General features: G+C 45.2%; 5 protein-coding genes and 1 long non-coding RNA gene across 12 annotated transcripts; 2 read left to right on the forward strand and 4 right to left on the reverse strand.

Annotated features, from left to right (window-relative positions):
* Positions 1 to 5197: 5197 nt before the first annotated feature.
* On the reverse strand, positions 5198 to 8964 carry LOC106573739 (transmembrane protein 170A). The gene is made up of 3 exons (XM_014149075.2): positions 8665 to 8964; positions 7764 to 7934; positions 5198 to 7520 (listed from the first exon to the last, which is right to left on the reverse strand). The coding sequence occupies exons 1-3, from the start codon at positions 8804 to 8806 to the stop codon at positions 7390 to 7392; spliced, it is 444 nt and encodes a 147-aa protein (XP_014004550.1). The 5' UTR covers positions 8807 to 8964; the 3' UTR covers positions 5198 to 7389.
* Positions 8965 to 9118: 154 nt separating this feature from the next.
* On the forward strand, positions 9119 to 77345 carry cfdp1 (craniofacial development protein 1). The gene is made up of 7 exons (XM_014149074.2): positions 9119 to 9543; positions 9760 to 9892; positions 11235 to 11478; positions 11657 to 11787; positions 12972 to 13097; positions 71764 to 71922; positions 76146 to 77345. The coding sequence occupies exons 1-7, from the start codon at positions 9477 to 9479 to the stop codon at positions 76237 to 76239; spliced, it is 954 nt and encodes a 317-aa protein (XP_014004549.1). The 5' UTR covers positions 9119 to 9476; the 3' UTR covers positions 76240 to 77345.
* Positions 21663 to 22421, reverse strand: LOC106573740 (uncharacterized). The gene is made up of 3 exons (XR_001321411.2): positions 22281 to 22421; positions 21880 to 21941; positions 21663 to 21757 (listed from the first exon to the last, which is right to left on the reverse strand). It is a non-coding gene; the product is annotated as an uncharacterized lncRNA (long non-coding RNA).
* A 3619-nt stretch (positions 77346 to 80964) lies between the features above and the next one.
* On the forward strand, positions 80965 to 214274 carry LOC106573733 (breast cancer anti-estrogen resistance protein 1). 7 transcript variants are annotated; one of them, XM_014149054.2, is made up of 8 exons: positions 80965 to 81583; positions 159736 to 159843; positions 185422 to 186033; positions 204590 to 204745; positions 209568 to 209672; positions 209922 to 211142; positions 211911 to 211994; positions 212192 to 214274. In XM_014149054.2, the coding sequence occupies exons 1-8, from the start codon at positions 81572 to 81574 to the stop codon at positions 212705 to 212707; spliced, it is 2814 nt and encodes a 937-aa protein (XP_014004529.2). In that variant the 5' UTR covers positions 80965 to 81571; the 3' UTR covers positions 212708 to 214274. The 7 variants fall into 7 exon arrangements, with proteins under 7 accessions (XP_014004529.2, XP_014004530.2, XP_045553117.1 ...); XM_014149055.2 differs by lacking the exon at positions 159736 to 159843 and adding an exon at positions 151518 to 151562 and having other exon boundaries at positions 80967 to 81583; XM_045697161.1 differs by having other exon boundaries at positions 80970 to 81583; positions 212195 to 214274.
* Positions 214275 to 239366: 25092 nt separating this feature from the next.
* LOC106573732 (cleavage and polyadenylation specificity factor subunit 5) lies at positions 239367 to 244934 on the reverse strand. Its single transcript, XM_014149051.2, has 7 exons — positions 244630 to 244934; positions 244099 to 244299; positions 243854 to 243917; positions 243218 to 243307; positions 240243 to 240318; positions 239948 to 240062; positions 239367 to 239791 (listed from the first exon to the last, which is right to left on the reverse strand). The coding sequence occupies exons 1-7, from the start codon at positions 244749 to 244751 to the stop codon at positions 239770 to 239772; spliced, it is 690 nt and encodes a 229-aa protein (XP_014004526.1). The 5' UTR covers positions 244752 to 244934; the 3' UTR covers positions 239367 to 239769.
* A 22643-nt stretch (positions 244935 to 267577) lies between these two features.
* On the reverse strand, positions 267578 to 282489 carry LOC106573731 (heat shock factor protein 1). Its single transcript, XM_014149045.2, has 14 exons — positions 282214 to 282489; positions 281680 to 281712; positions 280893 to 281001; positions 280451 to 280578; positions 280240 to 280364; positions 279574 to 279649; positions 279291 to 279358; positions 276712 to 276811; positions 276397 to 276512; positions 273431 to 273622; positions 272935 to 273043; positions 272669 to 272734; positions 272257 to 272361; positions 267578 to 270149 (listed from the first exon to the last, which is right to left on the reverse strand). Exons 1-13 carry the CDS (start codon positions 282337 to 282339, stop codon positions 272302 to 272304), a joined length of 1308 nt encoding a protein of 435 aa, XP_014004520.1. The 5' UTR covers positions 282340 to 282489; the 3' UTR covers positions 267578 to 270149; positions 272257 to 272301.
* Between the last annotated feature and the right edge of the window lie 5869 nt (positions 282490 to 288358).

Here is a 288358-nt window from a genome sequence, read left to right on the forward strand (position 1 = left end):
TGTTGGCAGGGGGAACTAGAGCAACATGACTGTTGGCAGGGGGAACTAGAGCAACATGACTGCTGGCAGGGGGGAACTAGAGCAACATGACTGTTGACAGGGGGAACTAGAGCAACATGACTGTTGACAGGGGGAACTAGAGCAACATGACTGTTGACAGGGGGAACTAGAGCAACATGACTGTTGACAGGGGGAACTAGAGCAACATGACTGTTGACAGGGGGAACTAGAGCAACATGACTGTTGACAGGGGGAACTAGAGCAACATGACTGTTGGTAGGGGGAACTAGAGCAACATGACTGTTGGTAGGGGGAACTAGGGCAAACATGAGTGTTGGTAGGGGGAACTAGAGCAAACATGACTGTTGGTAGGGGGAACTAGGGCAAACATGAGTGTTGGTAGGGGGAACTAGAGCAAACATGACTGTTGGTAGGGGGGAACTAGAGCAACATGACTGTTGGTAGGGGGAACTAGAGCAAACATGAATGTTGGTAGGGGGAACTAGAGCAACATGACTGTTGGTAGGGGGAACTAGGGCAAACATGACTGTTGGTAGGGGGAACTAGAGCGACATGAGTGTTGGTAGGGGGAACTAGAGCGACATGACTGTTGGTAGGGGGAACTAGAGCAAACATGACTGTTGGTAGGGGGAACTAGAGCAACATGACTGTTGGTAGGGGGAACTAGAGCAACATGACTGTTGGTAGGGGGAACTAGAGCAAACATTACTGTTGACAGGGGGAACTAGAGCAACATGACTGTTGGTAGGGGCAATTTTAGCAAACATGACTGTTGACAGGGGGAACTAGAGCAACATGACTGTTGGTAGGGGGAACTAGAGCAAACATGACTGTTGGTAGGGGGAACTAGAGCAAACATGACTGTTGGTAGGGGGAACTAGAGCAACATGACTGTTGACAGGGGGAACTAGAGCAACATGACTGTTGACAGGGGGAACTAGAGCAACATGACTGTTGACAGGGGGAACTAGAGCAACATGACTGTTGACAGGGGGAACTAGAGCAACATGACTGTTGACAGGGGGAACTAGAGCAACATGACTGTTGACAGGGGGGAACTAGAGCAACATGACTGTTGATAGGGGGAACTAGAGCAACATGACTGTTGGCAGGGGGAACTAGAGCAACATGACTGTTGGCAGGGGGAACTAGAGCAACATGACTGTTGACAGGGGGAACTAGAGCAACATGACTGTTGACAGGGGGAACTAGAGCAACATGACTGTTGACAGGGGGAACTAGAGCAACATGACTGTTGACAGGGGGAACTAGAGCAACATGACTGTTGACAGGGGGAACTAGAGCAACATGACTGTTGACAGGGGGGAACTAGAGCAACATGACTGTTGACAGGGGGAACTAGAGCAACATGACTGTTGACAGGGGGAACTAGGGCAACATGACTGTTGACAGGGGGAACTAGAGCAACATGACTGTTGACAGGGGGAACTAGAGCAACATGACTGTTGACAGGGGGAACTAGAGCAACATGACTGTTGGTAGGGGGAACTAGGGCAAACATGAGTGTTGGTAGGGGGAACTAGGGCAAACATGACTGTTGGTAGGGGGAACTAGGGCAAACATGACTGTTGGTAGGGGGAACTAGAGCAAACATGAGTGTTGGTAGGGGGAACTAGAGCAAACATGACTGTTGGTAGGGGGAACTAGAGCAACATGACTGTTGGTAGGGGGAACTAGAGCAAACATGAATGTTGGTAGGGGGAACTAGGGCAAACATGAGTGTTGGTAGGGGGAACTAGAGCGACATGACTGTTGACAGGGGGAACTAGGGCAACATGAGTGTTGACAGGGGGAACTAGAGCGACATGACTGTAGGTAGGGGGAACTAGAGCGACATGACTGTTGGTAGGGGGACACTAGAGCGACATGAGTGTTGGTAGGGGGAACTAGAGCAACATGACTGTTGGTAGGGGGAACTAGAGCAAACATGACTGTTGGTAGGGGGAACTAGAGCAACATGACTGTTGGTAGGGGGAACTAGAGCAACATGACTGTTGGTAGGGGGAACTAGAGCAAACATGACTGTTGACAGGGGGAACTAGAGCAACATGACTGTTGGTAGGGGGAACTAGAGCAACATGACTGTTGGTAGGGGCAATTTTAGCAAACATGACTGTTGACAGGGGGAACTAGAGCAACATGACTGTTGGTAGGGGGAACTAGAGCAACATGACTGTTGGTAGGGGGAACTAGAGCAAACATGACTGTTGGTAGGGGGAACTAGAGCAACATGAGTGTTGGTAGGGGGAACTAGAGCAAACATGACTGTTGGTAGGGGGAACTAGAGCAAACATGACTGTTGGTAGGGGGAACTAGAGCAAACATGACTGTTGGTAGGGGGAACTAGAGCAACATGACTGTTGGTAGGGGGTACTAGAGCAAACATGACTGTTGGTAGGGGGAACTAGAGCAACATGACTGTTGGTAGGGGGAACTAGAGCAACATGACTGTTGGTAGGGGGAACTAGAGCAACATGACTGTTGGTAAGGGGAACTAGAGCAACATGACTGTTGGTAGGGGGAACTAGAGCAACATGACTGTTGGTAGGGGGAACTAGAGCAAACATGACTGTTGGTAGGGGGAACTAGAGCAACATGACTGTTGACAGGGGGAACTAGAGCAACATGACTGTTGACAGGGGGAACTAGAGCAACATGACTGTTGACAGGGGGAACTAGAGCAACATGACTGTTGACAGGGGGAACTAGAGCAAACATGACTGTTGGCAGGGGGAACTAGAGCAAACATGACTGTTGGTAGGGGGAACTAGAGCAAACATGACTGTTGGTAGGGGGAACTAGAGCAAACATGACTGTTGGTAGGGGGAACTAGGGCAAACATGAGTGTTGGTAGGGGGAATTAGAGCGACATGACTGTTGACAGGGGGAACTAGGGCGACATGAGTGTTGACGGGGAACTAGAGCGACATGACTGTTGGTAGGGGGAACTAGAGCGACATGACTGTTGGTAGGGGGAACTAGAGCAAACATGACTGTTGGTAGGGGGAACTAGAGCAACATGACTGTTGGTAGGGGGAACTAGAGCAACATGACTGTTGGTAGGGGAAACTAGAGCAAACATGACTGTTGGTAGGGGGAACTAGAGCAACATGACTGTTGGTAGGGGGAACTAGAGCAAACATGACTGTTGGTAGGGGGAACTAGAGCAAACATGACTGTTGGTAGGAGGAACTAGAGCAACATGACTGTTGGTAGGGGGAACTAGAGCAACATGACTGTTGGTAGGGGGAACTAGAGCAAACATGACTGTTGACAGGGGGAACTAGAGCAACATGACTGTTGACAGGGGGAACTAGAGCAACATGACTGTTGGTAGGGGGAACTAGAGCAACATGACTGTTGGTAGGGGGAACTAGAGCAACATGACTGTTGGTAGGGGGAACTAGAGCAACATGACTGTTGGCAGGGGGAACTAGAGCAACATGACTGTTGGTAGGGGGAACTAGAGCAACATGACTGTTGGTAGGGGGAACTAGAGCAACATGACTGTTGGTAGGGGGAACTAGAGCAACATGACTGTTGGTAGGGGGAACTAGAGCAAACATGACTGTTGGTAGGGGGAACTAGAGCAACATGACTGTTGGTAGGGGGAACTAGAGCAACATGACTGTTGGTAGGGGGAACTAGAGCAACATGACTGTTGCCTAGGGGGAACTAGAGCAAACATGACTGTTGCCTAGGGGGAACTAGAGCAAACATGACTGTTGGTAGGGGGAACTAGAGCAACATGACTGTTGGTAGGGGGAACTAGAGCAACATGACTGTTGGCAGGGGGAACTAGAGCAACATGACTGTTGACAGGGGGAACTAGAGCAACATGACTGTTGGTAGGGGGAACTAGAGCAAACATGACTGTTGGTATAGGGAACTAGAGCAACATGACTGTTGGTAGGGGGAACTAGAGCAAACATGACTGTTGGTAGGGGGAACTAGAGCAACATGACTGTTGGTAGGGGGAACTAGAGCAACATGACTGTTGGTAGGGAGAACTAGAGCAACATGACTGTTGGTAGGGGGAACTAGAGCAACATGACTGTTGGTAGGGGGAACTAGAGCAAACATGACTGTTGGTAGGGGGAACTAGAGCAAACATGACTGTTGGTAGGGGGAACTAGAGCAACATGACTGTTGGTAGGTGGAACTAGAGCAACATGACTGTTGGTAGGGGGAACTAGAGCAACATGACTGTTGCCTAGGGGGAACTAGAGCAAACATGACTGTTGCTTAGGGGGAACTAGAGCAACATGACTGTTGGTAGGGGGAACTAGAGCAACATGACTGTTGGTAGGGGGAACTAGAGCAACATGACTGTTGACAGGGGGAACTAGAGCAACATGACTGTTGACAGGGGGAACTAGAGCAACATGACTGTTGGTAGGGGGAACTAGAGCAAACATGACTGTTGGTAGAGGGAACTAGAGCAACATGACTGTTGGTAGGGGGAACTAGAGCAACATGACTGTTGGTAGGGGGAACTAGAGCAACATGACTGTTGGTAGGGAGAACTAGAGCAACATGACTGTTGGTAGGGGGAACTAGAGCAACATGACTGTTGGTAGGGGGAACTAGAGCAACATGACTTTTTTAAATTAACAACCCTCACTTGATGTACGAAGCTACAAAATACTACACAAAAAGTATTGACAAAACCTTGATTTAATCATTATTCAAATACAGTGTTTCGCCTGTGATGTGCATGGAAAACATGAAATAGCCAGGAAGACCAATATTAGCTCACTTCTCAGTGATGTGGATGTTTCATGATGATCATATAAAGCACCAGGCTGTCTCATGGTGCCTGCCAGGAATACATGGAGTACAGCCTCGATAGAGTGATCTGTGTGTAGTTTCTCCCTAGTAACACCACATTACTCCATCCGGCCGCCACCGAGCCGTGCTGCTACTGGGACTTGGCTGGTGGAGGTAGTAAAAGCACAGGAGTGCCATCTGTGTGTGTGTATGGAGAGGCAGAGAGATGGAGCAGGAGATAAATAATCCATCTGTGTGTGTGTGTATGGAGAGGCAGAGAGATGGAGCAGGAGATAAATAATCCATCTGTGGGGAGGTCTATACACACTACCAAGGTGTAATGCGGTAGTCAAAATGAGTTGAAATCAATACACCACTCAAATAATTATAACGTGAAATATTTTATTACATGAAAATATTAACAATTGGCACTTTAATTTAATGTAATAAAATCAACCTTGTCTTGTAAAACCAAAATCAATCCATGGATTAAAATCACATGGGCAATAAAGAGCATTCATTTATTTAAAGCAAGACAAACCGACAAGCTTTATAACAAACAGTAGTGTGCAGTCATGCTACAATAAGGAAAGTTAAAGAACTTTAGAAAAATAAACATTCTGTGGAATTGAGGTGTTCAAGGCCCAGATAAGCAGAGCATGGCTTTCAACATGCCACCCCTCATGATATCACTGCCAGACAGAAGAACAGCTCTAGCCTGCTGCTAAGAATCTTTAATCACCACAAATCTGTCTACATTACAATAATGAACCACTACCAAATAGTGTGATGGTCAACCATCCTCATTTGTTCCTATAACCAGTCCATCACACTAGTGTTTTGAAAAGGATGTGGTTTTGTTACTGCACTAATGACCACTACACTGCTGATAGTTTTGGACAATATGCATGTAGCCATGCTGAATAACAAAACAAAAGCTTTTTGTTGGACTGTAATGCTTGATTTCACTAGTCTGCTACTCTTGGCTTAGAATAGAGACATCTGCAAAGCTGTGCTTTTCTATGGTGGATTGGGACTTTTTTCTCTCGCTGAGTTGGACTTTTACCTTGTTCTTACACACGGCTCATGATTTATAAGTCTGGACACAATGCCGAAACCTTTAGGGCTCTATTCAATCCGTATCACAGAAGTTCAGCGTTACAGCGCGAATCAAATTTAAAGGCAGCGTTTCAGCATTAGCAGAGACTGCATTCACAGTAAATGCTGCATATGTCGGCTCAATCGGAAATGACCTTTACACCCCGAAATCTGTAATGCTTCAGCGATACAGATTGAATAGAGCCCTTTATTAAAGTAGGATTTTGGGACAAGGGGGCTATCAGTTAAAACTAAAATCAGGTGTACATTTGTTTTAGGTTCTCTTTGGTAAAAAAGATGTAAGAAATTCCAAGGAATCTTAAGGAAATCTGATTCACATTCATGGTTTAGAGTGAGGTTGCCTCTTATTACTTTAGCATAATCAATGCCAAAGTAACAATATATTACACTATTCCTACATACTGTACAGCTTTAACATTATTAAGGCCAATAGAACATTAACAAAAACTGAGCAATGCTGCAAAGGTTCTCAAAAGAGATTAAATTATACAAGCACACTGACGCCACCAGAGAACTTAGAACAGTCTGCAACTGTTTTGTGTAAAGATTTCACTCAGGAAAAGTATTTTGTATATACACTGATATAACCCACGGATCAACTATCTAAAAAAATACCCTAACAATATTGAAAAAATAATATTTAAAGGAAAATAAAATATGAGATTAGTCAACACTATTCCCTATGGTTTGCTCAGCAATATGCAAAGAGATTGGGAACTTACAACTTTCCTTCTCTTCATTGCCTCCACTTCTCTCTATTGCCTCTGCTTATAGAAGAAGCTGGAATGGACTTAAATATATATATTTTTAAATTATAATTAGACATACCCCAAGTTGGAATATGAAGAGAGAGAGAAAAGAAATATACACGTGTAAATAACACAAAGCTTAAAGTTGTAGCTATGTCTGACTTAGATATTTAGATTTCAATATCGTCGAGCAATGTGCCTCATTGTAAATATCACCACACCTCAGTCAAGACATTGTATTTAAGCTGATTGATCTGTGGTGGAACAGAGCATAGAATGCTCTCCTTTAGTGTTTGTCTGAAGGCATGCACATCAGACTTGTAGTCTTTACCAGGTTGTGGAACTATTGAGACAGTAAATGGAGTGTACTCGTCCAAATTGTAGAGCACAAATTTCCTGCATGCTGGAATGTTTCATTCTCAGCTGTGTATGATACATCTATAACACACAAAATGAGAAGGCTTGTTCTAAGTATAGTGCAACAGCAACACACTACAATCTGAATGAAAAATAACACACATTGAAAAACAGAGAGCCCCTGGCCAGCCCTGAAATATACCACTTTGGCAAATAATCATGTATCAAACAAAGTCATCCGGTAACAGATATAGAAAATAAGGCCTCTGAAGGAACAGCTGTCTTGCATATGCTGTCCTGCTGATTGCATGTTCTCTCCCCCTCTCCCTCCTTGAGTTCCTGTGTCCCAGTGCTAGAGTGTAGCTAGGACTCTTAAGAAGGAGATAATGAGGACACAGAAGGACTGGCCCACTCCAAACACCAAGGCCTCCAAGGAGATCATCCTCTTCCCTGCTGCTTTGTACACCCCAGCAATGGCGGCACCTACATGCAAAGACATTTTTGGTTTTTGAAAAGTATAAAATAATTTTCACACCGACTCAATGAGTGGTTTATGTCTACATGTACAATAATGGATTATGTTGATGGCTTATCAGAAAATTACATTTAACATTTAAGTCATTTAGCAGACGCTCTTATCCAGAGCGACTTACAAATTGGTGCATTCACCTTATGATATCCAGTGGAACAACCACTTTACAATAGAAAATGAGGTGAGTAACTCACTGGTAAGGACACCACCACACACAGGGCCCACGATACTCATCAGTATGATGGCAATGGGCATGAAGCGGGCTATTTTGTGTTGTCGCAAGGTGGCAAGGGCCAGGAGAGCAGCAGGTAGGTGGAACACCAGTGAAGAGACAGCAGCCCACAGGAAGACTCCATACCACATTTCTGAGACAAAGGAAGTAAGCAGTATCATATAGTCTTGCTATGTTTAGCAGAGTTTACAGACTTTACACATGCCTGACATGTCTTCTGAATTAAATACTACCCTACCCAGTGCCCATTATGTAAAACTGACCGCCTCATCACCCTGCAAAATAATCCAAGCTGCTAACGATTACACATATATAAAATCTCTCTCTCACACACACACACACACACACACACACATACATATATATATATATATATATATATTTAAAAAAATAAAAAGCACAATGCTTTCTCTCAAAAAATACAACTGATGGCTACTCTAAATTACCCGAAACGTTAAGTAATCCATTAAATTTGTCGGTTTTGTGCAATAATATTTGTTGTTATTGACAGCTGGCTAGCTAGCACTTGATTAGCTAGCCAGCTAACGTTAGCTTGCTAGCTACTTGTTTAGCATTCACAATAGCTAGCTACAGTAGTAGCCATGTTAACTTATCTTGCTAGTAGCTATCTAGCTAGCTAAGTAGCTCAATAATAATGGACTAACGTAAGGACCCAAACGTTACGACGCCTTAGTTTAGGTTTAGCGTCTATATGAATGTGGTAGCTCACTAAGTAGTATTACTAGCTACGTTAAATCGGCTACCTGGATAATAGTTAACGAAAAATGTACGTTACAAAGTTTATAATAATGTTGTTCAACTGGCTAACGTAGAACAGAGAGGGGCTGTGGAATGAATCTCACCTGAAAAGTCGCTAAGCGATGTGTCGTTGCCTCGATTGGTGCCATTTTTCCTAGGGACCAAATTCAAGCTAAGAATTTGCTGCACAAACCCAATCTCGTTATATCCGTTCTGCATGTCTAATGCACAGAACACCACGAGCATGTGTGCGAGACCACGAATAAACGAATAACACCATCAGAACATTAATGTTGGATCTACCTAGCAAGTCGACAAGGGATGGTTGATCTCCTGTATATAGCCGTTAGCTTGATGTCAACACAACTTGATTTGACGTCACGCCGTACCAGACTCATCAGAGGCGGGGTCACAAAAAGGATTTCACAATTTTGATAAATTGTTGAATACAATTTCCAAACCGTATTAACATATAAAGATATAACAATGCAATCGATTATGAATACGGTATTCATTTTCCAACAATAAAGAAGCGATAACGCGTCTTTCCTAACGATCGATTGATCCTGTGGACTTGCCGTAGTAAATCAGGAAGTTAGATAAGCAGCTACCATAGAATTACACAATGATATATATAGATCCGCGTTCCTTTCTGTAGCTAGTCAACAAAGCCACACGTTTTCATATTGTAGATACTTGTTGTGTATTTGTTTGTTATTGTAATTGTAGCTATAATAAACTATACAGCTAGAAACATTTGATAACTTTATCGGTTATTTTGTAACCGCGTGATAGCTACAGACAGGGTTCGTCAGATATCCGGTGCTTTGTAATTTGCTAGCTAGCCAGTTATCCATACATTTACTGCTGTGTTTACTATTGGCAGAAAGTGTAGGCTCTTTCTGGAGGGGAAATTATGAATTACTCAGATTATGATTCCGATGGCTATTCTTCAAATGAAGATCAAGACTATGTTCCATCTGGTAAGGTTACTTCCACAAACAGATAGACATGCAATGCTAGTTGAGCAGATATTCTATTAACGTTACACACATGACAGAGAATCATAACCTTATACAGTAGTTATGCAATATTTCCACTGTATGTGTCATATTCTTCATGTATATTGCTTGATGATAACTAGCTCCTGTATTTGTAATTCAATTCAAGTCTTACCATGATTGTTGTGTGGTTGACAGATGACAACCTCAGTGAAGATGACATGAATGAATGTGTGAAAGAAGATGGTCTGGAAGGGGTTGAACATAGTAGCCAACAGTCAGATAATGTCACCAAGAAGAAAAAGAAGAAAGGCCAAGACATTGGCATGAGGTGAGTGATTCAACACTTTTGTATTTGGCATCGTTTTTAGACCAATGGTGTCAAATCAAATTTTATTTGTCACATACACATGGTTAGCAGATGTTAATGTGAGTGTAGCAAAATGCTTGTGCTTCTAGTTCTGACAGTGCAGTAATATCTAACAAGTAATCTAACAATTCCCCAACAACTACCTAATACACACAAATCTAAAGGGGTGAATGAGAATATGTACATGTAAGTATATGGATGAGCGATGGCTGAGCGGCATAGGCAAGGTGCAATAGATGGTATAAAATACGGTATATACATGTAATGTAAGACATGTAAACATTGTTAAAGTGGCATTATTTAGAGTGCATTGTATAAAGTGACTGGTGATCCATTTATTAAAGTGGCCAGTGTTTGGGTCTTAATGTAGGCAGCAGCCTCTCTGAGTTAATGATTGCTATTTAACAGTCTGATGGCCTTCAGATAGAAGCTGTTTTTCAGTCTCTCGGTCCCAGCTTTGATGCACCTGTACTGACCTCGCCTTCTGGATGGTAGCGGTGTGAACAGGCAGTGGCTCGGTGGTTGATGTCCTTGATGATCTTTTAGCCCTTCCTGTGACATCGGGTGCTGTAGGTGTCATGGAGGGCAGGTAGTTTGTCCCAGGTGATGCGTTGTGCAGACCGCACCACCCTCTGGAGAGCCTTGCGGTTGAGGGCGGTGCAGTTGCCGTACCAGGCTGTGATACAGCCTGACAGGATGCTCTCGATTGTGCATCTCTAAATGTTTGTCAGGGTTTTGGGTGACAAGCCAAATTTCTTCAGCCTCCTGAGGTTGAAGAGGCACTGTTGTGCCTTCACCACACTGTCTGTGTGGGTGGACCATTTCAGTTTGTCTGTGATGTGTACGCTGAGGAACTGAAAACTTTCCACCTTCTCCACTGCTGTCCCATCGATCTGGATAGGGGGGTGCTCCCTCTGCTGTTTCCTGAAGTCCACGATTATTTCATTTGTTTTGTTGACGTTGAGTAAGAGGTTGTTTTCCTGACACCACCCTCCGAGTGCCCTCACCTTCTCCCTGTAGGCCGTCTCGTCGTTGTTGGTCACAAGCCCACTTCTGTTGTGTCGTCTGCAAACTTGATGATTGAGTTGGAGGCGTGCATGGCCACACAGTCGTGGGTGAACAGGGAGTACAGGAGGGGCTGAGCACACACCCTTGTGGGGCCCCAGTGTTGTGGGTGAATTTCTGCATTGATTGCTTTGTTTTGATCAGTTTTTATTGTAATTTCCATGCTAGTCTGCTGGAATCGGTTGATGACCATCTTTTTACATTATTTTCCTACCACTCTCTTTGTCGATCCTCATAGGAAAAGAAAGAAAGGAGGACTGAAGTTAGAGGAGACAGAGCAGGATGGCAGTGTGGAGGAGCAGCAGCAGCAGCAGGAGGAGGAGGGAGAGGAGGGAGAGTTTTCTGATTCCAGGCCCAAGAAGGAGGTGGACGAAGAGAAAAAGAAGAAGAAAGCAGATGATTTGTGGGCCAGTTTTCTGAGTGATGTTGGTCCCAAATCCAAGCCATCTATTCCATCACCACAGTCTACTACTAAACAGCAGGTATTGTACTAAATCTACAGACATTTTGCCCATAGAGACATCCAGGCATATGATAGTTGGAACCTGGGTTCCTGTTACAGCTTGCTGGTTGTGTACGTTGTTTGCATTGGAGTCAAGTTTTTACTCTTTGGAACACTATGATGTCTAACATCTGTTTTTGTTTTTCAATCTTCACCAGGCTGCACCCACAGACAGACCGAAGAAGTCCACTGCGGCCCCATCAGAATGTCATCATTTAGAGCTTAAACCTAAAGAGCCCTCTAAAGTCACCATCACTAAGGTGTTTGACTTTGCTGGGGAAGAGGTCCGGTAAGTTTAGACCACTGGTGCACTGTGCACATACCGGTAGCAGTACATTCTTTGACCACCAGGTGGCAGTGCAGCCTTACATTTGAACCCTTCACATAATGATGCTGAGAAAGTGTCTGCATTCCACAGCATACTGGAGCAATTACATTTCTGAGTTACAACAACACATGTTAGTTTACAGGCCAAATAATTGTCCTGGGAAAGTGGTTTTAGATTAGTCAGGGTCTCACCAGTAGTATTATCTATGTAATATGAAACACATTAAAGGACATTGCTTATTTTCTATGAAAGCCTGAAATCATTGCAACATATGATTATCATTATCACCCTAATGGATGCAATCTTCTTAAAGAATGTATTCCCCGAGGATGTACTGGTTGACCTTAATGTTGGACTGGTCTCTTCCTATCCCTGTCATTATGTCCTATTGGAGAAGAGAGGACTGTCTATTATATCTGATGGGGTGCAGTGTTTCTTTTGAGGAATTTAGAAGACTGTGATCCTGTAGAGCCTGGTTGTGTAGAGGGAGAGCTAGAAACGACTGCAGGGTTTAAGGAGGAAAGGGAGAAGAAACAGAAGAGCGAGAGGCAGAGGCATAAAAAATGCATAAAAGATGTTGGCTTGGCAGGAGATGGAGGGAAAGGATTGTCCTCATTATTACAAAGTGTTGATTCATGTGTGTGTGTAAGTGCACATGTGTGGGAGGGGATTCTTGTACAATTTGTATTTTTTTATTTTATTTAACTAGGCAAGTCAGTTAAGAACAAATTCGTATTTACATGACGGCCTACCCCAGCCAAACCTACTACCATGGAGGGACTCAACCAAAAGCAGAAAACATATTTGTAGGTTTTATTGGCTGTAAACAGTGACCAACCTACAGGGTTAATGAAACATCAACCATGTCGGTTTTTGTTTAAAAAAAAAAAAAGTATATATTTTTTCCCTGGGTTATGTTTTTATGTGTGTGTGTGTGTGTGTGAGAGAGAATTAGAGAGAGGTTGGCAATTTGTTTAAATGCCAAAGCAACCCAAGGCTTCTTGTGTGTTTATCAGTGTGTGTCCTTGTGTGTCCTTCTCTTGAGAAATGTCCAGTGTTACGTAATTTGATCTCTACTTATGCTCATTAGACTGAGGCCACTAATACAGTCCTGGGTTTAAGTGTCTGCCTGTTACTGTCTTCAGAGTAACCAAAGAGGTAGATGCTGACTCCAAGGAGGCCAAGTGCTTTCTGAAGTCCAAGGAGGAGACACCAGATGTGCGGACTATACCCAGCAGACCAGAGCCCTCCTCCCTCGCCCCTGGACCCAGGTACACCCCCCACCCCCCTCCACAGTCACTACCTTACATCACCCGTCCTTCTCGAAGTATCTGACTAGTATAGAGGTTAAATATCACTTAAATGTATAGGACAGCATTCCTTTTTAAATAGGTAGTGAACCCAGTCAGATTTCCATTTTTCCATCACTCAACTTCCTATCACTAATTTGTGCGTGCGCAAATGGCAGTGGTGCCAATTGTGTTTTCACAGCCATGTTTGAATAGGCTGTAAAAGGCTTGTGCATGTGTGTAGGACATGAGGCTAATCCTCCCAGGTTTCTCTCCACTGATTTCTGACAGCTCCTACAGCAAGCCTTTGATCCTGTCATCCACTCTCTCTGCTACTGAGAAACCAGGGAATGGGATTACGACTCGCTCTTCCCACTGCTCTAATATCAGTGTGTGTTGTGTTTGTGCATATACACTGAGTTTACAAAACATTAGGAACACCTGCTGTTTCCATGACATAGACTGACCAGGGGAATCCAGGTGAAAACTATGATCCCTTATTTATGTCATTTGTTAACTCCACTTCAATCAGTGTAGATGAAGGGGAGGAGACAGGTTAAAGGAAGATTTTTAAGCTTTGAGACAATTGAGACATGGATTGTGTATGTCTGCCATTCAGAGGGTGAATGGGCGATACAAAAGATTTGTGCCTTTGAACAGGGTATGGTAGTAGGTGCCAGGCTCCCCGGTTTGAGTGTGAATTGCAACACTGCTGGGTGTTTCACGCTCAACAGTTTCCTGTGTATCAAGAATGGTCCACCACCTAAAGGACATCCAACCAACTAGACACAACTGTAGGAAGCATTGGAGTCAACATGGGCCAGCATCCTTGTGGAACGCTCTAGACACCCTGTAGAGTCCATGTCCTGACCAATTAAGGCTGTTGTGTTTGGCAAACGGGGCGGGGTGCAACTCAATATTAGGAAGGTGTTCCTAATGTTTTGTACACTCAGTGTACCGTATGTGACATATTTGTGTGCGTGTGTGTGTGTGTACTGTAATTGTGTGTATCATTGTCTTGCTATGACAGCTCCAGCTGCTGTCCTCTCCTCTATCCCGCTCCCCTGCATGGCATTACTTCCCTCCGTTTCCATGGTGTTTAATTGCCGAACACGTCTTTCCTCTGAGGCGGTGGCTTGTGTCCAGACAGGTAGTGATCTTTCCCTTACAGAATGTACAGTGTGTCCAGAGCCATTTCCTGTTGTAGATGAGGGGAGAGGGAGGGCTTACCTACAGTACGACAACAGGAAGGAGCCATCAGTCAGTCAGAAGCTCTCCCTCATCATCCCTGTAGACCAGACCCATTAAGTTAATTACCTCGCCTTTGAACCACATCACAGCCTGCTGCAGGGACAGGACCAACTTTGTTGTTTTTTATCAGCTCGTAACACTCTCAGGATGTTGAGATAACGTTTGTTACATAATGGTGGCGGGTGCTATGTTGTTACAGAGGTCCCATGGGGTTCTCTCTATCCCATGTTACAACCACTAGTTTCCCGCCTGAAACGAGAGGCAGAGAAGTGTTTACTGTACGGACTGTGTTGTTGCATTTTCCCGCCTTTTATCCCTTCATTATTTACTCCATCTTTGGCTCTCCCTCTACCTTCCTGTCTGCACCCCATCCTCTCTTGCACTCTCTCTCCCTCTCCCTCTCTCCCTCTCAGTCCCCACTCTCTGTCTCTGCCTCCTGAGTCCTGTGTGATTTGAGTTAAGCCTTCCTCTCTCTCTCTCTCTCTCTCTCCCCCTCCCTCCTATGTGATTTGAGGTTAGCAGTGTAGTGGAAGGCCTGAGTCAGCAGGACAGGCCCCAGACATGTGATCTCCATTGAGTGCAGCCTCTCTTAAAGGAACATGTGCCTCTGTGCCATACTGTTCAGCTCTGTGTGTCTGTTCAGCTGTCTATCTGTCTGTCTGAGCTCCTATTGCACCTAGCTAGTAGCCACTGCACCCCAATTTGGCCCTGCTGACTGCCCTTACAGAAAACCACTCGTCTGCTTTCCCATTCACTCCCTGTCTCTCTCCATCTGTCTTTTTCTCTCACACTCTTTCTCACTCTCAATTTGCTATCATTCCTCCTTGTATAGATCTCTTCCAGGGAGCCACTATCAAGGTTACTGTATTGAGCCATATAAAAACCCTCTGTTGTTGCATAAGGCGTCATAGTTGTGCACTCACACCTAAAAACACCAGCCAACTTTTCATCAATCCCTGATCTAATTGAGAGCAATTGTGTTGATAGATTTGATTGACCTGCTGTCATGCTCTGTGGGTAGTCCTGTGTGTGTGGCAGGGCAATAGTCTGCCAGAGCAGTGGACCACAGTGGCATTGCGTAATACTGGGGGTGCAGGCTAAGTGCTATCGATTAGCATGCCACAGAGATTTAGAGCCGCTTGTTGGGAATTCTAATGATTGGTTGATTGATTGCTCTCTGTCTCCGTGGTGTTACCTCACCACTCAACGCCGGGTAACATTGAATCTGAACACATTAGGGCATACAAACAACACACACACACACACACATTTGTGCGCGACTGCGCACACATCATCAATCTACTGTATCACAACATCTTCTACTGCACCTACTGTAGTCTTGTATACACACACACATATAGTCTGGTCTGCTTGTGAAGATAGGGCTTATCTTGGGAGAGTTTGTTTCCTGCTGGCAGGGTCAGATAGAGGTTCTGTGATTGTCAGTCTGGGAGTCTGGGCTTGGGACTTGGAATGGACCAGAGAGCAGTACAGCATCTGTCTCAACACAGCCCTCTCTTTCCCTACTATATGTCAGCCCATCTTGATTCATTCACCAGATGTATTATTGTTGTGTTCTCAATGAGGGAACGGGTGACTATACCAATTCAGCTTCTGGGCTACTTTCTTTGATAATTTTGACTTGCTTTGGGAGCAGCCAGCACTCTTTTAAAAGAGACTGGATTCACCCTAACCGCAGGGGTTCCAGGATTATTTCCAGCAACGTAGCGAACTGTTTTAGAGACTGACAGCCTGGGTCTGTTAGTTCTCCAGTCCTCCCTGTCATAATTAGCACCAGAGTGTCACGGATCCCTCCAGAACATTCATCACGCACACCTGTCCCCTATTCCCACTGATTAGTATTTGTATACATCACCATGGTGCTGTCCATTATTGTTACAATGTGCGTGTGAGTACCTGTGCTGTGTGTTTCTGCTTTCGTGCCATTGTGGATTGCCCAGATGATTACGGGTCTCGTTCCGTGTGTTAATCATTGTGCGCGTGTGTTATTTATTCAAGGTACTCCTCGCTCTTCTGTTTGGGTCTCAACCCTGCATTTTGTGTACGTTTTTGTTTGGTCTTCATCCCCATGCCTTTACACGGCACTCCGTAATTTGGGTACAATAAAAAAAAACTATTACGCATTCCTGCGCCTGTGTCCCGAATCATTTTGACCAACGTGACACAGAGGACATGGAAAGCATATTATCCCCCGTAGTACGGTTAATGTAAGTAACCTCATTTATGTTCCTCTAACCACTGAATACCTCTGTCAATCCGGCAGCAATCCATGTCAAGATTGAATGTAAGATCTCTAAATATGTCATTCATATGCAATGATTTTATTATTTGTTATTTGATTTTACATTGATATTTTCATACTTACTGAAACTTGGCTTAAACCAAGGATTTTAGTTCTCTAAATCAGTGGTTCTCAAACTTTTTATAGTCCCGTACCCCTTCAAACATTCAACTTCCAGCTGCGTACCCCCTCTAGCACTAGGGTCAGCGCACTCTCAAATGTTGTTTTTTGCCATCATTGTAAGCCTGCCACACACACACTATATAATACATTTATTAAACATAAGAATGAGTGAGTTTTTGTCACAACCCGGCTCGTGGGAAGTGACAAAGAGCTCTTATAGGACCAGGGTATAAATAATAAACAATAATTTTGCTCTTTATTTAACCGTCTTACATATAAAACCTTATTTGTTCATCGAAAATTGTGAATAACTCACCACAGGTTAATAAGAAGGGTGTGCTTGAAAGGATGCACATAACTCTGCAATGTTGGGTTGTATTGGAGAGAGTCTCAGTCTTCAATCATTTTCCACACACAGTCTGTGCCTGTATTTCGTTTTCATGCTAGTGAGGGCCGAGAATCCACTCTCACATAGGTACGTGGTTGCAAAGGGCATCAGTGTTTTAACAGCACCATTTTCCAAGGCAGGATACTCTGAGCGCAGCCCAATCCATCTGACAGTGGCTTCTGATTAAATACAATTTTCACAGAACCGCTTGTTGCAATTTCGATGAGGCTCTCTTGTTCAGATATCGGTAAGTGGACTGGAGGCAAGGCATGAAAGGGATAACGAATCCAGTTGTTTGTGTCATCCGTTTCGGGAAAGTAATTGCGCACCCAACTCACTCAGGTGCTTCGCTATATCACATTTGACATTGTCCGTAAGCTTGAGTTCATTTGCACACAAAAAATCATACAAATATGGAAAGACCTGTGTGTTGTCCTTGTTAATGCAGACAGAGAAGAGCTCCAACTTCTTAATCATAGCTTAAATTTTGTCCCGCACATTGAATATAGTTGCGGAGAGTCCCTGTAATCCTAGATTCAGATAATTCAGGCGAGAAAAAACATCACCCAGATAGGCCAGTCGTGTGAGAAATCCGTCATCATGCAAGCGGTTAGACAAGTGAAAATTATGGTTAGTAAAGAAAACTTTAAGCTCGTCTCTCAATTTAAAAAAAAACGTGTCAATACTTTGCCCCTTGATAACCAGCGCACTTCTGTATGTTGTAAAAGCATTACATGGTCGCTGCCCATATCATTGCATAGTGCAGAAAATACACGAGAGTTCAGGGGCCTTGCTTTAACAAAGTTAACCATTTTCACTGTAGTGTCCAAAATGTCTTTCAAGCTGTCAGGCATTCCTTTGTCAGCAAGAGCCTCTTGGTGGATGCTGCGGTGTACCCATGTGGTTTCGGGAGGAACTGCTTGCACGCGCGTTACCACTCCACTATGTCTCCCTGTCATGGCTTTTGCGCCATCAGTACAGATACCAACACATCTTGACCACCAAAGTCCATTTGATGTCACAAAGCTGTCCAGTACTTTAAAAATATCCTCTCCTGTTGTCCTTGTTTCCAGTGGTTTGTAGAAGAAGATGTCTTCCTTAATTGACCCCCTCATAAACGTAACAGACATATACCAGGAGCTGTGCCAGACCCGCCACGTCTGTTGACTCATCCAGCTGTAACGCATAGAATTCACTGGCTTGTATGCAAAGCAGTAATTGTTTCAAAACATCTCCTGCCATGTCACTGATGCGTCGTGAAACAGTGTTGTTTGATGAAGACATTGTCTGTATAGTTTTTTTGGCCTTTCCCCCAGCATTGTCTCAGCCATATCCACGGCAGCGGGAAGAATTAAGTCCTCCACAATAGTATGGGGCTTGCCTGTCCTAGCCACTCGGTAGCTCACCATATAAGACGCTTCTAGCCCCTTCTTATTAATGGTATCTTTGGTTTTGTACATGTCTTACTACTCGAAAGTCATCTTTATTCTCGCTCAAAAAACTCCCGTGGCTTATTTTTCGAATTGTCATGTTTAATTTCTAAATGCCTGCGCAAGAGTGAAGGTTTCCCGCGAGAGAGTAACGGTTAATGTGATTGGATGTTAGCTATTTAGTTATTAGGCAACTTGCATTTGACATTGTGTTGTTATTTCACTGAACACTAGATGGTTTAATTTTATTTTTGGCAGTGAAACGAGGCTATTTAGGTGAGAGAAAAAAACTCACCCAAATGTATAGCCTCGTTGGGAAAATATAAATGTACTGTTTGAAAATGTGAAGATGTTTTTATTTATTTTATATAGTAAAAAAGAAAGAAATGTGAGTCACATTTGTATTTGGCGTACCTCCGACGGCAATGCGCGTATCTCAGTTTGGGAATACCTGGTCTAAATGAATCTATCCCTCCAGCCTCTTCTTATCGACAGAAATCCTGGCTGTGATGGGGGAGTAGCCATCATTCATAGACAAGTATATATGTAGCCCTGTGTCATGTGGCAAAATGTCCTCATTTGAGAGTCTTATCTTTTACTTGAACAAGAAACAGCCCACCTTGTATATTTTAGTGTACCACCCTCTTAAACCTAATAGTTTGTTCATTGCAGAATTCTCTGACCTGCTATCTTTGGTTGCGCCTAATTATGACGGTTATAATTCTTGGAGATCTAAACATTCATGTGTGTTGCCCAAATAATGAGCTGGGGTGTTTCTTAACCTATTAGAACCCTTTAACTTTGTGCTACACGCCACAGGGACCTACGCACAACAAAGGCCATCCTCTTGATCTCGTGCTGTCCTATGGTTTGATAACCTGGAAACTATTGATGTGTGTGTGTCTCTAACCATCTCAGTATTGTTTTAAAAATTCTTCCTCCTCCTCTTAAAAACGTCTGTCCCCACTCTCTCTGGCATCATTAACTCCACAACTGTTAATAAATGTACTGAAGCTTTTAAATCCCCTGCTACTGATCATGTTCTTTGTCATCACACTCATGATTTGCTGAACACCAGTTAAAACCGAGAATGACCTGCTCACATCCCTTGGTCTCTGCGACCAGTTTTTATGATTCTTTATAGAAAATATTAGATCCCAGATTGACAGTAGTCGACACCATACCAGCTTTTCTGGCCAGGAGGCACTTGAGGCAACTACTCTGAGGCTGTCTACTGCTTCCTTTAGCTCCTTTCAGCAAATATCCTGTGAGTCCCTCTTTGATACTGTAGCTTACATGAAGACCTCCTCCTGCCCCTTGGACGTGATCCCTACTAGACTACTATAAGAGGTTATTATGCCTACTGCTGGCCCCAACATTCTGTCTTTTGTAAATCGCTCCCTGACCTCTGGCTCCTTTCCAGCCTATTTTAAACCGGCTCTGGTCCAACCTCCTTAAAAAGCCCAATCTATAGACCCCTCCTCACTGTGTAATTATAGACCTATCGCTAAACTTGCTTTTTCTATCTTAGAAAAAGTAGTTTTCAAGTAATTAGTGGCTTGTTTGAGTATGAACAACTTATTTGAAGAATTCCAGTAGGGCTCACTGCACAGTATGGTACCTGCTTTATTGAAAGTGAGTAAAGACCTTGTTGGCTGCTGATGCTGGTGACTTCTCTATTCGAGTTCTTTTGGATCTCAATCACGCTTTTGATACTGTTGTTCTAAGGTTTCCATTAGGAAAATGTGGAGCCGGACCTTTGATCGGCAACATTTTAATTCATGCATAACCTGTTTAGGGCGTCCACCCACGGAGCTCAGAATGACAGAAATCACATTTAGAATATAGTCATTTATATTAACAGGTTAATCTGGAGGTGAAAGAAACGCACACCTGTTTAGGCAACGTGCTCCACTCAGTGGCGGAACAATAGTTTTATACATGGGGTGGCCAAGGCTACTTCAGGGGGTCCGTAGACCATAACAGGAAATGTGTGTGTAACCCTAACCTGGCATCTAAGGAGCATGAATGAATCCTATGATTGCTGATTAGAGGTAGAATGGATAATTCACTTAACCCAGAGTTCTTCACTAGAATTCTCTAACATACTATGAATAGTCAGTGTCTCTACCTTTGACAAAGTTATAAAGCTTGAACTAAATTCAAACAATGTGCATTACAGTGCACATAAAATGCAAATCTTGCACTGTTTTTAATCCGTGCAGACACACCAGAATGCTTTCCGCTCATGACGGAAGCACCGCCATAGCCTTGCCCCACAAGATTATTTCTGTAGTCCAGACCATGTTTTTCAAGGCAATCAATTATCATTTTTGTGAGACCTGCTGCATCTAAGCTTTCAGCTGACTGAAAGTGTAAAAAGCTTTCGTGGATGGCCCCGTTGTAATAGTACCTCACAACTAAAGACATTTTGTTCTTTTTTTCTTTAAATCTTTGGTTTCATCTGCAATTACACTAAAAACGTCACTTTATTTTATTTCTCTTATTATTTCACTTCGTATCATCTCAGCTCAGCCCTCAAGAACTTAGTTCTGGATTTGGTGGCTTGTCTACTTAGCATTGCCACATGCATTCATCCTTTTCTCTATGACAGGGTCATGCTTTGCTATTTCTTCTAAGATCGTAAAAAAATGACCCTTGTTGTGAGAGTCATCAGACTCTCGATGACCTCTCTGTGCTTTATTTTGAGTGGCAGTTAATAGGAGCACATCTGCAGTTGTTTAAATGTAAGTACAGTTTTCCTCCACTTTCTTTTTCCGGTCCTCATTTATGACATCTAACATTAATGAGTTGCTGTCAATAGCCCTTTTATGCTGATTCCAAGCATACATAGCATTGATATGATGCTCTGCCTTCGAATGGAGCTTAAACCCAGAATCTTTAAACGGCGCCTTTTTTCAGTTACAAAAACCTGACTGTGATGTGAAGGCAGATTCAGGTGTATTGGGCAGAGAAAAATGCCTACAGGTGAAACAATAAATCGAATCTTGACTTACAGAATATTCAAGCCATGAATTGTCCTTATACCAGGAGCTGTTGACAGCCCTTTTCCTAGTACCATGCTGAGTTCTGGGAAATGTTTTCAAACACGGCTGTACAGGACCCTCTTCTCTGGATCTTGAAATGTCTGAAATACACGTTAAATAATGTGTCATATCGCTATGGAAATGTATCATTAAGGGATCCACAAGATTAGATATTAACAGCTGCTAACTAAAATGTGTAGTTTAAAGTATAGGCCTGGCCTACCATTGGGTCCTTTTGGAACAGAAGTCTGTTATCTCTCCCTTTCTTTTCATGTTTAATTGACCCTATGCAAAAATAAGACAGTCCATGGTTACATCTAAGCATCCAATTACCCACATTTTAGTCTAATCTCAATCTTAATTACAAATCCACATTATCATAACTGTACCTTAAAATCAACTACCAGCCTAAGTTACTAGTTAGATCATGGCTAGCCCTACTCTGCAGTAAGTAACTTAGCTAGCTATAATGTCTTACACATTTACGATAGCAAACAGGCTATCTGTAAATTGTGGTAATCTTTTGAGTAACGTTAACAGATTGATAATAACAATTGTTCGTTTTTTGAGTTCAAGTACGAAAATCTAACTGAGTTAATGAATTTTAAATTGCTGAATGTTTACTTGCTGAAAACTGACAGCTGTAGCCTGCAAATATGATGCTTTTGCCAATCGCGAATTGCGAAAAGACCCCGTGGAGCTGTGGAAATATTCTCTCTTCTCATTCTGTATGTTCTTATTCTTCTGTATCTCCCAACCAACGTTAATATTCTCTCTTCCTCATTTGAAAAATGCACCGTGTCAAAGTGCCAGTAGCGAATGAAATTTTGGGGTGGCAGCCGGGGTGGCAAATCAGATGTCAGGGGTGTCCAGTGCCACCCTGGACACCCCTCTGGCTCCGCCCCTGGCTCCACTAAGGCAGTTATTTAATAACTTGTCCTTGTGGTAAAAATGATGTGCGTATAACGATGCGCGAATTAAAAGTAGGAATTTCGTAGCACAGTTGGGTGTAAAAACTCGACGTACCCAGTTGCGGCCCACTTTTTGGAAACAAACCACTCTATTTCGGCATTGAACACGTCACCGTCCCAAGGGGTGACCTTGACAATTTATTGTTAAACCGAGAGGCTGCCTGGATCTATAATTTAAAGACCATTGCTCCCTTCGGTCTCAACGTAGACTTTGATCTGAAGCCATTCCTGTGATTATTGGGATTTTTGCTAGTCATTGTAATTGTTTGGCCTATGTAGCCAAATTGTATCTCTGATCGTATGTTATCCATTGATGCTTTTTTACATGTTGTATTTATATCTGTAAATTAATCAACCAAATCAAGCCACACCTGGCCATGATTACAGACACCTGTGTGTCCTTTGAAATTATACAAACTAGTGACCCGCAGTGTTTGTCATAAACGTTAGTTATTCAATTATTGCATCTGAGCTCCTTGTGTGCAGCTCTCATTTTCTTTTAAATTCATATTAACAGAACATGCAAGTTGAGGATGCACTGATGTGCAGTCCTTCTTACCGAATTCTGACGTGCACTTTGAACATGTTAGAACAACTGTCCACATTTACTTTCCTCAGCCAATCTACTATAGTAGAACAGTTTAGGCTACCTATTCTATTGATCAACTTGTCAAGAAAAAATTGCCTATTCCAAACAGACTCTGGAACAGTTGTGGGACGATAGATCCCAAATTCATATAGCCTAGGCTACACAAAAAAAAGGTTAAAAAGCAATGTGTCTGATACAACAGAATGTTTAGCTTAAAATGTTGATAACTATTATTTCTTCACATTAGAAGCGCAGCAATGCGCGCAAGGCAGTCGGCTACACGCAAATCTTCCATCCATAATGCAATTAGCGGTAAAACACCGTTGTCAAAAGGGCACGCGGTTTCATGTGACCGAGATTAAAATATTAGTTAAAATTTGGAAAGAGACATGCATCATAATATGCATTAAAACGTTCAGGTTTCAGACAATTAAGTACATGTTTTCAGGTACTTAATGAGCCTCCAGCTCATTGCAAAGTGGTGTGCGACGCGCTGATGAAGCCTGCCTTCCGTTTGCCGTTTGATGCCGCGTTCAAAACAACTGGGAACTTGGAAATCTCTGACTTCAGTGTGTTCAACAAAAAACTAGCTGAATGTTCTTTACACACACGCCAATTTAATTCCACTAAATTATGTGAATTATTCTATAGAGTAGAATGATAACCTTGACCAATCAAATGCATTTACTTGGACTGGTATTTCCATCAATAGGCTAAAAAAACATTATTTCAAAATGGGATTTTTTTCTTCTCCTGGACAATTGGCCAGCGGCAATTTTATTTATCTGCTTTTCAACAAAAAAATGTACGGACAAAAGCCAGCTATTACCGGCAAACGAAACCCTGTATTGATCATAACATCCTTGTTGATCAGCTGGAGAGGTGGGTGGGAATGTCTGGTGTTGCCCTCAACTGGTTCCGGTCATATTTATGTGGCAGACGTTTCTCAGTGAGTATGGGTGGCTCAGAATAGTCCCCAGCACCTATTCACTATGGTGTCCCTCGGAACCCATCCTTTTTTCTCTGTACGTGTGTAACCGATGTGAAATGGCTAGTTAGCGGTGGTGCGCGCTAATAGCGTTTCAATCGGGTGACGTCACTCGCTCTGCGACCTGAAGTAGTAGTTGTTCCCCTTGCTCTGCAAGGGCCGCGGCTTTTGTGGCGCGATGGGTAACGATGCTTTGTGGGTGACTGTTATTGATGTGTGCAGAGGGTCCCTGGTTCAAGCCCAGGTTGGGGCGAGGAGAGGGACGGAAGTTATACTGTTACACGTGCTTGACATCATCCGCAATCACAACATTCAGTTTCACTGCTATGCTGATGACACACAGCTTTATTTACCAATCAGAACCAGTGACCAAGCTAGCATAGCTACCCTTCACAAGTGTTTTGCCAACATCAAATGTTGGATGTCTGACAAAAAAGTTCTTCCAGAAACCTTGGTGTCTTCTTTGACCCTGACCTAAACTTTGAGCTGCATGTAAAGAAAGTTTTCCTGAATTGAAAGTTATGTGGACACCTGCTTGTCGAACATCTCATTCCAAAATCATGGGCATTAATATGGAGTTGGTCCCCCCTTTGCTGCTATAACAGCCTCCACTCTTCAAGGAAGGTTTTCCACCTGATTTTGGAACATTTCTGCGGGGACTTGCTTCCATTCAGCCACAAGGTCATTAGTTAGGTCGGGCACTGATGTTGGGCGATTAGGCCTGGCTCGCTGGCGGCGTTCCAATTCATCCCAAAGGTGTTTGATGTGGTTGAAGTCAGGGCTCTGTGCAGGCCAGTCAAATTTTTCCACACTGATCTCGACAAACTATTTCTATAAGGACTTCGCTTTGTGCATGGGGGCATTGTCATGCTGAAGCAGGAAAGGGCCTTCCCCAAACTGTCACCACAAAGTTGGAAGCACAACTTTGAATGTCATTGTATGCTGTAGCGTTAAGATTTCCCTTCATTGGAACTAAAGGGCCTAGCCTGAACCATGAAAAACAGCCCCATACCATCAGACTTTACAGTTAGCACTATGCATTGGGGTAGGTAGAGTTCTCCTGGCATCCGCCAAACCCAGATTAGTCTGTTGGACTACCAGATGGTGAAGCGTGATTAATCATTCCAGAGAACGCGTTTCCACTGCTCCAGAGTCCAATGGCGGCGAGCTTTACACCATTCTAGCTGACGCTTGGCATTGCACATGGTGATCTTAAGGCTTGTGTGTGGCTCCTCGGCCATGGAAACACATTTCATGAAGCTCCAGACGAACAGTTATTGTGCTGACGTTGCTTCTAGAGGAAGTTTTGAACTCCGTAGTGAGTGTTGCAACCTTGGACAGACTATTTTTCCGTGCTATGCGCTTCAGCACTAGGCGGTCCCGTTCTGTGAGTTTGTGTGGCCTACCACTTCGCAGCTGAGCCATTATTGATCCTAGATGTTTCCACTTCACAATAACAGCACTTACAGTTGACCGGGGCAGCTCTAGCAGGGCAGAAATTTGACGAACTGACTTGTTGGAAAGGTGGCATCCTATGACGGTGCCACGTTGAAAGTCATTGAGCTCTTCAGTAAGGCCATTCTACTGACAATGTTTGTTTATGGGGATTGCATGGCTGTGTGCTCAATTTTATACACCTGTCAAGAACGGGTGTGGCTGAAATAGCCGAATCCACTAATTTGAAGGGGTGTCCACATACACTACCAAAAGTTTTAGAACTCCTACTCATTTTAGGGTTTTTCTTCATTTCTTAGTATTTTCTACATTATATAATAATAGTGACAACATCAAAACTCTGAAATAACACACATGGAATCATGTAGTAACCAAAAAAGTGTTAATCAAATCAAAATATATTTTATATTTCAGATTCTTCAAATAGCCACCCTTTGCCTTGATGACAGCTTTGCACACGCTTTATATACACAGCGGTATATAAACTGTATATATGCTTTCATTTCCTCACGTCGAGATGACTGTAACTTTTTGTATATGTCTCAGTCTGAAATCACTCCATTGTCTACAGTTCGTTCAAAATGCTGCAGCTCTAATTTTAACAGGCACCAGACGTTTTTACCATATCTCACACATTTTAGCTGGCTACCAGTCACTTTTAGAAAACATTTTAAAATGGTATTAATCACGTTTAAGGCTAAGTTTAGCCCCATCCAATATCTCTGATATTTTGTCTCCCTATATACCAGGACGAAGCCTGAGATACCTGTCAGGACACTGTTGACCATTCCAAAGTCTAGGTTGAAAACGAACATTGACTGGGCCCCTAGACTTTGGAATGGTCTTCCAGGCTTGCAAATTCAGTGCCTCTTTTTAATCCCTGCTGAAGTCATACTTTTATAAAGATGCTTTTAATGTATGATTTCAATGTATGATTTTAATTAGCGATCTTTTTTCATTCTCTTTCCTCCTGTGTGAATGTATTAGTGTGAGTGAGTGTGCGCACGCACACATTTGTGTGAGCGATAGCAATTATGTCTGCAATATGTTCTCAACTTAGAGGCCTGCTTTTGTAATTGTAGAGGGAAATCTCAGGGGCCTAAAAATAAACCTGCTCATTGTTATTACAGAGATGGTGTGGAAAGCTATCATACACTTAAGTCTGGTCTGACTCTACACCCAGGGCATATGGACATGTCTGTCTGTATGTTTGTATACACACTTCTCAGTTTTGTGTGTGACTGAGTGTGTGTGTGCGCTCACACGTTTTTCCCTGTGTGTGTGTGAGTTTGAACCTGAATGGAACTCTTTGCTCCCAGATCAGAACATTCTCACGAATTCTTCATTCTTTTTTTTTTTTTACACTCTTTGCTCATCTCTGTTTGATCTGAAAGGCCAACTCCACCACTTTTCAGCCTCTTGTTCATTATTTCCAGCACAATACTGTCAACATATTTGAAAAAAAGCACATTTCTAATATATATATTTTTTTAAATCAACGATGACATCATCAAATACCCTGCCTTTGGCTAGAAACTTGTTCCAGATTTTGAAAATGTATTTTTAATCCTATCCTGTAATGTCAAGGGGGATAATTATTTTAGGACGTTTCTTATCATTTTAACCACAGACTATAGAAATGCTCTGTTTTCACATATGTAGACACTGGTTTGGTGCTGGAGATTATGAGTATGAGGTTGATAAGTGGCGGAATTACCCTTTTAAAGAGCCACTGAACATGCCGATTAGCACGTGTGTTTTTCTGTTTGTTAGAAAAATACGATTTAAGTCTTCGTGGTGTGTTTTCTGACCGATTCCGCGTTTGGTTAATGATTTGTGTCCCCTATGAGACACTGTAGACGCGGAAGCCTATTTCACTTCCTCAAAATCCCCAGAAGAAATCTAAGATAACTCAAGAAATCTGATGAATTTTGATATTTTGGACGAGGATGTTCTAGTTGCGCTATTTGACATCTAACTATGGTGTTTAGTGCAGTATTTCTCAAGTTAAGAAACGTGTGACTATTGCCTTATGTAAACAGTCGGAGCTGCTGGGAAGGTCTGTCTCGCTGTGCTGTTGGGATAGAAAGCAATCACTACAGCTGTTCACCCCATGTTAGTGGGCAAATAGACATCATCAAATCAAAACCCAACGTTCTTTTACCCAGTGTGATTTACAGATGTTCCAAACTCCATTTTAGAGGGGACTGACTTTACCACCAAAATGATCCTATTTACACTTTGTAGTCAATTTTGACACAAAGGGATTCACAGCTTTTCAAAACAGTCGGTCTCCCCCTTCTCATTGGACTGCATGCTGCTGACCATCCTCTGGTACTCTGTAGCTCGCTTATGTTTCCCACCTCCCTTAGAGCTCTAAGAGAGCCTCCAGGGGTGAGGGGTCAGGGGGGTAAGTGGGATCAGAGGCAGCAGCAGTAGTGACCAGGGAGAGAGGAGGCGTGTGACTGAGGGAGTGAATGAGTAATAATAAAGCAGAGATTATGGATGATGAGTCTGAGGAGTTGTCAGTGAAGAGGGAGAGAGGTGGGGAAGATGAGTGGGCCCCTGATTTAGGAACATGAACACCCAAGTGAAGGACCAGTCATGGTGTTATGTTTCAGCAGGGCATCTCTCCACTATAAGTTATGTAAGAGTGTTACACATTGCTATGTTTGTAATGAGAGTGTGCTAAAAGGCCTACTACTGTCTTTAAGCTGCAGAACAAAGAGCATCCACACATACTAATGACAATTCTTTATAGAAACCTGCTGTACAAGCACCACCATCTCTAAAGCAGTAGCTATGTGCCATATCTTATGTTGTAGTCTCTATGTTTAGGTAGAGTTCTGTGGTGTCCTGGTAACTGTTGAGGAGCTTGACGTATGCACTCATAGAGAAGCAGCCGTCTGTTTGGTGTGTGTACACTCTGCCCAGTCGGGTGACCAGTGAGGTAATATTGATTCTGTGTTGGGGAACACTAAACACACTGGTTACCCCCCCCCCCCACTCATTCACTCTCCTCTGTTATCTGACACACCAATATGACAGCACAGCACAGGGTGTTTTGTAGTCTAGAGCCAAGAAGCTTCTAAGAGTGTACCATGATGACCTAAAAACATCAGAAACTGACAGCATAGGGAGTGCGTATTCTGTTATGCTTCTTGGTAGATATCTGATGAAGTGAAGGGAAACAAACTGAGATGCTCTTGTATGTTCTTCACCTAAAGATTCCACAGATGGACATGAATCGGTCAACAAAATCCCTTTAAAACCTTCACTCCAATCTCTCATTACATGTCCATTGTATAGCCTTTAGCCTCACCTTACATGGTTACACCACCTTATAAAATGTTTTGCTCAGTGGGAAATTAATATCCAACTGGTCAGGGCTCCCGAGTGGCGCAGCAGTCTAAGGTACTGCATCTCAGTGCTAGAGGCGTCACTGCAGACCTTGGTTCAATTCCAGGCTGTATCACAACCGGCCGTGATTGGGTGTCCCATAGGGCGGTGCACAATTGGCCCAGCGTCGTCCGGGTTAGCGTTTGGCCGGGTAGGCTGTCATTGTAAATAAGAGTTTGTTCTTGACTGACTTGCCTAGTTAAATAAATAAAAAATAGTCAGTGACAACGGTTTGGAGATTATGACAGCAACTATGTGAGCTTATTACAGTATTATACTATGTCCTGGGATTTCCTATCATCTTCAAAGTAGAAGAACCCATTACCTTCTAATGACTCTTGTGTGGCTTGTGTGCGTCATTCGCGTGTTCGTGTGAGTCTCAGCTTTTCATAGTGGGGTCATAACAGTTTGTAGCTCAAATCGTTAACAGACGTTTTTGTGAGATCTCATTTCGGGATCCGCCCTTGTCTCACAAACACCACTCTAGTTCACCCCCTATTAATCTCACAAGCTAATGGTTGGTATCCATGTATGCAGGATAAATACACAAATACAATAACCCAGAAGTCTGTAGCTGAAACACAATGTTTAGTAGGGGTTGGAAGCACTAAATCACGCCAGGGTGACCGTGGGACTCAACGCGTTCCCCTCTTTTTCCCCAATTGTGATTTACCTTGTCATCACCTCTCTTTTTCTGCACAAATTTCCACCATAAAAGGACAAGAGGTTATCCATATTCATTCAGATTTGGGGAAATTGCATGGTTTTTCTATTAGTCTTGAGCTGTGAGAGGAGGTCTGCCAATGGCCTTTAAATGGGCAGGAAGTGTATTATCCTTTCAAGGACTTCCTCCTGGCCTGGGTCTGCTGGAGAGGGTGAGGAGCAGCTGGGTGAACCCCTAACAGGGAGCCTTTGTGCATGTGTGTTTTAGGGGTCCAGCATGCTCTCCTCATGGCCACAGACATCTGGAGGAGCTATCCACTCTCCCTGGGGAGACTGTGAGAAATTTCTTACAGTTGAAGTGCCTCCGCGAGGCACAAAATGGTTCCCAGTGAGTAACTCACTCCTATCAGTTACAATGGGTTTAAACAGGAACGCTAACATGCTGACTAAACCGACCGCATTGCGTGCATGTTGCAAAATGAATGTACACATGTGATTCAATAATTTTATCCTAACTGCTCGCGCATATCCATAACTGTCTGTGTAGCCAGGTGCAAAAATAGAACTTGGTTAAATTTTAGACGCTTGAAGTGCTGCAAGTCCTGCCTCTCCCATCTACAAAGATCCAGCAAAAAAAAAATGCCCAGGACAAATTAGCTAGCAACAGCAAGCTAACTAAATGTCCAGGAATGTTTGTGTGTTTTGACCTGTCCCCAAATAATATACAGTAGTTGGTTTTGGTATGTTAGCCTGCGTGTCATGAACACGTCTGGTGGAAATAGACAAAATCTACATGTGGACGCACGAGCGAAGCCAGTTTGGTCAACATGTAACTCATTTACTCTGTTTGTACATTTGTGTGTATGTGTATTTGGGTGAGTGTTTGTTTGTCTGGTTGAGTGTGCTATTGAGTTGCCTTGGTGCTCCTGGTACTGGGAGCCTTGAATGTGGAAGACATAATGAAATCAGCAGATTATAAAGGTTTTTTGGAGTGCAATGTTCAACACAGTGTCCAAAATTGGGGCTTTGTTGAAGGTTGTTGGTCTTCCAGCAGGACAATAACCCAAACACACCTGAAAAAACTGGAATGGATCAAGAAGACGCACTGGACTGCGAGATCTGAAAACAGCAGTTGTTGGAGGGCACCCCTAAAACCTTGAATAATTAGAGCGGTTTGCTACTGAAAAGTGGGCCAAATTGCCAGTAGAAAGCTGCAGCAATTAAATTGATGGCTACAAGAAGCATTTGTCTTGGCCAAAGGCTGTGCATCCAAGTACTAGCTCCCGGGAGACAATAATTTTTTCCATGCCATTTGTCTTTACTTTCAAAATAACTGCGGCTGAGCACTTAAAACTTGTTTGTTTTTTGTTTGTTTGGTGGTGTATGTATGGGCATCTGCTGAGCCTCTTGGGGTGAATCCATCCACTTCTGTTAGTATGTTTCTCTGAATGTCCTCTCCTCTCCTTGACATTCTTGTAGGACAACCACCTGCAGTACCTGTTAGCTCCACTACATCTTAAGGAGGCAGGTCGAATCAAATTACATTTTATTTCTTACATGCTTCGTAAAACGGTGAAGACTAACATTGAAATGCTTATTTATGGCCCCTTCCCAACAATAGAAATATATATATATTTTTGTTTTACAAATAATAGAAAGATAATAACACAAAGAATAAATACACAATGAGTAATGATAACTTGACTATATACAAGGGGTACCAATACCAAGTCAATGTGCAGGGGTACGAGGTAATTTAGGTAGATATGTACATACACTGAGTATACCAGACATTAGGAACAACTTCCTAATATTTAGTTGCCCCCCCTTTAGCCCTCAGAACAGCCTCAGTTCATCAGGGCATGGACTCTACAAGGTGTCAAGCGTTCCACAGGGATGCTGGCCCATGTTGACTCCAATGCTTCCCACAGTTGTGTCAAGTTGGCTGGATGTCCTTTGGGTGATGGACCATTTTGGATGGGAAACTGTTGAGCATGAAAAACCCAGCAGCGTTGCAGTTTCTGAAACAAACCGGTGCGCCTGGCACCTACTACCATAACCCGTTCAAAAGCACATAAATATTTTGTCTTGCCCATTCACCCTCTGAATGGCACACATATACAATCCATGTCTCAAGGCGTAAAAATCCTTCTTTAACCTGTCATCTCCCCTTCCTCTACACTGATTTGAAGTGTATTTAACAAGTGACATCAATAAGGGATCATAGCTTTCACCTGGATTCACCTGGTCAGTTTTTCTATGTATACTCAGTGTATAGGTAGGGGTAAAGTGACTAGGCAACAGGATAGATAAAAAGCAGTAACCGCAACATATCAAATACAATTTCATTTGTCACATGCTTCGTAAACAACAGGTGTAGACTAACAGTGAAATGCTTACTATAGAGAAATAGTAGAAAAATAATAACACAAGGAATAAAGACACAATAAGTAACATGGCTTTATACACGGGGTATCAGTACCAAGGTGATGTGTAGAGGTGTGAGGTAATTGAGGTAGATATGTACATATAGGTAGGGATAAAGTGACTAGGCAACAAGATGGATAATAAACAGTAGCAGCAGCGTATGTGATGAGTCAAAGGAGTCAATGCAGATTGTCCTGGTAGCTATTGGTTAATTATTTAACTAAGTATTTAGCCGTCTTATGGCTTGGGGGTAGAAGTTGTTCAGGGTTCTGTTGGTTCCAGACTTGGTGCATCGTTACCGCTTGCCGTGCGGTAGAAGAGAGAACAGTTTATGACTTGGGTGGCTGGAGTCTTTGACAATTTTTAGGGCCTTCCTCTGAAACCGCCTGGTATAGAGGTCCTAGATGGCAGGGAGCTCGGCCCCAGTGATGTACTGGGCTTTACACACTACCCTCTGTGGTGCCTTGCGGTTGGATGCCAAGCAGTTGCCATACCAGGCGGTGATGCAGCCTGTCAAGATGCTCTCAATGGTGCAGCTATTGAACTTTTTGAGGAACAAGAGCACATGCCACATCTTTTCTGCCTCCTGAGGGGGAAGAGGCATTGTCGTGGACCATGTTCATTCCTTAGTGATGTGGACACTGAGGAAGTTGAAGCTCTCGACCCGCTCCACTACAGCCTGTGGTTGGGGGTGTGCTCCGCCATCCATTTTCTGTAGTCCACGAGCAGCTCCTTTGTCTTGCTGACGTTGAAGGAAAAGTTGTTGTCTTGGCACCACAGTGCCTGGTCAAGGACCTTCTTTCTATAGGATGTCTCATAGTTGTTGGTGATCAGGCCTACCACCTTTTGAGTTGTCAACAAACTTAATGAGAGCTTCAAGTTCCAAATATAAATTCCGAAATAGTTTTTGCATGGATTACGCGACGCGGTTAGCTTTTAACAGCTACGACCGCAATTTCTTGTCCCGGAATCCCGCTTAACTGACAGGTTAAAGTCTGCTTGAAAGAGCTGCTAACCTAGCTAAGCTGCTAACGTTAGCCATCAAGCTAACGAAGTTAGTCCCAGATAAGTGTTCCTATGGAACCCTCTTTGTCTGGAGAAGTAAATGAACGGTTCCAGCGCTGTAGAAGCTGTATCTACTATGCTTTGTTTCGGGTCATACTGGATCACTCAGAGTTCCAATGCAGCAATTGTTTGCTTGACTAGGATTATAGGCTTGAGGTATCTTGATCACGCAGGTCGCCAGCCTACGTAAGAAACTGGATAAAACGCAGAGTGGAATGTTTACCTTTTTTACGCCTGTGGCTGGACGGCGTTCGCGCTTGTTGGATGCATCTCCGTCCTGCCGTTGTCCGAGTTGCCAGTGTTGCCCAGAGTTCCTTCGCCAGGGGAGCAATCTCCTGCCTCTCCTCCACCATCTGATAGCGGAGTGGAAGGAGCACAGCAAGAGGAGAATAGCAATCAACGATGGTCGCATGTCACGAGCCGTGGAAGCCGAAGACAGTGGCCTCCCGCAAAGCAGTCTAAACTCCCAACGAAAGGCCCGGCGCTGATAAAAACAACGAATAGTTTCGCCGCCCTGGAGCCTGATCTTCCTGCATCTTCGTCGCTGGGGGTATCTGTGTCTGCGGCCGCTGTAACTACTCCTACTCCTTCCCCTACGATTTTGAAGTCAACGTCGGCAACCTTCCGTCCCTGCTCGTGATTTTGGGCAGCTCCATGGTAATAAATGTGACCTTTTCTGGTGCACAAACAATGTCCTATCCCAGAGCTCAAGTAAATGACTTTACTAAGCTGCTACCGAATGTACTATGCCAGCACATGGACATTGATTCTATCGTAGTCAATGTCGGTTTTAATGACATTATGAAGGGCAGCTCTGAACAGTTGAAACTGGATTTCAAAGAGCTGATTGACTCTCTGCTAGACACTAGTAAAAGACCAATCATATCTGGCCCTGGGCCCTCTCTGAATCGTGGCATTGAAGGCTTTAGCAGGATTCTTTCTCTTCACAACTGGCTACATGATTATTGCAGCTCAATGGGTGTTACTTTTGTTGACAATTTTGATACCTTTTGGAAACAAAACACATTTTATAAGGGGGTTGGTATCCACCCAAATCATTTGGGTTCCTGGATCCTTTCACAGCATTATAATGCTGCGTTGAGACAATGACTTATCAATGACCCAAGCCCAACTCAGCTAATCCCTACCATTGTGACGCAGAGTTCTCATAATGCTTCAGCAAATGTACATTACACCAGGGGTGTTGGTAGACACAATGTAAGTAACCTAATTTATGTCCCTCTAACTGTCCTGAATGCCTCTGCTGATCCTACAGCTATTGTATGTAGTAATCATGTGCCTATGAGACAGATTTATGCTGTTAGCACTGAGTCGGTGTGCCCTAGGAGGAAGTCCACTGTGTGCAGCTCACCCTGCACTAACATAAATAACATGATAATATCTCTGAAACTCAGTTAGATAATACCTTTGATAATACAGTGGCAGCAATACAAGGTTCTAACATTTACAGAAGAGACAGAAATGCCAGTGGTGGTGTTGCTGTTTATATTCAGAACCACATTCCTGTAAACATTAGAGAGGATCTCATGTTAAACACTGTTGCAGTAATATGGCTACAGGTTCATCTGCCTCAACTAAAGCCCACTCTTGTGGGAAGCTGCTATAGACCACCAAGTGCTAACAGTCAGTATCTGGATAACATGTGAAATGCTTGATAATGTATATCAACAGAGAGGTATATTTTCTGGGTGACCTAAAATATTGTCTGGCTTTCATCAAGCTGCCCACTCAAGAAAAAGCTTCAAACTGCCGGCAACCTCGTTCAAGTTATCAATCAACCTACCAGGGCAGTTACAAACAGGAATGAAATCATCAACATGTATTGATCACATCTTTACTAATGCTGCAGAAATGTGCTTGAAAGCAGTATCCAGATCCATTGGATGTAGTGATCACAATATAGTATTCATATCTAGGAAAACCAAAGTTCCAAAGGCTGGGCCTAATATAGTGTATAAGAGTTCATACAATACGTTTTGTAGTGAATCCTATGTTCTTGTAAAAAAATTAGGCGCAAACAGACGTTGCACTTGACACATTTATGAAATTTAAAGGCAATGCTACCAAATACTCATTGAGTGTATGTAAACTTCTGACCCACTGGGAATGTGATGAAATAAATAAAAGCTGAAATAAATCATTCTCTCTACTATTATAAAGTGGTGTTCCTAACTGACCTAAGACAGGGAATTTTTACTAGGATTAAATGTCAGGAGTTGTGAACAACTGAGTTTACATACATCTTAGCCAAATACAGTTGAAGTTGGAAGTTTAAATGTATGTATAAGCTGGAAGTAGAAGCCTAAGCATTGTTGATCACTAGTTTACTCCAATTAGGGGAGAGGTGGTAGGGTGAGAAAGTAATAAAGGAAAATATATATTTTTTAAAGATGTGTGTGTAGGATTAAATTGTGAATTTTAAATGTATTTGGCTAAGGTGTATGTAAATGTCCTACTTCAACTGTAAAAAATGATAGTAAAAAGCTTTGGAGCACCTTTAATTACATTTTGGGGAAAAAGGCAAACTCAGCTCCATTCATTGAATCAGATTGCCCATTCATAAAAAACTGACTATCCTACCGATCCTTGACTTCGGCGATGCCATTTACAAAATAGTCTCCAACGCTCTACTCGGAAAACTGGATGTAGTCTATCACACTGCCATCCGTTTTGTCACCAAAGCCCCATATATTACCCACCACTGCGACCTGTATGCCCTCATTGGCTGGCCCTCACTACATATTTGTCGCCAAACCCACTGGCTCCAGGTCATCTATAAGTCTCTGCTAGGTAAAGCCCCGCCTTACCTCAGCTCACTGCTCACCATAGCAACACCCACCCATAGCACGCGCTCCAGCATGTATATTTCACTGGTCATCCCCAAAGCCAACACTTACTTTGGCCACCTTTTACTTCCAGTTCTCTGCTGCCAATGACTGGAACGAATTGCAAAAATCACTGAAGCTGGAGTCTTATATCTCCCTCTCTAACTTTAAGCATCAGTTGTCAGATCAGCTTACCGATTTACTGTACCGGTACACAGCCAATCTGTAAACAGCACACCCAACTACCTCATCCCCATATTGTTATTTATCCTCTTGCTCTTTTGCATCCCAGTATCTCTGCTTGCACATCATCATCTGCACATTTATCACTCCAGTGTTAATGCTAAATTGTAATTATTTTGCCTCTATGTCCTATTTATTGCCTTACCTCCCTACTCTTCTACATTTGCACATACTGTTCATAGTTTTTTCTATTGTGTTATTGACTGTACGTTTGTTTATGTGTAACTCTGTGTTGTTTTTGTCGCACTGCTTTGCTTTATCTTGGCCAGGTCGCAGTTGTAAATGAGAACTTGTTCTCAACTGGCCTACCTGGTCAAATAAAGGTTAAATAAATAAAATAAAATTCATCACAAAACCGTCTGATATTGCCAACTACTTTAATGATTTTTTTTATTGGCAAGATTAGCAAACTTAGGCATGACATGCCAGCAACAAACACTGACACCACACATCCAAGTAAATCTGACCAAATCATGAAAGACAAGCATTGTAATTTTGAATTACGTAAAGTGAGTGTGGAAGAGGTGAACAAATAATTGTTGTCTATCAACAATGACAAGCCACCGGGGTCTGACTACTTGGATGGAAAATTACTGAGGATAATAGCGGACGATATTACCATATCTTCAATTTAAGCCTACTAGAAAGTGTGTGCCCTCAGTTCCCTCCAGGCCTAAAAGTCATTCCGCTACCTAAGAATAGTAAAGCCCCCTTTACTGGCTTAAAAAGCTGACCAATCAGCCTGTTACCAACCCTTAGTAATGTTTTGGGAAAAAATGTGTTTGACCAGATACAATACTATTTTACAGTAAACAAATTGACAAGACTTTCAGCACGCTTGTAGGGAAGGAAATTCGACAAGCACAGGACTTACATAAATGACTGATGGTTGGCTGAGAGAAATTGATGATAAAACGATTGTGGGGGCTGTTTTGTTAGACTTATGTGCAGCTGATGACATTAGCGATTATTGTCTGCTGCTGGAAAAATGTATGTGTTATGGCTTTTCAACCTCTGACATATCGTGGATTCAAGAGCTACAGTGGCTTGCGAAAGTATTCACCCCCTTGGCATTTTTCCTATTTTGTTGCCTTACAACCTGGAATTAAAATAGATTTTTGGGGGGGTTGTATTATTTGATTTACACAACATGCCTACCACTTTGAAGATGCTAAATATGTTTTATTGTGAAACAAACAAGAAATAAGATGACAACTTGAGTGTGCATAACTATTCACCCCCCCAAAGTCAATACTTTGTAGACCCACCTTTTGCAGCAATTACAGCTGCAAGTCTCTTGGGGTATGTCTCTATAAGCTTGGCACATCTAGCCACTGGGATTTTTGCCCATTCTTCAAGGCAAAACTGCTTCAGCTCCTTCAAGTTGGATGGGTTCTGCTGGTGTACAGCAATATTTAAGTCATACCACAGATTCTCAATTGGATTTAGGTCTGGGCTTTGACTAGGCTATTCCAAGACATTTAAATGTTTTCCCTTAAACCACTGGAGTGTTGCTTTAGCAGTATGCTTTGGTTCATTGTCCTGCTGGAAGGTCAACCTCCGTCCCAGTCTCTAATCTCTGGAAGACAAACATGTTTCCCTCAAGAATTTCCCTGTGTTTAGCGCCATCCATCATTCCTTCAATTCTGACGAGTTTCCCAGTCCCTGGGAAAAAAAACCATCCCCACACTATGATGCTGCCACCACCATGCTTCACTGTGGTGGGCGGTCCTCTCTTGGCAGGTTTGTTGTGGTGACATATTCTTTACATTTTTTAATAATGTATTTAATGGTGCTCCGTGGGATGTTCAAAGTTTCGGATTGTTTTTATAACCCAACCCTGATCTGTACTTCTCCACAACTTTGACCCTGACCGGTTTGGAGAGTTCCTTGGTCTTCAAAGTGCCGCTTGCTTGGTGGTGCCTCTTGCTTAGTGGTGTTGCAGACTCTGGGGCCTTTCAGAACAGGTGTATATATACTGAGATCATGTGACACTTAGATTGCACACAGGTGGACTTTATTTAACTAATTATGTGACTTCTGAAGGTAATTGGTTGCACCAGATCTTATTTAGGGGCTTCATAGCAAAGGGGGTGAATACACATGCACGCACCACTTTTCAGTTTTTAATAGTATATATTTTTTTGAACAAGTCATTTTTTTAATTTCACTTCACCAATTTGGAATCAATTTAAATTACAGGTTGTAATGCAACAAAATAGGAAAAACACCAAGGGTGTCACGACTTCCGCCGAGGTCGGTCCCTCTCCTTGTTCGGGCGGCGTTCGGCGGTCGACATCACCGGTCTTCTAGCCATCGCCGCTCCAACTTTCATTTTCCATTTGTTTTGTCTTGTTTTCCCGCACACCTGGTTCACTTTCCCTCATCAGACTGAATGTATATTACACTCTGTTCCCCCCCGTCTGTGTGTGGAATTGTTTGTTGGTACGTGTATGTGCACGTCAGACTGGTTTGCGCCGGGTTATGTCAACCCGTATTTGTTTAGTTTCCTTAGTGCCGTGTGTTTGTTTGCCGTAATAAAGGGCTCCATTTGCTACCCAATTCTGCTCTCCTGCGCCTTCTCTGCAGCCAGTTACGCATACGCTACAGAATTCCACACCTAAGTATGGAGTCAGCAGGAGCAGGTACCTCTGGTAGCGGAGTCGAGGAGCGCGTCTGGGAGCACACAGCGATTATTCACCATCTCGGCAACGCCATGGACCACGTCGTCCAGACGATGGACCGCTGGGAGAGACAGAGAGTACCTCCAGCGCCCCCACCAGCACAACAGGGGTCTCCACTACTCACCCCCTCCACACCCGGTTCCAGTGGGATTCGTCTCGCACTTCCCAGGGAGTACGATGGGACGGCCGCACGCTGCCAGGGTTTCCTGCTGCAGCTGGATTTATATCTGGCGACCGTCCACCCGGCTCCCTCAGGCCGTGAGAGGGTGTCCGCCCTCGTCTCGTGCCTCTCGGGGAAAGCCCTGGAGTGGGCCAACGCTGTGTGGGGAGAAGGAGATGCGGCGCTGGACCACTTAGAGGATTTCACCCGCCGCTTCCAGGCAGTCTTCGACCACCTGCCCGAGGGTAGAGCGGCGGTGAACGTCTCTTCCACCTGAGGCAAGGGACGAGGAGCGCGCAGGAGTTCGCGATGGACTTTCGGACCCTGGCCGCCGGCGCGGGATGGAATGACAGGGCTCTGATCGACCACTATCGCTGCAGTTTGTACGAGGACATCCGTCAGGAGTTGGCCTGCAGGGACACCACCCTCACCTTTGACCAGCTGGTGGACCTGTCCATTCGGCTGGATAACCTGCTGGCTACCCACGGACGTCCAGAGTCAGGATCTGTCGGTTCCATCCCCCAGCACCACCGCTCCAATACCTATGGAGCTGGGAGGTGCTGCACTCAGGGAAACCGGAGGAGGTTCCTTCACGTGCACCATCTGTGGCCGCAGAGGTCACACTGCCGGTTGGTGTCGGGTTGGTTCCTTTGGGGGTCGAGGCAGCAGGCAGGGCACTCTGGCGTCACCCCAGAGTGCCCTCTGTTGCACACCTGTTTTTGTATGTTACTTTTCCTGACTTTTCCCCGCATTCCCAGCACAAGGCGCTCGTCGATTCAGGTGCGGCTGGGAATTTCATAGACAGATCATTTGCCCATAGTTTAGGGATCCCCATTGTTCCAGTGGCTATGCCCTTCCCAGTTCACGCCTTAGACAGTCGACCATTAGGGTCAGGGTTGATTAGGGAGGCCACCGCTCCTCTGGGCATGGTGACGCAGGGGGGTCACAAGGAGAGAATCAGGCTCTTCCTCATTGACTTTCCTGCGTTTCCCGTGGTGCTAGGCCTACCCTGGTTAGCCTGTCATGACCCCACTGTTTCATGGCAACGGATGGCTCTCACAGAGTGGTCGGGGATGTGTTTAGTGGTTTCCGTTGGTGCTACTACGGTGGAAAGTCCAGACCAGGTCTCCACCGTGTGCATTCCCCCCGACTATTCCGATTTGGCTCTTGGGGAAGGCGACTCAATTACCACCCCATCGTCGGGGGGATTGTGCGATAAATCTCCTGGTAGAAGCCGCACTTCCCAGGAGTCACGTGTATCCCCTGTCACAGGCGGAGACGGCGGCTATGGAAACATATGTCTCCGAATCCCTGCGTCAGGGGTACATTCGGTCCTCTACTTCACCCACCTCCTCGAGTTTCTTTTTTGTTTAGAAGAAAGAGGGGGGTCTGCGCCCATGTATTGACTATCGAGCTCTTAACCAGATCACTGTGAAGTACAGTTACTCGCTACTTCTCATAGCCACAGCGATTGAGTCAATGCACGCTTCTTCACGAAACTAGATCTCAGAAGCGCTTACAACCTGGTGCGTATCTGGGAGGGAGACGAGTGGAAGACAGCATTCAGTACCACCTCAGGGCATTATGAGTATCTCGTCATGCCATACGGGTTGATGAATGCTCCGTCAGTCTTCCAAGCCTTTGGACAAGGTTTTCAGGGACCTGCACGGGCAGGGTGTAGCGGTGTATATCGATGACATTCTGATATACTCTGCTACACGCGCCGAGCATGTGTCCTTGGTGCGCAGGGTGCTTGGTCGACTGTTGGAGCATGACCTGTATGTCAAGGCTGAGAAATGCCTGTTCTTCCAGCAGTCCGTTTCCTTCCTAGGATACCGCATTTCCACCTTAGTGATGGAGAGTGACCGCATTTCAGCTGTGCGTAATTGGCCGACTTCCACCACGGTAAAGGAGGTGCAGCATTTTTTTAGGGTTTGCCAATTACTACCGGAGGTTTATCCTGGGTTTTGGTCAGGTAGCGGCTCCCATTACCTCACTGCTGAAGGGGGGCCCGGTGCGTTTGTGGTGGTCGGCTGAGGCGGACAGGGCTTTTGGTCACCTAAGAACTCTGTTTACCTCGGCTCCCGTGCTGGCGCATCCGGATCCCTCTTTGGCGTTCACGGTGGAGGTGGACGTGTCCGAGGCTGGGATAGGAGACGTGCTCTCTCAGTGCTTGGGCATGCCACCGAAGCTCCGCCCCTGTGCCTTCTTCTCGAAGAAGCTCAGCCTGGCGGAGCGAAACTTTGATGTGGGGGACCGGGAGCTGTTGGCTGTCATCAAAGCGTTGAAGGCGTGGAGACATAGGCACCGCAACCTGGAGTACATCTGGGCAGCGAGGAGACTGAATCCATGCCACGCAAGGTGGGCCATGTTTTTCACCCGTTTTGTTTTCACCCTTTCTTACAGACCAGATTCCCAGAATGTGAAGGCAGACACACTGTCCCGGCTGTATGACACAGAGGAGCGGCCCATGGATCCCACCCCCATACTCCCGGTCTCCTGCCTGGTGGCGCCGGTAGTGTGGGAGCTGGATGCGGACATTGAGCAGGCGTTACGTACAGAGCCCGCTCCCCTCCAGTGTCCCGCTGGGCGTCTTTACGTCCCGTTTGCTGTCCGTGACCGGCTGATCTATTGGGCCCACACGTCACCCTCCTCTGGTCATCCAGACATCGGTCGGACGGGGCGCTGTCTGATTGGGAAGTACTGGTGGCCCACTTTGGCTAAGGACATGAGGGTTTATGTTTCCTCCTGCTCGGTGTGCGCCCAGTGTAAGGCTCCTAGGCACCTGCCCAGAGGTAAGCTACACCCCTTACCTGTTCCACAACGGCCTTGGTCGCATCTGTCGGTCGGTTTCCTTACCGATCTTCCTCCCTCACAGGGTAACACCACAATCCTGGTCGTTGTGGACCGTTTTTCAAAGTCCTGCCGTCTCCTCCCTCTGCCCGGTCTCCCTACGGCCCTACAGACTGCGGAGGCCTTGTTCACTCATGTCTTCCGGCACTACGGGGTGCCTGAGGATATAGTGTCTGATCGGGGTCCCCAGTTCACTACGAGGTTCTGGAGGGCGTTCATGGAACGTCTGGGGGTCTCGATCAGCCTTACCTTGGGGTTTCATCCCGAGAGTAATGGGCAGGTGGAGAGAGTGAACCAGGATGTGGGCAGGTTTCTGCGGTCGTATTGCCAGGATCGGCCGGGGGAGTGGGCAGCGTTCGTGCCCTGGGCCGAGATGGCTCAGAACTCGCTGCGCCAGTCCTCCACTAACCTCTCCCCCTTCCAGTGCGTACTTGGGTACTAGCCGGTTCTGGCGCCTTGGCATCTGAGTCAGACCGAGGCTCCTGTGGTGGACGACTGGTTCAGGCGCGCGGAGGAGACCTGGGACGCCGCCCATGATCACCTCCAGAGGGCCGTGCTGCGCCAGAAGGCCAGTGCAGACCGTCACCGCAGTGAGGCCTCGGTGTTCGCACCGGGGGATCGGGTCTGGCTCTCGACCCGAAACCTGCCCCTCCGCCTGCCCTGCTGGAAGCTGGGGCCACGGTTTGTGGGGCCATTTAAAGTCCTGAGGAGACTGAACGGGGTTAGTTACCGGTTACAGCTCCCCCCCGATTACCGTATTCACCCCTCGTTCCATGTGTCTCCCTCAGGCTGGTGGTGGCTGGCCCGCTCCAGGAGTCTGAGGTGTGGAAGGTTCCTCCGCCCCCTTTGGACATCGAGGGGGCCCCGGCGTACTCCGTTCGATCCATACTGGATTCGGCGTCGGGCGAGGTACCTTCAGTACCTCGTGGACTGGGAGGGGTACGGTCTGGAGGAGATGCTGGGTCTCGGTGGAGGACCTGTCGGACCCTTCTATGCTGCGGGAGTTCCACCGTCTTCGTAAGGATTGCCCTGCACCTCGCCCTCCGGGTCGTCCCCGAGGCCGGTTTCGGCGCACTGCTGGAGCCGCGCATCATGGGGGGTACTGTCACGACTTCCGCCGAGGTCGGTCCCTCTACTTGTTCGGGCGGCGGTCGACTTCACCGGTCTTCTAGCCATCGCCGCTCCACCTTTTCATTTTCCATTTGTTTTGTCTTGTTTTACCGCACACCTGGTTCACATTCCCTCATCAGACTGAATGTATATTACCCTCTGTTCCCCCCATGTCTCTGTGGAATTGTTTGTTGTTGTAACGTTCGTCGCCTGGTGACGAGGAAGCGGACCAAAACGCAGCTGGGAGCGAACACATGTTTATTCAACACACTGGAATTAAACATGTACACAAAAATCAAGAAAAATGCAGATACGTTACGTGCTCAAACAAAGAGACAACACCCCACAAACAGCGTGGGGAAAACAGCAACTTAAATGTGATCCCAATCAGAGACAATTAGCGACAGCTGTCTCTGATTGGGAATCGACAGAACCCAACATAGAAATAAACCCACCTAGAGCCTACACAAGGCTAAAACGTAAACCAAACACAAACCAATGAAAAATACCTAACATGACACACCCTGACCCAATATACCTGAGTTCACCTGGTCAGGGTGTGACAGTTGTTACTTGTATGTGCACGTCAGACTAGTTTGCACCGGGTTATGTCTACCCGTATTTGTTTAGTTTTCTTAGTGCCGTGTGTTTGTTCACCGTAATAAAGGGCTCCGTTTGCTACCCAATTCTGCTCTCCTGCACCTGACTTCCCTGCAGCCAGTTACGCATACGCTACAAAGGGGGATGAATACTTTTGCAAGGCACTGTATCTAATGGAACTCAAAAGGTTTTCTTTAATGGAAGCTTCTCTAATGTCAGACATGTAATGTGTGGTGTACCGCAGGGAAGCTCTCTAGGCCCTCTACTCTTTTCTATTTTTACCAATGACCTGCCACTGGCCATAAACAAAGCATGTGCGTCTATGTATGCTGATGATTCAACCATATACGCATCAGCAACCACAGCTATTGAAGTCACTGAAACCCTTAACAAAGACTTTCAGTCTGTTTTGGAATGGGTGGCCAGTAATAAACTGGTCCTGAACATTTATAAAACGAAGAGCATTGTATTTGACCTCAGCTGAATCTGGTAATGAATGGCATGGCTCTTAAACAAGTTGAGGAGACTAAATTACTTGTCATTACCTTAAATTGTAAACTGTCATGGTCAAAACATATAGATTCAATGGTTGTAAAGATGTGGAGAGGTCTGTCTGTAATAAAGAGATGGTCTGCCTTTTTGACACCACATTCCAAAAAGCAAGTCCTGCAGGCTCAAGTTTGGTCTTATCTTGATTATTGTCCAGTCGTATGGTCGAGTACTGGAAGGAAAGACCTTGTTAAGCTCCAGCTGGCCCAGAACAGAGCAGCACGTCTTGCTATTCATTGTAATCCGAGGGCTGATTTAAATACTATGCATGCCAGTCTCTCTTGGTTAAGAGTTGAGGAGAGACTGACTGCATCACTTTTTCTTTTTATAAGAAACGTGAATGTCTTTACAATCCCAAATAGTTTGCATAGTCAACTTACACACAGCTCTGACACACACACTTACCACAGCAGACATACCACCAGGGGTCTTTTCACAGTTCCCAAATCCAGAACAAATTCAATAAAGCGTATGGTATTATATAGAGCCATTATATAGAGCCAACTCCGTTCAATCTCATATTGCTCAATTGAACAGCAAACCTGGTTTAAAAAAACAGCCTCACGGCACAACGCCGCTCCTCTATTTGAGCTAGATATTTGTGTGCTTTTATTGATATGTAGGCTACGTGTGCCTTTTGAATAAAAAAAAAAAATGTAATTCTGTCCTTGAACTGTTGTCTATTAATGTTCTGTATAATGTCATGTTTCATGTTTTGTGTGGACCCCAGGAAGAGTATCTACTGTTTTTACCACAGCTAATGGGGATCCTAATGAAATATCAGTATACCAAATGGAAGCCTCTCCAACATAATCCAGGTAGAATCAGAAATTCCCCAGGGCAGCTGACTAGGCCCCTTACGTTTTAAAATCTTTACTAACATCATGTCTTTGAGTAAAGCCAGTGTGTCTATGTATACGGAAGACTCAACACTATGCACGTCAGCTACTACAGCGACTGAAATTACTGCAACACTTAACAAAGAGGTGCAGTTAGTTTCAGAATGGGTGGCAAGGAATAAATGATTCCTAAATATTTTTATTTGGGACAAATCATTCACTAAACCCTAAACCTCAACTCAATCCTGTAATAAATAATGAGGAAATTTAGCAAATTGAGGTGACTAAACTGCTTGGCGTAACCCTGGATTGTAAACTGTCATGGTCAAAACATATTGATATATCAGTAGCTAAGATGGGGAGTAGTCTGTCCATAATATTGCGCTGCTCTACCTTCTCAGCACTTTCAACAAGGCGGGTCCTACAGGCTCTAGTCATGCCACCAGAGGTCTCTTCACAGTCCCCAGGTCCAGAACAGACTATGGGAGGCGTACAGTACTACATAGAGCCATGACTACACAGAGCTCTATTCCACATCAGGTAACTGATGCAAGCAGTAGAATCAGATTTTAAAAAACCGATAAAAATACTCTTTATGGAACAGCAGGGACTGTGAAGAAACACAAACATAGGCACAGACACATGCATACACTCACATGATAACATACGCACCATACACATACAGTTGAAGTCAAGTTTATATACATCTTAGCCAAATACATTTAAATTCAGTTTTTCACAATTCCTGACATTTAATCCTTGTAAAAATTCCCTGTCTTAGGTCAGTTAGGATCACCACTTTATTTTAAGAATGTGAAATTTCAGAATAATAGTAGAGTGATTTATTTCAGCTTTTATTTCTTTCATCACATTCCCAGTGGGTCAGAAGTTTCTCCAAAAAGTACGATCTTTGTCCCCATGTGCAGTTGCAAACCGTATTCTGGCTTTTGTATTGCGGTTTTTCCTTGCTTAGCGGCCTTTCAGGTTATGTCGATATAGGACTCGTTTTACTGTGGATATAGATACTTTTGTACCTGTTGCCTCCAGCATCTTCACAAGGTTCTTTGCTGTTCTGTGATTGATTTGCACTTTTCGCACCAAAGTACGAAGGCATCTCCTTCCTGAGCGGTATGACGGCTGTGTGGTCCCATGGTGTTTATACTTGCGTACTATTGTTTGTACAGATGAACGTGGTACCTTCAGGCGTTTCGAAATTGCTCAAATGATGTCAATTAGTCTATCAGAAGCTTCTAAAGCCATGACATCATTTTCTGGAATTTTCCAAGCTGTTTAAAGGCACTTAATGTATGTAAATTTCTGACCCACTGGAATTGTAATACAGTGAATTATAAGTGAAATAATCTGTCTGTAAACAAGTTTTGGACAAATGACTTGTGTCATGCACAAAGTAGATGTCCTAACCGACTTCACAAAACTATAGTTTGTTAACCTGTTGGGGGTAGGGGGCAGTATTGACACGGCCGGATAAAAAACGTACCCGATTTAATCTGGTTACTACTCCTGCCCAGTAACTAGAATATGCATATAATTATTGGCTTTGGATAGAAAACACCCTAAAGTTTCTAAAACTGTTTGAATGGTGTCTGTGAGTATAACAGAACTCATATGGCAGGCAAAAACCTGAGAAGATTCCTTACAGGAAGTGCCCTCTCTGACAAGATCTTGTTCTTCTTGTCTCTGTTTATTGAAGACTGAGGATCTTTGCTGTAACGTGACACTTCCTACGGCTCCCATAGGCTCTCAGAGCCCGGGAAAAAGCTGAATGATATCGAGGCAGCCCCAGGCTGAAACACATTTGCGCTTTTGGCAAGTGGCCGATCAGAGGACAATGGGCTTAGGCGCGTGCACGAGTCGACTCCATGCTTTATTTTCTTTCGTCTTTTTACCTAAACGCAGATTCCCGGTCGGAATATTATCGCTTTTTTACGAGAAAAATTGCATAAAAATTGATTTTAAACAGCGGTTGACATGCTTCGAAGTACGGTAATGGAATATTTAGAATTTTTTGGTCACGAAATGCGTCGTGCTCGTCACCCTTCTTTACCCTTTCGGATAGTGTCTTGAACGCACGAACAAAACGCCGCTGTTTGGATATAACTATGGATTATTTGGGACCAAACCAACATTTGTTATTGAAGTAGAAGTCCTGGGAGTGCATTCTGACGAAGAACACCAAAGGTAATAACATTTTTCTTATAGTAAATCTGACTTTGGTGAGTGCTAAACTTGCTGGGTGTCTAAATAGCTAGCCCTGTGATGCCGGGCTATCTACTTAGAATATTGCAAAATGCGCTTTCACCGAAAAGCTATTTTAAAATCGGACATATCGAGTGCATAGAGGAGTTCTGTATCTATAATTCTTAAAATAATTGTTATGCTTTTTGTGAACGTTTATCGTGAGTAATTTAGTACATTTTTAGTAAATTCACCGGAAGTTTGCGGGGGGTATGCTAGTTCTGAACGTCACATGCTAATGTAAAAAGCTGGTTTTTGATATAAATATGAACTTGATTGAACAAAACATGCATGTATTGTATAACATAATGTCCTAGGTGTGTCATCTGATGAAGATCATCAAAGGTTAGTGCTGCATTTAGCTGTCTTCTGGGTTTTTGTGACATTATATGCTAGCTTGAAAAATGGGTGTCTGATTATTTCTGGCTGGGTACTCTGCTGACATAATCTAATGTTTTGCTTTCGTTGTAAAGCCTTTTTGAAATCGGACAGTGTGGTTAGATTAACGAGAGTCTTGTCTTTAAAATGGTGTAAAATAGTAATGTTTGAGAAATTGAAGTAATAGCATTTCTAAGGTATTTGTATAACGCGCCACAGGATTCCACTGGCTGTTACGTAGGTGGGACGATTTCGTCCCGCCGACCCTAGAGAGGTCAACCTGTCTGGGCCAGTGGGACGCTTGCGTCCCACCCTAATCAACAGCCAGTGGAATCGCGTCGCGCTAAATGCAAAACCTCATAAATGCTATAACTTCAATTTCTCAAACATATGACTATTTTACACCGTTTTATAGATACACCTCTCCTGAATCGAACCACGTTGTCCGATTTCAAAAAGGCTTTACAGCAAAAACAAAACATTAGATTATGTCAGCAGAGTACCCAGCCAGAAATAATCACACAGCCATTTTCAAAGCAACTAGCATGCATCACAAATACCCAAAACACAGCTAAATGCAGCACTAACCTTTGACAACCTTCATCAGATGACACTCCTAGGACATCATGTTACACAACACATGCATTTTTTGTTCAATAAAGTTCATATTTATATATAAAAACAGCATTTTACATCGGCGCATGACGTTCAGAAAATCTTTTCCCTTAAATGCTTCCGATGAATCAGCGCTACAATTTACAAAATTACTATTCGAAAACATTGTTAAAATGCAATATTGTCATTCAAAGACTTATAGATTAACATGTCTGGAATGCCATCTCTTTGCCAGATTTAAAAATAACTTTACTGGGAAATCACACTTTGCAATAAACGACGTGGTATGCCCAGAAAAAAAGTCTGGGCTATAAATGTTGGAGCCATCTTGGAACGATCAACCATCAAAAATACTATTGCAATTAATCCCTTACCTTTGATTATCTTTATCAGAAGGCACTTCTAGGAATCCCAGGTCCATAACAAATTTAGTTTTGTTCAAAAAAGTTAATAATTTATGTCCCAATAGTGTTAGCGCGCTCCGAAGGCTAGTGAAAATGTACCGTGTGCGTCTGACTTGTCGTCAGGAATGAGCAAAAAATATATATTTAAGTTCGTTCAAACATGTCAAACGTTGTATAACATAAATCTTTAGGGGCTTTTTCAACCAGGGCTTCAATAATATTCCATTGGGACGGTTGCATTGTCTTTCAAAACATTTCGAAAAGGGAGAGTCACCATGGGCGCCGACGTCACAATGGTAATGGCCCATCCCCTGTGACCAAGATAAACATCCTCTCTTTCAGTCAATTTTGATAGTAGGAGACTCAAACCACTTTATAAAGACTGGGGACATCTAGTGGAAGCCATAGGAAGTGCTGAATGATTCACAAGCCCCTGTGTGTTTCAATGGCAAATGTTTGAAGTGATATCCACACATCAGATTTCAGTTTCCTGTCAGGATTTGTCTCAGGGTTTTGACTGCCATATGAGTTCTGTTATACTCACAGACACCATTCAAACAGTTTTAGAAACTTTAGGGTGTTTTCTATCCAAATCAAACAATTATATGCATGTTCTAGTTACTGGGCAGGAGTAGTAACCAGATTAAATCGGGTACGTTTTTTTATCCGGCCGTGCAAATACTGCCCCCTATCCCCAACAGGTTTTAACAATACATTTGTGGAGTGTTTGAAAAACGAGTTTTAATGACTCCAACCTAAGTGTTTGTAAACTTCCGACTTCAATTGTAGGTGTTCCTCTTATCTAGATGGGAGAGGGCATTGTGGAGTGCAATAGAGATTGCGTTGTCTGTGGATCTGTTGGGGGTGCTATGCGAATTGGAGTGGGTCCAGGGTGTCTGTGATGATATGATCCATGACTATCCTTTCAAAGCATTTCATGACTACAGATTTGAGTGCCATTGGGTGATAGTCATTTAGACAGGTTACCTTGGCGTTTTTGGGCACAGGGACTGTGGTGGTATGCTTGAAACATGTAGGTATTACAGACCGGATTAAGGAGAATTTGAAAATGTCAGTGAAGATACTTGCCAGCTGATCAGCGCATGCTCTGAGTACGCGTCCTGGTAATCCATCTGGCCCCGCGGCCTTGTGAATTTTAACCTGTTAAAAGATCTTACTCACATTGGCTGAGGAGAGCGAGATCACACAGGTCTAACTGTATCTGGCAGGGCTGAGGACAGGCTGTAACTGGGACACTGGAAAGTGAATACATTGTGACAGTGATGTGTATGGGGAGCTGTGACCGGAGACAGTTGACAATAGCAACCAGTGTGCGCACACTGTGATTGATTCACACACACACAAACACACACACACATAGCTATTTAGCAGCCATTTTAAGGTGTGGATAGGAAGCTCACTGGGTGGAGAGGAATGTGGGGGTGTTAAAAGTGTGTCTCACAGGTTGGTTCACATGACCTGAGGCATCACACCTGCCTGCCTGTAGGGTGTGTGTGTGCATGTGTGGAAGTTCTTTCAGATGGTGGTTAAGTTTGTGCTGAAGAGGCATCCTTTTTGTGCTCATGCATGGGATTTTTTTGTTTTGTATTGGTTAGAGCAGTAGTCACCAACCAGTTGATCGTCAATCACCAGACATTTAGGTAAAAAACCCAACTATAAAACCTTGCGTTTCTTTGTGCATTTTATGGCTTATAAAAGTGTTGAACCTTCTCCCTACTTCCACTCACGCTACAACAAGCACTGCAGCTGCAATGAAGGAGTATAGCAAAGTGTTCCTATAGGCTTGGATAGTTATCATTAGTGGATTGTGTCTTTTTTAATAATATCGAGGAATATTTAACTTTCTCTGGTCATAGCAGTAACAACATGAATTGGTGCATGAGGCAGAAATAATACAGTGAGTTTCGCCATCAGCTGGAAGACTGTGTTCCCTTTTCTCAGCAGAGGGAGGCAGAGCGGAGGGGACAGTGAGTCGGGTGAGCGGTAGCCTCACTGCTGCTCCCTCCCTCCCCTCAGACTGACCATCATATGCAGGCCATCAGTCCAGTAAAAAAAAAGGTTTTTATTATGCTCACTCAGCTGTGCCTCACAAGTAATACAACAAATGATCTATTACCAGTGTGATCATATGCTTACAGTGTTTTAAATATAATGAAAAAATGGTCTGAGAAGAACAACATTGGCAGGGCAATTCAAGTATAGCCAATATGCAGTGATAATGTATTGGGTGGTGGAATAGTGGAGAACAATTGGAGGGTTACTTAGCAGCAATGCAAATATCATGCTACAGCTATATGGACACTCAATCACTGTGGTACTTTTTAATGGTAAATTTACAAACATATTATGATAAATAGATTTGAAACTTGTATCTCATTATGGTAATTGGTGAAATAAGTATAGCCAGTTATAATTGTAATGGCTTAGCATATCTTCTTGGTGACATGGGGCAGTATTCGGAAATTCAGATGAATAACGTGCCCAAAATACCCAGAAGGTGCCCAGAAGGTAGGATATGCATAGTATTAGTAGATGGATAGAAAACACTCTGAAGTTTCTAAAACTGTTTGAATGATGTCTGTGAGTATAACAGAACTCATATGGCAGGCAAAAACCTGAGAAAAAATCCAACCAGGAAGTGGTTTGTAGTTTTTCAAGTGATTGCCTATCCAAACTACAGTGTCTGTGGGGTCATTTTGCACTTCCTAAGGCTTCCACTAGATGTCAACAGTCTTTAGAACTTTGTTTCATGCTTCTACTGTTACTGGGGAGAGAATAAGAGCTGACTCAACAAGTGAACTGCCTGAGGCAAATTAGTTGTTTACTGCACGGTCACACAGGCGCGCCATTCCTTCTTTTTCCTCTGTAATGAATACACTATTGTCCGGTTGGAATATTATCGAATATTTATGATAAAAAGACCCTAAGGATTGATTGTAAACATCGTTTGACATGTTTCTACGAATGGTAATGGAACTTTTTGACTTTTCGTCTCGGGTTTTGCGCTCGCGCATTATGTCTTTGGAATAGTGATCTGAATGCGTGAACAAAACGTAGGTATTTGGACATAAATATGGAGTTTATTGAACAAAACAAACATTTTCTTGTGGGAGTCCTGGGAGTGCATTCCGACGAAGCTCAGCAAAGGTAAGTGAAGATTTTATAATACTATTTCTGAGTTTTGTTGACTCCAGAACTTGGCGGGTAACTGTATAGCTTGCTTTGATGGCTGAGCTCTGTACTCAGAATATTGAACAATGTGCTTTCGCCGTAAAGCTATTTTGAAATCTGACACAGCGGTTGCATTAAGGAGAAGTGTATCTATAATTCTTTCAATAACTATTGTAAATTTTATCAACGTTTATGATGAGTATTTTTGTTAATTGATGTGCTCATTCACCGGAAGTTTTGGGAAGCAAAACATTTTCTGAACATCACCCGCCAATGTAAAATGGGGTTTTGGGATATAAATATGAACTTTATCAAACAAAACATACATGTATTGTGTAACATTGAGTCCTGGGAGTGTCATCTGATGAAGATCGTCAAAGGTTAGTGATTCATTTTTGCTGTATTTCTGGTTTTTGTGACGCCTCTCCTTGCTTGGAAAATGGCTGTGTGGTTTCTCTTGTCTTGGCGCTGTCCTAACATAATCTAATGTTATGCTTTCGCCGTAAAGCCTTTTTGAAATCGGACAATGTGGTTGGATTAACGAAAAGTGTATCTTTAAAATGGATATAATAGTTGTATGTTTGAGAAATTTGAATTATGAGATTTTTGTTGTTTTGAATTTGCCGCCCTGCTATTTCACTGGCTGTTGAATAGTGTGTCCCGCGGGTGGGACGCTAGCGTCCCACATGTCCCAGGGAGGATATAATAAGAAAAGCTGAACAATATTTACCTGACTTAAAAAGAAGCAATGTAATATTTGTTGTTTACAGGAAACTCATTCAACAATTTTAGATGAAGTTGTGTGGAAAAAGGACTGGGGGGGATGAAATAAACTTCTCCCATGGGCAAAGAAACTCAAAAGGGGTGATGATATTAACAGTCATTTTGATCGGAATGTGCAAATTGTCCAAACCGATCCGCAAGGTAGGTGATATTAAATATGTTATTGGACCATACACAGATATGGCTCATCAAACTTTACGGACCAAATAATTTCACGTTTCTTTGAAAAAATAAATAAATATATATTAATTAATTAATACTGTTTTAAATACCTCAATGGACTGTAAAGGAAATCACACTACAAACTATCACCCTCATGCTCTTAAGGAAATCATGAATGTCATGGATATATTGGAACTAGTGGATATATGGAGGCTTAAATTACCTGACCTAGTGAGATATACATGGCAGAGGCTCAATCAAGCTAGTCGTCTTGACTACTTTCTTATGTCATTCTTGTTGGTCCCAAAAGTTTAAAAAGTGTTGATGGGGGACAGAATGCGGTCAGACCATCAGATAATTGGCATATACATTACTCTTACTGAATTTGCACATGGCGAGGATATTTTTAAATTTAATCAAAGCCTTTTGGATGATAACTTGTTTTTAACTAGGACAGAGGAATTTATAACTGTATTTTTGTGACAACATAGGTACAACAGATCCCCTTATTGTATGGGACACTTTTAAATGTGCCTTTAGAGGCCATGCAATTCAGTACTCAGCTCTAAAACTAAAGCAATTTAGGTCAAAAGAGTCAATATTAACAAAGGAAATGGAAGGTCTAACAGAACAGATCGATAGCAATAAAAACTGTACCATAGAGGCTCAGAATAAGGAAAAACTAAAATAGATGGAGGAACTTATTCAAGAAAGATATTAAGTCTAATCTATTATCCAAATAAAGCAAACTGGATGGAATATGGGGAAAAATGCAATTATTATATATATATATTTTTTTTAAATCTTCAACATAGAAATGCTACCAAAAATGATTTACTGAAACTTGTTACAAATGACGGAGTCACCCATGATTAACTAAATTATATTTTGAAAAAGGAAGCAAAGTACTTTAAGCACATGTTTTCATTTCAGCCAAAATTCCTCCACAGCGATGTGAAAGGCTCATTGCCAGTTATCGCAAACGCTTGATTGCAGTTGTTGCTGCTGAGGGTGGCACAACCAGTTATTAGGTTTAGGGGGCAATTACTTTGTCACATAGGGCCATGATGGTTCAGATGGCTTTTCCCCCTTAATTTGATTTATTATCACTTAAAAACTGCATTTTGTGTTTACTTGGGTTATCTTTGTGTAATATTAAAATTTGTTTGATGATCAGAAACACTTAAGTGTGGCAAATGTGCAAAAAAATAAGAAATCAGGAAGGGGGCAAATACTTTTTCACAGCACTATACACAAAATAGTCCAAATTGGTGAAGTGAAATGGAAAAAAAAAACTTGTTTTAAAAAATTCAAAAAAATAAAACACGGAAAAGTGGTGCGTGCATTTGTATTCACCCCCTTTGCTATGAAGCCTCTAAATAAGATCTGGTGCAACCAGTTACCTTCAGAAGTCACATAATGAGTTAGATTGCACACAGGTGGACTTTATTTAAGTGTCACATGATCTGTCACATGATCTCAGTATATATACACCTGTTCTGAAAGGCCCCAGAGTCTGCAACACCACTAAGCAAGGGGCACCACCAAGCAAGTGGCACTTTGAAAACAAAGGAACTCTCCAAACCATGAAGACCAAGGAGCTATTCAAACAGGTCAAGGACAAAGTTGTGGAGAAGTACAGATCAGGGTTGGGTTATAAAAATATCCGAAACTTTGAACATCCCACGGAGCTCCATTTAAATCCACTTTTAAAAAATGGAAAGAATCTGGCACCACAACAAACCTGCCAAAAGAGGGTCGCCCACCAAAACTCACAGACCAGGCAAGGAGGGCGTTAATCAGAGAGGCAACAAAGAGACCAAAGATAACCCTGAAGGAGCTGCAAAGCTCCACAGCGGAGATTGGAGTATCTGTCCATAGGACCACTTTAAGCCGTACACTACACAGAGCTGGGCTTTATGGAAGAGTGGCCAGAAAAAAGCCATTGTTTAAAGAAAAAAATAAGCAAACACATTTGGTATTCGCCAAAAGGCAAGTGGGAGACTCCCCAAACATATTGAAGAAGGTACTCCATCCCCACAGTGAAGCATGGTGTTGGCAGCATCATGTTGTGGGTATGCTTTTCATCGGCAGGGACTGGGAAACTGGTCAGAATTGAAGGAATGATGGATGGAGCTAAATACAGGGAAATTCTTGAGGGAAACCTGCTTCAGTCTTCCAGAGATTAGAGACTGGGACGGAGGTTCACCTTCCAGCAGGACAATGAACCAAAGCATACTGCTAAAGCAACACTCCAGTGGTTTAAGGGGAAACATTTAAATGTCTTGGAATGGCCTAGTCAAAGCCTAGACCTCAATCCAATTGAGAATCTGTGGTATGACTTAAAGATTGCTGTACACAAGCGGAACCCATCCAACGTGAAGGAGCTGGATCAGTTTTGCCTTGAAGAATGGGCAGAAATCCCAATGGCTAGATGTGCCAACCTTATAGAGACATACCCCAAGAGACTTGCAGCTGTAATTGCTGCAAAATGTGGCTCTACAAAGTATTGACTTTGGGGGGGTGAATAGTTATGCATGCTCAGGTTTTTGTCTTATTTCTTGTTTGTTTCACCCAAAAAAATATTTTGCATCTTCAAAGTGGTAGGCATGTTGTGTAAATCAAACAATACAACCCCCCCCAAAAATCTATTTTAATTCCAGGTTGTAAGGCAACAAAATAGTAAAAATGCCTAGGGGGTTGAATACTTTCGCAAGGCACTGTATATAAGGGGGATACAGCCATCCCAGCTCTGCAGATTTTCCTGCGAAGAGACAGAATCATTACATCGTGTGTGTGTGTGTGTGTGTGTGTGTGTGTGTGTGTGTGTGTGTGTGTGTGTGTGTGTGTGTGTGTGTGTGTGTGTGTGTGTGTGTGTGTGTGTGTGTGTGTGTGTGTATATATACAGTTGAAGTCGAAGTTTACATACACTTAGGTTGGAGTCATTAAAACAGTTTTTTTCAACCACTCCACAAATTTATTGTTAACAAACTATAGTTTTGTCAAGTCGGTTAGGACATCTACAGTCGTGGCCAAAAGTTTTGAGAATGACACAAATATTAATTTCCACTAAGTTTGCTGCTTCAGTGTCTTTAGATATTTTTGTCAGATGTTACTATGGAATACTGAAGTATAATTACAAGCATTTCATAAGTGTCAAAGGCTTTCATTGACAATTACATGAAGTTGATGCAAAGAGTCAATATTTGCAGTGTTGACCCTTCTTTTTCAAGACCTCTGCAATCCGCCCTGGCATGCTGTCAATTAACTTCTGGGCCACATCCTGACTGATGGCAGCCGATTCTTGCATAATCAATGCTTGGAGTTAGTCAGAATTTGTGGGTTTTTGTTTGTCCACCTGCCTCTTGAGGATTGACCACAAGTTGTCAATAGAATTAAGGACTGGGGAGTTTCCTGGCCATGGACCCAAAATATTAATGTTTTGTTCCCCGAGCCACTTAGTTATCACTTTTGCCTTATGGCAAGGTGCTGCATCATGCTGGAAAAGGCATTGTTCGTCACCAAACTGTTCCTGGATGGTTGGGAGAAGTTGCTCTCGCAGGATATGTTGGTACCATTCTTTATTCATGGCTGTGTTCTTAGGCAAAATTGTGAGTGAGCCCACTCCCTTGGCTGAGAAGCAACCCCACACATGAATGGTCTCAGGATGCTTTACTGTTGGCATGACACAGGACTGATGGTAGTGCTCACCTTGTCTTCTCCGGAAAGCTTTTTTCCGGATGCCCCAAACAATCGAAAAGGGGATTCATCAGAGAAAATGACTTTACCCCAGTCCTCAGCAGTCCAATCCCTGTACCTTTTTCAGAATATCAGTCTCTCCCTGATGTTTTTCCTGGAGAGAAGTGGCTTCTTTGCTGCCCTTCTTGACACCAGGCCATCCTCCAAAAGTCTTCGCCTCACTGTGTGTGCAGATGCACTCACAGCTGCCTGCTGCCATTCCTGAGCAAGCTCTGTACTGGTGGTGCACCAATCCCGCAGCTGAATCAACTTTAAGAGACGGTCCTGGCGCTTGCTGGACATTCTTGGGCACCCTGAAGCCTTCTTCACACAATTGAACCGCTCTCCTTGAAGTTCTTGATGATCCGATAAATGGTTGATTTAGGTGCAATCTTACTGGCAGCAATATCCTTGCCTGTGAAACCCTTTTTGTACAAAGCAATGATGACGGCACGTGTTTCCTTGCAGGTAACCATGATTGACAGAGGAAGAACAATGATTCCAAGCACCACCCTCCTTTTGAAGCATCCAGTCTGTTATTCGAACTCAATCAGCATGACAGAGTGATCTCCAGCCTTGTCCTCGTCAACACTCACACCTGTGTTAACGAGAGAATCACTGACATGATGTCAGCTGGTCCTTTTGTGGCAGGGCTGAAATGCAGTGGAAATGTTTTTGGGGGATTCAGTCATTTGCATGGCAGAGGGACTTTGCAATTAATTGCAATTCATCTGATCATTCTTCATAACATTCTACAGTATCTGCAAATTGCCATCATACAAACTGAGGCAGCAGACTTTGAAAATTAATATTTGTGTCATTCTCAAAACTTTTGGCCACGACTGTACTTTGTGCATGACACAAGTCATTTTTCCAACAATTGTTTACTGACAAATTATTTCACTTATAATTCACTGTATCACAATTCCAGTGGTCAGAAGTTTACATACACTAAGTTGACTGTGCCTTTAACCCCTGTGCGGCCTCGACATCCAGCGAAAAATCATATCGCCATTAGCATAACAAAATGTAATACTTTTTTTTTTAAACTTTTTTTCTCAAATTATATCGTTTTTTAGATACATCTCTCCTGAATCGAACCACGTTGTCCGATTTCTAAAAGGCTTTACAGCAAAAGCAAAACATTAGATTATGTTAGAGGAGTATATCGTAAAAGTAGCCACAGCCATTTTCCGACCAACCACATGCATCACAAATAACCAAAAAACAGCTAAATGCAGCACTAACCTTTTACAAACTTCATCAGATGACACTCCTAGGACATCATGTTACACAAAATGTAATATTGTCATTCTAAGATTTATAGATGAATATCTCTTGAAAGCACCTGTAATGCCAGATTTAAAAATAACTTTACTGGGTAATCACACTTTGCGATAAAAGGGGATGCGATACTCAGAACAATAGGCTAGCAATAGCAATAGGCTAGCCATCTTGGAACAATCGCATATCACATCTAGTCTTGTATACTATTGTCAATAATCCCTTACCTTTGATTATCTTCATCCTTCCAGGAATCCCAGGTCCACAACAAATGTATTTTCGTTCGAAAAAGTTAATCCTTTACGTCCCAATAGCTTGTTCTTGTTAGCGCGTTCTGAAAGCTTCACCAAAAGTTCCGACGTGCGCGGGGCTACTCTTTCAACAAAATGCATTTTTTTCTTATTTAGGTTCGTTCAAACGTTGTATAACATAAATCTGTAGGGCCTTTTTCAACGAGAGCTCCAATAAGATTCGAGGGGGACGATTGCATTGTGTTTCAAAACGTTTCGAAAGGGGAGGGTAACCAGGGGCGCCGGCGTCATAATGGTGATGGCCCTCTCCGTGTGACCACGTTCCACAGCGTGTCATTCTGTCAGTTTTCACAGTAGGAGACTCAAATCACTTTGTAAAGACTGGGGACATCTAGTGGAAGCAATAGGAAGTGCTCAATGAACCATAGCTCACGGTGTGATTAATAGGCAAAGTGATGAAGTTGAGTTCGCAATTCAGAATTCCACTTCCTGTTTCGATCTGTCTCGGGGTTTTGACTGCCATATGAGTTCTGTTATACTCACAGACACCATTCAAACAGTTTTAGAAACTTTAGGGTGTTTTCTATCCACAAGTATTAATTATATGCATATCCTAGCTTCTGAGTTTGAGTAGTAGGCCGTTTAAAATGGGCACAAATTTTTTTCAAAATGCGCTGTGGCGCCCCCTATCCTAGGCGACCGTCAAGAGGTTAAACAGCTTGGAAAATTCCAGAAAATGATGTCATGGCATTAGAAGCTTCTGATAGGCTAATTGACATAATTTGAGTCAAGTGGAGGTGTACCTGTGGATGCATTTCGACACCTACCTTCAAACTCAGTACCTTTTTGCTTGACATCATGGGGAAATCAAAAGAAATCAGCCAAGACCTCAGATAAAAATGTAGAGAAATGTAGACCTCCACATGTTTGGTTCATCCTTGGGAGCAATTTCCAAACGCCTGAAGGTACCACCTTCCTCTGTACAAACAATAGCACGCAAGTATAAACACCATGGGACCACACAGCCGTCATACCGCTCAGGAAGGAGACGTGTTCTGTCTCCTAGAGATGAACGTACTTTGGTGCGTAAAGTGCAAATCAATCCCAAAACAACGGCAAAGGACCTTGTGAAAATGCTGGAGGAAACAGGTACAAAGTATGTATACCCACAGTAAAACGAGTCCTATATCGACATAACCCGAAAGGTCGCTCAGCAAGGAAGAAGCCACTGCTCCAAAACCCCCATTAAAGAAAGCCAGACTACGGTTTGCAACTGCACATGGGGATAAAGATCATACTTTTTGGAGAAATGTCCTCAGGTCTGATGAAACAAAAATAGAACTGTTTGGCCATAATGACAATCATTATATTTGGAGGAAAAAGGGGGAGGCTTGCAAGCTGACGAACACCATCCCAACCGTGAAGCACAGGGGTGGCAGCATCATGTTGTGGGGGTGCTTTGCTGCAGGAGGGACTGGTGCACTTCACAAAATAGATGGCCTCATGAGGAAGGGAAATGATGTGGATATATTGAAGCAACATCTCAAGACATCAGTCAGGAAGTTAAAGCTTGATCGCAAATGGGTCTTCCAAATGGACAATGACCCCAAGCATACTACCAAAGTTGTGGCATAATGGCTTAAGGACAACAAAGTCAAGGTATTGGAGTGGCCATCATAAAGCCCTGATCTCAATCCTATAGAAAATTTGTGGGCAGAACTGAAAAAGTGTGTCGAGCAAGGAGGCCTAGAAACCTGACTCAGTTACACCAGCTCTGTCAGGAGGAATGGGCCAAAATTCACCCAACTTATTGTGGGAAGCTTGTGGTAGGCTACCCAAAACGTTTAACCCAAGTTTTTTTTTGTTTATTTTTTTTAGTCATTTAGCAGACGCTCTTATCCAGAGCGACTTACAGTAGTGAATGCATTTTTATTTTATTTGTGTTTTTTTTGCCTTTAAACAATTTAAAGGCAATGCTACCAAATGCTAATTGAGTGTATGTAAACTTCTGACCCACTGGGAATGTGATGAAAGAAATAAAAGCTGAAATAAATCATTCTCTCTACTATTATTCTGACATTTCACATTCTTAAAATAAAGTGGTGATCCTAACTTACCTAAGACAGGGAATTTTTACTAGGATTAAATGTCAGGAATTGTGAAAAACTGAGTTTAAATGTATTTGGCTAAGGTGTATGTAAACTTCCGACTTCAACTGTATACTACCGGTGAAAAGAGTGTGCAAAGGTGTCATCAAGGCAAAGGGTGACTATTTGAAGTATCTCCAATATAATATATATATATATATTTTTTTTTTTTTACTACATGATTCCATGTGTTATTTCATAGTTTTGATGTATTCGCTATTATTCTACAATGTAGAAAGTAGTAAAAATAAAGAAAAACCCTTAAATGAGTATGTGTTCTAAAAATGTTTTTCTAACAATAATGTATTGGCCGTATAGCTTACTGCACAAACCTTATTGCTTCAGAACTGTTTTTAATTGGTTCATATTTCATAGGCTTACATTTTTTAAGTCACGTTTAAAAATATCTGAGCGGTCGTTCTCTGCTTGCGTTTTGACTCAAAGTGATGTGGACTCAGAAAAGGTTGCTGACCACTGGGTTAGAAGCAGACAGTGTTTTAGTGTTGTATGAATAAGAAAGAAGACAAGCACTCTCCATGGAGATTACAGGAGACGTGTTGCAGTGGTGTTGCCGTGTCAGTGAATGTGTCCATATGAGTGTGTCTGTAGTATCGCAGAGCATCCATAAGCCACTGCGCAATCCTGTAATCCCAAATGTGTATTTCCAATGTGTGGCAGACAATGTCTACACACACACCTGAGACGCCCACATCCCGTGCCACATTTCCCCTGACCTCCCTCTTTCCTGTTGAGTCGGTGTGTTTGACAGTCTCCCTGGTAACCACAGCAGAGGAACACGTGTGTTTTACCCATCATAGGGATCATGAGAGGAGTTTAAACTCTGTTAGAGGAGTCCTGAGACTAACCCCCCCCCCTCCCCAGCTTCTGATTCAGGCCTAGTCTGTGTTAGTGCCTGGTGAAAGAGGAGAGTCCCCTGACGCAGCAGCACACAGGGGCCCACCGCTCGGAAGTTCATTTCTCTTTTTAGCTGCAGCCCAGCCTAACCTCTGGTGTTCTTTGTGTCTCTGCTTTTATGTCAGTTCCTCAGACTAAATGGGCCTGAGATGTATTTCTGAATCACATAGTTCTTGGTCTTCTGGAGAATTCTGGGCTAGTCTGCACTCTACCCGTGTTTTGTTTAAACCATCTGTTTTTTAAGAGAAAGAGGGATAGAGAAACTGAGAGAGGATATATTGAGTGGGACTCATAGGGAGGAGGGAGAGAGAGACGCATGAGCATAGAGGGTGAAAATGGAAAGAAAAATCTGAAGAGGAAGCACTCACATATTGTGAGTGTGAGAGAGAGATGCATACTGTCATGTATAAATAGCCTGTGTGGCAGCGAGCTAGAGGGCTGGTGAGTGTGTGCAAGTGTGGAGCGAGGCACCTGTGGAGAGACCCATCAGGGGAGAGCAAATATTAACCAACATGCTGCTTATGTATTCACTTAGAACACAACCCAGCCAGGCAGAGCAGAGCATAAAGCAGAGGTAACTAGCTACTGCTGCAGGTACTCTATGGCTGCTCCTGTTAGGGGACCGAAGGGGCAGTGTGTCACGGAGTGCCAGAGTCGTTCCATGTCATTTCAACAAGCCATGACACCCACCGTCTGATAGTTCTGAAATTGTGTCTCCAGTTAGAAACAGGTAATATTGGCATACCTGAAAGATTATTTTGTTGAAATGTAATTTTATCTCTGCGAATTAAGCTAATTGATTGCACCCAAATTGTATTTAAAGGATTCGGATCATATTCATTAACTATAGTACCCAACATCCGATTTGTACCAAACTTTTTCCTACCAATGACTAAGACATGAAGAATCCCCCCCCCCCCCCCCAAAAAAAAGAATGCTACCCACAGACCCCCCACAACCCACGCCAATCCCATCCCATCCCAACAAACAGGATACAGTATCAGTTCTCTATGTAGGAGTCTAGGTATGTTTTTATTTTTATTTTATTTTATTAAATGTGTAATTGAAGTCACTTTTTTAGCAACAAAACCAATGTGTTCACAACTTTGTGGCAAAACAAACGGGGTTGGCTTAGAATCAAAAGATTGTTGACAACATGTAAAATATATTTATTCTCCAAATGTTTATTGAAAACATAAGGAATTTTGTACCATTAGCACTTGTTGTCTCAAATACATTGTTACAGTTGTTGGTTAGCTAGCTAGTGAATTTGTACCTTATTAGCATAGACGTGACATGAGTCAACAAGTCATGGTATCAATAACTAGGTACAACGAGCTGAATCAAGCCACCAATGATTCAGGTGAATGGATTATCTTGGCAAAGGAGAAATGCTCACTAACATGGATGTAAGCAAATTTGTACACAGCAATTTAGAGAAATAAGCTTTTTGTGCATATAGAACATTTCTGGGATCTTTTATTTCAGCTCATGAAACATGGGACCAACACTTTACATGTTGTGTTTATATTTTTGTTCTGTATAAATACAAGAGACCAGCAAAATGGATAAAAGAGTGTGGCTGTATAGTACTTTCACAGTACTTTATGGTAAATAATGCAAGTGACTTCAATGACACATTTCTCTGATCAGGTGGGAAATACTACTTGTTAAACATAGAGAACTGATACTGTATACTGGTTGTTGGGGTGAGATTGGATTGGGGTGTGGGGGGGTCCATGGGTGGCTTTTGAACATTTAAAAAAAATAATCCTCTTGCCTTACTGATTGTTAGGAAGACGTTTGGTCCAAATAGGATGTTGGGTACTATATTTATTGAATATTATCTGAATTCTATAAATTAAAATGGCCTATTTGGGTGCAATCAGTTAGCTTAATTTCTCAGAGATAAAATTAGCGACACCCGGGTTAGGGAGGGTTTGGCCGGCAGGTATGTCCTCGTCCCATCGCGCTCTAGCAACTCCTGTGGCGGGCCAGAAGCATGCACGCTGACACGGTCGCCAGGTGTACGGTGTTTCCTCCGACACAATGGTGTGGCTGGCTTCCGTGTTATGTGGGCATTGTGTCCAGAACCAGTGCAGCTTGGTTGGGTTGTGTTTCGGAGGACGCACGGCTCTCTACCTTCGCCTCTCCCGAGTCTGTACAGGAGTTGCAGCGATGAGAAAAAAGGGGTAAAAGTGTTTTTATTTTTTTTTATAAAAAAATTATATAGTTCAGGAATGCTAATTGTATCTGTTAGTAACTACAGACACAATTTCAGAACAATCTGAGATGATGGGTGGCGAAATCCTCTTTCTTGTGCTTTTTGAGGTGGAACGACCCCAGAGAGAGACCTGTGGCGGTGTACCAGGTGTGTGACTGGTCAGGTTGTGTGTGTGTGTGTCATCGCACCTAAGTGAAGGACCAGTCATGGTGTTATGTTTCAGCGGGGCTATCAGATGTGCCTCTCCACCAGTTTTACACATTGCTATGTTTGTAATGAGAGGGTAACATGGGAACAGTTTAGCTTTGTATGAACCGTCCTGATCTCACAAGCTTAAATTCTGTTTCACTATCCGTGTAGAAAAACAGAATGTAAGCTCGTGAGATCAGGATGGTTGGTACGAGGTTAGGAACTGGTGGCAGCAGTATAAAAGGCTTTTATCTCCTCAGACCCTCCACAGCAGGTGTTCCCTATTGTCCACCCTAACCTAGAGCTGTCACTCACTGACTCACCCAGGGCTGGGGAGGGCAGGGCAGTGCAGTGCAGTGCAGGGCAGGGTAGGAGATACCCACCAGCCCCCTGGCAACACATTCCTTACGAGACCAGGCTTTGAAGATCACAGAGAAATGAGGAGAGCAAAGGAGGAGTGGAGAGAGAGAGAGAGAGTGAGAGAGAGAGAGAAAGAGGGAAAGATAGAGGAAGAGGGAGTCTTCTGAGGAAAGTTCAGATGGGCATGCCAGAATGCACACACACACGGCGTAGTCCATCTTGGCATCACTTCAGTCACCTGAGTCTTGCGCCACAGAGAGGGACTGTACTGTAGGCCAGTTGGAAGACCGAGTGGGGCTCGAGGTACTGCTACTGCTGTTGTTTGCTCAATAGTTGGATTGTATGGGCTTGTTTACTTGTTTTATTTTAGTCAGGATGGGTAGCCAATTGGCCTCCTTTTAAAGGTCTCTATTCAAACTGTCAAGCCTGCGTTTGAATAAAGCCTTTAGCAAATACGATTAAACATACTCTATTGTCACTCTCTGGTGCCCAAACACACTCATAATCTCATAATGCATAGCCTATCACTGGACACTAGCTAATGGTTTGCTCTTGTTATACATTTATTATGATTGGATTATATTGGACCATTGTGATGCATAACGGAACTGCTCTTTCCTCTGACTTGCTCCTCTGGATTTGCCCCAAACATAACGCTTTGTATTCAGGACATTAAGTTTAATTCTTTGCCCATTTTTTGGCAGTTTTACTTTAGTGCCTTAATGCAAACAGGGTGCATATTTTGTCATATTTTTATTCTGTACAGGCTTTCTTCTTTTCACTCTGTCATTTAGGTTAGGATTGTGGAGTAACTACACTATATATACAAAAGTATGTGGACACCACTTCAAATTAGTGGATTCGGCTATTTCAGCCACACCCATTGCTGACAGGTATATAAAATCGAGCACACAGTAATGCAATCTCCATAGACAAACATGGGCAGTAGAATGGCCTTTCTGAAGAGCTCAGTGACTTTCAACGCAGCATTGTTATAGGATGCCACCTTTCCAACAAGTCAGTTTGTCAAATTTCTGCCCTGCTAGAGCTGCCCCGGTCAACTGTAAGTGCTGTTATTGTGAAGTGGAAACGTCTAGGAGCAACAACGGCTCAGCCGGGAAATGGTAGGCCACACAAGCTCACAGAACAGGACCGCTGAGTGCTGAAGCGTGTAGCGCGTAAAAATCATCTGTCCTCGGTTGCAACACTCACTACCGAGTTCCAAACTGCCTCTGGAAGCAACGTCAGCACAAGAACTGTTCGTCAGGTTGCTTCATGAAACGGGTTTCCATGGCCGAGCAGCCGCACACAAGCCTAAGATCACCATGCGCAATGCCAAGCGTCGGCTAGAGTAGGTTAAAGCTTGCCACCATTGGGCTCTGGAGCAGTGGAAACGCGTTCTCTGGAGTGATGAATCACACTTCACCACCTGGCAGTCCAACGGACTAATCTGGGTTTGACAGTACCAGGAGAACGTTACCTGCCTCAATGCATAGTGCCAACTGTAAAGTTTGGTGAAGGAGGAATAATGGTCTGGGGCTGCTTTTCATGGTTCCGGCTAGGCCCCTTAGTTCCAGTGAAGGAAAATATTAATGCTACAGCATACAATGACATTCTAGACGGTTCTGTGCTTCCAACTTTGTGGCAACAGTTTGGGGAAGGCCCTTTCCTGTTTTATCATGGCAATGCCCCCTTGCACAAAGCAAGGTCCAGACGGAAATGGCTTGCCGTGTTCAGTGTGGAAGAACTTGACTGGCCTGCACAGAGCCCTGACCTTAACCCCATTGGACACCTTGGAATGAATTGGAACACCGACTGCGGGCCTAATCGCCCAACATCAGTGCCCGACCTCACTAATGCTATTGTGGCTGAATAGAAGCAAGTTCCTGCAGTAATGTTCCAACATCTAGTGGAAAGCCTTCCCAGAAGAGTGGAGGTTGTTATAGCAGCAAAGGGGGGACCGACTCCATATTAATGCCCATGATTTTGGAATGAGATGTTTGACTAGCAGGTGTCCACATACGTTTGGTCATGTGTACATTTTGTTGCTCCGTCCTCAGTTTTCTCCTACCACAACCATTAAACTCTGGAACTGTTTTAAAGTCACCATTGGTCTCATGGTGAAATCCCTGAGCAGTTTTCTTCCTCTTTGACAATTGAGTTAGTAAGGACACCTTTATCTTTGTAGTGACTGGTTATATTGATACATCAGCCAAATTGGGTTTAATAACTTCACCATGCCCAAAGGGATATTCAATGTCTGCTTTTTATTTTATTTTACCCATCTACTGTAACGTCCGTCGTTAAAGGTAGACCAAGGCGCAGCGTGGGTTGGGTTCATCATATTTTATTTAACAGTGAACCAGCAAAAACCAAAACAAGAAACAACACAACGAACGAAAAGTTTTGCAGGCTACTCACAGCAATACAAAAACAAGGCTGCCTAAGCATGGTTCCTAATCAGAGACAACGATAGACAGCTGCCTATGGTTAGGAACCATACTCAGCCCAACACAAAGAAATACAAAACATAGAATGCCCACCCCACACCCTGACCTAACCACATAGAGAAATAAACCGTCTCTCTCAGGTCAGGGCGTGACATCTTCCAATAAGTTCCCTTTTTTGCGAGCCATTGGAAAACCTCCCTGGTCTTTGTGGTTGAATCCATGTTTGAAATGTACTGCTCGACTGAGGAACCGTACAGATAATTGTTTGTGTGGGGTACAGAGATGAGGTAGTCATTCAAAAATCATGTTAACCACTATTATTGCACACAGAGTGAGTCCATGCAACCTATCATGTGACTTTTTAAGCAAATTTTTACTCCTGAACTTATTTAGGCTGGCCATGACAAAGGAGTTGAATACTTATTGACTCAAGACATTTCAGATGTAATTTTTTTTATTCATTTGTAAAAAATAAACATAATTCCACTTTAACATCATGCGGTATTGTGTGTAGGCCAGTGACACAGTCACACAAACAAATCTCAATGTAATACATTTTTTAATTCAAGCTGTAACACAACAAAATGTGAAAAAAGTCAAGTGGTGTGAATACTTTCTGAAGGCACTGTACGTCCTTTTAGAAAGGCTCTCAGTATAGTCATACAGGTCTTTAAATGTTGTATGAAATTGCGTCATTCCAAACTTTATCCGCAACTTATATTCCATTTGGTTGGACTCGAGCCATGCTTCTCCATGTAGCCAACGCATGCGCACACAGAGACCAACCAAATGGAATATAATGTTGCCGATTAAACTGAAATTCCTCCATGTTTATCTTGGTCAGCCAAGCATCTCCCTGTCCCGTTGCTCAGACAGACCTCACAGTACATGTAAGACAGACGGGACAGAGACGGGGCACTAACGGGACAGAGAAGGGAAGGTTGAGGTCCACAGAGAAAAGGATTTGACCATGGTGGTCTGGTTTGTAGCGTAACGGAGCATAGCAGCCGTTCGACTGACTAACTATCAGCAGCCATTGTTGACAGTACATCAGGAATCCATCTGAGTGGTCCATTTGTTTGTTATTATGGGTAAAGCTCGGGGTCATTCCCACTCTGGCAGCCCTCCCTGAGAAGGGGACACATTCCTTGTGCAGCACAATGGAATGTGGTGGGGAGGCCGAGGTGAGGAATGTATTTCCTTTTGAGGCAACAGTAGAAGAATAGAGAGCGGGTTTGTTGTAAGGAGCCTTTATGACAGCTGTTTCCTGACAGAGAGAGAGGTCTTCAGTGAGATGGCCATGACAGTCATGTCTGTCATCATGCCCATTTTGAGTGTGTATGTGTGTAGTGTATGTACTGTCTTCATGCTCTGTGTGTTATCAGTGTCCGTGTGTGAGACCGCTATAGAGAGGAGCACTGGTCATGGGAGACACCAGTCTTCAAATAAACTGAACTGTGATTACTGCCGGCCTCCCATCAGCCAGACCACACGTGTTTGTGTGTGTGTGTGTGTGTGTGTGTGTGTGTGCGCACGTGTGTGTGTGCGTGCGTGCGTGCGTGCGTGCGTGCGTGCGTGTCCATGTATCCATTTGTGTATGTTCCTGGAGCAGTGGGTTATCTCTCTGCTGGAGGGCTGTGCTGTAACCTTGTCCATGCGTTTAACATTCTCTCCAGGCTCATAGAGAGCTAAGTGCTGCAGCCTGGCACACTGCCCAGACCCTCCCCAGCCCACCACACAGGGACGGGGACAGGCTGGAATGACTATCAGTTGAGCCCTGATTGTCTATTTATCCCCTGTCACAGCAGTTTGGAGCCTGGATTACAATCGTGTGTGTTTGTGAGCAGGTATACCTATTGCTGCACGGTTTACCCTGCCTCTTCACTAAGGAACTGCTTCACTGCTCTGTATCCCTCTGCCTTTCTCCCTCCTTCCCTTCACTCTCCATCCTTCTCCATAACTCTCTCCATCCTTCTCCATAACTCTCTCCATCCTTCTCCATAACTCTCTCCATCCTTCTCCATAACTCTCTCCATCCTTCTCCATAACTCTCTCCATCCCAAATAAGGCTCACAAACTTTGACACAATCACACAGATGTTGAAATCTCAACACTGGAGTAGTGTATCTGACCTCTATAGACCTCTATGTGCTTTAGCAGTCTGCTGAAGAGGCTGAGGCTCAATTTGCTGCATTGAGGCTGGCTGCTTGCACATGACTGGGTAGCAGCAGCCCAGTGTTTAGCAGAGGCCAATGATGCAGTGCAGTTATTGGGACACTGGCAGTGCCTGTCTTGGGAGCTGAGCCAGGATTGGATCAGAGCAAAAAGAAAAACAATATTAGATCTGTGACCTTAATTCATTTAGCTGTTTGTTTTGTTTAACTCCATGTAATTTTCATCAACGTACACTGTGTGCTAAGTGGATATTATTGTTTTAGTAGGTATAGAACGATGTGTGCATGTGTAGGTGTGCGTGCTTCCGTCCATGTGTGCCGAGTACAAATGTAGGATCTTAATTTGATCACCCTTTTGTTACTGCGACCCACACTAACACCCACACTAACCCACACTAACACACGGTTAAATTAACAGTATTGCACTTTTCATATAGCTTACCATTGGCCAGCTAATAGTCTAACTACCTACATTTACATTTACATTTAAGTCATTTAGCAGACGCTCTTATCCAGAGCGACTTACAACCTATCAAGCAACATTGCAGATTAATCCTTTTGCTGCAGGATTGTTTTGCTGTGACAATATAGGTCAAATTAAGATCCTACATCTGTATTTGTGTGAGCGCATGTGCATGCATGCACTTATGTGTGTCTACGTACATGTGCATGGCTGCATGCATGTGTAGGCTACTAGGCTGTTTGGATGTTTAGTCTGGCCAATGTTAGGCTGCTGTGGGGACAGTGCTCAGTGGACACAGCTGGCAGAGAGATGTCTGTAATCATGTGCTTATCTGACATGTTCAGTCAGCAGGTGTGTGTGTGGCAATATGTGTGTGTGTGTGAGGACATTACTAAGGGAGTGTGTATTCTGGAGGGGAGTTTGGGTGTGTTGCGTGTTGGTAGGATAAGATGTGTATGTGTGGCATTCTGCTATTCTGGAGGAAATGGATCTGTTCCTGAAGGGAATCACAGCAAGACAGACAAACAAAACATTGTAGAAGAAAAGTCCAATTCCCCCTCGCGTTTCTGTTGCACGCCGTCCTCCTCTCTCTGAACGATGCTGACAGCGCCGACACAGATGGCAAATGCATTCTGTCAGGCAGACTTTAGCCTTGCTTCTCTTCAAATGATCCTTACCCTCTTTATGGAAAGAGACAAAAGTATCTGCCTGTGTGTGGATTAGAGAAATTTCTCTTCTTCCTCTCATTCCTCCTTTTCTCTGTACCTGTAAATTCACCACCGTCCTTTAAATAGCAATATACAATAGTAACACTGTATGACTGACCATATTGGAGTGTGTGTTAGTGATTCAGGCTTGTCGTTGGCCCTACCTCCAGCTGGATTGATTAGTATGTGTTTTCCAGCGTGTGTTTGTCCTCACGTTGCCTTGTCATTTTATAGCAGCCTGTTACGGCCGATTTACATTACGAGCAGCTTGTTGCAACACACTTCCAATGAGCTGGAACTCTATATTAACAGGGTTGTTATTAACATGTTCAGAGCGGGAGGCTGTTCGAGGGCATGTGGGTGGGTGGGTGTGCATGGGTGCGTGTGGAAGGGTGTGGGCTGCCATGTCATCTTTTCTTGACCTTCGTTTCAGTGTCACTTCCCTTTCCTGGTGATCCACAAAAACCTTGAGATAGGAGACGCCCTTGTTAAACACACCCTGTCTTTACTGTCTACACACACACACACACACACACACACACACACACACACACACACACACACACACACACACACACACACACACACGAGAGAGGAAAGCAATAGTGAAAACACATTTTGAGTCTGTTCCTCTTGAAGGGACCTGCACTGTGACTCACCTGATTGTGAAAGTGCTAATCCTTGGACCCTTGACACCCTCTAGTCCCCCCCAAGGTCTGATGGCCCCCTCCCTCCCGCTAGGCCCCCTGATGGTGGAGGGAGAGGAGAGCCAGTCTAATGTCTTCAGCTATTTCTAAGCACACATCGTTTAACATTTAATTACTGCAGCCAAGCGAAGCCTCAGTGTAAGGATGACTTTCTTCTGATTCAAAATGGACTGATGTCTTTGTTCAAACAGCTGCACAAAGAAACAAGCTGATGGGCTGAAATACTCTGCTAGAAGAATAACTGCAATTTTATTTTGTTAGGTTTTATAATCTGAAATCTATCCCTATTTCCTCCCTACTGCCCCAATTCCTTTTTTCTCATCTCTCTCCGCTCATTCACTCCCTTGCCCCATTATTCCATTATCTTCATTGTGAGCATTAGAGCTTGTGGCGATTTCATTTATTTCTCTCCCTTGAAACTTCCATCATCCCTTTTCTCTCCCATTTTCTGAAGAAGAGGCTTGCGAAAATTGCCAGCTTCATCAGCCCTGTGTCTGTATTCTCTGTCAGTGTGTAATGTCCATATGTGCCAGCTTCATCAGCCCTGTGTCTGTATTCTCTGTCAGTGTGTAATGTCCATATGTGCCAGCTTCATCAGCCCTGTGTCTGTATTCTCTGTCAGTGTGTACTGTCCATATGTGCCAGCTTCATCAGCCCTGTGTCTGTATTCTCTGTCAGTGTGTACTGTCCATATGTGCCAGCTTCATCAGCCCTGTGTCTGTATTCTCTGTCAGTGTGTACTGTCCATATGTGCCAGCTTCATCAGCCCTGTGTCTGTATTCTCTGTCAGTGTGTACTGTCCATATGTGCCAGCTTCATCAGCCCTGTGTCTGTATTCTCTGTCAGTGTGTACTGTCCATATGTGCCAGCTTCATCAGCCCTGTGTCTGTATTCTCTGTCAGTGTGTACTGTCCATATGTGCCAGCTTCATCAGCCCTGTGTCTGTATTCTCTGTCAGTGTGTACTGTCCATATGTGCCAGCTTCATCAGCCCTGTGTCTGTATTCTCTGTCAGTGTGTACTGTCCATATGTGCCAGCTTCATCAGCCCTGTGTCTGTATTCTCTGTCAGTGTGTACTGTCCATATGTGCCAGCTTCATCAGCCCTGTGTCTGTATTCTCTGTCAGTGTGTACTGTCCATATGTGCCAGCTTCATCAGCCCTGTGTCTGTATTCTCTGTCAGTGTGTAATGTCCATATGTGTCAGCTTCATCAGCCCTGTGTCTGTATTCTCTGTCAGTGTGTACTGTCCATATGTGTCTTCCTCAGTGTGAAGAGGCCTGCAGGGATGGGCAGCATCCTGAACCGCCTCGGGGGGAAGAAACAGAAGATGAGCACGTTGGAGAAGTCCAAGATGGACTGGGACGCCTTCAAGGATGAGGAGGGCATCGGGGACGAGCTGGCCATCCACAACCGAGGCAAAGAAGGGTGAGTCTCTCTCTAAAAGTACCAGTGAAGCCATATAGTGTTCTGTAACACCACTCCACCATAGAGAGGCAGGGAAACTGATAGATCAGTTAAAACGTATTCTGCCTCTACCCACCAGCCTTATCCTGGTGGACTGGACCCATATCCTGTCTACAATCCACTACTAATCCTGAGCAACAGCACACGTCTATCTTTGATACCAGTGGCTTCTATCTATCTACAGTAGTCACCAGCAGGTCGGACTCTGGATAGACAGAAAGATCATCTCTGATAGACAAGTCCTTTGTGATGATAGGGAGGTTGTTCCTGACTGAGCTCTGCAGCAGTCCAGCCTTATCCCCCTGCCTGACCTGTAGCTATGAAGCAGTCTGTCTGCATGCCTGCTCAGAATACCAGCAGCACCTGACACCCATGGCTTCCACTGGCGTCCATCTCCCTTTGCTCTCCCAGGACAGGCAGGATTTTCCCTCTGCTGTCAGAGGCCCTGCAGTAGCATTATTCTTTCCCAAAGGTTACTGTTGAACAGATGAATCATTTAACAGCCCCCCCTCCATCTTTCTCTCCCCCTCTTATCTCCATCCTCATCTTTGTCTGACTGATGAGCCGTGCAGCCTGGCTGCTGGTCCCTTCTCCTCCTGCGTCACAGGAAAGCTAATGAGCAGAGATGGCAAAACACAGTCTAGAGCAGGTTGTAAATCTTGTTTTGGACACATTATTGAAACCACTCACATACACAGAAGCGTTTGCCCTATGTTCCTTTTGTATGCAGTGAGTGTTTGGAGTGTTTGCTGTACATGTGAGTGTTTCAGGGCAGCCAACCACAGGACTATTGGCAGACACCTACTGTACACTAGTGGTACCTATTCACTGCCCACCTTGGATATGAACAGATACTCCGTCCAGGCTGTATAACATCCGGCCGTGATTCGGGAGTCCCGTAGGGCGGCACACAATTGGCCCAGTGTTGTCCGGGTTTGGCATGGGTAGGCTGTCATTGTAAATAAGAATTTGTTCTTAACTGACTTGCCTAGTTAAATAAAAAATACAAATAAAAACATGACCTAAAGTATGTGGAGGAGGTGATTAAGGAGGAATAATGGTCTGGGGCTGTTTTTCATGGTTCAGGCTAGGCCCCTTAGTTCCAGTGAAGGGAAAACTTAACACTACAGCATACAATGACATTCTAGACTATTCTGTGCTTCCAACTTTGTGGCAACAGTTTGGGGAAGGCCCTTTCCTGTTTCAGCATGACAATGCCCACGTGCACAAAGTGAGGTCCATACAGAAATGGTTTGTCGGGATCGGTGTGGAAGAACGTGACTGGCCTGCACAGAACCCTGACCTTAACGCCATCGAACACCTTTGGAATGAATTGGAATGCTGACTACGAACCAGGCTTAATGGCCCAACATCAGTGCCTAACATTACTGACAGTGACACCTGAGGGGAACTCTGGAGTGTTGCACTCAAAAGTCATGTGTGTAGACAACAACTACTCAGCACGCTATGTCTGTCTCATCTACCACTGCAAACTGAAGTCACCTTGAGGCGTATGACACATTTAGGCCAAGCACCCATAGGAAGGCGACCTGCTTTGTGGAGAACATATGACGGAGAAATGAAAGATGCCAAATTCTAACAAAGTGATCATATGTAGATTGGGTGGAAGAAATGGGCGCAGAATCAGATGACCTAATTCTGTCAGATAGGCCAACGGGGAAGTCATGACGTCATCAACAGGGTCTCCATATTTTGCTGAGTGGTGACTGTGAGGTGTCAGGTGACATACAGTGGGGTCTGAAATGATTGACACCGTTGATAAAGATGAGCAATAATGATTGTATAAAATAAATAATTCAAATACAGAGCTATATTGTATGCAAAAAAATTTGGAAATTACACTGAGTGTAGAAAACATTCGGAACATGACATAGACTGACCAGGTGAAAGCTGTGATCCCTTATTGACGTCTCTTGTTAAATCCACATAAATTGGTGTAGATGAAGGGGAGGAGACAGGTTAAAGAAGGATTTTTAAGCCTTGAGACAATTGAGACATGGATTGTGTATGTGTGCCATTCAGAGGGTGAATGGGCGATACAAAACATTTAAGTGCCTTTGAACAGGGTATGGTAGTAGGTGCCAGGCGCACTGGTTTGAGTGTGTCAAGAACTTCAGCGCTGCTGTGTTTTTCACTCACATTAGTTTCCTGTGTGTATCAAGAATGGTCCACCACTCAAAGGACATCCAGCCATCTTAACGCAACTGTGGGAAGCATTGGAGTCAACATGTGCCAGCATCCCTGTGGAACGCTTTCAACACCTTATAGAGTCCATGCCCCGACAAATTGAGGCTGTTCTGAGGGCAAAAGGAGGTGCAACTCAATATTAGGAAGGTGTTCCTAATGTTTTGTACACTCAGTGTATATTATTTTATACTAATACGATTATTCAGAGAAAGAGATTTATTTTAACAAGTAATACTTTTTTTCTCTTAAAAAGCTAGGGGTCAAAATTATTAAAGATTTTTATAAATAAAGTAGTCAAAAGTTGAGTATTTTGTCCCATATTCTTAGCACGCAAAGATTACATTAAGTTTGTCACACTACAAACTTGTTGGATGCATTTGCAGTTCATTTTGGTTGTTTCGGATTATTTTGTGCCCAATAAAAATGAATGGTAAATAATGTCTTTTCACTTTATATTATAAATAAGAATATTATATGTTCCTAAAAACATCTACATGAATTTAATGTGGATGCTACCATGATTACGGATAATTATGAATGAATTGTTAATAATAATGATGAGTGAGAAAGTTACAGAGGGTCAAAGATCATACTTCCAAGACATGCTAACCTCTCACCATTACCAATAGCAGGGGAGGTTAGCATGTCTTGGGGGTATCATAATTACCCAGTCATTATAATTACCCAGCCTGCAACTGTCTCCATGGCTACCCAGCGCTCCTCAGTGTGAGGTGGGAGCTAGCTCTCTCATTTCTCCAATCCATGTTTTTGTCTACACTAGAGCTAGGCACTTGGGGGGTTCATACTCCCCTGGGGATGCTAATCTAGCATGACATCATTGCCCGTTGCTAAGAGCAGCCCTAGTAACATTGGGATGATTAACTCCGTCACTGCCTGCTGAGAGTAGAGGAGGCTCATAACCATGCAGGCAGAGATGTCACACTACCCACCACTGTGTCTGTGCTACAGTATAAGATATGAGAGAGGAGACCGTCTCACTCTATATTCAGCCTCTCTAGACAGTGGTGAGATGAAGTAAAGACCGTAGTTTAGAGCGTTCAGAAATACAACCCGTCCGACAGCTAAATTGCTGCTTTCTCCGAGTACCTCAATTTCTCCCGTGTTTTTCCATCTCTTTGGGAGGGATGTGGTTGTGTGGAGGGAGTCAGTCTATAGGGTTCAGAGGCCAGGGGCCTGGGCAAGAGACTGCAGTAGGCGGTCCACTGGGCCACACTGGGAGGCCGCAGAGCTGTTCTTGGAGCTCCAGACAGCCCCATAGTCGGCTACGCCCTGGGCCGGCTCTCCCACGGGGGTCACACACAGACTGGGGGGCCAGTGATGAGGCCTCCCTCTCTCTGATCCAGAGCCAGAGAACAACCAGTGGTGGGTGTGAGCCGTGAGGGAGCTGGCTTCTTCCTATCTCTGGGAACGGGTTTGGGTTTAGAGGGTAACTGTGGGTACAGTGGTGTATTTCATTCAAACTGTCCCTTGTGTGTAGAGATATGGATCCTAGTGTGCTAGGCAGAGGCAGTGCTTAGAGAGAGAAGGAAAAGGAAACAAATATGGGAAGAGCTACTTTCCTAGCCCCTGCTGGGTAAGAAGGGTTAAACAGCCATTGGGGACACTTACAGCCCCTCTGTCCTATCACCTAGGGATTCATTACACTCATCTTCATCACACAAATGCAGATTTAGTTATCAATACCTCAGCTATTCAAGTGTCAACTGTTGTAGTTGATTTTTATTGTAATAAGCCAGAGAGTTGTCAATCAACTAATTTACTTTTGTGTGCGCACTTAGTGCTAACATGCTATCAGGTGTTCACTATAACAATAAGCCAGGACCTTGCGTAACATGCTTGTCCCAGAACGGCTGTTCTATAGGGGCAGTGTGTTTGCGTGCCAGCTTCATAATATCTCCTGCTGGATGTTTATGTGTGTGTTAGTAATTCTATTTTCTGCGTTTGTTGGTTTTTAGGTATGTGGAGAGAAAGAATTTCCTGCAGAGAGTTGACCACCGGCAGTTTGAGCAGGAAAAGAAAGTACGTCTCGGCAACATCATGAAGCGATGACGAGGAATAATGGAGGAGGTACACTAACAATTGTGACACATGCGCACGCACCACTCTGAACATGCCTGCCCAGTTCCCTCCCATGGTTTCTCTTCCCAGTACTTGGCCTCTGGACTGCCCATGTGTTTGAAATGGCCGACAGTACCTGCTACCTGCTGTTTTGGACCTGCGTCAGACTTCACATTCCCAATCTACACACAGCGCTCTCATTACACCTCCATCTGTTCCTGGACCTGCGTGTGACCCGAATCACCTAGACTCAGACCCCTGACTGTGTCTTCCTACCTCTACGAGAGGTGTGGTGGCAGTGTTAACCTGCTTACCTCAGCACATGGCTGTGTGGGTGTTCCTGTACTGAACATTTGTCATCATCATCACCAGGATGAAGAAAAAAAAGGGAATGCATTCCAGGAGTGAGAAGAGGAGAATGAGCAGCACAGTCATGATTCCACACCCTGAGCTCTGAATCAGTCGTTATTGGCATTGACTTGAAAGGGAGGAGGAGAGAGGGAAAGAGAGGAAGAATCCACACACTGCTCAGATATTTGTGCCATCCCTCTACACCTCCTGCAGTGATTCGGTTTGGTGTGCTGTTCATTGGAAGAGTTAAAGTTGATTGCATTTCACCTCCCTGTTGTGTGGACTCCGCTTCTCTGGATAAGTTCCAGCTAATCTGAGGAGAAAGATTTGTCTCACTCTGATGTACCTTAGTTATACCAATAACTGTCACCGTTTCTGACATGATGCAAGATGAAAGATCTATGTTTTATCAACATGTCAGCTTAGCTGCTTCTTAAACCTGAGCTAAGAGGGGAGAGGACCACTGAGCGTTTCCTCAACGTGTGCTACTGTTCTCCCAACGTAATGACAAGGCTCCTATTACAAGGTCATTTTATGGTTGTTCAGTAGCAGACACTCACACAAACAGGCTAATTCAGGGACTTTATTTTTAGTTACAGGTTGTTAAATGAATGGGCTTCAAGTGTGTCTGAATAATAACGTCTCGTGTTATTATGTCAGAATTTGGACTTGTGTTATGTTGTTATCCTGGTACTGTACTGTGTCAACTGTATAACATTGAATAAAGCACGCTATTTGGTTTGAAATTGTTGTTTTAGTACAGATGGTATTGTTTTGCTCATTTGTACCCCTGACCTCCCCAAGGCCTTATATTCCAGCCTTCCTCTTCCCCCTTCCAAGGCTTTTCCCTTCTCCAGACAACTGTCTCCAGAAACACTACAATTACACCATAACCTGTCCCTCCCTGCCCCCTCTTCCCCTAATGCAACTGTTGCCCTCTCCCCCTCACCCCCGTAGGTCCTCCACCCCTAACCCCATCCCCCATCCCTCCCGTCTTACCCACTCTGCTATGCCTTAAATAAGGAGGTCAGAGGACTCCACCACTCACACAGTATCTCTCAACCTCATTTCCTCTGTATCCAGGCCCCCTCCACTCACTGCTTCTGTGTTTCCTGCCTGGGTGTTTGGAGGGGAAAGGAGGAGAAGCCTGTGCATCCTTCATAAGAGGGGAATTGACTTGTTTACATTACATAGTTATAGGGATCCACCCTGCATCCCCATGGGTACTCACTCAGTACATTTGTTTGTTTGTTCTAATGTTGCTTCATGTAACCAGACGAAAGCTTACTCTATATTTTATATAAGCCGGTTTAGATAAAGAGATCCTGTGTACTGTACTCTCCCTTCAGCAGGGATTCTCTCTGACACATGAAAAGCCTGCAGAGACATGCAGAAACACTCACGTACAGTACACAAACAGTTGCATATTGGATGGAGGTTATTCTGTCCTATAGGCTATATAGGCCGATGTAGGAGGCAGGCAGCAGGCTCCCCAGTGTGCGAATGTGCTTCCTGCATTACATTTCTGCTTCATCATTGGCACATTTCACATTGACGGGGCAGGTTGAGAGCTTCAAGTTCCTCACTGTCCACATCCCTAAGGCTTGATCATGGTACACAAACACAAACGAAGTCATGAATAGGGCCTCTTCCCCCTCAGGAGGCTGAAAAGATTTGGCATGAAATCCAAAAAAAGTTCTACAGCTGTACCATTGAGAGCATCTTGACTTGGTATGGCAACTTGGTATGGCATGGCCTCCAACCGCAAGGCGCTACAGAGGGTAGTCCTTACGGCCCAGAGGAAGGCCCTACAAATTGTAAGACTACAGCCACCCAAATCATAGACTGTTTTCTCTGCTACCGTACGACAAGTGGTACCGATGCCAAGCATTTCGATACACCCGCAATAACATCTGCTAAACACGTGTATGTGACCAATAAGGTTTGATTTGATGCATGTCTGGAACCAAGAGGACCCTGAGCAGCCACTTGGGAGCAAGGCCCAGGCAATCAGAATTATTTTCCCCCCACAAAAGTGCTTAATTACAGACAGAAATACTCCTCAGTTTCATCAGCTGTCTGGGTGGCTGGTCTCAGACGATCCCGCAGGTGAAGAAGCCGAATGTGGAGGTCCTGGGATATGCCACACCTGTCAGATGGCTGGATTATCTTGGAAAAGGAGAAATGCTCACTAAAAGGTATGTAAACAAATTTGTGCACCACATCTGAGGGAAGTAAGCTTTTTGGGATCTCTTATTTCAGCTCATGAAACATGGGCCAACAATTACATGTTGTGTTTTATATTTTTGTTCAGTATAGTTATGGCTACCAGGACTATCTGCATTGAACTATCTGCATTGAACTTTTTTGACTCATCACATATGCTGCTGCCTCTGTTTATTATCTATCCTGTTGCCTAGTCACTTTAGTCCTAGTTATATGTACGTACATTATCTTCCTCAATTGCCTCATTCCCCTGCACACTGACTCGGAACTGGTACCTTGTGTATTTTTCCAAGTTATTGTTACTCATTGTGTATTTACAGTATTATTACTTTTCTATTATTTCTCTATTTTCTCTCTCTAAGCATTTCACTTTTAGTCTACACCTGTTTACGAAGCATGTGATGAATAAAATTAGATATGACATTTCTGTACAGGCTCCTCCACCAACACCAGCACCCACCACAGCCGAAACTAGACCTGCAGTGGCCTGCATGATTTATTCTACACTGCTGTTACACACACCTCTCTCTCCCTCTCTCATTTCTTTCTCTCGCTCGCTCTCTCTCTCTCTCCTTTCACTTTCTCACAGACTAAGCAGATGAGCAGTCATCCTCATCTTTATTCAATTGCTCCCGCACCCACACACACTCCGAGAGAGAGACCAGTGTACTCTCCAGAGCTGTGGAGAGCAAGTCATCCTCATTTTTATTCAAATACACCTTCTGCCCTTATTTCTTTTCTGTTACTTCTCTTGGATGGTTAAGCGACTTTGGGAGCCCCAAGTAATTCTCCCAGCTTGTCTCTTTCCTACACTGACTGCTCACTTCCACCATGCTGTTACCCTGCAAATGCCTTTTAAACTCACTCACTTTGTCACCGTTTCTCATGCTCAGTTTAATTTGACCACTGTTCACCTTTCACCTCCCTTCTATGTAGGTGGTAGGTGAACTATTCTGTACAACCTGTGCATGACCGTGACGTAAAAATAGATTGGAAGAATGGCAAAGAGGATGGATAAAGATCAGGTTAAAGGAGTATGGAAGAGAGAGTTGGCTGGGAAACAACGATGTAGATTATATACAGTTGCTGTGCTTTTGTCAAGGGAAGGAAGTCTTATTATAGTGTGAAAAACCAACTGTAACCTTTAACACTCATCTCAAACCTCACACTAACTTGAAACACAAATCTTTACCCACATTCTGACACTGGCTTAAACTCCTACAAAATCCCAATTGAACCCCCTGTGGTTTTCCACATATAGGTGGTTGGTTGAGCATTAGGTTGCCGCTAGGAATGCCTGATATATCTGACACACATTTCACGTCTTCACCTCCAGGCATGTGTAGCTGTCTGTCACCAAATACCATAGTTTCAAACCGGGAAGTTGATTTTAAATAGCCAACACCGTTGGGAGGATAATTATAATCACTGACACAAGAATCTCAAATAACAGCAGGAGCAAATGGTCCAGATGCCTTCACCTCCCTGCTATCCAAACACTAAAAGCTCTGGTAGAGGCTTTGGTAACACCAGCCAGAGGCTTTGGTAACACTTCTTTATAACTTGTAATAAAGCATATTTGAGCCAATATGTCTTATAACAAGGCTTATAATATTATGTCTCCCAATGCATCAAACGGACTGTTATTTAGTCTGGATAATTAAAGGGGTCATACATCATGCATTATTACTAAAACCTTATCTGAGGTGTTGCCTATACACTGTCATCGTTTCTTAGCACAACTTATTTCCTACCATGAAAGTGCTTTTTATGGTCCATAGTGTTAATTTATGCATTTGGAGAGAGGCTGATCATAGTGCATAAGGTGATTTGTGCAAAAGGTGTCCCAAAATCACTTCAAAAGAAACCTACACTTCAACCTAGGCCACTTTATTGTATAGGTATATTTTCCATTTATTAAACTTCACATTAATTGGTGCAATACATTTGACAACATCCTAACCTTCAGATGTGGATACATGACCATAAGTGTATCTAGGCCTATTGGACAATTCACCCACGATAGCCGACATGTAGTCTAGACGTTCCCTTTAAGTGGCAACCTTGGGGAGCTCAGAAATTATTCTGCATATATTTCAATAGATTTATTTAGGAGATCACGAGTTTAACATGATAAGGTAGGGCAGGCCTTATCACGACAAAAACCTTCATCTTATTGCAGCCTCTTCTTTTTGATGGTGGAAAACGGGAGACCATCCCTTTAAACAAAACTTGACGGTTCCATTAGAACCGTATAGAGCGCCGCGGTCTTTCGTGCAGCAGCAGTGATACACGCAGCAGGCGCAAGACTGGAGAAAAATCTTTTTTTCATTCGGTTTGACACTGAACGTAAAGTTGCGATTTAAAAAAGAATATTTTACATTGGATTATTGGGAAAATTAACGAAACGTGTGACATAGAAGAACAAGAGGAGAGTGTTTACGGTGTGTTGGAGACACGGGAGCTCTGGACGTTCATGAGCTGGACTGCGCCGCATTTGGTGGGCTGCTCCTAGCTTGGAAAATCCCACCATATCCCTGACATTTATTCAGAACTCAACCTGAACTGACACTGACGTAGATGCCTTTTAAAGGAAAAACATGGAATAAAGGCTGACATCGAAGGCGTCCTGAAGAAAATAGCTTTTTTGTTGTTGTTGAAAAAGTAGCCTACAGCTTCTTAAATAACCTATACATTTTTTTGTAGTCAAATAGAGGCATAGCCTACTCTAACAACACATCACAAGATGTCTGTTCCGGTAAGTGTTATTTAAAGGTTACTATTTAAATCCTCTATTGGAAGACAACCATGTAATGATGTTACATCTGGCATGAACTTTCGTTGCCTACAAAGAGATGTCAGCGATACAATGTTGCCATTGCCAAGTGTCATTTTTTGCTGCTCAGGGAGTTTCTTTGTATTATCATTGTACTACGACTGTTATAATGATAGGATATATTTATTTTCATTTTTTTATCATTTGTTAAAATGTACGCACTAGGAGTACAAGGCCCGACACGCACTGCTTGCTGGTCTGACAGGCTGTTCTTGTCAACCTGTCACATTTGACTGGGATGGGCATAGTAGTGCCAACGTTGCAGCATGAGTTTTGTCAGTTGCAAAGTATTAGGTTAAACCTTTACTGCAATTATGTTACCATCTGTAGGCTATAGTTTGAGTGTAATGCCAAAATAATTGTTCTTGGACACTTAATGCTTCATGTGACTAGGATATGCAGTTGTGTTGCAGAAATGTTTTTGTTTTCAGTTGGTTTGCCAGCAGTCTACCATTAAACCAACAGCATGCAAATCAGTAGAAAAAACAATTTTGTACCCCAGTAATAATAACAAACGGTAACAGTTCCATCCTTTGATGTGTATTGGACTTGTGTATTGTAGATATTTTCATGACTCAGTTCTCCTTCGGCAAGTACTGTTCTATCTAGCTTGGCATGTGTTATTATGCACACATATATCTGAAACGGCATGCTCTAACCTGTGGGAAGCGTCCTTCTGCAATATGCATCTCAACCCCACCGGTTTGTGACGAGATCCCCAAGTTTTTTTATCACGATGCTTGAAATTCAAAGCTCATTGTTTTCCCCATGTCAGGTTTAGGGAGTAGAATGTGCTGCAAGTCACACTTCTACGAACACCGAAATATATGCTAGTTTTCCTCAGGACAGCGAAGGGCTGATTACAGAGTTGTCTCCTATACACTGAGATATACTGTATAGAGGCCTCTTTGCCTGTAGATCATCTGGATATATAACATTATCACCTATGCTAACTAGCCTCATGCCATTACAGCGATGTAATGGAGAACCTTTACTTCCTTGTTAGTTTTGCAGAGTGTTTGAGCAAATGGTACTGCACATTATGAATCAGTGTATTACGCTATGTGTTATTGTCTTGAGTAAGACTGTGCACAGTTTCAACTTGTGGGGGTTGTTGGTTTGGTTTGTAATGTATGTTTCACCCTCAGTTAGATATACTCTGCACTGTATTCAACAAACACAGTCCAGATTGCAGTTTCCATGTCTTGGGGCCTGGGCTTGATGGCAACAGCTGTTCTCTGTGCATGCAGGATGACAAGTCTCATGAACGCCATGAGTAAACCCAGCACCAGTCTGAGTAAATGCCAACCAGTCTGAGTATTTTCACCTGGCTGCCTAATACGTCACTGGGAAATCTACGTCACACGTCACTTGGGTGTGACTGTCCACCCAATCCAGTGGACAAATCATTGTCGCACACTTTTCCATTGCGTAGGTGTTATTCAAGATTTCCCAGAGAAATCATGTTAGAAATGGGGGTGCTTTGGAAGATGGCTGGTATCCAACAGATTGTTTCCATTTGTACACTATTATTCTTTCAGTAATAGTGTAATACCATTGTTATTTCAACATTATAGCTTTCAGTATAACGTCTGCTATCCATTTGATTCTGTGTATTCTTTTTGGGAGTGCAGATTTGTCAAAGCATCCAATGTTGTTGCTTGGGTGATGGGTGTATTTCCTCGGTGGCCTGCCAAAATTCTAATAGACTGGGAGTCCCAGTGGAGAGTTTCCTCCTGCTGTATTTGATGTATTAATTCCTCCAGTCAACCATATTATGGGGGAAATTAAACTGATGTTTGCATGGGATCAGCCCGTAGAGTTAAGCATGCTTAGGTGAACAGGAAGTGCCAGTAGTAGCAGGGGTCCCAATGCTCCAATGCTGCGATGCTAAACACCATGTCATTAACCAATCACATCTGTGGCTTTTTAGTCATTCCTCCTTTGATATTATGGTTTTAACATTTGTTATTAGTAATTCACTGATTAACTGATAGCTTGCTGACAGCATGCTGTACATTTACTATAAGTAGAATATAATAGCATCAATAGCAATTTTTCCCCAGTGTTTTCTGTTAATGCCACTGTAGATAGGGTGCTATTATACACTATATATACAAAGGTATGTGGACACCCCTTCAAATGAGTGGATTAGACTATTTCAGCCACACCCATTGCTGACAGGTGTATGAAATCGAGCACACACCCATGCAATCTCCATTGACAAACATTGGCAGTAGAATGGCCTTACTGAAGAGCTCAGTGTCTTTCATTGTGGCACCGTCATAGGATGCCACTTTTCCAACAAGTCAGTTCGTCAAATTTCTGCCCTGCTAGAGCTGGCCCGGGCCAACTGTAAGTGCTGTTATTGTGAAGTGGAAACGTCTAGGAGCAACAACGGCTCAGCCGCGAAGTGGTAGGCCACACAAGCTCACAGAACAGGACCGCTGAAGTAAGTGCGTAGCATGTAAAAATCGTCTGTCCTCAGTTGCAACACTGACTACAGAGTTCCAAATTGCCTCTGGAAGCAACGTCAACACAAGAACAGTTCGTCGGGGGCTTCATGAAATGGGTGTCCATGGCCGAGCAGCCGCACACAAGCCTAAGATCACCATGCGCAATGCTATCACGCTTCACCATCTGGCAGTCGGACAGAATCTGGGTTTGACGGATGCCAGGAGAACGCTACCTGCCCCAATGTATAGTGCCAACTGTAAAGTTGGTGGAGGAGGAATAATGGTCTGGGGCTGTTTACATTCTAGACTATTCTGTGTTCCCAATTTTGTGGCAACAGTTTGGGGAAGTTCCTTTCCTGTTTCAGCATGACAAAGCCCCCGTGGACAAAGCGAGGTCCATACAGAAATAGTTTGTTGAGATTGGTGTGGAAAAACTTGACTGGCCTGCACAGAGCCCTGACCTCAACCCCATCAAACACACACAGGTCAAATCAAATCAAATTGTATTTATCACACACACATGGTTAGCAGATGTTAATGCGATGGTAGCGAAATGCTTGTGCTTCTAGTTCCAACCATGCAGTAATATCAAACAACTAATCTAACAATTTCACAACAACGACCTTATACACACAAGTGTAAAGGAATGAATAAGAATATGTACATAAAAATATATGGATGAGCGATGGCCGAACGGCATAGGCAAGATGCAGTAGATGGTATAGAGTACAGTATATACATATGAGATGAGTAAACATTATATAAAGTGGCATTGTTTAAAGTGGCTAGTGATACATTTATTACATCCAATTTTTAATCATTAAAGTGGCTAGAGATGAGTCAGTATGTTGGCAGCAGCCACTCAATGTTAGTTATGGCTGTTTAACAGTCTGATGGCCTTGTGATAGAAGCTGTTTTTCAGTCTCTCGGTCCCAGCTTTGATGCACCTGTACTGACCTCGCCTTCTGGATGATAGCGGGGTGAACAGGCAGTGGCTCGGGTGGTTGTTGTCCTTGATGATCTTTTTGGCCTTCCTGTGACATCGAGTGCTGTAGGTGTCCTGGAGGGCCGGTAGTTTGCCCCCGCTGATGCGTTTGGCAGACCGCACCACCCTCTGGAGAGCCCTGCGGTTGTGGGCGGTTCAGTTGCGTTACCAGGCGGTGATGCAGCCCGACAGGATGCTCTCAAATGTGCATCTGTAGAAGTTTGTGAGTGTTTTTGGTGACAAGCCGACGGGGGTTGAAGAGGTGCACCTGCGCCTTCTTCACCACGCTGTCTCTGTGGGTGGACCATTTCAGTTTGTCCATGATGTGTACACCGAGGAACTTAAAACTTTCCACCTTCTCCACTACTGTTCCGTCGATGTGGATAGGGGGCTGCTCCCTCTGCTGTTTCCTTTGTTTTGTTGACATTGAGTGTGAGATTATTTTCCTGACACCACACTCCAAGGGCCCTCACCTCCTCCCTGTAGGCCGTCTCGTCGTTGTTGGTAATCAAGCCTACCACTGTCGTGTCGTCTGCAAACTTGATGATTGAGTTGGAGGTGTGCATGGCCACGCAGTCCTGGGTGAACAGGGAGTACAGGAGAGGGCTGAGAACGCACCCTTGTGGGGTCCCAGTGTTGAGGACCCCACAAGTCCCAGCAGGGTGGAGATGTTGTTTCCTACCCTCACCACCTGGAGGCGGCCTGTTAGCAAGTCCAGGACCCAGTTGCACAGGGCGGGGTCGAGACCCAGGGTCTCGAGCTTAATGACGAGTTTGGAGGGTACTATGGTGTTAAATGCTGAGCTGAAGTCGATGAACAGCATTCTTACATAGATATTCCTCTTGTCCAGACGGATTAGGGCAGTGTGATTGCGTCGTCTGTGGACCTATTGGGGCGTTAAGCAAATTGGAGTGGGTCTAGGGTGTCCGGTAGGGTGGAGGTGATATGATCCTTGACTTGTCTCTCAAAGCACTTCATGATGAGGGAAGTGAGTGCTACGGGGCAGTAGTCATTTATCTCAGTTACCTTAGCTTTCTTGGGAACAGGAACAATGGTGGCCCTCTTGAAGCATGTGGGAACAGCAGACTGGGATAAGGATTGATTGAATATGTCCGTAAACACACCAGCCAGCTGGTCTGTGCATGCTCTGAGGACGCGGCCAGGGATGCCGTCTGGGCCGGCAGCCTTGCGAGGGTTAACTCGGTTAAATGTTTTACTCACGTTGGCTGCAGTGAAGGAGAGCCAGAAGGTTTTGGTAGCTGGCCGTGTCGGTGTCAGCACTGTATTGTCCTCAAAGCGAGCAAAGAAGTTGTTTAGTTTGTCTGGGAGCAAGACATCGTGGTCCGCGACGGGGCTGTTTTTCTTTTTGTAGTCCGTGATTGACTGTAGACGCTGCCACATACCTCTCGTGTCTGAGCCGTTGAATTGTGTCTCTATATTGGCACTTAGCTTGTTTGATTGCCTTGCGGAGGGAATAGCTACACTGTTTGTATTCGGTCATGTTTCCGGTCGCCTTGCCCTGATTAAAAGCAGTGGTTCACGCTTTCAGTTTTGCGCGAATGCTGCCATCAATCCTTCTTTCTGGTTGAGGAAGGTTTTAATAGTCGCTGTGGGTACGACATCTCCGATGCACTTTCTAATAAACTCGTTCACCGAATCAGCGTATTCATCAATGTTATTGTCCGACGCTATGCGGAACGTATCCCAGTCCACGTGATCAACGCAATCTTGAAGCATGGAATCCGATTGTTCGGACCAGCGTTGAACACACCTGAGCACGGGCGTTTCCTGTTTTAGCTTCTGTCTATAGGCTGGGAGCAACAAAATAGAGTCGTGGTCAGATTTTCCGAAAGGAGGGCGGGGGAGGGCTTTGTATGCATCGCGGAAGTTAGAATAACAATGATCCAGGGTTTTGCCAGCCCAGGTCAGGCATTAGATATGCTGATAAAATTTAGGGAGCCTTGTTTTCAGATTAGCCTTGTTAAAATCCCCAGCTACAATAAATGCAGCCTCAGGATATGTGGTTTCCAGTTTACATAGAGTCCAATTAAGTTCTTTCAGAGCCGTCGATGTGTCTGCTTGGGGGGGGGATATACACGACTGTGATTATAATCGAAGACAATTCTCTTGGTAGATAATGCGGTCGGCATTTGATTGTAAGGAATTCTAGGTCAGGTGAACAAAAGGACTTTGAGTTCCTGTATGTTGTTATGATCACACCACGTCTCGTTAATCATAAGGCATACACCCCTGCCCTTCTTCTTACCAGAGAGATGTTTGTTTCTGTCGGCAAGATGCGTGAAGAACCTTTATTTAATTAGGTAAGTCAGTTAAGAACAAATTCTTATTTACAGTGATGGCCTACACTGGCCAATTCCGGGCGACGCTGGTCCGATTGTGAACCGCCCTATGGGATTCACAAGCACAGCCTGTTGTGATACAGCCTGGAATTGAACCAGGGTGTCTGTAGTGACGCCTCTAGCACTGAGATGCATTGCCTTAGACCTCTGCGCCACTCGGGTGCCCAAATGAATGCATGCAGCTGTATGCACATGCATTCATAATATACCATGAATTCATGCAAAATACATAGGGGAGAGTGGGTTAAATTGAGGCATTTTTTACATTCAGCATCACCATCAAGGGAAATATAGCATTCTTTCTAACAAAGATATTTACATATTTTAGGATGTTGTGTATCCCTGGAATAATCAGAATTCATGTAAACATTACATTTGAAATCATAGTTTTACCAAAAGTGGTCTTTTTGGTAGAGCATGGTGTTTGCAACGCCAGGGTTGTGGGTTCGATTCCCACGGGGGACGAGTACGGAGAAAAAATGTATGAAATGTATGCATTCACTACTGTAAGTCGCTCTGGATAAGAGCGTCTGCCAAATGACTAAAATGTAAATGTAATGTAAATGCATAGAGTTGATCAGGCTGTTGATTGTGGCCTGTGAAATGTTGTCTCACTCCTCTTCCACGGCTATGCGAAGTTGCTGGATATTGGTGGGAACTGGAACACGCTGTCATACACGTCGATCCAGAGCATCCCATGCTCAATGGGATGCTCAATGGGTGACATGTTTGGTGAATATGCAGGCCATGGAAGAACTGGGAAATGTTCAGCTTCCAGGAATTGTGTACAGATCCTTGTGACATGGGGCTGTGCATTATCGTGCTGAAACATGAGGTGATGGCCGCGGGTGAATGGCACGACAATGGGCCTCAGGATCTCGTCACAGTATCTCTGTGCATTCAAACTGCCATAGATAAAATGCAATTATGTTTGTTGTCTGTAGTTTATGCCTGCCCATACCATAATCCCACCGCCACCATGGGGCACTTTGTCCACATTGTTGACATCAGCAAACCGCTCGCCCACATGACGCCATACATGCAGTCTGCCATCTGCCCGGTACATTTGAAATCGGGATTCATCCCTGCAGTCAGGTCAAGACCCTGGTAGGACGATGGGCACGCAGATGACCTTCCCTGAGACTGTTTCTGACAGTTTGTGCAGAAATTCTTCAGTTGTGCGAACACACAGTTTCATCAACTGTCTGGGTAGCTGGTCTCAGACGATCACACAGGTGACGAAGCCGGATGTGGAGGTCCTGGGCTGGCGTGGTTACACGTGGACTGTGGTTGTGAGGCTGGTTGGTCATACTGCCAAATTCTCTAAAATGACATTGTAGGCGGCTTATGGTAGATAAATTAACATTAAATTATCTGGCAACAGCTCTGGTGGACATTCCTGCAATCAGCATGCCAATTGCACACTCCCTCAAAATGTGAGACGTGGCCTCTTATTGTCCCCAGCACAAAGTGCACCTGTGTAATGATCTTGCTGCTTAATCAGCTTTTTGATATGTCACACCTGTCAGGTGGATGGAATATATTTGCAAAGGAGAAATGCTCACTAACAGAGATGTAAACAAATTTGTGCACCACATTTGAGAGAAATAAGCTTTTTTTTGTGTAGGGAACATTTCTGGGATCTTTTTAACATGGGACCAACACTTTACATGTTATGTTTATATTTTTGTTCAGTGTATATGCATACATACATGCGTGATATGGCCTATTGAGAATGAAGCACCACTATAGATTATTACCATCTTTGACATGAGCTGAGTCTCCCCAAGGGCACATCTCAGCTCAGCTGCAGCCTCTCTCGCCTCTCTCCTTCCCTCCATGGCAGTAGTCAGGCAGCTAAGAACTAGGGTTGCAAAGGGAGGGTATATTACTGGAATCTTTTAAGTTTTAACAGTAAACTACAAGAAATCTGGTATCTTTCAAGGATTTTATGTAACCTATCACAAGACATCTAGTGGCCCTTTTGGGTACTTCAGATTATCATCGGTGTCTGTAAATACACTATATCTGGCTGTATCACTTTTAAAATATAGGAAATAATTAAATAAGATGATTTTAAAATTAAAAAAATAGAATGACAAAGCTGTAAAAAATTATCTTAAATATAAATGATCAACTTAGTGAGTAGCATGTTTAATATGAGGGTTTCTTCTATTCTTTTTACACTTATTTATTTTAATATGTTAATATGTATTTGTTGTCAATGTTTTGGCTCCAAACTATTGCCAGTTGAGAAAAAAAGTCAATATTTGGACAAGTTGCAGGGATAATTGAAAATAATGCCATTGTTGATTAGATGCTTTTTTCATTAATTCTGCTATTTTCTCTTGAACCATATGGTCTATCTGCTAGAAACTCATGGACAATATGGACACAGATATATAAAAATGTATACTAAATATGAAGTTATTCAAGTATAAATTATCATAGTTACGATAGATTGCCATAGATTTTCTGTTAATTACGTAAATTACTGAAGATTACGGTAATTTACCAGTAGCTTTGCAACCCTACGCAGGATATATGGGGGTTAAATGGGACGTCTTCATAGGCTTTATCCACAGCCTTCTGATATATCCCTGTCAGAAGCCTGACATTTGGCGCTTGTCATAGATGATGCTCCACATACATATTAATAATTGGTGCTAAGGCAAGCCCATGCATTTCAATAACCCGGATCAGGCCCTGGCTATTTGTGTGAGTTGCCTGGGCAACAGTAAGCCATCAACCTCCCTCCCCTTTCTGTGTCTATCACGTACATCTTCAGTATACTGTATAGGTCCACACTTCATTATCACACACTCACAGGGTTGGTAATAGGACACGGCCATCCAAAAGGGCTGCGTTCCCACAATGGTGCAACTAGTTAAAAGACAAATATACTACAGTGCACGTCGACATAGCCTATTTATAATTCACACGCACGTGCATGCACATATGCACACAGGCATTCAGGCACGCACACACATGAACACTAAGACATTCACACACATTGATCTCCCCAGCTTGGCTGCTCTCAGCAGATTTCAGGCATTCTTTTTATCTGTGTTTAGAGTGATGGCGTCACACACACACACACACACACACACACACACACACACACACACACACACACTGGAGCTAGGGATGCATCTTAATCCAGCAGTCAGCTGACACATGCATTTGTTTACAACTGACAGCTCAGCAGAAAATATTAGATTTATGCTACAAACAGCTGCAGGTCAAAATATGAATATCAATTTAAACATATATATATTTATACTGCCGCATGTCTATTTTTCCTATGCATAATTTAGACTAAATAAACCATCATCAGTTTTCATCCATTGCAACTGTCCATCATTTAGTTACACTGATCAAGAATATCAACGCAACATGTAAAGTGTTGGTCCCATGTTTCATGAGCTGAAATAAAAGATCCCAGAAATGTTCTATATGCACAAAAAGCTTATTTCTCTCAAATCTCTCACAAATTTTTTTACATCCCTGTTAGTGAGCATTTCTGATGAGTATTTCTGTGTGTAATAAAGCCCTGAAAACTAATTCTGATTGGCTGGGCCTGACTCCCTAGTGGGTGGGCTGGCTGCCAAGTGGGTGGGCCTTTCCTGGCCCACTCATGGCTGCACTATGATTATTATTATTTGACCATGCTGGTCATTTATGAACATTTGAACATCTTGGCCATGTGCTGTTATAATCTCCACCCGGCACAGCCAGAAGAGGACTGGCCACACCTCATAGCCTGGTTCCTCTCTAGGTTTCTTCCTAGGTTTTGGCCTTTCTAGGGAGTTTTTCCTAGCCACCGTGCTTCTACACCTGCATTGCTTGCTGTTTGGGGTTTTAGGCTGGGTTTCTGTACAGCACTTTGAGATATCAGCCGATGTAAGAAGGGCTATATAAATACATTTGATTTGATTTGCACCCCTGTCTAGTAATGTGGAATCCATAGATTAGGGCTTAATGAATTTATTTCAATTGACTGATTTCCTTATAGAAAATTGTTGCATGTTGCGTTTATATTTTCTCTTCCAATGGTACTGTGTGCATGCCGGAACATTCCGGAGGGAGGGAGGGAGGGGACTCTTCAAGAAGATTGCGTATTGGTGTGTGCCTATGTGTGTTTTAGAGGAGAGTGTGTAAAGGGCAACACGTATATTCTTCTACTGTCCCCCATCAAACTCTGTGTCACTATACAGTATTTGTGTGATAATGGTATCTTATGGGAGGACTGGATTGTGCGTTTGTGCGCATGCTTATGTATTCATGTACATGCTCAGTGTTGGAATGCTCAGTATTGAATAGGACTGTGCTAAAATGGAGTTGTGTATGTGTGCGTGTTTCAATGTGTGTGAAACCTTCTCTGAGACCGTGTGAGAATGCTGTTCTCTGTCTCTGTGTGACAGTGGACTGGCAGCAGCAGCCTTCTCTCAGCCAGGACTCTGTAGCTGCTGTTAGTTACTCTCTTGGCTCTTTCTAGTGGCTGCACATGCCACTCTATTTGGCGGCTCTCCCTCCCTCTATCCCTCCCTCTATCTCTCTCTGTCCTTCTCTCCTCTCTTCATCACTCTATTTGTCTTTCTGGCCATCTCCCTCCTCCTCTCCTCCACCCACCCTCTCTTATCCCCATCTCATTTCCATGTTTATCCCATCTTCTTCTTGTTCCAGTTTCTTCCATTGTCTTGGTACTGTACGTGTTGGACTGTAGTTACAGTATACAGTGTATTGGTCAATGGGGGACAAGTCAGTGTGAGATCTAAGCAGGCCATCTTTTCATTTCAAGGCCTGGTGTCAGTTTCCTCACACTGTCAGTGTGATGTGCATATGCAGGTGTATGAGAGTACATTATGGATTCATGTACTGCAACTGCATGTGTCATGAGCAGTACGTGGTGCAAGATGTTTAGCTCCATACAATACGGTTGAGGTAAGAGAGGGTCAAATTGAGCAGCTGTGAGACAGACAGACAGACAGACAGACAGACGGCGAGAGTGTGTGTGTGTGTGTTTTGGCTGTTCCTTCTGCAAAAATGTCCCGTCCCTGGCCTCGTAAATCTCCTGGCTGATCTGCCTTGGCAGTGTTAATGGCTGCCCATCGATCAAGCTCTCATGTGTAAGCTATCGCCAACGTGCGACAGGGTTAGGGGCGGGCTTAGCGACTTAGTTACCTGGGAATTGGCCAGTCAATATGGCAGAGAAGGACAGTGCCGGTCCAGAGAATTGATCGTCATTTGAAATGCAAAGCTGTTGGCAGCAGAGACGAGCTAGCGAGTGAAAGGGTCAACTGAAGAGCACGAGCTGGAGAGAGGGGGATGGGAAAGGAGAGAGAGAAGCATGGAGAGAGGGGGATGCGAAAGGAGAGAGAGAAGCATGGAGAGAGGGGGATGGGGAAGGAGAGAGAGAAGCATGGAGAGAGGGGCGATGGGGAAGGAGAGAGAGAGAGAAGCATGGAGAGAGGGGGATGGGGAAGGAGAGAGAGAAGCATGGAGAGAGGGGGATGGGGAAGGAGAGAGAGAAGCATGGAGAGAGGGGGGAGGGGGAAGGAGAGAGAGAAGCATGGAGAGAGGGGGGATGGGGGATGGGGAAGGAGAGAGAAGCATGGAGAGAGGGGGATGGGGAAGGAGAGAGAGAAGCATGGAGAGAGGGGGATGGGAAAGGAGAGAGAGAAGCATGGAGAGAGGGGGGATGGGGAAGGAGAGAGAGAAGCATGGAGAGAGGGGGGATGGGGAAGGAGAGAGAGAAGCATGGAGAGAGGGGGAGGGGGAAGGAGAGAGAGAAGCATGGAGAGAGGGGGATGGGGAAGGAGAGAGAGAGAGAAGCATGGAGAGAGGGGGGATGGGGAAGGAGAGAGAGAAGCATGGAGAGAGGGGGGATGGGGAAGGAGAGAGAGAAGCATGGAGAGAGGGGGGATGGGGAAGGAGAGAGAGAAGCATGGAGAGAGGGGGGATGGAGAAGGAGAGAGAGAAGCATGGAGAGAGGGGGATGGAGAAGGAGAGAGAGAAGCATGGAGAGAGGGGGATGGGGAAGGAGAGAGAGAAGCATGGAGAGAGGGGGGATGGAGAAGGAGAGAGAGAAGCATGGAGAGAGGGGGTGGAGAAGGAGAGAGAGAAGCATGGAGAGAGGGGGATGGGGAAGGAGAGAGAGAAGCATGGAGAGAGGGGGATGGGGAAGGAGAGAGAGAAGCATGGAGAGAGGGGGGATGGGGAAGGAGAGAGAGAAGCATGGAGAGAGGGGGGATGGAGAAGGAGAGAGAGAAGCATGGAGAGAGGGGGATGGAGAAGGAGAGAGAGAAGCATGGAGAGAGGGGGATGGGGAAGGAGAGAGAGAAGCATGGAGAGAGGGGGATGGGGAAGGAGAGAGAGAAGCATGGAGAGAGGGGGATGGGGAAGGAGAGAGAGAAGCATGGAGAGAGGGGGGATGGGGAAGGAGAGAGAGAAGCATGGAGAGAGGGGGATGGAGAAGGAGAGAGAGAAGCATGGAGAGAGGGGGATGGGGAAGGAGAGAGAGAAGCATGGAGAGAGGGGGATGGGGAAGGAGAGAGAGAAGCATGGAGAGAGGGGGATGGGGAAGGAGAGAGAGAAGCATGGAGAGAGGGGCGATGGGGAAGGAGAGAGAGAAGCATGGAGAGAGGGGGGATGGGGAAGGAGAGAGAGAAGCATGGAGAGAGGGGGATGGGGAAGGAGAGAGAGAAGCATGGAGAGAGGGGGGATGGAGAAGGAGAGAGAGAAGCATGGAGAGAGGGGGATGGGGAAGGAGAGAGAGAAGCATGGAGAGAGGGGGGATGGAGAAGGAGAGAGAGAAGCATGGAGAGAGGGGGGATGGGGAAGGAGAGAGAGAAGCATGGAGAGAGGGGGGAGGGGGAAGGAGAGAGAGAAGCATGGAGAGAGGGGGGATGGGGAAGGAGAGAGAGAAGCATGGGGAGAGGGGGGATGGGGAAGGAGAGAGAGAAGCATGGAGAGAGGGGGATGGGGAAGGAGAGAGAGAAGCATGGAGAGAGGGGGATGGGGAAGGAGAGAGAGAAGCATGGAGAGAGGGGGATGGGGAAGGAGAGAGAGAAGCATGGAGAGAGGGGGGATGGGGAAGGAGAGAGAGAAGCATGGAGAGAGGGGGATGGGGAAGGAGAGAGAGAAGCATGGAGAGAGGGGGGATGGGGAAGGAGAGAGAGAAGCATGGAGAGAGGGGGGATGGGGAAGGAGAGAGAGAAGCATGGAGAGAGGGGGATGGGGAAGGAGAGAGAGAAGCATGGAGAGAGGGGGATGGGGAAGGAGAGAGAGAAGCATGGAGAGAGGGGATGGGGAAGGAGAGAGAGAAGCATGGAGAGAGGGGGATGGGGAAGGAGAGAGAGAAGCATGGAGAGAGGGGGATGGGGAAGGAGAGAGAGAAGCATGGAGAGAGGGGGGATGGGGAAGGAGAGAGAGAAGCATGGAGAGAGGGGGATGGGGAAGGAGAGAGAGAAGCATGGAGAGAGGGGGATGGGGAAGGAGAGAGAGAAGCATGGAGAGAGGGGGGATGGGGAAGGAGAGAGAGAAGCATGGAGAGAGGGGGGATGGGGAAGGAGAGAGAGAAGCATGGAGAGAGGGGGATGGGGAAGGAGAGAGAGAAGCATGGAGAGAGGGGGATGGGGAAGGAGAGAGAGAAGCATGGAGAGAGGGGGATGGGGAAGGAGAGAGAGAAGCATGGAGAGAGGGGGATGGGGAAGGAGAGAGAGAAGCATGGAGAGAGGGGGGATGGGGAAGGAGAGAGAGAAGCATGGAGAGAGGGGGGATGGGGAAGGAGAGAGAGAAGCATGGAGAGAGGGGGGGATGGAGAAGGAGAGAGAGAAGCATGGAGAGAGGGGGGATGGGGAAGGAGAGAGAGAAGCATGGAGAGAGGGGGGATGGGGAAGGAGAGAGAGAAGCATGGAGAGAGGGGGGATGGGGAAGGAGAGAGAGAAGCATGGAGAGAGGGGGGATGGAGAAGGAGAGAGAGAAGCATGGAGAGAGGGGGATGGAGAAGGAGAGAGAGAAGCATGGAGAGAGGGGGGATGGAGAAGGAGAGAGAGAAGCATGGAGAGAGGGGCGATGGGGAAGGAGAGAGAGAAGCATGGAGAGAGGGGGGATGGAGAAGGAGAGAGAGAAGCATGGAGAGAGGGGGGATGGGGAAGGAGAGAGAGAAGCATGGAGAGAGGGGGATGGGGAAGGAGAGAGAGAAGCATGGAGAGAGGGGGATGGGGAAGGAGAGAGAGAAGCATGGAGAGAGGGGGATGGGGAAGGAGAGAGAGAAGCATGGGAGAGGGGGATGGGGAAGGAGAGAGAGAAGCATGGAGAGAGGGGGATGGGGAAGGAGAGAGAGAAGCATGGAGAGAGGGGGGATGGGGAAGGAGAGAGAGAAGCATGGAGAGAGGGGGATGGGGAAAGGAGAGAGAGAAGCATGGAGAGAGGGGGATGGGGAAGGAGAGAGAGAAGCATGGAGAGAGGGGGATGGGGAAGGAGAGAGAGAAGCATGGAGAGAGGGGGATGGGGAAGGAGAGAGAGAAGCATGGAGAGAGGGGGATGGGGAAGGAGAGAGAGAAGCATGGAGAGAGGGGGATGGGGAAGGAGAGAGAGAAGCATGGAGAGAGGGGGATGGGGAAGGAGAGAGAGAAGCATGGAGAGAGGGGGGATGGGGAAGGAGAGAGAGAAGCATGGAGAGAGGGGGATGGGGAAGGAGAGAGAGAAGCATGGAGAGAGGGGGATGGGGAAGGAGAGAGAGAAGCATGGAGAGAGGGGGATGGGGAAGGAGAGAGAGAAGCATGGAGAGAGGGGGATGGAGAAGGAGAGAGAGAAGCATGGAGAGAGGGGGGGATGGGGAAGGAGAGAGAGAAGCATGGAGAGAGGGGGATGGGGAAGGAGAGAGAGAAGCATGGAGAGAGGGGGGATGGGGAAGGAGAGAGAGAAGCATGGAGAGAGGGGGATGGGGAAGGAGAGAGAGAAGCATGGAGAGAGGGGGGATGGGGAAGGAGAGAGAGAAGCATGGAGAGAGGGGGATGGGGAAGGAGAGAGAGAAGCATGGAGAGAGGGGGGATGGGGAAGGAGAGAGAGAAGCATGGAGAGAGGGGGATGGGGAAGGAGAGAGAGAAGCATGGAGAGAGGGGGATGGGGAAGGAGAGAGAGAAGCATGGAGAGAGGGGGGATGGGGAAGGAGAGAGAGAAGCATGGAGAGAGGGGGATGGGGAAGGAGAGAGAGAAGCATGGAGAGAGGGGGATGGGGAAGGAGAGAGAGAAGCATGGAGAGAGGGGGATGGGGAAGGAGAGAGAGAAGCATGGAGAGAGGGGGATGGGGAAGGAGAGAGAGAAGCATGGAGAGAGGGGGATGGGGAAGGAGAGAGAGAAGCATGGAGAGAGGGGGGATGGGGAAGGAGAGAGAGAAGCATGGAGAGAGGGGGGATGGGGAAGGAGAGAGAGAAGCATGGAGAGAGGGGGGATGGGGAAGGAGAGAGAGAAGCATGGAGAGAGGGGGATGGGGAAGGAGAGAGAGAAGCATGGAGAGAGGGGGATGGGGAAGGAGAGAGAGAAGCATGGAGAGAGGGGGATGGGGAAGGAGAGAGAGAAGCATGGAGAGAGGGGGATGGGGAAGGAGAGAGAGAAGCATGGAGAGAGGGGGGATGGGGAAGGAGAGAGAGAGAGCATGGAGAGAGGGGGGATGGGGAAGGAGAGAGAGAAGCATGGAGAGAGGGGGATGGGGAAGGAGAGAGAGAAGCATGGAGAGAGGGGGATGGGGAAGGAGAGAGAGAAGCATGGAGAGAGGGGGGATGGGGAAGGAGAGAGAGAGAAGCATGGAGAGAGGGGGATGGGGAAGGAGAGAGAGAGAGAGAAGCATGGAGAGAGGGGGATGGGGAAGGAGAGAGAGAAGCATGGAGAGAGGGGGGATGGGGAAGGAGAGAGAGAGAGAAGCATGGAGAGAGGGGGATGGGGAAGGAGAGAGAGAAGAGCATGGAGAGAGGGGGATGGGGAAGGAGAGAGAGAAAGCATGGGGAGAGGGGGATGGGGAAGGAGAGAGAGAGAAGCATGGAGAGAGGGGGATGGGGAAGGAGAGAGAGAAGCATGGAGAGAGGGGGATGGGGAAGGAGAGAGAGAAGCATGGAGAGAGGGGGGATGGGGGACGGAGAGAGAGAAGCATGGAGAGAGGGGGGATGGGGAAGGAGAGAGAGAAGCATGGAGAGAGGGGCGATGGGGAAGGAGAGAGAGAAGCATGGAGAGAGGGGGATGGGGAAGGAGAGAGAGAAGCATGGAGAGAGGGGGGATGGAGAAGGAGAGAGAGAAGCATGGAGAGAGGGGGATGGGGAAGGAGAGAGAGAAGCATGGAGAGAGGGGGGATGGGGAAGGAGAGAGAGAAGCATGGAGAGAGGGGCGATGGGGAAGGAGAGAGAGAAGCATGGAGAGAGGGGGATGGGGAAGGAGAGAGAGAAGCATGGAGAGAGGGGGATGGGGAAGGAGAGAGAGAGAAGCATGGAGAGAGGGGGGATGGGGAAGGAGAGAGAGAAGCATGGAGAGAGGGGGATGGGGAAGGAGAGAGAGAAGCATGGAGAGAGGGGGATGGGGAAGGAGAGAGAGAAGCATGGAGAGAGGGGGGATGGGGAAGGAGAGAGAGAAGAAGCATGGAGAGAGGGGGGATGGGGAAGGAGAGAGAGAGAGAAGCATGGAGAGAGGGGGATGGGGAAGGAGAGAGAGAAGCATGGAGAGAGGGGGATGGGGAAGGAGAGAGAGAGAGAAGCATGGAGAGAGGGGGATGGGGAAGGAGAGAGAGAGAGAAGCATGGAGAGAGGGGGATGGGGAAGGAGAGAGAGAGAGAAGCATGGAGAGAGGGGGATGGGGAAGGAGAGAGAGAGAGAGCATGGAGAGAGGGGGGTACTTCTACAGCATCACATGCCAACTGCTGCTTCTGCAGCCACAATGTTGTTTTATAAAACAAACATTGTTATGCAGCTCCTAGCAATAAGACACCCCCCTCATTTAGTCCTAATCGCCTCTCTTATAAACCTCTAGTAAACCCCCTGATGATTCCACAACCGCATGCCATTCAGCAGCAGCATTCCATGAAACACAGGACTAATGTGTTTCTGATGAAGATTTAAGACAGGCTGTAGTAGTGGGTCAGGGAGTTAGTAGGCTACTGTACCAGGGCCGTGCACAGACCTTTCAGGGGGAAGCTGCTCAAATATACAGTACCAGTCAAACGTTTGAACACACCTACTCATTCCAAGCTGTCATCAAGACAAAGGGTGGCTACTTTGAAGAATGTCAAATATAAAATAACACTTTTTTGGTTACTACATGATTCCATGTGTTGTTTCATAGTTTTGATGTCTTCTATTATTCTACAATGCAGAAAATATTAAAAAATAAAGAAAAACCCTTGAATGAGTAGGTGTGTCCAATCTTTTGACTAGTACTGTATATATTTCACAAGTTGATAGGCTAATTATGTCACCCATCTGTCTATTCTTGATTTAATCTTGTCTTTACATATACTAAATAATATATGTGTGAATTTTGTTTTGCTTTAGAATGGGCCATTATCATGCGCCTGTATAAATGCACTTAAATAGCGAATGGAGGAAGCTTTTCCTGTGGTTCATTTTCATGCCAACCAGGTAGGCTATATATCCTGTTGTAAATACAAGCAATGTGCTTAATATTAGGAGAGTTGAGAAAGTTGAGAAATAAATATAGAGAAATAAATATAGTAGACCTAACCTATAGAAAGCTGATGGGATCCTACTATTTTTAGCAGAGGCCACCAGTCTGTTTCCTCGTGCATTTGCATAGCCTATAGAAATGTTGCGTAACATGATCTCATGGGCTCTCATTAAGTGTTTGATTAGATTTTTGATTACCTTTGCATTGTTGTCAGAGTGATTAGAGGGACAATAGAGTGCTGAGTACCAGGCAGTTAGCAAGTTTGGTAGGCTACTAATGACCATCAGCAGCATCAGAGCTTGGAGAAGCCTAATTACCGTGACTAAACGGTCACGTAGAATTTGACTACCTTCATGACTCGTGACCGCTGGTGTGGCGGTAAAACGGTCAGCGCAACAGCCCTAGTTGTGCCTCGCAAGTGCTACACCAACTGATCTATTTTGTTATCAAAGCTCAAGTTTTTAAATATAATATGGTCTGAGAATAACCATATTGGCAGGCCAGGCGTATAGCCAATATGCTGTGATAATGTATTAGGCCTACTGCACAAACCACATTTTATAAGGTTAATGTTAAATGTTTTAAGTTATGTTTAAAAAAACATCTTAGCGTGGGCTGCAGAAAGTAGGTTCAGGTAGAGTGGAATCCTGTCTGTCTGTCTGTCTGTCTGTCTGTCTGTCTGTCTGTCTGTCTGTCTGTCTGTCTGTCTGTCTGTCTGTCTGTCTGTCTGTCTGTCTGTCTCTCTCTCTTTCTATCTCTAATTTTTCTTTCTCTGTTTCTCATTGTGCTTTTTTTATTACACACACTCTCTGTCAACCTTCCCTCTCTCTCTCTGTCTGTCTGTCTGTCTGTCTGTCTGTCTGTCTGTCTGTCTGTCTGTCTGTCTGTCTGTCTGTCTGTCTGTCTGTCTGTCTGTCTGTCTGTCTGTCTGTCTGTCTGTGCCCTGTGATTGTCTGTGCCCTGTGATACCCTGTAATCCGTGTCCACTGCATGTAAGGAGCCTCTAATCTGTGTGAAGGTTACAGGTGCTATTTACATTTCCTAAATCACTGATGCATTATGAATAATGTATGCACAGGCTCAGCCGGATCCAATCTGGTGATTGATGGATTACGACAGATAAATTAAGGTTTATGTTTCCATCTTTAATTCAGACATTTAGTGCCGTCTGCTTCTGTGCGCCTGAACCATTCAACGTATAGGGAAATCTGTTTGTGTGGTTTTGTGTTATAATGAAAATGAGAATGGATTACGGCATTATGGGTTTTACGATGATACACTAACCCATGGATGACTGTTTTATGTATTTTTCTGTACATTTGAAAGGGGGGGGGTCGCTCTCGCTCTCTCTCTTTGCTCTTCTGTGTGACCATCAGACCCATCAGTCCCCCCTCCCCTCCCCTCACCCTAACTCCCCTCTCCCCTCCCTGACCCCCCTCACATCACACCTTACCCCACTCTCCTCTCCCTGACCCACCTCTCCCATCTCCTTTCCCTGGCATGTGAGCCTACTCTTGGTGGAAATGTCTCATTCCTTGTCAGCGAGCCCTGTCTCCCTGCTCTGACCTTTCTACTGATGGGAGCTAGGCCGTGTCTGATTGGGGATTTAGAGAAAGAGCAAAAATATATCCGAAAATAAGGTGAAAAAGATGAGGAATAGAACGACAGTGATACAGGTAACTGCCAAAATAATGGAAACACTTGTGTAAATGAGGGATACAAAGTAGATTGAAAGCAGGTGCTTCCACACAGCTGTGGTTCCTGAGTTCATTAAACAATTAACATCCCATCATGCTTAAGGTCATGTATAAAAATGCTAAGCAGGCCATTATTTTGTCTACCGTGGCTTTGATAACAATGCCCACATCCACAGGGCACGAGTGGTCACTGAATGGTTTGATGAGCATGAACACAATGTAACCCAAATCCCATGGGCGTCTCAGCCGCCAGATCTTAACCCAATTGAACACTTATGGGAGATTCTGGAGCGGCGCCTAAGACAGCGCTTTCCACCACATGATGGAATTTCTCGTGGAAGAATGGTGTTGCATCCCTCCAATAGAGTTCTAGACACTTGTGGAATCTATGCCAAGGTGCATTGAAGTTGTTCTGGCTACTGGTGGCCAACAACCCATTAAGACGCTTTATGTTGGTGTTTCTTTTATTTTGGCAGTTACTTGTAGACCTAAACAGAGGGAAAGGTTTTCATGATAGTGGCTCTATTTCAGTTACCCACTTGTTGGTGACCTTTTGTGTGGGACTGCCCCTATCCCCCTAACCCTCATCAATGCAGCTGCAGGATTAACGTTGCATCAGCAGCACCATAGTGTTAACCGAACATTACGGCTCCCATTTTCCACTTGCGGGGCGACCTTTATGTGCCTTGGGCTCTTCTTTAATGCCAGTTCCAGGATTAAGCCTGGTTTGTGAAGGATAGTGAAAGGACTCCACACATTATTACTGCGGCTTTGGGGGGAGAGGAAGTCATTCATGGACAACAAAGAAGCTTGATTTGAAAGAAATTAGATTTTGCAGATGGATTTCTCGCACAAATCACCCTTCACCAGCTTGAGTGAAGGCCAATTTTCCCTTTAGAATATTATTTTTGTGTGATTGTGAGTCACGGGAGATTATTGATGCCCTATGATCACAGTCCGTCCACACACACACACACACACACACACACACCTACACACACTACACACATACCCAGTGCCCACACCAACCATGCACATAACACACATGCCACTCACCTCTACGTAAGTGCTAATGCCCGAGAAGCCGGTGTTTGGAGGATATATTGGCACGAGTGTTGTTAGGCCCGAGACGATGTACTACTATTTAGATATAATCCCCACACAAGTCTATCCCTTGCATCTATCGCTAACTTACAGTCACGTCAAAAAGTGCAGCCAGAATAACAGCAAATTAGCCGCATTTACATTGGTTTAAGCTGTTTTCTAGGGACATTTATTTGGATACATCCATAACATTGAGCTAATGAGGCACGATTTCATCTGGCATAGAAAATATGCTCACTCCTCAGGACACTGTTGTTTAGAGGAGCTAGCCAACAACACCGCTAACACAATCACTTCAAACTGAAGCTGGAAAGACTGCAAACAAGCTGCATTTTGTTTAGTTTTACCATTTTTCAGTTGACATTTCTTTGTATATATCCATAAAAATGATGCCAGCTGATTCATGATTTCGACTGGCTGGGAAAAGCTGTCTGCCTGTCTGTCTCGTCCCGACTCCCCACACCTTCATTACCATAGGACAGCTGGAGATCACATTTCAATATTGAAACAATGTTGTAAATGTCAGAGACAGACAGCAAGGTTATTACAAAACACCGCTGTTGAAAACTAAATGTTAGTCTAAAAGAAATGTGAGATAATGTCTAGATGCTTTTATAGTGGAGATCAAGTATATAAATTGCTTGGCTGAGCTAATGAGACAGTGGATTGTGCAGTCAGATGGAACAGAGTAAATAGGTATTTTAACGTCATGAATTTAGCTGGTGGTAATTTGTGGAATAGACACCAGCTGGAATGCAGTTTTAACCAATCAGTATTCAAGATTAGACCCACCCATTGTATAAACATGAATATACATTGTGACAGTCTTTCACTCACACACACATGCACACATACACAATAACAACACACTCAAGACAGTTGGAGACTATTTGTAATGATATGTGTATGGCAGGTTTTTGCTCTTGGAGCATCTCTCCACTTGGAGAGCACTGTGCGGTTTAGTTTAGTTGAGTTTTTTAAGCTCCTGGCAAGCATTTTGGTTGAACTCCTGGGAGCTCAGTATACTTATCAGTAAATATTAATGTTGCTCAGATTACTTTTATATCCATACTTATGCTCAGAGCGTAACACTGCCTTTTTTCTACATACAGGATGTTAGATTTCAGTTCAGTCAGCGGGTATAGTTGTTAAGATCCGCTAACTCACTCATAAAAACGGTGGATTAATGCAGAATTGAATGTTTGGCTAAAGCCAGGACTTTGAACTCAGATGTCCTTATAGACTGCTGATGTGATATTTTGGAAGACTAGAGCTCAGATGGAAAGCTGCTCTCTGTTTGGTTCCAGCTGGTAGTAGGGACACATGGGGTACCTCCACCACTAGCTCCTCACTCCCACTAGGACCTCTGATAAGCAGGTGCAATACGGTTGATGGTGCCTCTTCCTCCACAGATGCTCTTCTAGATGTCCTCAGACAGAAGGTGTACTGATCATTGAGGTCAAAGGGAACAGCTGTTACCTGGTCTTCCTGGGGTTAGATAGGACTTCCAGATCAGTGTAAGATGGCCCTGGTTCATATTAGTCCATGAGGTTTGGTAAGGTTGTTTTGACAGGGTTGGCAGGGCCTTAAGGTTACTACAAGCTTCACTCTATTGATCTATGTTCATGCGTTCATGTGGAGTGGGATATTTGGAGTAGCTGACATCTTTTAGTAACATGATATCCTCGCCGGTCCCACTCCCATTCACAACAGGGCGATAGCAACGTTTTTTGTTTTTGTTCCTTCATTTTGTGAAAGCAAGGAAGAGTGGCCGTCTATTGATAGCAGGGTTGCCATGTTCGCGTTTGTTTTCCGGCCCAAATTGGGCTACTTTGAAAACGATGTCGTGGGGTTGCGAGTTTTTGGGCTACTTCTAAGTTTCACCGCATTTCTCTTTAAAAAATATATATTTTCACTGTGACCTGCTGATGCTGACAATCAGGCAGTGAGTGAGTGAGGTGAGGTGAGTGAGGTGAGGTGAGTGAGGTGAGTGAGGTGAGGTGAGGTGAGTGAGTGAGGTGAGGTGAGTGAGTGAGTGAGGTGAGGTGAGTGAGTGAGGAGTGAGTGAGTGAGGTGAGGTGAGGTGAGGTGAGTGAGTGGTGGGGAGGGCTGGATGGGTGTGTTGAGAGAGCACTGCAGCATGCAGCTTAGTCCACTATTGTCTGAGTCACATGAGTGAGAGGAGACAAAGCAGCACACGTCGTGACAACTTTTTACCAGTTGTAGGTTGGCTATTTAACTTGTCATTATGCCTGTAATCACTAGTTATTACTTCTAAACAAAATACCTTTTGGGGTGGATTCTTGTTGTTTGGCTTATTGTTTGAACAGTCACTGAGATAATATTTGGTTATCAATGCAAAATAGGCTACTTTGATGAATAGCCTATATAGCCTGTACAGTGCATTCTGAAATTATTCAGACCCCTTGACTTTTTCCACATTTTGTGTTAGTCTAATTCTAAAATGTATTAAATTGTTTTTGTCCCTCATCAATCTACACAGAATACCCCATAATGACAAAGCAAAAACTGTTTTTTTACATTTAAAACTGAAATATAACATTTACATAAGTATTCAGACCCTTTACTCAGTACGTTGTTGAAGCACCTTTGGCAACGATTACAGCCTAGAGTCTTCTTGGTTATGATGCTACAAGTTTGGAACACCTGTATTTGGGGAGTTTCTACCATTCTTCTCTGCTGATCCTCTCTACCTCTGTCAGGTTGGATGGGGAGCGTTGCTGCACAGCTATTTTTAGGTCTCTCCAGAGATGTTTTTTGGGATTCAAGTCCAACCTCTGGCCCTGGGCCACTCAAGGACATTCAGAGACTTGTCCCCGAAGCAACTCGTGCTTTGTCTTGGCTGTGGAGCAGATTTTCATCAAGGATCTCTCTGTACTTTGCTCCGTTCATCTTTTCCTTGATCCTGACTAGTCTCCCAGTCCCTGCCGCTGAAAAACATCCCCACAGCATGATGCTGCCACCACCATGCTTCAACGTAGGGATGGTGCCAGGTTTCGTGACGTGACGCTTGGCATTCAGGCCAAATAGTTCAATCTTGTTTCTCATGGTCTGAGAATCTTTAGGTGCCTTTTGGCAAACACCAAGCGGGCTGTCATATACCTTTTACTAAGGAGTGGCTTCCGTCTGACCACTCTACCATAAAGTCCTGATTGGTGGAGGGCTGCAGAGATGGTTGTCCTTCTGGAAGGTTCTCCCATCTCCACAGAGGAGCTCTGTCAGACTGACCATCGGGTTCTTGGTCACCTCCCTGACCAAGGCCCTTCTCCCATGATTGCTCAGTTTGTCTGGGTGGCCAGCTCTAGGAAGAATCTTGGAGGTTCCAAACTTCTTCCATTTAAGAATGATGGAGGCCACTGTGTTCTTGGGGACCTTCAATGCTGCATAATTGTTTTGGTACACTTCCCTATATCTGTGGCTCGACACAATCCTGTCTCTGAGCTCTACGGACAATTCCTTCGACCTCATGGCTTGATTTTTGCTCTGACATGCACTGTTACCTGTGGGACGTTATGTAGACAGGTGTGTGCCTTTCCAAATCATGTCCAATCAATTGAATTTACCACAAGTGGACTCAAATCAAGTTGTAGAAACATCTCAAGGATGATCAATGTAGGATGCATCTGAGCTCAATTTCGAGTCTCATAGCAAAGGGTCTAAATACTTATGTAAATAAGATACTTCTGTTTTTATGGGGGTATTGTGTGTAGATTGCTGATAAAAAATATTTTTTATACATTTTAGAATAAGGCTGTAACGTAACAAAATGTGGAAAAAGTCAAGGGGTCTGAATACTTTCTGAAGGCACTGTAGATCAGATCAAGGTGCCAACCATTTAAAAAAAAAAAGATGTTTTTATTGAACCTTTATTTAACTAGGCAAGTCAGTTAAGAACAAATTCTTATTTACAATGACGGCCTACCCCGGCCAAACCCTCCCCTAACCCGGACCACACTGGGCCAATTGTGCACCGACCTATGGGACTCCCAATCACGGCCGGTTGTGATACAGCCCGGGATCGAACCAGGGTCTGTAGTGATGCCTCTAGCACTGCAATGCAGTGCCTTAGACCGCTGCGCCACTTGGCTCCAGAAGGAATGATGCGGCATGTCTCAATTTTCAGGTAGTACGTAGAATGCCGGAGTGTATTACAAGGAGCCGCCTCTTTTGTGACGACAAACGGCATTGCAACACTCCGAATCTTGCGTCTGCGTAGAGCTTGTAGTAAGCTTTATCCCGGATATGGCTACAGTGGAGGCTACAGACATTTCAGTGCTTGCAGGTATTGGAACTTCAGGTTTCTCTCAGGAGGGTTAAAGGGAAGATGGCTCTGAAGTCATTGGTTTGTGGAAGTGGTTAAATGACATTTGGTCCTGAGCCATAGGAGAACAGGGCTGAGGGCCCGTTTGGATTTTAGCAGCATTGGAGTATGGGTTGTAGAGTGGTTGAGGATTAAAGATGAAGTCACATCCAGTTGACGAAGACTGGTCACAACTCACATATGAAAGCCTTGTAGTCTCTCACTTGTCCCCCATATCCCCACCTGACTGATACATCTCAGTCCACATGTGACCTGTGATGTTTGTCTCGGGGTATTTGCCTTGGGCAGACTGACAGGTACCAGTGCTGCTTATTTGGTGTGGGTGGGCTGACCCCTACGTCACATGCTGTGCCCCCCTCGCCCAGTTGGCCTTAATCTGCTCAGCTGCCATCCTTGAGCCACAGCTGAATTGGTTTTGAAACAAAAGGACAAGCAATTTACTCCTCATTCAGAGGCCTTTCCACTTCACAGAACCCAGAAAAGTGGGGGAGGATCCGGGAGAGGGGTGGTGGAAGGATATGTGGAGAGATGGAATAGAGGAGGGAAACTAGGACTGTGGCAAAAGATGTGGAGGTCATAAAGAGAGGTGAAAGGAGGAAAATAAATGAGAGGGGGATTGAAGTAGAGAAAATTGGGGGGAATGGGAATAATACCTGTAGCTCAGTTGGTAGAGCATGGTGTTTGCAACACCAGGGTTGTGGGTTCGATTCCCACGGGGGGCCAGCACAGAAAAAAAATGTATGAAATGTATGCATTCACTACTGTAAGTCGCTCTGGATAAGAGCGTCTTCTAAATGACTAAAATGTAAATGTACATTTACAGTGCCTTCAGAAAGTATTGAAGTTGGTTGTTGATCATTGCTAGACAGCCATTTTCAAGTCTTGCCAAAGATTTTCAAGCTGGTTTAAGTTAAAACTGTAACTAGGGGACACTCAGGAACATTTAATGTGGTCTTGGTAAGCAACTCCAGTGTATATTTGGCCTGATGTTTTAGGTTATTGTCCAGCTAAAAGGTGAATTTGTCTCCCAGTGTCTGTTGGAAAGCACACTGAACCAGGTTTTCCTCTAGGATTTTGCCTGTGCTTAGCTCTATTCTGTTTATTTTTATCCTAAACAACTCCCTAGTCCTTGGCAATAACAAGCATACCCATAACATGATGCACCCACCTCCATGCTTAGAAATATGATGAGCGTATTCAGTGATGTGTTGTGTTAGATTTGCCCAATATGACACTTTATTAATTTATTTTGCAGTTTTACTTTAGTACCTTATTGCAAACAGGATGCATGTTTTGGAATATTTGGATTCTGTACAGGCTGCCTTCTTTTCACTGTCATTTAGGTTAGTATTGTGGAGTAACTACAATGTTGTTGATTCATCTTCAGCTTTCTCCTATCACAGCCATACAACTCTAACTGTTTTAAAGTCACCATTGGCCTCATGGTGAAATCCCTGAGCGTTTTTTTATTATTTTTTTAAATTATTATTATTATTATAACTTGGGTTTCCTTCCTCTCTGGCAACGGAGTTAGGAAGGACGCCTGTATCTTTGTAGTGAATGGGTGTATTGATACACCATCCAAAGGGTTAATTAATAACTTCACCATGCTCAAAGGAATATTTAATGTCTGCTTTTTTATTTGTACCCATCTACCAATAGGTGCCCTTCTTTGCGAGGCATTGGAAAACCACCCTGGTCGTTGTGGTTGAATCTGTGTTTGAAATTTACTGCTTGACTGAGGGACCTTACAGATAATTGCACAGTTGAAGTCGGAAGTTTACATACGCCTTAGCAAAATACATTTAAACTCAGTTTTTCACAATTCCTGATATTTAATCCTGGTAAGAATTCCCTGTTTTAGGTCAGTTAGGATCACCACTTTATTTTAAGAATGTGAAATGTCAGAATAATAGTAGAGAGAATGATTTATTTCAGCTTTTATTTCTTTCATCACATTCCCAGTGGGTCAGACGTTTACATACACTCAATTAGTATTTGGTAGCATTGCCTTTAAATTGTTTAACTTGGGTCAAACATTTCGGGTAGCCTTCTACAAGCTTCCCACAATAAGTTGGGTGAATTTTGGCCAATTCCTCCTGACAGAGCTGGTGTAACTGAGTCAGGTTGTAGGCCTCCTTGCTCGCACATGCTTTTTCAGTTCTGCCCACAGAATCTCTATGGGATTGAAGTTAGGGCTTTGTGATGGCCACGCAAATACCTCGACTTTGTTGTCCTTAAGCCATTTTGCCACAACTATGGAAGTATGCTTGGAATCATTGTCTATTTGGAAGACCCAACTTTAACTTCCTGACTGATGTCTTGAGGTGTTCTTCAATATATCCACATAATTTTCCTTCCTCATGATGCCATCTATTTTGTGAAGTGCACCAGTCCCTCCTGCAGCAAAGCACCCCCACAACATGATGCTGTCACCCCCTGTTCTTCACGGTTGGGGTGGTGTTCTTCGGCTTGTAAGCCTCCCCCTTTTTCCTCCAAACATAACGATGGTCATTATGGCCAAACAGTTCTATTTTTGTTTCATCAGACCAGAGGACATTTCTCAAAAAAGTACGATCTTTGTCCCCATGTGCAGTTGCAAACCATAGTCTGGCTTTTTTATGGCGGTTTTGGAGCAGTGGCTTCTTCCTTGCTGAGTGGCCTTTCAGGTTATGTTGATATAGGACTCGTTTTACTGTGGATATAGATACTTTTGCACCTGTTTCCTCCAGCATCTTCACAAGGTCTTTTGCTGTTGTTCTGGGATTGATTTGCACTTTTCGCACCAAAGTACGTTTATCTCTAGGAGACAGAACGCGTCTCGTTCCTGAGCGGTATGACGGCTGCGTGGTCCCATGGTGTTTATACTTGCTTACTATTGTTTGTACAGATGAACATGGTACCTTCAGGCATTTGGAATTTGCTCCCAAGGATGAACTAGACTTGTGGAGGTGTACAATCTTTTTTTCTGAGGTCTTGGCTGATTTCTTTTGATTTTCCCATGACGTCAAGCAAAGAGGCACTGAGTTTGAAGGTAGGCATTGAAATACATTCACAGGTACACCGCCAATTGACTCAAATGATGTCAATTAGCCTATCAGAAGCTTCTAAAGCCATGACATAATTTTTGGGAATTTTCCAAGCTGTTTAAAGGCACAGTCAGCTTAGTGTATGTAAACTTCTGACCCACTGGAATTGTGATACAGTGAATTGATGATACAGTGAAATAATCTATCTATAAACAATTGTTGGAATAATTGCTTGTGTCATGCACAAAGTAGATGTCCTAACCGACTTGCCAAAACTATAGTTTGTTAACAAGACATTTGTGGAGTGGTTGAAAAACGAGTTTTAATGACTCCAACCTAAGTGTATGTAAACTTCAGACTTCAGCTGTATGTGTGGGGTACAGAGATGAGGTAGTCATTCAAAAATCATGAGTACATGCAACTTATTTAGGCTTGCCATAACAAAGGGGTTGAATACTTATTGACTCAAGACATTTCAACTTTTCGTTTATTAATAAAACATTTAAAATGTCTACAAACATAATTCCACTTTGACATTATGGAGTATTGTGTGTAGGCCAGTGACACAACATTTCAATGTCATCCATTTTAAATTGAGGCTGTAACACAACAAAATGTGTAAAAAGTAAAGGGGTGTGAATACTTTATGAAGGCACTGTAAGTGGGGAGGAGGGAAGAGATGGATGGAGAGATGGAAAGAGAAATGAGCGTAAGTCAGAGGTCCCCAGTTACATTCAGCCGCAGGCCCATTTTTGTCTTGAGCGGATGGTCGGGAGGCCGGAACATAGTTATAAATAATTTTATACACTGCAAATTGACCACAAGAAGCCCAAACAGATATAGTATTTGACAATAGCAGAATCATTTCAAACCTACATTAGATTGGGATATGTTCACATTTATGCGTAGGAATACTTAGTAACAGATTTCCATAATTAAAATCAATTTGAGCTGAGTTCCTAGGGATTTTACAGTCCTTTGTCCCACAACGAAAATAAATTTGAAATAAATATATATATATATATATATTGGAGAACTTGGGGGGGCCAAATCGAGGGCCACCTGTTGGGGAACCCTGGTGTAAGTGATGTAGAGACTCCTGTGTGCTTTTAGTCTCTTTCAAAGCTTTTATGCAAAGAAGTAAACAAGTCTGCTAGCTCCACATTCCTAATGTAGTTTGCACAGGTGCACTGCTCCTTCAGAAGCACAGGAAATGTAATCCTCACAGGAGTCCTGGCTGCCAATGTATCTACCAAAACAAACCCACAGAAAAACACTATCTAAACAATGTTGCCTCTGCGTTTCTGGAAGGACCTGAATAGGTTGTCTCCCACCTAGGGGTCTGAAAGCTGCTGGGCAGTCTCCTGGACTGCCATGCTGGAATGTGGGATCGCTCCAGAGTCTGAGCTGAGCCCAGGTCCAACAGACAGACAAACAGACAGCAGGAGCAGCAGGAGCTGGAAAGTGTTGTTGATCCAAACTGGGCCAGCTCCATCATCTCCACACACCTCTGCTCTGCTCACATCATCCCAGCCTGCACCACCACCTCCTTCAGGAGTCTATTTTAGCCTCAGACTAACTCAAATACCATTTATTTCCTGTGAAAGTTTTGTTCAAGAGCACTAAATTTGTCAGTACAAATCAGATGATACAAGTGCAGATGAATATGCATGCCCTGGTTCCATGGGTCTAGGTCATTCTCTGAGACAAATTAGGGTCTGTAGACAGTTTAATAGGCAGAGGAGCAGTATGCACACGGGTAGTGGTGCTAATTTACTGCTACAGATAACATCCAAGATAGCAGATATGTTATGATACCTCTTATGATGATGTGAGTGAGTGAGTGAGTGAGCGAGCACGGCATGCTTTAGCCCAGAAACAGGAGAATGTGGAACATATTGATGAGGTGGTGGAGAATATAGTATGTTTGCTGTGATTTGGTCTGTAGTGTATTTCAGAGCCCAGTCTGCTGTTATTGGAGGCTGTGTTTAAAGATCTTTGAATCCGTGCCACCCGCCTCAGCTGTGGCCTTGGGACATGTCCAGGTCCAGGGGGAGAGTCAGAGTAGGCTATGTCTCTGGGTAGCAGCAGCTCCTGAAATATCCCCCTGCAGTACCTCTAGACGTGGAGAGGAACGGATGGGCGCTGAGGTATTTTTACTCAAGGCATGCGGCTCAGTCACATGACTAGTAATGGTGGAAAATATTGATGCAGTTACATAATGCAATATTATTTTTGGATGATATTATATATATATATATATATATATATATTGGACTCCAAGAATTGCTTAGTAAAAAATATGCCTAAATATCATAATAATATCATTATTGTGAGGTCCTTGGCAATTCCCAGCTCTACACATGACCCCACAGACAGCGTCGAGTCTCTCATTGAAGTCACAGTGTCGTTCTGTTTGAGGCTTTTTTTGTTACAGAAGTCAATCTGGTCTCAGAGCATTTCTTATTATTCTTTACTTAAATCCAGGACACTCCATTTAGTATGATATTGTCATGTCTGAACTATCATTAAATGTGAAGACTGTTATTTTATCAAATCAATTCTCTATGTGTAATTATTATTACACGATTGTAACGGCTGTCGTCATGTAGAGAAGACCAAGGTGCAGCGGAGTTAGTGTCCATCATTTAATATTTAATTAAGAAAGATGTGAACACTATACAAAACAAGAAAAGAGAAAGCCAACAGTCCTGTCAAGTGCAAACACTAACAGAAACAATTACCCACAAAACCCCAACGGAAAAACATACACTTATGTGTGACTCCCAATCAACAGCAACGAACTTCAGCTGTGCCTGATTTGGGAGCCACACACGGCCCAAAACAAAGAAATACAAACACATAGAAACAGAACATAGAACGCCCACCCAATGTAACACCCTGGCCTAACCAAAATAAAGAACAAAAAACCCCTCTCTATGGCCAGGGCGTTACAACGATTAAACTAATCATGTCAACTTTCAATAACTAGGAAGTCGGGGCACCACGAAAAATGTTGATTACAAAGTTATAATTTTCCGAATGTAACTCGTCAGATATTTTAATATTTGATCAATTAGTCTTCTATTAATACATTCTGAATCGTTACCACATTAGTCTCATTCCAAACGTCGTAAAATTCTTGGCTATCTGCAAGAACCCTAGTTCCCATAATGAATCAGCAATATACAAATTGGCTTAATTATTTATTTACTAACAAACTAAATAATCACAGAAATACATCACAAACAAACTGTAGATATTGGTTACTAGCAATAATAGAAAAGTCCCTAGTGGGCTATGCTGATATAGACAAAGGGTAGACAAAGGGAAGGGTGTGTGGACCGCTCAGGAGTGGGAAATTCATAACTACACTCATAGAATTTGCTAATACTTTACATAAACGACCGCTCATTCGAAAATAAATTCAAATTTACAGTTGAAGTCGGAACTTTACATACACTTAGGTTGGAGTCATTAAAACTTGTTTTTCAACTAAATTTCTTGTTAACAAACTATAGTTTTGGCTAGTCGGTTAGGACATCTACTTTGTGCATGACGCAAGTAATTTTTCCAACAATTGTTTACAGACAGATTATTTCACTAATAATTCACTGTATCACAGTTCCAGTGGGTCAGAAGTTTACATGCACTAAGTTGACTGTGCCTTTAAACAGCTGTGCCTTTAAACAACAAATTCCAGAAAGTGATGTCATGACTTTAGAAGCTTCTGACTTCTGGCTTCTAGCTTCTGGCTAATTGACATTTGATTCAATTGGAGGTGTACATGTGGATATATTTCAAAGCCTACCTTAAAACTCAGTGCCTCTTTGATTGACATCATGGGAAAATCTATATAAATCATCCAAGACCTCCACACGTCTGGTTCATCCTTGGGAGCAATTTCCAAATGCCTGAAGGTACCACGTTCATCTGTATCAACAATAGTACGAGTTCTGTCTCCTAGAGATGAATGTACTTTGGTGCAGAAAGTGCAAATCAATCCCAGAACAACACCAAAGGACCTTGTGAAGATGCTGGAGGAAACAGGTACAAAAGTATCTATATCCACAGTAAAATGAGTCCTATGTCGACATAACCTGAAAGGCCGCTCAGCAAGGAAGAAGCCACTGCTCCAAAACCTCCATAAAAAAGCCAGACTACGGTTTGCAACTGCACATGGGGACAAAGATCGTACTTTTTTGAGAAATGTCCTCTGGTCTGATGAAACAAAAATAGAACTGTTTAGCCATAATGACCATCATTATGTTTGGAGGAAAAAGGGGGGAGGCTTGCAAGCCAAAGAACACCATTCCAACCGTGAAGCACAGGGGTGGCAGCATCATGTTGTGGGGGTGCTTTGCTGCAGGAGGGACTGGTGCACTTCACAAAATAGATGTCATTATGAGGAAGGGAAAATTATGTGGATATATTGAAGAAACATCTCAAGACATCAGTCAGGAAGTTAAAGCTTAGTCGCAAAGGGGTCTTCCAAATGGACAATGACCCCAAGCATACTTCCAAAGTTTTGGCAAAATGGCTTAAGGACAACAAAGTCAAGGTATTTGAGTGGCCATCACAAAGCCTTGACCGCAATCCTATAGAAACATTGTGGGCAGAACTGAAAAAGCGTGTGCGTGCAAGGAGGCCTACAATTCTGACTCGGTTACACCAGTTCTGTCAGGAGGAATTGGCCAAAATTCACCCAACTTATTGTGGAAGGCTACCCGAACCGTTTGACCCAAGTTAAACAATTTAAATGCAATGCTACCAAATACTAATTGAGTGTATGACAACTTCTTACCCACGGGGAATGTGATGAAATAAATAAAAGCTGAAATAAATCATTCTCTCTACTATTATTCTGAAATTTCACATTTTTAAAATAAAGTAGTGATCCTAACTGACCTAAAACAGGGAATTTTTACTGGAATTAAATGTCAGGAATTGTGAAAACCTGAGTTTAAATGTATTTGGCTAAGGTGTATGTAAACTTCCGACTTCAAGTGTACATATTTACGAGTATGTCTTGGTGTCTCCTTATGTGATCGCCGGTTCATCTGCTGGAGAGAGTCGACAGAAACGTCTCTGGTTTTGTTCCCCAGAAGTCAGTCTGTCGTGGTTGTGGGTTGTTAGATTGAATACTTCAGAGTACCATTATGAAAAGTTCTCATAGAGTAGATGCTTCGGCGGTTGTCTGTATTCTTGTTCTAGACATAAAAAATGTCAAGCTGCAGACTAGTAATTATACGTCTAAGATTTACTCTTATTCTGTAGTGATCGATAGTCTCAGAGTTCAACCATTTGCAACCTTAGCTTCCACCGTGGTTTGCGCGGTCTTAACGATTCGAGACTTCCGGCTTACCGTGGGTCTCTTTGGCATGGTTGTAAATTTCGTCACTGGTGGTTTTATACACAACCAGAGAAAAGGGCGGTCCATGACGCTGACGTAATGTCTATGCTCTCGTGGGCGTGGTTACTGACATATTTTCTCATTTAGAAGGTTAACATAACATTACATCTTTTCACAAATAGTTTCATGTTTAATCACATACATTTCACAATATTTCGATGTAAACCTGACAGCTGGGAAATGTACACTTTAAGAGACACCGTTATGTGTGTTTTCTGTCCTTCATGAGATCACCAAATGAAACATACTCATCATAACTGTCCCTTAAGTGTCCACGGACCGTTCCCACATTCTCAAAAGTAGAGATATTGTTTAGTTCTCCCAATTTGGGGATTAGGAGTTTGGCCAAGTCTAGGTCTTTGTTCTCTCTCTCCCTCAATACTGCATGTCCAAAGGGGGAGAGGGTCCCTTCCAGGAATTTACGACCTGTCGTTAAATCATAAACTGTGGCGAGGGAGAGGGGGGGCTATGATCCGCCCCCCAGGGCACGTCATGACAATATGTTACAAATTGCAATTTGTATTATATGTTACGAATTTACAAATGTACAATATGTTACAAATTTGCAGAACATATATGTTACAAATTCGAGATAGGGGGCTAGGGGTTACGGTTAAGTTTAGGAGTTAGGTTAAGGAGTTAAGGTTAGCTAAAAGAGTGAAGGTTAAGGCGTCCACATGCTTCCCAGAGTTTGTGCATATAATATGACAACATTTTGTGAGGTTTTTGTTTGTTTTGGACTTCGTTAAGTTTTTTTTCAGTTGTTCGTGCACACTAAATGTTTTCTTGAGGCAAGCCGAAGTCGGTAGACGAAGTCTATACCCCTTCGTCGGTGATTGGTCAACAGTAGGGATTCTTCAGTAAGGTCTTTGTTGTCATTCAAATGTAGAATTTCTTAATTGAGAAATACTGCACCAGACATCTTAGTTAAATTTAAAATTGCGCGACTAAAATCTCTTGGCAAAAACATAAAAATTAATGACAGATTTCTTGAGTTATCTTAGATTAATTCTGACTGTTTTGGCTAAGGTGTCTCAAAATGGACAAACAATACTTTTGATGCTTTTTTTCTTTCTTTTTTAAGTGAGCGTGCGAGCCCACTCATTCGGATTACACCAAACTCGACTAGTGCCAGCCAGTGAAGGCTCCTCAGAGGGGGAAGAGGAGAACCATCCTCCGTCGTGAATTTCATACAAATAAAAATAGTTAAACATTAAAAACGTTATCCTTTTTAGATAAAACTATACTAAATATATTTACGTCACCAAATAATTGATTAAAAAACACTGTTTTGCAATGAAGGTCTACAGTAGCCTCAACAGCACTCTGTAGAGTAGCGCCATTGTGTATCCGGAGGACAGCTAGTTTCCGTCCTCCTCTGGGTACATTGACTTCAATACAAAACCTAGGATGCTCGTGATTCTCACCCCATTCCATAGACTTACACGGTAATTATGGAAATTATTTTTAGGGAAACACAGTAACAACGTCAACAAAACAAAGGACATGATCGTGGAATTCAGGAAACAGAAGACGGAGCACCCCCCTATCCACATCAAAGGGACAGCAGTGGAGAAGGTGGAAAGTTTTAAGTTCCTCAACGTACACATCACAGACAAACTGAAATGGTCCACCCCACAGACAGTGTGGTGAAGAAGGCGCAACAGCGCATCTTCAACCTCAGGAGGCTGAAGAAATTTGGCTTGTCACCCAAAACCCTGACAAACCTTTACATATGCACAATCGAGAGCATCCTGTCGGGCTGTATCACAGCCTGGTACGGCAACTGCACGGCCCTCAACCGCAAGGCTCTCCAGAGGGTGGTGTGGTCTGCACAACGCATCACCAGGGGCAAACTACCTGCCCTCCATGACACCTACACCACCCAATGTCACAGGAAGGCCAAAAAGGATCATCAAGGACAACAACCACCCGAGCCACTGCCTGTTCACACCTCTACCATCCAGAAGGCGAGGTCAGTACAGGTGCGTCAAAGCTGGGACCGAGAGACTGAAAAACAGCTTCTATTTCAAGGCCATCAGACTGCTAAACAGCCATCACAAACTCAGTGAGGCTGCTGCCTACATTGAGACCCAATCACTGGCCACTTTAAATGGATCACTAGTCACTTTAAACAATGCCACTTTAAATAATGGCACTTTAATAATGTTTACATATCTTACATTACTGATATCATATGTATTTACTGTATGTTATACCATCTATTGCACCTTGCCTATGCCGCTCGGACCATCGCTTATCCATATATTTATATGTACATTTTCTCATTCACCCCTTTAGATTTGTGTATATTAGGTAGTTGTTGAGGAATTGTGAGATTACTTGTTAGATATTACTGCACTGTCGGAACTAGAAGCACAAGCATTTCGCTACACTTGCATTAACATCTGCTAACCATGTGTATGTGACCAATAAAATTTGATTTGATCCTAATCAGAGCTCTTGCAGAATGGACTGTTGTCCACCCAATCAAAGGATCAGAGAATGAATCTAGTACTGAAATAATAAGCTACAGCTAGCTAGCTTTGCAGTGCATAAAATGTGGTGAATAGTTGATTCAAAGAGAGAGAAGACAATAGTTTAACACTTTTGAACAAATGAATTTTTTTTCAAAATGAAGGACAATCAAGAGAGAGAGAGAAAGAGAGAGTATCTGTTTTTTTGCTTTCACTTAGCTAGCGAATGCAGCTAGCTAGTTTAGCCTACTCAAATACCCGGCTCAAACAAAGAGGGCTACTATGTTAGCCAGCTGGCTATGGCTATCCAACACTGGATCTCTTCCAAGTGAAGGTAAGCTTTTGGTTTTATTAATTTATTGCCACCGGGGCCTGCCGGTGTAACTGCTAATCTGCTTGCTACTGACTGTACACTATACAGCATGATTGTAACGGGTTTACTGATGCGTTAGTTCTAATAGCTATGTTGACTATGATGTTAATATGGTGACAACGATGCAGGCTGTGTGTAGTGGTTATGATATGAAGGTTTGGCTTGGAAAAGTTTTTTTTAGCCTGTTCACAGAAAGATGATGTGTTGTACACTGAAGTCCACAAGCCAAGGTGAGAGGAGGAGAGAGAATAGATGTGAGAAGGAATACAACGATCAAAGGGATCATTCTGTTATGTGGCAGCTATGAAAGTGAACTGTGTTTGTGTGTGATCAAGGGTGTATTCATTTCGTCGATTCTGAAGATAAACATACCTGAATATGTCCGATAGCAGCTCTTATTTGCAACTGTTGGACTAATGATTACACCCTAGATTAGCTAGATGCAGGCAGGAGTGTGTAAGGCGGGTATTGAATGATTCAATGTCGGTCACCTTGATTACTCACATGTCTCTTGACCTGTGCACTTACGTTGTAAACTTTAATTCATAGGCTAGGTTGTAGCAACCTCATGATGGGTGTAGGGAAATTTTGACTATCATGTAGTAGCCTAAACCTATCAATGTTACATTGAGCTGTGTGAATGGAATATGAATGACAGTCATCCAATATGCTGTAATAGAAATAAGGCCATGCTCATAAAAATAATAATCGCCCTGCCTCATGTTAAACGGCACCGACCGCCACTGGCACCAACCGAACTGAAGCATGCTGATGCCTTTAGGGTTAGGGGAAGGGTTAGCTTAAAGGGTTAAGGTTAGGGTTAAGGGAAGGGTTAGCTTAAACGGTTAGGGGAAGGGTTAGCTTAAAGGGTTAGGGTTAGGGGAAGGGTTAGCTTAAAGGGTTAGGGTTAGGGTTAAGGGAAGGGTTAGCTTAAAGGGTTAGGAGAAGGGTTAGCTTAAAGGGTTAGGGTTAGGGGAAGGGTTAGCTTAAAGGGTTAAGGTTAGGGTTAAGGGAAGGGTTAGCTAACATGCTAAGTAGTTGCAAAGTAGTTAAAAAGTAGTAAGTTGCTAATTAGATAAAATTATAAAGTTGTCTGCGATGAGAGTCAAGCTCGCAACCTTTGGGTTGCTAGATTTCCACGTTATACGCCTACCCATTCACCCCGACCAACCATCCTACTTTCATTTTTGCCTTAAGTAACTATCTGTCTTTTGTAACTATATCAAACGTAATATATACTCATTTGAGTGTCCCGGATTTATATTTACTATGTTACGTCTAGTCTATGAGACCAGGGTGCTCCTCAAAGTATCTTTAAAGCCTCCATCTTAGCTGGGTATGGGGAATGTTGAAGGATAATATCACTTTCCTCTACTCTAGTGCATCGTTAGAATACTGTATCACATCTTGAAGCCCTTGCCCATGTAAAAGCGTAGCGATAGGGAATGGTGGATGTGCTGATGTACAGTGGCTATCTGTACTTTACCACAGTAAGGAGGATTTCTGTCAGCTTCCCTGTAGAATCCTCATCTGAAGAGATGAAGGGAATGGCAGGAAATTAAATGGATAGAAATGACTTCATGGTGAAGGGCGAATGTCCTTGTTGTGCTGACGGCTCCCATAATTGATTTCCCACCTTACCAAAGTGTTAGTTATGTAATCCTGGACATACCATGAGTCTACTGTGCTGAGTGTACATCACCCAAATTACCATTTATTTACACTTCACTTTTACCCCATTTTATTTTTTTAACACTCCATAGCACAGTTTAGTCCATTTTTGAAAACTAACTGACAGTAGTTTTTTTATGTACTTAAATATTTTTTGCTGACAACTAGCTCTGTCTTTAATTCTGCTGACCACTAGCCTATTAACTTTGCTGCATTATGAAATGTAGGGGCTTCGATGGCAGATTCATGTGTTTGATGACTGACTGGTGTGTGTTAATGTGTGTGAGGCAAGCTGTTGTGTGCTAGGCTAGAGGTCTAGGGCTACACATCCTTTGGCCATTAACACAGTGGACACCAGTAGAGTCCAGCTGGGAACAGCATTGTTCTGGGCTGCTACAGGCTTCCTGTTCCTGCATGCTGAGCTAGCTAACGTTTTCTCATCGCTGCCTGGCTATTAGTCTATACATGAGGGAGGACAGACATGCCGCTGGGAATATAATGTATAATTAGGCTATGTTTAATTTAAAGTATGGAGGGAGAGAGGGAGAGAGAGGGAGAGAGGGGGAGAGAGAGGGAGGAGAGAGAGATGACATCTGCATTGGTCAGGTGTGCGTGGCTTTCCTGCCAGTGATTATCACTGCAATATCTGCAGATGAGGCAGAGAAGTCTGAGCAGCAGTCTGACTTTAGAATGTGAAAATATGCATCAGGCTTACTGAAAATCCCTCCCCTGTCGAAGGGGGCAGTGCAGAATTGGACAGTCTTATCTTACATTTCTGGAGGGGAATCAAGTAGGGCCCAAGACAGCTCTGCAGATCTGCAATTTTCTTGGCTGGCCCTCAGGGAATTCTTACTCTGTGGTCTCCCAGCCATGCAAGCCTCCCTCATCCCTCATGGGCATGAGTGGACCTTCCACAGTCAGCACCAAGTATTATCCTTGCTTTTTTTTACTACAAGTCTATGGTAGTGGTTCCATTAGGAGTGGCTCCATTTATATAAAAAAAGTAGGCCTAAATGGTTAGCACATGTTAATGCAAGTGTAGCGAAATGCTTGTGCTTCTAGTTCCGACAGTGCAGTAATATCTAACAAGTAATCTAACAATTCCCCAACGACTACCTAATACACACAAATTTAAAGGGGTGAGTGAGAATATGTACATATAAGTATATGGATTTATTTCTTTCTTTTATTTTTTATTTCACCTTTATTTAACCAGGTAGGCAAGTTGAGAACAAGTTCTCATTTACAATTGCGACCTGGCCAAGATAAAGCAAAGCAGTTCGACACATACAACAACACAGAGTTACACATGGAGTAAAACAAACATACAGTCAATAATACAGTAGAAAAATAAGTCTATATACAATGTGAGCAAATTAGGTGAGATAAGGGAGGTAAAGGCAAAAAAAAGGCCATGGTGGCAAAGTAAATACAATATAGCAAGTAAAACACTGGAATGGTAGATTTGTAGTGGAAGAAAGTGCAAAGTAGAAATAGAAATAATGGGGTGCAAAGGAGCAAAATAAATAAATACAGTAGGGGAAGAGGTAGTTGTTTGTGCTAAATTATAGATGGGCTATGTACAGGTGCAGTGATCTGTGAGCTGCTCTGACAGTTGGTGCCTAAAGCTAGTGAGGGAGATACGTGTTTCCAGTTTCAGAGATTTTTGTAGTTCGTTCCAGTCATTGGCAGCAGAGAAATGGAAGGAGAGACGGCCAAAGGAGGAATTGGCTTTGGGGGTGACCAGAGAGATATACCTGCTGGAGCGCGTGCTACAGGTGGGTGCTGCTACGGTGACCAGTGAGCTGAGATAAAGGGGGACTTTACCTAGCAGGGTCTTGTAGATGACCTGGAGCCAGTGGGTTTGGCGACGAGTATGAAGCGAGGGCCAGCCAACGAGTGTGTACAGGTCGCAGTGGTGGGTAGTATATGGGGCTTTGGTGACAAAACGGATGGCACTGTGATAGACTGCATCCAGTTTATTGAGTAGGGTATTGGAGGCTATTTTGTAAATGACATCGCCGAAGTCGAGGATCGGTAGGATGGTCAGTTTTACGAGGGTATGTTTGGCAGCATGAGTGAAGGATGCTGCCAAACAGTTGGAGGCCACGGAAGGAGAGTTGTATGGCATTGAAGCTCGTCTGGAGGGTTGTTAACACAGTGTCCAAAGAAGGGCCAGAAGTATACAGAATGGTGTCGTCTGCGTAGAGGTGGATCAGAGACTCACCAGTAGCAAAAGCGACATCATTGATGTATACAGAGAAAAGAGTTGGCCCAAGAATTGAACCCTGTGGCACCCCCATAGAGACTACCAGAGGCCTGGACAACAGGCCATCTGATTTGACACATTGAACTCTATCAGAGAAGTAGTTGGTGAACCAGGCGAGGCAATCATTTGAGAAACCAAGGCTATTGAGTCTGCCGATGAGGATGTGGTGATTGACAGAGTCGAAAACCTTGGCCAGGTCAATGAATACGGCAGCAGAGTATTGTTTCTTATCGATGGCGGTTACGATATCGTTTAGGACCTTGAGCGTGGCTGAGGTGCACCCATGACCAGCTCTGAAACCAGATTGCATAGCGGAGAAGGTGCGGTGGGATTCGAAATGGTCGGTAATTTGTTTGTTGACTTGGCTTTCGAAGACCTTAGAAAGGCAGGGTAGGATAGATATAGGTCTGTAGCAGTTTGGGTCAAGAGTGTCCCCTCCTTTGAAGAGAGGGGTGATAGCAGCTGCTTTCCAATCTTTTGGAATCTCAGTCGACACGAAAGAGAGGTTTTCGGCAGATAATTTTACAAAGAAAGGGTCCAGATTGTCTTGCCCGGCTGATTTGTAGGGGTCCAGATTTTGCAGCTCTTTCAGAACATTGGCTGACTGGATTTGGGAGAAGGAGAAATGGGGAAGGCTTGGGCGAGTAGCTGTGGGGGGGTGCAGTGCTGTTGACTGCCGTAGGGGTAGCCAGGTGGAATGCATGGCCAGCCGTAGAAAAATGCTTATTGAAATTCTCAATTATAGTGGATTTATCGGAGGTGACAGAGTTTCCTAGCCTCAGTGCAGTGGGCAGCTGGGAGGAGGTGTTCTTATTCTCCATGGACTTTACAGTGTCCCAGAACTTTTTTGAGTTTGTGTTGCAGGAAACAAATTTCTGCTTGAAAAAGCTAGCCTTGGCTTTTCTAACTGCCTGTGTATATTGGTTTCTAACTTCCCTGAAAAGTTGCATATCACAGGGGCTGTTCGATGCTAATGCAGAACACCACAGGATGTTTTTGTGTTGGTTAAGGGCAGTCAGGTCTGGAGAGAACCAAGGGCTATATCTGTTCCTGGTTCTAAATTTCTTGAATGGGGCATGCTTATTTAAGATGGTGAGGAAGGCATTTAAAAAAAATAACCAGTCATCCTCTACTGACGGGATGAGGTCAATATCCTTCCAGGATACACGGGCCAGGTCGATTAGAAAGGCTTGCTCGCTGAAATGTTTCAGGGAGCGTTTGACACTGATGAGTGGAGGTCGTTTGACCGCTGACCCATTACGGATGCAGGCAATGAGGCAGTGATCGCTGAGATCTTGGTTGAAAACAGCAGAGGTGTATTTTGAGGGCAAGTTGGTTAGGATGATATCTATGACGGTGCCCGTGTTTACGGCTTTGGGGTGGTACCTGGTAGGTTCATTGATAATTTTTGTGAGATTGAGGGCATCAAGCTTAGATTGTAGGATGGCTGGGGTGTTAAGCATGTCCCAGTTTAGGTCACCTACCAGCACGAACTCTGATGGATGAGCGATGGCCGAGCGGCATAGGCAAGGTGCAATAGATGGTATAACATACAGTATATACATGTGATATGAGTAATATAAGATATGGAAACATTATTAAAGTAGCATTATTTAGAGTGTATTGTATGAAGTGGCTAGTGATCCGTTTATTAAAGTGGCCAGTGATTGGGTCTCAATGTAGGCAGCAGCCTCTCTGAGTTTGTGATTGCTGTTTAGCAGTCTGATGGCCTTGAGATAGAAGCTGTTTTTCAGTCTCTCGGTCCCAGCTTTGATGCACCTGTACTGTCCTCGCCTTTTGGATGGTAGAGGTGTGAACAGGCAGTGGCTCGGGTGGTTGTTGTCCTTGATGATCCTTTTTGGCCTTCCTGTGACATTGGGTGGTGTAGGTGTCATGGAGGGCAGGTAGTTTGCCCCTGGTGATGCGTTGTGCAGACCACACCACCCTCTGGAGAGCCTTGCGGTTGAGGGCGGTGCAGTTGCCGTACCAGGCTGTGATACAGCCCGACAGGATGCTCTCGATTGTGCATCTGTAAAGGTTTGTCAGGGTTTTGGGTGACAAGCCAAATTTCTTCAGCCTCCTGAGGTTGAAGAGGCACTGTTGCGCCTTCTTCACCGAACTGTCTGTGGGGTGGACCATATCAGTTTGTCTGTGATGTGTACGCCGAGGAACTTAAAACGTTCCACCTTCTCCACTGCTGTCCCTTTGATGTGGACAGGGGGGTGCTCCCTCTTCTGTTTCCTGAATTCCACGATCATGTCCTTTGTTTTGTTGACGTTGTTACTGTGTTTCCCTAAAAATAATGACATTGTTGTTAGCTAAACAGTAGCACAGAAAGTCTGTGACAGAAAGGAGAGCTGACCCCTTTTCCTTTGTTACAGTTGTTACAGTGCAGTAGTAGGAAACATGGGAGCAGGAGTTGATGATCTGTACTTTCTTATCACGCTCTCAGCATTTCCTAGTGGCTCCTTTGGGATACGTTGGGACCGCACCGGGCATGCTCTGTGAGTCTTGGGTCAGGAAATGGAGCATTCCTTTGTCCAGACTGCGTGCCTGGAGACTTGGCTGGCTGGGTACAGGGTAGTAGTGACAAGGTCTCACATTGGTGTATATTTCAGCATTAGCCTATGTGTGTATGTTTTTGTATTCACACTCAGAGCCTTTAGTATCAATGTCTTAGGAGGGTTGGCTTGGATGTAAGCACTTAATAGCCATACAGACATGGTTGTGAATGGGGGCTAATGCTGGGGCTGCATAACTTCTCTAGGCTAGGGGGCGGTATTTTCACATCCGGATGAAAAGTGTGCCCAAAGTAAACTGCCTGCTACTCAGGCCCAGAAGCTAGGATATGCATATTATTAGTAGATTTGGATAGAAAACACTCTGAAATTTCTAAAACTGTTTGAATGATGTCTGTGAGTATAACAGAACATATTTGGCAGGCGAAACCCCGAGGACAAACCATCCAGGAAAAAAACTATTTGAGGTCACTCTCTTTTCTAAGGCAGTTGCTTGCAGTTTCTATCGCTTCCACTGGATGTCAACAGTCTTTAGAAATTAGTTGATGTTTTTCCTTTGTTTAATGAAGAAGTAGCCCTGTTCAGAACGAGGGTCGAGTGAAGTGTACTGTTGTGGTTGAGGCGCGTGACCTGAAAGCACGCTCCACTTTGTTTTCCTCCGGTATTGAACACAGTTTCTCCCGTCTTAAATTTTAGCGATTATTTACGTTAAAAATATCTAAAATTGTATTCGAAAAGTTGTTTGAAATGTTTGGCCAAAGATTACAGGTAACTTATGAGATATTTTGTAGTCATATTGCGCGAGTTGGAAGCGGTGTTTTTCTGGATCAAACGCGCCAAATAAATTGACATTTTGGATATATAACGAAGGAATTAATCGAACAAAAGGACCATTTGTGATGTTTATGGGACATATTGGAGTGCCAACAGAAGAAGCTCGTCAAAGTTAAGGCATGAATTATATCTTTATTTCTGAGTTTCGTGCCGCGCCTGGCGGGTTGAATTATGATTGTCTGTGTTTGTTTGGTGGGGTGCTATCCTCAGATAATTGCATGGTTTGCTTTCACCGTAAAGCCTTTTTGACATCTGACACATTGGCTGGATTAACAACAAGTGTAGCTTTAATTTGGTGTATTGCATGTGTGATTTCATGAAAGTTTAATATTTTTAGTAATCAAATCGATCCCATTAACGGGATTTGAGCCAAAAGAAGATAACAGATTTCATACCAAATGACCATCAGCAGATCAGTGTGTAGTGCATCAGGTTCCACAGTGGCTGGCTTCTCTAAATATGGTGACAGGGATTAAAGAGCTGGCAGGGCTCAGTGTTGTGGCAACAAAGGAGTCATAGTGCCTGGCTATCAGTGCCTAGTTAACACATATATAACAGAGACTAATCACTGGCCTTATGCAACGTGACAGCATTGCCATTATTAAATGTCACAGCGAATTGAGTGACTCCATGGTGTTGATTTATGTTGTCCATTTATATACCAGTACTCAGCATGTACCCTCATTCAACACTTCATAAAAGCTGACAGGGAATTTTATCATAGCCTATAACTGACGCTGTTGGATTTAGTGCTGTAGTCCAACTCTCCAACCACTATTCTATTTTCTCCTTAAAGATTCCAAAGACTTGGCCCTTGGAAAGACAGTATTCCACAGTAACAACCCTTTAATACAGTTTTTCTCTCATGAATCAGTTAACTTGGAGGAACAAATGTTCTGTGGATGTTCTATTTAGACTACAAGAGGCTCTCTCACACACAGAATGTAGAGGTTGACCGATTAATCGGAATGGCCGATTTAATTAGGGCCGATTTCAAGTTTTGATAACAATCGGAAATCGGTATTTTTGGATGCCGATTTGGTCTATTTTTTTTTTTAAAGGTTTTTTTTGTAGTTTTTTTTTTTCTTTGGACCTTTATTTAACTAGGCAAGTCAGTTAAGAACACATTCTTATTTTCAATGACGGCCTAGGAACGGTGGGTTAATTGCCTTGTTCAGGGGCAGAACGACAGATTTTTACCTTGTCAGCTCAGGGATTTCATCTTGCAACCTTACGGTTAACTAGTCCAACGCTCTAACCACCTGCTTTACATTGCACTCCACGAGGTGACGCGAATGCAGTAAGAAGCCAAGGTAAGTAGCTAGCATTAAACTTATCTTATAAAAAACAATCAATCAATCATAATCACTAGTTAACTACACATGGTTGATGATATTACTAGTTTATCTAGCCTGTCCTGCGTTGCATATATTCGCTTAGGTACACGTTGCTCCAACCATAAACCTTTCTTAAAATCAATACACAGAAGTATATATTTTTAAACCTGCATATTTAGCTAAATGAAATCCAGGTTAGCAGGCAATATTAACCAGGTGAAATTGTGTCATTTTGCGTTCATTGCACGCAGTTAGGGTATATGCAACACTTTGGGTAATTTGTCAGAATTTTACGTAATTATGACATAACACTGAAGGTTGTGCAATGTAACAGGAATAACGTTTTGTTTTCGAGATGATAGTTTCCGGATTCGACCATATTAATGACCTAAGGCTCGTGTTTCTGTGTGTTATTATGTTATAATTAAGTCTATGATTTGATAGAGCAGTCTGACTGAGCGATGGTAGGCAGCAGCAGGCCTGTAAGCATTCATTCAAAATAGCACTTTCGTGCGTTTTGCCAGCAGCCCTTCGCAATGCATTGCGCTGTTTATGACTTCAAGCCTATCAACTCCCAAGATTAGGCTGGTGTAACCGATGTGAAATGGCTAGCTAGTTAGCCGGGTGCGCGCTAATAGTGTTTCAAACGTCACTCGCTCTGAGACTTGGAGTAGTTGTTTACCCTTGCTCTGCATGGGTAACGCTGCTTCGAGGGTGGCTGTTGTCGATGTGTTCCTGGTTCGAGCCCAGGTAGGAGCGAGGAGAGGGACGGAAGCTATACTGTTACACTGGCAATACTAAAGTGCCTATAAGAACATCCAATAGTCAAAGGTATATGAGAGAGAAATAGTCCTATAATTCCTATAATAACTACAACCTAAAACTTCTTACCTGGGAATATTGAAGACTCATGTTAAAAGGAACCACCAGCTTTCATATGTTCTCATGTTCTGAGCAAGGAACTTAAACGTTAGCTTTTTTACATGGCACATATTGCACTTTTACTTTCTTCTCCAACACTTTGTTTCTGCATTATTGAAATCAAATTGAACATGTTTCATTATTTATTTGAGGCTAAATTGATTTTATTGATGTATTATATTAAGTTAAAATAAGTGTTCATTCAGTATTGTTGTAATTGTCAAATAAATAAAAATAAAAAATTCGGCCGATTAATCGGTATCGGCTTTCTTTGGCCCGCCAATAATCGGTATCGGCATCGGCGTTGAAAAATCATAATCGGTCGACCTCTAACAGAAACCCCCCGAAGTCCATCAAATGAATGTAGGTTGCCTCTGTTAGAAGTTGTCTCAAGTGCAATGACATGTCTCATGCCCAGGCCGCTACACTCCACATAGTAGTAGGCTATCTCCAGTCCAGAGGAGCTAACTGTCCTTGGCTATAGCCCTTCCTCTGTTCATGCCTTGTATTGATAGACATCAAACTAAGGGCTTAACTCTAATGGGAAAACGGAACCATGCTATTTGCAAGCAGAGAGATGATTTTCCCCATTTTGTGTGGCTCTGTAGTCTCACATCATTATTGTCGATAAAGGGAAGATACCCACCTCAGTAGCTCAGAGTTGTAATTGGTTTTTAGATGATTAGGCTTTGATTTACCAGCAACTTAGCATTTTGTTTCTCTTCCTCATCATCATGACTTTGTGTAGTGTAGTTAGGTCTCTGAGGACAGGAGAGGAGATCAAAGGACAGGAGGGGAGAGGACACGACAGAGCAGGAGGGGGCAGGAGAGACTGATGCAGGGTAGAGCAGAGCAGAGCAGGGCAGCGCAAGGCCAGGGCAGTGACTGTCTGCAGCGCTTTAACTATCTGGGCCTTTGACCACTGCTCCTATATGTGTACCTATCCCCATAGTGGCATAACTCTGTGTGTTTGTATGTGGGATCTCTGCTTACATGGAATGGAAAAGTGTGACCATCGGTGGTGTTACTGGGTTACCAGCTCAAAGGTTATTTTTGCTGTCATCACAGAATAGGGATTGGTTGTGTGTACACCATATAGAGTATGTGTAGGCTTTAGAGATAGATTAGTTACCTTGGCTGGTTCGGAGGCTCTCTCCTCTATCCGTCCTCCAGTGGACTGTCCTCTGCTGTCCATCACATACATCCCCTGATCTAGATACTATAGTCACCACCGCCCCTGGACATGCTAGAGAACCCAGCAATAGGCTTGGGAGGTATACTGTATATACCGTATACCGGGGTCATTTGAAATACCAACGTATGATGCTTATAACTATAAGTTAACTATCCAGCTCAGGGCTCCAGCTATGCATTTGGTTTGCTAACTTGCTAGCTATGTGGCTAGATGTCAAAATCAAGCTTCTTGGTTACAGCAGAGACAATCAATCCCCTCCTGGATCAAGATCGAGCAAATCTTAACTTTTCAACAAAAACAAAAGATCTATAATAATCACCATTAAAGCCTGTAAATGTTTAACATTATTCCTTTTTTTTGGTACTTCTGTAATTGATCTACATTTTGCATAAAAATACATTTTATTTAAAAAATGTATTAACGTTTGGAAAGAAATGGCACCCCTTGTGTGCACTGCCTGTAATACCGTATATCCCAGTATGATACAGGAACGGTATTTAGGTATGAACATCTGAATACTACCCAACCCTACCCAGTAACATTACACACACACACTTTGCATTAATGCATATTTCCATGGTATGTCAATATCACGATAACACGGTTCAGTGGAGCAGAACTAAGGCCTTGTAGTTTACCTGCCAGATGAAACCCACACAGTCCAGGGAGATGAGGGAAATGAAATATGAGTCTTTACATTGTAGGGTCTGAGTTCCCCAATAACACCCCCTGGTGTTGGCTTCAGAGACTGTTGTGACTTTCTCTGGCCTCAGCCATAGCCAAAAAGCACCATAATGTTACTGGAATAAAGATCAGTAGTCTCACTGTGGTTCATCTTTACCCCTTGGCCCCCAGCCTCTTCGTACTGATACACACAGAGTTTCATCTACTGATGGTGTTGATATACTGGTACAGTATTGGTATTGATGTACTGGTACAGTATTGGAATTGTACTGTACTGGTATGGCATTATACTGTATTGTAGAAGAGGGGAGAGGAGACTATCCAAAGCTATTGCATTAGAGTTTAATATTGCAGGAGAGTTGAGGTCTGGTGATGTGCCATTGTTATTGTGTTTTTAGCTTGTAAGGCAGGGGTGTCAAACAATTGTTTTTCCCCGTGGGCCGCATTCGGTCTTCACTGAGGTCTGGAGGGCCACACTTAAAATGTGTTACATTTCCCCGCTGTCAAAATTAGCAAAGAATAGTCCTCTATCTATTGCTTTTGGTATTTTCAATGCTCTCTTGACTGTCTAGCTTCATTTCAATGACTATTAGCACGCTGGACAGTGAAGAGACTATAGATTTAGGCCAATTATCATTTCTACATAGTTTCCATTTGGTTTTAGTGTTGTCAATTTTGTTTGAGACGGTCTTTCTCCACAAAAAAGTATAAAAAGATAAACAAAACATTTATCGTTTTTACTCAAACCACCTGTGGGCCGGATTGAATGGGCTCACAGGCTGGATTGGGCCAGCAGGCCGTATATTTGGCACTCCTGCTGTCTGTTTGTCTGTCAGGTCAGGGTTTGTGTATCTAACCCCTGTGTTGTTATTGTTTAGTGTGAAAGTTGGTGGTCTGTCTGTACAGTAGGTCTGAATGAGGGCTCAGTGTGTTGCTGGTGTTTATGAATGAGCGCTCAGATCTCGATCAGGGCTCTGGCCTGTAATTCAGCAGCGTGCTGTGGGGGATTGACAGGACTTTTAGCCCTGAGGAAAGAGTCTGGCACTCCCTGCCCTGGGCCTCACCCTGTCTGTCTTTTAGCAGCCAAGGCAGCCAAGGCAGCCATAGCTCTCATTCTGCTACACAGGCTTAGCTTGCTATAAACACTGTGTGTAGAGTGTGTAAGAGATGGCTGGGTGATATCTGGATGTGTAATTACAGGTGTGTGCAGGCAGAGGAGGTAAAAAACAGGCTGATTTGCCCACCCCACTGCTGCTCTCAGAAGTTGATTGGCTGAATAGGCACGGGTGTCTGTGGACTCAGGTGTTGCTAATCTGACTGCAGCTGGCGACGCTGTAGCTCAGTGGGGCCTCACGCCCTGCGCTGCCGTGGAGAAGCTTTAAAACAGGAGATTTGCAATGTTACAGAGCTATTACATACAAGAGCTATACAGCTTTGGGGGAAAATCTGCCTTGTAAATAGAGTTGGTGTGAACAGGTCTTACCAAGCACCAGGGAGTAGGCCCATGCCATAAATGCCGCTAGTGAAGGTTCATTTAAGCCATTCACCTCAGTTTCACAATGCACAGTGAGGCAAGGGCGCAGTGTGCATGCAGCCATGTGTACACAGCTTTAACAGAGCATACAAGCTGTTGTTTTGCAGGGGCATTATTTTCCAGCTCCTCCTCCAACAGTCCTAGTGACAGTGATAAATCTGGTGTGTGTGTGTGTGTCTGTGTGTTTGTGTGTGTGCGTGCGTGCGTGATTAGTAAGTGAGGAGGTAGAGCGGTATGTGTTTAAATAGTACCCTGGGTAGTACTTTGCTCAGCTCTTCCTTGTTTATCTCCAGCGGGGTGTCTGTCAGCGGGGTGTCTGCCCTGCCAGCCCTCCATCCGTTCACCCTGATGGCTGTTTGGCCTGCCCTCTCCTGAGAATAGGTGACCTTGAATAGGTGCTATCTGTGAACCCATGTCTTCTCAGGCTTCTCACATACTCTGGAACTGACAGGTGATTAACGTTGGTCAGGGAGACTCTAAATCAGCATTAACAAAAATATAATTCCAGCCAACCCTTATTCCATCTCCTCCTCCGCAACCCCCAATCCCTGCCCCCAAGTCTGTTCAGTGTCCCCCCCTCCTCCACCCCCCCCTTGTCTGTTCCCCAGTCAGTATCCCCCCCAGTCTGTTCCCCAGTCAGTATCCCCCCCAGTCTGTTCCCCAGTAAGTGTCCCCCCCCAGTCTGTTCCCCAGTAAGTGTCCCCCAGTCTGTTCCCCAGTCAGTATCCCCCCCAGTCTGTTCCCCAGTCAGTATCCCCCCCAGTCTGTTCCCCAGTCAGTATCCCCCCAGTCTGTTCCCCAGTCAGTGTCCCCCCCAGTCTGTTCCCCAGTCAGTGTCCCCCCCAGTCTGTTCCCCAGTCAGTATCCCCCCAGTCTGTTCCCCAGTCAGTATCCCCCCCAGTCTGTTCCCCAGTCAGTATCCCCCCAGTCTGTTCCCCAGTCAGTATCCCCCAGTCTGTTCCCCAGTCAGTATCCCCCCAGTCTGTTCCCCAGTCAGTATCCCCCCCAGTCTGTTCCCCAGTCAGTATCCCCCCAGTCTGTTCCCCAGTCAGTATCCCCCCCAGTCTGTTCCCCAGTCAGTATCCCCCCAGTCTGTTCCCCAGTCAGTATCCCCCCAGTCTGTTCCCCAGTCAGTTTCCCCCCAGTCTGTTCCCCAGTCAGTATTTCCCCCAGTCTGTTCCCCAGTCAGTATCCCCCCAGTCTGTTCCCCAGTCAGTATCCCCCCAGTCTGTTCCCCAGTCAGTATCCCCCCCAATCTGTTCCCCAGTCAGTATCCCCCCAGTCTGTTCCCCAGTCAGTATCCCCCCCAGTCTGTTCCCCAGTCAGTTACCCCCCCCAGTCTGTTCCCCAGTCAGGATCCCCCCCCCAGTCTGTTCCCCAGTCAGTATCCCCCCCAGTCTGTTCCCCAGTCAGTATATCCCACAAGTCTGTTCCCCAGTCAGTATATCCCCCAGTCTGTTCCCCAGTCAGTATCCCCCCCAGTCTGTTCCCCAGTCAGTATCCCCCCAGTCTGTTCCCCAGTCAGTATCCCCCCCAGTCTGTTCCCCAGTCAGTATCCCCCCAGTCTGTTCCCCAGTCAGTATCCCCCCAGTCTGTTCCCCAGTCAGTATCCCCCCCAGTCTGTTCCCCAGTCAGTATCCCCCCAGTCTGTTCCCCAGTCAGTGTCCCCCCAGTCTGTTCCCCAGTCAGTTTCCCCCCCCAGTCTGTTCCCCAGTCAGTATCCCCCCAGTCTGTTCCCCAGTCAGTTCCCCCCCCAGTCTGTTCCCCAGTCAGTATCCCCCCCAGTCTGTTCCCCAGTCAGTATCCCCCCAGTCTGTTCCCCAGTCAGTATCCCCCCCAGTCTGTTCCCCAGTCAGTATCCCCCCAGTCTGTTCCCCAGTCAGTATCCCCCCCAGTCTGTTCCCCAGTCAGTATCCCCCCAGTCTGTTCCCCAGTCAGTATCCCCCCCCAGTCTGTTCCCCAGTCAGTATCCCCCCCAGTCTGTTCCCCAGTCAGAATCCCCCCCAGTCAGTATCCCCCCAGTCTGTTCCCCAGTCAGTATCCCGCCCAGTCTGTTCCCCAGTCAGTATCCCGCCCAGTCTGTTCCCCAATCAGTATCCCGCCCAGTCTGTTCCCCAGTCAGTATACCCCCCCAGTCTGTTACCCAGTCAGTATTCCCCCTGTCTGTTCCCCAGTCAGTATCCCCCCCAGTCTGTTCCCCAGTCAGTATCCCCCCGTCTGTTCCCCAGTCAGTATCGCCCCCAGTCTGTTCCCCAGTCAGTGTCCCCACAGTCTGTTCCCCAGTCAGTATCCCCCCCAGTCTGTTCCCCAGTCAGTATCCCCCCCAGTCTGTTCCCCAGTCAGTATCCCCCCCAGTCAGTATCCCCCCCAGTCTGTTCCCCAGTCAGTATCCCCCCCAGTCTGTTCCCCAGTCAGTATCCCCCCCAGTCTGTTCCCCAGTCAGTATCCCCCCAGTCTGTTCCCCAGTCAGTGTCCCCCCCAGTCTGTTCCCCAGTCAGTGTCCCCCCCAGTCTGTTCCCCAGTCAGTATCCCCCCAGTCTGTTCCCCAGTCAGTATCCCCCCCAGTCTGTTCCCCAGTCAGTATCCCCCCAGTCTGTTCCCCAGTCAGTATCCCCCCCAGTCTGTTCCCCAGTCAGTATCCCCCCAGTCTGTTCCCCAGTCAGTGTCCCCCCAGTCTGTTCCCCAGTCAGTATCCCCCCCAGTCTGTTCCCCAGTCAGTGTCCCCCCAGTCTGTTCCCCAGTCAGTGTCCCCCCCAGTCTGTTCCCCAGTCAGTATCCCCCCAGTCTGTTCCCCAGTCAGTATCCCCCCCAGTCTGTTCCCCAGTCAGTATCCCCCCCCAGTCTGTTCCCCAGTCAGTTTCCCCCCCAGTCTGTTCCCCAGTCAGTATCCCCCCAGTCTGTTCCCCAGTCAGTATCCCCCCCAGTCTGTTCCCCAGTCAGTATCCCCCCCAGTCTGTTCCCCAGTCAGTTACCCCCCCAGTCTGTTCCCCAGTCAGTATCCCCCCAGTCTGTTCCCCAGTCAGCTCAGTATCCCCCAGTCTGTTCCCCAGTCAGTATCCCCCCAGTCTGTTCCCCAGTCAGTATCCCGCCCAGTCTGTTCCCCAGTCAGTATCCCGCCCAGTCTGTTCCCCAGTCAGTATCCCGCCCAGTCTGTTCCCCAGTCAGTATCCCCCCAGTCTGTTCCCCAGTCAGTATCCCCCCAGTCTGTTCCCCAGTCAGTATCCCCCCAGTCTGTTCCCCAGTCAGTATCCCCCCCAGTCTGTTCCCCAGTCAGTATCCCCCCAGTCTGTTCCCCAGTCAGTATCCCCCCCAGTCTGTTCCCCAGTCAGTATCCCCCCCAGTCTGTTCCCCAGTCAGTATCCCCCCAGTCTGTTCCCCAGTCAGTATCCCCCCAGTCTGTTCCCCAGTCAGTATCCCCCCAGTCAGTATCCCCCCAGTCTGTTCCCCAGTCAGTATCCCCCCAGTCTGTTCCCCAGTCAGTATCCCCCCAGTCTGTTCCCCAGTCAGTATCCCCCCAGTCTGTTCCCCAGTCAGTATCCCCCCAGTCTGTTCCCCAGTCAGTATCCCCCCCAGTCTGTTCCCCAGTCAGTATCCCCCCCAGTCTGTTCCCCAGTCAGTATCCCCCAGTCTGTTCCCCAGTCAGTATCCCCCCAGTCTGTTCCCCAGTCAGTATCCCCCCCAGTCTGTTCCCCAGTCAGTATCCCCCCAGTCTGTTCCCCAGTCAGTATCCCCCCAGTCTGTTCCCCAGTCAGTATCCCCCCAGTCTGTTCCCCAGTCAGTATCCCCCCAGTCTGTTCCCCAGTCAGTATCCCCCCCAGTCTGTTCCCCAGTCAGTATCCCCCCAGTCTGTTCCCCAGTCAGTATCCCCCCCAGTCTGTTCCCCAGTCAGTATCCCCCCCAGTCTGTTCCCCAGTCAGTATCCCCCCCAGTCTGTTCCCCAGTCAGTATCCCCCCAGTCTGTTCCCCAGTCAGTATCCCCCCAGTCTGTTCCCCAGTCAGTATCCCCCCCAGTCTGTTCCCCAGTCAGTATCCCCCCCAGTCTGTTCCCCAGTCAGTATCCCCCCCCAGTCTGTTCCCCAGTCAGTATCCCCCCAGTCTGTTCCCCAGTCAGTATCCCCCCAGTCTGTTCCCCAGTCAGTATCCCCCCCAGTCTGTTCCCCAGTCAGTATCCCCCCCAGTCTGTTCCCCAGTCAGTATCCCCCCCAGTCTGTTCCCCAGTCAGTATCCCCCCCAGTCTGTTCCCCAGTCAGTATCCCCCCCAGTCTGTTCCCCAGTCAGTATCCCCCCAGTCTGTTCCCCAGTCAGTATCCCCCCCAGTCTGTTCCCCAGTCAGTATCCCCCCAGTCTGTTCCCCAGTCAGTATCCCCCCCAGTCTGTTCCCCAGTCAGTATCCCCCCCAGTCTGTTCCCCAGTCAGTATCCCCCCCAGTCTGTTCCCCAGTCAGTATCCCCCCCAGTCTGTTCCCCAGTCAGTATCCCCCCCAGTCTGTTCCCCAGTCAGTATCCCCCCAGTCTGTTCCCCAGTCAGTATCCCCCCAGTCTGTTCCCCAGTCAGTATCCCCCCAGTCTGTTCCCCAGTCAGTATCCCCCCCAGTCTGTTCCCCAGTCAGTATCCCCCCCAGTCTGTTCCCCAGTCAGTATCCCCCCCAGTCTGTTCCCCAGTCAGTATCCCCCCAGTCTGTTCCCCAGTCAGTATCCCCCCCAGTCTGTTCCCCAGTCAGTATCCCCCCCAGTCTGTTCCCCAGTCAGTATCCCCCCCAGTCTGTTCCCCAGTCAGTATCCCCCCCAGTCTGTTCCCCAGTCAGTATCCCCCCCCAGTCTGTTCCCCAGTCAGTATCCCCCCAGTCTGTTCCCCAGTCAGTATCCCCCCCAGTCTGTTCCCCAGTCAGTATCCCCCCAGTCTGTTCCCCAGTCAGTATCCCCCCAGTCTGTTCCCCAGTCAGTATCCCCCCAGTCTGTTCCCCAGTCAGTATCCCCCCAGTCTGTTCCCCAGTCAGTATCCCCCCCAGTCTGTTCCCCAGTCAGTATCCCCCCAGTCTGTTCCCCAGTCAGTATCCCCCCCAGTCTGTTCCCCAGTCAGTATCCCCCCCAGTCTGTTCCCCAGTCAGTATCCCCCCCAGTCTGTTCCCCAGTCAGTATCCCCCCAGTCTGTTCCCCAGTCAGTATCCCCCCAGTCTGTTCCCCAGTCAGTATCCCCAGTCTGTTCCCCCAGTCTGTTCCCCAGTCAGTATCCCCCCAGTCTGTTCCCCAGTCAGTATCCCCCCCAGTCTGTTCCCCAGTCAGTATCCCCCCCAGTCTGTTCCCCAGTCAGTATCCCCCCAGTCTGTTCCCAGTCAGTACCCCCCAGTCTGTTCCCCAGTCAGTATCCCCCCCAGTCTGTTCCCCAGTCAGTATCCCCCCAGTCTGTTCCCCAGTCAGTATCCCCCCCAGTCTGTTCCCCAGTCAGTATCCCCCCAGTCTGTTCCCCAGTCAGTATCCCCCCAGTCTGTTCCCCAGTCAGTATCCCCCCAGTCTGTTCCCCAGTCAGTATCCCCCCCAGTCTGTTCCCCAGTCAGTATCCCCCCAGTCTGTTCCCCAGTCAGTATCCCCCCAGTCTGTTCCCCAGTCAGTATCCCCCCAGTCTGTTCCCCAGTCAGTATCCCCCCAGTCTGTTCCCCAGTCAGTATCCCCCCAGTCTGTTCCCCAGTCAGTGTCCCCCCCAGTCTGTTCCCCAGTCAGTATCCCCCCAGTCTGTTCCCCAGTCAGTATCCCCCCAGTCTGTTCCCCAGTCAGTATCCCCCCAGTCTGTTCCCCAGTCAGTATCCCCCCAGTCTGTTCCCCAGTCAGTATCCCCCCAGTCTGTTCCCCAGTCAGTATCCCCCCCAGTCTGTTCCCCAGTCAGTATCCCCCCAGTCTGTTCCCCAGTCAGTATCCCCCCAGTCTGTTCCCCAGTCAGTATCCCCCCAGTCTGTTCCCCAGTCAGTATCCCCCCCAGTCTGTTCCCCAGTCAGTATCCCCCCCAGTCTGTTCCCCAGTCAGTATCCCCCCCAGTCTGTTCCCCAGTCAGTATCCCCCCAGTCTGTTCCCCAGTCAGTATCCCCCCAGTCTGTTCCCCAGTCAGTATCCCCCCCAGTCTGTTCCCCAGTCAGTATCCCCCCAGTCTGTTCCCCAGTCAGTATCCCCCCAGTCTGTTCCCCAGTCAGTATCCCCCCAGTCTGTTCCCCAGTCAGTATCCCCCCAGTCTGTTCCCCAGTCAGTATCCCCCCAGTCTGTTCCCCAGTCAGTATCCCCCCAGTCTGTTCCCCAGTCAGTATCCCCCCCAGTCTGTTCCCCAGTCAGTATCCCCCCAGTCTGTTCCCCAGTCAGTATCCCCCCAGTCTGTTCCCCAGTCAGTATCCCCCCAGTCTGTTCCCCAGTCAGTATCCCCCCAGTCTGTTCCCCAGTCAGTATCCCCCCCAGTCTGTTCCCCAGTCAGTATCCCCCCAGTCTGTTCCCCAGTCAGTATCCCCCCAGTCTGTTCCCCAGTCAGTATCCCCCCAGTCTGTTCCCCAGTCAGTATCCCCCAGTCTGTTCCCCAGTCAGTATCCCCCCCAGTCTGTTCCCCAGTCAGTATCCCCCCAGTCTGTTCCCCAGTCAGTATCCCCCCAGTCTGTTCCCCAGTCAGTATCCCCCCAGTCTGTTCCCCAGTCAGTATCCCCCCAGTCTGTTCCCCAGTCAGTATCCCCCAGTCTGTTCCCCAGTCAGTATCCCCCCAGTCTGTTCCCCAGTCAGTATCCCCCCAGTCTGTTCCCCAGTCAGTATCCCCCCCAGTCTGTTCCCCAGTCAGTATCCCCCCAGTCTGTTCCCCAGTCAGTATCCCCCCCAGTCTGTTCCCCAGTCAGTATCCCCCCCAGTCTGTTCCCCAGTCAGTATCCCCCCAGTCTGTTCCCCAGTCAGTATCCCCCCAGTCTGTTCCCCAGTCAGTATCCCCCCCAGTCTGTTCCCCAGTCAGTATCCCCCCAGTCTGTTCCCCAGTCAGTATCCCCCCAGTCTGTTCCCCAGTCAGTATCCCCCCCAGTCTGTTCCCCAGTCAGTATCCCCCCAGTCTGTTCCCCAGTCAGTATCCCCCCAGTCTGTTCCCCAGTCAGTATCCCCCCCAGTCTGTTCCCCAGTCAGTATCCCCCCAGTCTGTTCCCCAGTCAGTATCCCCCCAGTCTGTTCCCCAGTCAGTATCCCCCCCAGTCTGTTCCCCAGTCAGTATCCCCCCAGTCTGTTCCCCAGTCAGTATCCCCCCAGTCTGTTCCCCAGTCAGTATCCCCCCAGTCTGTTCCCCAGTCAGTATCCCCCCAGTCTGTTCCCCAGTCAGTATCCCCCCAGTCTGTTCCCCAGTCAGTATCCCCCCAGTCTGTTCCCCAGTCAGTATCCCCCCAGTCTGTTCCCCAGTCAGTATCCCCCCCAGTCTGTTCCCCAGTCAGTATCCCCCCAGTCTGTTCCCCAGTCAGTATCCCCCCCCAGTCTGTTCCCCAGTCAGTATCCCCCCAGTCTGTTCCCCAGTCAGTATCCCCCCAGTCTGTTCCCCAGTCAGTATCCCCCCAGTCTGTTCCCCAGTCAGTATCCCCCCAGTCTGTTCCCCAGTCAGTATCCCCCCCAGTCTGTTCCCCAGTCAGTATCCCCCCCAGTCTGTTCCCCAGTCAGTATCCCCCCCAGTCTGTTCCCCAGTCAGTATCCCCCCCAGTCTGTTCCCCAGTCAGTATCCCCCCAGTCTGTTCCCCAGTCAGTATCCCCCCAGTCTGTTCCCCAGTCAGTATCCCCCCCAGTCTGTTCCCCAGTCAGTATCCCCCAGTCTGTTCCCCAGTCAGTATCCCCCCAGTCTGTTCCCCAGTCAGTATCCCCCCAGTCTGTTCCCCAGTCAGTATCCCCCCCAGTCTGTTCCCCAGTCAGTATCCCCCCAGTCTGTTCCCCAGTCAGTATCCCCCCAGTCTGTTCCCCAGTCAGTATCCCCCCAGTCTGTTCCCCAGTCAGTATCCCCCAGTCTGTTCCCCAGTCAGTATCCCCCCCAGTCTGTTCCCCAGTCAGTATCCCCCCAGTCTGTTCCCCAGTCAGTATCCCCCCAGTCTGTTCCCCAGTCAGTATCCCCCCAGTCTGTTCCCCAGTCAGTATCCCCCCAGTCTGTTCCCCAGTCAGTATCCCCCAGTCTGTTCCCCAGTCAGTATCCCCCCCAGTCTGTTCCCCAGTCAGTATCCCCCCAGTCTGTTCCCCAGTCAGTATCCCCCCCAGTCTGTTCCCCAGTCAGTATCCCCCCAGTCTGTTCCCCAGTCAGTATCCCCCCAGTCTGTTCCCCAGTCAGTATCCCCCCCAGTCTGTTCCCCAGTCAGTATCCCCCCAGTCTGTTCCCCAGTCAGTATCCCCCCAGTCTGTTCCCCAGTCAGTATCCCCCCAGTCTGTTCCCCAGTCAGTATCCCCCCAGTCTGTTCCCCAGTCAGTATCCCCCCCAGTCTGTTCCCCAGTCAGTATCCCCCAGTCTGTTCCCCAGTCAGTATCCCCCCAGTCTGTTCCCCAGTCAGTATCCCCCCCAGTCTGTTCCCCAGTCAGTATCCCCCCCAGTCTGTTCCCCAGTCAGTATCCCCCCAGTCTGTTCCCCAGTCAGTATCCCCCCAGTCTGTTCCCCAGTCAGTATCCCCCCCAGTCTGTTCCCCAGTCAGTATCCCCCCCAGTCTGTTCCCCAGTCAGTATCCCCCCCAGTCTGTTCCCCAGTCAGTATCCCCCCAGTCTGTTCCCCAGTCAGTATCCCCCCAGTCTGTTCCCCAGTCAGTATCCCCCCAGTCTGTTCCCCAGTCAGTATCCCCCCCCAGTCTGTTCCCCAGTCAGTATCCCCCCAGTCTGTTCCCCAGTCAGTTTCCCCCCAGTCTGTTCCCCAGTCAGTATCCCCCCCAGTCTGTTCCCCAGTCAGTATCCCCCCAGTCTGTTCCCCAGTCAGTATCCCCCCCAGTCTGTTCCCCAGTCAGTATCCCCCCCAGTCTGTTCCCCAGTCAGTATCCCCCCCAGTCTGTTCCCCAGTCAGTATCCCCCCAGTCTGTTCCCCAGTCAGTATCCCCCCCAGTCTGTTCCCCAGTCAGTATCCCCCCAGTCTGTTCCCCAGTCAGTATCCCCCCCAGTCTGTTCCCCAGTCAGTATCCCCCCCAGTCTGTTCCCCAGTCAGTATCCCCCCAGTCTGTTCCCCAGTCAGTATCCCCCCAGTCTGTTCCCCAGTCAGTATCCCCCCAGTCTGTTCCCCAGTCAGTATCCCCCCAGTCTGTTCCCCAGTCAGTATCCCCCCCAGTCTGTTCCCCAGTCAGTATCCCCCCAGTCTGTTCCCAGTCAGTATCCCCCCCAGTCTGTTCCCCAGTCAGTATCCCCCCCAGTCTGTTCCCCAGTCAGTATCCCCCCCAGTCTGTTCCCCAGTCAGTATCCCCCCAGTCTGTTCCCCAGTCAGTATCCCCCCAGTCTGTTCCCCAGTCAGTATCCCCCCCAGTCTGTTCCCCAGTCAGTATCCCCCCAGTCTGTTCCCCAGTCAGTATCCCCCCCAGTCTGTTCCCCAGTCAGTATCCCCCCAGTCTGTTCCCCAGTCAGTATCCCCCCCAGTCTGTTCCCCAGTCAGTATCCCCCCCAGTCTGTTCCCCAGTCAGTATCCCCCCAGTCTGTTCCCCAGTCAGTATCCCCCCAGTCTGTTCCCCAGTCAGTATCCCCCCCAGTCTGTTCCCCAGTCAGTATCCCCCCAGTCTGTTCCCCAGTCAGTATCCCCCCCAGTCTGTTCCCCAGTCAGTATCCCCCCAGTCTGTTCCCCAGTCAGTATCCCCCCCCAGTCTGTTCCCCAGTCAGTATCCCCCCAGTCTGTTCCCCAGTCAGTATCCCCCCCAGTCTGTTCCCCAGTCAGTATCCCCCCCAGTCTGTTCCCCAGTCAGTATCCCCCCAGTCTGTTCCCCAGTCAGTATCCCCCCCAGTCTGTTCCCCAGTCAGTATCCCCCCCAGTCTGTTCCCCAGTCAGTATCCCCCCCAGTCTGTTCCCCAGTCAGTATCCCCCAGTCTGTTCCCCAGTCAGTATCCCCCCAGTCTGTTCCCCAGTCAGTATCCCCCCCAGTCTGTTCCCCAGTCAGTATCCCCCCCAGTCTGTTCCCCAGTCAGTATCCCCCCAGTCTGTTCCCCAGTCAGTATCCCCCCAGTCTGTTCCCCAGTCAGTATCCCCCCCAGTCTGTTCCCCAGTCAGTATCCCCCCCAGTCTGTTCCCCAGTCAGTATCCCCCCCAGTCTGTTCCCCAGTCAGTATCCCCCCCAGTCTGTTCCCCAGTCAGTATCCCCCCAGTCTGTTCCCCAGTCAGTATCCCCCCAGTCTGTTCCCCAGTCAGTATCCCCCCCAGTCTGTTCCCCAGTCAGTATCCCCCCAGTCTGTTCCCCAGTCAGTATCCCCCCAGTCTGTTCCCCAGTCAGTATCCCCCCCAGTCTGTTCCCCAGTCAGTATCCCCCCAGTCTGTTCCCCAGTCAGTATCCCCCCAGTCTGTTCCCCAGTCAGTATCCCCCCAGTCTGTTCCCCAGTCAGTATCCCCCCCAGTCTGTTCCCCAGTCAGTATCCCCCCCAGTCTGTTCCCCAGTCAGTATCCCCCCAGTCTGTTCCCCAGTCAGTATCCCCCCCAGTCTGTTCCCCAGTCAGTATCCCCCCAGTCTGTTCCCCAGTCAGTATCCCCCCAGTCTGTTCCCCAGTCAGTATCCCCCCCAGTCTGTTCCCCAGTCAGTATCCCCCCAGTCTGTTCCCCAGTCAGTATCCCCCCAGTCTGTTCCCCAGTCAGTATCCCCCCAGTCTGTTCCCCAGTCAGTATCCCCCCAGTCTGTTCCCCAGTCAGTATCCCCCCCAGTCTGTTCCCCAGTCAGTATCCCCCCCAGTCTGTTCCCCAGTCAGTATCCCCCCAGTCTGTTCCCCAGTCAGTATCCCCCCAGTCTGTTCCCCAGTCAGTATCCCCCCAGTCTGTTCCCCAGTCAGTATCCCCCAGTCTGTTCCCCAGTCAGTATCCCCCCAGTCTGTTCCCCAGTCAGTATCCCCCCAGTCTGTTCCCCAGTCAGTATCCCCCCAGTCTGTTCCCCAGTCAGTATCCCCCCAGTCTGTTCCCCAGTCAGTATCCCCCCAGTCTGTTCCCCAGTCAGTATCCCCCCAGTCTGTTCCCCAGTCAGTATCCCCCCAGTCTGTTCCCCAGTCAGTATCCCCCCAGTCTGTTCCCCAGTCAGTATCCCCCCCAGTCTGTTCCCCAGTCAGTATCCCCCCCAGTCTGTTCCCCAGTCAGTATCCCCCCAGTCTGTTCCCCAGTCAGTATCCCCCCCAGTCTGTTCCCCAGTCAGTATCCCCCCCAGTCTGTTCCCCAGTCAGTATCCCCCCAGTCTGTTCCCCAGTCAGTATCCCCCCCAGTCTGTTCCCCAGTCAGTATCCCCCCAGTCTGTTCCCCAGTCAGTATCCCCCCCAGTCTGTTCCCCAGTCAGTATCCCCCCAGTCTGTTCCCCAGTCAGTATCCCCCCCAGTCTGTTCCCCAGTCAGTATCCCCCCCAGTCTGTTCCCCAGTCAGTATCCCCCCCAGTCTGTTCCCCAGTCAGTATCCCCCCAGTCTGTTCCCCAGTCAGTATCCCCCCCAGTCTGTTCCCCAGTCAGTATCCCCCAGTCTGTTCCCCAGTCAGTATCCCCCCAGTCTGTTCCCCAGTCAGTATCCCCCCCAGTCTGTTCCCCAGTCAGTATCCCCCCCAGTCTGTTCCCCAGTCAGTATCCCCCCAGTCTGTTCCCCAGTCAGTATCCCCCCAGTCTGTTCCCCAGTCAGTATCCCCCCAGTCTGTTCCCCAGTCAGTATCCCCCCAGTCTGTTCCCCAGTCAGTATCCCCCCAGTCTGTTCCCCAGTCAGTATCCCCCCAGTCTGTTCCCCAGTCAGTATCCCCCCAGTCTGTTCCCCAGTCAGTATCCCCCCCAGTCTGTTCCCCAGTCAGTATCCCCCAGTCTGTTCCCCAGTCAGTATCCCCCCAGTCTGTTCCCCAGTCAGTATCCCCCAGTCTGTTCCCCAGTCAGTATCCCCCCAGTCTGTTCCCCAGTCAGTATCCCCCCAGTCTGTTCCCCAGTCAGTATCCCCCCAGTCTGTTCCCCAGTCAGTATCCCCCCAGTCTGTTCCCCAGTCAGTATCCCCCCAGTCTGTTCCCCAGTCAGTATCCCCCCCAGTCTGTTCCCCAGTCAGTATCCCCCCCAGTCTGTTCCCCAGTCAGTATCCCCCCAGTCTGTTCCCCAGTCAGTATCCCCCCAGTCTGTTCCCCAGTCAGTTTCCCCCCAGTCTGTTCCCCAGTCAGTTTCCCCCCAGTCTGTTCCCCAGTCAGTTTCCCCCCAGTCTGTTCCCCAGTCAGTATCCCCCCAGTCTGTTCCCCCGTCAGTATCCCCCCAGTCTGTTCCCCAGTCAGTATCCCCCCAGTCTGTTCCCCAGTCAGTATCCCCCCAGTCTGTTCCCCAGTCAGTATCCCCCCCAGTCTGTTCCCCAGTCAGTATCCCCCCCAGTCTGTTCCCCAGTCAGTATCCCCCCAGTCTGTTCCCCAGTCAGTTTCCCCCAGTCTGTTCCCCAGTCAGTATCCCCCCAGTCTGTTCCCCAGTCAGTTTCCCCCCAGTCTGTTCCCCAGTCAGTATCCCCCCAGTCTGTTCCCCAGTCAGTATCCCCCCCAGTCTGTTCCCCAGTCAGTATCCCCCCCAGTCTGTTCCCCAGTCAGTATCCCCCCCAGTCTGTTCCCCAGTCAGTATCCCCCCAGTCTGTTCCCCAGTCAGTGTCCCCCCAGTCTGTTCCCCAGTCAGTATCCCCCCCAGTCTGTTCCCCAGTCAGTATCCCCCCCCAGTCTGTTCCCCAGTCAGTATCCCCCCCAGTCTGTTCCCCAGTCAGTATCCCCCCAGTCTGTTCCCCAGTCAGTATCCCCCCAGTCTGTTCCCCAGTCAGTTTCCCCCCAGTCTGTTCCCCAGTCAGTATCCCCCCAGTCTGTTCCCCAGTCAGTATCCCCCCAGTCTGTTCCCCAGTCAGTGTCCCCCCAGTCTGTTCCCCAGTCAGTTTCCCCCCAGTCTGTTCCCCAGTCAGTATCCCCCAGTCTGTTCCCCAGTCAGTTTCCCCCCAGTCTGTTCCCCTTCAGTATCCCCCCAGTCTGTTCCCCAGTCAGTATCCCCCCCAGTCTGTTCCCCAGTCAGTATCCCCCCCAGTCTGTTCCCCAGTCAGTATCCCCCCCCAGTCTGTTCCCCAGTCAGTATCCCCCCCAGTCTGTTCCCCAGTCAGTATCCCCCCAGTCTGTTCCCCAGTCAGTATCCCCCCAGTCTGTTCCCCAGTCAGTATCCCCCCCAGTCTGTTCCCCAGTCAGTATCCCCCCAGTCTGTTCCCCAGTCAGTATCCCCCCAGTCTGTTCCCCAGTCAGTGTCCCCCCAGTCTGTTCCCCAGTCAGTTTCCCCCCAGTCTGTTCCCCAGTCAGTATCGTCTGTTCCCCAGTCAGTTCCCCCAGTCTGTTCCCCTTCAGTATCCCCCCCAGTCTGTTCCCCAGTCAGTATCCCCCCAGTCTGTTCCCCAGTCAGTATCCCCCCAGTCTGTTCCCCAGTCAGTATCCCCCCCAGTCTGTTCCCCAGTCAGTATCCCCCCAGTCTGTTCCCCAGTCAGTATCCCCCCCAGTCTGTTCCCCAGTCAGTATCCCCCCCAGTCTGTTCCCCAGTCAGTATCCCCCCAGTCTGTTCCCCAGTCAGTGTCCCCCCAGTCTGTTCCCCAGTCAGTTTCCCCCCCAGTCTGTTCCCCAGTCAGTTTCCCCCCAGTCTGTTCCCCAGTCAGTTTCCCCCCCAGTCTGTTCCCCTTCAGTATCCCCCCAGTCTGTTCCCCTTCAGTATCCCCCCCAGTCTGTTCCCCAGTCAGTATCCCCCCAGTCTGTTCCCCTTCAGTATCCCCCCAGTCTGTTCCCCAGTCAGTATCCCCCCCAGTCTGTTCCCCAGTCAGTATCCCCCCAGTCTGTTCCCCAGTCAGTGTCCCCCCAGTCTGTTCCCCAGTCAGTTTCCCCCCCAGTCTGTTCCCCAGTCAGTATCCCCCCAGTCTGTTCCCCAGTCAGTTTCCCCCCCAGTCTGTTCCCCTTCAGTATCCCCCCAGTCTGTTCCCCAGTCAGTATCCCCCCCAGTCTGTTCCCCAGTCAGTATCCCTCCCCCAGTCTGTTCCCCAGTCAGTATCCCCCCAGTCTGTTCCCCAGTCAGTATCCCCCCCAGTCTGTTCCCCAGTCAGTGTCCCCCCAGTCTGTTCCCCAGTCAGTATCCCCCCAGTCTGTTCCCCAGTCAGTATCCCCCCCCCCAGTCTGTTCCCCAGTCAGTATCTCCCCCAGTCTGTTCCCCAGTCAGTATCCCCCCAGTCTGTTCCCCAGTCAGTATCCCCCCAGTCTGTTCCCCAGTCAGTATCCCCCCAGTCTGTTCCCCAGTCAGTATCCCCCCCAGTCTGTTCCCCAGTCAGTATCCCCCCAGTCAGTTCCCCAGTCAGTATCCCCCCAGTCTGTTCCCCAGTCAGTGTCCCCCCAGTCTGTTCCCCAGTCAGTTTCCCCCCCAGTCTGTTCCCCAGTCAGTATCGTCTGTTCCCCAGTCAGTTTCCCCCCAGTCTGTTCCCCTTCAGTATCCCCCCCAGTCTGTTCCCCAGTCAGTATCCCCCCAGTCTGTTCCCCAGTCAGTATCCCCCCAGTCTGTTCCCCAGTCAGTATCCCCCCCCAGTCTGTTCCCCAGTCAGTATCCCCCCAGTCTGTTCCCCAGTCAGTATCCCCCCAGTCTGTTCCCCAGTCAGTATCCCCCCCAGTCTGTTCCCCAGTCAGTATCCCCCCAGTCTGTTCCCCAGTCAGTGTCCCCCCAGTCTGTTCCCCAGTCAGTTTCCCCCCAGTCTGTTCCCCAGTCAGTTTCCCCCCCCAGTCTGTTCCCCAGTCAGTTTCCCCCCCAGTCTGTTCCCCTTCAGTATCCCCCCAGTCTGTTCCCCTTCAGTATCCCCCCCAGTCTGTTCCCCAGTCAGTATCCCCCAGTCTGTTCCCCTTCAGTATCCCCCCAGTCTGTTCCCCAGTCAGTATCCCCCCAGTCTGTTCCCCAGTCAGTATCCCCCAGTCTGTTCCCCAGTCAGTGTCCCCCCAGTCTGTTCCCCAGTCAGTTTCCCCCCCAGTCTGTTCCCCAGTCAGTATCCCCCCAGTCTGTTCCCCAGTCAGTTTCCCCCCAGTCTGTTCCCCTTCAGTATCCCCCCAGTCTGTTCCCCAGTCAGTATCCCCCCAGTCTGTTCCCCAGTCAGTATCCCTCCCCAGTCTGTTCCCCAGTCAGTATCCCCCAGTCTGTTCCCCAGTCAGTATCCCCCCAGTCTGTTCCCCAGTCAGTGTCCCCCCAGTCTGTTCCCCAGTCAGTATCCCCCCAGTCTGTTCCCCAGTCAGTATCCCCCCCCAGTCTGTTCCCCAGTCAGTATCCCCCCAGTCTGTTCCCCAGTCAGTATCCCCCCAGTCTGTTCCCCAGTCAGTATCCCCCCAGTCTGTTCCCCAGTCAGTTTCCCCCCAGTCTGTTCCCCAGTCAGTATCCCCCCAGTCTGTTCCCCAGTCAGTATCCCCCCAGTCTGTTCCCCAGTCAGTGTCCCCCAGTCTGTTCCCCAGTCAGTTTCCCCCCCAGTCTGTTCCCCAGTCAGTATCCCCCCAGTCTGTTCCCCAGTCAGTTTCCCCCCAGTCTGTTCCCCTTCAGTATCCCCCCAGTCTGTTCCCCAGTCAGTATCCCCCCAGTCTGTTCCCCAGTCAGTATCCCCCAGTCTGTTCCCCAGTCAGTATCCCCCCCAGTCTGTTCCCCAGTCAGTATCCCCCCAGTCTGTTCCCCAGTCAGTATCCCCCCCAGTCTGTTCCCCAGTCAGTATCCCCCCCAGTCTGTTCCCCAGTCAGTATCCCCCCCAGTCTGTTCCCCAGTCAGTATCCCCCCAGTCTGTTCCCCAGTCAGTATCCCCCCCAGTCTGTTCCCCAGTCAGTATCCCCCCAGTCTGTTCCCCAGTCAGTGTCCCCCCAGTCTGTTCCCCGGTCAGTTCCCCCCCCAGTCTTTTCCCCAGTCAGTATCCCCCCAGTCTGTTCCCCAGTCAGTGTCCCCCCAGTCTGTTCCCCAGTCAGTATCCCCCCAGTCTGTTCCCCAGTCAGTTTTCCCCCCCAGTCTGTTCCCCTTCAGTATCCCCCCAGTCTGTTCCCCTTCAGTATCCCCCCCAGTCTGTTCCCCAGTCAGTATCCCCCCAGTCTGTTCCCCAGTCAGTGTCCCCCCCCCAGTCTGTTCCCCAGTCAGTATCCCCCCCAGTCTGTTCCCCAGTCAGTGTCCAGCCTCCAGTTGTCAGATCTCTAGGCAGACTGTAGTAATTTACACAATGTCTGACTATAGCGTAAAAAGTGGAGCTTTGCCTTGCCAGGTTTGAGGGTTTAGGCCCCCAACTTCCCGCTGAGCGGCCAGAATTACTGTTTCAGTCTGGGACTTCATCGATCATGTTTGGGAGGATCAGCCAGAGGTGAATATGTAAAAGTGTTTCACCTGCATGGCTGACTTAGCCTCTCTAATAGTTTCCCATCTCTGAATAAGCAGGGCCAGGAAATGCTTTTGTTATTATTATGATTTAAAGTAGGACTCATTTTCTAATTAGCCTACTCCACTTCTCTCTGCACCCCCTGCTCATGTGCTCTCGGGGGATGCAGTGTTCTAGCTCTGTTCAACTCGCCTTCTTTCCCGCTCTCTATCCAGAGTGCCCTGTGACGCTGATCTGAGGTGATGTTTGTCTGTATTTGTTTGTGTGTTTTTGTGTGTGTGTTCGTGCATGCGTGTGACTGACCCAGCCCCGCTGGCTTTTTCTGGAGCTAGCAGGACAAATCACTGAGCAGTGTCTGAGCTGTAAGTCTCTCTGGCCTGAAGTGAGAGAGGAGAGGAGAGAGCAGGCTGAGGGAGAGGAGTGGGCTGTAACCAAATCAACTGGCCCCTGTACACCACTTGGTCCAGTCTTTTAAACTGCCCAGTAACCCCAAATCTACCTATCCATACAGATTTAATGCTTCATTTTAGTGTCATAAAGATACTAAAATATGTTTATATCTCAACCACCAGAAATGGTTATTACTATGTGCATACACAAGGGAAGTGACTAGTTGTGTATTTTGTGTGTACTTTTTGTAAACTGTAATGCTACAACATTGTTGCTCTCTGGATCTGTCCATTGCTGAGTTCTGTTTCATCTCCCTCTCTCTCTCCATCCCCCTCCCTCTCTCCCTCCGCCCCAGAGCGATGCCTGTGCTCTCTGCATGCAGTGCTAACTTGCCATGCTTACTGACCTGTTTTCTGTCTGGCCACCAAAGTTTATTTTACCACAGAGAAAACACTTTGCTACATTCAACTAAGTTTTACTCTGTTAAAACATACACAATCCCAAAACTTAAACCTACAGTAACTAAAGTGCCTTCAGAAAGTATTCACACCCCTTGACTTTTTCTAAATGTTGTTGTGTTACAGCCTGAATTTAAAATTGATTAAATATAGATGTTTTGTTACTGGCCTACACCCAATACCCCATAATGTCAAAGTGGAATATGTTTTTTTAAAATGTTTACAAATGAATTGAAAATGAAAAGCTGAAATGTCTTGAGTCAATAAGTATTCAACTCCTTTGTCATGGCAAGCCTAAATGAGTTCAGGAGTAAAAATTTGCTTAAAAAGTCACATCATAGGTTGCATGGACTCACTCTGTGTGCAATAATAGTGTTTAACATGATTTGTGAATGACTACCTCATCTCTGTACCCCACATACAATTATCTGTAAGGTTCCTCAGCCGATCAGTACATTTCAAATACAGGAAAAACTGCTCAGGGATTTCACCATGAGGCCAATGGTGACTTTAAAACAGTTACAGAGTTTAATGGCTGTGATAGGAGAAAACTGAGGATGGATCAACAACATTATAGTTACTCCACGATGCTAACCTAATTGACAGAGTGAACAGAAGGAAGTCTGTACAGAAAACAAATATTCTAAAACATGCATCCTGTTTGCAACAAAGCACTAAAGTAGACTGCAAAAAATGTGGCAAAGAAATTAACTTTTTATCCTGAATACAAGGTGTTATGTTTGGGGCAAATCCATTTCAACATATTACTGAGTACCACTCTCCATATTTCAAGCAGAGTGGTGGCTGCATCATGTTATGGGTATGCTTGTAATCATTAAAGACTGGGGAGCTTTTCGGGATAAAACAATTTATGGAATGGAGAAAAGCACAGGCAAATTCCTAGAGGAAAACCTGGTTCAGTCTGCTTTCCACCAGACCCTGAACTCACCTTTCAGCAGGACAATAACCTTAAACACAAGGCCAAATCTACACTGGAGTTGCGTACCAAGAAGACAGTGAATGTTCCTGAGTGCCCAAGTTACAGTTTTGACTTAAATCTACTTGAAAATCTATGATAAGACCTGAAAATGGTTGTCTAGCAACGATCAACAACCAATTTGACAGAGCTTGAATAATTTTGAAAAACATAATGGGCAAATGTTGCACTATCCAGGTGTGGAAAGCTCTTAGACTTACCCAGAAAGACTCACAGCTTTAAGCGCTGCCAAAGGTGCTTCTACAAAGTATTGACTTAGGGGTGTGAATACTTATGTAAATTATATATTTCTGTATTTCATTTTCAATAAATTTGCAAAAAATACTAAAAACATGTTTTCACTTTGTCTTTGTCATTATTGGGTTTTGTATGTAGATGGGTGAGAAAAACAATCGATTTAATCCGTTATGAATTCATGCTGTAACACAACAAAATGTGGAATAAGTCAAGGGATATGAATACTTTTTAATGGCACTGTAGGTGTTTTCTGGCATGTGCCCTGACGGCAGTATGATTAGTGGAGCTAGCTGTGTATTTGTAGGTGTGATGAGTCAGTTCTGTTGGGTCCAGTGAGACAGCCCATACTGTGTGCTGTGTAGGGAGGATGAGGAATGAGCAGTGGGTTAGAGGACAGAACCCATGTATAATCATAACAGCGCGTTGTGTGTGACCTGTGCTGATGGATCGCCACAGAAGAATGCGAAGCGCCGCATCGAGTGTGTTATCAGCAGAACTGGACAAGACCGGTCTGTCTGAAAGGCTCCTTCAGGGCTAGTAGCCATAGTAACCTCTCTCTCTGACCCTGAGGCCTGTGTCAGCATAAGTAGTTGTGTGTGTGTGTGTGTGTGTGTGTGTAGCGGAAGCAGAAGCGGAATGCAAGTGTGTGTTGTGCACTCATGCTTGCTAAAGGAGGTTTATTGGGTGCGTTAATAAGCAGAAAAGATTGGGGAATATGGGGAAGGCATTAGGCAGCATGACATAGATCTGGTTTACACTTAGTTGGAGACAATTACACAGAGCGGTAATGTAGTAGTATGGTGATGAGATCCTGTGGTTCTCCGCTGGTCCTATTAAGTGTTAATGCCCTTCCACTAGAGATGATTCTTCCTACCTCAACTCCTTCACAACCCCCCCTTCCCCTCCGGTCCCCTACCTCTCCCCTTCTTGCTCCCCTCACTCTCCCCCTCCAGTCCCCTGGTGACATTTCCTTGCCTCTCTTCTGACACAGAGGCTGTGTACAGGGTGACACATGATGATGAATAATGTCTGCCCAGGGCCTGTAATGACATCAGCAGGGCTGTGGGGCTTTGCAGGGGGAGGCAGTTACTGCATGGGCCATTTGATAGGCTGATATAGTCTGTGATCGCTTTGGGCCATTTGATAGGCTGATATAGGCTGTGATCGCTTTGGGCCATTTGATAGGCTGATATAGTCTGTGATCGCTTTGGGTCATTTGATAGGCTGATATAGGCTGTGATCTCTTTGTGGTCCCTGTCCCCAGGACTGACATGGGAGATGGGCTGGCTGTGTGTGGGGGCGTAATGATGCCTAAGTGGAGCACTGACTGGTATTGTTCCTCAGACAGTTCAAAGACTCCTTTGTGTTGTTTGGTTAAAGCATGAACACCTGAACCATTAACAGGTATCTGTCATTACCAGATATTACCAGGTATCTGTCATTACCAGATATTACCAGATATCTGTCATTACCAGATATTACCAGATATCTGTCATTACCAGATATGACCAGATATCTGTCATTACCAGATATTACCAGATATCTGTCATTACCAGATATTACCAGATATCTGTCATTACCAGATATCTGTCATTACCAGATATTATTAGATATCTGTCACTACCAGATATCTGACATTACCAGATATTATTAGATATCTGTCACTACCAGATATCTGACATTACCCGAAATCTGCCTGCTCATTTAGTTTGTACACACTTAAATACATATACATAAATACATCACCTGTCTAGTTCACTATGTAACGTTAGCCAATGCTTTCTGACCCTGACACTAACACTTTTTGGCAGTTGTTCTGTAAACCTGGAAAATGTCAATATTTAAATTGTGTCTGTGTTGGTTCAAAGGGCCTCACTGCATTGAAGTAATGAAAGAGAAAGAGAGAAAACAGATCGGAGGTGGCTAAGTCAGCTGTCAACTACAGGTTGTTTCATCAGCCCCTTATCTCCCAGCTCTACCAGGGACCTCACCTCCCCCACAGACTGGTTGGTAGAGGTTAAGAAGACATTTTACATTGTAGTCATTTAGCAGACATTTTTATTTAGAGCCACTTACGGGAGCAGTTAGGGTTAAGTGCCTTGCTCAAGGGCACATCGGCCAATTTTTCACCGAGTTGGCTCAGGGATTAGCAACCTTATGAGGTTAAGTCCTCTCACACACACACACACACACACACACCCCCACACACACACACACCCACACACACACACACACACACACACACACACACACACACACACACACACACACACACACACAGACAGATTTTGCAGCATCCCCAAACAGAATTAGCATTAAATGAAGATGGGCATGTTGTTGTTGAGCGGCTGCTCTTCTTATTATTCATGTGTCATCTCATCACTTCCCTCCTCCCCAGGTGTTCTGTAAAATGTTTGTCTGCCTGCAGGGGACACCAGTGGAGGTAGGTAGAGTACTGCATGGTGTGGACAGTACTGACTACAGATGACTTTATCAATCCACAAACAACATGGCTCCACTGAGCCTTGAACCTGGTATAGAAAAGGGCTTTGACCAGGTATAATTAAGCAATAAGGCACCTCGGGGGTTTGTGGTATATGGCCAATATACCATGGCTAAAGGTGCGGAGTGCCTGGATACAGCCCTTAGCCGTGGTATATTAGTCATATACCACAAACCCAGAGGTGCCTCATTGCTATTATAAACTGGTTACCAACGTAATTAGAGCAGTAAAAATACATGTTTTGTTATACCCGTTGTATACAGTCTGATATACCACGGCTGTCAGCCAATCGGCATTCAGGGCTCGAACCACCCAGTTTATAACACATGACTAACCAGAGAGAGGATTATTTTGAGCGTGGTGCCGTTTGGTTAACCGGTTTGATTGGTGTTTTATCTAAGCATCCATTGCGCGTGCGCTGTGCATGTATGATGGTTCTCTACTGTTTGTGAACGCATGTATGTTTACACTGGTTAGTAAGCGTGTCACTGCCTTCTGCCATCCACTGATCTGGTGCCTTTCCTTTAGATGAAACTGTGTGGAGCGCTGCTGCTATTCCTCTCTGTGTTTCTTCCCTTCTGCCTCCTCTCCATTCTTCTTATCACTCCCTCTATCTTTTACTCCCCTACTCTCTATTCATCACTTGCCTATCTCCTCCCTTCCCCCTCTCCTTGTTCTTATCCTCCCTTTTCCCACTCTCCTCTCTCTTCTCTCTCTGAGCCATGCTGGGTTGTGTGGCAGTGCTGTGCGCCCCGTCAGCTCTCTAATGGCGGCTCCCACTGTGCAGGTCTCTATCTCAGCCATGGCCTCTAAACGAAGCTGCAATTGCCAGCTCATCAGCCAGGGCGTTCTTCATTCCTTAAGCAGATCTGATCCAGGGCGATAAAGCACTGCTAATGTCTTCCTACGCTGTCTCCAAGCGGCTGTGCAAATCACAATGGGATGGGATTATAACAGCATTAAGAGAGGGAGGGTGCAACACAACAGTGACACTGCACAGGTGTGGCTTTGTGTTCTGCTATCTATCAGCCTGCAATGTGAATGTCCCTCAGGCCTTCTTGTCTATGTCATCATCTCTATGCTCATACTCACTGAACTCAATGGTGATGAGCTGTAGTACCACCATCTCTACAGTTTAGTAGAGGCTTTCACAGGTGTTTTATAGCAATGTCCCCGACTGCGTTGGCTGTGACTCCACCATACAGAGATAATGTGTTGGCTGTGACTCCACCACACAGAGATAATGTGTTGGTTGTGACTCCACCACACAGAGATAATGTGTTGGCTGTGACTGCACCACACAGAGATAATGTGTTGGTTGTGACTCCACCACACAGAGATAATGTGTTGGCTGTGACTCCACCATACAGAGATAATGTGTTGGTTGTGACTCCACCACACAGAGATAATGTGTTGGTTGTGACTCCACCACACAGAGATAATGTGTTGGTTGTGACTCCACCACACAGAGATAATGTGTTGGCTGTGACTCCACCATACAGAGATAATGCGTTGGCTGTGACTCCACCACACAGAGATAATGTGTTGGTTGTGACTCCACCACACAGAGATAATGTGTTGGCTGTGACTCCACCACACAGAGATAATGTGTTGGTTGTGACTCCACCACACAGAGATAATGTGTTGGCTGTGACTCCACCATACAGAGATAATGTGTTGGTTGTGACTCCACCACACAGAGATAATGTGTTGGTTGTGACTCCACCACACAGAGATAATGTGTTGGTTGTGACTCCACCACACAGAGATAATGTGTTGGCTGTGACTCCACCACACAGAGATAATGTGTTGGCTGTGACTCCACCACACAGAGATAATGTGTTGGCTGTGACTCCACCACACAGAGATAATGTGTTGGTTGTGACTCCACCACACAGAGATAATGTGTTGGCTGTGACTCCACCACACAGGGATAATGTGTTGGTTGTGACTCCACCACACAGAGATAATGTGTTGGCTGTGACTCCACCACACAGAGATAATGTGTTGGCTGTGACTCCACCACACAGAGATAATGCGTTGGCTGTGACTCCACCACACAGAGATAAGGATGTGCTCCTGTGGTGGTTGTAGGTAGTGCTGCTGCTGCCTTGGCTCTGGGGTACAGGGGCGGCAGGTAGCCTAGTGGTTAGAGAGTTGAGCCAGTAACCGAAAGGTTGCTAGATCGAATCCCCGGGCTGACAAGGTAATTATCTGTTGTTCTGCCCCTGAACAAGGCAGTTGTCCACTGTTCCTAGGGTGTCATTTTAAATAAAAATTTGTTCTTAACTGACTTGCCTAGTTAAATAAAAAAACGGGGATTGACTGTTGAACCACCTGCTGCTGCCTTGGCTCTGAGGTACAGGGATTGACTGTTGAACCACCTGCTGCTGCCTTGGCTCTGAGGTACAGGGATTGACTGTTGAACCGCCTGCTGCTGCCTTGGCTCTGAGGTACAGGGATTGACTGTTGAACCACCTGCTGCTGCCTTGGCTCTGAGGTACAGGGATTGACTGTTGAACCACCTGCTGCTGCCTTGGCTCTGAGGTACAGGGATTGACTGTTGAACCACCTGCTGCTGCCTTGGCTCTGAGGTACAGGGATTGACTGTTGAACCGCCTGCTGCTGCCTTGGCTCTGAGGTACAGGGATTGACTGTTGAACCACCTGCTGCTGCCTTGGCTCTGAGGTACAGGGATTGACTGTTGAACCACCTGCTGCTGCCTTGGCTCTGAGGTACAGGGATTGACTGTTGAACCACCTGCTGCTGCCTTGGCTCTGAGGTACAGGGATTGACTGTTGAACCACCTGCTGCTGCCTTGGCTCTGAGGTACAGGGATTGACTGTTGAACCGTCTGCTGCTGCCTTGGCTCTGAGGTACAGGGATTGACTGTTGAACCACCTGCTGCTGCCTTGGCTCTGAGGTACAGGGATTGACTGTTGAACCGCCTGCTGCTGCCTTGGCTCTGAGGTACAGGGATTGACTGTTGAACCGCCTGCTGCTGCCTTGGCTCTGACGTACAGGGATTGACTGTTGAACCGTCTGCTGCTGCCTTGGCTCTGAGGTACAGGGATTGACTGCTGAACCGCCTGCTGCTGCCATGGCTCTGAGGTACAGGGATTGACTGTTGAACCACCTGCTGCTGCCTTGGCTCTGAGGTACAGGGATTGACTGTTGAACCACCTGCTGCTGCCTTGGCTCTGAGGTACAGGGATTGACTGTTGAACCGTCTGCTGCTGCCTTGGCTCTGAGGTACAGGGATTGACTGTTGAACCGCCTGCTGCTGCCTTGGCTCTGAGGTACAGGGATTGACTGTTGAACCGCCTGCTGCTGCCTTGGCTCTGAGGTACAGGGATTGACTGTTGAACCGCCTGCTGCTGCCTTGGCTCTGAGGTACAGGGATTGACTGTTGAACCGTCTGCTGCTGCCTTGGCTCTGAGGTACAGGGATAGACTGTTGAACCACCTGCTGCTGCCTTGGCTCTGAGGTACAGGGATAGACTGTTGAACCGCCTGCTGCTGCCTTGGCTCTGAGGTACAGGGATTGACTGTTGAACCATCTGCTGCTGACTAAAAGCCTGCAAATTGTCCAAGGAATTCCAGTGCCCCCCTGTGTTTTTCTTGGAATTGGAACACAACCTAGCAATCCTATTTACCATTTCTTATGTACTACATTTACATTAGAGTAATTTAGTAAACACTCTTATCCAGAGTGATTTACAGAGGCAATTAGGATTAAGTGCCTTGCTCAAGGGCACATCAACTGATTTTTCACCTTGTCAGGTCGGGGATTCGAACCACCAACCTTTCGGTAACTGGCCCAGCGTTCGGCCACCTGCCGCTGCTATGTATGATGGCATTCTTATTCCAGGGGTGGGAGACAATAAGATGGATGTGCATGGTGTCTTTAGAGGGTGACATCAAGGCATGGAAAAATAGTTGGTTCCAGTGAAGTGGTGCCGTTGGCAGTGTGGCCATTACAGTATGCCTACTGTATGTGTTCACCAGCAGTGTGAATAGTGTAACTGGTTCCTTACAATTCATCATTAGGAGGTCTTAGGTCCCTCTCGCCTCCATGCTCTCCAAGCACGGCCTGTCTTTCAGTTTGACTGGCACAAGCGCCTATTCACTTAATCCCAGGAAGGCAGGCTGAGTGTGTGAGTGTGTGAGTTAGTGTGTGGAGCAGGGAGCTGGTGTTTAAGTGTCTCGGTGGTGTTAGCGACACGACAGGCATCAGAGAGCTGTGCTGATACTGATCTGCTCGTTAGACACCATTATTCCCCATGCAGCTCTCACACACCGCCTCCTCCTCTGTCACACAGCTTAGTGGAACGCACCAATCACAACGCCAGATCTGACTGATTGACCCCTGACCTCAACCGTGTGGTGATGTCATAGACAAGGAGGGATGGTCAGTGGGGTAGGTGGTCAGATAATTTGTTAAAACAGTGGTGCATAGGACGGGACCCAAGTCCCTCCACCTCTTGTTTCTCAATCACACACATTCCAGGGCGTGATGAAAGGGTGTCATGTTTCACTGGGCTGTAGTGGAGCCAGCGACCCCAGAGGCTGTGGGCCTCACAGGGGTAATGGTTGTCCCACTGGAGGATAGCTGTGAGGTGAACACGCCAGACCTTACAGCGCTTTGCCCCTGTAGAATAAACACCGACTGGACAGAGACATGGAGAACACAAGTCCCTTCTCTCACTTCACCAGATCAATAACATGTCTGAGAGAGGCCAATAGTGGCTTGGAATATATAAGACTGGTTGACACCATGTACTTATTTGGTCGAAGGCTCTCCAATTACATACACTGAGTATACCAGACATTAGGAACACCTTCCTAATATTGAGTTGCACCCCCCCCCCCCTTTAGCCCTCAGAACAGCCTCAGTTCATCAGGGCATGGACTCTACAAGGTGTCAAAGCGTTCCACAGGGATTCTGGCTCATCTTGACTCCAATTGGCTGGATGTCCTTTGGGTGGTGGACCATCCTTGATACACACAGGAAATTGTTGAGTGTGAAAACCCTAGCAGTGTTGCAGTTCTTGACACATACCGGTGCGCCTGGCACCTACTGTGAGGGAAAAAGTATTTGATCCCCTGCTGATTTTGTACGTTTTCCCACTGACAAAGAAATGATCAGTCTATAATTTTAATGGTAGGTTTATTTGAACAGTGAGAGACAGAATAACAACAACAAAAAATCCAGAAAAACTCATGTCAAAAATGTTATAAATTGATTTACATTTTAATGAGGGAAATAAGTATTTGACCCCCTCTCAATCAGAAAGATTTCTGGCTCCCAGGTGTCTTTTATACAGGTAACGAGCTGAGATTAGGAGCACACTCTTAAAGGGAGTGATCCTAATCTCATCTTGTTACCCGTAAAAAAGACACCTGTCCACAGAAGTAATCAATCAATCAGATTCCAAACTCTCCACCATGGCCAACACCAAAGAGCTCTCCAAGGATGTCAGGGACAAGATTGTAGACCTATACAAGGCTGGAATGGGCTACAAGACCATCGCCAAGCAGCTTGGTGAGAAGGTGACAACAGTTGGTGCGATTATTCGCAAATGGAAGAAACACAAAAGAACTGTCAATCTCCCTCGGCCTGGGGCTCCATGCAAGATCTCACCTCGTGGAGTTGCAATGATCATGAGAACGGTGAGGAATCAGCCCAGAACTACACGGGAGATTCTTGTCAATGATCTCAAGGCAGCTGGGACCATAGTCACCAAGAAAACAATTGGTAACACACTACGCCGTGAAGGACTGAAATCCTGCAGCGCCCGCAAGGTCCCCCTGCTCAAGAAAGCACATATACATGCCCGTCTGAAGTTTGCCAATGAACATCTGAATGATTCAGAGGACAACTGGGTGAAAGTGTTGTGGGCAGATGAGACCAATCAACTCAACTCGCCGTGTTTGGAGGAGGAGGAATGCTGCCTATGACCCCAAGAAAACCGTCCTCACCGTCAAACATGGAGGTGGAAACATTATGCTTTGGGGGTGTTTTTCTGCTAAGGGGACAGGACAACTTCACTGCATCAAAGGGACGATGGACGGGGTCATGTACCGTCAAATCTTGGGTGAGAACCTCCTTCCCTCAGCCAGGGCATTGAAAATGGGTCGGGGATGGGTATTCCAGCATGACAATGACCCAAAACACACGGCCAAGGCAACAAAGGAGTGGCTCAAGAAGAAGCACATTAGGTCCTGGAGTGGCCTAGCCAATCTCCAGACCTTAATCCCATAGAAAATCTGTGGATGGAGCTGAAGGTTCGAGTTGCCAAACATCAGCCTCGAAACCTTAATGACTTGGAGAAGATCTGCAAAGAGGAGTGGGACAAACTCCCTTCTGAGATGTGTGCAAACCTGGTGGCCAACTACAAGAAATGTCTGACCTCTGTGATTGCCAACAAGGATTTTGCCACCAAGTACTGAGTCATGTTTTGCAGAGGGGTCAAATACTTATTTCCCTCATTAAAATGCAAATAATTTTATAACATTTTTGACATGCGTTTTTCTGGATTTTTTTGTTGTTATTCTGTCTCTCACTGTTCAAATAAACCTACCATTAAAATTATAGACTGATCATTTCTTTGTCAGTGGGCAAACGTACAAAATCAGCAGGGGATCAAATACTTTTTTCCCTCAAAGGCACTTAAATCTTTTGTCTTGGCCATTCACCGTCTGAATGGCACACATGCACAATCCATGTCTCAAGGCTTAAAAATAGTTCTTTACCTGTCTCCTCCCCTTCTTTTACACTAATTGAAGTGGATTTAACAAGTGACATCAATAAGTGATCCCAGCTTTCATCAGGATTCACCTGGTCAGTCTATGTCATGAAAAGAGCAGGTGTTCTTAATGTTTTGTACACTCAGTGTAGATCTCTGTGGTCATTCTGCAAGGACATTGGGACATGATTATGGTATGCTGGTCTTATGTTTGCAGTATAAACAAATGCAAATGTTATGATGGCAACTGATTCCATGGTACCTTGAGTTCTGTCTTCTCCTAGGGGGTAGTCGTGCTCTTTTAGCCCCAGAGCCGTATACAGTAGAGTACTTATATATCTCTATCAATGGCTCTGCTCAACCCTGCTATCTGTTGACTAGTTAGTTGACAGCTCTGAGCTGTATGTTATTCTCCTCCAATGAATAGTTTTCTGGCTGATCATTTGTTTTATAATGGTTCCAAGAGCGGAGAGCTCTTTTGAATTATGCGGGAGCAAGTAAGCTGATTGGAGTGCGGTGCATAGCTACAGAACTCATTATAGCTCTGTGAACCCTGACCCACACTGTTCATGTATTCCTCATTAGCTGTGAACTGTTGTCATGGTTTCACCAAGGCTAGGAACATTTGTGTGGCACTTGGACACGGGTTAGGTGTTGTACCTGTGTTGAAATGAATACTTTAACGTTTGAACAAGTGTATTTATATTCCATATTTCTCTCTAGAGGCTTGCCTGGTCCGTGATTCCCACCCACAAGGGAGACTGTATGGCGGTAATATCATAGTAGCCTAGTTGACAGTTACAAATGGCTGAGCTGACTAATCAGATTAAATTAGGCTGTAGTCACACTTTACTGAGAATTGTAATGAGATTACATTAGATGGCAGCTACTGATGGCCTGCCATGGCTGACTCCAGTGCTCCCACCTCAACTCCTCTCTGGGGCTGCCTGTGATTCCCTGTATACAGGGCTACAGCCTGGATCCAGTTCACACTCAACACCTCAGACAAGACCACAGAGCAGAGCCTGGAATACAAACACATTATTCAGATGGAGCAGGTGAAAGGCATCTACAGAGAAACAGCTCTGCCTATGAACGAAGGGATTATTACAATTATGTAGAGGAACATTGCTGAAATCCTTCACATCCTTCTATGTTATCAGTAATGTCCATGAAGGCATCTGCTCCAAAGAATGGTTTAGTTGTATTGTTCAAGCTATAGATTAGGAACATTGAAAAATGTGCTCATGGTGATGATCATCAATATTACGGATATATTTCAAGTATATTGCCTATTTTGACATGTTTAGTGACCACCTAGCTGCATTGTTTTGTAGTGACTCAGTCCTGCCATTGTGTCCATAGGAAAAGGTCCCCTTCCTGGAAATGATGGTTGGAAACCCCAGCATTATGGGGTTAATGTTAGAGCCACATTCCAACCAGGGGGGAAGGAACACTGGGTTTGATGTCTATGTAAGTAAATATGTGTTTCTGTATGTCTTGAGAGAGTGTGTGTTTGTGTATGTGACAGAGTGTGAGTGTGTGATGATGGAATGAGAGAACAGCATTCTGGCTGGCACCCTGGTGTCTCGGCGACATCATAGTGAGAGTAGTGATGCCATTTGTCAGTGTGTGTGTTTATGCAAGGAGCCCAGAGTCAGATTTTTTATTTTACTAGGCAAGTCAGTTAAGAACAAATTCTTATTTGCAATGACGGCCTAGGAACAGTGGGTTAACTGCCTTGTTCAGGGGCAGAACGACAGATTTTGTACCTTGTCAGCTTGGAGATTCGATCTTGCAACCTTTCGGTTACTAGTCCAACGCTCTAACCACTAGGCTACGCTGCCGCCACTAAGTCTGATTGCAGATTTCACTAGTGGATTACTCCTCAGTGGAAGAGCTGTGGGCCAAACCAACGGCAGTCGCAACGACACCCAACCATAATAGAGATTAAAATGAAAAAGCAAATCAGGAGAATCTAATTAAGTTGGCTGTGGAAGGATTGTGTTTATATTTAGGGGGCCGTTTGGGGCCTATAGGAGGTCCTTTGCATGCAGAACAACTCAGCGTGTGTTTCAGTGAGGAAGACATTCCTCCCTAAACACAGAGTTCCTCGTTTAGCCTGGAAATACAATCAGCCTCCCATTCTGCACACACGGAGATGATGCCATTTTACTTCCTGCCACATTAATGCTAATCTTTTTTTTATTGCAGCGAAAGAGAGGGAAATTTGCCCTGTGCTGCAGAGCGCTTATACTGAGGAACAGGCAGCGTTGTGGAGCAAGCTTTGATTAAAAAAAATACCCACTTTGTAGTTTTTAATCATCTCAGAGTATTAACAAGCTTTGCTGATAAGAAAACAAATAAAAATGAAATATAAAATCAGACAATAAACAAATGCAATTATCTATGGAAATGAATGTTGAAGCTGTTCAGATCAATCCTATTACTCGGGAGGAGGGGATTTGTAAGCACTTACAGTGATTATTGTTCTCCTATCATTGTAAGGTTATGTTTTTATTTTCTTCTGTGTATCCCAGATAGCCGCGTCTTATCCTCCATCAGACGAATGGTGGGGGGGTGGCGACGGGGGGTAAATCCTCCCTCAGGGACTGGGGCAAACTGGCAGTCTGGAACAATGATCCAACATGTCAGATCACACTGTCAGAATCTTTGATGCAGCATCCTGTAAGAGGACACAACTTTGTCCTGTGTGTGTGTGTGTGTGTGTGTGTGTGTGTGTGTGTGTGTGTGTGTGTGTGTGTGTGTGTGTGTGTGTGTGTGTGTGTGTGTGTGTGTGTGTGTGTGTGTGTGTGTGTGTGTGTGTGTGTGTCTTCGTGCCTGTGTGTGTCACTGTCCATCCAACGTGTGCGTGCAAGCTTGGTTGTGTTTTGTTGTGGATGAGTGTATTACTGTGTAGTTGGACGATTTCCCCCTCTTCCATCATAAGACTTTGAAAAGCCTGTATGTGATCGACTGCACAGCAGGACTGACGAAGTCACAACAAAAGAATCAGTCTTTAATTTTTCCCCTTCAAAGATGCGTGAATATTAATTTTGACCGGGGGGCGGATGGCGTACACAACCATGTGCATTGTTTCACTCTCAGCCGCTATGAATGATGTCACAGTTGTGCGGCATGGGCCCATTCCCCACAGGACAACCTTTGTTATTATGCATAGTTTGGATATGAGTGTGTGGATGATACAATTGATTGGAATCGAAATAAGGGACTTTCAATTATAACAGCTCGCCAGCCAGAGGCTTACAGCTGTGGTGTTGTTAATCAGTCCAAATGACAGCTTGAGGTTTAGTCAAACCATAATAATGATTAAATATCTATTTAAATCATGGAATAGTAAACCCCATATTGTCACGGGCTTAGACTGAAATTCACCAAATCTCACTGTAGAATGGGCTCATTAAATGCTAAACATCACACGCATGATTGAAGAAGTAATTTGCAAGGGGTTAATTAAGTAATTAGTGATCAGCATGATTCACCATTGTGAGTTGGTTTTGGCGAGATAGTGGTGGGAGAGTTGGAGAGACCGTGTTCCTGCCCAGCGACAGCCCCAGTGAAAGGACCTCTGGGCTCCCATCAGAGAGACAGAAACAATCTCAATTCACTAGGAAACAGGATTTCCATATTCACATTTGGTGACCTACATCTCTTGTCCTCCTCAATAATAAGTCTGGCCCTCCTCAGACAGAACAAAGGGAAGACATTGTTTTCAGGCATTTGTAAAATGGCTGTGTGGCATAGGTTACGTGCTGGCCGGAGCAGGGGGCTCTAGGGCTGTGGCGGGTGAGGCTGGGCCTGGAGAGGCACTCAGTGTGTAGGTGTGAGGAATGCATGGGCAGCTGGACAGCCCTGGTCCGGACAACACCAGCACAATGGACCAGTGTTCTGCTGCACAGCACCGACAGAACCCACAGACCCCACATGCAAGCCACGCAGACCCACTTGGACTGAAAGTCTTAGGGTACACAGATAGAACTCACCACAGAACAGTGACATGAATGTGTCTGAATGATGTGTTGAGGATGCAGCTGTCTACGCCTGTGTCTACGCCTGGGATTATTCCTGGTAGTTGACTGTTGTATCTTCTTGTCTGTGATATTCAGCCACTACAGCAGTAGTCTCTGGACAGGTCTATCTGTGTAGAATCATTGAATGGCTGTCGTATCGTCGTGCAGTATGTTGACAGGTAGTTAAGCCTGTTACGCTGGGCCAGGGGATTGATTAGTGGGCCCTGGTGGGGGGGCTCATTAGCTGAGTAGTGAGAGGGGACGAAGGGAGGAGGGGCAAATTGAAATGGTGTCAGACTCTGATGTGATGGTCTAATCTGGTCTAGCTCTCTGTTTAATTGACAGCTGTGATCTCACCCAGGCTCTGATGAGAGAAACTGGGACTGTTGCACAGATCCCATGAGCCCATGTAAAACTGTGAACTGCAGACGTGTGTGTGTGTGTGTGTGTGTGTGTGTGTGCTAGCGTATGTGTGTATTGAGCGCCAGAAGTGAGTGTACTTCAGTGAAACTGCTCAATCACCATGGACACCTCAGGACCTCTGGCTTTTGAAAGGCAGGCTTTATATCAAGATTAGAATGAACATTTCTCCGATCACATTAAGTCGGGGGAATGTTTTTGATGTGACACCAGCCTACTCTTCAAGCCCCCTAATGCTGTTTTGCTCCCTTGTCTCGGTTTGTGTTCTGAGGCTTGACAGCGTGCCTGCTACCTCAGTGATTTGACCTTTACCCCTGAGCAGTGGCCCACGGGAGGATGTCAGCTCAGTGTGAGAATAGCCCTGCTAGACTGTCACCTCACCTCTGTCTCCCACAGTCCTGCCAGCCAGCCTGCTTCTGCAGCGTTGGCCCAATAAGGACATTTCTGGTGCTTTCTGTGGTGTTTTTCTTCTTTGTGGTCTATGATTGTAGGAAGTGTTGTAGAGGTCGACCGATTAATCGGAATGGCCGATTAATTAGGGCCGATTTCAAGTTTCATAACAATCGGTAATCGGTATTTTTGGCCACCAATTTGCCGATTTAAAAAAAATATATATATCTCTTTTTTTTAAACCTTTATTTAACTAGGCAAGTCAGTTAAGAACACATTCTTATTTTCAATGACGGCCTAAGAACGGTGGGTTAACTGCCTTGTTCAGGGGCAGAACGACAGATTTTTACCATGTCAGCTTGGGGATGCAACCTTACGTTAACTAGCCCAACGCTCTAACCACCTGCTTTACGTTGCCAAGGTAAGTTGCTAGCTAGCATTAAACTTATCTTATAAAAAAAACAATCAATCAATCATAAACACTAGTTAACTACACATGGTTGATGATATTACTAGTTTATCTAGCCTGTCCTGCTTTGCATATAATCGATGTGGTGTGCATTCGCGAAAAAGGACTGTCTTTGCTCCGACATGTACCTAACCATAAACATCAATGTCTTTCTTAAAATCAATACACAAGTATATATTTTTAAACCTGCATATTTAGTTAATTTTGCCTGCTAACATGAATTTCTTTTAACTAGGGAAAATGTGTCACTTCTCTTGCAAACAGAGTCAGGGTATATGCAGCAGTTTGGGCCGCCTGGCTTGTTGCGAACTGTGAAGACTATTTCTTCCTAACAAAGACAGCAGACTTCGCCAAACGGGGGATGATTTAACAAAAGCGCATTTGCGAAAAAAAGCACAATCGTTGCATGACTGTACCTAACCATAAACATCAATGCCTTTCTTAAAATCAATACACAGAAGTATATATTTTTAAACCTGCATAGTTAGCTAAAAGAAATCCAGGTTAGCAGGCAATATTAACCAGGTGAAATTGTGTCAGTTCTCTTGCGTTCGTTGCACGCAGAATCAGGGTATACAGAATCTGGCTCGTTGCGAACTAATTTGCCAGAATTTTACGGAACTATGAAATAACATTGTAGGTTGTGCGATGTAACAGGAATATTTAGACTTATGGATGCCACCCGTTAGATAAAATACGGAATGGTTCCGTATTTCACTGAAAGAATAATGTTTTCGAGATGATAGTTTCCGGATTTGACCATATTAATGACCTAAGGTTTATTATATTATAGTTAAGTCTATGATTTGATATTTGATAGAGCAGTCTGACTGAGTGGTGGTAGGCAGCAACAGGCTCGTAATAGTCAAAGGTATATGGTTTAGAGAGAGATAGTCGACGCGTCATAATTCCTGTAATAACTTGTGGCAGAACTTGAAAGGGGTTCCTTCGTTATTTTACCGTTCATGTCTTCCATAGAGAATGTCTTGATCTACTTCAAATAAGGTCTGCGTTTTGTGCTTAAACCGCCTCGGCGTTTTGATACCCGTGTAAATCTCACTAGGTAACGTTTGTCAACATATTTTCATAAATCCACTCTACAAAAAAAATTATCTTCGCTTATATTGATCAGAGTTATATCCTATGGATATCTACACAGTTATACAATTGGCAAGGTGGTGTAAGCCTAAACCAAACACAGACCTTATTTTAAGTTAATCTAAAAATATCCTATGGAATAAATGAAGGAACCGCTTTTCAGATTTTGCTAGAAGGTGTCATGGGAATTGTGACTCGCACTTTGGTAGTCAATTCTTACCATGCCCATTATTAAAATAGGATTTCCTGCATATAGAAATTACAGTTTTTGTTTTCAGCATTCATCACAGGTAACTTAAACTCTATTTTTATTATTCAAACAGTTGAAAGTATTTGTCTCCTAAGCAGACTCTTCAGTATCGTTGTCACTTCAGAGCTGTGTGTGTGTGTGTGTATATATATATATATATACATTAAAAAAAAAATCACAACGATAATCGGCCGAGTAATCGGTATCGGCTTTTTTTGGTCCTCCAATAATCGGTATCGGCGTTGAAAAAGCATAATCGGTCGACCTCTAATGTGTTGTTGCCCTCTCTGCATTACACCACTTTGACTGTCTATGTAGGCTATGTTGTGGTCTATACACAGCCCTTATGCTGTTATGACCTGGATAATGTGGCCCCTCCCCCCTTCACACCACACAGCTCCCACCTTTCTGATAACACACTCTCACCTTCACATACCTCACTCATACCAATACTCTCTTCCGCGTACCTTTCTTACTCGTAACATACTCTCCACATGTTCTCTCTACTACCGCATGGCAAGCGGTACCGGAGTGCCAAGTCTAGGACAAAAAGGCTTCTCAACAGTTTTTACCCCCAAGCCATAAGTCTCCTGAACAGGTAACCAAATGGTACGAAGAAAAAAAAAATGTATGAAATGAAATGTATGCATTCACTACTGTGAGTCGCTCTGGATAAGAGGGTCTGCTAAATGACTAAAATGTAAATGTAAATGTAAATTCGTGTATATACTACCTCAATTGGCCCGACCAACCAGTGATCACGCACATTGGCTAACCGGGCTATCTGCATTGTGTCCCACCACCCGCCAACCCCTCTTTTTACGCTACTGCTACTCTCTGTTCATCATATATGCATAGTCACTTTAACCATATCTACATGTACATACTACCTCAATCAGCCTGACTAACCGGTGTCTGTATATAGCCTTGCTACTCTTATTTTCAAATGTCTTTTTACTGTTGTTTTATTTCTTTACTTACCTACATTCCCACACACACACACACATACTTTTTTTCCCGCACTACTGGTTAGAGCCTGTAAGTAAGAATTTCACTGTAAGGTCTACACCTGTTGTATTCAGCATTTCACTGTAAGGTCTACACCTGTTGTATTCAGCATTTCACTGTAAGGTCTACACCTGTTGTATTCGGCGCACGTGACAAATAAACTTTGATTTGATTTGAATCCGTGTATGCCACATGAAGGTGAGTCATGTTTGAGTGTTTGACATATCTGTTTGGAGACTGAATGGTTCCATTGGAAGCCATTTGTGTTGATTTAGTTCTGGAATATTGATTAAGGAGTAGGTTCTGCATTTGACCTCATGACCTGACCTGCTCAATCTGAGTTAGATGGATGACTAAGTGTTGGATGTCATCCCTCATTGTTTGTTTGCCCTGAGCCGTGAACTCTACCTTAGATACGGCCTTAACGCTTTCTTCAACAACCTCCAGATTACTCTCAGTACTCTATTAGCATTTTAACAGTATTGTGAGTTTTGCATTGTAAAACTAGTTATGCTATACCGTTATACAGTTATTGTGTTACACTCTGATTTACCAAATTGATTTCTCAAAGGACAAGCCTTGCGCTGTGTTTGTTGAGTTAGGGTCTGCGTGGGCGACACTGACATATTAGTTCCACCCAGTTGATTTTAGTTTCTTCTTATTCTCAGCAAATGAAATGTAACCTGAGGGGACAATTAGAACTAGCGTACTAGGAATGGATTTGAACGTGTGTGCTGTACAATATACACTCTGCCCTCAAATGTGTTTAGACATACATTGCTGGAGTGATTAACGTTTAAGACCAGAGTGTATAATGTGATCATGTATCTGAGCAACAATGCAAGACCAATGAGATGAATAAGAAATAAGAATCGTTTTGGGGAGGAGGGAAATGCCAAGTGAGTAGAAAATAAAAATAGAGATCAATTGATGAGATAGAAAAGAGTGAGCCAAGGTGGCTGGGGGAGGTATATGTGTTCTGCTGCTGCTTGAACAGTTAGAAAAACGGTGTCTGTCCCCCTCCAAGGTCTGAACACACGCACTAAACATTCCACACAGCCAGGGGGAGAAGAGAAGGCAAGAGTCATTAACATAAAAAGAGGTCCTTCGACCAATCACAGACCGGGAGTGGGAATGTCAGGATGTGCAGGAACTGGTGGGTGTCAGGTTACTGAGCATTCTTCCCTCCCTCCACTGGCCAGAGAGAGGGAGAGAGGAAGTCGGAGAAAGAGCTAAGGACAGTCTCATTCTTGCCCTCTGAGATCACAGTGCCGGAGAATGTGTTAGAATCTGACCTAGTCTTTCTGCCTGGGAGCGAGACAACAGGGAACTTTAACTGGTGGCTAGACACAGGGGTTGTTTCCAGGGCCAAATCTCTGCCCTGTTACTCCGGTCTGGAGTCTGTCGGACTGACTCGCACTATAGGGCTGAAAATGAACTATCTGGTGAGTGTGTAATGTGAATGTTTGTGGGTTTGCTGTTTTCATTGCTGTGTGAACACTTTGGTTAGAACACGCTAAATGCCCCAGCTGGGGGAAAAAAAGAGAGGGAGGGCAGGACATTGAGGGACGAATAGGAAAAAAGTGGTAAGGACTTTAGCAAAAAAGAAAGTGTATTCTTACCTTTTGTTGGTACTCAGCATGAGTTACTTTGTGTGCTGCGCTATGTGTACGTGTCTCCTTATGTGTATTGGGTTGTGTGTTTTTAGATAGAAACGTGAAGTTACAATGCTACACTTACAACGGGAAATGTGGAATAAGGACAAAATAACAGAAGTAAACTCCCTAGTCTTTTTCATACCAGTTCCTGAAGAAAGCTTAGTGTTCTGTCCTGTATGTTTTGGAAAGGCCCCTCTCTTCTGAAAGGGGAGAATTGGAGGGCTTAAGACACTTAGAAAAAAGGGCTTTGGAACAGCCAGACAGGAGAGAGAGCCATGGAGCTCCGCTGCTCAGCTGACTCAGGAGAAAGTTGAAAGATTAAGATTTTGAGGAGAGAAAATAGTGGAGTGTCCTGCTGCTGGAGTCTTGGCAGTACCGGCCGTTCCTTACTATTGTTTCAAAGTGTTGGCATTCTGTCAGCTTGTAGTGCTGTAATTACACAGGGGTTTGGTATGTGTTTGACAGGACCATACTGTATTTCCGTCTGAGAGGCTTATGCTCTTTAGCAGCACTGGGGCCAACCCCCTGGAGAGGGCTGGTATAGTCCCACTGTTTGTCCCCTGGTCTGGGCATTCACACACACATTAGAAAGCTTGTAATTACACAATGGACAAACACCACTGACATCACCATATATGTATTTAGATGAGGGGAGCTTTTCCTGTAGCTATCTAAAATGAACTGTATTTGATTAGTGACTGTAATGAGGATATGTAGATAGAAGATTTAGGCTACATTTTTCTGAGAGATGTTTATTTCAAATCAAATGTTATTCCCAGACTAGCCTTGATAACCATGCCTTTAGAGAAAGACTCAACCTGACAATACAGATAATACTTTGTAACGTGCTAGCTATCTGCTTGCTATTTCACAATGAGGGATTAATGAGACCAGGAAGTGATGCTAGTGTATAAATAGATGAAGTCGTTTCCCACCAATCAGTGTTAGTGAGTGAGCGGGGGAGTTTGTGTTGGTCAAATGAGCGGAGGTTTACTCAAGCCTACAAAGAGCTCAGCTGAGTAACCCTCACCCCTGTTGCCCAGGCCTGACTCACCTCTGATTGACTCACAGCCCCCTGCCTGGGCTCTGGGTGCTGGCATGGAATTCCCCCTGTCACCCCCTAGGAGGTCTGGCAGTGAAACTCCTCTCCTAGTCCGTTCCATCATTTCCCTGAGAGGGATTACAGGTGTCACACAGTCACTGAGCGTAGTAATAATAGACACCAGGCTGTGACAGGCAAGGACTAGTGGGAAGGAAGGTTGATTCAGGTAGGGTCAGTCAGTCCACAGGTGAAATTGTGCACAACCAACTGTGAGTCATAGGGTTTCAGATATAGGATAAGAACATATGAAGATGTGTTAGTCAATCAAATACATACAGTACAGTGTGCTAGCATGCAAATAAATTCAAGTTATTCCTTGTCTTAAATTTGTCATCACGTAGGTGGCTGCTAAACATTATAATTTCCTGGTTTTTCTCAACGAGCTTTAAGTCTAAGCAATGTTACAGAGAAAACTACAGGTTTGAAACAGACCTTGATTTGTGGCTGGCAGTCCTGCCATGGGCCTAATCTCTTAAACACAGTGCACCCAGGCCCTTCCCTAGCTAGCATTGATGGGATCTCTCTCTCCTCCTAGTTCAGCTGCAAACAACAGGACCTGGGGGTAAATGTTTTCTGTTGTAATCAAACCGTGGGTTCCCCAGGGCACCTGCTTTATGTGGGGGATAATTGGGCTTTACTGGAGTAATAAATCAAATCAAATCAAACTTTATTTGCCACATGCGTCGAATACAACAAGTGTAGACTTTACAGTGAAATGCTTACCTACAAGCCCTTAACCAACAGTGCTGTTCAAGAAGAAGAAAATATTTACCAAGTAGACTAAAGTAGAAAGTCATAATAAAAAGTAACACAATAAGAATAACAATAACGATGGGTCCAGGAAGCTTGGCCCCAGTGATGTACTGGGCTGTTCACACTACCCTCTGTTGCACAACCTTCAATGTTATGTCATAATTACGTAAAATTCAGGCAAATTAGTTTGCAACGAGCCAGGCGGCCCAAACTGTTGCATATACCCTGACTTTGCGTATAATGAACGCAAGAGAAGTGACACAATTTCCCTAGTTTAATATTGCCTGCTAACATGATTTCTTTTAACTAAATATGCAGGTTTAAAAATATATACTTCTGTGTATTGATTTTAAGAAAGGCATTGATGTTTATGGTTAGGTACAGTCGTGCAACGATTGTGCTTTTTTCGCAAATTAGCTTTTGTTAATCATCCCCCGTTTGGCGAAGTTGGCTGTCTTTGTTAGGAAGAAATGGTCTTCACACAGTTCGCAACGAGCCAGGCGGCCCAAACTGCTGCATATACCCTGACTCTGTTGCACAGAACGCAAGAGAAGTGACACAATTTCCCTAGTTAAAAGAAATTCATGTCAGCAGGCAATATTAACTAAATATGCAGGTTTAAAATATATACTTGTGTATTGATTTTAAGAAAGGCGTTGATGTTTATGGTTAGGTACACGTTGGTGCAATGACAGTGCTTTTTTCGCGAAAGCTCTTGTTAAATCATCCATTTGGCGAAGTAGGCTGTGATTCAATGATAAATTAACAGGCACCGCATCGATTATATGCAACGCAGGACAAGCTAGAGAAACTAGTAATATCATCAACCATGTGTAGTTAACTAGTGATTATGCTAAGATAGATAGTTTTTTATAAGATAAGTTTAATGCTAGCTAGCAACTTACCTTGGCTCCTTGCTGCACTCGCATAACAGGTAGTCAGCCTGCCACGCAGTCTCCTCGTGGAGTGCAATGTAATTGGCCATGATTGGTGTCCAAAAATGCAGATTACCGATTGTTATGAAAACTTCAAATCGGCCCTAATTAATCGGCCATTCTGATTAATTGGTCGACCTCTAATCTGGGGACCCATGCCAAGTCTTTTCAGTCTCCTGAGGGGGAAAAGGTTTTGTCGTGCCCTCTTCACGACTGTCTTGGTGTGTTGGACCATGATAGTTCGTTGGTGATGTGGACACCAAGGAACTTGAAGCTCTCGACAGGCTCCACTACAGCCCCACCGATGTTAATGGGGGCCTGTTCAGCCCACCTTTTCCTGTAGTCCACGATCAGCTCCTTAGACTTGCTCACATTGAGGGAGAGGTTGTCGTCCTGGCACCACACTGCCAGTTCTCTGACCTCCTTCCTATAGGTCATCTCATCGTTGTCAGTTATCAGGCCTACCACTGTTGTGTCATCAGCAAACTGAATGATGGTGTTGGAGTCATGTTTGGCCATGCAGTCGTGGGTGAACAGGGAATACAGGAATAAGTACACACCCCTGAGGGGGCCCCAGTGTTAAGGATCAGCGTGGCAGACGTGTTGTTGCCTACCCTTACCATCTGGGGGCGGCCCGTCAGGAAGTCCAAGATCCAGTTGCAGAGGGAGGTGTTTATTCCCAGAGTCCTTTGCTTATTGATGAGCTTTGTGGGCACTATGTTGTTGAACGCTGAGCTGTAGTCAATGAACAGCATTCTCACATAGGTGTTCCTTTTGTCCAGGTGAAAAAGGGCAGTGTGGAGTGCGCTTGTGATTGCGTCATCTGTGGATCTGTTGGGGTGGTATGCAAATTGGGGTGGGTTTAGGGTGTCCAGGAGGATGCTGTTGATGTGAGCCATGACCAGCCTTTCAAAGCACTTCATGGCTACCGACGTGAGTATTCATTTGCTTCCTTGGGCACAGGGACTATGGTGGTCTGCTTGAAACATGTAGGTATTACAGACTCGCTCAGGGAGAGGTTGAAAATATCAGTGAAGACACTTGACAGTTGGTCAGCGCATGCTTTGAGTACACGTTCTGGTAATCCGTCTGGCCCAGCGGCTTTGTGAATGTTGACCTGTTTAAGGTTTTGTTCACATTGGCTACCGAGAGCGTTATCACACAGTCATCCAGAACAGCTGGTGCTCTCGTGCATGCTTCAGTGTTGCTTGCCTCGGAAGTGAGCATAAAAGGCATTTAGCTTGTCTGGTTGGCTCGCTTCACTGGGCAGCTCGCGTCTGGGTTTCCCTTTGTAGTCCGTAATAGTTTTCAAGCCCTGCCACATCCGACGAGCGTCAGAGCTGGTGTAGTAGGATTCAATCTTAATCCTGTATTGACACTTTGCTTGTTTGATGGTTCGTCTGAGGGCATAGTGGGATTACTTATAAGCGTCCGGATTAGTCTCCCGCTCCTTGAAATGGCAGCTCTAGCCTTTAGCTCGATGTGGATGTTGCCTGTAATCCTTGGCTTTTGGTGGGATATGTACGTACAGTCACTGTGGGGACGACGTCATCGATGCATTTATTGATGAAGCCGATGACTGAGGTGGTGTACTCCTCAATGCCATCGGAAGAATCCTGGAACATATTCCAGTCTGTGTTAGCAAAACAGTCCTGTAGTGTAGCATCCACGTCATCTGACCACTTTCCTATTGAGCGAGTCACTGGTACTTCCTGCTTTAGTTTTTGTATGTTAGCAGGAATCAGGAGGATAGAATTATGGTCAAATTTGCCAAATGGATGGCGGGGGAAAGCTTTGTATGCATCTCTGTGTGTGGAGTAAAGGTGGTGTAGGATTTTTTTCCCCCTGGTTGCACATGTGACATGCTGGTAAAAATGTGGTAAAACTGATTTAAGTTTGCTTGCATTAAAGTCCCTGGCCACTAAGAGTGCCGCTTCTGGGTGAGCATTTTCTTCCTTGCTTATGGCCTTATAGAGTTGGTTGAGAGCGGTCTTAGTGCCAGCTTCGCTTTGCAGTGGTAAATAGACGGCTACGAATAACACAGTTGAGAACTCTCTTGGTAGATAGTGTGGTTGACAGCTTATCATAAGGTACTACGATGTTACCATTTTTAATGTCCAGTTGGTAGGATAATCTTAATGGTAGGTCATCAATTTTATTTTCCAACTATTGCACGTTAGCAAGAAGAATGGAAGGCATTGGGAGTTTGCTCGCTCGCCTCCGGATTCTCAGAAGGATCCCCGATCTGCGTCCCCTTTTCTGGTGTCTTTTCTTCACACAAAAGGCATGGATCTGGGCCTGTTCCAGTGAAAGCAGGATATCCTTCTCGCCGGACTCATTACAGGAAAAGGTTTCTTCCAGTCCGCGGTGAGTAATCGCTTTTCTGATGTCCAGAAGTTATTTTCGGTCATAAGAGACGGTAGCAGCAACATTATGTACACAATAAGTTAAAAACGTAACTAAATTGCACAATTGGTTGGGAGAATGTAAAACGTCAGCCATGTTCTTTGGCGCCGTCTTTTAGAGGCAGAGACGGAGGGAGTTTAGATAAGAAATCCATTGCAGAGCAGAACACCTAGCTAGTCCTACACCAGGCAAAATGGATTCTGCACAAAGAGCAGGATTTTAGCTATGTCTGGTATGGTTCCCATAGCGCTGGGCTTTCTTCTCACATAGCCAATCACAAAGGTTGCTTTGATGCCCTTGGGGCAGTTAAACAAACCAGGGAATGTTGTTGTCAAAGCCTACAAAACTGAACACACATCCACTGATCTTTTATCTAAACATATTGACTGAGGTAGGTTTCTGAGGCGCATGCAGATGCTCTAAAAACCTGTGGAGCTGTGCCACTTCTGCTTGATTGAGCTTTCAATGTCCATCCTGACTTATAGTACAGTAGGCCTATCCACATCTTTTCTGTGTATTTTGGTTCCCCTGAAATGTATCAGAGTGCTCCCTGAATTCCTGCATGGCCTTGTCTCTCACACCAAACCACTGAAATGTTTGGCTGAGGTCACAATGATGTTTCATGCTCTGGAAAATAATTTTATCTCCACTGTATCCCCACTCAAGGCTGTAATTTTAGGATTTATTGTTGGGCATTTTGAGAATTCTATGCAAGATTTTACCATTGTGACTGCCTGTGCTTATGGATGAGAGGAGAAAGTGTTTCTGGTATGTAGATAGGAGAAATCAGAACTGTGATGAACTGGGTGTCCTTCCTTTCTCTCTGTGGGATTACATCAGAGTGTAACTGCTGTCTGGTTTGTGTGTAGTTCCACTGTCACTCAGTCTTGTGCAATGGGCGGCGCTCCAGCACTTTGTTGTAGCCTGTAGCTACAAGAATCAGAGATGTTTTCTTACTGCTGTTGAAACTTGACAGGGAGGAGAGGTTGAAGATCTTTGTGTGTTATTTATCTGTTATTTCCACCTTGAGATGATTCATAAGAGTGGCAGCCACTTTAGTATGCTTTAGTGTTAATGTGTATTTGTGTGACAACATTAGTTTGACTTGGCCTCTGTACTGTAAGTGTGACTGATAAGATTTGAAAGTCCTTAGATCTAATAATGAGTCCTTAGATCTAATATTAATTTCTACATTGGTTGTGTGTGTGTGTGTGTGTGTGTGTGTGTGTGTGTGTGTGTGTGTGTGTGTGTGTGTGTGTGTGTGTGTGTGTGTGTGTGTGTGTGTGTGTGTGTGTGGTGTGTGTGTGTGTGTGTGTGTGTTGTAGAAGGGGTGTTGTGACACCTTTGGAATGTGAGTTAACTGACGAGGTGCATGAAGAGGTTGTGGAATGTTCCGGTAAGTGGGCCGCTGAGAGCTGGAGCGAGTAGAAGACGGGCCTGGGCTCGCCCAGAGAATACCAAGGACATGGATCCTAAGGTGTTACATACCAATACATATTTATTGGAATAGCAACAGAACAGTTGAAAAAACGTTTTTTACTGATCAAGCCTATTTTCTATGAGGAGAGAGTTGTGCGAACATGTTTGTTGTGAGCCCTATTCAGTGACATCTGTGACCTCACCGAATGTCATGTTAGTTATGCTATTTCTGTTGTAGTATATTCCTGTTAAGTCATGTCTTTCAGGATTCTGTTCCGTACATTTTGGCATTAGCCTGAGGTTAGCCCCTCTGTGACTAATATATCTTATTATTCACATTATTTGTCTACAAATTGTCCCATATGGGCCTCTCGCTGGCCTTTTTATGAGGTAGCCCCTAAATGTTGCTCTCTACCTTGTGGAAAACCATTTTAATGGGCGATTCCATGCCAGCGGGAGTGGAAAGTATTTTTGGTGTCTCAGATTGTTCTGGCAATTCTCACATAGAAACTTCATTGGGAAGAAGGATGTTTGAAATGCTTTTGGAATTTGTATAACAAACCATTTTTTTTGAACATCATGGTGAAATTGGCCATTTTAGGCCTTTTTTTAGACCTATACATGCCTCCTGTAAGACCTTATGATCTGTGATCCGTACAGGATACAGACAACATCTTGGTGTCATTATACTACTTATAGTGTCCTCTAAAATATGGAGTATGTCTTGAATTTTACACATTGATTTATTCAACATTACAAATATTAATATTCATATCTCAAAACTACCCTTTTTGATTTTGTTAATTTTAAGACATTGTTTGGAACAATATACTCTTCAAGTACATCAAATTTCCACAGTGGGCTCTCTGCTACTTCTGAAGCTGGCCCTCGCTACATATTCGTCGCCAGACCCACTGGCTCCAGGTCATCTATAAGTCTTTGCTAGGTAAAGCTCCGCCTTATCTCAGCTCACTGGTCACAATAACAACACCCACCCGTAGCACAAATTCCAGCAGGTATATCTCACTGGTCATCCCCAAAGCCAACACCCACTTTGGCTGCCTTTCCTTCCAGTTCTCTGCCGCCAATGACTGGAACGAATTTCAAAAATCGCTGAAGTTGGAGATTATCTCCCTCACTAACTTTAAGCATCAGCTATCTGAGCAGCTAACTGATCGCTGCAGCTGTACATAGCCCATCTGTAAATAGCACACCCAACTACCTACTTCATCCCCATATTGTTTTTATTTACTTTTTTGCTCTTTTGCACACCAGTATTTCTACTTGCACATCATCATCTGCACATCTATCACTTCATTTTCTAAATTGTAATTACTTCGCTACTACGGCCTATTTATTGCTTTACCTCCTTACTCCATTTGCACACACTGTACATAGATTTTTCTATTGTGTTATTGACTGTACGTTTGTTTATGTGTAACTCTGTGATGTTGTTTTTGTCTCACTGCTTTGCTTTATCTTGGCCAGGTCGCAGTTGTAAATGAGAACTTGTTCTCAACTGGCCTATCTGGTTAAATAAAGGTGAAGTAAAAAAAATTATGTTCGATTTTATGAGGGCCACCAACACAGTGAATGTGAAAATGGATTCGAAGGGAACTCCCTCTGCTGGCGACTTGCTGAATGTGCAGTCCTTAAGTAGTGCTGTGTTTGATTAATGACCTATAATGTCAATTTCTATGCATCTAATGAGTCATATCATTAAAAGCACCAGTGATCTCACTCTGGAAATGTGACGTGTTTGAAGACTATATTGTTATATAGTTTTGAGATATTAATAAAAATACTTTTAATGTTGAGTAAATGAATGTGTCCATTTTTATTTCAAGACATACTCCATATTTTAGAGGACACTATAAGTATTATAATGACACCAAGATGTTGTCTGTATCCTGTACAGTTCACAGATCATAAGGTCACAGATACATAGGAGGCATGTATAGGTCTCAAAAGGCCTAAAATGTCCAATTTCACCATGATTTAAAAAAAAATGGTTTGTGATACAAATTCCAAAAGCATTTCAAGCATCCTTCTTCCCAATGAAGTTTCTATGTGAGAATTGCCAGAACAATCTGAGACACCAAAAATATTTTCCACTCCCGCTGGCGTGGAATCGCCCAAATATCTCAGCAGCAGCACAGTGTGTCTGTGTGTGTCACAGCAGTGTCTGTCAGCTTATAAAGGCCAAAACTAGATCCCCATCGGACTGACTCAGTCACATCTCTACATTCACTCACTATGGCCCTGTTTTTCTGCACGACGATAGACAGAGAGACAGACTGACAGGGAGTATGTCTGATCCCTCTTCCTGTCAGTGAGAATGTCTTATACCGCTGGCTTACACACAGGCCTTGCCAAGGCTTTGCTGTATTTGCAGTCTGTGTACTGCTGCTATATTGCTGTGGGCATTTGAAGAGTCATGGGCTATGTGCTAGCATGCTACTTAGCCCCAGGGGAAGGCAGTGACTTCTCAGAAGTCTACCCTCAAACAGATAAACTAAAAGGTTACCTTTTGTAACCCAGGGGGGTGGTTTGGCTAGGCTCAGGTGGCTAATGTGATTTAAGCAGCAGAGACAGCCTTGTTGTGTCTGTGCTGTCCATCTGTTTTAAACGAATAAAAACTTTTGATGACTGAGGGGGTGTTTGTTTAAAAGGGTGGGGGTTAGATGTGGGAGAAACAGCACAAAGGAGAAAGGGAAGAGTATTGTTTTCAAAATATATGACTTATTGCTGTCATGCTTTGTGAGTTCAGGAGGGGGGGGGTTCATAAAATGTTGTCTCTGTCCCCGAGGTCCTATGTCCGTGGGACAAATACACAGTCGTGTACAAAACACACACACACTCTCCTGTGACTTAACCAGTGTTTGTCCCACGGGGTCACGTAGAGGCAAAAGACAAAGGCCTCCCACACACACACACACACACACACACACACACACACACACACACACAAACACTGCCTTCACACACACACACACACACACACACACACACACACACACAACACTGCCTTCACTGACCTGTCTGCACTGAGCGTGCTACACCAGCTGCCACGTTACTTCCTGCTCAGTGGCTGTCTGAATGAACACTGCAGCCCTTTCCTTTCCTCTCCCAGACCCACTGCACCTCTCTTTCCTCTCCTTCTCTTCCTGTGGATCTCTCTCCCTTTCCTTTCCTCTCCCAGACCCACTGCACCTCTCTTTCCTCTCCTTCTCTTCCTGTGGATCTCTCTCCCTTTCCTTTCCTCTCCCAGACCCACTGCACCTCTCTTTCCTCTCCTTTTCTTCCTGTGGATCTCTCTCCCTTTCCTTTCCTCTCCCAGACCCACTGCACCTCTCTTTCCTCTCCTTCTCTTCCTGTGGATCTCTCTCCCTTTCCTTTCCTCTCCCAGACCCACTGCACCTCTCTTTCCTCTCCTTTTCTTCCTGTGGATCTCTCTCCCTTTCCTTTCCTCTCCCAGACCCACTGCACCTCTCTTTCCTCTCCTTCTCTTCCTGTGGATCTCTCTCCCTTTCCTCTCCCAGACCCACTGCACCTCTCTTTCCTCTCCTTCTCTTCCTGTGGATCTCTCTCCCTTTCCTCTCCCAGACCCACTGCACCTCTCTTTCCTCTCCTTCTCTTCCTGTGGATCTCTCTCCCTTTCCTTTCCTTTCCTCTCCCAGACCCACTGCACCTCTCTTTCCTCTCCTTCTCTTCCTGTGGATCTCTCTCCCTTTCCTTTCCTCTCCCAGACCCACTGCACCTCTCTTTCCTCTCCTTCTCTTCCTGTGGATCTCTCTCCCTTTCCTTTCCTCTCCCAGACCCACTGCACCTCTCTTTCCTCTCCTTCTCTTCCTGTGGATCTCTCTCCCTTTCCTTTCCTCTCCCAGACCCACTGCACCTCTCTTTCCTCTCCTTCTCTTCCTGTGGATCTCTCTCCCTTTCCTTTCCTCTCCCAGACCCACTGCACCTTTCCTTTCCACCATCACTCATTCCCCAGCTTTTTCCCATAGTTTCTTTAGCTTGCTGTTAGGTGTGTATGTATAATCTCCCCTTTTGCCCGCTTTTAAATGCAAACCAATTAGCTTTTATGCCTCTGGATGATGAAGATCCTTTTCTTCTCCTCTCTCTCTCTCTCTCTCTCTCTCTCTCTCTCTCTCTCTCTCTCTCTCTCTCTCTTTCGTTTCACCTCTTTCTTCTCCACACTTTCTTCTGTTGAGTGATAATAAAGTTTGGCGTCAGACTTTGTTTGCTCCCGGCTGTAGGGGTGAAGGCTTTGACCTGCCATTACCATGGTAATGATCACAATGGTGAAGTCTTAGCATAGTGACTGAGTTATGCAGAGTTTAGAAAACTGCTGGACCCAAGTGGATCACTGTGGCCACTGTCAGGTTTCTACCCCAAACAAAGGAAATAAAGCACAGCACAGAGCCAGTAGGTTAGTATGGCCACCTGAACAACATTGTTGTTGGAACCACCAATTCAAATGAGCACTCCCCTTTTTCTCCACAATTTCATGATATCCAATTGGTAGTTACAGTCTTGTCCCATTGAGGCGAAGGTCGAGAGCCGTATATCCTCCGAAGCACGACCCTGCCAAGCTTGCTTAACCCGGAAGCAAGCCACACCAATGTGTCGGAGGAAACACTTTACAGCTGGCTACCGAAGTCAGTTTGCCGGTTGCCCGGCCCGCCATGAGCACGATGGGACAAGGAAATCCCTGTCGGTCAAACCCTCCCCTAACCCGGACGACGCTGGGCCAATTGTGCACCGCCTCATGTGTCTCCTGGTCACGGCCAGCTGTGACACAGCATGGGATCGAAGTAGTAATCTATAATCTTAGAGGTTAAAGGTGCACTATGCAGAAATCACTTTGCCATTTCCTGGTTGCTAAAATTCCAATAGTTCGCCTAATTTCAGTTTATATGACAAAACAAGCAAGTATAGTGTAGAGAATAATTGTTCCATCTAAACCTCTGTGAAATATATTTTCCATAACCAAAAATATTGTATTTTCAGCTGTTTTGAAGTTGGTGTACAAAACCGAAAGTAAAAGATGCAAAAACGAAAACTTACGAACGCGAAGCATAGAAATAGCGCACGTAGAACATATCTACAGCTAATTAGACTTGCTTTCAATGAGAATGACAGATCTATAACTAACATTTCTATGTGAATTTGGTTAGGTCACCCAAAATACATATTGCAGATTTAATGATCAACCAGATTCACATGAGTTAACTTTAGTTTCTAGACATAGCGATTTCTCTTCACCCTCAGCTGGGTGTGTCTAGGGAGGTGTGTACATCCATCGAATATGCCATTTAGACTAGGCAGAGAGACTAGTAGTCATCTAGTTATTGACTCATAACTAATCAGAACGGCACGTGAATCATTCTCTAAGCACTTTCTGTTTCTGTGGCCAGAGGGAGAAAAACAGGGAGAGATTTGTGGGTGACTTATACTGAGAGTTGGCAGGCAGGCCTTCAGCTAATGAAGTCAAAGTCCAAAAATTGTGATGTCATCAGTTCTCTCTGCCCACTCCCTCCTTCCACTAGGAAATTAACTTATGACATAGAGCAGACAAAAGCATGGTCAAAGGAATCTCTTTCTTTGCTCTTTTTTTCTGAAGGGAGAGATGGATGGAATAGATAAAGAAAGCAAGCTGGCAGGAGAAAGGGAGAGTTAAGATAATATATAAAATAGAAGAGTAGGCAATATGAAGCACCATGCTGCATGCATCACTACCTCATTGTCACGTAAGTATATTGAAGAATTAATGATACCAAACGTCCTCACAAAAACCAATTAAATGTCACGTGGCTTTTTTGAAGGTAGAGATGAGTAAAATCCATGTATCTGTCCACGTTGAGCGAGACTGAAGAGGTACGCTCTGCTTTAGCCAAGCTGTTGCTGTGAGTAAAACTCATAGTATAATGAAATCTTTCTACTAGTCTGAGGGCCCCTCATTATTTCACTAGTCGTGTGTGTGTGTGTGTGTGTGTGTGTGTGTGTGTGTGTGTGTGTGTGTGTGTGTGTGTGTGTGTGTGTGTGTGTGTGTGTGTGTGAGCGCCTATGTGTCTGGTCAGCCCCTGCCTGGTCAGTGTGTGTTTGGCCTGCACGGTGAAATTGCAGACAGCTGCTGGCCACTCAGGCACTATAGTGGGAGGCTGTGTGTGTGTGTCCAGAGCCTCCTCAGCCCTGACGGGTCGGGACGCAGAGTAGCTGTCCCTCTCCCAGGACAAGCAGGCTATTCATCAGAGGGCTGTGACAGGGAGATAGAACCTGACTGTCCCTCCACTAGACCAACACACAGCACTGCATTCACCACCAACCCAATACACTCTGAGTCAATCCCTGAATACACATGACGCAGACAGATCACAGCACAGCAGCCCTCACTCAGCACTGGGACAATTCTGATTCCTCACGTTGACTACATATAGGGAACATCTGAACGTACATTAACATTGCCATTACTGTCTGGGTATTGTAATAGCACAATAATTGCACATGTCTATAATTGGCCATATCTGGCACACAGAGAGTAGGCAACCCAGGGTCTGTTCTGGCAGTGGAACAGGAAACCAGGAGTGTTCGATATCTCATCATGAGACTAACAAGGTGCTGGAGTCAATGGAGTGTATTCATGGATGCCTAGGGAAGCCAGGCTTCCCCAAATATTTGACCAATCTTCTTCTTTTTGTTACAATTATAACATCATTTTTCTTTCTCTTTCCCGTCAATTCGCAAGTGGCTGAATCTCAATGGAGAAATCATCAGAGTGAGGGAAACAGCACCCCTCTGTCTCAGTATGAATAGTGTCACAGGCATAATAATGAGTAGACCAAGGTGTAGTGTGGAATATGTTCATTTTGTAGTTTTAATGAAAGAAGAATGAACACTTTCAAATTAAACCAAAAAATGACAGCAGACATTTCCGTCAGGTACTTTACAACTAAATGGAAAATAACTACCCACAAACCCCAAAGGAAAAACAGGCTGCCTAAGTATGGTTCCTAATCAGAGACAACGATAGACAGCTGCCTATGGTTAGGAACCATACTCGGCCCAACACGAAGAAATACAAAACATAGAATGCCCACCCCACACCCTGACCTAACCACATAGAGAAACAAACCCTCTCTCTCAGGTCAGGGCGTGACATATAGACCATGTATCTGATTCTGTCAGGATCAAAAGAGTATAACATGTTGCCGCTGTAGCATTTGGCCTCCCTTGATAAACAATGATTAAATAATTAGCCAATCAGCGTTGAGCTGAGCTCAACAGTTGGTTGTCCTGGCACAGCAAAACTCCTCTCAATGTAGACCAGTCTGGAATTGGCTTCACAGCAATCAAATCACAGCCTAAACAAAACGTCATCATTGTCAGACAAACGTGTCTGGTGATTTGATGTCCTGCTGTAGCTAGCTTGCTAAATCGTCCCTTTCCTAAGCCATGGATGGAGAAGTGGATTTGGACTTGTGGTTTTGACTTAATTCTCTGTACAGGCAATGATTATGACGGCGATTCTGATCTAACCATAAATCAATATATTGTGCCACTGGCCTGAGACGACTGAAGTTCAATATGTAGACTAGTAGGCTCACGTTAACTAGCTAGCTAACTTAGCTGGTTCATTTTTCCCATACCAGGAAGTTAGGGTTATAAACTAAAACTAAAAGTGTACTTTATGACAGAGTCATAAGACCATTTTACCAACATGAAAGAGAGGAGGATGGCATTGGTGTTCAGCTAGTCTACAAGTAGGGTGAGTCAACTTAATTGTATCATATTATACCTGCACGTGCACGCAAACACACACACACACACACACACACACACACACACACATACAGAAATCAGTACCATGGACAGCCACATACACTCCTGTTCAAAAGTTTATGGTCACTTCAAAATGTCCTTGTTTTTGAAAGAAAAGCACGTTTTGTCCATTAAAATAACATCAAATTGATCAGAAATACAGTGTAGACATTGTTAATGTTGTAAATGACTATTGTAGCTGGAACTGGCTGACTTGTAATGGAATATCTTCATAGGCGTACAGAGGCCCATTATCAGCAACCATCACTCCTGTGTTCCAATGGCACGCTGTGTTAGCTAATCCAAGTTGTTCATATTAAAAGGCTAATTGATCATTAGATAAACCCAGCTGAAAACTGTTGTTCTGATTAAAGAAGCAATAAAACTGGCCTTTAGACTAGTTGAGTATCTGAAGCATCAGCATTTGTGGGTTCGATTACAGGCTCAAAAGGGCCAGAAACAAAGAACTTTCTTCGGAAAACTCATCAGTCTATTCTAGTTCTGAGAAATGAAGGCTATTCCATGCGAGAAGTTTCCAAGAAACTGAAGATCTCGTACAACGCTGTGTACTACTCCCTTCACAGAACAGTGCAAACTGGTTCTAACCAGAATAGAAAGAGGAGTGGAAGACCCCAGTGCACAACTGAGCAAGAGGACAAGTACATTAGAGTGTCTAGTTTGAGAAACAAACGCCTCATAAGTCCTCAACTGGCAGCTTCATTAAATAGTACCCGCAAAACACCAGTCTCAACATCAACAGTGAAGAGGCGACTCCGGGATGCTGGCCTTCTAGGCAGAGTTGCAAAAGCCATATCTCAGACTGGCCAATAAAAAGAAAAGATTAAGATGGGCAAAAGAACACAGACACTGGATAGAGGAAGATTGGAAAAAAGTGTTATGGACAGACTAATCTAAGTTTGAGGTGTTCGGATCACAAAGAAGAACATTTGTGAGACGCAGAAAAAATTTAAAGATGCTGGAGGAGTGCTTGACGCCATTTGTCAAGCATGGTGGAGGCAATGTGATGGTCTGGGGGTGCTTTGGTGGTGGTAAAGTGGGAGATTTGTACAGGGTAAAAGGGATCTTGAAGAAGGAAGGTTATCACTCCATTTTGCAACGCCGTGCCATACTCTGTGGACGGCGCTTAATTGGAGCCAATTTCCTCCTACAACAGGACAATGACCCAAAGCACAGCTCCAAACTATGCAAGAACTATTTAGGGAAGAAGCAGTCAGCTGGTATTCTGTCTATAATGGAGTGGCCAGCACAGTCACCTGATCTTAACCCTATTGAGCTATTGCGGGAACAGCTTGACCGTATTGTATGTAAAAAAATCAAGCCAATCCAACTTGTGGGAGGTGCTTCAGGAAGCATGGGGTGAAGTCTCTTCAGATTACCTCAACAAATTGACAACTAGAATGCCAAAGGTCTACAAGGCTGTAATTGCTGCAAATGGAGGATTCTTTGACCAAAGCAAAGTTTGAAGGACACAATTACTATTTCAATTAAAAATCATTGTTTTAACCTTGTCAACGTCTTGACTATATTTCCTATTCATTTTGCAACTCATTTCATGTATGTTTTCATGGAAAACAAGGACATTTGTAAGCAACCTTGATTGGACTAAATAGTTTTTGGTATCTTTAAGTTTGTTTTCAGTATATTAAACTAAGCATATATAGCCTTGTTGAATTGATGATGTTTAAGTGGTGCTGGAATAGCCGAGGCAGTGCTCCTGTTGTCTTTGTACTGACTTGTGGTTAATCCATTGTTCTAAATTAGTAGTTGTTTAGTAAACTGTCAAACATGAACTTGCGTGACCATGCTGCAGGTCATAACTGTTTGTTAGGTGTAATATTTGCTTTGTGGACTTCGACAGACGTTGCTCCCCGGTTTTGTGATGAAACAACCGTATGTGTGGTTGACTTTATTCTGCTACTCTGTGACTGTTGTCTGGTGTTGTCTCAGCCTTATTGTATATCACGCTGGTGTATGAATGAATGGGTTATAGAGCAAACGATGCAATTATTACAACAGAAGTTGTAATATGGCTTTTTTACTGGCTTGGCTTCCTCAGTGATTTTAACCACACACTGCTACTGGCCGTGATGGTGGTGGTACATGTTTTATCTGGCTGTGATTCAGGCAGCACAAGGAATATGGGAAATATATATTATGTGTGCGTGTGCATGTGTGTATGTCTGTGTATGTGTAATAGGGAGAACGACAGAGCTAGTCAGGTCAGGATGTGTTATAATGGGTTTTAGACGGGGGAACCTCTGCTGACTGTATTAATAACCACACTGAGCAGACAGACACTATCTCCACTGCATGGAACCCTGTCCCCACACCCTGTCAGGCTGGTCACAAACATCCTCACACCAGGGATAGTCCATCTGGGCTGGGGAGGGAGATAGCCATGGGCAGGAGGGCGGGAATGATCAGCCCCCTGCCCTGTGTGGCATTGCTCTTGGATAGAGGCCTGGGTGCTGAATAGACAGATAAATAGTGGCGAGGAATGAGAGGCCCCTCTGATTAAGGCAACATTGACTCTCCCTCTCTCTTCCTCTCTTAATAAACACACATGTGGACTAAGGTGGACAAGGGGAAGCCAGGCAATAAATCAGGAAGTGGAGGCGCCTCACAATTAACCAATCAGACGGGCAGAGTGATTGGGTGACCTGTGGTCTAATGAAGGGGGGCACTTGGAGGAGGTGTGTGTGTGTGTGTGTGTGTGTGTGTGTGTGTGTGTGTGTGTGTGTGTGTGTGTGTGTGTGTGTGTGTGTGTGTGTGTGTGTGTGTGTGTGTGTGTGTGTGTGTGTGTGTGTGTGTGTGTGTGTGTGTGTGTGTGTGTGTGTGTGTGTGTGAGAGTGAGATTGGGCCCCATGCCAGACTTGTCTTACCACTCTGTACTAGAGGAGGAGGTACCGGTCAGGGGGGCACTCCAAATATTGGTTTAGTTTCAAAGCATCCCATAGTGAGTGGGTGGCTGTGTTTGCTCTGGGCAGGCAGATGGAGCCTGTGTTGTGTGCTGTTAGGTGTCAGCTGTGTTTTATAGTTATTTAACTGTCCTGGAAGGTCTTCAGTCTGGTCTATGGAGTCAGCCTGCCCTGGCACTAGGGAATTTCACAGTCTAACATTATGGAATCAAGTGTTCTTTCTCAGGGTACTACAACCGAATATAACATCTGGAACTTTGTACAACAAACTGGGTATCAAATCAATTAAAGACAACACAGCTTGTCTGTAAAGGAATAATGAACTAACCCTCTCTCCTGTTTTCTGCAGAACGTTCTGGCCAAGGCCCTGTACGACAATGTGGCCGAGTCCCCAGACGAGCTGTCCTTCCGGAAAGGTGACATCATGACGGTACTGGAGCGGGACACCCAGGGTCTGGATGGCTGGTGGCTCTGCTCTCTGCATGGACGCCAGGGCATCGTCCCTGGCAACCGCCTCAAGATCCTGGTGGGCATGTACGACAAGGCTGGACAGCAGCAGTCTCCACTCCCCCATACCTCCCAACCTGGCCCTGCCCAGAGCCCAAGCCAGCTGGCCTTCCCCCCGCAGAGTGCCTACTGCAAGCCCTCCCCCTCCTCCCAGTACACAGCCATGCACCCTGCCTTCTCCAACCCTGGGCCTGTCCCCGCCCTACCTGACAGCATCTACATGATGCCCCCCAACCATGGCAAGCCTTCCCCTTCAAGCCTGTATCAGATACCCATGGGACCCCAAGCCCCACCCAAGGCCCCCATGCTCTCCCAGAAGCAGTTCCACGCTCCTGTCCAGGACATCTATCAGGTGCCTCCCTCAGCAGGAGGGCCTGGTCCTGGGCAGGATATCTACCAGGTTCCCCCCTCCATAGAGAAGAGGAGCTGGGACTCCTCCAAACCTCTAGGAAAGGTAAGTCTGTTTTAAAACGTATTGCACATTACACAACAAACACATTCCTCTAAAATCTTAAATACAGACTTGTTAGATATTTAGGTCCACAATAGCTAGTTTAGGCTCTCATTGTCATCTGGCCTCATCCTGGTTGGGATTTGTTTGGTATCTGAGCATGTTTGGTATCCTGTAATTGTTTCCCCCTCACGTGCTCTGTCTGTTGTTCTCACTCTCAACAACAGCTCAAGGCTCCATGTCATTTTCAAAGCCGCAGGGATGACAGAAAATAAAACAGAGGATAGAAAGATAAAAGAAAAGCCAAACGAGAGAGGGGGGGGATGAGGAGAGGGGGACATATATTGGAATAAATAATGGGTTTTTTAATAATTCAGGTATCTATCTGCTGGGGTTGGGTGAGTAAGCATTTTGCTCTGTTAGGCAGCAGCAGCAACAGGCAGCAGGCTGGGAGGGGGGGGGGTACCAGTACCAGCCAGTGCGGTATCAGTAACAGTACAGTTTGTTGTGGCTGGTTTTCTCCAGGGAGTGCCCCCCCAGGCCTGCCTTAGAGCACTGAGCCATGTGTGAGAGCAGCGCTGGGAAGTGAAGTGTGATGATGATGATGGAGGAGTGATTGGGCGGTAGCAGCAAGGTGCACCTGGTCCCTGCAGGAGGGGGCGTATCACATGAGATGTCTCACCGTCTTAAGTCCCCACAGACTGTACGATTTTAGGTGTATTATGCAATGATTTTGCCGTCTCAGACAAAATTTCCACTTCATGGGGCAAATTCTTAGGTCATAAACGATTGTTGGACGTCTTGGCAGTGTGACAGGGTCTCGGTCTGCCGATTAGGTGCCGCTACGTTCAGTCGTAGGCTCCGACAAATGTTTAGCCTTTATCGTGTAATATGGCTGGTGTTACAAGCCGATCCCGGTGACTGACCAATGGGAACAAGGCCGGCACTTGAGTATGCACATAAGAATACGATTATTGTGAATAGTCAGACTAATATAATAGTTTGATTAATGCTTTGCAAGAAGAAACATTTCACTGGTAATCCTGTTTACATGATGCACAAAATCACCAATCAAAATAAACGTTCTACCACAGCGACCATGTTATTTTGGGGAAGCCAATGATTATTATTATTATTATTATATATATATTTTTTACCTTTATTTTAATAGGGAAGACATAGTGTTACCTAGGTCTCTTTTTCAAATGCGCCCAGTTGATTCTGAGTTTGTATGTAAAAACTATTTCTAACATGCATATTTTCAGTTTTTCTGAGCTCACTACACTAGACCGCTGCAGTTGATGTAGCCTATGTCGGCTGTTGTAGCCAGTTGCAGAATGTGACGACAGAACTGAAGCAAATCGTACAATCTGGCCAGGTTGATATCAATATTTTAATTTGGGAACATCGCACAGTGTGACGTGTTTTTAATTGCAAAATACTGAATCTAACGTACGGTCTGCAGGCCGGCCTTTAGACCTGGCTGCTGCTGCCATAGAAAAGGGAATTAGAACACAGATACAGTATGGTATCTCTATGGCCGCTCCTCTCACCCCACAGCAGGTCTGTGTAAGAGGCATGACCACAGGGCTTTGTCCTTCACAGAGGGGGCTAGAGATGGGCCTCTGCATGGTTGATATCTGCCTCTCAATAAGGCCAGCTAACTGTCAGATACAGAAGTACAGACGCTCACAAAGAGAAAGAACAGAGAGTTAAACAGTAGTATCTGACAAAACAAACATTGCCTTTGTGTTCCCTTGCTGTGAGTGTGTTAAACCTATGAACTATCCCCAATGATGTATGGGTGCAACTTCAAAACAACCTGAAAACCAGAGGAGAATACCAGCTGTAGAAAGAGGGAGTGAGTGATTTGAAGACAAAACAAACACACGTGACATTTGGATTGAGGCGACATGAGGGACATAAGAGAACGGGATCAGAGATGAGTCCAAGGCCAGGGCTCACAGAGAAACAATAGACGGGGTCGATGGACGGGGTCGATGAGGAGCTCCTGCCTGGTGGTAAGACAGAGGACTCCAACAGAGTTCACGCTCCAGCCCAGAGCAGAGGGTTTCCAAATGTTGGCTGATTCTAGAGTGCTGCCTCAGTCTGGTTGAACCCTCTAACTGTCATATAGTGTATGTCATCCCAACAGCAGGCAGTACAGGAAGTAGAGAGGGAAGAGAAGAAGTACTACTAGTAGGGAGTAATACAAGTGAAAATCCTGTACCGGTTTTTTTGTATCTCACCACAGTCCCACAGTAAAACATAATAAATATGAGAGTTGCTCTGGTAGGATCTGAAATGCCTAACATGATGGTCAAGTGGTAGAGATGGTTGTCAAAGTAATTCCCTCTTAACGCTGTGTTGTGCAAGTTATTTTATGCACATATTTACCTTGAATTAATGACCTGTATTGTTAGTACTTGTCCTTGTACCCGAGCTGAACCCTTCCATTCCACCCCCCATGGACACCGACACCGACACACACACACACACACACACACACACACACACACACACACACACACACACACACACACACACACACACACACATACACATACAAAGCTCTCACATACACACTGGGATGAAGACTAATTAGGGAGTGAGGGAAAACACCGGCATTGTCTCAGGTAGAAACTAGTACAAAGACAGTTACACTTGGCAAACATCTGATAAGCAGGAAGACAACACAGTTTGTCTGTAAATGTAAAGGAATAACACACACTCAGAATCTCACTCTAGACCCATGTCACTAGTGTTAGATTGTTATGCTGCTATCTTGATTTTGTGTGCTGACCACCTCAGCCTTTTCCTTAGATGAACCGGCAACAGTTGAGCAGGTTGGAGAGGTGAGGGGTGAGGAGGTTGGTAAAATACCCAGTTGGTACGACGAGCCTTCCCCAGACTGGCGCCTTTGAAAGGGAGCAGGGGGGCGCCCTGATCCCAGTCAGCTGTGCCAGCCAGGCCCGGTCCTGGACAGGGGACAGGGGATGGGAGACGGGGGCAGGAGGTGGGAGGGGGTTGCGGAAGGCCAAGCAACAGCAGCAGCTGGAACAACTGTGATTGGTTAGCAGGCCTTACATGAAAGAGGATGTCTTTTGAAGGGGTGTGGCCCTGGCACACTCCTTCAAGGGCCTGGAATTCTCTCCCTCCTCGTCAGCCCCCCCTGTCCTCGTCCTCTTCATTCTCTCAGCCCCCCCTGTCCTCGTCCTCTTCATTCTCTCAGCCCCCCCTATCCTCGTCCTCTCCATTCTCTCAGCCCCCCAGTCCTCGTCCTCTTCATTCTCTCAGCCCCCCCTGTCCTCGTCCTCTCCATTCTCTCAGCCCCCCGTTCTCGTCCTCTCCATTCTCTCAGCCCCCCTGTCCTCGTCCTCTCCATTCTCTCAGCCCCCTGTCCTCGTCCTCTCCATTCTCTCAGCCCCCCCTGTCCTCGTCCTCTCCATTCTCTCAGCCCCCCCGTCCTCGTCCTCTCCATTCTCTCAGCCCCCCCTGTCCTCGTCCTCTCCATTCTCTCAGCCCCCCTGTCCTCGTCCTCTCCATTCTCTCAGCCCCCCGTCCTCGTCCTCTCCATTCTCTCAGCCCCCCCTGTCCTCGTCCTCTCCATTCTCTCAGCCCCCCCGTCCTCGTCCTCTCCATTCTCTCAGTCACCACTCTCGGACCGACTCAGTGTTTTTCAGTTTTCTACCTAATCCATTTATTCTGCGTTGGTATGCCACATAGCCGCCCAAAAACAACCCCCACCTCTCCTTCAAACCATGGCAACTGCTTAGCCCAGCCGGAGAAACAAACAAGTAAACAAATGTAAATTCACCGCTGTCTATCTATCCTCTTCCCATCTGAAAGAGAAGACAGAACCTGAGTTGCCTCAGTAAACACCCAGCTGTGTTATAGCTGAAAACACCACTGCACTCTGTGTCTCTGAAACCCAATGAATCAGAAAGGATATATTTCATCCAGACTCTCTGCTATCGCCCTCACTACCTTTAGCAGGGTTGCTATAAGAGGTCATGACCTGGCTCATGTATGTCTATAGGAGAATCCACTGATTTCCTCATATGTGCTAAATGCTAAGCTGATAGGGGCTTGAGAGTTGCACCACTCAGACGTTGAGGAGGAATGACAGACTCCACTGGGACTGGGGCTGCCATGTGATCTTTTACAACCTTCTCTCCTGCTACTGTCTAGAAATGATTTCAAAGTACAGTGTGTGTCTGTGACTGACATGTTCATAGCAGAACTCACTGCTATTGTGTGAGGCTGACGGTTGGGGGAGAGGTGGAGAGCGGCCTGTTTGAGCCTGGGCTCCTTTGATTAGGGCCATCTAGGTAGATCCAAGCCTTCTTATCACCTGCAGCCTCTAATGACCCTGTGTGCAGGTGAGAGACACTGTGATAAGGAGCCTGGGAGCCGGGGGCGAACAGAACAAGCTGCTATGGGACTCAGCTCCTCTCCTCCCCTCTGCACTGCACCTGTGGAAAAAGGTGGGAGATTGAGATTCTATTGGTGGTTTTGTGGGCTGCCTGCTCTGAAAGTAAATGTGTAATCTCATGAGTGTTTAAAGAGACCTGGCGGGCGCTCACTTGAAGTGTAGGGAGGAAAGGGGGGGGGGGCTTATCTGCAGGAGCAGGCAGGCTTTTTGGGGGGGTTCGTCTTGGAGTGAGGGAGGGAGGGAGAATGGGGGTGGGTGAGGCATCAGGGAGACAGAATGAAGGTGTGTGTGACCTGCTGAAGAAATGGCTGCGTTCTGTTACCTATTTAGCACATAAATATACTAGATACACGTGTGTGTTTGTTTGCGCGTGTGTGATGGATGATGTGAGGAGAGGGAATGTGGGCAGGGAACAGAGAGAGATGGATGGATGTAGACGCCGAGGAGTCACTCTCCCGCAGGCTAGAGCAACAGTCTAAAAGCAGTGCAGCTGCCAGTCCGAAGATCAGAATTGAGCTCATCCAGAGATGAGACGGCTGCTGTGTGTTCCTGTTAGTGCCTCACAGGCTTGTACTTTTGTGGCCTTCTTTATCTGTAACCCACACATTCCTGTGTGCACTACCTCTCTCTGTGCCTCACTCCCACACGGCCCCTGTAGCTTTACCTCGTCTAGTCTCAGCCTGGGAGCCAGAGGAGCTCTTCTGTGCTCTGCCACACACCCCAGCCATGCACTATCACACCACCACTTATTTATTTCTTCACTCCCCTTCTATATCTCTCCTCCCACACTCTCCCTCCCATTCTCTGTCTATGTAAGCGGAGAAGTCCTTCTCCTAATGAAGAAAGCGCTCCTGTCTGATTGTGTTAATGTAGGCAGTACTCTGCAGCCCTCTGGGGTTCGTGTCTCCGTAGCGCTGAGATTAAAAGAGTGTCTCCCGCATTGTGTGCTTCTCTAAAAGGTCCTCTGATTCAGCCCACATCACTGTACTGCCCGAGCAGTGACAGGGAAGGGGGGGGGGCTCAACATAGCCATTAGACTCCTTACCACTGCATTGGGCAGTGAGTGACTCAGTAAGCATCTCACTAGGCATCTCTACACAGTGCTCCACTATGCACTCAGAATGTTGTGGGACTGTGTATAAACAGAGGCTCCAGATGTGAGTGTCCCTGCCCAGCTGCTCTGTGCTGTGCTCTGGTTAGGGACCACTGGGAGGGGTGGGAGGCTGAGGTTGGAGTCCCATTCTGGGGCAGCAGGTAGCCTAGTGGTTAGAGTGTTGGGCCAGTAACTGAAAGGTTGCTGGACCGAATCCCCGAGCTGACAAGGTCAAAATCTGTCGTTCTGCCCCTGAACAAGGCAGTGTTCCTAGGCCGTCACTGTAAATAAGAATTAGTTTTTAACTTACTTGCCTAGTTAAATAAAGGTTAAAAAAGAATAAATACAAGAATTCTGTCCCCCTGAGCTCGTGCTGGGATGCAGCTTTGATGTCTCTGCCTGCACTCAATGGGGCCCAAGCTTTAGAAGCCCAACTTGAAGTGTGTGGGGATGGGGATGAATTAGGACTGAAGTGGTTGGGTTAGTCTTTATAGAATCAGAGTTCACTCTTCTGGTATATAGCATGTGGGCTCATTGGTCAGCAGCACTGAGGGATGTCTGGAGTACAGCCTCACTACGGACTCAGGTGAATCTATATGTAATCTATCTGTGGCTGCTAAATGGAAGTCGCTCTGGATAAGTTGAGTTTCACACATTGCCTCTGTAGATGTGACGCAGTCTAAGTAAGGAGGTCAGTGAGAGTGTGTTTAAAAGCCTTGTTTCTTGCCTGCCAGGTCTCCCCTCCATGACCTACTGTGGACTCATTTTCTGCTCTGATACTGTAGAGAAAGGGGAGAGAAAGTGAGTATGGGAGACAGAGGGAGAGTGCAGAGGGAATCACAGGGGAAACATTGCCCTGAGTAGTGGAGCACTGATGGGACCTTTTTGGGCTGGTCCTGTTATTATCTCCCCACAAAGCCTACATCAGATAGTGGGGAGGGATGGGGAAAGCCTACATCAGATAGTGGGGAGGGATGGGGAAAGCCTACATCAGATAGTGGGGAGGGATGGGGAAAGCCTACATCAGATAGTGGGGAGGGATGGGGAAAGCCTACATCAGATAGTGGGGAGGGATGGGGAAAGCCTACATCAGATAGTGGGGAGGGATGGGGAAAACCTACATCAGATAGTGGGGAGGGATGGGGAAAGCCTACATCAGATAGTGGGGAGGGATGGGGAAAGCCTACCTCAGATAGTGGGGAGGGATGGGGAAAGCCTACATCAGATAGTGGGGAGGGATGGGGAAAGCCTACATCAGATAGTGGGTTGGGATGGGGAAAGCCTACATCAGATAGTGGGGAGGGATGGGGAAAACCTACATCAGATAGTGGGGAGGGATGAGGAAAGCCTACATCAGATAGTGGGGAGGGATGGGGAAAGCCTACATCAGATAGTGGGGAGGGATGGGGAAAGCCTACATCAGATAGTGGGGAGGGATGGGGAAAGCCTACCTCAGATAGTGGGGAGGGATGGGGAAAGCCTACATCAGATAGTGGGGAGGGATGGGGAAAGCCTACCTCAGATAGTGGGGAGGGATGGGGAAAGCCTACATCAGATAGTGGGGAGGGATGGGGAAAGCCTACATCAGATAGTGGGGAGGGATGGGGAAAGCCTACATCAGATAGTGGGGAGGGATGGGGAAAGCCTACATCAGATAGTGGGGAGGGATGGGGAAAGCCTACATCAGATAGTGGGGAGGGATGGGGAAAGCCTACATCAGATAGTGGGGAGGGATGGGGAAAACCTACATCAGATAGTGGGGAGGGATGGGGAAAGCCTACATCAGATAGTGGGGAGGGATGGGGAAAGCCTACCTCAGATAGTGGGGAGGGATGGGGAAAGCCTACATCAGATAGTGGGGAGGGATGGGGAAAGCCTACATCAGATAGTGGGGAGGGATGGGGAAACCCTACATCAGATAGTGGGGAGGGATGGGGAAAGCCTACATCAGATAGTGGGGAGGGATGGGGAAAGCCTACCTCAGATAGTGTGGAGGGATGGGGAAAGCCTACATCAGATAGTGGGGAGGGATGGGGAAAGCCTACATCAGATAGTGGGGAGGGATGGGGAAAGCCTACATCAGATAGTGGGGAGGGATGGGGAAAGCCTACATCAGATAGTGGGGAGGGATGGGGAAAGCCTACATCAGATAGTGGGGAGGGATGGGGAAAACCTACATCAGATAGTGGGGAGGGATGGGGAAAGCCTACATCAGATAGTGGGGAGGGATGGGGAAAGCCTACATCAGATAGTGGGGAGGGATGGGGAAAGCCTACATCAGATAGTGGGGAGGGATGGGGAAAGCCTACCTCAGATAGTGGGGAGGGATGGGGAAAGCCTACATCAGATAGTGGGGAGGGATGGGGAAAGCCTACATCAGATAGTGGGGAGGGATGGGGAAAGCCTACATCAGATAGTGGGGAGGGATGGGGAAAACCTACATCAGATAGTGGGGAGGGATGGGGAAAGCCTACATCAGATAGTGGGGAGGGATGGGGAAAGCCTACCTCAGATAGTGGGGAGGGATGGGGAAAGCCTACATCAGATAGTGGGGAGGGATGGGGAAAGCCTACATCAGATAGTGGGGAGGGATGGGGAAAGCCTACATCAGATAGTGGGGAGGGATGGGGAAAGCCTACATCAGATAGTGGGGAGGGATGGGGAAAGCCTACCTCAGATAGTGGGGAGGGATGGGGAAAGCCTACATCAGATAGTGGGGAGGGATGGGGAAAGCCTACATCAGATAGTGGGGAGGGATGGGGAAAGCCTACATCAGATAGTGGGGAGGGATGGGGAAAGCCTACATCAGATAGTGGGGAGGGATGGGGAAAGCCTACATCAGATAGTGGGGAGGGATGGGGAAAGCCTACATCAGATAGTGGGGAGGGATGGGGGAAAGCCTACATCAGATAGTGGGGAGGGATGAGGAAAGTCTACATCAGATAGTGGGGAGGGATGGGGAAAGCCTACATCAGATAGTGGGGAGGGATGGGGAAAGCCTACATCAGATAGTGGGGAGGGATGGGGAAAGCCTACCTCAGATAGTGGGGAGGGATGGGGAAAGCCTACATCAGATAGTGGGGAGGGATGGGGAAAGCCTACCTCAGATAGTGGGGAGGGATGGGGAAAGCCTACATCAGATAGTGGGGAGGGATGGGGAAAGCCTACCTCAGATAGTGGGGAGGGATGGGGAAAGCCTACATCAGATAGTGGGGAGGGATGGGGAAAGCCTACATCAGATAGTGGGGAGGGATGGGGAAAGCCTACATCAGATAGTGGGGAGGGATGGGGAAAGCCTACATCAGATAGTGGGGAGGGATGGGGAAAACCTACATCAGATAGTGGGGAGGGATGGGGAAAGCCTACATCAGATAGTGGGTTGGGATGGGGAAAGCCTACATCAGATAGTGGGGAGGGATGGGGGAAAGCCTACATCAGATAGTGGGGAGGGATGAGGAAAGTCTACATCAGATAGTGGGGAGGGATGGGGAAAGCCTACATCAGATAGTGGGGAGGGATGGGGAAAGCCTACATCAGATAGTGGGGAGGGATGAGGAAAGCCTACATCAGATAGTGGGGAGGGATGGGGAAAGCCTACATCAGATAGTGGGGAGGGATGGGGAAAGCCTACATCAGATAGTGGGGAGGGATGAGGAAAGCCTACATCAGATAGTGGGGAGGGATGGGGAAAGCCTACATCAGATAGTGGGGAGGGATGAGGAAAGCCTACATCAGATAGTGGGGAGGGATGGGGAAAGCCTACATCAGATAGTGGGGAGGGATGGGGAAAGCCTACATCAGATAGTGGGGAGGGATGGGGAAAGCCTACCTCAGATAGTGGGGAGGGATGGGGAAAGCCTACATCAGATAGTGGGGAGGGATGGGGAAAGCCTACATCAGATAGTGGGGAGGGATGAGGAATGCCTACATCAGATAGTGGGGAGGGATGGGGAAAGCCTACATCAGATAGTGGGGAGGGATGGGGAAAGCCTACCTCAGATAGTGGGGAGGGATGGGGAAAGCCTACATCAGATAGTGGGGAGGGATGGGGAAAGCCTACATCAGATAGTGGGGAGGGATGGGGAAAGCCTACATCAGATAGTGGGGAGGGATGGGGAAAGCCTACATCAGATAGTGGGGAGGGATGAGGAAAGCCTACATCAGATAGTGGGGAGGGATGGGGAAAGCCTACATCAGATAGTGGGGAGGGATGGGGAAAGCCTACATCAGATAGTGGGGAGGGATGGAGAAAGCCTACATCAGAGAGTGGGGAGGGATGGGGAAAGCCTACATCAGAGAGTGGGGAAGGATGGGGAAAGAGAAAGGGGTTAGCGAGGGACATGGATCTTCTCTTAGCGTAAAAAGCAGATCCCCAGAAGCCTCTCTCTCTGTGCTCCAGTGGTTTCTCATCAAAGGGATGGGATATCACAGGAGCCAGGGGCGATCTTTGTTCTGGGCTGGGGGAGTCAAAAGGCCAGAGAGAGAGAGAGAGGACAGATCAGAGTGGAGGGACAAAGGGTTCACACATGCACCACATCAGCTCAACACCCACTCCTGACTCCTGAGTGGTGTCATTAGTGTGAGGATGTGTGTAGCCATGTAGGGTTCTTTCTTTGTGTGTGAATATGGTGTGTGAGGTTGGCCTTGTTAGTGAGTAGTAAACCTAGTGGTCATGGCTTTAATTGGGGCTGGCTCTTTGATGTTGTCATGGTCCTCTCAGTAGGGTCAGGGATAGAAGGGACCAACCTTGAGACAGGAAATACATAAAGCTTGAAATAATGGGGAACTCCGGCTATGTTCTAGAGTCAGTAGTGCATTCATGTAAAAAAGCAAAGCCTAACGCTGCTTATTCCACAATCCAAACAACATGGAAGTATTTCTATTCCCACTTGACACTCTCTCTACCATAGAAATGACATATGAATAGATTCTCCTGTTCTTATCCGACTGTGCTGTGACTAATACCCTGTCACTGCTAGGAGACCTCTCTCACCACGTTTCCACGGTAACACAGTCACAGACATTTTTTTCAATATTATTTTTAATTTTTTAAATTTAACCTTTTATTTAACTAGGTGTTTGAGACAGACCTAAGTGTGGTGTTGCCAGGAGATGCTGATGAGAGATTTTACATAGGGGTTGTAGACAAACACCCTGAGAGAGAGCGAATGAAAGAGAAAAAAAGAGAGTTGCAGAGAGAGAAGTAGAGAGTGATGATCCCATCCAGTCACGGCCGGCCCAGTCACGGCCGGCCCAGTCACGGCCTGCCCAATCACGGCCGGCCCAGTCACGGCCGGCCCAGTCACGGCCTGCCCAGTCACGGCCGGCCCAGTCACGGCCTGCCCAGTCACGGCCGGCCCAGTCACGGCCGGCCCAGTCACGGCCTGCCCAGTCACGGCCTGCCCAGTCACGGCCTGCCCAGTTACGGCAGCTATTTGGGGCATGTGTCCCTGGCCCGTGGGGCTGTTGAGGGGTCTTTGCGGATTAGTTGTTGGGCGCTCCCTGTCTCCAGTTTCTCTGTACTCCATCCTGCCAGGCCCACCAGGCTGACCCCCTGTGCCACATGGCACACAGGGGCCAGGGGGCCAGCAGGAGAGCTCCGACAGAAGTGTGGAGTTAATTAGGGCCTGATTAATCCTGCAGCCCGGACCAAGCAACCAGGGATATGGGGCTGTAAATCTACACACCCCACCCTGCGTCAGCGTCTCAGCCCCCCACACCCCCCACGGGCTCCACTACAGTCAAGCATTACTGCACTGCTCCCATTTACTGCTGCAGCTGGGAGGGATATTAGTTCTGATCTGGGTCACACACCAGCTGCTTGGAAAGTTTTAGGTTAAACAACCCTAGTTCTGAGGGAGGATTATGACCTTATTTAAGAGCATTCTCGGAATTGAAACCCTTCGTCACTACTATATCCAGGTGTAGTAGTCAGTTTGAATATCCCCACATATATTTATAAATATGCAGTTTACCACATACCTATAGGATCAAATTACTACCTACCGGACAAATTCGAATGGGTCTTCTTTGACCTGTCCTATATCCTGTAGTCTGATCTGTGTGTTTGACCTGTCCTATATCCTGTAGTCTGATCTGTGTGTTTGACCTGTCCTATATCCTGTAGTCTGTGATCTGTGTGTTTGACCTGTCCTATATCCTGTAGTCTGTGATCTGTGTGTTTGACCTGTCCTATATCCTGTAGTCTGATCTGTGTGTTTGACCTGTCCTATATCCTGTAGTCTGTGATCTGTGTGTTTGACCTGTCCTATATCCTGTAGTCTGTGATCTGTGTGTTTGACCTGTCCTATATCCTGTAGTCTGTGATCTGTGTGTTTGACCTGTCCTATATCCTGTAGTCTGATCTGTGTGTTTGACCTGTCCTATATCCTGTAGTCTGTGATCTGTGTGTTTGACCTGTCCTATATCCTGTAGTCTGTGATCTGTGTGTTTGACCTGTCCTATATCCTGTAGTCTGTGATCTGTGTGTTTGACCTGTCCTATATCCTGTAGTCTGTGATCTGTGTGTTTGACCTGTCCTATATCCTGTAGTCTGTGATCTGTGTGTTTGACCTGTCCTATATCCTGTAGTCTGTGATCTGTGTGTTTGAACTGTCCTATATCCTGTAGTCTGTGATCTGTGTGTTTGACCTGTCCTATATCCTGTAGTCTGATCTGTGTGTTTGACCTGTCCTATATCCTGTAGTCTGTGATCTGTGTGTTTGACCTGTCCTATATCCTGTAGTCTGTGATCTGTGTGTTTGACCTGTCCTATATCCTGTAGTCTGTGATCTGTGTGTTTGACCTGTCCTATATCCTGTAGTCTGTGATCTGTGTGTTTGACCTGTCCTATATCCTGTAGTCTGTGATCTGTGTGTTTGACCTGTCCTATATCCTGTAGTCTGTGATCTGTGTGTTTGACCTGTCCTATATCCTGTAGTCTGTGATCTGTGTGTTTGACCTGTCCTATATCCTGTAGTCTGTGATCTGTGTGTTTGACCTGTCCTATATCCTGTAGTCTGTGATCTGTGTGTTTGACCTGTCCTATATCCTGTAGTCTGATCTGTGTGTTTGACCTGTCCTATATCCTGTAGTCTGTTCTGTGTGTTTGACCTGTCCTATATCCTGTAGTCTGTGATCTGTGTGTTTGACCTGTCCTATATCCTGTTGTCTGTGATCTGTGTGTTTGACCTGTCCTATATCCTGTTGTCTGTGATCTGTGTGTTTGACCTGTACTGCGTCCAAGCCACACTGCCTACATCTCTCCCTCCCTCTCCCTCTCTGCCATCTTTGAGTGGGCAGTGGTGTAGATGAGGTCACTCTTCCACTGAGGAGGACCCAGGAGCTGGGTTGCTATGACACAGCTGCAGCCTGCCATGCTCTGTGCTGGGCCGGGCACTGGCATCACAGCTGATCATGCCTGTAACCTGTGCAGCTGTGAGGCAGTGGTTACACGCCCCAGTCTCTCATGTCTAGGGAAAGATGAGGAAAAATAACATGGAAGAGAGATGCTTGGTGGGGAGGTCATCATCTGCTGTTTGAAGCTGGTGTACAAAATCATCTGCCCCCTGTCCTCCGTCCCTCCTACACATCTCTCGAATGGTCACAGATGGCCCCTCATCAGGCTGAGATGGGGGGGTCTGTGGAGGAATTCTCCTGCACGGTCGGCCTTCAACTCCCCTCAGCGTTTGGACTTTGACCCTAGGATAAAGCACTCAGGGCTTTGTTATTCATGGCCTAGTCAGGACCATAGAATAGATTTAGGAATTAAATACTAGAATGAGCCTTCTTATGATGGGATAAAGGTCAGCCATTTTGGTCAGGGAGTTGGTCAACCATGGTTTGCCAGTGCTGTGATAAGATATTGTGTAAAAGATTATGAATTTGAAGAATTTATCTGCACTGTGTTTGTTAGCTAGCTAGCCAGCCACTTTTAGAGGAATGATTCCATAAATATGTTCAAATGAACTGCTAATATGCCAACATTCCATTCAAACAATGCAGTCAGTCCTCAGCCAAATGTTTTCCACACACATAGCTACGTGTAGCCGACTTAGACTCCGGGTCCCCACATTTTCCAAATCTCCCACACCATATAGCCTGAAGCCATAGGGCTCTTTTCACAGGCTCTGTTTCTCTATGTGGGAGCATTGTGAACAGTAGGTCAGGATTTTAAACTGGTTACATGTATATTGAACAACCCAGCAGCTTTTCAGCATGTTTTGTTATATCTGTATAGCAAAAAATCAACAATGAAGTTGGCTCTTTTACAATGGAGGTCAATGGGAAAGAATGTTGGTTTTCCTCAACTTGTGTGTGTGGTCGCGGGGAATTCCTTCTTATGACATGAATACCGACATGGAGTATAGCACTCACAGCTTTCCGAGAAAACAACAATTTTGACATTTATGGTCTGTTTGCATATATTTTATCAGCTATTTATACAGAAAATTGGTATAAAACCCATATAAACTGTATTTATAATTACACAACAATATTTTAGGTTGACAATTTTATTACACCATTTCTGTTATACAACGGGTAATCGTGGATGCTGATTGGTTAAAACCTAATTCCAGCCGGTGTCTATTGCACAAATTACCACCGGCTAAATCTAGGACGTTAAAATGCCTATTTACTCTGTTCCATCTGACTGCACAATCCACTGTCTCATCAGCCCAGCTAAGCAATTTATATACTAGATCTACACTGTAAAAAGCATCATTTCTTTTAGACTAACATTTGGTTTTCAACAGCGGTGTTTTGTAATAACCTTGCTGTCTGTCTCTGACATTTGCAACATTGTTTCAATATTGAAATGTGATCTCCAGCTGTCCTACAGTAATGAAGGTGTTGGGAGTCGGGACGAGACAGACAGGCAGACAGCTTTTCCCAGCCAATCGAAATCATGAATCAGCAAAGTTTTTATGGATATACTGTATATGAAGAAATATCAATAGAAAAACAGGAAATGAGGCTAGGTTGCTGTCATACCAACTTCAGTTTGAAGTGATTGTGTTAGCTGTGTAGTTGGCTATCTCTTCTGAACAGTGTCCTGGCGAGAGAGCAAATGTTCTATGCCAGGTGAAATCGCACATCATTAGCATCCCCCCAAAAATCACTAGAAAACAGCTTAAACAAATGCAAATGCAGCTACTTTGCTATTATTCTGGCTACACTACACTAGCAAGCAAGGAATAAGAATGTTGCCAGCCATCATGACAACCGAACCGATAGAAAGAACGACTAGCCTGCTTGGGTAGCAACCCTAGATTTGTCTCGGGACTATATCTCGTGGAAGGATGAAATAGTATAAATAAATTCATCAAAATGACGTTTTTTATGAAAATATGTCAATCATTATTTGTGTATATGTTGGTATCCCGTTGTATAAAAGTGATAATACCCTCGAAGCCGGTGTCGACATCGTCTCGGGCATAACAACACCTGTGCCAATATATCCTCCAAACACCGGCTTCTCTGGCATTATCACTTAAATATATCACATACCTTTTATTTTCCTGCATATGTAAAATCAGGATTATGCCTCTCCTGCCATTCATTCCAAATAGACTGGTTTGGATTTCTCCCTGCCAATATGACTGCCATTTTCACCTCGTTCTTGAACTTTGAGTGTTTACGACAGCCCTCTAGTAATTGAATAGGATCTCTATGGTCAGGGTATTGTACTAACGCTACAACACTCACACTCCCTGGGAACTGAAATGTGTTCTGCCTCTGGGAGAGTAATAGAAACACACAGACTGCATTTTCATTAAACCTAAATCAGATTGAATTCTCCTCGTCATAGGGATGGAATTAGGATTATTAGGTTATTATAATATTTTATATTATAATAACACTTTACCTAAGGTGTTTGAATGTAGCATCAAAAAGCTATCAAGGGTATCGAAGGAAGCCATAAAACTGTTTCATTTTCAAACATGTGAAGAAGTGAGGTCCAACGTGGGATATCGGTCTTCGTAGTCTAGCCTTGGTTCACTTGAAAGACCACGTCACAAGAGTCAGAAGTTTTCTTTGTCTTGCCTGTTGCAGGTGGACTGGCAAACCCTTGTGTTCGCAAACCATCTGGACAGACAGACAGGGTGGCTGTGGAGAGTGGTGGCATGTATCATGGTGTCAGCTGGGTTAGGGGTCAGTGGACTGTGGCTGGTGGGGGACATGGGCAACAGAGGGGCAGTGGGGTGGTGGTGATGGGGGCTCTGCAATCTGTTCCTCTCCTCAGGGTGACCCCTGTTCCAACAGACAGAGCCTCCATGAGAGTACCTGCCAGCCCAGTAAAGCAGCGAGGGCTCAGGGCAAAGCATCACTGCTCCACATTGTTCTACACCCTCAATGGCTCTAATGTAGCTCCTCGTCTTTTAGTGACATCATCATTATGACCTGATAGAATGTTGTGACAGCTTTCGGCTGGGTGTGCCCCCCCCCACCTCCCTGCTTCTCTCCCATTGACAGAAGCCTTTCAACACTATTGATGAGGACTTGGCTCAGAGCCAGAGCCTATATGTACCCATCCCCTCCCCTCCCCAGCGTCTTCCTCCTTGATAATTCACACTATTGACCGCCATTACTTATGCTGATGGAGCTCAGGGCCTCAGAGGGCTCCTCCAATACCATTAGAAGACTTTAAGGGCCAGCTGAGGAGGGCATTGATAGGGCTGGCTCATTACCATGTGTTGAATTACCAAAACTCTGAGAATGTTTCCTTCTAATCTCATTAAAAGCTCACGGGGGATCTTTGTCAATAAGAGCGAGGTTGTGTGATAGACATCTGACTTACTTCTGTCAATAAGTAGCCTGACGCTCCCAGGAACATGCTGCTGTGTAATGTGGGATCATGTTTCTGTGGGCTGTTTACATTCATGTCAACAGGACAAAACATGACAGATAAAACGCAATATATATGAATAAACTCACAATGACATGTTGCCAGTTGTGCTTGGGTATCCCATCTCATCACCCTTATAGCACAAAGGAACGGGGATGTTGTTACTATGTGGTAGTAAAGGTCTTTAGGTCAAGAGGAGCGTACAATAAATGTTGTGATCTACAGATATATCTGAGTATTGAGAAAAGTGAGCATTTTGTGTGAGAGAAGGCTGCCAAGGATGCTGGGAGATATCATCCTGGAATGTGTTAGATGAAACACCTGCTGTGTACTTTAAACGTGTGTGAAACTGGCTAGCTCCATGGAGAATAGGCTGTCTGGACAGACTAGGAAAGTAAGGCAGGGATTGGGGGAGAGACATGGAAAAGGGGGGGGGGGAGTTTTGTGTAGGGAGACATTCTAATATTACTTTGGTTCAGTTGATTCAATTTGTTCTGGGGTTTTCCCTTACTCCTATTTCAGCGTATAGGCTGTAAGAACGGGTGGGAAACATGGACTTCCTTTAGACACTGCTTCTGAATGAATGGAAGTTACTGAGGGAGCCATATAGAGGCGGAGGAAGGATACAGACAGGACATGAGGACAGGGATGAGACATATTAACAGAGGCAGATTGTCAGATTTATTTCATGTGCAATGGCTTAATTATCTGTTTAGCTGGGCTGTCACCTTTCAAGTGGCAGGCAGCCTGACTGGGAGAGCAAATATTATTACAGGATCCAGGAGAGTTGTGGCGTTTCATTAGCGAAGAATGTGATTGGTTTCTTGAATGCCAGTCAAGCAGACTACTGAGGTACCCTTCACAAAGGAGAGGCAGAGAAGGGGAGTAGAACTAACAAGGCTGGTGTGTGTGGGTGCTCGAGTACTCATGCATATTTGTGTATGCAAGCGTATCGGTGTGTATTTGTTTCTCTGTCTATCTAAATGGACAATGGATTTATTTTATTGAACGTGAACTCACATATTGATTACTAGTAGATATTTATTGCAGCATTTTATAAACTTGGATTGGTGCACACTAAATATCTGAAGAGCATCTATCTCACTACCACCTGCCTGGTTGCCATAGCCACTAGTGAGGAGTGGAGGTGGAATTCCAGAGTGGATATGATGAGATTCTATTAAGTGCTATTGAGCGGTTCACTAGGCACCACCATCTTGTACCAGGAGGTGTGTTCAGTATAGTTAGTATCAGTGCTACAGCTTTTGTATTGTATTATTTCTCTAAGGTGATTGACTGTGTGTGTGTGATTGGACTGCTACATTCCTCTCCCATCAGTAGTGAAGGCAGCAGTGTATCTCTGTAGCTGGGAGTAGATCATCAGAGATCTCCCCCAGTGTCCTGATTGGGAGAGAGATAGCAGCATTCCTTCTCTGTGTGATTCCACAGACCTCGTCTGCAAGGGATCGATAGCAGGGCCAGATTAAAGGAAGTTAGAGGAGAGACATACACACACAGACGAACACACAGCCAGAGGAACTCAGATGTAGACTGCCAAGGAGCACTGATGCAGGGAAATATCGTATGATTATATGACATGATATGGTCCTGATAGGGAATGCTAATGCTTTGATTCTTAATATCCTGTGAGAATGTGTACTAGTTTGGATGGAGGGTATGCTCCAGTTAGTGTCTCTGTATTGATGGAAAGCCAGTGTACTGTTGTCTATATAGCGGTCTGTCTGTCTGTTTTCATTTCCCAGGCCCAGACAGTTGACATAACCCTGAGACTATAATACTGTGGGTAAACAGGCAGACAATAGGACAGCCCTTGTTCCCATACTGATCCCCCAGGACCCCCATTCTGTTTTTACTGCCTCTGTGGTTAATCCAGACTGTCACAGGCTGTGTTGACTCCTCACTGTGGGTCAGGGGGATTTCATTATGATTGAGTCTTGAGTAGATATAATGTGCGTACTACAGTAATCGTCTACGTGATGGAGTCATTTGGACAGAGGAAAAGCACATTAGGCTTAAAGATGCATCAATTTGACAAAATACTGTAACAGACCATTCACTAACATCATGTCTCCCTCCCTCCCTCCCTGTCTCCGTCCGTCCGTCCGTCCGTCCGTCTGTCTGTCTCTCTCTATTTCTCTCTCTATCTCTCTCCATCTCTCAGGTCGTGGTGCCAACGCGGGTGGGTCAGGTATATGTGTATGACACAGGGAAGTCAGAGCAGGATGAGTATGATGTGCCCCCCAGACAGCTGCCTCCATCCCAGCAGTCCCAGGACATCTATGATGTTCCCCCGACCCACGGCCAATACAACCAGCAGGTGAGGAGTCAGCTAGAAACACATGCTCTCTCTCCTGAGCCCTAGGACCATGCCTGATGACTCCTGGCTGTCTCCGTCCCCAGTCCACCTGGTCGTGCTGCTGATCCAGTTTCTGTTGTTTTGCCTGTGGCTATGGAACCCTGACCTGTTCACCAGACGTGCTACCTTGTCCTGGACTTGCTGTTTTCGTCTCTCTCTCAATTCAAAGGGTTTTATTGGCATGGGAAAAATATGCTTACCTCACCTGTATTTATGTTAACACACTGCACTTCCCTGCCTTTCTAGTAAAGTATACATTAACATATACAGTAACACACCCAGAACACATTTCTCATCTTCCATATCATCAGCAATTGAGCCACACTAGTTGGTGTCTGGTGTATGAGAGGGGCTGTGGTATTCATGTCCTCTCACTGTCCTGCCTTGCCAGTTATTGTCTCCTATGTCACTGAAGTGATTTCATCCTCTTCACAAGATTGATGGCTATTATTCCTCTCGACTGCCTTAGACACACTTCCCGACTCGATTGGTCATCTGTCTGTGAAGTGTCTCGCTTCTCATTAATAATTGATGTGTTAGGAATATTAAACCACTCTCACTCTCCTCCCTCTCTCTCTTTCCTCTCCTCCCTCACTCACTCTCTCTCCCTCTCCTCCCTCTCTCTCTCTCCCTCTCCTCCCTCCCTCTCTTTCCTCTCCTCCCTCCCTCACTCTCTCTCCCTCTCCTCCCTCTCTTTCCTCTCCTCCCTCCCTCTCTTTCCTCTCCTCCCTCCCTCACTCTCCCTCTCCTCCCTCACTCACTCTCCCTCCCTCTTCTCCCTCCCTCTCTTTCCTCTCCTCCCTCACTCACTCTCTCTCTCTCACTCTCCTCCCTCCCTCTCTTTCCTCTCCTCCTTCACTCTCTCTCCCTCTCCTCCCTCTCTCTCTCTCCCTCTCCTCCCTCTCTCTCTCTCCCTCTCCTCCCTCCCTCTCGTTCCTCTCCTCCCTCCCTCACTCTCTCTCCCTCTCCTCCCTCTCTTTCCTCTCCTCCCTCCCTCTCTTTCCTCTCCTCCCTCCCTCCCTCCCTCACTCTCCCTCTCCTCCCTCACTCACTCTCCCTCCCTCTTCTCCCTCTCCTCTCTCTCTCTCCCTCTCCTCCCTCTCTCTCCCTCCTCCCTCTCTGTCTCTCTCTCCTCCCTCCCTCTCTCTCTCTGTCCTCCCTCTCTTTCTCTGTCCTCCCTCTCTCTCTCTCACTCTCCCTGTCTCTCCCTCTCCATCTCACTCTCTCTGTTTCTCCCTCTCCTCCCTCTCTCTGTCTCTCTCTCACTCTGTGTATGTTTAAACCCACAGCGGTTCTGTGATTCCATGTCTATTTTTAGAGAAGGTCATACATTACTAACAGGGGAAGTAGATATTTCAGTGTCTGGAGGCGTTAGAAAAGGAAGGTTGTATTTTTCCACAAAGCACAGTGAGCAGCGTGTCCTGAGCTGCCTGTGCTTTGGCTTTGAAGGTGAACCCGCTTTCTGTGTCATTCATACACACACACACACACACACACACACAACACACACACACACACACACACACACACACACACACACACACACACACACACACACACACACACACACACACACACACACACACACAAACACAGACACAGACACACACACACACACACACAAACACAAACACAGACACAGCAAAGGTCGCATGGCAGTAGAGAGGGGTAAAGAACCAGCTGGAAGGAGGAGAGAATGAGGGGAAAAGCTGTTTGACTGCGTCAGAGAGGGAGAAAAGCAGTTGGAAGACAAACTGAGAGTAGAAACAAAAATGAATGAGGACGCTGAAAGGAGTAGACATACATCCTTTTAGAGAGGCAGTGTGATCCTTCAAATATAGTGCAGGGCCTGTAGGGATATCATTGCATTCAAGCTCAGATAGCAGCCCAGGTTCACTGGACAATCTATTGAGCCCTGGTTTTGGTTTTCTGCTGAGAGGAGTAACACAAACATCTATTTTGCACTCCAACCTGTCTGCTATCAGATCAGTGTACCAGCGTTGAATACCAACTCCAAACAAATTGCATCGGCTGAATTCAAGATTCTGATCAAGTGTTTTCTCAAGGTGCCCAGTGGTTGGGGGGTGGATTTGTTATTCATACTGTAGTCCCTCTTGCCTCCTCTCTCTGTCAGTCTCATCCCCCAAAGGCCTGGAGAACAGATTGTATCACACTGTTTGGGCCGAATTATAATTGCTAATCTGCTTGTTTGGGGACAGCCACATTTCAAGTGATGGGAGTGCAATTTGCTGTGTGTTAATAAATGTTTAGGAGGAGGGAGAAGTTGGCTTGTCAGTCTGCTGCTGTTTGCTATCAGGTTGTAGAGAAACAGGGAGGAAGTTGAGTCTTAGATACCACATACTTTATTCCTCCTCAGGTGCAACGCTTATTGACACCCAGCCTGCAGATAATCCTTCCTTAGCATCATCAACTTTAGAGAGGGTCCTTTGTCAGACCCTGGCAGTAGATTATCAGACCCTGGCAGTAGATTGTCAGACCCTGGCAGCAGATTGTCAGACCCTGGCAGTAGATTGTCAGACCCTGGCAGTAGATTATCAGACCCTGGCAGTAGATTGTCAGACCCTGGCAGCAGATTGTCAGACCCTGGCAGTAGATTGTCAGACCCTGGCAGTAGATTGTCAGACCCTGGCAGTAGATAGTCAGACCCTGGCAGTAGATTGTCAGACCCTGGCAGCAGATATTCAGACCCTGGCAGCAGATATTCAGACCCTGGCAGTAGATTATCAGACCCTGGCAGTAGATTGTCAGACCCTGGCAGCAGATATTCAGACCCTGGCAGTAGATTGTCAGACCCTGGCAGTAGATTATCAGACCCTGGCAGTAGATTGTCAGACCCTGGCAGCAGTTTGTCAGACCCTGGCAGTAGATTGTCAGACCCTGGCAGTAGATTGTCAGACCCTGGCAGTAGATTGTCAGACCCTGGCAGTAGATTGTCAGACCCTGGCAGTAGATATTCAGACCCTGGCAGCAGATTGTCAGACCCTGGCAGTAGATTGTCAGACCCTGGCAGTAGATTGTCAGACCCTGGCAGTAGATTGTCAGACCCTGGCAGTAGATATTCAGACCCTGGCAGCAGATTGTCAGACCCTGGCAGTAGATTGTCAGACCCTGGCAGTAGATTGTCAGACCCTGGCAGTAGATTGTCAGACCCTGGCAGTAGATTGGGTTGTGTGTTTGTGAGTGTGCGTTTGTCACACATGGAGCGTCAATCTGATGTTTATGATCAACAAAATGCTGTTTAATACAGCCATTAACCTAAAAGATGTACCACTAAACCGCCCTCTAAAACTCATTACCAAGCTCCTTAACTTGGTGACTACCATCACCTATATAGTTCTGAAATAGTCTGTTCATCAACATCAGACCCTTCATGGGCTGGAGACGGACAGTACAAGACTTTGGCTGCTGCATGGCGGTATGTTCCAGAAGTTTACTCACACAAGACTGACAGCAAAGTTAATTCCCTCGCCGTTGCTCCAGGCTCAAGTGCATTGTGGGATTGAATTTGACAGTGCTTTAGAAAAGAGGTTAGGCAATAGGCATCCTCTCAAACACATTCTGTATCATTGTTGCACTAAAATCTCCACATTGATTTGAATGTTGTATTTTGTGGGCGTCACACACATATCCTTATGGTTTTCATATGTCATACAGTGGCGAATGCAGGCACAACTGACCAGTAGCACTGAGGTTTTATGAGAGCAGAGTTAGCACTGAGGTTAAGGTCTATGCTGTATAAAAGATTTTCTCCAGCTGTTTCCAACTTGAATCATGCTCCAGTCAGTCCTGCTCCAGTCAGTCCTGCTCCAGTCAGTCCTGCTCCCTGTGTGTGTGTCAGGGCCAGTCCCAGACGGGATGTGTATCCTCTGTGTAGGAGTGGGAGAGAGGGTCCTATCGCGTGTATCAACGCCATCACTAACCCCCTCTGTCTGCAGCCTTAATAATGCCTCTGTTTGTCTCCCCTTCCCTGACATTATGCACCCTAACTAATGGGGAAGAGGAGAGAAGTAAAAAGAAATGGTAGGAAGGCAGTGGAGAAGAGAGGAGGCCCAGAGAGAGGAGAGATTAGAGGACAAAGTCCCTCCCACCTTCTCCACATTCAACTGGATTAAACCAACACGCCCTCAGAACCATGATTTCATTAGTCCCTCCCACCTTCTCCACATTCAACTGGATTAAACCAACACGCCCTCAGAACCATGATTTCATTAGGCCCTCCCACCTTCTCCACATTCAACTGGATTAAACCAACACGCCCTCAGAACCATGATTTCATTAGTCCCTCCCTTTTTAATATGCTCCTCAATTGAGTCTGCTGCAGCTGTAATTGAGCTCTTACTCCTGATTGCGTATTTATTAAATAATAATAATTTGGTGGATGCTTATGTAAGTGTATATTAATACACATGTGAATTGGAAATGTGTTCTTTGCATATCCCAACTCCCTCTGAGATACCCTCAGAGTGGGGTCACGGCCAGGGTCAGCCATTATCAACGGTGACCTTCGAGCAATTAGGGTTAAGTGCCTTGCTCAAGGGCACATCCACAGATGTTTCACCTTGTCAGCTCAGGCATGTGAACTACCAACCTTTCAGTTACTGGGCCAACGCGCTAACCGCTAGGCTACCTGCCGCCCTGTGTGTGTCTGTATGTGTGCACATCTCTTTTAATGTGTGTATGTATATCTCTGATAGTGTGTCTGTAAATGTATCTTTATTGCTTGGGGTGTTTTATCTCACTGTGTCTTCTATCTTCCCCCCAGGTGTATGACACGCCACCCATGGTGGTGAAAGGCCCCCCCAGTGGCCAAGACATCTATGACACGCCCCCCAGTGTGGACAAGAGCCAGCTGTTCTCCCAGCAAACGGTGAGAGGCTGCTGCTGCACCAATAGGGTGTCCTCTCTGTCTGTTGTTATAGGAGAGGAGGGAGACAGTGGTAGACTCTTCAATCCCAGTGTACTTTACCATCTGTCCTTGTTTGCTGGATATGTGGGGCCTTAAAGTAACCATCCCTTATCATGAGTCAGAATGTGTGTTTGACATCATTATGAAGTCCTATGGCAGTGAGAGTCAGCACAGTATGTGTGTTTGATGTTGCCTCTGTCTTCCTCCCAGGTGTACGACTTCCCCCCCTCCGTCAGTAAGGATGTTCCAGATGCTCCTATCAGGGAGGAAACCTATGATGTCCCCCCCCACTTTGCCAAGCTGAAGAGTCTGGAGAGCCAGAGCCAGAACCAGGGCTATCTGATCCCTGGGGGGCCTGAGCCCCCCATCCCTGAAGACGTGTACGACGTCCCTCCCCCTCCCCTCACCGGCAAGCGCCACCCAGACGCCCCCCTGGGCCAGGAGATCTACGACATCCCCGCCAGTCTGAGGAAGGGCGGACACCACAACCCCCAGGATGTGTATGATTTCCCACGCGAGCGGCCTGCGTGCGAGGACTCCATCTATGACGTCCCCCCTCAGGTGGTGAGAGACGCGGGTGCCACAGAGGAGCTGACGGTCAGCTTCAAACGCCTGTCTGCCTCCAGCACGGGCAGCACCCGCAGCAACCTGTCCACCTCCTCTCTGGACATGGTGCCAGTCAGGGAGTCGGCGGTGCCCGGCCAGGCCGGCCCGGGGAAGCTGTTGATCCTAGACCTGGAGCAGGCCATGGAGCGCCTCTCCCACCTACAGCAGGAGGTGGAGGGCTCCGTCTCCCTCCTCATGTCCTTCATTAGTGGGAACTGGCGCAGCCCCACCCAGATGGAGGCCAACCTGCCAGCCATCAGGCAGGCGGTGGACAGGATGAGGGTGGCTGTCAGGGACCTGCTGGAGTTTGCACGGGGGGCCGTGGCCAACTCTGCCCAGGCCACTGACCGTACACTGCAGGCCAAGCTGGGCAAGCAGGTGCAGAAGATGGAGGAAGCCTTCCAGGGCCTGGTCAAGTACAGCCAGGCTCTGGACGCTGTGGGCTGGGCCCCCTCTGCTCAAATGGTACCCTTAGCAGGCAGTGGTGGGGATGACCTGGACCGGCTGGTCATGTGTGCCCGGGGCATACCCGACGACACTAAACAGCTGGCCTCCTTTCTCCATGGCAACGCCTCGCTGCTCTTTAAAAGGACAAACAAGCAGCAGCAGCTTCCTCTGCCCCCCGTCCCCCACACTGCTGACCTCATGGGTCAGATGACCAACAACAACATCTCAGCTTATCAGACAGGAGACGGCAGGGCCAACATCCAGTCCCGGCCCCTGCCGTCCCCGCCCAAGTTCACGGCCGAGGAGGAGACCCGTGACCGGCCGTACGAGACTACAGAGGAGGGCTGGATGGAGGACTATGACTATGTGCATTTACAGGTAATACCTCCTCATATAAAAGAACAAAACAGATCATCACATATGCATTGACATCCTCAATTATCAGTGGAGAATAAGGTTGGAGTGTGTTGGTACTGTACACTCTACATTAACCCATGGATTACGTTAAGCATGTCAAGCCATAGTGTCTGTCTGTGTTAAATGATACACTGGTACAGTATTTCAGATGAGAGAGAAGATAGAGATGACGATACACCAGTAGATTGATCAATCTCCCATACAAGGCTTCGCCATGTGGGATACACATACTCCCCCAACGCAGTGCTTCAGGTGTCATCATCAGTCACCATTACTGCATGTACAGGCGTGTTTCTCTACCCATCATATGTCATCGCTTTCGCTGTCCATTGCTGTATCCTTCATGTGCAGCAGTGTTGTTGTTATGAAAATGCAAGGAGAACAGGTTATGTTAAAATGATAGGATCTTATTTAAAATACAGTTATATCTTAAATATGTTTCAGTGCTATATGTGTGTTTGGCACACTAACATACAAATCTCGATGTCATGTGTCACTTTCTCTCAGTGCAGTGGCAGAGCTGCAGTCTGGTCTGGTCTGATATGAGCTCATACTGCCCTCTGCTGATTAGGAGAATTATCACACGTGGTGTCAGACTATTTTATATAGGTGGTCCTCCCTTGAGCCAGTTGAATTAAAATTCCATCCCAGCATTGTCTTAGTGTGTTTGTGTCTATGTGCTTGGAGCAGTAAATACGATAAATGTTCTTTCTGTCGTTTGATTTCCAGGGTAAGGAGGAGTTTGAGAAGAATCAGAGGCAATTATTAGAGAAAGGGACCAGACACAACAAAACCACACTGGAACGGCAGCAGGTGAGGACCTGTGGGTCTGTCAGTCCGTGAGAGTGGACGCGTATCTGAGTGATTAATAAGGGAGTGTTTGAAAGAACATTATGTGCGACTGTGCTGTTCCATTGGTGCCTTAGTGGTTGAGAGTTCAGTCAGTTCATATGGGATGTTTTACAGATCAGGCAGGTATTTATTTACTCTCTCTGTGTTCCCATCTACTGCAGCTGAAACAGTTTGAGCGACTGGAGCAGGAAGTCAGCCAGCCAATCAACAATGACATCTCAGGCTGGACCCCGCCTCCCCACTATCCGGCGGCCCAGCGGAGCAAGCTGAGCATGGGCGACCGGCAGCTGCTGCTCTTCTACTCAGAGCAGTGTGAGTCCAACGTCACCACCCTCACCAACGCCATCGACGCCTTCTACTCCTCCATCAACAACAACCAGCCGCCCAAGATCTTCGTGGCTCACAGCAAATTTGTCATCCTCAGTGCACACAAGCTGGTGTTCATCGGGGACACGCTCTCTCGGCAGGCCAAGTCCCCAGAGGTGCGGGCGCATGTGGCCCAGCACAGTAATGCTCTGTGTGACAAACTCAAGGACATCGTGGTGAGCACCAAGACTGCAGCGCTGCAGTACCCGTCCCCCGGTGCGGCGCGAGACATGACGGAGAGGGTTCGGGAGCTGGCCGGCTGCACACAGCAGTTCCGCATGGCTCTGGGCCAGCTGGTGGCCATGTGAACCTCTGGACCCGAGACACTGACATGGGGAGTCCACACTGGGACACACAGCACCCACACGCCCAGTGGGCCACTATCACAGACACATGGACCCTTCATCCTCCTCTTGTGCTTTTTATTTTTAAAAAGGACAACTATCTGACTGGGCTGGGCCATAGGTTGTAAATGAATCATTGTAAATATTTAAGTTACTATTAGCCAGAAAGAAAATGTACTTCCACTATATATATGTTTTTGAGACCTTATGGAAAAACTCAACATGATGTAGTTTTTAGGCAATGTCCATTATTATTATTATTGCTATACTGTAATTATTGCTCTGATTATTATAATTGTTATCATTATTGTTATAATGCGTTGATTAAGGATGTTTAAATTTCAAACAAAATGTATGTAGTACTTAATGCTGTTTTTCATCCTAGATTATCAATAATGGTGGATTTTGTAAAAGTCATGTACTTAGGTGAGGTGGAGGAGGATATGTTGACAGAAAATGAATAGCTTTCCTTAGAGCTGTCAAAGGAGGCTGGGGATCATGTTGTGAGTGCAAGGCATTCTGGGTAGAACCTGGGAGGGAGAGGTTTCCCTGACAGACAGTTAATAACGTTCTCACTGCTGTCATGGGACAGGTTTCATTTGAGTAGCTCTACATGCTAATTAAAATGTCCCAATTAGAATACTGTATTTTAGTGCCATCTCTTCCTTTGAGATTGAAGGAAGAATGAAAATCATTTTATGGTCAGCATTTCTACTTTCCTTGTTCTTCAAAAGCACAAAGCTTTATCCATCTGTCTGCTGCCACTAGAGTGCTAGTATTCACCACACTCTCCCAGACTCTCTCCTAGGCCTGCATGCTCTGTGGTCTATAGGGTCGGTTTGGACTCTTGTGACTCTGTTCTAGAAGTCTGTTCTAGAAGTCTCCTGTGCTCCACACCAGGCTCTCTGCTCACCTCCCAGAGGTGGAACTCTGCCTCTCCTCCCCCTAGCACTTCCTGGACAGCACAGCTGCACCCTGCAGGCCAGGGGAACCTGTAATGGTTAGGTGTACTGTTTGTGAGGATATAATTGGTGTGAAAAGTGCATTTGTGTTCATTAGCATGCACTCAACCCCCTTGTAAATTGATGAGCGTATTAAGGAGTGGTTGTTTATGAGCTCCACCTCTGCTTTTTACCAAATGGATGTACACACACACACACACGTAGGATATTGACGGTAATGTCTGTTAGCCTAACATTAACCATTCTTGACACTATTCAAATCACATTGCCGCAGCTGTATCATATCCCACTTCAATAGCTGTACCAGAGGGATGTGAGTTAGCTTGGCCAGCGGGTGTGTTTTACTAGTTCTCGAGTCCTGGAGAAATCTCCAAACAAAGCAGAGGAATCTGCTAACACTCTAGTTTCCATCGACCTGTTTTCTAAAACCTGACTGGTTGTATTCTAAGTATCAGATTATGTCAGAGGGCGTAGTTCAATGCAACATATTGTACTATAAAGCACTGCAACATGTTGTTGTGGATATAGTTGAAACCCCTATGAAGTAAAAATAATACATTGAAAACTAAGCTGACTGGTAATGTTATTCTGGTCTCAAATCTGTGTTTTAAGATTTGAAATATATATGTTAAGAACATACTTCTGCTGTACATTGCTTAACTGGAAAATACGGTGCTTCGGAAAGTACTCAGGCCCCTTGACTTTTTGTTACGTTACAGCGTTATTCTAAAATTGATTCAATTGTTTTTTTTCTTCTGATCAATCTACACACAATACCCCATAATGACAAAGCAAAAACAGGTTTTTAGAAATCTTTCCAAATTTATAACAAATAAAAAAAATGATATCACATTTACATAAATATTCAGACCCTTTACTCAGTACTTTGTTGAAGCACCTTTGGAAGCGATTACAGCCTCGAGTCCTCTTGGGTATGATGCTACAAGCTTCGTACACCTGTATGTGGGGAGATTCTCCCATTCCTCTCTGCAGATCCTCTTAAGCTCTGTCAGGTTGGATGGGGAGTATTGATGCACAGCTATTTTCAGGTCTCCAGAGATGTTCGAATGGGTTCAAGTCTGGCCTCTGGCTGGGCGACTCAAGGACATTCAGAGACTTGTCCTGAAGCCACTCCTGCTTTGTCCTGGCTGTGTGCTTACGGTCATTGTCCTGTTGGAAGGTGAACCTTCGCCCCAGTCTCAGGTACTGAGCACTCTGGAGCAGGTTTTCATTAGGATCTCTCTGTACTTTGCTCCGTTCATCTTTTCCTTGGTCCTGACTAGTCTCCCAGTCCCTGCCACTGAAAACATCCCCACAGCATGATGCTGCCACCAACATGCTTCACAGTAGGGATGGTGCAAGGTTTCTTCCAGACGTGACGCTTGGCATTCAGGCCAAAGAGTTCAATCTTGGTTTCGTCAGACCAGAGAATCTTGTTTCTCACAGTCTAAGAGTCTTTAGGTGCCTTTTGGCAAACCCCAAGCAGGCTGTCATGTGCATTTTACTGAAGAGTGGCTTCCGTCTGGCCACTCTACCATAAAGGCTTGATTGGTGGAGTGCTGCAGAGATGGTTATCCTTCTGGAAGGTTTTCCCATCTCCACAGAGGAACTCTAGAGCTCTGTCAGAGTGACCATCAGGTTCTTGGTCACCACCCTGACCAAGGCCCTTCTCCCCTGATTGCTCAGTTTGGCCGGGTGGCAAGCTCTAGGAAGAGTCTTGGTGGTTCCAAACTTCTTCCATTTAAGAATGATGGAGGCCACTGTGTTCTTGGGGACCTTCAAAGCTGCAGACATTTTTTGGTACCCTTCCCCAGATCTGTGCCTCGACACAATCCTGTCTCAGAGCTCTATGGACAATTCCTTCGACCTCATGACTTGATTTTTGCTCTCACATGCATTGTCAACTGTGGGACCTTATACAGACAGGTGTGTGCCCTTCCAAATCATGTCCAATCAAGTTGTGGAAACGTTTCATGGATGATCAATGGAAACAGGATGCACCTGAGCTAAATTTCAAGTCTCATAGCAAAGGGTCTGAATACTTATGTAAGTAAGGTATTTCTGTTTTAGCTTTGTCATTGTGGTGTATTGTGTGTAGATTTTTAAGTGGGGGGGGGGGTTCATACATTTTAGAATAACGCTGTAACGTAACAAAATGTGGAAAAAGTCAAGGGGTCTGAATACTTTCTGAATGTACTGTAGGTACTTCACTCATTTTCAGTCACCCTTTTGATGGTGTTACAGACCTTAATTTTTTGGGGTGACTTAAGATTTCGGATAAATAAAAGATCAGTCCTCCTTGCTTACTAATAAAAACACTAAAATACCATATTACACAGTAATGAAAATGTAACAAATGCATACACACATTTATTCTGCCAAAGAACCTGCAGTTTTTGTTAGTTATTTAGTAAATTCATAAATCAAGTGCTCAATATACACACAGTGAAGGCTCCTCAATAGAAAGGGGAGGACCATCCTCCTCAGTGAATTTCATACAAATAAAGTGAAACATTCAAGATGATCCTTTTTAGATAAAACTAAATATATTCACGTCACCAAATAATTTATTAAAACACACTTTTTTGCAATGAAGGTCTACAGTAGCCTCGGCATCACTCTGTAGGGTAGCATCATGGTGTAGCTGGTGGACAGCTAGTTTCCATCCACCTCTGGGTACATTGACTTCAATACAAAACCTAGGAGGCTCGTGGTTCTCACCCCCTTCCTTAGACTTACACAGTAATTATGACGACTTGAGGAGGTCGTCCTCCAACCTATCAGAGCTCTTGCAGCATGAACTGACATGTTGTCCACCCAATCAAAGGATCAGAGAATGAATCTAGTACTGAAAACATAAGCTACAGCTAGCTAAGACTGCAGTGCATAAAATGTGGTGAGTAGTTGACTCAAAGAGAGAGAAAGACAATAGTTGAACAGTTTTGAACAAATTCAAAAGTGAAGGAGAAGCGAGAGAGAGCTAACTATATTACGTATTTTCTTCCACTTTCACTTTAGCGAATGCAGCTAGCTATTTTAGCCTACTCAAACACCCAGCTCAAACAGAGAAAGATGCTATGTTAGCTAGCTGGCTGGAACTCTTCCAAGTCAAGGTAAGCTTTTGGTTTTATTAATTTATTGCCACCAGCGCTGCAGGTGTAACTGCTAAACTGCTTGCTGACTACACTGTACTGCATGATTGTAGCGGGTTTACAATCACGTTAGTTAGTAGCTATGTTGACTATGACATTAGCTAATATGGTGACAACAATGTAGGCTGTGTGTAGAGGTTAGCGGTTATGATATGATTTATGGTTTGGCATGGAGGGAAAACCGAGTGCGTAGATGCGAGAAGGAATTATACAAGGAACAAAGTGATCATGCTGTTTGTATGTGGCTGCTATGAAAGTGAACTGCGTTTGCGTTTGATCAGTGGTGTATTCAGTCCGCCAATTCTGTTAAAACGTTTCTTAAATGGAAGCAAACGGAACTAAACGGGGAAAATATACTTTTGGTCATGTAGTGTATGTGGACACCTGCTCGTCGAACATCTCATTCCAAAATCATGGGCATTATAGGGAGTTGGTCCCCCCTTTGCTGCTATAACAGCCTCCACTATTCTGAGAAGGCTTACCACTAGATCTTGGAACATTGCTGAGGGGACTTGCTTCCATTCAGCCACAAGAGCATTAGTGAGGTCAGGCACTGATGTTGGGCGATTAGGCCTGGCTTGCAGTCAGTGTTCCAATTCATCCGAAAGGTGTTCGATGGGGTTGAGGTCAAGGCTCTATGTAGGCCAGTCAAGTTCTTCCACACCGATCTCGACAAACCATTTCTGTATGGACCTTGCTTTGTGAATGGGGGCATTGTCATGCTGAAACAGGAACTTCCTCAAACTGTTGTTGGAAGCACAGAATCGTTGAGAAAGATTTCCTTTCACTGGAACTAAGGGGCCTAGCCCGAACAATGAAATACAGCCCCAGACCATTATTCCTCCTCCACCAAACTTTATAGTTGGCACTATGCATTGAGGCAGGTAGCGTTCTCCTGGCATCCACCAAACCCAGATTCGTCTGTCAGACTGCCAGATGGTGAAACGTGATTCATCACTCCAGAGAACACGTTTCCACTGCTGCAGAGTCCAATGGCGGCGAGCTTTACACCACTCCAGTTGACACTTGGCATCGCACATGGTGATCTTAGGCTTGGGTGCGGCTGCTCGGCCATGGAAACCCACTTCATGAAGCTCCCGACGAACAGTTCTTGTGCTGATGTTGCTGCCAGTGGCAGTTTGGAACTCAGTAGTGATTGTTGCAACTGAGGACAGACGATTTTTATGTGCTACGCGCTTCAGCACTTGGCGGTCTTGTTCTGTTAGCTTGTGTGGCCTACCATGTCGGGGCTGAGCCCTCGTTGCTCCTTGACGTTTCCACTTCACAAAAGCAGCACTTACAGTTGACCGGGGCAGCTCTAGCAGAGCAGATGTTTGATGACCTGACTTGTTGGAAAGGTGGAATCCTATGACGGTGCCACGTTGAAAGTCACTGAGCAGCTAATTCAGTAAGGCCATTCTACTGCCAATGTTTGTCTATGGAGATTGCATGGCTGTGTGCTCAATTTTATACACCTGTCAGCAACGGGTGTGGCTGAAATAGCAGAATCCACTAATTTGAAGGGGTGTCCACATACTTTTGTATGTGGACACCCCTTCAAATTATATTGAATGTGTCACTGTCTGTCACTTTGATTACTACAATTTTTCTCTCGACCCGTGTGCCGATGTTGTAAACTTTCAGCCATAGGCTAGGTTGTAGCAACCTCATGATGGGTATAGGGAAAATTCGAGTATCATGTAGTAGGCTAAACGGATCGATGTTACATTGAGCTGGGTGAATGGAATATGAATGACCGTCATCCAATATCACAGGAGGTCGGTGGCACCTTAATTGGGGAGCACAAACTAGTTAGTGGAATGGTATCAAACACATGGAGATGCCATTCCATTAACTTCACTAGGGTAGGGGGCAGCATTCGGGAATTTTGGATGAAAAGCGTGCCCACATTAAACTGCCTGCTACTCAGGCCCAGAAGCTAGGATATGCATATAATTGGTAGATTTGGATAGAAAACACTCTAAAGGTTCCACAACTGTTAAAATAATGTCTGTGAGTATAACAGAACTGATATGGCAGGCGAAAACCTGAGGAAAATCCATCCAGGAAGTACTATTATATTGAAAGGCTGTTTTTCCATTGAAAGCCTATCCACCAAACAAAGACTTAGGACCCAGTTCACGATCTCTATGGCTTCTTCTACATGTGGCCAGTCTTTAGGCATTGTTTCAGGCTTTTACTCTGAAAAATGAGGGAGATACAGCACGAGTGGACAGTGGAAATTTCCAGACATGAGTCCAGCGTGTGATCGGGAGCGCGCCTTTCTTGTTTCTCCTTTTCTATTGACGGAGCTTTTGTCCGGTTGAAATATTATTGATTATTTATGACAAAAACAACCTGAGGGTTGATTTTAAACATCGTTTGACATGTTTCTACGAACTTTTAATGTACTTTTTGACTTTTCGTCTGGATGTTGAGAGCGCGCTTTGTGCCTTTGGATTACTGAACTAAACGCACCAACAAAACAGAGATTTTTGGACATAAAGAGGGACATTATCGAACAAAATGAACATTTATTGTGTAACATGGAGTCCTGGGAGTGCCACCAGATGAAGACCATCAAAGGTAAGTGATTAATTTAATCGCTATTTCTGACTTTTGCGAGTCCTCTCCTTGGCTGGAAAATGTCTGTATGGTTTCTTGTGGCTAGGCGCTGTCCTAATATAATTGCATGGTGTGTTTTTGCCGTAAAGCCTTTTTGAAATCGGACACTGTGGTTGGATTAACAAGAAGTTTATCTTTAAAATGGTGTATAATACTTGTATGTTTGAGGAATTTTAATTATGGGATTTCTGTTGTTTGAATTTGGCGCCCTGCAATTTCACTGGCTGTTGTCGAGGTGGGACGCTAGCGTCCCAATGATACCAGAGAGGTTAACTCCATTCCAGCCATTATAATGAGCTGTCCTCCCCTCAGCAGCCTCCACTCTCCAATATGCTGTAATAGAAATAAGGGAATGCTTATAAAACATTTTTGGGCCTCCCTCATCTTAAACGGCACCAACCGCCACTGATACCCAATATATCTCAAACATTTAATTCAGCAGATCAATGAGTTTTAATGAAAGGAAGGAAACGCATTGTAAAATATACAGAAGGCACACAGCATTTCAAAGCTTCACTCTGAACATTTGTAACATATCCACCAAGTGTTTCTGAGCATCTGAAATAGGACAACAGTTTAAATGGATTTCTGTGGATTCAAATGACTGACAGCGGTGAGGATTTGGTGTTTCACTGTGACAGTGAAGTTCAAGCTTTTTTGTTGTTGTAGTAGTAGTTTATTACATTTTTACAAGTAGATCGTACTTGGCAGCTAAAAGCTGAATTGCAGTATACGGCACATACAAGAACAAATCTCAAGGCACCTAAATAAAAAATAGGAATGGCATGAGTATAGGTCTGGACTACAAGGTTGAGTACTTCAAGCCTCAAACAGATGGAGCGACAGTCAATAGCACAAGGTTTGAGCAGAAGGAGGTGCAGGTCTTTTGAGAGACCGAGAGCTATAAATGAGACAAACCACACTGGCCTACATTTGACTAGCAATCACAAAATACTACCCATCAAATATATCTAACCTGCTTTGAAAAAAGAAATAGAGTTAAGGAGAGGTCATGCATACATAACCGTGGGATTTTTGTTTAAAATTGCTCGCAAAACTAATGTATTAGCAGACCGATTACATTTTTTTGTTTAAAGCTGCGTTAATAATTTTGAACTCACAGGCTGGTGCAGGTGGGTAGACGCATGCAACGAGGACAAGTGCAGAAACCCACTGCCAGGCTCGTGGTGGCATAAGGCAGGGGAGGGGACTTTTTTTCAACATTAATTAGTTCAGGAAATTCATTGCAAAAACCACAATGTATCCTTACATACTTCTAATCAAAAGATAATTATGTGTTAGTAATAAAAACATACATTTATAAACATATTGCAAAGTGATAAATGTAATAACACAAAAACCAAACACACATTTACTCTGCCAAAGATTCTGTCTGATCATCACTTGCCTGATTGCACCACACCACTGAGTTGGCCCTGCACGAAGCTACTGCAGTGCTCACACTAATCTGATGAATTGAATTCCAACGGAGATCTGAAGTTGCATTTGTGGAGTTGGTTTGACTCTGATTCCCTGTCTTGATTATGCTTTGCTTTGATTCTGTGTCTTGATTCTGCTTTGAGGCAAAGGCATACAAGAAGGGGTTCAAACAGCTGTTGATGAAGGTCAACGTCTTGACAGCATCCCCAAAAATCCTCCTAAAGGATTTCATGTTCTTGTAGGCTCCCGGATCAGATTTTTTGATTAAAGTAGTTGTGATATCTACAACATTGATGATATTTATAGGCGTCCAGAATATGAAGAAGGTCACTAAGACGCAGGTCACTAGCTTGGTCATTCTCCGACGCTGTGAGACAGCCTTTTGATGCTTTAAGTAATTATCTTCTGTGACCACCTCCACTGGCTCGGACTTATTGATTTGTTTGCTAACCTTCTTGTGGAGACAAAAGTAAGAAGTGGCCAGGATGGAGAAAGGGATGAAAAACCCCAAAATAGTCTCCATCAGAAGAACTGCCACTTTCTCCCAGTCCGAACTTGTACTCCTTTCGCACCTCTGCCGTCCCCTCTTGGGCTCGACTCCTCGAGTGAAGATGGTGGGTGAGGCGAGGACACACACCAGTACCCAGAGGCCCACCAACATCTTATTATGTTGCTCACTGTGAACTCTCTCATATTTTTTCCAGTCAGGAATGTTTGAGGTGAGGGAGAAGTAGAGGTACACACCCATCAGGGTGACAGTCAGCACACTGGCATACAAACAGCAGTTCAAACCATAGTAGGAAAGGCTACACATCCAATGGAAAAGGGTCCATCCATAGGTCAGTACATAGATGACCAGCGGGATGGTGCTGAGGGACAAAGCGTCTGAGACAGCCAGGTTCAGGATCAACTTCAGCATCATCCGGTTCTTGTTGTGTGGCATTTTGACTTTTTTGGTAATGTCAACAATCATCGCTATATTGCAAGGCAGTCCCACTAGGCAACACAGCCCCAGAACCAAGCAAGGGGCTATAACATAATAGTCGCTGTCGGTATTGTTGGAGGTAAAGTTGCTGCTCAGGTTACCATCAAAAGTGAAGCAGGTAGAAATGTTGGTCGGCTGCATGGTGAGATGGCTTCGTTAGCACTCCACAACATAGTGAAGAGAAACATAAGTAGTAGCTCTGGAAATAACTTGGTTCATGTATTCAATGAGCATGATGACATCTACATCACACACACACACACACGCCCATCCTGTCGACACACACGCACACGCACACGCGCACACGCACACACACACACACACACACACACACACACACACACACACACACACACACACACACACACACACACACACACACACACACACACACACACACACACACACACACACACACACACACACACACACTTGGCTCACCACACAAATATTAGCCTACTTAGTAGCTTGGCACTTACATTTTTGGGGGGCTTGCCTGTTTTGCATATCACATATCAGTTTGCAAATAATGTAAAAAATATATAATTGAGTTATTAAGCCACATACAAACATGGTCACTTTTTTGTTTTCTTGAGTAAGGCAGCTCCAAAATGCAGATTTTTCAGCCTAGCTCAGTGGTGGTGAGCCGAGCCAGCAGAAAATATGAGCATTGTGCCTTGATTGGCTCAGTGTTCTGTCACTCATGGGGACACTACATCATCGCCAAGTTTAAGTCCTTAGTAAGGGTAGACATCCAAAATGTCAAGTGCCCTTCCAAGAAGGCTCAAGGTCATTGGCCACAGAAAACATTACATCAAATCACGTTATATGTACAGTAGCTTTGATTGGACTGATCATGTAAACATCTTACTTTCAAAGTCTTAGCTAGCCGTCATCATCATGAATCAAGTCAACAATCTACTGGCAAATCCTTTTTAATCCTTGTCATATGAAGAGAAATAATGAAGAGAAATTATAGATAAACGTATCGGTGCTCATCGGCCATTGGACATAAACATTACACAACAAGTTGGAAATCGCTAATTCACCAATGAGTGGTTTGTAAGGAATCAGTGGCTAACTGCAAGCATTGCAAAGCAACCATTAGCCTGCTATTCAATGGAGTGGCTGTGTGTTTCCCCCCCCCCAGAGTTCCCACCATAAATCCAGAGAATGCCAGACTTTGATGACGAAGTTTGATGACAAAATTTACCCACAAAGGCTGCCGCGCCACCTTCACAAGGTGTGTCCAAAAATGTCTTGTATCCTGCTGCATAAATGATGTAATATGCAGGGGAGATAATTATACTGTAGCTAAGAAAATAAAATGAAGTGTATGTTGTGTGGTAAGCTGTTAGTAGCCCATGTGCCTCTCCCTAATAATTTGGTCTATTTTCACCAACGTGGTATTGTAAACACATCGTTCGTGGCTGGTGTGTGCTTGTTTGAAAACTTTTTTGTACTGCTTTGACAGTGCTACTGATGTAGTGGTGGCGCATAGCGTGCACGTGCAAATTCAGAACACAACATTCTATAATAGAATTGTGTTATTTGACGTGTCAAATTAAAAGCTTATTTAACGCGTCAAATAGTGTTAATTGACGTGTATCTTTTTTGACACGCAAAGACCTAAACAGCGTTCAATGTGCCTCACCCTAATAATTTGGTCTATTTTCACCTCTTAATTTCACCTACTGTTCTAACTAGTAATGATAGAGGAACTTTGATTGCCAATGACATTGTTGTTCAATTTATATTTTCAGCGCATTTCAGCAGTGGGCCTAGGCTATCTCAGGATACACAGAGTGCACCCGGAGTAGACCATAGCATTGTCGAATCATACAAACTTTGTAAGGACAGTCAAACAAAAGTCAACAGACCAAAGTTACTAAGCTTGATAGATATACTGTCATTTGTTGGAGGTTATCTCCAAATTGACAAAATCGAGTTGGTGAGCAAACAGGAAAACGCTCATCCAGAGGCGGTGCTCCTAGTGGCCGGGGACTTTAACGCAAGGAAACTTAAATCCGTTTTACCTCATTCCATCACGTTAAATGTGCAATCAGATGGAAAACAACTCTAGACCACCTTTACTCCACACACAAATATGCGTACAAAGCTCTCCCTCGCCCTCCATTTGGTAAATCTGACCATAATTCTATCCTCCTGATTCCTGCTTACAAGAAAAAAAAATGAAAGCAGGAAGCACCAGTGACTCAGTTAATAAAAAAGTAGTCAGATGAAGCAGATGCTAAGCTACAGGACTGTTTTGCTAGCACAGACTGGAATATGTTCCTGGATTCTTCCGATGGCAATGAGGAGTACACCACATCAGTCACTGGCTTCATCAATAAGTGCATCGATGATGACGTCGTCCCCACAGTGACCGTACGTACATACCCCAACCAGAAGCCATGGATTACAGGCAACATCCGCACTGAGCTAAAGGGTAGAGCTGCCGCTTTCATGGAGCGGGACTCTAACCCGGAAGCTTATAAGAAATCCCACTATGCCCTCCGACGAACCATCAAACAGGCAAAGCATCAACACAAGACTTAGATCGAATCGTACTACACTGGCTCCGACGCTCGTCGGATGTGGCAGAGTTTGCAAACTATTACAGACTACAAATGGAAGCACAGCTGAGAGCTGCCCAGTGACACCAGCCTACCAGACGAGCTAAATTACTTCTATGCTTGCTTCGAGGCAAGTAACACTGAAACATGCATGAGAGCATCAGCTGTTCTGGACGACTGTGTGATCATGCTCTCCGCAGCCAATGTGAGTAAGACCTTAAAATAGGTCAACATTCACAAGGCTGCAGGGTCAGACGGATTACCAAGACGTGTACTCCGAGCATGCGCTGATTAACTGGCAAGTGTCTTCACTGACATTTTCAACCTCCCCCTGTCTGAGTCTGTAAAACCAACATGTTTCGAGCAGACCGCCATAGTCCCTGTACCAAGAACACTAAGGTAACCTGCCTAAATGACTACTGACCTGTAGCACTCACGTCTGCAGCCATGAAGTGCTTTGAAAGGCTGGTCATGGCTCATATCAACACCCTTATCCCAGAAACCCTAGACCCACTCAATTTGCATACCGCACCAACAGATCCACAGATGATGCAATCTCAATTGCACTCCACACTGTCCTTTCACACCTGGACAAAAGGAACACCTATGTGAGAATGCTGTTTATTGACTACAGCTCAGCGTTCAACACCATAGTGCCCTCTAAGCTAATCACTAAGCTAAGGACCCTGGGACTAAATACCTCCCTCTGCAACTGGATCCTGGACTTCGCAGGAGGTAAGGGTAGGTAACAACACATCCGACCCGCTGATCCTCAACACGGGGGACCCTTTGGGGTACGTGCTCAGTCCCCTCTTGTACTCCCTGTTCACTCATGACTGCACGGCCAGGCACGACTCCAACACCATCATTAAGTTTGCCGATGACACTGTTGGTCACCGACAACGATGAGAGCCTATAGGGAGGAGGTCAGAGACCTGACCATGTGGTGCAAGGACAACAATCTCTCCCTCAACATGATCAAGACAAAGGAGATGATTGTGGACTACAGGAAAAGGAGGACCGAGTACACTCCCATTCTCATCGACAGGGGCTGTAGTGGACCAGGTTGAGAGCTTCAAGTTCCTTGGCGTCCACATTACCAACAAACTAACATGGTCCAAGCACACCAAGACAGTTGTGAAGAGGGCACGAAAGAACCTATTCTCCCTCAGGAGACTGAAAAGATGTGCCATGGGTCCTCAGATCCTCAAAAAGTTCTACAGCTGCACCATTGAGAGCATCCTGACTGGTTGCATCACTGCCTGGATGGCAACTGCTCGGCATCCGACCGCAAGGCACTACAGAGAGTAGTGCTTACGGCCCAGTACATCACTGGGGCCAAGCTTCCTGCCATCCAGGACCTCTATACCAGGCCGTGTCAGAGGAAGGCCCTAAAAATTGTCAAAGACTCCAGCCACCCTAGTCATAGACTGGTCTCTCTGCTACCGCACGGCAAGCGATACCGGCATGCCAAATCTAGGTCCAAGAGGCTTCTAAATAGCTTCTACCCCCAAGCTATAAGACTCCTGAACATCTAATCAAATGGCTACCCATACTATTTGCATCCCCCCCCCCTTATTTTACACTGCTGCTACTCTCGATTATTATCTATGCATAGTCACTTTAAGAACTCTACCTACATTACCCAGATGGGATGGTGTATCGCTGCAGAATCCTGTGGAAGCCATGGTGGTTAATTGTGCCTTGAATTCTAAATAAATCACAGACAGTGTCACCAGCAAAGCACCCCCATACCTCCCCCTCCATGCTTTGGGTGGAAAATACACATTCAGATGTCATCCATTCACCCACACTGTGTCTCACAAAGACATCGCGGTTGGAACCAAAAATCACCTATTTGGACTCCAGATCAAAAGGACAAATTTCCACCGGTCTAATGTCCATTGCTCGTGTTTCTTGGCCCAAGCAAGTCTCTTCTTATTATTGGTGTCCTTTGGTAGTGGTTTCTTTGCAGCAATTCGACCTTAAAGGCCTGATTCACACAGTCTCCTCTGAACAGTTGATGTTGAGATGTGTCTGTTACTTGAACTCTGTGAAGCATTTATTTGGGCTGCAATTTAAGGCTGGTAACTCTAACGAACTTCTCCTCTGCAGCAGAGGTAACTCTGAGTTTTCCATTCCTGTAGCGGTCCTCATGAGAGCCAGTTTCACCATAGCGCTTGATGGCTTTTGCGACTGCACTTGAAAAAACCTTAAAAGTTATTGGAATTTTCAGTATTGACTGACCTTCATGTATTAAAGTAATGATTGACTGTTGTTTCTCTTTTCTTATTTGAGCTGTTCTTGCCATAATATGGACTTGGTCTTTTACCAAATAAGGCTATCTTCTGTATACCACCCTTACCTTGTCACAACACAACTGCAAATGCATTAAGGAAAGACAATTCCACAAATTAACTTTTAACAAGGCACAGCTGTTAGTTGAAATGCATTCCAGGTGACTACCTCATGAAGCTGGTTGAGAGAATGCCAAGAGTGTGCAAAGCTGTCATCAAGGCAAAGGGTGGCTATTTGAAGAATCTCAAATATAAAATACATTTTCATTTGTTTGTAACTTTTTTGGTTACTATATGATTCCATATGTGTTATTTCATAGTGTTGATGTCTTCACTATTATTCTACAATGTAGAAAATAGTAAAAATAAAGAAAAACACTTTGAGTAGGTGTTCTGAAACCTTTGACCGGTAGTGTACATGTACATATTCCTCAATTACCTCGACTAACCGGTACCCCCTGTATATAGCCTCGCTATTGTTATTTTACTGCTGCTCTTTAATTGTTTATTTGTTTTTTGTTCTAATTTTTTTTAAACTGCATTGTTGGTTAAGAGCTTGTAAGTAAGCATTTCACTGTAAGGTCTACACATGTTGTATTGGGCCCATGTGACACACCATTTTATTTGATTATACACATAGCTCATGAATAACGGAGAAATTAAGAGAGGAAATTGTTTAAATATCAAGGTATCTTAAAGGGGACCAACTCTGAAAAAAATATCCATATCTACTCTCATACCGTTTGTTGATCACACATTCTCTACCGAAACTCTCATATGCGCAGCAATACGAGATAGCGCAGAGAAGCGGGGAGAATGTTATAGCGGTATTTTGCCATGCATTGGCAAGACGTGCTTTGATAATGCAACCTATGGATTACAGAATAAAGTTAGGAATGCGAGACAGGAGTCAGGATTTTTGGTTTCAGTGGGATGGGGCGAAAAGAAAAATAGCCTAGGCTCTATGTAAGGCTACTACGAGAGTCAATAGATAAATAATACACTTGATTTAGGCTGACCAGCGATAGATGGTAGATGAGCGATAGATGAGCAAACGAATAATTGAGCTACCACTTCCACTTGTATAGCCAGGGATCAATTAACCAAATATACAGAGATTCAGTGAAACAAAATCGCATTGATTGATTATCAGACCAGTCACAGGCTTTTGGTCGGTAGTAGGACAAGCTACTACATGAGCGAAGAGCAAAATCCACTTGTATAACATGCTATCAAAATGTTCTGATCAGCTAATATGAGTAAATTAGAATAAAGATGATCATTAGCACTCACCTCAATTTAGATAACATTTCCCCAGTTTGTTACCAAATATCTAAACGGAGATTCAGTGAAAACAAAGATCTGATATTGATTGATTTATCTAGAGGCATAGCTGTGGGGTGGGGTGGTTGAATTTATATTTTTTTCCCCACACACTATATCGGTCCGATTTTTTTCTTATCTGGTTCTAACTACAGATTTTTCACTCTTCTGGGAAGGCTTTCCATTAGATGTTGGAACATTGCTGTGGGGACTTGCTTCCATTCAGCCACAAGAGCATTAGTGAGGTCAGGCACTGATGTTGAGCGATTAAGCCTGGCTCGCAGTCTGCGTTCCAATTCATCCGAAAGGCGTTCGATGGGGCTGAGGTCAGGGCTCTGCAAACCTTTTCTGTACGGACCTCGCTTTGTGCATGGGGGCATTGTCATGCTGAAACAGGAAAGGGCCTTCCCAAAACTGTTGCCACAAAGCTGGAAGCACAGAATCATCTAGAATGTAATTGTATGTTGTTGCGTTAAGATTTCCCTTCACCTAAAGGGGCCTAGCCCGAACAACGAAAAACAGCGCAGACCATTATTCCTCCTCCAGATGGAGAAGTGTGTGATTCATCACTCCAAAGAATGCGTTTCAATTGCTCCAAAGTCCAATGGCGGCGAGCTTTACACCACTCCAGCCGACACTTGGCAATGCGCTTTGTGATTTTAGGCTTGTGTGCGGATGCTCGGCCATGGAAATCCATTTCATGAAGCTTCCGACGAACAGTTATTGTGCTGACGTTGCTTCCAGAGGCAGTTTGGAACTCGTTAGTGAGTGTTGCAACCGAAGACAGACAATTTTTACACAATATGCGCTTCAGCACTCGCCAGTTCCATTTTGTGACCTACCATTTCCCGGCTGTTGTTGCTTCTAGACCTTTCCACTTCACAATAACAGCACTTACAGTTGACCGGGGCAGAAATTTGACGAACTGACTTGTTGGAAATGTGCCATCCTATGACGGTGCCACGTTGAAAGTCAATGAGCTCTTCAGTAAAGCCTGTCAATGTTTGTCTTTGGAGACTGCATGGCTGTGTGCTCAATTTTATACACCTGTCAGAAACGGGTGTGGCTGAAATAGCCAAATCCACTAATTTGAAGGGGTGTCCACATACTTTTGTATATATAGGGTAAACGGCACCGACCGCCACTGATACCCCATATATCTTAAACATTCAATTCAGCAGATCAATGAGTTTTAATGAAAGGAAGGAAACACATTGTAAAATATACAGAAGGCACACAGCATTTCAAAGCTTCACCCTGAACATTTGTAACATATCCACCAAGTGTTGCTGAGCATCTGAAATAGGACAACAGCTTAAATTGGTTTCTGTGGATTCAAATGACTGACAGAGGTTAAGATTTGGTCTTTCACTGGAACATTGAAGCTCAATTTTTTTTGTAGTAGTAGTAGTTGATAAAAATTTTACAAGTAGGTCATACTTGGCATCTGAAAGCTGAATTGCAGTACACAGCACACACAAGTGAACAAATCTCTTTGCGCTTAAAAAGCAAAACAAACCTCAATAAAAAATAGGAATGGCATGAGTATAGGTCTGGACTACAAGGTTGAGTACTTCAAGCCTCAAACAGATGGAGCGACAGTCAATAGCACAAGGTTTGAGCAGAAGGAGGTGCAGGTGGTCTGTCTTTTGAGAGACCGAGAGCTATAAATGTGACAAACCACACTGGCCTACATTTGACTAGCAATCACAAAATACTACCCATCAAATAACCTTAGCGGACTGATATAGCAGTCTGTAGTGCAGACAACAAAAAAATGGTATTTATTTAGCACTCACCGCCTGGCGCAGGTGGGAAGACGCATGCGACGAGGACAGGTGCAGAAACCCACTTCCAGGCTCGTGGTGGCATAAGGCAGGGGAGGGGACTTTTTTTCAACATTAATGAGTTCAGGAAATTCATTGCAAAAACCACAATGTATCCTTACATACTTCTGTCGTGTCTTTGGGCACCATTAAACTGAAGACATGTTTATCAAAATAACTCCCTGTTATTATTATTACGCGATTAAACTGATTAATCATTTAACTGTAATTAACTAGGAGATCGGGGCACCAAGGAAAATATTCAGATTACAAAGTTATAATTTTCCTAATATAACTTTCCTATATTATAATATTATATATTGTATTATAGAATAGGCCGATTATCTTCTGGTTTAAATGGTGTATTTTACCTCGCGTCCAGTCTCATTCCAAACATCGTAAATTGTTTTATCTGCACGAATCCAGCCTTTACTAAAATCATCCATCCATCAATTGTCTTAAAATCATTTATTTACTAAACTAAGTAATTCACAGAAAGCATACAAACAGTTGGTTATTGTTACAACGCATTGGTGGAGTAATGTGCCCTAGTGGGCTAAACAGGCATGGCTGGTGTCTTGTTAAACAAAGGGTCATAAAGGGCAGGTGAGAAGACACTACAGAGTTGATAAATATTAACAATTGATATGCTAATCCTTTGCACATGAACGCTCACTCATTCTGGAACAATTGCAATCAATATATATTTACGCTCAGTGTGTCGTCGGGATCCTTGTTGGAGAGTTTGTGTCCTGTTGGAGAGTTTTTGTCCGCGTTCTCTCTCTCTCTCGGTTAGAATGGATCTTTCAAAGCGACATTCATTAATGTCGTTATAGAATGGATGTTTCGTCGGTCTTCGCGTTCGATGATATCGAGTACTTAGCTGCAGACTAATAATTAATATCAAAGACTTGTTCTTATTCTGTCGGTATCGATAGTCTAAAAGTTAACCACGTGGTGTAGTTAACTTTCAGTAGAGGAATTGGATGGTCAAACCTATTGGCCAACTCGTAATGGAGTGGAGGCCTGGTCTGAAGAAAGTAAATCAGGGTGGGGGTTTTATCCGTGAACATAGAACAGGCTTGTCACATGACGCCTGGTCCTGTCTGTGTCCCTAGGGGGCGTGCCGATGACTGATTTAAGCTTTGAACAGATTCTATCACATTAACATCAGTACATAGCATCTGAACGTATTCCAAATAGCTTTATCCTTATTAATACATTTTATACAACCATTTAGATGCAAGTCCCATAGCTGAGGCTATTATATAAACAGTATTATGGCTATATTGTCTCTTCTGAGTATCACAAAATTGTACCAAGAGGACCAGTTCGTAGCTGGATTCTTCACCAATCTTTTATACCTTCTCCAGAACATAAATGTCGTTCGGTTCCCAATTCTGTGAGTTGGAAGAATTTCCTTTGTCTCTCTATGAAACACCTCTCTGTCTCAACTGGGCCATGCGGCAGGACAATCTCCTTTAGAATTTTACGTTTTCACAGGGCCTGGGTAGGGAGAGGTAGGTAGGGGGATGTTGCAAGGGGGAGGGGGTCAACTGTGCTCCCTGTTCCCAGAGAGAGGGCAACGTCATGACACTTCTAATCATAAGATGTGTAAGTAATAACACTAATTAATAACACAAAAACCAAACACACATTTATTCTGCCAAAGAACCTGTCTGATCATCACTTGCCCCACACGAAGCTACTGCAGTGCTCACACTAATCTGATGAGTTGAACTGGAACAGAGATCTTAAATTGCATTTGTGGAGTTGGTTTGACTCTGATTCCTTGTCTTGATTATGCTTTGCCTTGATTCTGTGTCTTGATGGTATCATGGTGACGGAGAAGATGGCTGACGTTTTAAGTGCTCCTAACCCACTGTTTTTTTTTCTTCATTTTTTTTGCGTTGTTTCTATCTTATTTTTTTTACTTATTCTGTACATAATGTTGCTGCTACCGTCTCTTATGATCGAAAATAACGTCTGGACATCAGAACAGCGATTACTCACCACGAACTGTAAGAAGCTTTTTCCTTTAACAAGTCTGATGAGCCCGACATAAAGGACATACTGCTTTCCCGGGAACAGGCCCAAATCACTGTCATTTGCATGAAGATAAGCCCAATAAAAAGAGGACGGAGGTCAGGCTGCCTTCTGAGAATTCGTAGGCGATCAAATAAACCCCCACTGCTTTCTGTTCTACTAGCAAACATGCAATCATTGGAAAATAAAATCGACGACCTACGAGGAAGATTAAACTACCGACGGGACATTAAAAACGAATATCTTATTGATAAGGGAATTATATGCTTAAAGGTAATGATTAAAATATTCCACCCTGAAACATAACTATTAGTGATTATTAGTTTATGTAGCATGTATAATGAATGATTAAAGTACTAAACATAAGTCCAATGAGAGAGAGAGAGAGAGAGAGAGAGAGAGAGAGAGAGAGAGAGAGAGAGAGAGAGAGAGAGAGAGAGAGAGAGAGAGAGAGAGAGAGAGAGAGAGAGAGAGAGAGAGAGAGAGAGAGAGAGAGATAACCGAGAACAATTCAACTGTGTTTGACCCGACCTGGCTAGAACTCTGAAACTTATGATAGGACAGGGAGTCATTTTCAATGTTCCTCTAATCTCGGGGGAATGGAACTGACAGCGCTGGGTAGTGATAAACAGTGGTGAGAACTCTGGGAAGTGATACAACCCACCTACTGTTCGTGTGTATGTATGTGCGTACGATATCTACTGTTTGTGTGGAGGTATGTGCGTAAATAGGGAGTGAGTTATAAAATGGATGCCTTTGTATTATGGACTTCAGAACGTTCTCGTGAATAAACTGTATGAACCTTTTGCAGAAGTTGAGTGTTTGACTAATTATTATTAACCCAGTGTCTTACAAACCTTGGGGATTGGTCAAAGCTTATTGATTGTTAGTTATTATCATTGGGATTGAAAATTCTCGACACTTATTCTTCACGGAGTCGTGGCTGAACGACGACATTATCAACATACAGCTGGCTGGATATACGCTGTATCGGCAGGATAGAACAGTGGCGTCTGTTAAGACAAAGGGGGCGGACTATGTATATTTGTAAACAACAGCTGGTGCACGATAAGGAAGTCTCAAGGTTTTGCTCGCCTGAGGTAGAGTATCTCATGAAAAGCTGTAGACCACACTATTTACCAAGAGAGTTTTCATCTATATTCTTTGTAGCTGTCTATTAACCATCACAAACCGATGCTGGCACTAAGACCGCACTCAATGAGCTGTATTCCACCATAAGCAAACAGGAAAACGCTCATCCAGAGGCGGCGATCCTAGTGGCCGGGGACTTTAATGCAGGGAAACTTAAATCCGTTTCACCAAATTTCTATCAGCATGTTAAATGTGCAACCAGAGAGGGAAAAACACTCTAGACCACCTTTACTCCACCACAGAGACGCATATAAAGCTCTCCATCACTCTCCATTTGGCAAATCGGACCATAATTCTATCCTCCTGATTCCTGCTTACAAGAAAACATTAAAGCAGGAAGCACCAGTGACTCAGTCAATAAAAAAAGTGGTCAGATGAAGCAGATGCTAAGCTACAGGACTGTTTGCTAGCACAGACTGGAATATGTTCCAGGATTCTTCCAATTGACATTGAGGAGTACACCACATCAGTCACTGGCTTCATAAATATGTGCCTTGACGACGTCGTCCCCACAGTGACAGTGGCGGTTCTCGACCATTTCAACTGGGGGGGGCCAAGCTGGGGCCAGTTGTACTGTTAGAGGGGCCAGTTACATTAGACGTTATTGTCATATCATTTTTTTCACTGCATTGCAGGCATTAGCAGGCAAAAGACCATGTTCATAATCATCATCGTTGCCACTGTCTAATAACGGATGTACAAAAAAGAACGATAGCAAAAATTTGATATGTAAAAATGATTTCATACTCCACATTTAGGGAGGCCACAAGGGGGTCCAAAATTGTTGTCACAGGAGCACTGCCCCCCCCCCCCAGAACCGCTAGTGCACAGTGACCGTACGTACATACCCCAACCAGAAGCCATGGATTACAGGCAACATCCGCACTGAGCTAAAGGCTAGCGCTGCCGCTTTCAAGGAGCGGGACTCTAACCCCGAAGCTTATAAGAAATCCCGCTATGCCCTCCGACGAACCATCAAACAGGCAAAGCGTCAATACAGGACTAAGATCGAATCATACTACATCAGCTTCGGAGCTAGTCAGATGTGGCAGGGCTTGCAAACTATTACAGACTACAAAGGGAAGCACAGCCGAGAGCTGCCCAGTGACATGAGCTGGACGAGCTAAACTACTTCTATGCTCGCTTCGAGGCAAATAACACTGAAACATGCATAAGAGCAAAAGCTGTTCTGGACGACTGTGTGATCACGCTCTCTGCAGCCGAAGTGAGTAAGACCTTAAAACAGGTCAACATTCACAAGGCCGCAGGGCCAGACAGATTACCATGCTCATTACTGTGAGCATGCGCTGACCAACTGGCAAATGTCTTCACTGACATTTCAACCTCTCCCTGTCTGTAATACCAACATGTTTCAAGCAGACCACCATAGTCCCTGATCGGGCTGGGCGGTATACCACATTTTACTATATATCGGTATTTATGCACGGACTGGTTTGGGTTTTTACTTTACCTCCTATAACAGTATTTCAATGTTTGGTTTGTTAAATGTGATACACCATGTGTAACATCCATTTTTATAGCTTACTCCGCTATTTGAGTCATCCCGCTCCACTCTCTCTCCATGCCGCCATCCACACAGACCTAGTCCCACCCCGTCACTCAAGGAGCACATTTGTTGTTGCTTGACCACGAGACACTTTCGTTCCATCTGCATGGTCAATGCAGCATATGCAACAATGTTGATGACGATGTTGTTTCCACTTTGGTCTTAATATAAATCCACAAGCGTTCTATAATTACAATATTAGTTTGTGGTTCTTACATCTGCAAACAGCTAGTTTCTATTTTCTTAGCAAGTTTAGCTAAATCGTGTTAGCCCCTAATGCTAATCGCTAGTTAACTGGCTAGCTAATAAAAGTACTGAGTCAGAGCGAACGTAGCTAGCTAATACAGCTTGATACCAGTACTGGTGGAGGCTTAAATCAGCATGTTGTGCAACAGTATCTTCTAAATCAAAGAGGAATAGGCTAAGCATGAATATGTTGGCTATATGAATAAAGATTTAATATAGCCAAAGATTATAGGGTCCCCTAGGAAACATTGAAAAGCACTTTGGTTCCTACCCTGTCACAATAACTCGTCCATGGCACTTTCATTCGTTGTCATGTCAAACACTGTATTCAAAGTGCCCACTATTATTATAACATTATAACAAACATTCTATTTCCATGATTCCAAAAGTTCACAAAAGTGTTTTGATCTAAATTGCAATTGCAAAATTTAGTAAGAAATAAGGCCTAGTATTTTAGCCCATATCGTGGCAGTGTGGAACTGATATCAAATGACTGCAGGAAATGCAGAAATGGATGGAAATGCAGGAAATTATTTTTGGTTGAAGTTGAATTGAACAGTATAAAACAATCCGAATGGAGAAAGACCCATTGAAATAATTTATAATATATGTGTTGCCACCCTAGGGTCACATCAAAAATGTGAAAAATGTGAAAAATATTATATATATATATATCAAAGTTGGATCAGCCTGTAATGTGGTTTTCCACTTTAATTTTGAGTGTGACTCCAAATCCAGACCTCCATGGGTTGATAAATTGGATTTCCATTGATTATTTTTGTGTGATTTTGTTGTCAACACATTCAACTATGTAAAGAAAAAAGTATTTAATAAGATAATTTAATCCATTCAGATCTAGGATGTGTTATTTTAGTGTTCCCTTTATTTTTTTGAGCAGTATATATATATATATATGATATTTTGGCCATATCGCCCAGCTCTGGCCACCCCCAGGTGGTAAGGGTAGGTAATAACACATCTGCCACGCTGATCTTCAACACAGGGGCCCCTCAGGGGTGTATGCTCAGTCCCCTCCTGCACTCCCTGTTCACTCATGACTACACGGCCAGGCACGACTCCAACACCATCATTAAGTTTGCCGATGACACAACAGTGGTAGGCCTGATCACCGATAACGACGAGACAGCCTATAGGAAGGAGGTCAGAGACCTGGCCGTGTGGTGCCAGGACAACAACCTTTCCCTCAAAACTTTTGGAAATCAGAGCGGCGGTAACTCACAAACCAGGAATACGACTTTCCCAAATTGGATCCTTTGTTCGCACCCCCCAGGGCAATTTAACTTATTCCAGAGGCTGCTCCAAAACACGAGAGAAGAAACATTAGGGATTGTAACATACTCTGTTTCACAGAAACATGGCTCTTTCGGGATATACTATCCCCATCCATTCAGCCATCTGGGTTCTCAGTACATCGCCTAGACAGGAATAAAGAATTCTCCGGGAAGAAGAAAGGCGGGGGTGTATGTTTCATGATTAACCACTCATGATGTGATTGTGATAACATACAGAAACTCAAGTCCTTTTGTTCACCAAACCTAGAATACCTCAATCAAATGCCGACCTTATTATATCCAAAGAGAATTATCTTTGGTTATAGTCACAGTCGTGTATATTCCCCCTCAAGCCGATACCACGATGGCCCTCAAAGAACTACACTGGACTTTATGCAAACTGTAAACCACATATCCTGAGGCTGTATTTATTGTAGCTGGGGATTTTTACAAAGCAAATTTGAGAAAAAGACTACCTTAGTTCTACCAACACATTGACTATAGTACTCACGCTGGTAAAACATTGGACCACTGCTATTCAACTTTTCAAAATGCCTACAAGGCCCTCTCCCGCCCTCCCTTCAGCAAATCTACTGAAGACTCCATTTTGTTCCTCCCTTCCTATAGGCAGAAACTCAAACAGGAAGTACCCGTGCTAGGGTCTTTTCAACGCTGGTCTGACCAATCGGAATCCATGCTTCAAGATTGTTTTGATCACGCGGATTGGAATATGTTCCAGGTAGCCTCAGAATAACATTGATGAATACACAGACACAGTGACTGAGTTCATCAGGATGTGTATAGGAGATGTTGTATCCACTGTGACAATTAAAACCTACCCAAACCAGAAACCGTGGACATACGGCAGCATTCACACAAAACTGAAAGTGTGAACCACCGCATTTAACCATGGCAAGGTGACAGAATATGGCTAAAAACAAAGTGTAGTTACTCCCTCCGTAAGGCAATCAAACAGGCAAAACATCAGTACAAAGACAAAGTGGAGTCGCAATTCAACGGCTCAGACACGAGACGTATGTGGCAGGGTCTACAGACAATCCCGGGCAACAAAGGGAAAACCAGCCACATCGCGGACATCGACGTCTTGCTTCCGGACAAGCAAAACACCTTCTTAGCCCGCTTTGAGGATAATACAGTGCCACCAATGTGGCCCGCTACCAAGGACTGTGGGCTCTCCTCCTCCGTAGCCGACGTAAGACATTTAAGCTTATTAACCCTCAAGGCTACGGGCCCAGACGGCATCACTAGCCACATCCTCAGAGCATTCGTAGACCAGCTGGCTGGAGTGTTTACGGACATTTTCAATCTCTCCCTATCCCACTCACTTCTGTCATCATGAAGTTCTTTGAGAAGCTAGTTAAGGTTCATATCACCTCTACCTTACCCGACAGCCTAGACCCACTTCAATTCGCTTACCGCTCCAATAGATCCACAGACGATGCAATCACCATCGCACAGCCCTATCCCATCTGGACTAGAGGAATACCTATGTAAGATTGCTCATCATTAAGCTCGGGCCCTGGGTCTGAACCCCACCCTGTGAAACTGGGTCCTGGACTTCCTGACAGGCTGCCCCCAAGTGGTGAAGGTAGGAAACACCACTTCACTGATCCTCAATACAGGGGGCCCACAAGGGTGCATGCTCAGCCCCCTCCTGTATTCCCTGTTCACCCATGACTGCGTGGCCAAGCACGCCTCCAACTCAATCATCAAGTTTGCAGACGACAACAGTAGTAGGCCTGATTACCAACAATGACGAGACAGCCTACAGGGAGGTGAGGACACTGGGAGAGTGATACCAGGAAAATAACCTCTCACTCAACGTCAACAAAACAAAGGAGCTGATTGTGGTTTTCAGGAAACAGCACGCCCCTATCTACATCGAAGGGACAGCAGTGGAGAAGGTGGAAAGCTTCAAGTTCCTCTGTGTAAACATCACTGACAATCTGAAATGGTCCACCCACACAGACAGTGTGGTGAAGGCGGCGCGACAGCGCCTCTTCAATCTCAAGAGGCTGAAGAAATTTGGCTTGGCCTCTAAAACTCTCAAACTTTTACAGATGCACAATCGAGAGCATCCTGTCGGGCTGTATCACCACCTGGTACGGCAACTGCACCGCCCTCAACCGCAGGGCTCTCCAGAGGGTGGTGCGTTCTGCACAACGCATCACCGGGGGAAAACTACCTGCCGTCCAGGACACCTACAGCACCTGATGTCACAGGAAGGCCAAAAAGATCATCAAGGACAGCAACCACCCGAGCCACTGCCTGTTCACCCCTCTATCATCCAGAAGGCGAGGTCAGTACAGGTGCATCAAAGCACCTGTACAAAAAACAGCTTCTATCTTAAGGCCATCACTGTCAAATAGCCATCACTAGCCGGCTTCCACCCAGTTATGCAACCCGGCACCTTAGAGGCTGCTGCCCAATATACAGACTTGGAATCACTGGCCACTTTAATGTTTACATACTGCTTTACTCATGTCATATGTATATACTGTATTCTATTCATTGCCACTCCGACATTGCGCAAACTAATATTTATATATTTCTTAATTGCATTCTTTTACTTTTAGATGTATTGTTGTGAATTGTTTTTAGATACTACTGCACTGTTATAGCTAGGAACACAAGCATTTCACTACACCCGCAATAACATCTGCTAAACATGTGTACATGACCAATAAAATGTGATTTGTTGAAATATTTTATACTAATATAAAATGCTCAAACAGATTTTGTTTAACAAATATATATTTTTTAAAGATACGGGTCTAAATTATTGGCACCCCTGTTTTGAATACTCTAGCACCCTCCCCTTGCGAGGATAACGACAGCATTTTTATGAGATTGGAGAACATGTTGGGAGGGATCTTGGACCATTCCTCTATACAGAATCCTTGATATCCTTCTGCTCTTATGAATATCAATGAAAAGCATTCGATACACCACTACTGATGAAAATAGGATCATGCGTAGATAATTGGGAATAGACAAACGATTGCATTTTGTTTAGACTGGTTTGATAGCTACCCTACCATTGGTATTGAAACAGCAATATGAGAAATTGGCCAGTCGAGGAGTACCCATATTAAAAGGAAACAGTTTCTTAGTTTCATGTTTTAAAGCCATCTTTAATTGAAAATAAAAGATAACTCCTTGGTAATTCCTTAAAAAGTAATGAAAGATGACAAAGTAGTATGTTACAATGATTAAAAAAAACAAGCACTGTTCTATTTTCTAAAAACAGTCAACTCTCATCTACAAACATAGAAAATCAATACTTGTGTGACTACAAAATGTTTCATGTCACAAAGTAATAGTTCTGTAAAAGTTGACAAAGATGAATACATTCTCTTATTTTCTAAACAACATCCAGATCAATATTTAAATGTGTAGTATCACTGGGGACCCTGTTTTAAGAGAAGTGTAGTGAAATCCTGCTTGCCCATTCTCTTCTGCCCAGGCTGAACTCACAGAGACAGTCCTTGTGTCGCCACATTCAAGTAGTAGGATTTAATTGTATATGAAGTTGAACCTGCAATACAAATAATGGTTGCATTGTGAATAGAACAACTAATCTATAATGCACATCTGTCCATCTTTAAAATGCCAGTTGTACTCTGATTTGAGTCTTATCAAGTAAGGCATTTCATATTATGGTGAAAATACAGCAGTATGGTGAATACCTTACCTACTCAGCAGTTGTGGGAGACTGGATATGATTGGCCCGTAGCCTGGGGCATTGTCATACAGCTCAAACAGAGGGGCAGCCACCAGCTTATAGTTCTTGGGCACTGCAAACAGTGCTGGGAGACAGACAACCGGTCAATATCCACATCCACTCAGACACACCAACATAATAACTACACATCAAAATATGTTAACCTTCTTAAAGCTCTTATATACAGGTGATAACCACAGCAATCAACATCCATCAATTGATATGAACTAAGTCACATTTAAACATTACAGGCTGGTCAACTTACCTTTTTCCTGCAACTGAACCAAGAAGAGCTTCTTGTGCTCTTTGGGTTTGGTAATGTGTGCTGGGATGTAGGGGTACTGCAGATAAAACAGAAAAACCTAACTTAATGGATTTTCATTACATGGATTTTGAAGTCCAGTGCCTTCGGAAAGTATTCAAACCCCTTAACTTTTTCCACATTTTGTTAGGTTACAGCCTTATTCAAAACTTTATTAAAATCCCCCCCCAGCTATTTTCAGGTCTCTCCAGAGATGTTCAATCAGGTTCAAATCCGGGGCTCTGGCTGGACCACTCAAGGACATTCAGAGACTTGTCCAGAAGCCACTCCTGTGTTGTCTTGGCTGTGTGCTTAGGGTCGTTGTCATGTTGGAAGGTGAAAGGTCCTGAGCGCTCTGGAGCAGGCTCTCTTTAAGTCTTTATTGAAGACTCATCTCTTCAGAGGTCCTATGATTGAGTGTAGTCTGGCCCAGGAGTCTGAAGGTGAACGGAAAGGCACTGGAGCAACGAACCGCCCTTGCTGTCTCTGCCTGGCCAGTTGCCCTCTCTCCACTGGGATTCTCTGCCTCTAACCCTATTACAGGGGCTGAGTCACTGGCTTACTGGTGCTCTTCCATGCCATCCCTAGGAGGGGTGCGTCACTTGAGTGGGTTGAGTCACTGACGTGATCTTCCTGTCTGGGTTGGCGCCCCCCCCTTGGGTTGTGCCGTGGGGGAGATCTTTGTGGGCTATACTCGGCCTTGTCTCAGGATGGTAAGTTGGTGGTTGAAGAGATCCCTCTAGTGGTGTGGGGGCTGTGCTTTGGCAAAGTGGGTGGGCTTATATCCTGCCTGTTTGGCCCTGTCCGGGGGTATCGTCGGATGGGGCCACAGTGTCTCCCGACCCCTCCTGTCTCAGCCTCCAGTATTTATGCTGCAGTAGATTATGTGTCGGGGGGCTAGGGTCAGTCTTATATCTGGAGTATTTCTCCTGTCTTATCCGGTGTCCTGTGTGAATTGAAGTATGCTTTGTCTAATTCTCCCACTTTCTTTCTCTCTCTTGCCTCAGGACTACCTGGCCTGATGACTCCTTGCTGTCCCCAGTCCACCTGGTCGTGCTGCTGCTCCAGCTTCAACTGTTCTGTCTGCGGCTATGGAACCCTGACCTGTTCACCGGACGTGCTACCTGTCCCAGACCTGCTGTTTTCACCTCTCTAGAGACAGCAGAGCGGTAGAGATACTCTGAATGATCGGCTATGAAAAGCCAACTGACCTGTTGTACCCTCGACAACCACTGTGATTATTATTTGACCCTCCTGGTCATCTATGAACATTTGAACATCTTGGCCATGTTCTGTTATAATCTCCACCCGGCACAGCCAGAAGAGGACATGCCACCCCTCATAGCCAAGCTCCTCTCTAGGTTTCTTCCTAGGTTCTGGCCTTTCTAGGGAGTTTTTCCTAGCCACCGTGCTTCTACACCTGCATTACTTGCTGTTTGGGGTTTTAGGCTGGGTTTCTGTACAGCACTTTGAGATATCAGTTGATGTAAGAAGGGCTTTATAAATACATTTGATTTCGGCAAGGATCTCTCTGTACTTTGCTCTGTTCATCTTTGCCTCGATCCTGACTAGTCTCCCAGTCCTTGCCGCTGAAAAACACCCCCACAGCTTCACGGTAGGGATGGTGCCAGGTTCTCTCCAGACATGACACTCGGTATTCAGGCCAAAGAGTTGAATCTTGGTTTCATCAGCCCAGAGAATCTTGTTTCCATGGTCTGAAAGTCTTTAGGTGCCTTTTGGCAAACTCCAAGCAGGCTGTCATGTGCCTTTTACTGTGGAGTGGCTTCTGTCTGGCCACTCTACCATAAAAGCCTGATTGGGGGAGTGCTGCAGATGGTTGTCCTTCTGGAAGGTTCTCCCACCTCCACAGAGGAACTCCAAACCTCTGTCAGAGTGACCATCGGGTTCTTGGTCACCTCCCTGACCAAGGCCCTTCTACCCCGATTGCTCAGTTTGGCCGGGCAGCCAGCTCTAGTAAGAGTCTTGGTGCTTCCAAACTTCTTCCATTTATATCATGTCCAATCAATTGAATGTACCACTGGTGGACTCCAATCAAGTTGTAGAAACATTTCAAGGATGATCAATGGAAACAGGATGCACCGGAGCTCAATTTCAAGTCTCATAGCAAAGGGTCTGAATACTTATGTAAATATGTATTTTTGTAATATTTTTATTTTATTTGCTAGGATTTTTATTTTTCTCAATACATTTTAGAATAAGGCTGTAATGTAGCAAAATGTGGGAAAAGTAAAGGGATCTGAATACTTTCCGAAGGCACTGTATTCAAATTCAAAAGGCCAGCATAAGTGTGAAAGCCAATGGAAACCAAGAGACCTGGGACATGTCAGGTGACTCCTCTGACAACTATAGTATGAACCATGGGTTTGTTAAGGCGTCCCTGCATACTTCCCATCCAAAACAGTTTGTGCATATATTATGACAACATTTTGTGACATTTTTGTTTGAGTTGGCCTTCAGCAAGGTTTTTTTGGGCTGTTGGTGTACACATTTTTGGGGGGTAAGCCGAAGTCGGTAGCCCCTTTGTCGGTGATTGGGTCAACAGTAGGGATTCTTCAATTAAGTGTTTGTTGTTATTCAACAAGAGACTAATCATTTTCATGCACATTTTTCCACTTGAGAAATACGGCACCAAACATCTTAGATGTAAAATTGTACAACTAAGATATCCTCAGCCAAAACGTCAAAGTTAATAACACATTTCTTGAGTTAACTTATATTAATTCTTTCTATTTTGAGGTATACTGGCTACGGCGTCTCAAGATGGACAAAGTACCATTGCCGCTTTTTTCTAGTTTTTCAACTGAAGGTCTTAAGGGAGCATGCGAGTACACTCGTTTGGTCCGCCTAGCCAGCCGAACCAAAGCATGCTGAGGCCTTTCGCGTAACAGGACAGGAAAGATAACTCCTTGGTAACCCACCTGTGGGGGCTCAAAGTTGGGTCTCCACCAGTTTCCAATAGAGTCATCGATCACCCAGTCCTGCTTCACTCCATCCTGACGCCCCAGGATCTGGACACGGATGTGGGAAAAACACATATGTTAAACTAATATCAAAACTAAAATCAAGTTTCAGTCTCTTGACAACTATGCATGCTATGTCAGCAAATAATTATCCAGTAGACAAGCAAATGGGAAATCTAGGTAGTCATGGTATGGTTAACCAGCTCAAATGAAACTGAAATAATCAGCTACTCCATCTGCCCTGGAATCCATCACTCTTGTAGTTTTACTGTGTGATGGGATTTTTTTTCTCAATTTCTGATCAATGTGTTACCATTCAATAGTGCACAAAATTTGAGACATTTTGAAAAGTACGTAACCCTTTACCTAGAATGGTCTGCAGCGTGATGTCAAAGTGGTTCTATTGTCCATTGTTGCCAGTGATAAGCCACTTCCATCTTGTCAGAGCTGACCAATTGTTTCCAACCTCTATGCCACTCCCAGTTTTCCACCAAAGTAAATGGAATGGTTTTGATGTCACTAAGCAAACCTTTCCAGATGATCAGGTCACATTTCATGATACTAATCTGAATGAAGACCATGTAGCCTGCCTACCTCTGTCATCAATCGCTTCAGTCCTTCCACTTCGTCCTCCCCTGCATTCAATTCTCCACCAGGACTGCACACAATTAAGTTTCAAAAACACAGTTGGGGCACTTTTTGTTGACTTTAAAATTGGACTATATGCTCCTGCCAGTTACAGAGGTGTCAAGCTTTTCCTTGCAAATGCTTAGTTGCTTACACATTAGTAACTGGCACCATGCAACATTGTTGCAGAGGTGTGATGAGAACCAACTCACAGTTTGAAAAAGGTTGTCCCCAACTGCAGCAGTAGAACGTGTGGTAGCCTGTGCTCGTGTACGATCAGAACACCCTCCACTGCTCGCCTCATGCCTATTTTTTCGAACTCCTCGCGCATCCTTTGGAACCGAGCCGCCACCGAGCTATCCTTCTCGTAGAGAGGTTCCTTTGTGCCAAACGTGTAATTCGTGAGGGGATATCTGCGAGGGCCAATCACAATAAAATGTTAGCAGCTTAGTTAGGTAAACTCTTAATGTGTTTGCATGCTATGTAACTAACTAGCTACGTAATTGTGTGTATTGTACAATAATTAGGCTTTACTCCACAAGTAGGGAATGTTTTTGTGTTTGCAAGCATGCAAGAGCACTGCGTGTCGTAACTAGCTAGGTGGGCCTGTTTGTTTAGCCTACTACATCACATATTCAGAAACACTATAGCTAACGAGTTAAAAACCCAACCCCCCGAAAATGAAATGCCGCTATCTAGTTAGACAGTTAAATAACAATTGCACTTCATAGCTAGCGACGTACAAGTTGATGGTTCTCTCCAGCGTGAGAGGTTTGGAAGGCGGGCTGATGTATTTGTTTTCGAACTGGTTCAGTCCACGGCGTGGCCAACCGGTTGAAGGTCGGTTGGGAGGTACAACCGACATCGTTCCACCAAATAAGCAGGATACACCTGTGTCAAAAATACGAATGAAGCGAAAACATTAGATAACTGATCCAAAAATCAGAACACTACTCTTTCCGCAAAAAAAAAAAATCTATTTCCGGTGTTCTCCCCCCTGCCAGAATCCCCTCTTCGCGTGAACACGCACGCACTCAATTCTTCATTGCTGCGACTTGCTTGAACGCGCACGCACTTCAATTCTTCATTGCCGCGACATACGTAGTAGTTAATATTTCTGATCACGTCAGGCTGTGTTTCATTTTATATGATAGTTTTGATCGCGGGGGAGGCACTAGTAATGTCTGCAGTTTTAAGTGTGGATATGTGTTTCAAGTGTATTAGTCAATAAATAAATCTCTTTGCCAAAATGTGTCATCTCTTCCATGTCTTATTCGACTAGTAGTTCTGAAATGTTTATTGCTTGCCTACATTTGACTCCCTCTATGTTTAATATACAGTCGTATGAAAAAGTTTGGGCACCCCTCTGAGGATGCATAATAATTTACTCTGTCGTCACAGAAAATGATCACAGTGGCATGCCATTCATTTTCTAATAAAAGCTGAGTACTGGGGTATTGTCCAGACAAAGATTTTTAGTGTAGCAATATTAAGTTGTATGAAATTAAATCAGATGTGAAAAATAGGCTATGCAAAAATTTGGGCACCCTTGTCATTCTGTTGATTTGAATACCTGTAACTACTTAGCACTGATTAATTGGAACACAATTGGTTTGGTGAGCTCATTAAGCCTTGAACTTCATAGACAAGTGCATCCAATCATGAGAAAAGGTATTTAAGGTGGCCAATTGCAAGTTGTTGTTCTCTTTGAGTCTCCTCTGAAGAGTGGCAACATGGGGGCCTCAAAACAACTCTCAAATTACCTGAAAACAAAGATTGTTCAACATTATGGTTTAGAGGAAGGCTACAAAAAGCTACCGCAGAGATGTAAGCTGTCAGTGTCCACTGTGAGGAACATAGTGAGGAAATGGAAGGCCACAGGCACAGTTCTTGTTAAGGCCAGAAGTGGCAGGCCAAGTAAAATATTGGAGAGGCAAAGGCGAAGGATGGTGAGAACGGTCAAAAACAGCCCACAGACCACCTCCAAAGACCTACAACCTCATCTTGCTGCAGATGGTGTCACTGTGCATCGTTCAACAATTCAGCGCACTTTGCACAAGGAGAAGCTGTATGGGAGAGTGATGCGGAAGAAGCCTTTTCTGCACACACGCCATAAACAGAGTCGCTTGAGGTATGCAAACGCACATTTGGACAAGCCAGCTTTATTTTGGAATAAGGTGCTGTGGACTGATGAAACAAAGATTGAGTTATTTGGTCATAACAGGGGACGTTATGCATGGTGGCAAAAGAACACAGCGTTCCAAGAAAAACACTTGCTACCCACAGTAAAATTTGGTGGGGGTTCCATCATGCTGTGGGGCTGTGTGGCCAGTGCCAGTACTGGGAATCTTGTTAAAGTTGAGGGTCGCATGGATTCCACTCAAAATCAGCAGATTCTTGGGAATAATGTTGAAGAATCAGTCACAAAGTTGAAGTTACACCGGGGCTGGATATTTCAACAAGACAACGACCCAAAACACTGCTCAAAATCTACCCGGGCATTTATGCAGAGGAACAAGTACAATGTTCTGGAATGGCCATCCCAGTCCCCAGACCTGAATATCATTGAGAATCTGTGGGATGATTTGAAGCGGGCTGTCCATGCTCGGCAACCATCAAACCTAACTGAACTGGAGATGTTTTGTAAGGAGGAATGGTCCAAAATACCTTCATCCAGAATCCACACACTCATTAGAGGCTATATGAAGTGTCTAAAGGCTGTTATTTTAGCAAAAGGAGGCTCTACTAAATATGAATGTGATTTTTCTATTGGGGTGCCTAAATTTATGCACCTGTCTAATTTTGTTTTGATGCATATTGCACATTTTCTGTTAATCCAATAAACCTCATTTCACTACTGAAATATTACCGTGTCCATCAGTTATTTGATAGATCAAAATGAAATTGCTGATCCAAAAACCCAATTATTTATAAATGGAAATCATGGAAATTGTCAGGGGTGCCCAAACTTTTTCATACGACTGTAACACACATACATGAATTATTAATTTCGGTTGACTATCCTGACGAGAAGTTTGTTCTATAGAAAGTATTTGACTGATGTGTGCCACAGAAAGTATTGACTAGCCACAAAATTAAGGAAATTAGGGGGGGGATTTCGGCAAGGCTATTTTCTTGCCTGTCGAACCCCCCCTTCTATTTTGGGATTGCAAGGCCTGGCACACATCTGATTAATTTTGGTAACTCATGTTGACCAGTAGTATGTGCCACAGAAAGTATTTGACTAGCCACAAAATGAAGGAAATTAGAAGGGGGGGGATTTCGGGCAAGGCTATTTTCTTGCCTGCCAAAGTTCTCCCCCCCTTCAATCTTGGGACTGCAAGGCCTGGCACACTTCATGATCATTTTTGGTGACTTATGAACCCTCTGATGTGTGCCACAGGAAGTATTAGACTCTCGTCACAAAAGGAAGTGGTTATTTCAGCAATAATAATTTTCAGAGCCCTCTACAGTTCTCTCTACCCATCCCTCAATCCCCCATCGTGCTTTTCCCTCTTATGGCTTTTCCTACATTTTTTACACTTTTTCTGTTTTAGTTTTTAAGAGTGTAAGTACAGTAGTAATAATAAAATAGCAATAAGAATAATAAATCAAAAATGTGTACTCCGGGCAAAAAAGAAAGTTCAAATATACAAGTCAACATGAGTGCATATCCATAATCGCAGTAAACTGTTATAATAATAGAAAAAAATAAGAAAAAAATAAATCAATGTATAATAATATAATAAACAAAACTATGACTGAATGTACCTCCATGAAGAATCCCCTCCCCAATAGGTCCCTTCGCCCTCAATAGGACACCCCCAGCACCTCCACCTCCACCATCCCCATCAACCTCCCCTCATCCCCCACCCCCCACCCCTCAACCACAAAACACAATAATAATAATAATAATATAAATTAAAATAAAAAAATATATACCAAGATATATATACACATACACACACATGTACAGTACATATACATAAACATATTCACAGGACACTCAACTTATCTCTTATCTCTTTTCCTACATCAGATATGCAGGTGACATTTCCACCTGGATGACAGCACATAAATCAGCAAGATGGATATGCTCTTCATCCGAGGGAATGCCTGCCCATTCTCAGATGATAAATAATCCGAGATGATCACATGTCATTTACATTCCAGCCCTTGTCAGCTCCAGATTTGACTACTTAAACACACACCCTGCTGGAATCCCTGCATTCTCAGATTACCTCTGTTATTAATCTCTATATTGTAATCAAACTGTTTCAAAATGCTGTACTTGTATTAACATATATGTTCAGATCATTCCTGAGAGAGAAGGGGTGTAATATCTCCAGATGGGTGTGTGGTGCCCTTCCTCACCCATGCCAACAAGATGTTACTTCTTGTGGGGTCTTTGCCTTGAAAGTAAGTATGAGTACAAGTCATGTACAGTTAACCTACTGAAAGTATACTGACTAAAAGGCAAAACAGAACTGTCAAATTATATTATAGCTGTGTTGTTGTATACTTGCGTATTAGAATCTTGAGTGTAACTTAATTTTGTTGGGGAAAACTAAAATGCCCATCACATTTTTTTCCCAGTTTGCTGAATGTGTTCTTAAGGAGGAGTCGATTGTCTTTTGAAATACGGACAAAGATGTTAACATCATGAGAGAAGAAATATCAGTCACTCTCCTCCAAATCACTGTTATGTTCAATTTCTAATTTAATATAATTGTAGATAAATAAAAAATAAATAAAAAACATTTATATTGATCTTTCAAGGTGATCTTTGATCCAACTTCTGACTAGATGGCCACTAAAACACATGTATTTAAATAATTATGTTACAAGAAACCTATACTATTCCCTTGTTCCCTGTTTCCTATTTGCTCAGAAAAATACTTGTAAAGATGTATAGACTACTTGACATTATGTTTTGCTAGATGACCTGAGCCAACGATGTCACTTCTGTGGGGAGGTGGACAATAACACTACTGTTCAACATGAGCTACCAAAATGATTCTGAAGTGTGCCAGGCCTTGCAGTCCCAAGATAGAAGGGGGGGGGGGAGAATTTCGGCAGGCAAGAAAATGGCCTTGCCAAACGCCCCCCCCTTCTAATTTCCTTAATTTTGTGGCTAGAGTCAAATACTTTCTGTGGCACACACTACTGGTCAACATGGTCAACACACAACCAATAAACAATGAATAACGTCTTCAGGCGTTTCAATATCATGGTTTGATTTTCAACACCACAGTCTAAGTCAATCTTGACAAACAGGTGGTGGGCAGTAGCAAGTTATTGGCTTTAGTTTTCAAGATGATGTCGACAGAGGAGTTGGTTTTTACATATTGTGTGAAGGTAGGGGTTGTAGAGAATCGAAGGACCATGAATGTAATAAGAAATCTTAGGTGCTGGCTTAAGGCTGGTAGCAACCACTACAGAATGTCCGGTCAGAACATGGATGAGGCAGATGTCCAGGCTAAGGGGGTTTAATGGGAGAAGACGTCCACATTCACACACACATCTGACCACTCATGGTTCAGATAACTGAGACTCATGTCCAATGAGAACTGACATTAACTATGGTTAATTAAACATCAGTCATGCTGGGATTCATTCCACAGGAGGAAAAGTTCAGCAGGAGGGAAAACTGTGGAAGTGCTCATCACGATGGGGAAAGCACGTTTCTGACCACACAGCGTGCTGGGGTCATAGACCAACTGAAACTGAAGTCCCAGGAATCAAGGCTGCTGATAGGCTGAACGAGATGTGGTGATAAGTATTTGTCGTGACCTTAACCAATAAGACACTAACAAAAGTGGGGGTCCTCTGAATAGGAGACTAAGCTGCCCAACTAGAACTAACCATAAAGGATGGCTAGAATCAGCTGACTGAAGCTGGCCATTTTAACATTGTGTATATTTATTTCTTCTGAAGAACTTCTTCTGCTGAACTTTCTTCTTGATTAAGTGTAGTCTGGCCCAGGGGTGTGAAGGTGAACGGAAAGGCTGGAGCAACGATCCGCCCTTGCTGTCTCTGCCTGGCCGGTTTCCCCTCTTTCCACTGGGATTCTCTGCCTCTACCCCTATTACGGGGGCTGAGTCACTGGCTTACTGGTGTTCTTCCATGCCGTCCCTGGGAGGGGTGCGTCACTTGAGTGGGTTGAGTCACTGACGTGGTCTTCCTGTCTGGGTTGGCGCCCCCCCTTGGGTTGTGCCGTGGCGGAGATCTTTGTGGGCTATACTCGGCCTTGTCCCGGGATGGTATGTTGGTGGTTGGAGATATCACTCTAGTGGTGTGGAGGCTGTGCTTTGGCAAAGTGGGTGGGGTTATATCCTAACTGTTTGGCCCTGTCCGGGGGTTACATCGGATGGGGCCACAGTGTCTCCTGACCCCTCCTGTCTCAGCCTCCAGTATTTATGCTGCAGTAGTTTATGTGTCGGGGGGCTAGGGTCGGTCTGTCACATCTGGAGTATTTCTCTTGTCTTTTCCGGTGTCCTGTGTGAATTTAAATATGCTCTCTCTAATTCTTTCTTTCTTTCTTTCTTTCTTTCTTTCTCTCGGAGGACCTGAGCCCTAGGACCATACCTCAGGACTACCTGGCTTGATGACTCCTTGCTGTCCCCAGTTCACCTGGCCGTGTTGCTGCTCCAGTTCCAACTGTTCTGCCTGCAGCTATGGAACCCTGACCTGTTCACCGGACGTGCTACCTGTCCCAGACCTGCTGTCCCAGACCTGCTGGAACCCTGACCTGTTCACCGGACGTGCTACCTGTCCCAGACCTGCTGTTTTCAACTCTCTAGAGACAGCAGGAGCGGTAGAGATACTCTAAAAGATCGGCTATGAAAAAGCCAACTGACACTTACTCTTGTGTTACTGACTTGTTGCACCCTCGACAACTACTATGATTATTATTATTTGACCATGCTGGTCATTTATGAACATTTGAACATCTTGGCCATGTGCTGTTATAATCTCCACCCGGCACAGCCAGAAGAGGACTGGCCACCCCTCATAGCCTGGTTCCTCTCTAGGTTTCTTCCTAGGTTTTGGCCTTTCTAGGGAGTTTTTCCTAGCCACCGTGCTTCTACACCTGCATTGCTTGCTGTTTGGGGTTTTAGGCTGGGTTTCTGTACAGCACTTTGAGATATCAGCTGATGTAAGAAGGGCTATATAAATACATTTCCATTTGTTGGCAATGTCAATTCTTGCAAATGTTTTCTAAATACTTTTATGTTTGCTAGCTGAAGGAGGAGTTGATTTTAACACCCTCCCCCCTCAGAATTCACTGAAAATAATGTTTACGACCACAAATAACAATAACTGTAGCAACCCTTTGTTTATAAACGTAGATATTGACTTTGCCGATTCAGCATGCTTTTGTGGCACAGTTGATGCCACGCAGGGCGATGGGCCAGAAAGTTGAGTGTTTACCAACCAACACAGACGAGCTCACTCTCTCTGCCTGTTTTATTACACTACGATCAGAGCCGGCTGCAGACAATGATCAGCTTGTGGGAAATCAGATATTTTACATTTTGATGCCATATTTATAATAATATAAAATATATGCAACAAATTTTCGACCAACAGGTTTCTGTGCCAATGCACCACACAACCAATAAACAAAGCATACCGATTTCGGGGACTTCAATATCATGGTCTGTGTTTCAACATCACAATAAATAGACTATGTCAATCTCGACAAACAGAAAATACATCCCTCCCTACCTTGTAGGCTTACCCAGTATTGAAGCTTGGCTTGACAATCTCCGAATGTCATTAAACTTTTTGGTGTTTTGTAACAGATGTCTCTTTCCATTAATCAATTGGCCGCTGCACAATTTGTATTGATTGATGTATTTTATTTGTCAGTTAAAAAAATACATACAGTACCAGTCAAAAGTTTGGACACACCTCCGCATTCAAGGGTTTTTCTTTATTTTTACTCTTTTCTACATTGTAGAATAATAGTGAAGACATCACAACTAAGAAATAATACATATGGAATCATGTAGTAACCAAAAAGTGTTAAACAAATCCAAATATATTTTATATTTGAGATTCTTCAATGTAGCCACCCTTTGCCTTGATGACAGCTTTGCACACTCTTGGCATTCTCTCAACCAGCTTCACCTGAAATGCTTTTCCAACAGTCTTGAAGGAGTTCCCACATTTGCTGAGCACTTGCTGGCTGCTTTTCCTTCACTCTGTTATCCAACTCATCCCAAAGCATCTCAATTGGGTTGAGGTCGGGTGATTGTGGAGGCCAGGTCATCTGACGCAGCACTCCATCTCGCTCCTCCTTGGTCAAATAGCCCTTACACAGCCTGAAGGTATGTTGAAAAACAAATGATAGTCCCACTAAGCGCAAACCAGATGGGATGGCGTATCGCTGCAGAATGCTGTGGCAGCCATGCTGGTTAAGTGTGCCTTGAATTTTAAATAAATCACTGACAGTGTCACCAGTAAGGCACCTCCACACCAACACACCTTTTCCTCCATATTTCACGGTGAGAACCACACATGCAGAGATCATCCGTTCACCTACTCTGCGTCTCACAAAGACACGGTGGTTGGAACCAAAAATCTCTAATTTGGACTCACCAGACCAAAGGGCAGATTTCCACCGGTCTAATGTCCATTGCTCATGTTTCTTGGCCCAAGCAAGTCTCTTCTTCTCATTGGTGTCTTGTATTAGTGGTTTCTTTGCAGCAATTCGACCATGAAGGCCTGATTCACGCAGTCTCCTCTGAACAGTTGATGTTGAGATGTGTCTGTTACTTGAACTCTGTGAAGCATTTATTTGGGCTGCAATTTCCGAGGCTGGTAACTTTAATGAAGTTATCCTCTGATGCAGAGGTAAATCTGGGTCATCCTTTCCTGTGGGGGTCCTCATGAGAGCCAGTTTCATTATAGCGCTTGATGGTTTTTGTGACTGCACTTGAAGAAACTTTAAAAGTTCTTGAAATGATCTGCATTGACTGACCTTCATGTCTTAAAGCAATGATTGACTGTCGTTTCTCTTTGCTTATTTGAGCTGTTCTTGCCATAATATGGACTTGGTCTTTTACCAAATAGGGCTATCTTCTGTATACCACCCCTACCTTGTCACAGCACAACTGATTGTCTCAAATGCATTAAGAAGGAAAGAAATTCCACAAATGAACTTTTAACAAGGCACACCTTTTTATTGAAATGCATTCCAGGTGACTACCTCATGAAGCTGGTTGAGAGAATGCCAAGAGTGTGCGAAGCTGTCATCAAGGCAAAGGGTGGCTACTTTGAAGAATCTCAAATATAAAATATATTTGGATTTGTTTAACACTTTTTTGGTTACTACATGATTTCATATGTGTTATTTCATAGTTTTGATGTCTTCACTATTATTCTACAAACTGGTACTGCAGATACACAAAGTTGTATATAAGATATATGACCCGGGATTGCAAGTCGGGGACTTATTTCCATTGAGGTCTGTATTTTTTTAACCATAAATACATATACAATTACATAGATACAGACACATTACAGACATAGAGAGAAAAAAAATGCTCAACCTACAGATGAGTGTGACGGGGAAGTATAAGTACAATTCTTACAAGCTTGTTTGGCTGGTAGCTTATTCTTTAGATGTTTTGGGCTGTTGGTGAACCATGATGTGCAGGCATAATCAGTGATACTGGACTAGCATACTTACCAGAGTCTTTAGGGTGTCTATAGCTAGGTTTCCATCCAATTGTTTCCATTAAAAGATTTTCATGTGAATATTCTAAAATCTTAATTAAAAACATGCCATTTCAGAGTTTTAGCCTACTGTCCACCTCACGGTTCAGCTGTCAGAGAAGTGAAAACTAAATATATCAGGGCACTGCATGCAAAGGCCTATCAGCTTAGGTGTCCACTGTATGATTATCATATTTCAATATATGTAAATATATGTATATAGTGCCTTCAGAAAGTATTCAGACCCCTTGACATTTTGTTACGTCACAGCCTTATTCTAAAATTGATTAAATAAAAAGAAATCCTCAGCAATCTACACCCAATACCCAAAAATGACAAAGCAAGAACAGGTTTTTAGAATGTTTGCAAAAGTATTAAAAATAAAAACCAGAAATACCTTACCTATGAGACTCGAAATTGAGCTCAGGTACATCCTGTTTCCACTGATCATCCTTGAGATGTTTCTACAACTTGATTGGAGTAAATTCAATTGATTGGACATGATTTGAAAAGGCACACACTTGTCTATATAAGGTCCCACAGTTGATAGTGCATGTCAGAGCAAAAATCAAGCCATGAGGTCGAAGGAATTGTCCATAGATCTCCGAGACACAATTGGGTCAAGGCACAGATCTGGGGAAGGGTACCAAAACATTTCTGCAGCATTGAAGGTCCCCAAGAACACAGTGGCCTCCATCATTCTTAAATGGAATAAGTTTAGAACCACCAAGACTCTTCCTAGAGCTGGCCGACTGGCCAAACTGAGCAATCGGGGGAGAAGGGCCTTGGTCAGGGAGGTGACCAAGAACCCGATGGTCACTCTAACAGAGCTCTAGATTTCCTCTGTGGAAATGGGAGAACCTTCCAGGAGGACAACCATTTCTGCAGCACTCCCCCAATCAGGCTTTTATAGTAGAGTGGTCAGACGGAAGCCACTCCTCAGTAAAATGCACATGACAGCCCGCTTGGACCAAAAGGGACCTAAAGACTCTCAGACCATGAGAAACAAAATTCTCTGGTCTGATGAAACCAAGATTGAACTCCTTGGCCTGAATGCCAAGCGTCACGTCCAGAGGAAACTTGGCACCATCCCTACGGTGGGGCATGGTGGTGGCAACATCATGCTGTGGGGATGTTTTTCAGTGTCAGGGACTGGGAGACTAGTCAGGATCGAGGCAAAGATACATGGAGCAAAGTACAGAGAGAACCTTAATGAAAACTTGCTCCAAAGCGCTCAGGACCTCAGACTGGGGCGAAGGTTCCCCTTCCAACAGGACAATGACCCTAAGCACACAGCCAAGACAGCGCAGGACTGGCTTCGGGACAAGTCTCTGAATGTCCTTGAGTGGCCCAGCCAAAGCCCGTAATCTCTGGATAGACCTGAAAATAGCTGTGCAGCATCGCTCCCCATCCAACCTGACAGAGCTTGAGAGGATCTGCAGAAAAGAATGGGAGAAACTCCCCAAATACAGGTGTGCCAAGTTTGTAGCGTCATACGCCCTGTGGCATGTTACAACAGGGTTTCCAAAACACGGACCTGAGGCCACCCAGGTGTACATTTTAGTTTGAACGTCATTTCTGGTCACAACTTGTGGACTTGTTTACAGTGCCTTGCAAAAGTATTTACCCCCCTTGGCGTTTTTCCTATTTTGTTTCATTACAACCTGTATTTTAAATAGATTTTAATTTGGATTTCATGTAATGGACATACACAAAATAGTCCAAATTTGCTGAAGTAAAATGAAAAAAATTATTAGTAGAAACAATTATAGAAAAATAAAAAACGGACAAGTGGTGCATGCATATGTATTCACCACCTTCACTATGAAGCCCCTAAATTAGATCTGGTGCAACCAATTACCTTCAGAAGTCACATAATTAGTTAAATAAATTCTACCTGTGTACGCCTCACCTAAGGGAAGCATCGGAGTGTTTTTTTTTTTGTCAGGTGGAATGATGTCAGGTCAGCCACTACAGGCTTTCATGCCTCAGCCAGATCGCCAGGCTCCCCTGCCTCCGCCGGCTCGTCAGGCTCCCCTGCCTCAGCCGGCTCATCAGGCTTTCATACCTTTGTCGGATCACCAGGCTCCCTTGCTTCCATCGGCTCGTTAGGCTCTCGTGCCTCAGCCGGATCGCCAGGCTCCCCTTCCTCAGCCGGTCTGTCAGGTTCCAACGCATCAGCAGGGCTGACTAGTCCGCTCCGGATCCCCAGGATCGTCCCTTGGGTTGGCGTCCTGCGGCTGGAGCCGAAAGCGCCGGGGAGGGGGTACTGTCAGGTATGCTCTCTCTCCAGCGCGCTAGGTTGCCATGTTCCTGCGTCTTAGCCAGAGGGGGTACTGTCACGTGTGCTCCCTCTCTGGCCTCTAGGTCACCAGGCTGCTCGTTATGGCGCACACCTGTCACCATCGTTACGCGCACCTGCGCGTCATCAGACTCACCTGGACTCCATCACCTCCCTAATTACCTTCCCTATATATGTCACTCCCTTTGGTTCCTTCCCCAGGCATTATTGTTTCTGTTCCAGTTTTAAGTCTATGCGTTGTTCGTGTTTCTTGTTTTGTCTTATGATGCGTTTATTTATTAAAACACTCACTCACTGACTCTCAGCGCACATCGTTACAGATCACCACATTCTTTTGGAGAGATGGGAAACCCAAATTGGTCTACACAGACAAGTTCTGGCCTGGTTTAGATCTTATCTGTCGGAAAGATATCAGTTTGTCTCTGTGGATGGTTTGTCCTCTGACAAATCCACTGTACATTTCGGTGTTCCTCAAGGTTCCGTTTTAGGACCACTATTGTTTTCACTATATATTTTACCTCTTGGTGATCTCATTCGGAAACATAATGTTAACTTTCACTGCTATGCGGACGATACACAGCTGTACATTTCGATGAAACATGGTGAAGCCCCAAAATTTCCCTCCCTGGAAGCCTGTATTTCAGACATAAGGAAGTGTATGGCTGCAAATGTTTTACTTTTAAACTCGGACAAAACAGAGATGCTAGTTCTAGGTTGGATCTGACCATTAATCTTGATGGTTGTACAGTTGTCTCAAATATAACTGTGAAGGACCTCGGCGTTACTCTGGACCCTGATCTCTCTTTTGAAGAACATATCAAGTGTCACGCTCTGACCTAGGAGAGCTGTGTTTTCTCTGTTTCTCTGTCAGGGTGTGATAGGTGGGAGGGCATTCTATGTTTCGTTTTCTATGTTTTGGCCGGGTATGGTTTCCAATCAGAGGCAGCTGTCTATCGTTGTCTCTGATTGGAAGCCATACTTAGGCAGCCTGTTTTTCCCTTTGTTTTTGTGGGTAGTTGCTTTCTGTTTAGTTTGTTAATCTGACGGAACCGTTGGCTGTCATTTTTGTTATTTTGTCTAGTGTTTGTTTTTCATTCAAATATAATACAATGAGCACTCTACACGCTGCGCCTTGGTCTCCTCTATACGACGCCTGTAACAGAACTACCCACCACCAACGGACCAAGCAGCGTGCACTCACCAGGAGGATGAGCGGGACCAAGCAGTGTGGTTCAGAGGACTGGACCTGGGAGGAGATCCTAGATGGGGCAGGACCGTGGACAAGGCCGGGAGAGTATCGCCGCCCGCCGGAGGAGATAGAGGCAGCGAAGGCAGAACGGCGATACTGGGAGGAACGGCTAGGAAGGCAACAGGAGGCCGAGAGGCAGCGGCAAAAAACATTTTTTGGGGGGGCACACGGGTAGATTGGCTAAGGCGGTTTTAAGACCTGAGCCAACTACCCGTCCTTACTGTGGGGAGTGAGTGACTGAACAAGGACCTTGGTATGCGGTGATGCGCACTGTGTCGCCCATGCGCACTCACAGCCGGGTGCGCTCGGTACAAGCTCCTCACCGTTGACGTGCTAGAGTTGGCCGTCAGCCAGGAAGAAGTGCGCCGGCTCAGCGTATCTGGTCTCCAGTGCGTCTGTACGGCCTAGGTTATCCTGCGCCTGCTCTACGCACGGTACCCCCCATTCACCAGCGCAGCACAGTTCGTCCTGTACCAGCGCTCCGCCCTTGCTGGGCGAAAATAACCATCCAGCCAGGACGGGGTGTGCCAGCCCTAAGCTCCAGACCTCCAGTACGTCCTGTGCCTGCTCCTCGCACTCTCCCTCCAGTGTGCCTCCAGAGCCCAGTATGTCCTGTGCCTGCTCCGCGCACTCTCCCTCCAGTGCGCCACCATAGCCCAGTGCGTCCTGTGCCTGCTTCTCGCACTCTTCCTCCAGTACGCCTCCATAGCCCAGTACGGCCGGTGCCTGCTTTGAGCACTCGGTCCTCAGTGCGTCTCCCCAGTCCGGTGAGACCTGTTCCAGCTCCACGAATAAAGCCTCCAGTGATAATCTATGGTCCGAAGCCTGTAGAGATGATCCATGGCACGAAGCCTCTAGTGATGATCCATGGCCCGAAGCCTGTAGGGATGTTCCATGACACGAAGCCTCCAGAGGTAATCCATGGCCCGGAGCCTGTAGAGATAATCCATGGCATAAAGCCTGTAGGGATTATCCATGGTCCGGAGCCTGTAGGGATAATCCATGGCACGAAGCCTGTAGGAATAATCCATGGCCCGGCACCTGTAGAAATGATCCATGGCACGAAGCCTCCAGTGATGATCCATGGCATGGAACCTGTATTGATGATCCAAGGCATGGAGCCTGAAACGACGGTCCCTAGTCTGGAACCTACAACGACGCTCTCCAGTCCGGAGCCTCCGGCGACGCTTCTCAGTCCGGAGCCTCCTGTGACGCTTCTCAGTCTGGAGTCTCCAGCGACGCTCCTCAGTCCGGAGCCTCCAGCGATGCTTCCCAATCCGGAGCCTCCAGCAACGCTCCTCAGCCCGGAGCCTCCAGCGATGCTCCTCAGTCTGGAGCCTCCAGCGACGCTCATCAGTACAGAGCCTCCAGCAACGCTCCCCAGTCCGGAGCCTCCAGCGACGCTCCCCAGTCTGGAGCCTCCAGCGACGCTCCCCAGTCCGGAGCCTCCAGCAACGCTCCCCAGTCCAGCGCCTCCAGCGACGCTCCCCAGTCCAGAGTCTTCAACGGCGGTCTGCAGCCCAGAGTCTTCAACGGCGGTCTGCAGCCCAGAGTCTTCAACGGCGGTCTGCAGCCCAGAGTCTTCAACAGCGGTCTGCAGCCCAGAGTCTTCAGCGGCGGCCTTCAGCCCAGAGTCTTCGGCGGCGGTTGGCGTTCCAAAGCCTCAATCCACGGCGATGATCCACGGTCTGGTTCCTCCAGACACACAGAAGCGGGGGGATCAGCAGGCGGTGGGGGTGCTACGCCCGGAACCAGAGCCGCCGCCAATTATAGATGCCCACCCAGACCCTCCCCAATAGGTTCAGGTTTGCGGTCGGGAGTCCACACCTTTGGGGGGGGGGGGGGTACTGTCACGCTCTGACCTAGGAGAGCTGTGTTTTCTCTGTTTAGTTAGGTCAGGGTGTGATAGGTGGGTGGGCATTCTATGTTTCGTTTTCTATGTTTTGGCCGGGTATGGTTTCCAATCAGAGGCAGCTGTCTATCGTTGTCTCTGATTGGAAGCCATACTTAGGCAGCCTGTTTTCCCCTTTGTTTTTGTGGGTAGTTGCTTTCTGTTTAGTTTGTTAACCTGACGGAACTGTTGGCTGTCAATTTTGTTATTTTGTCTAGTGTTCGTTTTTCATTCAAATATAATACAATAAGCACTCTACACGACGCCTGTAACATCAAGACTGTTTCAAGGACAGCCCTGTTCCATCTATGTAACATTGCAAAAATCAGAAACTTTCTGTCCAAAAATGTTGCTGAAAAATGTATCCATGCTTTTGTCACTTCTAGATTAGACTACTGCAATGCTCTACTTTCCAACTACCCGAAAAAGCACTAAATAAACTTCAGTTAGTGCTAAACACGGTTGCTAGAATCTTGACTAGAACCAAAAAATGTGATCATATTACTCCAGTGCTAGCCTCTCTACACTGGTTCCCTGTTAAGGCTAGGGCTGATTTCAAGGTTTTACTACTAACCTACAAAGCATTACATGGCCTTGCTCCTACCTATCTTTCCGATTTGGTCCTGCCGTACATACCAACATGTATGCTACGGTCACAAGACGCAGGCCTCCTTATTGTCCCAAGAATTTCTAAGTAAACAGCTGGAGGCAGGGCTTTCTCCTATAGAGCTCCATTTTTGTGGAATGGTCTCCCTATCCATGTGAGAGACGCAGACTCGGTCTCGACCTTTAAGTCTTTATTGAATACTCATCTCTTCAGTAGGTCCTATGATTGAGTGTAGTCTGGCCCAGTGGTGTGAAGGGGAACGGAAAGGCACTGGAGCAATAAACCGCCCTTGCTGTCTCTGCCTGGCTGGTTCCCCTCTCTCCACTGGGATTCTCTGCCTCTAACCCTATTACGGGGGCTGAGTCATTGGCTTACTGGTGCTCTTCAATGCCATCCCTAGGAGGGGTGCGTCACTTGTGTGGGTTGAGTCACTGACGTGATCTTCCTGTCGGTTGGCGCCCCCCTCAGGTTCGTGCCGTGGGGGAGATCTTTTTTGACCCTGCTGGTCATCTATGAACGTTTGAACATCTTAGCCATGTACTTTTATAATCTCCACCCGGCACAGCCAGAAGAGGACTGGTCACCCCTCATAGCCTGGTTCCTCTCTAGGTTTCTTCCTAGGTTCCTGCCTTTCTAGGGAGTCTGCATTGCTTGCTGTACATCTGCATTGCTTGCTGTTTGGGGTTTTAGGCTGGGTTTCTGTATAGCACTTTGTGACATCGGCTGATGTAAAAAGGGCTTTAGAAATAAATTTGATTGATTGATTTTTGCCCTAGCACTACACAGCTGTTTTGAGCCCCACATTTTTGTTTGTTGAGATGCAAGACAAATTTCCTGAAAGGGTTACACAATAATTCATCATTATTAGCCTAGTTAACGTTAGCGTTAGCCACCTAGCTAATGTTTGCCACAACAAATTATAATTTGTAACATATCATAGGAATTGGATGATGGGCATCCACAAATTAATACATACAATACAAAATGCAACATATCATACTAATTGGAGTGTCCCAAAATTACACATACTATGTTATGTCTACCCCTGAGTCCAGGTTGTCTACTACCACCTAGGACTGGGGGATATAACATATTTTACTATATACTGGTATTGCTGCACGGACCGGTTTGGGTTTTTACTTTACCCTCTGCAATGGTATTTCAATGTTTGGTTTGTTAAATGTGATACCCCACTCCCGTGTGTGTAATGTCCATTTTTACAGTTTACTTGTTTGCTATTTGAGTCTTCTCTCTCCCTCTCGTTCATGCATGCCACTTCCCACACCAAGCTCTGACACGTCACTCAACGAGAGCAAGTTGTTGCTCAACCACGAGTCACGAGCACTTGTCGACAAGTTGCCATTCACTCTGTCTACATGGTAAGATGCATCAAGATGTTGGTGACAATGATACTGCTTTCCACTTCACATCTTAATATAAATCCACAAGCGTTATATTATTACACTATTAGTTTGTGTATCTTACTGTCTGCAAACAGCTAGTTTGTCTTCTCTTGTTGCAAAAATAAATCTCGCTAGCCGCTAATGCTAATCGCTAGTTAGCTGGTTGACACACGATCGGCTCTTAACCAACCATGCTATTTTTATATATTTTTTTGCGTTGTTCGTAACTTGTTTTGTACATAATGTTGCTGCTACCGTCTCTTATGACCGCAAAGAGCTTGACATCAGAACTGTGATTACTCACCTCAGATTAAACAAAGAGTTTTTCTTCAATGTGTCGGACGGGAGTGATATACTACAGACACCCGACCAGGCCCAGATCCCCGTCATTCGCTGGAGAAGGAAACAGAGATTTTGCGGAAAAAGATCAGGGTGCGTTGTGAGGATCAGGCAACGAGTGTCTAATCTGTCTTTGCCTTCCATCCTGCTAGCTAACGTTCAGTCGCTGGAAAATAAATGTGACGTACTAAAAGCACGTATATCCTACCAACAGGACATTAAAAACTGTAAGATTTAATGTTTCACGAGTCATGGCCGAACGATGACATTAAGAACATACAGCTGGCGGGTTATACACTCTAATGGCAGGATAGAACAGCAGCCTCTGGTAAGACATGGGGCAGGGGCCTATGCATATATGTACACAACAGCTGGTGCATGATATCTAAGGAAGTCTCAAGATTTCGCTCGCCTGAGGTATAGTATCTCATGATAAGCTGTAGACCACACTATCTATCTAGAGAGTTTTAAATGTTAAATGTACAACCAGAGGGAAAGAAATTCTAGACCACATTTACTACAAACACAGAGCGGGTACAAAGCTCTCCCTCGCCCTCCATTTGGCAAATCTGACCATAATTCTATCCTCCTGATTCCTGCTTACAAGAAAAATTTAAAGCAGGAAGCACCAGTGACTTGGTCTATAAAAAAGTGGTCAGATAAAGCAGGTGCTAAGCTACAGGACTGTTTTGCTAGCACAGACTGGAATATGTTCCGGGATTCTTCCGATGGCATTGAGGAGTACACCACATCAGTCACTGGCTTCATCAATAAGTGCATCGAGGACGTCGTCCCCATGGGGACCGTACGTACATACCCCAACCAGAAGCCATGGATTACAGGCAACATTTGCACTGAGCTAAAGGGTAGAGCTGCCGCTTTCATGGAGCGGGACTCTAACCCGGAAGCTTATAAGAAATCCCGCTATGCCCTCCGACGAACCATCAAACAGGAAAAGCATCAATACAGGACTAAGTTCGAATCGTACTACACTGGCTCAGACGCTCGTCGGATGTGGCAGGGCTTGCAAACTATTACAGACTACAAAGGGAAGCACAGCCGAGAGCTGCCCAGTGACACGAGCCTACCAGATGAGCTAAATTACTTCTATGCTTGCTTCGAGGCAAGTAACACTGAAACATGCATGAGAGCATCAGCTGTTCCGGACGGCTGTGTGATCACGCTCTCTGCAGCCGATGTGAGTAAGATCCCTAAACAGGTCAACATTCACAAGGCCGCAGGCCGAGACGGATTACCAGGACGTGTACTCCGAGCATGCGCAGACCAACTGGCAAGCGTCTTCACTGACATTTTCAACCTCTCTCTGTCTGAGTCTGTAATACCAACATGTTTCAAGCAGACCACCATAGTCCCTGTGCCCAAGAACACTAAGGTAACCTGCCTAAATGACTAACGACCCGTAGCACTCACGTCTGTTGCCATGAAATGCTTTGAAAGGCTGGTCATGGCTCACATCAACACCCTTATCCCAGAAACCCTAGACCCACTCCAATTTGCATACCAACAGATCCACAGATGATGCAATCTCAATTGCACTCCACACTGCCCTTTCACACCTGGACAAAAGGAACACCTATGTGAGAATGCTATTCATTTACTACAGCTCAGCGTTCAACACCATAGTGCCCTCAAAGCTCATCACTAAGCTAAGGACCCTGGGACTAAACACCTACTTCTGCAACTGGATCCTGGACTTCCTGACGGGCCACCCCCAGGTGGTAAGGGTAGGTAACAACACATCCGCCCCGCTGATCCTCAACATGGGGGCCCCTCAGAGGTGCGTGCTCAATCCCCTCCTGTACTCCCTGTTCACTCATGACTGCATGGCCAGGCACTTCTCCAACACCATCATTAAGTTAGCTGATGACACAACAGTGGTAGGCCTGATCACCGACAACGATGAGAGAGCCTATAGGGAGGAGGTCAGAGACCTGACCGTGTGGTGCAAGGACAACAACCTCTCCCTCAACGTGATCAAGACAAAGGAGATGATTGTGGACTACAGGAAAAGGAGGACCGAGCATGCCCCCATTATCATCGATGTGGCTTTAGCGGAGCAGGTTGAGAGCTTCAAGTTCCTTGGCGTCCACATCACCAACAAACTAACATGGTCCAAGCATACCAAGACAGTCTTGAAGAGGGCACGACATAACCTACTCCCCCTCAGGAGACTGAAAAGATTTGGCATGGGTCCTCAGATCCTCAAAAGGTTTTACAGCTGCACCATTGAGAGCATCCTGACGGGTTGCATCACTGCCTGGTATGGCAACTGCTCGGCCTCCGACCGCAAGGCACTACAGAGGGTAGTACGGCCCAGTACATCACCTGGGCCAAGTTTCCTGCCATCCTGGACCTCTATACCAGGCGGTGTCAGAGGAAGGCCCTAAAAATTGTAAATGACTCCAGCCACCCTAGTCATAAACTGTTCTCTGCTACCACCCGGCAAGCCGTATCGGAGCGCCAAGTTCGGTCCAACGGAAAGTGTAATTTAACAATTAGCTCCCTACCGTAATGCAGGCCTATTCTTATCATGTTTGGTAACATTTACTCTTGTATTTATTTTCAGAGTTTCAATGAGTTGTAAAAATGTCCCAGAACTCTGCTGAATTCCCTCAATTGAATGTCAGCTAAGTTTACCTAGGCTACTTAACGTTACTAGCTCTGTATTTGAAGTTGTTATATTATCATTAGTAGTCTATTATCAGGTAAAAGCATATGCTTATTATTCATAATTTCTCAAATATTTATTTGCTAATCATTCAGTTGAATACGCTATGCTACCGCCATTGAATCTGAGCATTAAGGGATGTTAATGGCTAGCTCTGTCCACGACATTATGTAATAATACTTTTCAATCTTGAAATACAGGGGCAAATGTTATTAAGCAGTGACTGAAATTTTGCGCTATGTGATATTCACTTCCGGACTTGGAGAGTACTCAAAGCGTTGTAGAACGCCTCTCTGAATAATGGGGCGTGGTTTTGGCTTAACTGAGTTTGGAAAAAGAAAGGAGCGGCATCAATCAATCAAATGCTACAGCGGCAACATGTTATACTCTTTTGATCCTGATGGCATCAGATACATGGTCTATTCATACTGAGACAGAGGAGTGCTGTTTCCCTAGCTCTGATGATTTCTCCAATGAGATTCAGCCATTTGCGAATTGATGGTTAATTAGGAAAACACAGAGAGACGAAATATGTTTTATTTGTAAAATATTTGAGGAAGCCTGGCTTCCTTTGGCATCCATGGACTGACCAGGTGAATCCAGGTAAAACCTATGATCCCTTGTCACCTATTAAAACTACTTCAATCAGTGTAGATTAAGGGGAGGAGACAGGTTATTTTTAAGACTTGAGACAGTTGAGACATGGATTGTGTATGTGTGCTATTCAGAGGCTGAATGGGCAAGACAAAATCTTTAAGTGCCTTTGAACAGGGTATGGTAGTACAGTTGAAGTCGGAAGTTTACATACACCTTAGCCAAATACATTTAAACTCAGTTGTTCACAATTCCTGACATTTAATCCTAGTAAAAATTCACAGTCTTAGGTCAGTTAGGATCACCACTGTATTTTAAGAATGTGAAATGTCAGACTAATAGTAGACAGAATTATTTCATTTCAGCTTTTATTTCTTTCATCACATTCCCAGTGGGTCAAAAATGTACATACACTCAATTAGTATTTGGTAGCATTGCCTTTAAATTGTTTAAATTGGGTCAAACGTGTCGGGTAGCCTTCCACAAGCTTCCCACAATAAGTTGGGTGAATTTTGGCCCATTCCTCCTGACAGAGCTGGTGTAACTGAGTCAGGTTTGTAGGCCTCATTGCTCGCACATGCTTTTTCAGTGCTGCCCACATATTTTCTATAGGATTGAGGTCAGGGCTTTGTGATGGCCACTCCAATACCTTGACTTTGTTGTCCTTAAGCCATTTTGCCACAACTTTGGAAGTATGCTTGGGGTCATTGTCCATTTGGAAGACCCATTTGCGACCAAGCTTTAACTTCCTGACTGATGTCTTGAGACGTTGCTTCAATATATCCACATCATTTTCCTCCCTCATGATGCCATCTATTTTGTGAAGTGCACCAGTCCCTCCTGCAGCAAATCACCCCCACAACATGATGCTGCCACCCCTGTGCTTCACGGTTGGGATGGTGTTCTTCGGCTTGCAAGCCTCCCCCTTTTTCCTCCAAACATAACGATGGTCATTATGGCCGAACAGTTCTATTTTTGTTTCATCAGACCAGAGGACTTTTCTCCAAAAAGTATGATCTTTGTCCCCACGTGCAGTTGCAAACCATAGTCTGGCTATTTTATGGCGGTTTTGGAGCAGTAGCTTCTTCCTTGCTGAGCGGCCTTTCAGGTTATGTCGATATATGACTCGTTTTACTGTGGACATAGATACAGTACTTTGGTACCTGTTTCCTCCAGCATCTTCACAAGGTCCTTTGCTGTTGTTCTGGGATTGATTTGCACTTTTCGCACCAAAGTACGTTCATTTCTAGGAGACAGAACGCGTTTCCTTCCTGAGCGGTATGACGACTGCGTGGTCCCATGGTGTTTATACGTGCGTACTATTGTTTGTACAGATGAACGTGGTACCTTCAGGCATTTGGAAATTGCTCCCAAGGATGAAATCAGACTTGTGGAGGTCTACCATTTTTTTCTGAGGTCTTGGCTGATTTATTTTGATTTTCCCACGATATCAAGCAAAGAGCCACTGAATTTGAAGGTAGGCATTGAAATACATCCACAGGTACACCTCCAATTGACTCAAATGATGTCAATTAGCCTATCAGAAGCTTCTAAAGCCATGACATCATTTTCTACAATTTTCCAAGCTGTTTAAAGGCACAGTCAACTTAGTGTATGTGAACTTCTGACCCACTGGAATTGTGATACAGTGCTTTATAAGTTAAATAACCTGTCTGTTAACAATTGCTGGAAAATCTACTTGTGTCACACACAAAGTAGATGTCCTAACCGACTGGCCAAAACTATAGTTTGTTAACAAGACATTTGTGGAGTGGTTGAAAAACGAGTTTTAATGTCTCCAACCTAAGTGTATGTAAACTTCTGACTTCAACTGTAGGTGCCAGGAACACAGGTTTGAGTGTGTCAAGAACTGTTTTTTCACGCTCAACAGTTTCCTGTGTGTATCAAGAACGGTCCACCTCCCAAAGGACCTCTAGCCATCTTGACACAACTGTGGGAAGCATTGGACTCAACATGGGCCAGCATCCCTGTGGAATGCTTTCGACACCTTGTAGAGTCCATGCCCTGAAAAATTGAGACTGTTCTGAGGGCAAAGGGGATGCAACTCAATATTAGGAAGGTGTTCCTAATGTTTTATACACTCAGTGTATTCCAACTATATAACTAGAATAATCATTATTTTTCCATGATTCCAACAGTTTCCCCCAAGTGTTTTGATCTAAATCATAATAGGCCTAAAGATTTGTAAGTCGCTCTGGATAAGAGCGTCTGCTAAATGACTAAAATGTAAAATGTAAATGAAATTTGCCCATATCATGGAAATGTAAAAAAATGTGTTCAGGAAATGCACAAATTGATGAAAATGCAAAACATTATTGATTGAAGTTGGATGGAACAGTAAAAAACAATCAGAATGTAGAAAGACCAATTAAAATAATCTATAATGTATGTGTTGCCAGCCTAGGGTCATGCACCACTTATAAATCATATTTAGAACTTGTTTTATCCCAAAAAAGATCAAATACTGTCATACTGTCAAAAATGTAAAACATATCTTGATATGATATTTTGGCCATACCGCCCAGTTCTACTACCACCCCGCAAAGATATGAGAGTTTTTCCTACATTTGGGATGAGATTAAAAATTCCAATTCTTACAGAAATAATTCAAAATATTTTTTTACAATTATAAACTAATCACATACATTAAATACTATAATTTGATGATTGGCCTCTTTTTGGTTAAATACTCCACCCCTCACCCCTGTCTCTTTCCCACATGCAAGCAAGAGCGCTTGTACAATGCTAACTTTTATTTTTTTACAATTTGCATTGTCATTGCATACATAGAATAAATGTTTTGTTTCATTTAGACTTTTGTCCAGTTCTACCCATATACAACATTGCCATTGCAAAGCCATAGACAATGACGCATTATGACCATGGATTTATTTTTGTTACAGCAGATGATTCCTCAGAAAACAAACATGTTGATGAGTCTGCAATCCTGACAACCATTATGTATATTTCAAACATCCCATCTTTACCAGTGCAAATGAATAAAAAAATTATATATACAATAGCAATTGAATGAAAGTATCACTCCTAGCAAATCAGAGAAACACTCATATTTCAGTAATAAAGAAAACACTGATAAAAAATAATTCTAAATGAATACTGCTAAATCTAGTACAATGATCATTCTTAGTGCAATTTCATTTATACGCCACCATATATTTTCCTCTTGTAGTTATAGCTACAGGTGTCACTTACCATGATGCAGCCTATGATACACTTACTTTCTACATTCCAATGGTCATTGATGTATTGCACCCTTGTGAATTCTCACAACTGTAATATTGCACAGTATAGTATTATCAGTTCAAAAGGAAGATTGGCAAGACCTGGGCTGTTTTCCATGTGGATGTGTCCTCCACAGTCAAAGGAAGTGAATTGATGTTTCTTCAGATTCTAATGGATTCCAAGAAATCCCATATTATCTGCGGAGCATGTCAGCAGCTGCCTCCAACAAACACAGCTCAGTTTTCAGTCACATCTTTTTACAACGTTTTGAAAACCACTAAAATGGTGGTGTGACAACAGCTGTTAGGCGGCCAGGTATACTGATCTTTTAATTTTTTTTGCATTTGGGTAATGTGTGAAGTTCACACATTGGTAGACAGTTCTTGATGCAGGTGACATTTTAAAGCAACTTGTGTCTCCCATTGATGTGTCCGACCAGTTTGATGTCTAACAAAATCATATGAACCTGCTCAGATCATTGAGAAAGAGGGTGGGGGTTATTGCACCCATCTCCTACATCATCATTCCATGTCCGCACCCTCTGGAGTTTGTATAAAACCGATATAATCCCAATATGGGATTTGACCTGTCTCTGAAACAAATGGAGGCTCTTTGTCTGTCCTGAAATCAAACCTTACTTTCCCCTTAACCACCACTAAAATCAATGGTAGGACAGAATGTTTATCTATAATAAATTATCTTATAGTAGTCAGAAAAGTTGAAAAGAGGGATGTGGTAGAAAGCTAGATGGATGGAAGAATAAAGACACTTAAATAGATGGACACGGATTTAGTGACACTAGAACATCTCTCTTTCCTCCCTGTTTAGCGAGTCTACATGTTGATCTTAACCTCTCTGTTTAGCGAGTCTACATGTTGATCTTATCCTCTCTGTTTAGCGAGTCTACATGTTGATCTTATCCTCTCTGTTTAGCGAGTCTACATGTTGATCTTATCCTCTCTGTTTAGCGAGTCTACATGTTGATTTTATCCTCTCTGTTTAGCGAGTCTACATGTTGATCTTATCCTCTCTGTTTAGCGAGTCTACATGTTGATCTTATCCTCTGTTTAGCGAGTCTACATGTTGATCTTATCCTCTCTGTTTAGCGAGTCTACATGTTGATCTTATCCTCTCTGTTTAGCGAGTCTACATGTTGATCTTATCCTCTCTGTTTAGCGAGTCTACATGTTGATCTTATCCTCCCTCTTTAGCGAGTTCAGATGAAGTTGGGTCATCTACCTATTGTTATCATTTTACTAATGTATGCATTATATTATATACAGCCTAGTAGTCATCATAGACAACTTGATGAAAATCAAAGTTACTCTTATGCACAGGAAAAGCACTGAGTGTTTCAAGAGAAATATATAGATTGTGATTAAGAATAAATACTGATACAAATTGTGCAAAAAAGCAATGTATGGTGTCTTCATTGTTTTTTCAAATGGGAAGTCTATCATCAAATATTTCCTAGACCTCTCACATTAAAACATACAGAAGAGAAGTAACACTATTTCTGTTATCTTATGAATATCATTTTTAAATACAAATATAGTATTTGCCATGAGAATATTTTTATACAACCAAATATGCTATTTAGGAAAAAAATCAGCTCCACAAGCAGAAACTCTCACACAGAGACTAAAGTGCTTACAAACCAGGGCCACCGTGGTATGATGCAACTTTTCATACTACCGCTGGCATGATGGCAGAGAATATTGGAACTTCGTAATAGTGCCGTTTATACTCCAAACTCCACTTTTGTACTCGGAATTGATCCTTGAAATGTCAACTGGTCGGTTGGTCTTTCATGAATTGAGATCCCACAGTCAGGCTCTCTGACTGTAGATCAGTCCAGCTTTAGGAGAGAAGCCATTGCTTATGTTAGGATGTCCTGTGGGTCAGCCTTTGAAGTCACAACTGCCAGGGTCCCCACCAGTAAAACTGTTGAACATCAGTGAAAGAAGTCTGAATAATTCCAAATAGATTCAACTCTGGTTCTCTGAAAAGCTATACAGTGCTTCTGAAGAAAACTCCCCAGATCGGACATCCTAGTGGATGGAAGATAGGCCCACAGAGCTCTGAGTGACAAGAATCCCTCCTGCTCTGCTCACATTGGGTCAGGTAGGCTGGATCTAAGACATGACGACAGGGGATGGAACAAATCTGAGAGCCTTGAGGAATGTCTTGTTTTCTGGCCTGAAAAGGACATGCAAAAGAAAGAAAAGTCAATATTTGCTGTTATTGTTACACACGAACTGAGCTGTCCATAGAATCGTCATTCAACTATGCACAAATCCAGTAAGAGATACGGCTGTGTGTATTTGTATTTGTATTTTTTAAGGATCCCCATCAGTAGTTGCCTTGGCAGCAGCTACTCTTTCTGGGGTCCAGCAACATTGAGGCAGTTATATACCATTTAAAATATTACATGACATTACATTTCATAACACTTTTCACAACACATTAAGTGTGTTCCCTCAGGCCACTACTCTACTATCACATACCTACAATAAAACATACATGTGCACGTGTGTGTAGTGTGCGTGTCTTATCATGTGAATGTGTGTCTGTGCTTTTGTGTGTATCTCTTCACAGTCCCCACTGAACCATAAGGTGTATTTTTATCATTTTTTTAAATCAGATTCTACTGCCTGCATCTGTTACCTGATGTGGAATAGAGTTCCATGTAGCCATGGCTCTATGTAGTACTGTGGGCCTGTTCTTGACTTGAGGATTGAAGAGACCTTCAGTGGCATGTCTTGTGGGGTATGGATGGGTGTCTGAGCTGTGTGCTAGTAGTTTTAACAGACCGCTCGGTGCATTCAGCATGTCAACACTTCTTACAAAAACAAGTAGTGATGAAGTCAATCTCTCCTACACTTTGAGCCATGAGAGATTAACATGGATATTATTAATGTTATCTCGCCGTGTACATTTAAGGGCCAGCCGTGCTGCCCTGTTCTGAGCCAATTGTAATTTCCCGAGGTCCCTCTTTGTGGCACCTGACCTCACTACTGAACAGTAGTCCAGGTGTGATAAAACAAGAGCCTGTAGGACCTGCCTTGTTGATAGTGTTGTTAAAATGGCAGAGCAGCTCTGTATTATGGACAGACTTCTCCCCATCTTAGCTACTGATGTATCAACATGTTTTGACCATGACAGTTTACAATCCAGGGTTACTCCAAGCAGTTTAGTCACCTCAACTTGCTCAATTTGCCCATTATTTATTACAATATTTAGTTGAGGTTTAGGATTTAGTGAAAGATTTGTCCCAAATACAGTGCTTTTAGTTTTGTAAATATTTAGGACTAACTTATTCCTTGGCACCCATTCTGAAAATAACTGCAGGTCTTTGTTAATTGTTGCAGTGATTTCAGTCGCTGTAGTAGCTGACGTGTTTAGTGTTGAGTCATCTGCATATATAGACACACTGGCTTTACTCTACTAGCTTTACTTTATTGGCATGTCATTAGTAAAGACTGAAGAAAGTAAGGGGACTAGACAGCTGCCCTGGGGAATGTTGGAGAGGCTTCCAATAAAGAAAACCCTCCGTGTTCTGTTAGACAGGCAACTCTTTATCCACAATATAACAGGGGGTGTAAAGCCATAACACATACGTTTTTCCAACAGCAGACTGATCGATAATGTCAAAAGCCTCACTGAAGTCTAACAAAATAGCTCCCACAATCTTTTTATCATCAATTTCTCTCAGCCAATCATCAGTCATTTGTGTAAGTGCCGTGCTTGTTGAATGTCCTTCCATATAAGCGTGCTGAAAGTCTGTTGTCGATTTGTTTACAGTAAAATATCATTATATCTGGTAAAAAAAAATCTACAAGTTTACTAAGGGTTGGTGACAGGCTGATTGGTCAGCTATTTGAGCCAGTAAAGGGGGGCTTTACTATTCTTTTGTAACGGAATTACACACACTTTCTAGTAGGCTTAAATGGACTATATGGCAAATAGGAGTGGCAATATCGTCCGCTATTATCATCAGTAATTTTCCATCCAAGTTGTCAGACCTCGGTGGCATATCATTGTTCATAGACAACAATTTTTTTTTGACATCTTCCACACTCACTTTAAGGAATTCAAAATGACAATGTTTGTCTTTCATAATTTGATCAGTTATACATGGATGTGTAGTGTCAGCATTTGTTGCTGGCATGTCATCACTAAGTTTACTAATCTTGCCAATGACAAAATCATTAAGGTAATTGGCAATATTAGCTGGTTTTGTGATGAATGAGCCATCTGATTAAATGAATGATGTAGCTGAGTGTGTGCCATATATATACTTTACCTGCCTTTGCCAGGACAAGCATGTGCCAGCGGATCTGTCAAGACATCACTGTTCCTCACAACCAGCGTTGGGGTAAGCCTCTGCCTCCTGGCTCTGAAACATGTACTGGAACACAGCAACACAGAGTGGGCTACACCTGAAGATAACACTGACCAGTACTTTCAATCACCTGCAGAGATGCTACCTGCACAGCACACACTAATTCATCTACCCAAGAAGTAAGAAGGCATATTGTTGACACATTTTTCGACCATTACCTGTCCTTGTCTGACTAAAGCCATAGAAATGTATGGCTGACAAGTAACTGACAACTTGCGCTGACTTTACTGGCGGGTTGATTCACTTAATATAACTGGACTTTAAGACAATATATGCAGAGCTAATTCAAACACCATAAACACATTCCACTCACTGATTTCAGGTTGGAATCCATATCGGTAAAGTTCCACTCACTCAAGGGCAGGTTGAAACTGAATGGCTGTAAAGACAGCACAGCATCATATCAATCTGAGCTGCTGTGATCACTGTCTGACTCACTCCTACCTAGTGAAGAGAAACTACAGATCTTCAAATGGGAGGTATTATATCTGTTCCTGCAGTCATTTTGTGTCCCATGCCTTTGTGACACAGTCCTGGAACAAACTCTGTGTCTGCCAAGTTTTGGAGGGTATTACTCACATCCATGACAGCAGTGGTGGGCTCCACACTCTGCTGGTGGGTCCTCAGGAGAAGCTGCAGGTCCTCCAGACTCATGTCCACATTCTCTTCAGCATCAGGTACCTCTGGCCTACAACACACATCACATCATATCACACTACTAGGTCTTCACTGGAAAACAATACATTCATATGTAATAATAAAAAACGAGGTAAAACGTATTATTGAGCTTGGAAAACTGATGGACATGTTTGTTTGTTTGTGTGTGTGTCTCTACCTCTCCAGAGCAGGTCTCTTGTTCGTGTGTGTGTCTCTACCTCTCCAGAGCAAGTCTCTTGTTCGTGTGTGTGTCTCTACCTCTCCAGAGCAGGTCTCTTGTTTGTGTGTGTGTCTCTACCTCTCCAGAGCAGGTCTCTTGTTTGTGTGTGTGTCTCTACCTCTCCAGAGCAGGTCTCTTGTTCGTGTGTGTGTCTCTACCTCTCCAGAGCAGGTCTCTTGTTCGTGTGTGTGTCTCTACCTCTCCAGAGCAGGTCTCTTGAGCCTCCTGTCTGCTCCAGACCCTCGGCCCTCCAGGACGGATTGTACCATGGCAACAGGGAGGACGGGGGGTTCAGAACACACCTCACAAGAGCCCAGTGGGACCCCCTCCCCCCGGCCTCGCACCCCTGGGCTCACTGGCTCCTCTTTGATCAGCATCATACACTTATCCCTGTGTGGGGACGGAAACACAGCAGTCTTATCTGTTTTTATTTATTTGATTTATTTCACCTTTATTTAACCAGGTAGGCTAGTTGAGAACAAGTTCTCATTTACAACTGCGACCTGGCCAAGATAAAGCACAGCAGTTCGACACATACAACAACACAGAGTTACACATGGAATAAACAAACATACAGTCAATAATACAGTAGAACATTTTTTTATCTATATACAGGGAGTGCAAATGAGGTAAGATAAGGGAGGTAAGGCAATAAATAGGCCATGGTGGCGAAGTAACTACAATATAGCAATTAGACACTGGAATGGTAGATGTGCAGAAGATGAATGTGCAAGTAGAGATACTGGGGTGCAAAGGAGCAAGATAAATAAATAAATACAGTATGGGGATGAGGTAGTTGGATGGGCTGTTTACAGATGGGCTATGTACAGGTGCAGTGATCTGTGAGCTGCTCTGACAGCTGGTGCTTAAAGCTAGTGAGGGAGATATGAGTCTCCAGCTTCAGTGATTTTTGCAGTTCGTTCCAGTCATTGGCAGCAGAGAACTGGAAGGAAAGTTTGCCAAAAGAGGAATTGGCTTTGGGGGTGACTAGTGAGATATACCTGCTGGAGCACATGCTATGGGTGGGTGCTGCTATGGTTACCAGTGAGCTGAGATAAGGCGGGGCTTTACCTAGCAGAGACTTGTAGATGACCTGGAGCCAGTGGGTTTGGCGACGAGTATGAAGCGATGGCCAGCCAACGAGAGCGTACAGGTCGCAGTGGTGGGTAATATATGGGGCTTTGGGGACAAAACGGATGGCACTGTGATAGACTACATCCAATTTGTTGAGTAGAGTGTTGGAGGCTATTTTATAGATGAGATCGCCGAAGTCGAGGATCGGTAGGATGGTCAGTTTTACGAGGGTATGTTTGGCAGCATGAGTGATGGATGCTTTGTTGCGAAATAGGAAGCTGATTCTAGATTTAATTTTGGATTGCTTAATGTGAGTCTGGAAGGAGAGTTTACAGTCTAGCCAGACACCTAGGTATTTGTAGTTGTCCACATATTCTAAGTCAGAACTGTACAGAGTAGTGATGCTGGACAGGTGGGCAGGTGCGGTTGAAGAGCATGCATTTAGTTTTACTTGCATTTAAGAGCAGTTGTATGGCATTGAAGCTCGTCTGGAGGTTAGTTAACACAGTGTCCAAAGAAGGGCCAGAGGTATACAGAATGGTGTCGTCTGCGTAGAGGTGGATCAGAGAATCACCAGCAGCGAGAGTGACATCATTGATGTATACAGAGAAGAGAGTCGGCCCAAGAATTGAACCCTGTGGCACCCCATAGAGACTCCAAGAGGTCCAGACAACAGGCCCTCCGATTTGACACACTGAACTCTATCAGAGAAGTAGTTGGTGAACCAGGCGAGGCAATCATTTGAGAAACCAAGGCTGTTGAGTCTGCCAATGTGGTGATTGACAGAGTCGAACGCCTTGGCCAGGTCGATGAATACGGCTGCACAGTAATGTCTCTTATCGATGGCGGTTATGATATTGTTAAGGACCTTGAGCGTGGCTGAGGTGCACCCATGACCAGCTCTGAAAAAAGTTTGCATAGCGGGAGAAGGTACGGTGGGATTCGAAATGGTCGGTAATCTGTTCTGTTTGTCGACTTGGCTTTCGAAAGACCTTAGAAAGGCAGTGTAGGATAGATATAGGTCTGTAGAAATTTGGGTCTAGAGTGTCTCCCCCTTTGAAGAGGGGGATGACCGTGGCAGCTTTCCAATCTTTGGGAATCTCAGACGATACGAAAGAGAGGTTGAACAGGCTAGTAATAGGGGTTGCAACAATTTTGGCAGATCATTTTAAAAAGAGAGTGTCCAGATTGTCTAGCCCGGCTGATTTGTAGGGGTCCAGGTTTTGCGGTTCTTTAAGAACATCAGCTATCTGGATTTGGTTGAAGGAGAAATGGGCGAGGCTTGGGTGAGTTACTGCGGGTAGTGCATGGCTGTTGACCGCAGTAGGGGTAGCCAGGTGGAAAGCATGGCCAGCCGTAGAAAAATGCTTATTGGAATTCTCAATTATAGTGGATTTATCGGTGGTGACAGTGTTTCCTAGCCTCAGGGCAGTGGGCAGCTGGGAGGAGGTGCTCTTATTCTCCATGGACATTAGTGTTCCAGAACTTTTTTGAGTTAGTACTACAGGATGCAAATTTCTGCTTGAAAAAGCTAGCCTTAGCTTTCCTAACTGCCTGTGTATATTGGTTCCTGACTTCCCTGAAAAGTTGCATATCACGGGGCTATTCGATGCTAATGCAGAATGCCACAGGATGTTTTTGTGCTGGTCAAGGGCAGTCAGGTCTGGAGAGAACCAAGGGATATATCTGTTCCTGGTTCTAAATGTTTTGAAAGGGGCATGCCTATTTAAGATGGTGAGGAAGGCACTTTTAAAGAACAACCAGGCATCCTCTACTTACGGGATGAGGTCAATATCCTTCCAGGATACCTGGGCCAGGTCGATTAGAAAGGCCTGCTCACTGAAGTGTTTTAGGGAGCGTTTGATAGTGATGAGGGGTGGTCGTTTGACAAGCAGACCCGTTACAAATGCAGGCAATGAGGCAATGATCGCTGAGATCTTGGTTGAAAACAGCAGAGGTTTATATCAGTCCTGCTGAAAAAGGCTTCTCAACAACAGATTTCTTCCAATCTCGACTACATACTGGATTTTGCTGCTTTGGAAGCCACTACAGGATAAAATGTGTCTTTGCTTTTGTTCTTTGACACTTACCTTGTCTCCTCTGTTTGCATTTGCATATTGCTGGGTTGTGACATTTCAGTAACGTCTGATATGATTGGTCCTCCTGTCATTGCACTATTGGAGCAAGAGGCTGTTTCTGTGGATGGCTGTGGAGAAGGAACAGTAAAATAGTTTAATTAAAGGTTTGTGAAGCTCATAGCCTGACAGACACTATACAGTTAAAAATATAACATTTGTTTATATGATAGTCATGATGTCCCAATGCTGGAAACTAGAAACACAGTACAACTAGCACCATACTTTAAAAAAAATAGTGTAATGGTGAAAGGTAGAGTGGGTTCATACCGACTGGATATAGAACGGTTCATGCAGGGGCTCCATTTGGTTGTTATGGCTGAACTTGGAGGCTGGGGGCGTGGTTGAGCCATCGTCCAACATCAGGGGACTAGGAGGGCCAAGCATCACCATGATGGGGAATATAGAGAAATCAATAGTGAATCAATGGAAGTACTCTCTTGGAACTGTTAACTCATTTTTTATAGACCGAGAGCCATAGACAGCTGTGTCTGCATAGCCTTACTGGATGAGAGCCGAGGATAAGGGGAAATAACTGGAACCCTTCTGATGGATTGGAAGGGTGAGTCGAGAAAGCAGTGGTAGTTGTGAGAAACTACATTTTTAATAAAGCTACGCTTGTATCAAACATGTAGGCCTTAAAACACTGAAAAACCCACTTGCTTTTTGACAACTGAGAAGAGTTATGAATTACATTATGTCATTGACTTTTCTGATAATTTTCTTTTATTCATCTTATATCAACCACTGCTGTTTCTATTTTGCAAAGGCAGTGTGCACATAACGTAATATCTCGATCAGTAATATATCTAAAAAGGTGCTGTCTAGAACCTAAAAGGGTTCTTCGGCTGTCCCCACAGGAGAACCCTTTGAAGAACCCTTTTTGGTTCTGGGTAGAACCCTTTTGATTCCAGGTAGAACTCTTTTGGGTTCCATGTAGAACCTTTTCCAAACCTGGAACCAAAAAGGGTTATCCTATGGCAATGGTCATCAACCTTTTCTGAGTCAAGATCACTTTCTGAGTCATAATGCATGCCGAGATCTACCGCTCTGATTTTTTATTAACATGACTTAAAAAATGTTAGCCTATGCAACAATAACCAATTAAAAACAGTACTGTAGCAATGAGGTTTGTGCACTAAGCTATAGGTCCAATACATTATCACCGCATACTGGCTTTGCTTGAATTTACCTGCTAATGCATTGTTGTTCGGGACATTTAAAAAATATATATATTTCAAAATTTGAGGTAGGCTATATGATCACAACGGTAATAGATCCATTGTTGTATTACTTGTGAGGCACAGCTGAGTGAGCATACATTTAAATAATTAGCTTTTTATTTTACTGGGCTGATGGTGCCTGCATCTGATGGTCAGTCTCAGCGAAGTGAGAGAGCAGCAGACTGAGGGTCCGTCTCTCAACATCCCTCCACTCTCCCTGTCCTCCACTGACACTGACCAAAAAGGGACACCGTCTTCTAGCTGATGGTGAAACTCGAGTCGCACCGCATTATTTCTGCCTCGTGCACAAATTCATGTTGTTACTCATATGATCAGAGAAAGTGAAATATTCCTCGATATTAAAAGACCCAAGCCGCTAATAATAATAACAACGCAAGCCTATCGATACACTTTCCTACTTATTCATTACTGCTGCACTGCTTGTTGTAGCGCTGAGTGGAAATAGGAAGAACGCGCATTTTATGGCTTATGAAAGTGTTTAATACAAAGTGTTGACAGTGCTGAGTAAGAACTTAAACATGAACTCACTCATAAAAACAGCAGCTCTTTGCTGTATTTGTTGACAGTCTCTCTCTAATCATGGTTTTGAAATGTCAAAGTATCAATTTTGCTGAAGCTTTCTTTTATGCCTGCTACGTCACTGCAGACTCGGTCATCTGAGCAATCTGATTGGCCAGTTTTGGCATAGTACACTTGATTTCCTCTCCAGGCCCACCGGGAAGGCAGAGTTTGTAACTTCAGGCACATAAAATGGCAACAGTTTGCCTATCCGGCGCGCAGGACAGCTGAATTGGCTGCACCTACCACCAACAGCCCGAGACTAATAAAAAAAAATAGGAACACAAGGCTTTATCGTTGGGTTTTTAGAGAAATGTTTGGCGATCGACTAGAAATGCCTTGGAGATCGACAAGTCGATCGCGATCGACCGGTTGGTGACCACTGTCCTATGGGGACAGCCTTTTTTCTAAGAGTGTTCCATTACTAACCACCAACAGTGGGGCACAATGACAGCATAAATTGCATTATAGAACCCAGCTATGGCACAGTGTTATGAATGTTATTGGAAACGGTATAAACAGATCTGAGAAATGTCCAGTTAAAGTGATGTCAGTTCTAAATCTTTTGGCCGTATGGATGTGACAGATGAAATTAGGGAAAATATGAGTGTTTTATGTCACTGTCCCTTGTTCTTTGACTTTGACCGATTTGTTCACACGGGTCACAGAAGCTGATGGTGCATTTCCCATAGAGGGTAGAGGGTCATGCGCCCTGGTTCAGTGGGGTGGTGTGGGTGTGAGAGGATGGGAGGGATGGGTGAGTGATTGTGTGTGTGTGAGGGGCTTAGGGCTCAGTAGGTCTGATTCAGCATTCAGGTCCATTCATCCAAGCTGGGCTTGTGTTGCGCGTCAGCTGACCACATACAGCTGAGTTGGCCATTCCCACTGCTGTGTTTGTGTGTTTGTGTTACTATTGTCGATTTGTTAGTATGGTGTGTTAACGAGTGTATGTACATACAAGTGTGTATGTGTTTTTGAGTGCATGTATTGTGAATCTTAGCCTTTGTGTGTGTGTGCACGCACAACAAAGCGAGGCAGTGTACTCACAGCTTTCTCTTCATTCCTACAGTGCTTGTTGTGTTTGACTGCATCTGGCTGAAAAGGAACTGAATCAGCTATAAAGGAGCAAAAAACAGAGAATGATTCAGCACCAAAATAACACACTCTGACTCCCCATTCTCTCTCTCTTTTCCTCTCTCTCTAATACACACACACACACACACACACACACACACACACACACACACACACACACACACACACACACACACACACACACACACACACACACACACACACAGTATAGTCATGTTAACTGAGAATTTCTCACCTTGTTCATGACTTTCTGCTGCTGGGTGTGGTTCTGTCTCAGTGAGACCACCTCTCTCCACAGCACCTCATTCTGCCTGGAGGAGTAAGACAGGCCACTGTGACATTCACCAGTTTACTATCACCCCTTCACTCACCACCCCACACATCCCACATGTGTGTGATCTATATGTGTGATTACTGGGCGATGCTCTGATTTCAGCCTGTTCACCCTGATGTGTCCTATCTGAGGGCTCAGCCAGATGTCACCACCACTGATTCCACTGATTCCAGATCAGATAGAGACACGTAACAAGACCACCTGTTGTGCTACCTGACACATGCACCACCTGACCAGCACACCTGATGCTATTATAGGGCGCAACAGTCAGGTGAGCAGCTGAATGTTCTCTTAAACCAATGTAGACAATAGACCAAACCATTGGAACATATAATGAGGCCAGGGACAATGCATGGGCTACTGAGGATGGACTATGAGTCTGTTACATACAGTATGGCTTAGTATGGTTAGTAATACGTTTTGTCCCAGTTCAGTGGCCTTCAACCACATTTTTTTATGGCATTAAACCAACTACAGTACTGATTATAGTAATTGTATTAATTTAGTAGGTGTCAAAAATTGTTGTTAGAATTATGATTGATGCCATGTATCAGCACATATACTTACTGTTTCATGTCTTGCATCTGACACTCCATGTTCTCTTGTTGGCTGCGAAGTACCTGCACTTCATACAGCAGCTTACTCAAGTCCTCCTGCCGTACTTTAGTCTCTTCACTCTTCACAATGGAGACCTAAACACACAGACGAACAGACACAGAGGTCTCACTATGTGTACTTTGTTGGTGTGTGTGTGTTTTATTTCCTAGGTTTCTCTCACCTTCCTCTTGATGTGCTCCAGCAGGTGTTCGTGGCCTTGCAGGAAGTAGAGGTGCTGAAACTCTGTGTCGTCTCTCTCTGGCTTCACCAGACCACTCTGCTCTATGTTCACCACCTTCCTGAAGCCATCTGTACATCAGTCCAGAGGTTAGCGGCACACAGCAACACACACACACACACACACACACACACACACACACACACACACACACACACACACACACACACACACACACACACACACACACACACACACACACACACACACACACACACACACACAAACACACAAACACACATCCAGAGGCACAAACACTGAAATACATAAATGAATGCATAGCCTACCTACACATAAGCAATACAAAAGTCACTCCTACACAATTGACTTCTAAATACTGCTAAAAATCTGACAGGGTATTTCTCTATTCTCTAGAGGTACTCACACATGTTGAGCTGACGGACAAAGCTGGCCATGTTGTTATGTTTGAAGTATTTTGGCAGCACCTCTTTGGCAAACCTGCCCTGGTCGAACACATGGAAGCTGGTCCCAGTCTGAGGGACATAACCAAAATAGGGGTTTGTGTTTAAGTTCTATGAAACACTGGTTAGACATTGACTACCTCAATTCAACATTCAGGGCCAGTTTCCCAGACAAGTTAAAGGGACCGAAAGGCAGTCCCAATGGAGATTCTTCATTGAGCATGCTTTTTAGTCCAGGACTAGGCTGTCCGGGAAACCAGCCCAATGTCAAAAACATATAATGCTCAGTCCTATAAATCCTGTGAAGGTTGATCAAGTAGGAAGTGTATTTTTTGCTTTATACCAAGAAGTCCATATAACATCTGTTCTGAGAAATGTGTATATCCTAGTTATTTTTTGACAGGCTAACTGGATTCAAACGGAACAGGGGAAGCTTAGCCACTTACATAAAAAAATATATATATTCTAAGTTCTAAGAATTCTAAGTGCTAAAATGAAGGTTGAGGTAAAAAATGATGTACCAGCAAACTGTACCCACACCTCTGAGACACTAAATCAATGCCAAGCTTATGGACTTTTGTCACTTCATCATAGTCCAATAGCACATTCTTTAAGTGTTAAACAGGTAGGCTACATGATTTAGAAAATGTTGTATGTCAATGTTTCTATCCCCATATGTGTCCAGTCAGCAAAAATCACTTAATGAACATGATGAAGTCATGATTCTCTCAAAGATGGTTACTCACTTACATTTTGAGGACTCTGTAAGCCAGATTGTGGAGTCTTGGGCATAACAGTAACACAAACAGGTACAAAGATAAAGATGTCAGGGATTGCTTAGTGTGTGGTCTCATTCACCACTCCTTACACTGTGAAGATGTGTGATACAATACTGATATGATCGATACTAATCATACTTTTTGATGATACCCTTAGTTTATAAAGGGAACAACACTGGAAGACATTTACTCGGTTACCCTCCAGATCTATCGAATGCTGCCGATGAATGCAAGGCACATGTTTTGGGTTAACCAAAGGTTTAAACACATCCACGTTTCAGTCAACCCGAGTATAAACAGTCATGATATCCAATTAATTTGATAGTCAAACATAGAACTATGAGTAATAGACAAGTACTATCTTGCCACTGCACCTAACCATTACTTATCTTCTCATTGTTGTAATTTTTATCAAACACATTAAATATATTGAACTGTATGAAAGACCTCTGACTCTCTTTAACCAACTTAACCAATCAGAAGAGTCAGAGCTTCAGGTACTCACAGCACTCCAGCAGATGAGGTGGTTGGTGTCCGGGTCCTCGACCAGGGTCCACAGTTTGGTGAGGAAGGCAGGCACATTACTGGCATAACCTCCATCCACACCAATGGAGCCAGGAGATTCCTGCATGGCTGCACTTCAGTTGGAGCAAGGCGGTGTTATTCGGAATATGTGTAAGAGTGTGTATGTGCACAGGTCCTACTCCATCTCTGAGCTGCTTTGCTGCTGACTCTCTCTGGACCAGTCATTCGGCCATATCAGGCCCTGTCATCTCTACAGGCCATCGTCAGCACAAACCTGCCCCTGCAGCGTCACCATAGCCCTCCAACACAACAAAAGACCCCACTGGAAAACAATACAGGCCATCACAAAGCCTAGAATAATAGCACACTGTCATGCCAGACAATATGACACAGCACAGGAGTGCTGGTGAATACGTGTGTGTGTGTGTATACTGAGACTCCTCAATGACTTATCTTCACAGATCATAGACAAACACATAAATATCATATAACAACATCATCTAACCCTTAGAAAGAGTACATATTTCAGTATGTGCTTTGCATGAATTGTGTATCAATACCCACTGGTTTTGTGTCACAAAGGTTATTGATTTCCCCCAAAAAATATTAAGTTATTTTAACTGACTGTCTGATAAAATCTGATAAGGATAATCTCCAAATCCCGGTCAGAAATAAAAAGTAGTTCCTATTTGTGACCATGTAATTGGAATTCTTGTTTGCATCTCGGAAGAATGCTCCTTTTTATGTATCTTGATCTGTGTTTAGTCACATGACAAATAGTTAAGCTCCTTAGGCACTAAACAAAAACTGAAACATAAATACAAATAGAAGTAGGGCCTACAATTGTGATGTGATAAAAATCACTGAAACAACACTGAAAAAGAAACACCAAAGTACAAAACATAAATGCAAAATAGTGACACTGAAAATATAGCTTATATTTAAGGCTGACATATAGGCTATGTTCAAAAAGAGTAGCAACTTTTGTACAGCATGCTTAGAAAAAAAAGTTCTGGATTTAACCAAAATAGTTATATTCTTTCTTCATACATGGCACCCCTTAAGGTTCTATATAGAACCAAAATTAACCCAAGGGTTCTATATGGAACTAGATTTGGTTCAGTAAAGAAGAACCCTACAAAGGGTTCTATACACTCACTGCACAAAACATTAGGAACACTCTTTCCAAGACTGACCAGGTAAGTCCAGGTGAAAGCTATGATCCCTTATTGATGTCACCTGTTTAATCCACTTCAAAACGGTGTAGATGAAGGGGAGGAGACAGGTTAAAGAAGGATGTTTAAGCCATGAGACAATTGAGACATGGATTGTGTATGTGTGTCATTCAGAGGGTGAATGGGCACGACAAAACGGGGTATAGTAGTAGGTGTCAAGCGCACCAGTTTGAGTGTGTCAAGAACTGCATTGCTGCTGGGTTTTTCACGCTCAACAGTTTCCAGTGTGTATCAACAATGGTCCACCACCCAAAGGACATCCAGCCAACTTTACACAACTGTGGGAAGCATTGGAGTCAACATGGGCCAGCATCCCGTTTGAAATGCTTTCGACACCTTGTGGAGTCCAAGCTCCGATGAATTGAGGCTGTTCTGAGGGCAAAAGGGGTTGCAACTCAATATTAGTAAGGTGTTCACACAGTGTATATGACCTTTATGGGTTCCATATATGAAGCAAGCAATATGGAGACTTATATTTCCCTCATTAACTTTAAACATAAGCTATCTGAGCAGCTAACCGATCGCTGCAGCTGTACATAGCTCATCTGTAAATAGCCCACCCAATCTACCTACCTCATCCCCTAGTGTTTTTATTTACCTTTCATCTCTTTTGCACACCAGTATTTCTACTTGCACATCACTATCTGCTCATCTATCACTCTAGTGTTAATTTGCTAAATTGTAATAACTTCGCTACTATGGCCTATTTATTGCCTTACCTCCTCACGCCATTTTCACACACTGTATATAGATTTTCTTTTTTTCTTCTATTGTGTTATTGACTGTACTCTTGTTTATTCCATGTGTAACTCTGTGTTGTTGTTTGTGTCGCACTGCTTTGCTTTATCTTGGCCAGGTCGCAGTTGTAAATGAGAACTTGTTCTCAACTGGCTTATATAACCCTTTCCAGTTAAATCCAGAACCTTTTTAACTAAGAGTTCAGTAGCTTCCTCTGAAACTAGCCATCTGAGTTCAATGGTGAAGGGAATTGTAATGAGTATGGATAGACTTTTTCATCCAACAGAGAAAACTGCCAGTATTTGATAGATTATTTGGATCATACATCAATGTTTCATTTTAAGGTGGCCTTACAGACCTATTTTTCTTTCAATAATCTGTGAAATACATTTTTATAGAAAGTGGCTTAAGCTCTTATCTCATACAAAGCCTCCATTTAAACAGGGACAACAGAGCCCTTCAATAATCATTCACCCAACACTTTTTCCATGGCACAACAGCAATATTTCACTTTGTTCTGCCCTACAACTTTAAAATAATGGAAGTTTCATTTTTTGTCTTTTTTTGTATTGTGGCGCCATCTAGTGCTTTGATGTTTATGGATTCCAAAAGCACATTTACTACAGATGGCCAGTTCATAGACAGTGCATACTTTATAGAAAAGGTCAGTACTGCAGTAACAAGGTGTCTGATATCCTCTTACATTTGAATGTGATCTTCACAATGACTTCCAGGTGGACCAACAGGATGTCTCCAACAGCTAGCCAGGATCAGAGTCTTCATGCAGGCCAAAGATGCCCTCTCTGCCCTGGGAGGATGAAACTTGAGCAGCGCTGGTATATTACATTTCCAGAGTGCACTGTGCTCTGGGTCAAATGGAGATGAATTGAGCTGCACTAGTCCTAGAGGTCAAAAGTAGATGTGTTTTATAGCAATTAGAAACAGAACTTTGCATAACTGAAAGATGTGGTCAGTGTTACAGTATGCTGAACACGTACAAGAGACCTTCAGACAGACTTTAAGTCAAGCGCCTCCTTTGGGGTTAATAAATCGTTTCTTAAGGGAGAGTTAGGTGATGCAACGCATGCTCTTATACTGTACTATTGTCAGAGTACGCGAGTTGCCTAAGGAGTTACAACATACTCCGGTATAGAGATAGGATTTGATTAGGTTCCTGTCTGGCAGGCCATTCTGTAGAGAAGGGATTTAGAGGAAATGGATGGTAGAGAAACATACAGCACTGCTACATAATGTAAGTAACCTGTCAAAGATACAGTCTGTCTAATATCTCAAAGCAACATTTATCTTTTGCTTTCTGAAAACAAGGAAATAGTTTAGATACTTATCCTGATCATTTATTGATATAAAAAAAAATACATTTACATGCTGGGAGCAACTACAAAGCAACACTTTGTGTTTTTTCCCCAAATCACTTGTATTTGCATTTAGATGCATTTGACTCCCCATGTGCCTGAGAGAGATCCGGCTGAAATACCTAAGCAGAATCAAAAATGCATTGCATTGATGTTCATTCTCATGATGTCATGGGCATGCTAGACTGAAGGGCCTATTTAGGTTTGGGTATGTTACTTTCTAAATGTAACCAGTTACAGTTACCTGTTGAAAATTGGAATCAGTAACGCAACTTTTGGATTACCAAAACTCAGTAACGTAATCAGATTATTTTCCGTTACTTTTAGATTACTTTCCCCTTAAGAGGCATTAGATGAAGACAAAAATTATCCATCAAACGCAATTAGTGTGTCATCATAATGGTCTCTGACTTTTGGTCAGACTCGCTCAGCTGGAACAAACGTAAACTTTCGCCTTTTTTCAATGCTGACTTGAATGTCATTGAGAAAACAGAAAGGTGAAGATCCTTTCTGAATTCAAAAGTAATCCAATAAGTAATCATAGTTTTTCAAAAGTAATCTGATTAGAATATTTTAGCTGGTAAAGTAATTGATTGTAGTTACCGTTTTTTGTAATCAGATTACAGACTGATTACAACTGATTACTTCCCAAACATGTCATTGAAGTTACGTGGAAACATTGTTGATTCAACCAGTATGTGCCCAGTGGGTGTTGACAGAACAATAGAATACATCAGTGAAGGTAAAAAAATAATATATTATTAGAAAAAATAATAAACAACAATAATATACTTGATTAACCCCTAGAAGAAAAGAAAAACAGTATGACGATGCATCCCGCGAAATAAATAAACACTATTTCTGAATGTAAACAAAGTTTCATCCTTCCTAAACTAGATCGTCGTGAGACAGGTTAGTTTTACCCTTGTTGAACACTGTGCGATGTTTAACAGTGAGAATGGCAGAATGTTGAACTTACGAAATGACTGAGAGTTTGACCTGTTTTTTTTTCTCAGTCGGAGGATTTGTTTGGATTTCTCTTATCTTCTTCCTCCCTAAACACACAAAGTAAGTACTTCTTTATACCAGGGGAAGGTTGAAGGTCACACCATGGTCAATTCTAGCGTGGGTATTAGAGGATGTATAAGCTGACTTGCAAAGCCAAATCCTGTTTACTCTGTACAGTTTGGCTTTACAGCTGTCATGCTTCTTAAGGCTTATTACACTGTTATATCAGACATATCTTTTCCACCTAATTGAATCCAGTGAAATCCATCTTTCTGTGAAGTTTTCTAAATCTGTGGCAGGCAGTTACTTAACATGGGTTATGCAATCCTGGGTTTGTCAATCATCAGAAAGGCCCTGGAATGACTAAAATAAGATGATGAAGGACCTAAAACAGTCTGTGGTTGCCAGTGCAGCCTCTGGGTCTTGATCTAGTTAAAAGCCTGGCATAAACATGTTGTCCCCCAGCAGCACTACCCAGTGTACTGCATCACCATTTATATAGCATTACGGTCGTGCAAATCTCAATTAGCAGATCATCCATTAGAAGATGACATGTCTTATTCAGACAGTGGTTTTACTTGTATCTGTATTGAAAGTGTATTTTCACCAACAGTAAATCAGTTGCAAATGTTAGTGTTTTTCTTTTTTCAGAAGTATAAATAGAGAATAGTGGCATGGAGAGAGATACAGAAAAGTAAGAGAGGACAAATATTCAAAGATGAAGGGAAATAGGAACCCTGTGGGGAGTAATGAAGAAGATAAAAAACAAGGAGTGTGGTGGCAAGGAGCGCGAGCAATAGAGGGGAGGGGCAGGGAGAGAGAGTATCTTCTCATGCTTTGTTGATTTCAAAAAAGCTTTTGACTCAATTTGGCATGAGGGTCTGCTATACAAATTGATGGAGAGTGGTGAGGGGGAAAAACATATGACATTATAAAATCCATGTACTCTAACAACAAGTGCGCGGTTAAAATTGACAAAAGAACACAAACATTTCTTTCCACAGGGCCGTGGGGTGAGACAGGGATGCAGCTTAAGCCCCACCCTCTTCAACATATATATCAGCGAAATTGGTGAGGGCACTAGAACAGTCTGCAGCACCCGGCCTCACCCTACTAGAATCTGAAGTCAAACATCTACTGTTTTCTGATGACCTGGTGCTTCTGTCCCCAACCAAGGAGGGCCTACAGCAGCACATAGATATTCTGCACAGATTCTATCAGACCTGGAACCTGACAGTAAATCTCAGTAAGACAAATATAATGGTGTTCCAAAAAAGGTCCAGTTGCCAGGACCACAAATACACATTCCATCTAGATACCGTTGCCGTAGAGCACACAAAAAACGATACATACCTCGGCCTAAACATCAGCGCCACAGGTATCTTCCACAAAGCTGTGAACGATCTGAAAGACAAGGGAAGAAGGGCCTTCTATGCCATCAAAAGGAACATAAAATTCGACATACCAATTAGGATCTGGCTAAAAACACTTGAATCAGTTATAGAAGCCATTGCCCTTTATGGTTGTGAGGTCCGGGGTCCGCTTCCCAACCAAGAATTAACAAAATGGGACAAACACCAAATTGAGACTGCATACAGAATTCAGCAAAAATATCCTCTGCGTACAACGTAAAACACCAAATAATGCATGCAGAGCATAATTAGGCCAATACCCGCTAATTATCAAAATCCAGAAAAGAGCCGTTAAATTCTACAACCACCTAAAAGCAGTGGTGTAAAGTACTTAAGTACTACATAAGTACTACATAAGT

Source organism: Salmo salar, chromosome ssa16 (assembly GCF_905237065.1).
Source record: "Salmo salar chromosome ssa16, Ssal_v3.1, whole genome shotgun sequence".
In the NCBI taxonomy this organism is placed as follows: Eukaryota; Metazoa; Chordata; class Actinopteri; order Salmoniformes; family Salmonidae; genus Salmo; species Salmo salar.

What these genes read in the sequence shown, in the direction of transcription:
- LOC106573732 (XM_014149051.2), bottom strand. Translation starts at nt 244,751, where the DNA reads ATGTCGGTTGTACCTCCCAACCGACCTTCAACCGGTTGGCCACGCCGT. An exon ending in CCAACTTTGAGCCCCCACAG is followed by an intron (nt 240,319 to 243,217) that starts GTGGGTTACCAA and finishes TTTTATCTGCAG; the next exon opens with TACCCCTACATCCCAGCACA. An exon ending in CTCCCACAACTGCTGAGTAG is followed by an intron (nt 239,792 to 239,947) that starts GTAAGGTATTCA and finishes TTTGTATTGCAG; the next exon opens with GTTCAACTTCATATACAATT.
- LOC106573739 (XM_014149075.2), bottom strand. Translation starts at nt 8,806, where the DNA reads ATGCTCGTGGTGTTCTGTGCATTAGACATGCAGAACGGATATAACGAG. An exon ending in ATCGCTTAGCGACTTTTCAG is followed by an intron (nt 7,935 to 8,664) that starts GTGAGATTCATT and finishes CCTTTGTCTCAG; the next exon opens with AAATGTGGTATGGAGTCTTC. An exon ending in GTGTGGTGGTGTCCTTACCA is followed by an intron (nt 7,521 to 7,763) that starts GTGAGTTACTCA and finishes CTTTGCATGTAG; the next exon opens with GTGCCGCCATTGCTGGGGTG.
- LOC106573733 (XM_014149054.2), top strand. An exon ending in ACGGCCAATACAACCAGCAG is followed by an intron (nt 204,746 to 209,567) that starts GTGAGGAGTCAG and finishes TCTTCCCCCCAG; the next exon opens with GTGTATGACACGCCACCCAT. An exon ending in AGCTGTTCTCCCAGCAAACG is followed by an intron (nt 209,673 to 209,921) that starts GTGAGAGGCTGC and finishes TCTTCCTCCCAG; the next exon opens with GTGTACGACTTCCCCCCCTC.
- cfdp1 (XM_014149074.2), top strand. Translation starts at nt 9,477, where the DNA reads ATGAATTACTCAGATTATGATTCCGATGGCTATTCTTCAAATGAAGAT. An exon ending in TCAAGACTATGTTCCATCTG is followed by an intron (nt 9,544 to 9,759) that starts GTAAGGTTACTT and finishes TGTGGTTGACAG; the next exon opens with ATGACAACCTCAGTGAAGAT. An exon ending in AGTCTACTACTAAACAGCAG is followed by an intron (nt 11,479 to 11,656) that starts GTATTGTACTAA and finishes AATCTTCACCAG; the next exon opens with GCTGCACCCACAGACAGACC.
- LOC106573731 (XM_014149045.2), bottom strand. Translation starts at nt 282,339, where the DNA reads ATGCAGGAATCTCCTGGCTCCATTGGTGTGGATGGAGGTTATGCCAGT. An exon ending in ACCTCATCTGCTGGAGTGCT is followed by an intron (nt 281,713 to 282,213) that starts GTGAGTACCTGA and finishes GTTATGCCCAAG; the next exon opens with ACTCCACAATCTGGCTTACA. An exon ending in GCTTACAGAGTCCTCAAAAT is followed by an intron (nt 281,002 to 281,679) that starts GTAAGTGAGTAA and finishes TATGTCCCTCAG; the next exon opens with ACTGGGACCAGCTTCCATGT.